The sequence below is a fragment of the Pseudophryne corroboree genome, chromosome 8 (genome assembly GCF_028390025.1).
Source record: "Pseudophryne corroboree isolate aPseCor3 chromosome 8, aPseCor3.hap2, whole genome shotgun sequence".
NCBI lineage: Eukaryota > Metazoa > Chordata > Amphibia > Anura > Myobatrachidae > Pseudophryne > Pseudophryne corroboree.
The window spans coordinates 414,717,227-414,991,155 of NC_086451.1; the positions used below are offsets into that span (position 1 = coordinate 414,717,227).

Consider the following 273,929-nt stretch of genomic DNA (forward strand, 5'->3'; position numbering starts at 1 on the left):
CAAATTATATTAAAGGGGTGGGAACAAATGCCTACTTATATTTTAGTAACTCATGGGCAGATGTATTAACCTGGAGAAGGCATAAGGAAGTGATAAACCAGTGATATGTGCAAGGTGATAAAGGCACCAGCCAATCAGCTCCAATATGTAAATTAACAGTTAGGAGCTGATTGGCTGGTTCGCTTATCACCTTGCCCTTATCACTGGTTTATCACTTATCACCTTGTACTTATCACTGGTTTATCACTTCTTTATGCCTTCTCCAGGTTAATACATCTGCCCTCACTCTACCCTCCCTGGAAAATAAATATACTGAAGGGCCAATCGCTCCTTCTAAGAAGAAACTGTATAGATTTAGAGATCTTTGACAAATAAGCAGCAGACATCTTTCTCATCAAGAGGTTATCCGGATGCTTTGCTCAAACAAACTTTGAAAGAACAGAGATAATCTATTAGTTACAAACACACAAGAAAGAACAACGTGATAGAGAACCTTTATAACATTTAATAGCCACTGCTCTGAAATGAAACAAATAATATACAAGAACTATAAAATACTCAATAAACAAGACAATATATTGGGAGTTTGGTTCCAGCTAAACTAAATTGTATCTTCAAAAATAAGAATTTACTTACCGATAATTCTATTTCTCGGAGTCCGTAGTGGATGCTGGGGTTCCTGAAAGGACCATGGGGAATAGCGGCTCCGCAGGAGACAGGGCACAAAAAGTAAAGCTTTAGGATCAGGTGGTGTGCACTGGCTCCTCCCCCTATGACCCTCCTCCAAGCCTCAGTTAGGATACTGTGCCCGGACGAGCGTACACAATAAGGAAGGATTTTGAATCCCGGGTAAGACTCATACCAGCCACACCAATCACACTGTACAACCTGTGATCTGAACCCAGTTAACAGTATGATAACAGCGGAGCCTCTGAAAAGATGGCTCACAACAATAATAACCCGATTTTTGTAACTATGTACAAGTATTGCAGATAATCCGCACTTGGGATGGGCGCCCAGCATCCACTACGGACTCCGAGAAATAGAATTATCGGTAAGTAAATTCTTATTTTCTCTATCGTCCTAGTGGATGCTGGGGTTCCTGAAAGGACCATGGGGATTATACCAAAGCTCCCAAACGGGCGGGAGAGTGCGGATGACTCTGCAGCACCGAATGAGAGAACTCCAGGTCCTCCTTAGCCAGGGTATCAAATTTGTAGGATTTTACAAACGTGTTTGCCCCTGACTAAGTAGCCGCTCGGCAAAGTTGTAAAGCCGAGACCCCTCGGGCAGCCGCCCAAGATGAGCCCCCCTTCCTTGTGGAATGGGCATTTACATATTTTGGCTGTGGCAGGCCTGCCACAGAATATGCAAGCTGAATTGTATTACACATCCAACTAGCAATAGTCTGCTTAGAAGCAAGAGCACCCAGTTTGTTGGGTGCATACAGGATAACAGCAAGTCAGTTTTCCTGACTCCAGCCGTCCTGGAACCTATATTTTCAGGGCCCTGACAACATCTAGCAACTTGGAGTCCTCCAAGTCCTTAGTAGGCGCAAGGCACCACAATAAGCTGGTTCAGGTGAAACACTGACACCACCTTAGGGAGAGAACTGGGGACGAGTCCGCAGCTCTGCCCTGTCCGAATGGACAAACAGATATGGGCTTTTTTGAGAAAAAAACCACCAATTTGACACTCGCCTGGCCCAGGCCAGGGCCAAGAGCATGGTCACTTTTCATGTGAGATGCTTCAAATCCACAGATTTGACTGGTTTTAAACCAATGTGATTTGAGGAATCCCAGAACTACGTTGAGATCCCACAGTGCCACAAAAGGGGGTTGTATATGCAATACTCCCTTGACAAACTTCTGGACTTCAGGAACTGAAGCCAATTCTTTCTGGAAGAAAATCGACAGGGCCGAAATTTGAACCTTAATGGACCCCAATTTGAGGCCCATAGACACTCCTGTTTGCAGGAAATGCAGGAATCGACCGAGTTGAAATTTCTTCGTGGGGCCTTCCTGGCCTCACACCACGCAACATATTTTCGCCCCATGTGGTGATAGTGTTGTGCGGTCACCTCCTTCCTGGCTTTGACCAGGGTAGGAATGACCTCTTCCGGAATGCCTTTTTCCCTTAGGATCCGGCGTTCCACCGCCATGCCGGCAAACGCAGCTGCGGTAAGTCTTGGAACAGACATGGTACTTGCTGAAGCAAGTCCCTTCTTAGCGGCAGAGGCCATAAGTCCTCTGTGAGCATCTCTTGAAGTTCCGGGTACCAAGTCCTTCTTGGCCAATCCGGAGCCATGAGTATAGTTCTTACTCCTCTACGTCTTATAATTCTCAGTACCTTAGGTATGAGAAGCAGAGGAGGGAACACATACACCGACTGGTACACCCACGGTGTTACCAGAACGTCCACAGCTATTGCCTGAGGGTCTCTTGACCTGGCGCAATACCTGTCCCGTTTTTTGTTCAGACGGGACGCCATCATGTCCACCTTTGGTATTTCCCAACGGTTCACAATCATGTGGAAAAACTTCCCGATGAAGTTTCCACTCTCCCGGGTGGAGGTCGTGCCTGCTGAGGAAGTCTGCTTCCCAGTTTCCATTCCCGGAATGAAACACTGCTGACAGTGCTATCACATGATTTTCCGCCCAGCGAAAAGTCCTTGCAGTTTTTGCCATTGCCCTCCTGCTTCTTGTGCCGCCCTGTCTGTTTACGTGGGCGACTGCCGTGATGTTTTTCCCACTGGATCAATACCGGCTGACCTTGAAGCAGAGGTCTTGCTAAGCTTAGAGCATTATAAAATTACCCTTAGCTCCAGTATATTTATGTGGAGAAAAATCTCCAGACTTGATCACACTCCCTGGAAATTTTTTCCTTGTGTGACTGCTCTCCAGCCTCTCGGGCTGGCCTCCGTGGTCACCAGCATCCAATCCTGAATGCCGAATCTGCGGCCCTCTAGAAGATGAGCACTCTGTAACCACCACAGGAGAGACACCCTTGTCCTTGGATATAGGGTTATCCGCTGATGCATCTGAAGATGCGATCCGGACCATTTGTCCAGCAGATCCCACTGAAAAGTTCTTGCGTGAAATCTGCCGAATGGAATTGCTTCGTAGGAAGCCTCTTTTCCTGGTTTTAGGAGGTTCCTGACTAGCTCGGATAACTCCCTGGCTTTCTCTTCCGGGAGAAACACCTTTTTCTGGACTGTGTCCAGAATCATCCCTAGGCACAGCAGACGTGTCGTCGGGAACAGCTGCGATTTTGGAATATTTAGAATCCACCCGTGCTGTTGTAGCAGTATCCGAGATAGTGCTACTCCGACCTCCAACTGTTCCCTGGACTTTGCCCTTATCAGGAGATCGTCCAAGTAAGGGATAATTAAGACGCCTTTTCTTTGAAGAAGAATCATCATTTCGGCCATTACCTTGGTAAAGACCCGGGGTGCCGTGGACAATCCAAACGGCAGCGTCTGAAACTGATAGTGACAGTTCTGTACCACGAACCTGAAGTACCCTTAGTGAGAAGGGCAAATTTGGGACATGGAGGTAAGCATCCCTGATGTCCCGGGACACTATATAGTCCCCTTCTTCCTGGTTCGTTATCACTGCTCTGAGTGACTCCATCTTGATTTGAACCTTTGTAAGTGTTCAAATTTTTTTAGATTTAGAATAGGTCTCACCTAGCCTTCTGGCTTCAGTACCACAATATAGTGTGGAATAATACCCCTTTCCTTGTTGTAGGAGGGGTAATTTGATTATCACCTGCTGGGAATACAGCTTGTGAATTGTTTCCCATACTGCCTCCTTGTCGGAGGGAGACCTTGGTAAAGCAGACTTCAGGAGCCTGCGAGGGGGAAACGTCTCGACATTCCAATCTGTACCCCTGGGATACTACTTGTAGGATCCAGGGGTCCTGTACGGTCCCAGCGTCATGCTGAGAGCTTGGCAGAAGCGGTGGAAGGCTTCTGTTCCTGCCTGCTGCAGTCTTCTTCCCTTTCCTCTATCCCTGGGCAGATATGACTCTTATAGGGACGAAAGGACTGAGGCTGAAAAGACGGTGTCTTTTTCTGCAGAGATGTGACTTAGGGTAAAAACGGTGGATTTTCCAGCAGTTGCCGTGGCCACCAGGTCCGATGGACCGACCCCAAATAACTCCTCTTCCTTTATACGGCAATACACCTTTGTGCCGTTTGGAATCTGCATCACCTGACCACTGTCGTGTCCATAAACATCTTGTGGCAGATATGGACATCGCACTTACTCTTGATGCCAGAGTGCAAATATCCCTCTGTGCATCTCGTATATATAGAAATGCATCCTTTAAATGCTCTATAGTCAATAAAATACTGTCCCTGTCAAGGGTATCAATATTTTTAGTCAGGGAATCCGACCAAGCCACCCCAGCTCTGCACATCCAGGCTGAGGCGATCGCTGGTCGCAGTATAACACCAGTATGTGTGTATATACTTTTTATGATATTTTCCAGCCTCCTGTCAGCTGGCTCCTTGAGGACGGCCCTATCTATAGACGGTACCGCCACTTGTTTTGATAAGCGTGTGAGCGCCTTATCCACCCTAAGGGGTGTTTCCCAACGCGCCCTAACTTCTGGCGGGAAAGGGTATACCGCCAATAATTTTCTATCGGGGGGAACCCACGCATCATCACACACTTCCTTTAATTTATCTGATTCAGGAAAAACTACAGGTAGTTTTTTCACATCCCACATAATACCCTCTTTTGTGGTACTTGTAGTATCAGAAATATGTAACACCTCCTTCATTGCCCTTAACATGTAACGTGTGGCCCTAAAGGGAAATACGTTTGTTTCTTCACCGTCGACACTGAAATCAGTGTCCGTGTCTGTCGACCGACTGAGGTAAAAGGACGTTTTAACGCCCCTGACGGTGTTTGAGACGCCTGGACAGGTACTAATTTGTTTGCCAGCCGTCTCATGTCGCCAACCGACCTTGCAGCGTGTTGACATTATCACGTAATTCCATAAATAAGCCATCCATTCCGGTGTCGACTCCCTAGAGAGTGACATCACCATTACAGGCAATTTGCTCCGCCTCCTCACCAACATCGTCCTCATACATGTCGACACACACGTACCGACATATAGCACACACACACAGGGAATGCTCTGATAGAGGACAGGACCCCACTAGCCCCTTGGGGAGACAGAGGGAGAGTTTGCCAGCACACACCAAAGCGCTATATTTTACAGGGATAGCCTTATAATAAGTGCTCCCTTATAGCTGCTTTTATAAAATCACAATTTCGCCAAATTTTGCCCCCCGTCTCTTGATTTAACCCTGTTTCTGTAGTGCAGTGCAGGGGAGAGCCTGGGAGCCTTCCTGACCAGCGGAACTGTGTGAGGAAATGGCGCTGTGTGCTGAGGAGATAGGCCCCGCCCCCTTTTCGGCGGGCTCGTCTCCCGCTTAAAAATGGATTCTGGCAGGGGTTAAATATCTCCATATAGCCCCGGAGGCTATATGTGAGGTATTTTTTGCCAAAAAAAGGATTTTCATTGCTGCCCAGGGCGCCCCCCCCCAGCGCCCTGCACCCTCAGTGACTGCCGTGTGAAGTGTGCTGAGAGCAATGGCGCACAGCTGCAGTGCTGTGCGCTACCTTAAGAAGACTGAGGAGTCTTCTGCCACCGATTCTGGACCTTCTTCTCTTTTCAGCATCTGCAAGGGGGCCGGCGGCGAGGCTCCGGTGACCATCCAGGCTGTACCTGTGATCGTCCCTCTGGAGCTAATGTCCAGTAGCCAAAGAAGCCAATCCATCCTGCACGCAGGTGAGTTCACTTCTTCTCCCCTAAGTCCCTCGATGCAGTGATCCTGTTGCCAGCAGGACTCACTGTAAAATAAAAAACCTAAGCTAAACTTTTCTAAGCAGCTCTTTAGGAGAGCCACCTAGATTGCACCCTTCTCGGCCGGGCACAAAAACCTAACTGAGGCTTGGAGGAGGGTCATAGGGGGAGGAGCCAGTGCACACCACCTGATCCTAAAGCTTTACTTTTTGTGCCCTGTCTCCTGCGGAGCCGCTATTCCCCATGGTCCTTTCAGGAACCCCAGCATCCACTAGGACGATAGAGAAAAGAACAAATCATTAAAAAATATCCTGGCCCTAAATTTCTTGAAACAATCGATCATAAAGGATGAATTAAAATATGAGCGGTCTTGGCTCAAACCAATCAAAGGTTTTATAAATGTGGTGGTATAGGATGTACCACATACCAACATGTTTCTAAAACAACTACTATCCCTGGGATTGGAGGGGGACAATAGTCTAATATTAAGAGCTCTATTAACTGTAATTCGACCTTCTTAATTTACCTTTTAATCTGTGGATGAAACCTGCATTATGTAGGGAGAACCATCCGTATGATAAAGAGTGTGTGTGTGTGTGTTGCTCCTTCCGAAAGCTACTGCAGTGCGCGAGGGTACGGTGCAGGCAGTGGTGTGAAGGATTGCGGCTGCCATGCCATGCCGGGGCGGACAGCCTTCAGGGGCAGGCGCCGCTGCTCCACCTACACCCTGTCCCACTACACTCTGCATTTCCCGCTCCTCCCCATGTGCGCTGGAGATCTCTCGCACCAAACAGCATTTCTCGCGACCCCCCCCCCGCCTGAGATCTGAGGTGCCCAACTGCTGCCACACTCCCTGCTCCAGCAGCGCAGCCGCCCTGTGGGGCAAAAGCCGTTACCAGCCACAATCCAGGACTGTACTTGACTCTGGCCCTACCCTACCGTGCGATGTCATGGTGCTGCATTGGCGCCGGCACTCTGATCCTCCTTCCGCCGGCCTCCTTTTCAGTCTGTGCTTGGGTCCACGAGCCTTCCTCACAGTGAGTGACCAGAAAGCCCTGTGCACCCCTGCCCCCCACCCCTCTGTATGTGGCCCCATGTACCCCCTGCCTTATGTATGTGTGGCACCCTCTACCCCCCTCACCCAGGTGTGTGGCCTTCTGTTTGTGTACATGACACCTTGTGCCCTCCTGCCCCACCCCAACCCCCTGTGTGTGGCCTCTCTACTCTGTCTTATGCGTTTGTGGCACCATCTGCCATCATTTACCCCACTGTCAGTATCCTGCATCCACAGGATAGATAGATAGATAGATAGATAGATAGATAGATAGATAGATAGATAGATAGATAGATTGATTTAAAAAAAATCTTATTTTAGTCCATGGGGACCCCCTGCTCTTTAGTGCCCCTGGCCTCCCAGAGCGTTAATCCAGCTCTGCATATGATTATCCTTAATAGGGTATGAACTCATAGGGGTATATTTACAAAGATTCGTAATTGTCGGGATTTGAAGGAAGATTAACACGAATGACATCGAATGTGTTACTTTTGGGGTTTTTTACACCTCATTTACTATGTCGTCGTATTCTGCATTGTCGTGTTTTCCGATGTCGATGTCATTCGTAATTTCGGACAGTGTTTTACGGGAGTGATTAGTAAAACACTGCTGAAAGTAACACAATGAATCCCAGCCGGAAAGTGTTTTTAAAGTGTTAAAAATCACAAAAAAAATTGCGTGGGGTCCCCCCTCCTAAGCATAACCAGCCTCGGGCTCTTTGAGCCGGTCCTGGTTGTAAAAATATGGGGAAAAAATTGACAGGGGTTCCCCTATATTTTAACAACCAGTACCGGGCTCTGCACCTGGCCCTGGTGCAAAAATACGGAGGACAAAAAAGCGTAGGGGTCCCCCATATTTTTAACACCAGCACCGGCCTCCTCTAGTCAGAGAGATAATGCCACAGACGGGGAACTTTTATATTGGTCCCTGCGGCCCTGGCATTAAATCACCAACTAGTCAACCCTGGCCGGGGTACCCTGGAGGAGTGGGGACCCCTTAAATCAAGGGGTCCCCCCCTCCAGCCACCCAAGGGCCAGGGGTGAAGCCCGAGGCTGTCCCCTCCATCCAAGGGCGGCGGATTGGAGGCTGATAACAATATATATTTTTTTAAACAAAAGGCTATTTGTAGCAAAAGGGCCATTACTTCCTCCCAATCCGCGGCCTTAACTGACACGTATTCCGAGGAGGACTGTGCATATACTGACCCCTCAGACACTGACGCTGATGTTTCAGATGAGGAGGGGAAATCATCCGTGGATGTCTCGGATTTGATTGAGGCGATACGGCTCATTCTTCAAGTGGCTGATGACTGAGCCTGAGACTGTCTCCAAGAAACCTGATTGGTTTAAGCATAAGAAGGTGGTTAAGTAGGTTTTACCCTACTCTAAACACCTGATTGACATACATCAGGAATCGTGGGAAAATCTGGGGACAAAGTTTACACCAAATATGAGACTGTTGTCTCGCTATCTTCTCTCTGCGGAGGTATGTAAAAATTGGGAAACTCTTCCGCCTGTAGATTCTCATGTGGCGCGCATGGTTGTTTCCTCTGCTCTGCCAGTAACTACCATCACCTCTCTGAAGGAACCGACGAATAGACGTGTGGAGGGCTGTTTAAAAGCGATTTATACCCTTTCTGGGGCTGTGCAAAGGCCAACTATTGCAGCGACTTGGGCTGCTGCAGCTGTTGAGGCGTGGGCTCAGGAACTTGAGGCAGAACTACCTTCTGATGCGTCTGAGCATGCTCGTCAATGTCTCTCATATATTGCCACGGCTTCGTTGTACCTTAAGGAGGAGGCCTCAGATGCCGGGGTGCTCACGGCCAAGACTGCTACTGAGTCCGCTTTGGCCAGACGTATCCTTTGATTGAGATCCTGGTCGGTGGATTTGGATTCCAAGAAAACCCTGGAGGTGCTTCCTTTCAAGGGAGACATTCTCTTTGGAGAAGACCTCAATAAGATTGTGGCTGATCTGGCTACTACTAAAACAGCTTGCCTACCTAGTACGGCTCCTTCTGCACAGAAGGCTAAAAGTACTTTCCCTCGGCCCTTTTGTACTCCAGGTAAAGCAAAAGGTCAGGTGTACCCAAAGCAAGCTCGTGCTTCCAGGCCTGCCAAGCCCAGACCGAAGCGTGCCTGGGCCGCCCGTCAGCCAGCTTCTAAAACTGACAAGCCGGCCGCATGATGGGGGGGGGGGCCTCCCTCTGGGGGATCCCAGGGTGGGGGGCCGACTTCTAGGTTTTACCCAGGAATGGTTGAAGACCACTTCGGATACCTGGGTGAGGGAAGTCGTTGCTCAAGGTTACGCCATACCCTTCAAGAATTGTCCCCCTCATCGATTTTGTCTGACAGATGTGCCTCTGGATCCGGCAAAAGCAAACACGTTGCATTCGGTGGTACATTCCCTCCTGTCCACAGGAGTGGTGGTACAGGTGCCTCTGACTCAGAGGGGCAAGGGGTTCTATTCACCGCTGTTTCTAGTCCCAAAACCGAACGGGTCCTCGCGGCCCATTCTCAATCTGAAGTCCTTGAACAAGCATGTGCGGATCTCCAAGTTCCGTATGGAAACGCTGCACTCTATTGTTCTGGCCTTGGAGCCTGGGGACTATATGGTCTCCCTGGACATACGGGATGCCTACCTACATATTCCTATTGCGGTATCTCATCAGCAGTACCTGCGGTTTGCGGTGGGCAACCTTCATGACCAATTTCAGGCGTTACCCTTTGGTTTGACAACGGCTCTGCGAGTTTTCACCAAAGTAATGGCAGTTATGACTGCTACACTCCGCCAATATTAAAGAGACAGGGATGTAAGACCACAGTGTGATGCGCTAAAAAGAAAACAATGTGCAGCCAGATATGAAATGCCACCAATTGGAGGATTCCTCCAACCTCCACCACAAACGTGTACAAAGAAATAAATATGGGTATAACTTATCCGGCGCTATTGCTTTAAATGCAGGTCATGTGAGTACAATTCTGGTTAGGCTTTCCCTTCAGGCAGTGTTCAATCATTCAAATGATACATGGGAATGAAAAAGAAATGTAATATAGTGAAGTACAATTTCATATGCTTTTAATGTTTAAAAAAAGGTTCTCGCTCCACACAATGCATATACGGCAATCTATCCAGCACAGGTGAAATGAAGGTAATTACCAGAGTCCTTTGAACTGAATAAACAGTTCAAAACAGCATGTATAGAGTGAGTCCCGGGCACCCTTGATGTTAGGCAATGCTGCAATGGATATTCCGGTGTCACAGTCACACATCCGTCCTGGATTTGCCGCCGCTGCCGCCTCCAACGCGTTTCCACCCCCTGCACTGGGGTCTTTCTCAAGGAGTTTGTGTATGGAGCTTCCAAAGTCCTGGATATTTAAATGGCCTCTGTCCAATGAGAGCGCTCTGGTAGCAGCTGATCACTATTACAATAATTCCCTAATTGTCCCACGATCAGCTGTAGCAGTAGCGCGTAACTATGGTGATGTGATGTCACTTCCTTTTTCTGTCTCTAACGTACTACATTTCCCATAGTACTTGGTAAGGTCGCTGTAGCTGTCTGTGTGTTGCCATGGAGACATTTTCTTACTTCCACTGACGGGCCGAGGCGGCACTACATCTCCCGCAATGCTCCACGCGGTTGTTGTATGTTTCTATAGTGATCTCGTATGTCACTTCCGGTCCGCGGCTCCCGCATCTAAGGATGAATCTTACACTAAATGTCTTGGGAGACTGTTTTATAAAATTGCGGGCTGATGGTTCCAGGAGCTGTTTAGTAAAATACACAGTATATAAGAGGGCAATATTCATAGATACAAGTTAAAATGCACATTTTGCAATGTATTTAAAAACCTTCCCCATACAGATCTCGTGCTGCAGCTTAATTCTCAATATAAAGTGACAGTGCTTATAATGAGGTGCAAAGTGCTATAAATTGTTGATGTCAATAAAAGGCGGTGAGGTTATATTCTACAGAGATTTACAGTATCTATAAAAACCATTTGATTTCAAAATCTGAGTTGAGGCCCCCAGGCTTTAAAGTCCCCAACTCAAAAATAAATTTCATTTCAGACTTTGCTAATTGAGCCGCTAGGTCCCTTTTCCTACGGTGGCCCTGTACATGTCTTAAGCCAAAAAATCTCCTAATTTCAGACGTTTTGTTATTGTGTTTTAGTCTGAAGTGCTCAGATAGGGCATGGGTTTGTAAACCCTTCTTTATATTTCGGAGATGCTCGCTTACTCTCACTTTAAGCGGTCTGGATGTGCGGCCTATATAATATAGGCCGCAAGTACACTCTATTCCATAAATTACATTCTTGGTATTGCATGTAATGAATTCTTTAATTGTTTCTGTCCTGCTGTTAATTGTGACTTCAGGAAGTTTTCTGTTATCCCCTTTGACTTCTTTGCAGCCAACACAGGAGCCGCATCTGTAGAAGCCTTTTGATTTTATAGAACTGGGTTGAATTGTATTTGATGGGAGTAAACTCTTTATCACCTTAGATCCAATGGTGGGAGCCCTTCTATAGATACACTTCGGTCTGGTAGGTAGCAGTTTTCCAATGATGGGGTCTTTCCTTAAGATCCCCCAATGTTTTGATAGGATTCTTTCCATATGTTTGTATTGGCTATTGTAAGTAGTGATGAATGCCCAATTCTGGAATGATGGGTTATTTTTTGATTTGGTTTTTTTTGTTAGTAGAGATTTTCTTTCAATTTTTTCTACTTGGTGAGTGGCTTCCTCAATGACACTTTCTTTATATCCTGAGGCTACAAATTTCTTCTTCATAGATTCTGCCTGTTGGATATAGTTTTAGTTTTTTGAAATCACAGTTGATTTTTTAGACATCACACTCTTCATAGAAGATGGCCATATTCAAACAAGATGTTTCACAAAACCGACCGATTCGGGCACATTTCTCCAGGCAATGAGTTGCCACCACCCAAATTGGTTGGGATCAATTGCTGGGGGACAACTCAGACGATTGAAACGTAACTGCTCAAAAAACGAAAACTATATCCAACAGGCAGAATCTATGAAGAAGAAATTTGTAGCCTCAGGATATAAAGAAAGTGTCATTGAGGAAGCCACTCACCAAGTAGAAAAAATTGAAAGAAAATCTCTACTAACAAAAAAAACCAAATCAAAAAATAACCCATCATTCCAGAATTGGGCATTCATCACTACTTACAATAGCCAATACAAACATATGGAAAGAATCCTATCAAAACATTGGGGGATCTTAAGGAAAGACCCCATCATTGGAAAACTGCTACCTACCAGACCGAAGTGTATCTATAGAAGGGCTCCCACCATTGGATCTAAGGTGATAAAGAGTTTACTCCCATCAAATACAATTCAACCCAGTTCTGTAAAATCAAAAGGCTTCTACAGATGCGGCTCCTGTGTTGGCTGCAAAGAAGTCAAAGGGGATAACAGAAAACTTCCTGAAGTCACAATTAACAGCAGGACAGAAACAATTAAAGAATTCATTACATGCAATACCAAGAATGTAATTTATGGAATAGAGTGTACTTGCGGCCTATATTATATAGACCGCACATCCAGACCGCTTAAAGTGAGAGTAAGCGAGCATCTCCGAAATATAAAGAAGGGTTTACAAACCCATGCCCTATCTGAGCACTTCAGACTAAAACACAATAACAAAACGTCTGAAATTAGGAGATTTTTTGGCTTAAGACATGTACAGGGCCACCGTAGGAAAAGGGACCTAGCGGCTCAATTAGCAAAGTCTGAAATGAAATTTATTTTTGAGTTGGGGACTTTAAAGCCTGGGGGCCTCAACTCAGATTTTGAAATCAAATGGTTTTTATAGATACTGTAAATCTCTGTAGAATATAACCTCACCGCCTTTTATTGACATCAACAATTTATAGCACTTTGCACCTCATTATAAGCACTGTCACTTTATATTGAGAATTAAGCTGCAGCACGAGATCTGTATGGGGAAGGTTTTTAAATACATTGCAAAATGTGCATTTTAACTTGTATCTATGAATATTGCCCTCTTATATACTGTGTATTTTACTAAACAGCTCCTGGAACCATCAGCCCGCAATTTTATAAAACAGTCTCCCAAGACATTTAGTGTAAGATTCATCCTTAGATGCGGGAGCCGCGGACCGGAAGTGACATACGAGATCACTATAGAAACATACAACAACCGCGTGGAGCATTGCGGGAGATGTAGTGCCGCCTCGGCCCGTCAGTGGAAGTAAGAAAATGTCTCCATGGCAACACACAGACAGCTACAGCGACCTTACCAAGTACTATGGGAAATGTAGTACGTTAGAGACAGAAAAAGGAAGTGACATCACATCACCATGGTTACGCGCTACTGCTACAGCTGATCGTGGGACAATTAGGGAATTATTGTAATAGTGATCAGCTGCTACCAGAGCGCTCTCATTGGACAGAGGCCATTTAAATATCCAGGACTTTGGAAGCTCCATACACAAACTCCTTGAGAAAGACCCCAGTGCAGGGGGTGGAAACGCGTTGGAGGCGGCAGCGGCGGCAAATCCAGGACGGATGTGTGACTGTGACACCGGAATATCCATTGCAGCATTGCCTAACATCAAGGGTGCCCGGGACTCACTCTATACATGCTGTTTTGAACTGTTTATTCAGTTCAAAGGACTCTGGTAATTACCTTCATTTCACCTGTGCTGGATAGATTGCCGTATATGCATTGTGTGGAGCGAGAACCTTTTTTTAAACATTAAAAGCATATGAAATTGTACTTCACTATATTACATTTCTTTTTCATTCCCATGTATCATTTGAATGATTGAACACTGCCTGAAGGGAAAGCCTAACCAGAATTGTACTCACATGACCTGCATTTAAAGCAATAGCGCCGGATAAGTTATACCCATATTTATTTCTTTGCTACACTCCGCCGTCTAGGGGTCAGGATACTACCTTACCTAGACGATTTGTTGATCCTGGCGAGTTCCCCAGAAATTCTCCTGTGTCATCTTAATCTGACGGTCCAGTGCATGGCAGCCCACAGGTGGCTGATCAACTGGAAGAAATCCTCCCTGGTTCCGGCTCGGAGCATGGTACACCTGGGAGCGTTGTTGGACACTCACAACCAGCGGTTGTTCTTGTCTCAGGAGACAGTCCTGAAACTTCAGGGCAAGATCCGATGCAAGTGTCGATTCATTCGGAGATGCAAGTGTTTAGGTCTCATGGTGTCGGTTTTCGACATAGTGGAGTATGCTCAATTCCATTCTCGCCCTCTACAGAAGTTGATTCTATCCAAGTGGGACGGTCTGACTCACCGGATCAGATCTCACATGATCTCCCTATCTCTGGAGGTCCGCCTGTCACTGAGCTGGTGGCTGCAGGACCAACAATTGAGCAGGGGTCGTCCCTTCTGGATATCCAACTGGGTCCTGCTGACGATGAATGCCAGTCTGAGAGGTTGGGGTGCAGTGTTGGAGCAACACTCTCTTCAGGGTCGGTGGACCAAGGAGGAGTCGCTACTCCTAATAAACATTCTGGAACTGCGGGCAGTGGGGGTAATTCCAAGTTGATCGCAGCAGGAATTCTGTTAGCAATTGGGCAAAACCATGTGCACTGCAGGGGAGGCAGATATAACATGTGCAGAGAGAGTTAGATTTGGGTGTGGTGTGTTCAATCTGCAATCTAATTTGCAGTGTAAAAATAAAGCAGCCAGTATTTACCCTGCACAGAAATAAAATAACCCACCAAAATCTAACTCTCTCTGCAAATGTTATATCTGCCCCCCCTGCAGTGCACATGGTTTTGCCCAACTACTAAAAAATGTCCTGCTGCGATCAACTTGGAATTACCCCCAGTGTTCAATGCGTTGACAATGACCCAGCATCTAATACAGAACAGACCTGTTCTAGTACAATCAGACAATGCCACCACGGTGGAGTATATCAATCATCAGGGCGGCACTCGAAGCCGCTTGGCAATGAAGGAAGTATCAAGGATTCTTCAGTGGGCAGAATGCCATCTGCCGGCCATATCAGCAGTGTTCATTCCGGGCGTTCTGAACTGGGAGGCGGACTATCTCAGTCGTCAGGACGTGCATGCCGGAGAATGGAGCCTACATCCAGAGGTGTTTCAACTTCTCGTGGACAAGTGAGGCCTCCCAGATGTGGACCTGATGGCGTCTCAACACAATCACAAGGTTCCGGTCTTTGGAGCAAGGACAAGGGATCCTTGAGCAGCGTTCGTGGATGCTCTGTCAATCCCGTGGAACTTTCGGCTGCCGTATGTGTTCCCTCCGGTGTCACTCCTGCCAAGAGTAATACGGAAGTTCAAGCAAGAAGGAGGAAACCTTCTTCTAGTCACTCCAGCGTGGCCCAGACGGCACTGGTTCTCCAATCTACAGGGCCTCTCGTTGGATCGTGCCCTTCTACTTCCACAACGGCCAGACCTCCTAGTTCAGGCTGGTTTTGACGGCATGGCTCTTGAAGCTTCCGTCCTGAAAGCCAAGGGTTTTTCTGAGGCGGTCGTTCAAACTATGTTGAAGGCCCATAAGCCGGCTTCTGCTCGGATATACCATAGGGTCTGGAATGCTTACTTTTCTTGGTGTGCGTCTCACATTCATGACATTTTCAAGTTTAGTACGGCCAAACTTTTGGCCTTTCTACAACAGGGCCTGGATTTGGGCCTGCGCCTGGCCTCTCTCAAGGTGCATATTTCTGCCTTGTCAGTTTGGTTTCAGAGAAAGATCGCTACCCTACCTGATGTCTATACATTCACTCAGGGTGTGTTGAGGATTCAGCCTCCTTATGTGCCACCTGTGGCCCCTTGGGATTTTTCGGTGGTCTTGGAGGCATTGCAAGAGTCTCCGTTTGAGCCTCTTAGCTTTGCTGACCTTAAGTGGCTTTCCCTTAAGGTGTTGTTTTTGCTGGCTATTGCTTTAGCTAGAAGGGTCTCGGACTTGGGTGCCTTGTCCTATAAGTCTCCCTATTTGATTTTTCAACGTGAACCGTGCGGTGCTTCGAACACGCCCAGGTTACTTACCCAAGGTGGTGTCTTCCTTCCACCTTAACCAGGAGATTGTGGTTCCGGCCTTTAATTCTCCTGAGTTGTTTTCCAAAGAGCGATCTTTGGATGTGGTACGGGCTCTCCGTATCTATGTGAAGAGAACTTCCTCCATTAGGAAATCCGATTCTCTTTTTGTGTTGTTTGGTTTTCACAAACGTGGCTGGCCTGCTTCCAAGCAGACTCTGGCCAGATGGATTAGAATAGTGATTGCACATGCTTATGTACAGGCTGGTCGTCCGGTTCCTGCTACCATCAAAACCCATTCTACTCGGTCGGTTGGACCTTCTTGGGCGGCCCACCGTGGTGCGACCCTTGGACAATTGTGCAAGGCAGCTACGTGGTCCTCAGGGAACACGTTTCTAAGGTTCTATGCCTTCGATACCGCCGCTTCCCAGGATGCTTCCTTTGGACGCTGGGTTCTTGTGCCCGCTACAGTGCGTCCCCTACTGTGAGGAACTGCTTTAGGACATCCCCGATGTAATTCCTTGTGGAGCCCAGTGTACCCCGCAGCAGAAAATAAGATTTTACTTACCGATAAATCTATTTCTCGTAGTCCGTAGTGGATGCTGGGGACTCCGTCAGGACCATGGGGATTAGCGACTCCGCAGGAGACAGGGCACAAAACTAAAGCTTTAGGATCAGGTGGTGTGTACTGGCTCCTCCCCCTATGACCCTCCTCCAAGCCTCAGTTAGGATACTGTGCCCGGACGAGCGTACACAATAAGGAAGGATATTGAATCCCGGGTAAGACTCATACCAGCCACACCAATCACACCGTATAACTTGTGATCTAAACCCAGTTAACAGTATGACAAACGTAGGAGCCTCTGAACAGACGGCTCACAACAATAACAACCCGATTTTTTTGTAACAATAACTATGTACAAGTATTGCAGACAATCCGCACTTGGGATGGGCGCCCAGCATCCACTACGGACTACGAGAAATAGATTTATCGGTAAGTAAAATCTTATTTTCTCTGACGTCCTAAGTGGATGCTGGGGACTCCGTCAGGACCATGGGGATTATACCAAAGCTCCCAAACGGGCGGGAGAGTGCGGATGACTCTGCAGCACCGAATGAGAGAACTCCAGGTCCTCCTCAGCCAGGGTGTGCCCCTGACCAAGTAGCAGCTCGGCAAAGTTGTAAAGCCGAGACCCCTCGGGCAGTCGCCCAAGATGAGCCCCCTTCCTTGTGGAATGGGCATTTATATATTTTGGCTGTGGCAGTCCTGCCACAGAATGTGCAAGCTGAATTGTACTACACATTCAACTAGCAATCTTCTGCTTAGAAGCAAGAGCACCCAGTTTTTTGGGTGCATACAGGATAACAGCAAGTCAGTTTTCCTGACTCCAGCCGTCCTGGAAATCTATATTTTCAGGGCCCTGACAACATCTAGCAACTTGGAGTCCTCCAAGTCTCTAGTAGCCGCAGGTACCACAATAAGCTGGTTCAGATGAAACGCTGACACCAACTTAGGGAGAAACTGGGGACGAGTCCGCAGCTCTGCCCTGTCCGAATGGACAATCAGATATGGGCTTTTGTGAGACAAAGCCGCCAATTCTGACACTCGCCTGGCCGAGGCCAGGGCCAACATCATGGTCACTTTCCATGTGAGATATTTCAAATCCACAGATTTGAGCGGTTTAAACCAACGTGATTTGAGGAATCCCAGGACTACGTTGAGATCCCACAGTGCCACTGGAGGCACAAAAGGGGGTTGTATATGCAGTACTCCCTTGTCAAATTTCTGGACTTCAGGAACTGAAGCCAATTCTTTCTGGAAGAAAATCGACAGGGCCGAAATTTGAACCTTAATGGACCCCAATTTGAGGCCCATAGACACTCCTGTTTGCAGGAAATGCAGGAATCGACCGAGTTGAAATTTCTTCGTGGGGCCTTCCTGGCCTCACACCACGCAACATATTTTCGCCACATGTGGTGATAATGTTGTGCGGTCACCTCCTTCCTGGCTTTGACCAGGGTAGGAATGACCTCTTCCGGAATGCCTTTTTCCCTTAGGATCCGGCGTTCAACCGCCATGCCGTCAAACGCAGCCGCGGTAAGTCTTGGAACAGACATGGTACTTGCTGAAACAAGTCCCTTCTTATCGGCAGAGGCCCTGAGTCCTCTGTGAGCATCTCTTGAAGTTCCGGGTACCAAGTCCTTCTTGGCCCATCCGGAGCCACGAGTATAGTTCTTACTCCTCTACGTCTTATAATTCTCAGTACCTTTGGTATGAGAAGCAGAGGAGGGAACACATACACCGACTGGTACACCCCTGGTGTTACCAGAACGTCCACAGCTATTGCCTGAGGGTCTCTTGACCTGGCGCAATACCTGTCCAGTTTTTTGTTCAGGCGGGACGCCATCATGTCCACCTTTGGTCTTTCCCAACGGTGCACAATCATGTGGAAAAAACTTCTCGATGAAGTCCCCACTCTCCCGGGTGGAGGTCGTGCTGAGGAAGTCTGCTTCCCAGTTGTCCACTCCCGGAATGAAAACTGCTGACAGTGCTATCACATGATTTTCCGCCCAGCGAAGAATCCTTGCAGTTTCTGCCATTGTCCTCCTGCTTCTTGTGCCGCCCTGTCTGTTTACGTGGGCGACTGCCGTGATGTTGTCCCACTGGATCAATACCGGCTGACCTTGAAGCAGAGGTCTTGCTAAGCTTAGAGCATTGTAAATTGCTCTTAGCTCCAGTATATTTATGCGGAGAGAAGTCCCCAGACTTGATCACACTCCCTGGAAATTTTTTTTCCCTGTGTGACTGCTCCCCAGCCTTTCAAGCTGGAATCCGTGGTCACCAGGACCCAGTCCTGAATGCATAACTGTGGCCCTTTAGTAGATGAGCACTCTGCAGCCACCACAGAAGAGACACCCTTGTCCTTGGAGACAGGGTTATCCGCTGATGCATCTGAAGATGCGATCCGGACCATTTGTCCAGCAGATCCCACTGAAAAGTTCTTGCGTGAAATCTGCCGAATGGAATCGCTTCGTAAGAAGCCACCATTTTTCCCAGGACCCTTGTGCAATGATGCACTGACACTTTTCCTGGTTTTTTGGAGGATCCTGACTAGCTCGGATAACTCCCTGGCTTTCTCCTCCGGGAGAAACACCTTTTTCTGGACTGTGTCCAGAATCATCCCTAGGGACAGCAGACGTGTCGTCGGAGACAGCTGCGATTTTGGAATATCTAGAATCCACCCGTGCTGTCGTAGAACTACTTGAGATAGTGCTACTCAGACCTCCAACTGTTCTCTGGACCTTGCCCTTATCAGGAGATCGTCCAAGTAAGGGATAATTAAGACGCCTTTTCTTTGAAGAAGAATCATCATTTCGGCCATTACCTTGGTAAAGACCCGGGGTGCCGTAGACAATCCAAACGGCAGCGTCTGAAACTGATAGTGACAGTTTTGTACCACGAACCTGAGGTACCCTTTGTGAGAAGGGCAAATTTGGACATGGAGGTAAGCATCCTTGATGTCCAGGGACACCATATAGTCCCCTTCTTCCTGGTTCGCTATCACTGCTCTGAGTGACTCCATTTAGAATAGGTCTCACCGAGCCGTCTGGCTTCAGTACCACAATATAGTGTGGAATAATACCCCTTTACTTGTTGTAGGAGGGGTACTTTGATTATCACCTGCTGGGAATACAGCTTGTGAATTGTTTCCAATACTGCCTCCCTGTCGGAGGTAGACGTTGGTAAAGCAAACTTCAGGAACCTGCGAGGGGGAGACGTCTCGAATTTCCAATCTGTACCCCTGGGATACTACTTGTAGGATCCAGGGGTCCACTTGCGAGTGAGCCCACTGCGTGCTGAAACTCTTGAGACGACCCCCTACCGCACCTGTTTGTACGGCCCCAGCGTCATGCTGAGGACTTGGCAGAAGCGGTGGAAGGCTTCTGTTCCTGGGAATGGGCTGCCTGCTGCAGTCTTCTTCCCTTACCTCTATCCCTGGGCAGATATTATGGGGACGAAAGGACTGAGCCTGAAAAGACTATGGCCCTCATTCCGAGTTGTTCGCTCTGTATTTTTCATCGCATCGCAGTGAAAATCCGCTTAGTACGCATGCGCAATGTTCGCACTGCGACTGCGCCAAGTAACTTTACTATGAAGAAAGTATTTTTACTCACGGCTTTTTCTTCGCTCCGGCGAACGTAATGTGATTGACAGGAAATGGGTGTTACTGGGCGGAAACACGGCGTTTCAGGGGCGTGTGGCTGAAAACGCTACCGTTTCCGGAAAAAACGCAGGAGTGGCCGGAGAAACGGTGGGAGTGCCTGGACGAACGCCGGGTGTGTTTGTGACGTCAACCAGGAACGACAAGCACTGAACTGATCGCACAGGCAGAGTAAGTCTGGAGCTACTCTGAAACTGCTAAGTAGTTAGTAATCGCAATATTGCGCGTACGTCGGTCGCAATTTTAAGAAGCTAAGATTCACTCCCAGTAGGCGGCGGCTTAGCGTGTGTAACTCTGCTAAATTCGCCTTGCGACCGATCAACTCGGAATGAGGGCCTATGTCTTTTTCTGCTGAGATGTGACTTGGGGTAAAAAAGGTGGATTTTCTAGCTGTTGCCGTGGCCACCAGGTCCGATGGACCGACCCCAAATAACTCCTCCCCTTTATACGGCAATACTTCCATGTGCCGTTTGGAATCTGCATCACCTGACCACTGTCGTGTCCATAAACATCGTCTGGCAGATATGGACATCGCACTTACTCTTGATGCCAGAGTTTCGCATATATAGAAATGCATCTTTTAAATGCTCTATAGTCAATAAAATACTGTCCCTGTCAAGGGTATCAATATTTCCAGTCAGGGAATCCGACCAAGCCACCCCAGCGCTGCCCATCCAGGCTGAGGCGATCGCTGGTCGCAGTATAACACCAGTATGTGTGTATATACTTTTTAGGATATTTTCCAACCTCCTATCAGTTGGCTCCTTGAGGGCGTCCGTATCTGGAGACGGTAACGCCACTTGTTTTTATAAGCGTGTGAGCGCCTTATCCACCCTAAGGTGTGTTTCCCAACGCGCCATAACTTCTGGCGGGAAAGGGTATACCGCCAATCATTTTCTATCGGGGGAAACCCACGCATCATCACACACTTCATTTAATTTATCTGATTCAGGAAAAACCACATGTAGTTTTTTCACACTCCACATAATACCCTTTTTTGTGGTACTTGTAGTATCAGAAATATGTAACATCTCCTTCATTGCCCTTAACAAGTAACGTGTGGCCCTAAAGGAAAATACGTTTGTTTCTTCACCGTCGACACTGGAGTCAGTGTCCGTGTCTGTGTCGACCGACTGAGGTAAAAAGGACGTTTTAACGCCCCTGACGGTGTTTTAGACGCCTGGACAGGTACTAATTGGTTTGCCGGCCGTCTCATGTCGTCAACCGACCTTGCAGCGTGTTGACATTATCACGTAATTCCTTAATTAAGCCATCCATTCCGGTGTCGACTCCCTAGAGAGTGACATCACCATTACCGGCAATTGCTCCGCCTCCTCACCAACATCGTCCTCATACATGTCGACACACAGCACACACACAGGGAATGCTCTGATAGAGGACAGGACCCCACTAGCCCTTTGGGGAGACAGAGGGAGAGTTTGCCAGCACACACCAAAAACGCTATATTATACAGGGACAACCTTTATATAAGTGTTTTTCCCTTATAGCATTTTAATATATATATACATATCGCCAAATAAGTGCCCCCCCTCTCTGTTTTAACCCTGTTTCTGTAGTGCAGTGCAGGGGAGAGCCTGGGAGCCTTCCCACCAGCATTTCTGTGAGGGAAAATGGCGCTGTGTGCTGAGGAGAATAGGCCCCACCCCCTTTTCGGCGGGCTTCTTCTCCCGAGACCTGGCAGGGGTTAAATACATCCATATAGCCTCCAGGGGCTATATGTGATGTATTTTTAGCCAGAATAAGGTATTATACATTGCTGCCCAGGGCGCCCCCAGCAACGCCCTGCACCCTCCGTGACCGTTGGTGTGAAGTGTGTGACAACAATGGCGCACAGCTGCAGTGCTGTGCGCTACCTTCATGAAGACTGAAAAGCCTTCTGCCGCCGGTTTCTGGACCTTCAATCTTCAGCATCTGCAAGGGGGGTCGGCGGCGCGGCTCCGGGACGAACCCCAGGGTGAGACCTGTGTTCCGACTCCCTCTGGAGCTAATGGTGTCCAGTAGCCTAAGAAGCCAATCCATCCTGCACGCAGGTGAGTTGAACTTCTCTCCCCTAAGTCCCTCGATGCAGTGAGCCTGTTGCCAGCAGGACTCACTGAAAATAAGAAACCTAAAAACTTTTTCTAAGCAGCTCCTTAAGAGAGCCACCTAGATTGCACCCTGCTCGGACGGGCACAAAAACCTAACTGAGGCTTGGAGGAGGGTCATAGGGGTAGGAGCCAGTACACACCACCTGATCCTAAAGCTTTAGTTTTGTGCCCTGTCTCCTGCGGAGTCGCTAATCCCCATGGTCCTGACGGAGTCCCCAGCATCCACTTAGGACGTCAGAGAAAATGAGATTTATGGTAAGAACTTACCGTTGTTAAATCTCTTTCTGCGAGGTACACTGGGCTCCACAAGGCGCCCACCCTGACGCACTTAGATTTTTTGGGTTGGTATCGGCATAGCCGCTGACACTCTCTCCTGCGGTGAGTGTGTGGTGTAATTGGCTACGATCGGTTGTCGTCTCTGGTACCTGCTACTGCAGTGGGCTGGTTAACGAAACTGAGCTCACTGGCATGGAGGCAGGGTTATAGAGGAGGCGGCGCTGTGCATCTTGGGAACAGTCAAAAGCTTTGAGCCTTTTGGTGCCTCGGATGAAGATCCTACTCTACACCCCAATGTAATTCCTTGTGGAGCCCAGTGTACCTCGCAGAAAGAGATTTAACAACGGTAAATTCTTACCATAAATCTAATTTTTTCATAAAGAAACCATTACTATATTCAGGGCCAGATGCATCATCGCTTGGAAAGTGATAAAATGGAGAGTGAAAAAGTACCAGCCAAGCTGCTCCTGTCATTTTTCAAACACAGCCTGTGATATGTCAGTTAGGACCTGACTGGCTGGTACTTTTTCACTCTCCATTTTATCACTTCCAAGCGATGATTCACCTAGCTGTCAGTCTCTATGGGGTCTATTCATGTAGAAAACGAAAACATAATTGCTACTTATCACTATACATCGCATCTCTTCGATGCGATGTATAGCTGTGATAAGTAGCAATTCATGTATACTCACCCTTCCGACGATGCGCTGCGGTGTCTGGGGCTCCTGCGGTGAGGTCTTCTCCAGCGGTCCCTCCTGCGATGCGTGGAGTCCAGCGGCGGGTCCCTTTGCGCATGCGCAGCTTGATGACCTCCCGGCAGGCCGCAGTGGTTGCTGGGAGGTCGGGGGGTGGAGCCAGCGCGAGGTGCCGAGCAGCGATCAGGGAAGCATTGAGCTTCCCTGACGTCTCCGCACTACAGTTCAGGTTACACCGTCCTCAGATGGCGAACCTGAACTCCATGGAGAAGCGGAAAGCAGAGCTTTCCGCACCTTCATGAATTGCACTCACCATACAAAGGTATGGTGATGCGATTCAGGCACAGAGCGGGGGTACCGCTGGAGAAGTCAGAGACTTCTCCACGGTAACCGGCTCTGTGAATTGCGGTAAGCAGAGAAAAGCCCTGTTTAACGCAAAACAGGGCTTTTCACTGCTGCATGAATAGACCCCTATGTATATACATTTACCTGCAACCAGAGGCGTAACTAGGGTGTTCGGAGCCCAGGGCAAGATAAAGAGTGACGACACCCCCCCCCCCCCAAAAAAAAAATACAAACCCACACATAAAGAGAAGTATGTGCGTGTGCCAAAAATGGGCGTGGCCACGCACCAGAAGGGGTGTGGCCACTGAAAATGGGGCGTGCCAACATGACTATCACCTACCCCGTGTCGCCTCTCAGCACACTATCACCTACCCCTTGTGCCGTATGCATGCAGAGTCCCCTTTTTAAACAGTGTCAGATACAATGCCCCACAGTGTCAGATACAATGCCCCACAGTGCCAGTTACATGCCCCACAGTGCCAGTTACATGCCCCACAGTGCCAGATACAATGCCCCACAGTGCCAGATACAATGCCCCACAGTGCCAGATACAAGACACCCCCCCCCCTGCTGCTTACTTCAGTCAGGATTTTGTCGGGCCGTCAGTCACCGCTGCCCTCTGCTATGTGAGGGGAGGAGAGCGCAGCGCAGCTCCTGCCCCTCAACGCTCCAGGTCTCCGGCGGCGGCTATCTTAAATGTGGCGCCGGTTCGTTAGCCAATCAGAGCTCGCGGACCGGCAACCAATCAGGAGCTGGTTCGCAAGCTCTGATTGGCTAACGCCGCCGGAGACCGGACAGACACGCAGCGCCGCTGGCAGCGGCAGTGAGCACATTGAGGGGCAGGAGAGACGCTGTGCTCTCCTCCCCTCATATTGCAGCGGGACGGGAGCAGGTGGGCATGATGCCCTGGCCGCTGCCAGCACCCCCCTCTGCTGGGCCTGCCAAGGCGCCCAGGGCATGTGCCCCGCTCACCCTACCGTAGTTATGCCTCTGCCTGCAACAATTCTTCTATCCCCCAATGATAAGTTAAAGCGGGTGATTGATGTGTATATAAACCAACCAATGAGGAGTAACCCATTTACCACGAGGGTACATTTCAGGTGCTATGTTCTGGCCTTGCTCCTCCCCATGATGACATCAGAGGTCCTTTAGCCAACTTGGATTTAGTCATAACTCAGCTTCTGGCTACTAAATGCCATTCCAAGGGACCTACCAAATTGGGTGTGCATACATCCATCGTGAGTTGGTAATTATAACTTTGCTGGTCATTGTAGGTTATTACAAGACCACTGCAGTTTAGATTTGGAGGTCACTATAGGAACAGGACTTGTATTATTGCTGCCATTCAATTAAGAACATTAGAGTAAATGAATGCTTACATTTACTTTTTTAACTACCTATTAATGATTATGTCATGTTTGTACATCTGTGTTTTTACATATAATACATTCAAGTATAACTAATATACTCCATCTGGTATATACTGTATGTGCAATCATTCTTTCCTCAATAAGAACTGTTTTCTATATTTTCTGGACGTTTATGTGGTTTCTGGGACTGTCTACCCCTGACTATAAACAGCTTCTAGGAAAAATGAGCCCTATCCTAGCGCCGGAATCCAAATACATGATATTTCTTTATTTTTGCAAGAGACACAAATTTTCTCTAAAAGTACAGTGAAACGACAGAGACCATCGAAGTCAAGGGGCTGAGCTGAAAACCCTTCCATACTGTCCACAGCAGATTATCACCTGGAGAGAAGAGGCAGGGGAACCCTTCATTTCACACCTGGAGATGTTGAGTTTCCAATCATTGTAGTAATTTACAGAATGGATGAAGCTGACTTTTGATCCCTCAGCAACGTCTGAACCACACAGTCATAAAATACCATAGCTTTAAGGATCATTGAGGCAAATATATTAAGCCTGGAGAAGTGATAAAGCAGTGATAAGTGCAAGGTGATAACGCAGCAGCCAATCAGCTCCTAACTGTCAATTTACATATTGGAGCTGATTGGCTGGTGCGTTATCACCTTGCACTTATCACTGCTTTATCACTTCTCCAGGATTAATACATCTGCCCCACTGGAGTGTTTCAACAGCCACTTATTGCATTGAAGCCAGCCGTATTAAAACTCCTGTGACGAAAGGAACGCCGACATAACAGATTAGACCTGAGAGAGTGATGCCATACTCACAGCCCTTTAGAATATCCATGTACCAAGACCTGGATCAGTAGCGGATCTTGCCACGGGCAAGCAGGACTTTTGCCCGGGGCGCCGCCTTCCGGAGGGCGCAGGGCGCCGTCCGGAGGGCGCCGCACCAGGGCAAGATCCGCTGCTGCTGTGCCCCCCGCTGCCGCTGTGAAGGGAAACTAGACGCGTACGCGTCTAGTTTCCCTTCGTGGAGAGGTCCTTTACTGTGCGGTGCGCGATGACGTCATCGCGCACCGCACATCATTTCAGTCTGTACAGGGGGCGTAAATGACCACGCCCCCTATTGTCGCCCGGGGCGCACAGCGCCCAAGAACCGGCCCTGACCTGCATGCACTTGAGGAGGGGGACCCCATGTTTTTTTTTATCATTTCAAATATTAAAAAACAGTTTTTCTATCCAGTCCTGATAATCAATGATTCTCCATTTGTTGGTTGCCAGTTTATTTAGGACTAAGCTGAGAGAGGAAACTTGATATATTAGGTAACTGGAAGCTAAAATACATGTATTAAATTATAAAACGTCCGTCTATCTGTGTATTAAGTTATAATACATCTATAAAAAGCTCTAATTTTTAAATGTTTTGTTATGAAGCATATAGGACAGAGGTTCTCAAACTCGGTCCTCGGGAGCCCACACAGTGCATGTTTTGCAGGTAACCCAGCAGGTGCACAGGTGTATTAATTACTCACTGACACATTTTAAAAGGTCCACAGGTGGAGCTAATTATTTCACTTGCGATTCTGTGAGGAGACCTGCAAAACATGCACTGTGTGGGGCCCCGAGGACCGAGTTTGAGAACCTCTGATATAGGTGAAACACTTTGATCAGTCTCAGCTTCAGCCCATCTTATACCTGCAGCTCTGTAATAAGGGAGAGCATTACTTCCCAAGTCTTTTACAGACAGCTGCAACATGACACTGGCTGCAGAGCCGGCTCTACCATTAGGCAGCTGCCTAGGGGCGCCGGCCCTTGGGGGGCGACACTGAATTAATCTAGCAAAAAACTAAAGGATTTCTCTGTATGCGACCTCCTCCTTTTACACTGCGCTGGCCGCTGCTGCGGGTCTAATCAAGTGCAGCCGCCGCTATCAGGCTGTACCAAATTGGATTTTAAAGTGAAAGTATATTGTGAGCAAAGGCACAATTTTTTTTATTTTCTTTACAATACACTTTATCACTTTAAAATTCCTTGAGTTTTGTCACTTTTCTCTGTATATGTCTAATGATGCAATTCACCCCAGCCCACCTAGTGACCACCTAGAGCTCCCCAGGGGGTGGGGTGGGGCTGCAAGTTAAGGGGCGCTAGTCTGAAGCTTTGCCTAGGGTGCAAAGAGATCTTGCACCGGCCCTGACTGGCTGCCATTAATACACTGAGTACATGTGAGTTGCTGTGATATCCCTGCCCCTATATGAATGCACCAATCCCAGTCACTCTCTGTCTGCACCAGTTAGAAGAATACTTACCTCTAGAGGCTGTTCATCTATATAAAGTGGTTTTACATGGTATTTTGCATGGGCATCCCATTAAATAGAGCCACATGTTCCTGCAATACAGTAGTTTATCTTCTGACAGACTTGCATGGTGTACTTTCAAACTCTTAAGGGCTCTACACACTATGCGATCCGCCGCCGAGCTTCCCGACGGCAGATACGGGCGACCCGGCGGCGGCGGGGGGCAGTGAAGCTTCATAACAGTGCAGGCAAATATGGATGAGATCGTCCATATTGGCCTGCATGCACAAGCGGCGGGGCACCAGCGATGAACGAGCGCGGGGCTGCGCATCGTTCATCGCTGGTGCCTCCACACTCAAAGATATTAACGGTATCTCGTTCATTAATGAAAGAGATCGTTCATATCTTTCAGTAACATCGCCCAGTGTGTAGGGCCTAATAGTCATCATTCAGGTGTTACCTGCACAATGAGACGGACAACAAGTAAAACAAACCTCCAGTAAAGGTACATGAACCAGTTTTACTACACAGGCATCCAAACAGTATCTCCCATAGTGCTGCCCACAGCAGTGCCACAGCATGGAGCTTATACAGTAATGAAGTCTCAGTGTGTCACAAGTAATGTCTTTTCCGGTGGGCTTTTATTGCAGAGGATCCTGGGTCACTGCTTGTAACTTGTGTGGGCCTGAAAGCCGCACAGCACCCCATTCTTATACTCACTGTCCAGACACACGAAGCATGTGTGGTTATCCTTCATGGATGTACAAGTTTGTATTGCTGTTATCAGTCTGCGGAGCTTCTACAATGATCCTCCTCCTATGTGACAGATAGGAAAACATCCATTAGAAATGTAGACAGACACAGGACAATGCCAGATAGGTGGAAAGGTGACAGGGAGGAAGACAGACAAGTGATTAAGGTAAAGGTACAACAGACAGCAGAGCCGTAACTAGACTTTTTCGTGCCCTGTGCCAGGTAGAGAATTGGGCCCCCCCATTTTTCCAATAGGGACATAAGGCGCATGCCGCGTGGGGAAAGGGCATGATAAGACTGATCCCACAGAAAGCCCATGCTATGATGCCCCTTCCCACAGTAATTCTCGTTGTTATTTAGTTACAATACCCGTTATTAAATAACACATTTCAATATACTGCCATACTCAGGGATTCAAACCTATAACCTGTTGATTCTAATCAAACTCCCTACTCATTAAGCTATTTAATCCTGCATAAAAACTTTGTACACTATAAGAATCTAGTGGTACTGTGTAAAAAATAATCAGCATTGCAATTGAGCAGATCTATGTAGTGTGCAGCCACACATGCACTCACTTGCAGCCAAACATTACATAGATCTACTCAGCCGCAATAGTGATTGTTTTTTTTCACTAAAGTACCTGGTAAGCTTCAAATAGTTAGAATTCTCTCGCTTAGAATTATCTACCTTTCTATGCAAGGGCAGAAAGCTCAATGAATATAGTGTCTGACTGCAATGCTACAGGCAATGGGTTTGTATCCAGGGTATGTCAGCATCTTGAAATGTAATAAAAGACAGTGTGACTGAATAACAAAGAAATCTCAAGTTGAGTTCATGAATGTTGCATAGGTATTAGAGACAGAAGGGGTCAGGGTAGGAGACAGGGGCGGTCAGAAGATGCTTCCCTTAAAAAGTGGGGAAGCTGCAAGTGAAAGTAATTAAAACAGATAATTGACAAGTGCCGCCAATTGCGCCTCCTACCCTGCAGTACTATGTGCGGTACCCCCTCCGCACACACCTAGTTACGGCCCTGACAGACAGAAGACGTACGGAACAGAAGAAGAGGACAGATGGACTATATGGGAAAGAAATGGAAGAACAGAATGGATGGTGAGAATATGTGACAGAGGTCAAGTGGCTGGTTCTGAGTCAGACACGGCCACTCTGATGTTGGAGTGCATAGACGCAGATGCGTCTGCAACTTCATGCTAATGCTGCTACAAAGTCTTTTCCTGGTATAGACACGCTTCCATTACCATCTGGTTAGGGAGGCCAATCCCGGGATCGGGATCGGCGGGATCCCGGGATTTAGGCCCAAAAATGGTCGGGATTCAATCCCAGGATCGGAAACTCCTCAGGACGCTCAGACGCTGCCTGGCTTCCTCTTAGCGGCTCCCCAGCGCAGCGTGACGTGCAGCGAGAGGTCACGCTACGCCGTCATATGCTGCTGGGAGCCGCTGGGAGAGAGGAGAAGATGTGTCCCACCGGCCCGACCCGGTGTATGGTGAGTGTTTTGTGCGGGGCGGGTGGGGCAGGCGGGGCGAGGGGAGCGGCCACACAGAAAACGCCAATCCCGGGGATCCCGGGAATCCCGGGATTGAAGATTTTTTAATCCCGATACCCGGATTGAAAAAATGGCCCAGGACTGGCCTCCCTACATCTGGTGCGTCTTAAGAAGCACCATCGAAGGAGCAGGTTCTCCGTATTAGTATGGCCTCCTATGTGAGGGGTTGAGCTACTCTGTACACAACCACTTTCAGGGTGCCGCCTGCGACACTGCCATAAGATGCAAAGGGGAATATAATAGCCTGTGAGAAGCAGGTAATGCGATACTTTGAGGAAGATCTCACTTTTTTTTTAAAGCGGCAATCATTTACACTACAAAACCAGGTTGGCTTTGGCATGAAAATTAGAGATGAGCGCCTGAAATTTTTCGGGTTTTGTGTTTTGGTTTTGGGTTTGGTTCCGCGGCCGTGTTTTGGGTTCGAACGCGTTTTGGCAAAACCTCACCGAATTTTTTTTGTCGGATTCGGGTGTGTTTTGGATTCGGGTGTTTTTTTCAAAAAACACTAAAAAACAGCTTAAATCATAGAATTTGGGGGTCATTTTGATCCCAAAGTATTATTAACCTCAAAAACCATAATTTACACTCATTTTCAGTCTATTCTGAATACCTCACACCTCACAATATTATTTTTAGTCCTAAAATTTGCACCGAGGTCGCTGTGTGAGTAAGATAAGCGACCCTAGTGGCCGACACAAACACCGGGCCCATCTAGGAGTGGCACTGCAGTGTCACGCAGGATGTCCCTTCCAAAAAACCCTCCCCAAACAGCACATGACGCAAAGAAAAAAAGAGGCGCAATGAGGTAGCTGTGTGAGTAAGATTAGCGACCCTAGTGGCCGACACAAACACCGGGCCCATCTAGGAGTGGCACTGCAGTGTCACGCAGGATGTCCCTTCCAAAAAACCCTCCCCAAACAGCACATGACGCAAAGAAAAAAAGAGGCGCAATGAGGTAGCTGACTGTGTGAGTAAGATTAGCGACCCTAGTGGCCGACACAAACACCGGGCCCATCTAGGAGTGGCACTGCAGTGTCACGCAGGATGTCCCTTCCAAAAAACCCTCCCCAAACAGCACATGACGCAAAGAAAAAAAGAGGCGCAATGAGGTAGCTGACTGTGTGAGTAAGATTAGCGACCCTAGTGGCCGACACAAACACCGGGCCCATCTAGGAGTGGCACTGCAGTGTCACGCAGGATGTCCCTTCCAAAAAACCCTCCCCAATCAGCACATGATGCAAAGAAAAAGAAAAGAAAAAAGAGGTGCAAGATGGAATTGTCCTTGGGCCCTCCCACCCACCCTTATGTTGTATAAACAAAACAGGACATGCACACTTTAACCAACCCATCATTTCAGTGACAGGGTCTGCCACACGACTGTGACTGATATGACGGGTTGGTTTGGACCCCCCCCAAAAAAGAAGCAATTAATCTCTCCTTGCACAAACTGGCTCTACAGAGGCAAGATGTCCACCTCATCTTCACCCTCCGATATATCACCGTGTACATCCCCCTCCTCACAGATTATCAATTCGTCCCCACTGGAATCCACCATCTCAGCTCCCTGTGTACTTTGTGGAGGCAATTGCTGCTGGTCAATGTCTCCGCGGAGGAATTGATTATAATTCATTTTAATGAACATCATCTTCTCCACATTTTCTGGATGTAACCTCGTACGCCGATTGCTGACAAGGTGAGCGGCGGCACTAAACACTCTTTCGGAGTACACACTTGTGGGAGGGCAACTTAGGTAGAATAAAGCCAGTTTGTGCAAGGGCCTCCAAATTGCCTCTTTTTCCTGCCAGTATAAGTACGGACTGTGTGACGTGCCTACTTGGATGCGGTCACTCATATAATCCTCCACCATTCTATCAATGTTGAGAGAATCATATGCAGTGACAGTAGACGACATGTCCGTAATCGTTGTCAGGTCCTTCAGTCCGGACCAGATGTCAGCATCAGCAGTCGCTCCAGACTGCCCTGCATCACCGCCAGCGGGTGGGCTCGGAATTCTGAGCCTTTTCCTCGCACCCCCAGTTGCGGGAGAATGTGAAGGAGGAGATGTTGACAGGTCGCGTTCCGCTTGACTTGACAATTTTGTCACCAGCAGGTCTTTCAACCCCAGCAGACCTGTGTCTGCCGGAAAGAGAGATCCAAGGTAGGCTTTAAATCTAGGATCGAGCACGGTGGCCAAAATGTAGTGCTCTGATTTCAACAGATTGACCACCCGTGAATCCTTGTTAAGCGAATTAAGGGCTGCATCCACAAGTCCCACATGCCTAGCGGAATCGCTCCCTTTTAGCTCCTTCTTCAATGCCTCCAGCTTCTTCTGCAAAAGCCTGATGAGGGGAATGACCTGACTCAGGCTGGCAGTGTCTGAACTGACTTCACGTGTGGCAAGTTCAAAGGGCATCAGAACCTTGCACAACGTTGAAATCATTCTCCACTGCACTTGAGACAGGTGCATTCCACCTACTATATCGTGCTCAATTGTATAGGCTTGAATGGCCTTTTGCTGCTCCTCCAACCTCTGAAGCATATAGAGGGTTGAATTCCACCTCGTTACCACTTCTTGCTTCAGATGATGGCAGGGCAGGTTCAGTAGTTTTTGGTGGTGCTCCAGTCTTCTGTACGTGGTGCCTGTACGCCGAAAGTGTCCCGCAATTTTTCTGGCCACCGACAGCATCTCTTGCACGCCCCTGTCGTTTTTTAAAAAATTCTGCACCACCAAATTCAAGGTATGTGCAAAACATGGGACGTGCTGGAATTTGCCCATATTTAATGCACACACAATATTGCTGGCGTTGTCCGATGCCACAAATCCACAGGAGAGTCCAATTGGGGTAAGCCATTCCGCGATGATCTTCCTCAGTTGCCGTAAGAGGTTTTCAGCTGTGTGCGTATTCTGGAAACCGGTGATACAAAGCGTAGCCTGCCTAGGAAAGAGTTGGCGTTTGCGAGATGCTGCTACTGGTGCCGCCGCTGCTGTTCTTGCGGCGGGAGTCCATACATCTACCCAGTGGGCTGTCACAGTCATATAGTCCTGACCCTGCCCTGCTCCACTTGTCCACATGTCCGTGGTTAAGTGGACATTGGGTACAGCTGCATTTTTTAGGACACTGGTGACTCTTTTTCTGAGGTCTGTGTACATTTTCGGTATCGCCTGCCTAGAGAAATGGAACCTAGATGGTATTTGGTACCGGGGACACAGTACCTCCAACAAGTCTCTAGTTGGCTCTGCAGTAATGATGGATACCGGAACCACGTTTCTCACCAACCAGGATGCCAAGGCCTCAGTTATCCGCTTTGCAGCAGGATGACTGCTGTGATATTTCATCTTCCTCGCAAAGGACTGTTGAACAGTCAATTGCTTACTGGAAGTAGTACAAGTGGGCTTACGACTTCCCCTCTGGGATGACCATCGACTCCCAGCGGCAACAACAGCAGCGCCAGCAGCAGTAGGCGTTACACGCAAGGATGCATCGGAGGAATCCCAGGCAGGAGAGGACTCGTCAGAATTGCCAGTGACATGGCCTGCAGGACTATTGGCATTCCTGGGGAAGGAGGAAATTGACACTGAGGGAGTTGGTGGGGTGGTTTGCGTGAGCTTGGTTACAAGAGGAAGGGATTTACTGGTCAGTGGACTGCTTCCGCTGTCACCCAAAGTTTTTGAACTTGTCACTGACTTATTATGAATGCGCTGCAGGTGACGTATAAGGGAGGATGTTCCGAGGTGGTTAACGTCCTTACCCCTACTTATTACAGCTTGACAAAGGGAACACACGGCTTGACACCTGTTGTCCGCATTTCTGGTGAAATACCTCCACACCGAAGAGCTGATTTTTTTGGTATTTTCACCTGGCATGTCAACGGCCATATTCCTCCCACGGACAACAGGTGTCTCCCCGGGTGCCTGACTTAAACAAACCACCTCACCATCAGAATCCTCCTGGTCAATTTCCTCCCCAGCGCCAGCAACACCCATATCCTCCTCATCCTGGTGTACTTCAACACTGACATCTTCAATCTGACTATCAGGAACTGGACTGCGGGTGCTCCTTCCAGCACTTGCAGGGGGCGTGCAAATGGTGGAAGGCGCATGCTCTTCACGTCCAGTGTTGGGAAGGTCAGGCATCGCAACCGACACAATTGGACTCTCCTTGTGGATTTGGGATTTCGAAGAATGCACAGTTCTTTGCTGTGCTGCTTTTGCCAGCTTGAGTCTTTTCATTTTTCTAGCGAGAGGCTGAGTGCTTCCATCCTCATGTGAAGCTGAACCACTAGCCATGAACATAGGCCAGGGCCTCAGCCGTTCCTTGCCACTCCGTGTGGTAAATGGCATATTGGCAAGTTTACGCTTCTCCTCCGACAATTTTATTTTAGGTTTTGGAGTCCTTTTTTTACTGATATTTGGTGTTTTGGATTTGACATGCTCTGTACTATGACATTGGGCATCGGCCTTGGCAGACGACGTTGCTGGCATTTCATCGTCTCGGCCATGACTAGTGGCAGCAGCTTCAGCACGAGGTGGAAGTGGATCTTGATCTTTCCCTAATTTTGGAACCTCAACATTTTTGTTCTCCATATTTTAATAGGCACAACTAAAAGGCACCTCAGGTAAACAATGGAGATGGATGGATTGGATACTAGTATACAATTATGGACGGGCTGCCGAGTGCCGACACAGAGGTAGCCACAGCCGTGAACTACCGCACTGTACTGTGTCTGCTGCTAATATATAGACTGGTTGATAAAGAGATAGTATACTCGTAACTAGTATGTATGTATAAAGAAAGAAAAAAAAACCACGGTTAGGTGGTATATACAATTATGGACGGGCTGCCGAGTGCCGACACAGAGGTAGCCACAGCCGTGAACTACCGCACTGTACTGTGTCTGCTGCTAATATATAGACTGGTTGATAAAGAGATAGTATACTCGTAACTAGTATGTATGTATAAAGAAAGAAAAAAAAACCACGGTTAGGTGGTATATACAATTATGGACGGGCTGCCGAGTGCCGACACAGAGGTAGCCACAGCCGTGAACTACCGCACTGTACTGTGTCTGCTGCTAATATATAGACTGGTTGATAAAGAGATAGTATACTCGTAACTAGTATGTATGTATAAAGAAAGAAAAAAAAACCACGGTTAGGTGGTATATACAATTATGGACGGGCTGCCGAGTGCCGACACAGAGGTAGCCACAGCCGTGAACTACCGCACTGTACTGTGTCTGCTGCTAATATATAGACTGGTTGATAAAGAGATAGTATACTCGTAACTAGTATGTATGTATAAAGAAAGAAAAAAAAACCACGGTTAGGTGGTATATACAATTATGGACGGGCTGCCGAGTGCCGACACAGAGGTAGCCACAGCCGTGAACTACCGCACTGTACTGTGTCTGCTGCTAATATATAGACTGGTTGATAAAGAGATAGTATACTCGTAACTAGTATGTATGTATAAAGAAAGAAAAAAAAACCACGGTTAGGTGGTATATACAATTATGGACGGGCTGCCGAGTGCCGACACAGAGGTAGCCACAGCCGTGAACTACCGCACTGTACTGTGTCTGCTGCTAATATATAGACTGGTTGATAAAGAGATAGTATACTCGTAACTAGTATGTATGTATAAAGAAAGAAAAAAAAACCACGGTTAGGTGGTATATACAATTATGGACGGGCTGCCGAGTGCCGACACAGAGGTAGCCACAGCCGTGAACTACCGCACTGTACTGTGTCTGCTGCTAATATATAGACTGGTTGATAAAGAGATAGTATACTCGTAACTAGTATGTATGTATAAAGAAAGAAAAAAAAACCACGGTTAGGTGGTATATACAATTATGGACGGGCTGCCGAGTGCCGACACAGAGGTAGCCACAGCCGTGAACTACCGCACTGTACTGTGTCTGCTGCTAATATATAGACTGGTTGATAAAGAGATAGTATACTCGTAACTAGTATGTATGTATAAAGAAAGAAAAAAAAACCACGGTTAGGTGGTATATACAATTATGGACGGGCTGCCGAGTGCCGACACAGAGGTAGCCACAGCCGTGAACTACCGCACTGTACTGTGTCTGCTGCTAATATATAGACTGGTTGATAAAGAGATAGTATACTCGTAACTAGTATGTATGTATAAAGAAAGAAAAAAAAACCACGGTTAGGTGGTATATACAATTATGGACGGGCTGCCGAGTGCCGACACAGAGGTAGCCACAGCCGTGAACTACCGCACTGTACTGTGTCTGCTGCTAATATATAGACTGGTTGATAAAGAGATAGTATACTCGTAACTAGTATGTATGTATAAAGAAAGAAAAAAAAACCACGGTTAGGTGGTATATACAATTATGGACGGGCTGCCGAGTGCCGACACAGAGGTAGCCACAGCCGTGAACTACCGCACTGTACTGTGTCTGCTGCTAATATATAGACTGGTTGATAAAGAGATAGTATACTCGTAACTAGTATGTATGTATAAAGAAAGAAAAAAAAACCACGGTTAGGTGGTATATACAATTATGGACGGGCTGCCGAGTGCCGACACAGAGGTAGCCACAGCCGTGAACTACCGCACTGTACTGTGTCTGCTGCTAATATATAGACTGGTTGATAAAGAGATAGTATACTCGTAACTAGTATGTATGTATAAAGAAAGAAAAAAAAAACCACGGTTAGGTGGTATATACAATTATGGACGGGCTGCCGAGTGCCGACACAGAGGTAGCCACAGCCGTGAACTACCGCACTGTACTGTGTCTGCTGCTAATATATAGACTGGTTGATAAAGAGATAGTATACTCGTAACTAGTATGTATGTATAAAGAAAGAAAAAAAAACCACGGTTAGGTGGTATATACAATTATGGACGGGCTGCCGAGTGCCGACACAGAGGTAGCCACAGCCGTGAACTACCGCACTGTACTGTGTCTGCTGCTAATATATAGACTGGTTGATAAAGAGATAGTATACTCGTAACTAGTATGTATGTATAAAGAAAGAAAAAAAAACCACGGTTAGGTGGTATATACAATTATGGACGGGCTGCCGAGTGCCGACACAGAGGTAGCCACAGCCGTGAACTACCGCACTGTACTGTGTCTGCTGCTAATATATAGACTGGTTGATAAAGAGATAGTATACTCGTAACTAGTATGTATGTATAAAGAAAGAAAAAAAAACCACGGTTAGGTGGTATATACAATTATGGACGGGCTGCCGAGTGCCGACACAGAGGTAGCCACAGCCGTGAACTACCGCACTGTACTGTGTCTGCTGCTAATATATAGACTGGTTGATAAAGAGATAGTATACTCGTAACTAGTATGTATGTATAAAGAAAGAAAAAAAAACCACGGTTAGGTGGTATATACAATTATGGACGGGCTGCCGAGTGCCGACACAGAGGTAGCCACAGCCGTGAACTACCGCACTGTACTGTGTCTGCTGCTAATATATAGACTGGTTGATAAAGAGATAGTATACTCGTAACTAGTATGTATGTATAAAGAAAGAAAAAAAAACCACGGTTAGGTGGTATATACAATTATGGACGGGCTGCCGAGTGCCGACACAGAGGTAGCCCCAGCCGTGAACTACCGCACTGTACTGTGTCTGCTGCTAATATATAGACTGGTTGATAAAGAGATAGTATACTCGTAACTAGTATGTATGTATAAAGAAAGAAAAAAAAACCACGGTTAGGTGGTATATACAATTATGGACGGGCTGCCGAGTGCCGACACAGAGGTAGCCACAGCCGTGAACTACCGCACTGTACTGTGTCTGCTGCTAATATATAGACTGGTTGATAAAGAGATAGTATACTCGTAACTAGTATGTATGTATAAAGAAAGAAAAAAAAACCACGGTTAGGTGGTATATACAATTATGGACGGGCTGCCGAGTGCCGACACAGAGGTAGCCACAGCCGTGAACTACCGCACTGTACTGTGTCTGCTGCTAATATATAGACTGGTTGATAAAGAGATAGTATACTCGTAACTAGTATGTATGTATAAAGAAAGAAAAAAAAACCACGGTTAGGTGGTATATACAATTATGGACGGGCTGCCGAGTGCCGACACAGAGGTAGCCACAGCCGTGAACTACCGCACTGTACTGTGTCTGCTGATAATATAGACTGGTTGATAAAGAGATAGTATACTACTAATATTATATATACTGGTGGTCAGGTCACTGGTCACTAGTCACACTGGCAGTGGCACTCCTGCAGCAAAAGTGTGCACTGTTTAATTTTAATATAATATTATGTACTCCTGGCTCCTGCTATAACCTATAACTGGCACTGCAGTAGTGCTCCCCAGTCTCCCCCACAATTATAAGCTGTGTGAGCTGAGCAGTCAGACAGATATATAATATATATAGATGATGCAGCACACTGGCCTGAGCCTGAGCAGTGCACACAGATATGGTATGTGACTGACTGAGTCACTGTGTGTATCGCTTTTTTCAGGCAGAGAACGGATATATTAAATAAACTGCACTGTGTGTCTGGTGGTCACTCACTATATAATATATTATGTACTCCTGGCTCCTGCTATAACCTATAACTGGCACTGCAGTAGCGCTCCCCAGTCTCCCCCACAATTATAAGCTGTGTGAGCTGAGCAGTCAGACAGATATATATAATATTATATATAGATAATAGATGATGCAGCACACTGGCCTGAGCCTGAGCAGTGCACACAGATATGGTATGTGACTGAGTCACTGTGTGCTGTGTATCGCTTTTTTCAGGCAGAGAACGGATTATAAATAAAACTGGTGGTCACTATCAGCAAAACTCTGCACTGTACTGAGTACTCCTAATGCTCCCCAAAATTAGTAAATCAAGTGTCTCTCTAATCTATTCTAAACGGAGAGGACGCCAGCCACGTCCTCTCCCTATCAATCTCAATGCACGTGTGAAAATGGCGGCGACGCGCGGCTCCTTATATAGAATCCGAGTCTCGCGATAGAATCCGAGCCTCGCGAGAATCCGACAGCGTCATGATGACGTTCGGGCGCGCTCGGGTTAACCGAGCAAGGCGGGAAGATCCGAGTCGCTCGGACCCGTGAAAAAAAACATGAAGTTCTGGCGGGTTCGGATTCAGAGAAACCGAACCCGCTCATCTCTAATGAAAATGATTGCCGCTTTAAAAATAATGCTAGAACTCTCACAAAGTCTCGCACCACCTGCTTCTCACAGGCTATTACATTCCCCACAACATCTGCAAGAGTCTTTTTAGACACCCCCCTGTCACCACTCCAAGTTCAGGAACGTCAAATGTATTTCTGCTACCATGCATCCGAAGCTGTAATACAACTCAAAATTGGACGCGTGCGCAGACAGAAAACATCACTCCATTGCACCTGACATCACCGCTGCATACGACTCAGAACTATGGACACCTGACATAATGATCAACAAGTTGAAGCACAAGAATTAGGTTAGACAGCGGGGTGGCGAAAGAGACCGGTAGCACAATTATTATAGCTGTGGAAAAAGCAGTGGAAGAAAGAATAGAGGCAGTGATGACCAAGGCAATAGTCATAGACGATATATGAAAGAAGAGAATGGAGAGATGGAGCAAAAGAGATGAAACATGCTGAAGAGATGAAGGATAAGAAGGTCTAGAGGATTTCTAGAGCCGAGATAAGGAGTCCAAGCGCACTTACCTGTCTGAGGACAACAACCGTAAACTGCGATCTGTGCAATCCACAAGCACCTGAAAACCATAACACATATTACACACAATAGCATGAGGAGGCCGATAACATATATGGGGGTCATTTATTTATCAAAGGTTGGAGAGAGATAAAGTGGAGAGAGATTAAGTACCGGCCAATCAGCTCTTACCTGCCATGTTACAGGCTGTATTTGAAAAATGACAATTAGGAGCTGATTGGTTTGTACTTTATCTCTCTCCTATGGTTACTAACTGCTGTATAAATTAAACAAGATCTCAGTATAACGAGTGGTGACCAACAAAAAGTTTTATTTGTCTGGACTGAGACGTGAAGTTCTGAATTTTGGTGCAGTGACGGAACTCTCCTCTTACAGTATATTACCCTAGGATTTGGGTAGAATCAGAAGATCAGGACAAGGAATAGGCCCCAATAAGGCATCTACTGTATAGGGGTCAGCTCAGAAACTCATTGTTGTATTTACAAATTTTGGTAAGAGACAAGTTTCCCTTGCAATGGATTATCGGCACTATAAGCACATTTTTTAAACACTTCCAAATATTTCCAAACGTTCCTAAGATACATTACACAAGTGGTACTGAGACGTTAATTACCCCCTGTAAAGAACTAAAAACAAAAAACCTATACAACTGATATTCATAGTAAATATTGGTAGTTAATCATGTAACTGCCCATGTGGACACAAGGAACACGTGCAATCTAATATGATATATGATACATGATATATGGCTTAATGTTCATTATAAAACAATATTTTTCTTTAAACAGTAGTTATTTATAGTACCCTCCCTCATTTTTGCAAATGAAGTGCGACTCCGTTGACTTTTCTTAATGCCGAATGTGACAAGCAAAAACAACAACATTCAATTATTTTATTTCTCTCGCACATCTAGGGTACAAGGAAAAACTGGTGATGGATCCATCGTCTAGAACTGTATTCCCCACTTAGTTTTGATGTGTGGTCATTACAAAATATAGAACAGCTCTTTGTGCACACATCAAAATTGTCCCCAGGCTAATTACTCTATAGTTTGATTTCTCCTTTTAATTGTTTGAATATTATAGCAAGTGGGGGGAACAGGAATAGAGCATCAAAGAGTGCTAAACCTAACTAACAGCCTGGTTGTTTACTTGGTATATTCAGACAATAACTCATTAATTCTTAAAAGATATACAGTATATCAAGCTCCAGGATTTGTGAAATGTATAAAATACCTATTTATTATATAAAATCAGACAAAAACAAGAAAACCAAATATATAATAGTAATCCAAGGTATAAGGAAGCAGCAGGCAAAATGAATAAGAGGTCTGTTAGGTCATCAGTTTATGATACACCCAACGCGTTTCGTCTATCTTGCAGACTTCATAAGTTATAGTTTTATTTGTTTATTATAGCTTGCCTCCTAAATGCTCACTGTCCATTTCTATACATAATTAGAGAACGGCAAAGTTAAGCTTACCTCTGCTGACTGTAATTTCAATACCTGGAAACCTTCATTCCTTAAAACAAGGATGTATTCTCCAGATAGAGCTGGGGAAATAAGAACCAGTAATCAGAAAGCAGCTTCTGTTCACGGTAGTTTCAATGAGACAAAGAAATCATCTGAAAAGCATCAGGTAGGGAATGAGATGACAGTCATCTGAAGACTAAGTACATATACTATAAGGACATTGCAACCTGGGAAATAGAAACATGCTGGCTGCACAAGATCTCACCTACAGAGGCCACTGGAAAAGGAAAATGAGTTTTAGGAAAGTTAGATGTTTGCAGTGGTTCTCCATGGTGGTCCATCAAATTTAGTGTATCTGTAATAATATAAAAAAAAGAGTTATGGACATTTGTCGAAACAGTGTTTCAACTATAATAAAAAGTTATTTATTATAGTCAGATGCCAAAAGGACAGAGACAGAGAGCGGAGAGAGAGAGGGAGACGAGAAGGAGAGAGGTAGTGACAGAGAGGGAGGGAAAGAAAGGGACAGAAAGGGAGGGAGCATCAGAGATAGATAGAGATGAAGGGGGGGGGGGGGTAGAGAGTTAGAGAGACAGAGGGAGGGAAACAGAGAGATGAAGGGAGGGAGACAGAGGAAGGCGGGAGAGAGAGTTAGAGAGACAGGGAGGGAGGGAGAGAAGCAGAGATGAAGGAAGGGTGAGAGATGGAGACAGAGAGGAAGGTATAGAGAGGGAGAAGAGGGGACGGTGGGAGGGAGGGGAAGGGACGGAGGGAGAAAGAGATGAAGGGAGGGAGAGAAGTACTGACAAAAAGAGAGATAGAAGAAGAAAGAAAAGGTGGAAGAGAGGAAGAAAAGGAGGAGGGGAGGGAGAGAGGTAGACAGGGAAAATATAAACTAGTCCTTACTGTTTATGAGTACCAAGACTTGGTCACAGCCAATCTGTGTCACTTGCACTGGACCAGACCAAGAGCCATCTGATTAAAAAAACAGAACATAATGGATGAACATCAACATCATATAAATGCAATATATCAGATATACAGTGAGTCCTACATTTTCTTTATTCAAAACTACTAGAGCACTTCTGATCGCAACTGTACATGCAGAGAAATTCTTGGAGATAACAAATAACAAGGAGAACGGTAATGGACATATAGAATTTCATGCACTTCTACCCATATTTTCTTAGAGATGTTGTCCCTCTATTTCCCAGATTAAATTGTCTACATTCCAATCTCCCTCCCTAGGCTGATCTACTGACAATCCCAGCAGTACAGTAAGCGGAGGTGTCTTTGTGGGAACACATACAGCACAATTACATTAATCTCTCACCATCTTTATAGTCTGTAAACCAGGAGGTCACGGAGTTGAGATTGATGGTCTGGAACTGGATGTTGCTGTGGCAGGAGGATCCGTTGCTGACCCCAATACACACTAATGGATACTTCTCTCTTGGCACCAACAGCATCTCAAATACCCTCAGAGGACAGGGCAGGGGAAAGTCAATGTGCTTGAATGAGAATAAATACAATACAGAGATGAGAATACTAGGGGTGAGAACATTCAAGAGAGGAACAAACCTGTTCAGAAGTTGAGGTCTTGAGATATATTATGTTGTATAACCATAGATGAGGAGACAACAGTGGTTCAATGCGAGTGATCAGTTGACAAATGATAGTTGAAGAATACAACAGGGCCTTGAGGTCTTTGCTGATACAGTAGTTAAGAGACAGAAATTTTGTGATAAAAAGTCAAACAAAGAAGATGTGGAAGATGTGTAGAAACTTACCTTGAGCAACATGAACTTTTCAAGAGGCTGATACCATTCTAGCAAATGTATGGAGCTCTCCAGGGCTAAGCATAGGAACCAGCTGTCACATGTGTCATTGTAGACTTAGAGCAAGGATAAAGACAAATTAATAACAAGTAGAAGGTACACAGAGAGAACAGAAAAGACAAAAGTGGGAAACAGTGGAAGAAGAGAATCAATGAGAAGAATGAGAGCATTATGAGGGTAATTCAGAGTTGATTGCAGCAGCAAATTTGTTAGCAGTTGGGCAAAACCATGTGCACTGCAGGGGGGGGCAGATATAACGTGCAGAGAGAGTTAGATTTGGGTGGCTTGTTTTGTTTCTGTGCAGAGTAAATACTGGCTGCTTTATTTTTACACTGCAATTTAGATTTCAGTGTGAACACACCACCCACATCTAACACTCTCTGCACATGTTATATCTCCCCCCCCCCCCCCCCGCAGTGCACATGGTTTTGCCAAACTGCTGCGATCAACTCTGAATTAGGCCCTATGTGACAGTGCACTCTAGACGCTGATGACAACTTACCCACACAACAGCTCCTACAGCCCTTAGTGTCCGGCACTTTGGTGGATGTGGATTTTTTCCTGTAATAATGAGTATGAAGCTGAAATACTTCAATATGTAGAAGTTTGGAAGTTGCTCTTCTCTCTGTGGTACTATTGTGATACCACTTCTCAATATAATTTTCTGTCCTCTTGCTCTACAGTTGTCAGCAGCAGCACAGTATGGAGACTCGGGTTCCGGCAGCTGCCTGGTGACGGGGACGCCGCGCCTCTCCAGGCCGCCAGGGCTGCTGGTCCCCACTCGGCGCTTAGCAACAGGCTGACGCCGGGCGCAATGCTTCCTGGTCCCCGACCGGGGCCCATCACAATTACTACCCATACAACCGTTGTTTATTATCATTCATTGCACCTGACTCCCACTGCAGTTAATTCCACATTGCACGTCTTACTCAGCTTCATTTTCCTACATACACAGCCACAGTACATCACCCAGTACCATGTCCCATTCCCAACCCCTCTTTCTACTTCTGTCCTTCCACCGACAGATAACTCTGGTCATCTTGGTAGTAAGCCCATACTGTCGCCAGTGGCATAAGTCCTGGTGGGCACCCCAGTACCGGTAGGCGCATACAGTTTTAAGGTAAAAATGTCTCTTATAGGCATGAAGACTAGGGTTATTGTCTAGAAGATAGACCACATGTCAAGCCACATCTATCCTGAATTATTACTGTTATACCACATGTCAAGCCATTCCACCATATCCATCTCACACTCAAGACTTCTGCGTCACTCAGTCCAGGTGTTTACTCCGGATCATAACAACAGTGTAGGTTACTGTTTTATACATTTCCCACTCTTAAGTTTATGAAAACTGCTCCAACAATCACCTAATGATCCTTCTGCCCACCTTATGTGCACACCCTCCATCCAAGCCATCTTAGACACTCATTTCACACTGCTTCACCTGGATCCAGTACCACCATGAGTATTCTATGCTACTGTGCATGTTAATGGGTGTGTAAGTCATATTATAAGAATATCCAGTGGCCATAATGTCATAAAGTGTCTTTGTGCATTTGACATTCCCACTCTTTCCATGCCATGTGAGTTTGGGATTCCACATTCACTGCCTTAAACGGCCAAACCTCACTTCACGTTTCCCACTGTCTCATGAAAATGTTCCCATTCCGTGAGTTAATGCATAGCTATTTTCTTTCAAGGATTCCACAGCCCACAGATGCAGACATCGAGACATTTCACATACCAGTATCTCAACTGTCATTGACTAAATACTTTACATCACTGAATGCCCCATGTACAATGGCTTTCTAGGATCAGTCTTTACAGGGGCAGATTTTGGGGTCACTTTGCCCCAGGCACAATATCATTAGGTGCCCGATTCCCACCCACCACCACCCCCAAGAGACTGCACATGCGAATGCTTCCAGACTACCCCCAATATGAAGCTAATCTTCCAGGCTCCAAAACTGCAGATGCGCCCACTCCTGAGACTCTCCATAATGAGGAATATAGTCTATGTTCTGTGGAAAAAGGCAGCAGCTGAACTGGGGCACTGGAAAGCTCTTATGCAGAGGGACTGCTGTTCCACCCCCAGCTAGCGGCCCGAGGAACGTGCCTCACCTATTGGGAAAACCAGCACTGAGGGGGACTAAGCAGTGATAAGAGTGGAGAAATGAGCCAGTGGAGAAGTTGCCCCATCAACCAATCAGCAGCTCTGTATAATTTTATAGTATGCAAATTATAGATGTTACTTCGGTGCTGATCGGTTGCCATGGGCACTTCCCCACTGGCTCACTTCTCCGCTCTTATCACTGCTTAGTAAATGCCCCCCTTAGTCTCTAGATACCTTGCATTACCTTTATCAATGTAACCCAAATTGGCTCAGATTGCCAAAAATACCTGGGCAGGAGTATGTGTGTAGTGATGTGACCCAAACGGGATTCTCTCCGAATCTGCTCATGTAGCACCAAGAGACTGTGAGAGTACAGCTGGGAGACCTTGCCTGAGGGCACATGGAAGGACAATGAGAGATCGTGCTGTATGTGGTCCACTGGAGCTCTGTGACCCCATCTCCTTCCTCTTACCAGTTACGGACATTAGCACATCGTTGATAGAATAGACCCATGTTGTCCGGCCAGGAAATAGCTTGAAGAAAGAAGAATAAATATTATTTTGGGAACCGTGAAATGAGCCATTGAAGGACCTTTGGGCTTGCGGAGTTATGTTTTCAGGTGTCTGGCTTTCCTAAAGTTTTACCATCTCATCACACACATGTGACTGCCGCATGATTCCTAACCGGACAGGCGTCCTGCTGTGTTCTATAATAATATATCAATACTGTGGAACGAATTACACCATACGAGTTATTCTACAGCAGGGAAAGTACTGTGTAAAATTATGCTCTGATATGTTACATCTGTCTCCAACAATGGTTTCAGCTGTAACAATATTGTAAATCATTAATAAAATCAAATCTGACTCCACTCAGAGCAGGAAATATAAATCTGAGAGGTAAAAAAGCTGAAGCTTAAATTCTAGCTTCTTAAAAAATTTACACCATATTAACATAGAAACAAAGAATTTGACGGCCGATAAGAACCACTAGGCCCTGTACAGGAACACACTTACACCATAGGGTTAATTTTTGCTGGGAGCCAATTAACCTACCAGTATATTTTTGGACTGCAGGGGATTAAACCTAAGAACCCGGAGGAGAGCGACGCAAACACAAAGAGAATATACAAACTCCACACAGTTAGAGCCGTGATGGGAATCAAACCAATAACCTCAGTACTGCGAGGCAGTAATGCTAACCATTACACCATCTGTACTGCCCACGGATGGTTAAAATCATTATGTTAAAATGTAAACTAGTCTTATTTTGTTGCACTTCTTATCCAGTCTCCCAAGGTCTCTGAATCCCCCAATGGCTGGGCACTGGGGTCCTGATGGCTTACAACTCTTGTCTAAATCAAACAGACAGTCATTCTGTCGAAGCCTTTCCCTTACCCATGCTATATGTTTTAATCAGTTGAGAACAATGAGGTGTAACATAGACTGGCACTGAAACATTGAAACCTTGAGGTAGTAGATCAGGAAGATGCCATATCATTCAGAAGTAAAACCCCACTTTGCCATCATGGACTCCACCCAGATGTTTAGAATTTATGTGCAGCCTCTTTATGGTACCCATAGCTAGGTTGGTTAATTTCAGGTGCTGAGTGCTAGGTCTAAACATCTAGATCATATATGGCCAATTAGTGTTGTTGCAAGTTAAAGTAGTTATTATACAGCTAATTTTTTTTCTGCCAGTCCTGATAATGTATTTCCCGAATCCTGATCATATGTTGATTGATGGTCTAAAAAAAATGCAATTTTTTGTGGAAATATATTTTTTAAAACGTCAAAAATAGGACTAATTTGCATGGTTTGGGGGTATTTTTGCCAAATTATAGGTATGTAAGTACTGCAGCATGGATTAATTTTATTTATATGAGACCTTTCTTCAGTGGAGCTTACAATCTAATTCCACTACCATGAGCCCACCAGGCCAGTTTAGTCATAAACCAATTACCGTAACTCCTCTGCATGTTCCTTGACCACGGAGGGAGCTAGAGCATACAGAGCGAGCCATAGCAACCATGCCGTGAGTCTGTGGAAGTTACTCTGATGTATATTTCTGTATGAGTAAAAGTACACCTAGTGTGACTTCAACATTGATACACAGGTTGTCTCTACTCACCAAATCCAGAGATGCCTGGGACTCTGAACGATTCAACGTGAAGATCCCCTGCTCCGCTCCCAGGATAACATACATATCTGTAATATATACACACACAACAACATATGGGAATTGGAGGTCGCAGAGGAAGTAGCACAGCAAACGGTAGCAAGACACTCACACCCACCATTTGTTGTGGGATGTCTCCAAGTTGTGGCAGAATGGATTTTCAAAGGACACCCATTAAAGATCTTCTTCAGCTGGAAATCTACCTGTAAGGAGACACATAATGTGTTACCGCACAAACTCCAGTCTTATGATCTATCCAAATATGGCCACCAAGATCTTTACTGAGCATGTGCAAAGGTCTTTACTGTGAGGCTAGTGAGCTGTATGAAACCTTGCAATGCTCCATCACCATTGTACATGTAACAGTGAGTACGTCTGTACCTGCTATCAATCAATAAGCCAACGCCACTGGTTAACTAACTGTGCTGTTCATAGTTGGGGCCGGATGTAATGACATCAGTGTGGGATGTGGGCCGAACTCAGATGTTTTTCTTTAAAGGGGCAATCACTTACAGGCATGGGTTTACCTTGTAAGTAATTGCCCCTTTAAAAATAGTCGAGCCCAGGCGTCATTACATCCGGCCCCTGGAGTCAACTGCTGGTGTGTGCCTACATAACTCTGCAAATATCAATACCCGCACACACCTTTGCAACAATTTGCAGACAAAAATTTTCAGCAACCCTTCTTTGCAAGTTCTGTCATGACACTGGGTGTGGTTTATTGGGTAGACACTAACTAGTTTGACAGTTATTAGGTTGACCACTATTGGTCAACAGTGACTAGGTTGACACTTGAAATAGGTCGACACGGTCATTAGGTCGACATGTAAAAGGTCAACATGGAAAAAAGGTCAACATGAGTTTTTGGGGGGGTTTGGGTGTTGTTTTCTTCGTAAAGTGACCGGGAATCCCAATGAGTGCACCGTGTCCCCTCGCATGGCTCGCTTCGCTTGCCATGCTTCAGGCAAGGTTACTATTCTCAATCGTAGTCCACGTGGATCATAAAGTATGAAAAAGTTTTGGTTTAAAAATTGTAAAAAACTCATGTCGACCTTTTCATGTCGACCTACTGACCATATCAACCTAAAGTTCATGTCGACCAATAGTGGTCGTCCTAATGACTGTCGACCTAAGTGTGGTCGACCTAAACACAGGTTAGAAACATAGAAACATAGAATTTGACGGCAGATAAGAACCACTTGGCCCATCTAGTCTGCCCCTTTTTTTTATCCTATACGTAATCTCTACCCTTTTTGAACCTTAATTCTTAATAGGATACCCATTGATATTGTACAGTACGTCTCAATTACGACTGCACCTCTGTGTGTACACAGGTTCTAAGTTATGTTTGTATTCATAAGCAATTACAATAGCGATGTTCTAGGCTACAGAATTGGTATTGTTAGCAAGTGAAGCTGCCGGCCAGAAATGAAAAGAGACACACACTGCAGCCTTCGCAAACTCATTTGCAGCTGCATACACATTCGCAGCCTATACACAATAATGAGGAAGATCGAGGCTCGGGGTTGGTCTATGGCTACACAGATTGGAAACAGCAGAAGCGCCGCAGGCAACCATGCTTTTGCACGTACAAGCTCGCAGCTGACAGCAGATACACACCCCAAAAAACATCCATGATGCCTGCGTTTTTCCAACCACTCCCTGCCAACTCCCAATTACCATCTCCAAACTTCAGGTCAATCACTTTTCCATTAAATCCTCATTGCAGGCAGGATCGCAGCGGCACCTTCATGCCCAGTCTGCTGATAATCGCTTCGTTGTCTGAACATGGCCCATTGCATGCACACATGAATTAGGCCCACGCTGTGTAACACAGGCGCTGTAAGAGTTTAAAGGATGTTTCCAGGAATATCAGCAATGTGTGCCCTTTATGTGCTGTGCTATGCCCCAGTAAAATACTGGATAAAAACGGGTGTAGTATGTGTTGTGGGCGGTTGGGCTCCTGGCGACCAGCATACCGGCGCCGGAATCCCGACCGCCGGTATACCGTCAGCTGGGCGATCGCAAATGAGCCCCTTGCGGGCTCGCTGCGGGCACGGTGGGGCGCTACGCGCGCAACACTATCTATTCTCCCTCCAGGGGGGGTCATGGACCCCCAAAAGGGAGAAAAGTTGTCGGTATGATGGCGGTCGGGATTCCGGCGCCGGTATGGTGGTTGTTGGGAGCCCGGCCGCCGGCATCCTGAAGACCACCCGATAAAAACTAGTGTAAACTTGTGAGCCCTATTGTATAGCCTAACCCTTTGTCCTAATAATCCAAACTGACACAAGGGACACTACAAGCTCTAGTACCGTTGCGAAAATGAAAAGTGTTCTAGAGTGTGTAGATGGAAATGGCTCTGAGTCATCCTTACAGCAGCTTAAAGGGCTTTCATGCCTCATTCTGTCACCTCACTGAGGATGGAGTATCCTTACATGCAAACAGACCATAGACATCCAGATCACGCTCACCACACATAACACACAGGGCAGCCGGATTAGTCAGCATTATTCAGCAATAACAAGGCTCCACTTGGTTACATTCATTCTAGTATAAAGGTATCTATGTCAGAACCTGATAGCCATATAAAGGTTTTACCTGTTTTGCTTGTGTTCTTCCTTTCTTTGGGGGCAGGGAAGGGGGTGGCTGCCATGAGATATTACTTGATAAAAGAGATGGCTCTAAAATGGGAGTAAAGAAGAAGATTTTGGGGAGTTTACACTTGTCCGGAAGTTTTATTTTCTCGTTCCCGTAGTTTCATTTGCATTCTAAATTGTACAATTGTCTAATTGTATCCTGCCCATTTCCACATTTCACATCCAGAATGACCCAGATTTGGGGTGATTCAAAATAGTTTCATCATTTACACTCTTCCTTCAATTTCAGATTCTACAGCAACTCTATGACGTAAGCTAGCATGCAGAATGAGTGGCACCTCTCATATTTATCCGCCCCCCCCCCCCCTCCCTTCCCAGCAGAGAACTGCCTCCATTATATATTTTCTAATAAATGGTTCACCATTCATTCATATCACCTTCTTCCACTATGCTTTCAGCATCTGTAGACTGTCTGTAAGCTTTCGAGCAGGGCCCTCAGCTCTTTGTCTGTCTGTTATCACACAGTCTCCTCCTTTTACTGTTTTGTTCTCGATTGTAAAAGCACAAGGGAACATGCCAGCGCTGTATAAGTAAATGGACCTTCTAATATCTCCTTTTACTTACTCACATCTCCCCCACTTTCTACCAAAGTACCTCTTTCGAGGGGAGATGTTTCAAGCCATGGAGAGAGATAAAGTGGAGACGTTGCTCCACTGACATATATATAATGGAAACAGTATGCGCAGTGCACACGGGCACCTAGGGTCCAGGGGGCCCACACAGCGCACCCTGCACCCATTATTTTTAATACTTACCCTCTGGAGTCCCATTTTCCTGGTGTTTCGTCCATGCGCAGTAGGAAAATCACTGCGAAAATGGCCACCACCCCATTTTCCCGTAGACTTGCGAATGCGCTTTAGGCTCTGGGACAGCGTTAGGGTCCATTACGGAACCAAGTGCCCAGAGCTACAGCGCTGCTGGCTTGAGAGGAGGGGGTCCAGATTGTACACGGGCCTTCTCTTCTCTAGATACGCACGTGCGTCGCTCATGCCAACCTATTAACTTCTAACGGCCATTTTATAGACTGTGCAAGATAAATGAAACTGATTGATTACTATAGGCAACTTCTAAACATTATCTCTCTCAAAGGTTTGATACACATTCCCCTAGTTCTTGCTGTTGCACTATCTGGTGCTATCACCTCGCCACTCACCTGAGTTAGCAGCAGACAGCTGGCTCTTCACACTGACTAGGGAGGCGGGTGCTGGATTGCTATGGACACTCGGCCCACTATAGCACCGCACCAGGGTGGAGGGAGCATGCAACTTGTCCTGCTGCCTTTTTATATCATCAGAAGAGGTGCGGAACCTGGGCTGTACAGGAGGAAGACACAGAGGCAAAGGGACAATGTCACATGTATGAAAACTAGACTGAGATCTACGGGCAACAAGATGCCCTCACCCAGTGGTGCAAGTAGAAATATTTCCTTAGTGGCGAAAAATGGGTGTGGTCACGTGTTGTTAAGGGCATAGCCACATGCTGCTAGTGGGAGTGGCTACATGACACTAGCGGCGTGGACCCATGACAGACCCTTTTTTGGGGGAATCTGAAGGCAAGGCTAAAAATAAATAGTAATGCCTCCATTATAATAGAAAATAAGATTTTACTCACCGGTAAATCTATTTCTCGTAGTCCGTAGTGGATGCTGGGGACTCCGTAAGGACCATGAGGAATAGACAGGCTCCGCAGGAGACTGGGCACTCTAAGAAAGATTTAGTACTACTGGTGTGCACTGGCTCCTCCCTCTATGCCCCTCCTCCAGACCTCAGTTAAGGAAATTGTGCCCGGAAGTGCTGACATTACAAGGAAAGGATTTTGGAATCCAGGGTAAGACTCATACCAGCCACACCAATCACACCGTATAACTTGTGATAACATACCCAGTCAACAGTATGAACAACAACAGAGCATCCAACAATGGATGCCACCATAACATAACTCTTTATTAAGCAATAACTATATACACGTATTGCAGAAAGTCCGCACTTGGGACGGGCGCCCAGCATCCACTACAGACAACGAGAAATAGATTTACCGGTGAGTAAAATCTTATTTTCTCTAACGTCCTAGTGGATGCTGGGGACTCCGTAAGGACCATGGGGATTATACCAAAGCTCCCAAACGGGCGGGAGAGTGCGGATGACTCTGCAGCACCGAATGGGCAAACACAAGGTCCTCCTCAGCCAGGGTATCAAACTTGTAGAATTTAGCAAATGTGTTCGAACCCGACTAAGTAGATGCTCGGCAAAGCTGTAATGCCGAGACCCCTCGGGCAGCCGCCCAAGAAGAGCCCACTTTCCTCGTGGAATGGGCTTTCACTGATTTTGGATGCGGCAATCCAGCCGCAGAATTAGCCTGCTGAATCGTGTTACAGATCCAGCGAGCAATGGTTTGCTTTGAAGCAGGAGCACCCAGCTTGTTGGATGCATCCAGGATAAATAGCGAGTCAGTCTTCCTGACTCCAGCCGTCCTGGCTACATAGATCTTCAAAGCCCTTGACTACATCAAGCAACTTGGAATCCTCCAAGTCACGAGTAGCCGCAGGCACCACCAGGGCCGGATTAACAATGGGGCGGATGGAGCTGCAGCTCCAAGCCTCCCATTGAAAATAGGCCCACAGACCTCCCTGCAGTGCAGTGCAGCCAGTGGGGACAGGAAAAAATATATTTCCTGTCATCACACACAGCAGCGCACTCACCTCCGGCTACCCATTCACCCCCACCACGGCACTGACTAGTAACTAAACATACCACTGCCAGTGGCTTTCCTTTCCTATATCCATCTGAGGCTTGGCCCCTGGGTCCGCCTGAAGCTCCACCCCGGGTCCGCCGGAGGCTCCGCCCCATTCACCCGAGGCTCCGCCCCCTGCCAATCCGAAATACGTGCTTTGCTTGTCATCCCCGCTGCAGCTTCCCAACAGGAAAATGCCTCATGAAAGAGGGGGAGGGGCTGCTGCCTTTAGGAGAGCTGTCTTCCACACCAGGCCCTGAGGTCTCCTCTGTAAGTGGTGTTTATGTCAGTAAGTGTTGCATGTGTGTGTCAGTAAGTAGTGTCTGCCAGTAAGTGGTGTGTGTCAGTAAGTTTTGTGTTGTGTGTGTCAGTAAATAGTATCTGTCAGTATGTGCTATCTGTGTCAGTAAGTGGTGTGTGTCAGTAGGTTTTGTGGTGTGTGTCAGTAAATAGTGTCTGTCAGTATGTGCTATCTGTGTCAGTTAGTGGTGTGTGTCAGTAAGTTTTGTGTTGTGTGTGTGTGTGTGTCAATAAGTAGTGTCTGTCAGTATGTACTATCTGTGTCAGTAAGTGTTGTGTGTATGTGTCAGTCAGTGGCGTAACTCCCAGAGGCAATGGAGACATTTGCCATCAAAGGGGCATAGAAGAGCAGGCACTGAGGTTATAGATGAATCCATATATGAATCCATCTATAACTGCTGTGTGTGTAACTGGCGCGCCGCTGACCACTTCAGCAGTGAGCGCTGAGCGGTAGCACACCTGCCGTTGCTACTGTTGTCAGAGTAGAGTTCCGGGATCTCGTCACCGCTATTGTGCCGCCGCGGTCTCAGAGCCGGCCCTTAGAGTGATGGTGGTGGTAGGTAGGGGCACCTGCCGGCGGCTCTGTTATGATTTTAGCTGCCCGTCTCAGCTGAGATCGGGCAGCAGCTGGCAGTACAGCTCTGAGTCTGCAGTGGGAGGGAGTGCAGGTGCCAAGCAAGGCTCGCCTGGCTGACTAATCTAAACATGCCGCTCCGTTCGGGCGGCCGCCGGCAGGGCAGTTCACTAAGCTGTTGCCCTCCTCCCGAGCAGGCCCGACATTCTCCCTCCTCCAGCAGCTGCGGTGAAACAGAGGTCGGCCTCTCCATAGCAAACACTGTTCCAGTGTCCTAAACTCCTCCTCACACTAGAGGCAGGGCGGCACCATAGGACAGCATAGCAACTGGAGCTTGGTGAGCTCCGCATCCAGCGTGGATCCTCCTGCCTCTGGCATCCTCTTCGACCTGCACCTGGATCCGTGGGCCTCCCAATGATACCATACAGCTCACCACTTGCAAGGTTGGGATTGGACACAGTGCAGTGAGTGACCGGGTAGTCCTGTACCCAGCTACCCCCCACTCCTGTGTGTTACTGCCCTGTACCCATACCAGTGTGTGTGTGTGTGTGTGTGTGTAACCCCCTGTACCTCCCTGTGACCCCCTGTATCCTGTACCTGCTACCTTTGTGTGTATGTCACCCTGCACCCCCCTACCCTGTGTGTATGACATTTTGTACCCACCACAAAGGTGTAGGAAGTGTAAACTGTGCCATGCACGGGGGGTGCATGGCACAGTTTACACTTCCTACACCTTTCTGTTTGACACCCTGTGCTCCCAGTCCCTCCGTGTATGTCACACTGTACACTCTCCACCTCTGTGTGTGTGTGTCACCCTGTACCACCCCCCCCCCCCAAAAAAAAAAAAAAAGGATGAGTATATTTTTGATCTGTGGAAGGGGTTAAATTGGCTTTTTATTGCATTTTCCCATGCCCTTTCTTCTACACACTTCGCTTGGCTTGATACTCCAAAGATAAATCCAAACTGTTGTAAGATTTTTTTTTTTTTTAGATTGAGGGATATAGTATGTGGCGACCACTAACGCTGTCTGTAGTATCTGTGGTTCCCCGATGCTGTTGTTACAATATGGAGGTGACGATGCTATCAGTAGCATATGGGGGTCACCAATGCTGTGGAGGGGGTGGGGGGTACTTGGTAGGAACTTACGCCACTGGTGTCAGTAAGTATTGTCTGTCAGTAAGTGGTGTGTGCCAGTAAGTTTTATGTTGTGTGTGTGTCAGTAAGTGGTGTCTGTGTCAGTAAGTTTTGTGTGTGTGTGTTAGTAAGTAGTGTCTGTCAGTACGTTTTTTGTTGTGTGTGTGTCAGTAAGTAGTGTCTGTCAATAAGTGGTATCTGTGTCAGTACATTTTGCCTTGTGTGTGTCAGTAAGTAGTGTCTGTCAGTAAGTGGTGTCTGTGTCAGTATTGTGTTGTATCTGTGTGTGTCAGTAAGTAGTGTCTGTGTTGTGCGTGTATGTCAATAAGTAATATCTATCAGTAAGTGGTGACTGTGTCAGTAAGTGTGTGTTGTGCGTGTCAGTAGTGTCTGTCAGTAAGTGGTGTCTGAGGCAGTTAGTTTATCTGTGTTAGTAAGCGGTATCTGTGTTGTGTGTTTCTGTAAGGGGTATCAGCAAGTTGTACCTGTGTCAGTAAGGGGTGTGTGTTAGTAAGTATGTATGTGCCAGTAAGTGTTATCTGTCCGTAAGTAGTGTCTGTGTCAGTAAGGGGTGTCTCAGTAAGTGGTCTGTGTCAGTAAGTTGTATCTGTGTCAGTAAGGCGTGCCTGTCAGTAACTTTGTATGTTCCAATATGTGACATCTGTGTCGGTAAGTGGCGTCTGTGTTAGTAAGGGTTGTTTGTGTTATTAAGTGGTATCTGTCACTAAATGTTTGTATCAGTAAGGAGTGTCTGTATGTGTGTGTGTCAGTAAGGTGTGTCAGTAAGTGTATATCAGTAGGTTTGTGTCAGTGTGTCTGTCAGTAAGGGGTGTCTATGTCAATAAGAGGTGTCTGTGTCCGTAAGGGCTATTTGTGTCCATTAGAGATGTCTGTATAGGTAAGTGGAGTCTGTGTCAGTAAGTGGTATCTGTCAGTAAGGGATATCCATGTTCAGGGCCGCCATCAGGGGTGGGGGGGACTGCCAGACAGGAGTACCTGGCCAGGGTGGAAAGGGGGGCTACCTCTGGCTCCTATAGTAGGGTTGACACTGCACTTAAGCTCTGGCCCGGCCGCGCAGAGCTTATCTTCCAGCTTAGATGTGGCCCAGTAACTACCCTCTCTTGTACTCCCAGACAGCCTGGCAGTGTACCATGTGTAATCTGTGGATGCCTGAGATGTCCCTGGGCCAGGACAGTGCTCAGCGGGCCGCATCTTTTCACTGGTGAGGACCTTTGTATTAATGTTGCCGCCGAGAGGGGAATGTGAGTGTGTGAGGGGGAATGTCACTGAGAAACAGAGGGGAATGTGAGTGTGTGAGGGGGAATGTCACTGAGAAACAGAGGGGAATGTGAGTGTGTCTGTGGTGGTCACTGAGAGACAGAGGGGAATGTTTGGGGGGTCACTGAGAGACAGGGCAATGTTGGGAGGAGGATCGCTGAGAGACAGGAAAATGGGGTGTCACTGACACAGGGAGGAATGTGGGAGCAGTCACTGAGAGACAGGGGAATGTGGCGAGGGGGGGACACTGAGAGACAGGTCAATGTGGCCATGTCACTGAGGCAGAGGGTAATGTGGGGGGTGTAACAGAGACAGAGGGAAATATGGCTATGGGGCAGCATATGCATGTGTGAGGCTATGTGGGTCGGGGGGGGGGGGTTCCTATTTTTACTGTACCAGGCCCCACAATATCTGATGGCATCCCTGTCCCTGCCAGTAAGAGTGTTTGTGTCACTAAGTTCTATCTTTGTCAGTAAGGGGTGTCTGTTATTAAGTATTTATGTGCCAATAAGCGGTGTCTGTGTCCGTAAGTGCCATCTGTCAGTAAGTGGTGTCTGTGTCAATAAATGTTTGTGTTCGTAAGGTGTGTCAGTAAGTGGAATATGTCAGTAAGGGGTGCCTGTATCCATAAGTGATATCTGTCAGTAAGCGGTGTCTGTGTCAGTAAGAGGTGTCTGTGTAGGTGTCAGTAAGTGGTAAGTATCAGTAAGTCTGTGTCAGTAGGTGGTCTGTGTGTCAGTAAGGTCTTCAGTCTATATCTGTATTTGTGTCAGTAAGGGGTGTCTATTGGTATGCGGTGTCTGTCTGCAAGTGTGCCTTTGTCAGTAAGAGATGCCTGTGTTGGTAAGTGGTGTATGTGTCAATAAGTACCTGTATCAGTAACTGTGTCCCATGAGCCCTCAGTTCCCTGTTTGCTCTGTTTTGCCCATCTCTGCTCCCCTTTCCCTGTCTCCTCTGTATTGCCCCCCTCTTTTCTAATCTTTCCACACTTGCTCTGTTTTGCCCCATTGTTTCTCCCCTTTCCATCTTCTTTGCATGTTGATACAACTCTCTGTATCATATGGCGGTCACTGCGATGCTCTCTGTATTAGATGCTGGTCACTTAGATGCTCTAGGTATCATAAGGTGGTCACTAAGATGCTTTCTGTATCATATGGTGGTCACTGATTCTTTGTATTATATGGTGGTTACAAACTTTTTCTTGTTACAGCGTCACTATTAAGTGGTTGAAGGTAGGCACTATCTTTGACATCCATCGGGATAGCCACACACCCTATTTAGATCACAGCCACACCACACTGGTCACACCCCCACATCACTAATCACACCACTGCAGCGCTTGTCACACCTCATGCCGAGGCACACAATAGGCCCTTCCTAAATTTCAGCTCCAGGCCCATGTGGACCTTAACCTGGCACTGGGCACCACAATAGGTTGGTTCAAATGAAAAGATGACACCACCTTCGGCAGAAATTGCGGACGAGTCCGTAATGCTGCCCTGTCCATATGAAAAACCAGATAGGGGCTTTTACATGACAAAGCCGCCAATTCTGACACACGCCTAGCCGAAGCTAAGGCCAATAGCATGACCACCTTCCACATGAGATACTTTAGCTCCACGGTCTTAAGTGGCTCAAACCAGTGGGATTTCAGGAAATTCAACACCACGTTGAGATCCCAAGGTGCCACTGGTGGCACAAAAGGAGGCTGAATATGCAACACTCCCTTAATGAACGTCTGAACTTCAGGAAGAGAAGCCAGTTCCTTTTGAAAGAAAATGGATAGGGCCGAAATCTGGACCTTTATGGACCCCAACTTCAAGCCCATAGTCACTCCAGACTGTAGGAAGTGCAGGAACCGGCCCAGCTGGAATTCCTCTGTAGGGGCCTTCCTGGCCTCACACCAGGCCACATATTTTAGCCATATACGGTGATAGTGTTTTGCCGTCACGTCCTTCCTAGCCTTTATCAGCGTAGGAATAACTTCATCCGGAATGCATTTTTCCGCTAGGATCCTGCGTTCAACCGCCATGCCGTCAAATGCAGCTGCGGTAAGTCTTGGAACAGACAAGGCCCCTGTTGCAACAGGTCCTGTCTGAGAGGCAGGGGCCATGGGTCCTCTGTGAGCATTTCTTGCAGTTCCGGGTACCAAGTCCTTCTTGGCCAATCCGGAACGATGAATATTGTTCTCACTCCTCTTTTTCTTACGATTCTCAGCACCTTGGGTATGAGAGGAATAGGAGGAAACACATAGACCGACTGGAACACCCACGGTGTTACTAGTGCGTCCACAGCTATCGCCTGAGGGTCTCTTGACCTGGCGCAATACCTTTGTAGCTTTTTGTTGAGACGGGATGCCATCATGTCCACCTGTGGCAGTTCCCATCGATTTGTAATCTGAGTAAAGACTTCGTGATGAAGTCCCCACTCTCCCGGGTGGAGGTCGTGCCTGCTGAGGAAGTCTGCTTCCCAGTTGTCCACTCCCGGAATGAACACTGCTGACAGTGCTTGCACGTGATTCTCCGCCCAACGAAGAATCCTGGTGGCTTCCGCCATCGCCACTCTGCTTCTTGTGCCGCCCTGGCGGTTTACATGAGCCACTGCGGTGATGTTGTCTGACTGAATCAGCACCGGTTGGTTTCGAAGCAGAGGCTCCGCTTGACTCAGGGCGTTGTATATGGCCCTTAGTTCCAGGATATTTATGTGCAGACAAGCCTCCTGACTTGACCACAATCCTTGGAAGTTTCTTCCCTGAGTGACTGCCCCCCATCCTCGGAGGCTCGCATCCGTGGTCACCAGGACCCAGTCCTGTATGCCGAACCTGCGGGCCTCGAGAAGGTGAGCACTCTGCAGCCACCACAGAAGAGTCACCCTGGCCCTCGGGGACAGGGTGATCAGCCGATGCATCTGAAGATGCGATCCGGACCACTTGTCCAACAGATCCCACTGAAAGATCCTCGCATGGAACCTGCCGAAGAGAATAGCTTCGTACGATGCCACCATCTTTCCCAGGACTCGCGTGCAGTGATGCACCGACACCTGTTTCGGTTTTAAGAGGTCTCTGACTAGAGTCACGAGCTCCTGAGCCTTCTCCGCCGGGAGAAACACCTTCTTCTGGTCTGTGTCCAGAATCATGCCCAGAAAGGGCAGACGCGTCGTAGGAATCAGCTGCGACTTTGGGATATTCAGAATCCAGCCATGCTGCTGCAACACTTCCTGAGAGTGTGCTACGCTGATCAGCAACTGCTCTCTAGACCTCGCCTTTATGAGGAGATCGTCCAAGTATGGGATAACTGTGACTCCTTGCTTTCTCAGGATCACCATCATTTCTGCCATTACCTTGGTAAATATTCTCGGTGCCGTGGAGAGCCCAAACGGCAACGTCTGGAATTGGTAATGACAGTCCTGTACCACAAATCTGAGGTACTCCTGATGAGGTGGATAAATGGGGACATGCAAGTAAGCATCCTTGATGTCCAGAGACACCATAAAATCCCCCTCTTCCAGGCTTGCAATGACCGCTCTGAGCGATTCCATTTTGAACTTGAATCTTTTCAGATAAATGTTCAGGGACTTTAAATTCAATATGGGTCTGACCGAACCATCCGGTTTCGGTACCACAAACATTGTGGAATAGTATCCCCTTCCCTGTTGAAGGAGGGGAACCTTTACCACCACCTGCTGGAGATATAACTTGTGAATTGCCGCTAACACTACTTCCCTTTATGGGGGAAGCTGGCAGGGCCGATTTGAGGTAACGGTGAGGGGGCATCACTTCGAATTCCAGCTTGTATCCCTGAGACACAATCTGTCTAGCCCAGGGATCCACCTGTGAGCAAACCCACTGGTGGCTGAAATTTCGGAGACGCGCCCCCACCGCTCCTGGCTCCACCTGTGGAGCCCCAGCGTCATGCGGTGGATTTAGTGGAAGCCGGGGAGGACTTCTGTTCCTGGGAACTGGCTGTATGGTGCAGCTTCTTTCCTCTACCCCTGCCTCTGGCAAGAAAGGATGCACCTCTGACTTTCTTGCTTCTTTGTGTACGAAAGGACTGCATTTGGTAATACGGTGCTTTCTTAGGCTGTGAGGGAATATATGGCAAAAAATTTGACTTCCCAGCCGTAGCTGTGGAAACTAGGTCCGAGAGACCGTCCCCAAACAATTCCTCACCCTTGTAAGGTAAAACCTCCATGTGCTTTTTGGAGTCAGCATCACCTGTCCATTGCGGGTCTGGCAGAAATTGACATTGCATTTATTCTAGAGCCCAGTAGGCAAATGTCCCTCTGGGCATCCCTCATATATAGGACAGCGTCTTTTATATGCCCCAGGGTCAGTAAAATGGTATCCTTGTCTAAGGTATCCAGTTCCTCAGACAGATTATCTGTCCATGCTGCTACAGCACTACACATCCAGGCCGACGCAATTGCCGGCCTCAGTAGAGTACCTGAATGTGTATAAACAGACTTCAGGATACTTTCCTGCTTCCTATCGGCAGGATCCTTTAGGGAGGCCGTATCCTGTGACGGCAGGGCCACCTTCTTAGATAAGCGTGTCAGAGCTTTATCTACCCTAGGGAAGGATTCCCAGCGCATCCTGTCCGTTGGCGGGAAAGGGTACGCCATAAGTAACCTTTTGGAAATCAGCACTTTCCTATCGGGGGAATCCCACGCTTTTTCACATAACTCATTTAACCCATGTGAAGGGGGAAAAGTCACCTCTTGCTTTTTCTCCCCATACATATAAAACCTCTTGTCAGGGACAGGGTTTACCTCTGATATGTGCAATACATCCTTCATTGCTATAATCGTGTAGCGGATGGCTTTAGCCATTTTAGGCTGCAATTTTGCATCATCGTCATCGACACTGGAGTCATAATCCGTGTTGATATCTGTGTCAACAATTTTGGATAGTGGGCGCTTCTGAGACCCTGACAGCCTCTGCGCTGTAGGATCAGGCATGGGCTGAGACCCCGACTGTCCCAAGGCATCAGCTTTATCCAACCTTTTATGCAAGGAGTTTACATTATCATTTAACACCTTCCACATATCCATCCAATCAGGTGTCGGCGCCGTCGGCGGAGACACGTCATTCATCTGCACCTGCTCTGCCTCCACATAGCCCTCCTCGTCAAACATGTCGACACACGCGTACCGACACACCACACACACAGGGGATGCTCTATATGAGGACAGGACCCCCACAAGGCCTTTTGGAGAGACAGAGAGAGAGTATGCCAGCACACACCCCAGCGCTATATGACCCAGGAATCACACAGTAACTTAGTGTTTACCCAGTAGCTGTTGTATATATGATTAAAGCGCTAAATTTATGTGCCCCCCCTCTCTTTTTACCCTCTTTCTACCGTGAGTCTGCAGGGGAGAGCCTGGGGAGCTTCCTCTCAGCGGAGCTGTGGAGAGAAAATGGCGCTGGTGAGTGCTGAGGAAGAAGGCCCCGCCCCCTCAGCGGCGGGCTTCTGTCCCGCGATTTTGTGTAAAATTAATGGCGGGGGCTCATGCATAATACAGTGCCCAGCTGTATATATGCTTCTTTTTTGCCAGGAGGTAATCAATTGCTGCCCAGGGCGCCCCCCCCCCTGCGCCCTGCACCCTACAGTGACCGGAGTGTGTGGGTTAGTGTGGGCGCAATGGCGCACAGCTGCAGTGCTGTGCGCTACCTCATATGAAGACAGGAGTCTTCTGCCGCCGATTTTGACGTCTTCTTGCTTCAACCCGCCGGCTTCTGTCTTCTGGCTCTGCGAGGGGGACGGCGGCGCGGCTCCGGGAACGGACGACCAAGGTTAGGTTCCTGTGTTCGATCCCTCTGGAGCTAATGGTGTCCAGTAGCCTAAGAAGCGCAACCTAGCCGCAGTTAGTAGGTTTGCTTCTCTCCCCTCAGTCCCACGTAGCAGAGAGTCTGTTGCCAGCAGAAGCTCTCTGAAAATAAAAAACCTAAGTGAAATACTTTCTTATCAGCAAGCTCAGGAGAGCTCACTAAAATGCACCCAGCTCTGTCCGGGCACAGATTCTAACTGAGGTCTGGAGGAGGGGCATAGAGGGAGGAGCCAGTGCACACCAGTAGTACTAAATCTTTCTTAGAGTGCCCAGTCTCCTGCGGAGCCCGTCTATTCCCCATGGTCCTTACGGAGTCCCCAGCATCCACTAGGACGTTAGAGAAATATATAGTGATACCTCCAGTATAATAGAAATATATAGTAATGCCCCCAATTTATTAACATATATAGTAATGCCTCCATTATAACAGGAAAATACAGCCACTATCGTACTCCCAGTAACCCTGACAAAGTGGGAGGAGCTGCCAAGCACCATGGTCTTGTTGCTTTGTGGCACATTATAATTGTGGTAATGGCAAAGTGTGTAGCAGGTGGTACTGCATACCCGCTGCCAAATTCTTAAGGGTACTCCGTACCCGAGCGTATCCGCATACTTGCACAGCTGCCCTCACCTTAGGGGGTAATGGAGGGGGAGATTCATCAGCCGATGTGTCACTATTGAGGTCTAAGCTTCCAGGTCTTTGGAAGAAGATTAAAATCAAGGAAAGACAGAACAAGTAAATTATTATAATAAATGTACACTGAGCAAACGTTATATTCAGTCAATTACTTATCAATTAAAATAAAATCTTTTTATTTAGCATTGTAATGGTTCTTAAAACAAAAGAGTAGTACATTGGTGGAATGCACTATCAGAATAGGTGATATCAGCAGACAGGCAAATGGATTTAACCATGGTTTGATTATCTTCAGCTAAATGCAAAATAAGCGCCGATCCAGAGATGAGCGCTATTCTTACCAATGCTGCATCTTTGGACGCAGTAGCGACAGGAAAATATTCTAATATAGCAGGAGACACCCACTGCCGCAATCGGAGCTGCTCAGCCGGAGTCAGGAAGTCTGCGCCCCAAAACACAGACCCTGAGCTCAGCATACCTACAAAACAGGGGTGAGATGACCCCGATTTGTCCCAGTCGTTCTGTTCCCCCCCCCTTCCCCACACACACACACACACACACACACACACACCTTCCCCCGAACTGCAGCAAAGGTGGAACTGCACCAATCTCTAAAAATTGGAGACGGTTTGCGTACATCTCTGAATGAGGTGAATGAGGCCCTATTACAGGATGAAAGGTTTGTGTCTATTCCAGCTTGAGGCCAGAACTTTTTCCTTAGCTGAGGACAAATAAGCATTTCTGATTTAATGGTAAACAGAATTGAAATGACCAGATAATGAATGGTTACTTTTGTTATATATCTTATATTCTTATTAGTATATACGTACAGTACATAGTAATTATTTTTCCCTATTGAAAGTGAAAGCAATTCATTCAACGGACCAAATTTTGTTTGCCCCTTCTGTTGTTTGCAGGGACACAAAATGTGTGTGTACGTTACAGATTTCTGTGTGTTTTTGTATTTATGTGTATTATTACTTCAGTTTAAATATTACATGTGTTAACATGCAAAGCTAAAGGCCTCAATGACAATGATGACATACTGTACCCTCCATCATTTTACACTAAAAAACTGGTACAAATTAGGAAAGGGGGCATGGCCATCAGTAAAGGGCAACGCCCCCTTTCCATTACTTTCAATGGAGATTTAGTGAGTCAAAAATCGGTACAAAGCCCTTCTTGGCAGGTACAGACCATAAAAAAGGGTACTGTACCAGCCAAAAAGGTACACTTGGAGAGTATGTTATGATAACGCCTACGTTACAGCAATGCAGCACATGCACTATCATGATATAGGAATGTGGTCATGTGATCATCCTTCTGCAGGAAGCTGTGATGATTATGAGGAAGATGTACTAAGCAGTGATAAGTAGGTAAGTAGAGAAGTGAGCCAGTGGAGAAATTTCCTGTGGCAACCAATCAGTATTGAAGTAACATTTATAATTTGCATACTGTAAAATTATACAGAGGAGCTGATTGGTTGCCATAGGCAAATAGGCAAATGCTGACTGTGGGGTATATTGCTCATCATAAACCACACCCACAATCCACAATCTATAGCCACACCTACTGCAACGCTGCCACGTAACCATAATGTTTTTAATGTCATCCAAGTTATTGGTTTTCGGAAGAAGGACACATTTGAACAAAATAGATAATATCAGCAGACTAGCAGATGGATTAGCCTGGGAGACAGCTTGCCTAGAAATGGCCCTTTCCAGTACATACAGTGCATCCGGAAAGAATTCACAGCGCTTCACTTTTTCCACATTTTGTTATGTTACAGCCTTATTCCAAAATGGAATAAATTCATTTTTGTCCTCAAAATTCTACACACAATGGGGGTCATTCTGACTCGATCGCATGCTGCAGTTTATCGCAGCGGTGTGTTCGGGTCAGAACTGTGCATGCGCCGGCGCATGCCAGACGGCCGAAGGCCATCGGGCCGCTACGATCGCATCTGTCTGATTGACAGGCAGAGGCGGTCGCTGGGCGAGCGGAACGGTGGCGTTTGGCCGCCGTTTCGTGGGCGCGGTCCAGCCAACGCAGGCGTGGCCAGACCGAACGGCGGGCGGGACGCAGCGGCTGCGTGACGTCACACGCAGCCGCTGCGGGCCGGAGAGCGATGAGTAGCTCCCGGCCAGCACGCTAAAACTGCGCTGGTCGGGAGCTACTCTTGAAGTGCAAAGGCATTGCCGCTATGCGATGCCTTTGCACTTCTGGGGGGGGGGGGGGGGGGGGCGGCACTGACATGCGGGGCGGGATAGCCCTGTGCTGGGCATCCCCCCGCATGTCAGTGTGAATGATCGTAGCTGTGCTAAATTTAGCACAGCTACGATCATCTCGGAATGACCCCCAATACCCCATAATGACAATGTGAAAAAAAGTGTTTTTGACTTTTTGCTAATTTCTTAAAAATAAAAACTAAGAGATCACATGTACATAAGTATTCACAGCCTTTGCCATGAAGCTCAAAATTGAGCTCAGGTGCATCCTGTTTCTACTGATCATCCTTGAGATGTTCCTACAGCCTAATTGGAGTCCACCTGTGGTAAATTCAGTTGATTGGACATGATCTGGAAAGGCACACACCTGTCTATATAAGGTCCCACACTTGACAGTGCATGTCTGAGCACAAACCAAGCATGAAGTCAAATGAATTGTTTGTAGACTTCCGAGGCAGGATTGTCTCGAGGCACAAATCTGGGGAAGGGTACAGAAAAATATCTGCTGCTTTGAAGGTCCCAATGAGCACAGTGGCCTCCGTCATCCGTAAATGGAAGAAGTTCGGAACCACCAGGACTCTTCCTAGAGCTGTCCGGCCGTCTAAACTGAGCGATCGAAGGAGAAGGGCCCTAAGTCAGGGAGGTGACCAAGAACCCGATGGTCACTCTGACAGAGCTACAGCATTCCTCTGTGGAGAGATCCACCAATCAGCCACTCCTTAGTAAAAAGCACATGGCAGCCCACCTGGAGTTTGCCAAAATGCACCTGAAGGACTCTCAGACCATGAGAAACAAAATTCTCTGGTCTGATGAGGCAAAGATTGAACTCTTTGGCGTGAATGCCAGGTATCATGTTTGGAGGAAACCAGGCACCTCTCATCACCAGGCCACTACTATCCCTACAGTGAAGCATGGTGGTGGCAGCATCATGCTGTGGGGATGTTTTTCAGTGGCAGGAACTGGGAGACTAGTCAGTATAGAGGGAAAGATGAATGCAGCAATGTACAGAGACATCCTGGATGAAAACCTGCTCCAGAACGCTCTTGACCTCAGACTGGGGTGACGGTTCATCTTTCAGCAGTACAACGACCCTAAGCACACAGATATCAAAGGAGTGGCTTCAGGACAACTCTGTGAATGTTCTTGAGTGGGCTAGCCAGAGCCCAGACTTGAATCCGATTGTACATCTCTGGAGAGATCTGAAAATGGTTGTGCACCAACGCTTCCCATTCCAACCTGATGGAGCTTGAGAGGTGCTGCAAAGAGGAATGGGTGAAACTGCCCAAAAGATAGGTGTGCCAAGCTTGTGGCATCATATTCAAAAAGACTTGAGGCTGTAATTGCTGGCAAAGGTGCATCAACAAAGTATTGAGCAAAGGCTGTGAATACTTAGGGGGTAATTCAGACCTGATCGTAGCAGCAAATTTGTTAGCAGTTGGGCAAAACCAGGGGGGTCATTCCGAGTTGTTCGCTCGTTGCCGATTTTCGCTATGCTGCGATTAGTCGCTAACTGCGCATGCGCATGGTACGCAGAGCGCATGCGCTTAGTTATTTAACACAAAACTTCGCTGTTTTGCTGTAGCGTCTGCGGCGCTCTTCAGTCGCACTGGTGTTCGGTAAATGATTGACAGGAAAGGGGCGTTTCTGGGTGGCAATCCCGGCATTTGCTAAAAAACGCAGGTGTGTCAGGGAAAAACGCGGGAGTGTCTGCAGAAACGGGTGAGTGGGTGGGCGAACGCAGGGCGTGTTTGTGACGTCAAACCAGGAACGAAACGGGCTGAGCTGATCGCAGTGTAGGAGTAAGTCTCGAGCTACTCAGAAACTGCTAATAATTTTCTATTCGCAATTCTGCTAATCTTTCATTCGCAATTCTGCTAAGCTAAGATACACTCCCAGAGGGCAGCGGCCTAGCGTGTGCAATGCTGCTAAAAGCAGCTAGCGAGCTAACAACTCGGAATGAGGGCCCATGTGCACTGCAGGGGGGGCAGATATAACATGTGCAGATTGAGTTAGATTTGGGTGGGGTGTGTTCAAACTAAAATCTAAATAGCAGCGTAAAAATAAAGCAGCCAGTATTTACCCTGTACAGAAACAATATACCCCATCCAAATCTAACTCTCTCTGCACATGTAACATCGGCCCCCCCTGCACTGCACATGGTTTTGCCCAACTGCTAACAAATTTGCTGCTACGATCAGGTCTGAATTACCCCCTTATGCACATGTGATTTCTTAGTTTTTTCTTTTTAATAAATTTGCAAAAATCTCAAAAAATATATTTTTTCACATTGTCATTATGGGGTATTTGGGGTAATTCCAAGTTGATCGCAGCAGGAATTTTGTTAGCAGTTGGGCAAAACCATGGCCCTCATTCCGAGTTGTTCGCTCGCAAGCTGCTTTTAGCAGCTTTGCACACGCTAAGCCGCCGCCTACTGGGAGTGAATCTTAGCTTATCAAAATTGCGAACGAAAGATTAGCAAAATTGCGAATAGACACTTCTTAGCAGTTTCTGAGTAGCTCCACACTTACTCGGCAACTGCGATCAGTTCAGTCAGTTTCGTTCCTGGTTTGACGTCACAAACACTCCCAGCGTTCGGCCAGACACTCCTCCGTTACTCCAGCCACTCCCACGTTTTTCCCAGAAACGGTAGCGTTTTTTCCGCACACACCCATAAAACGGCCAGTTTCCGCCCAGAAACACCCACTTCCTGTCAATCACATTACGATCACCAGAACGAAGAAAAAACCTCGTAATGCCATGAGTAAAATACCTAACTGCATAGCAAATTTACTTGGCGCAGTCGCACTGCGGACATTGCGCATGCGCATTAGCGACTAATCGCTCCGTTGCGAGAAAAATATAACGAGCGAACAACTCGGAATGACCCCCCATGTGCACTGCAGGGGAGGCAGATTTAACATGTGCAGAGAAAGTTAGATTTGGGTGTGGTGTGTTCAATCTGCAATCTAAATTGCAGTGTAAAAATAAAGCAGCCAGTATTTACCCTGCACAGAAATAAAATAACCCACCCAAATCTAACTCTTTCTTTCTGCATATGTTATATCTGCCTCCCCTGCAGTGCACATGGTTTTGCTCAACTGCTAACAAAATTCCTGCTGCGATCAACTTGGAATTACCCCCAATGTGTGTAAAATTTTGAGGGGAAAAAAATAAGAATTTACTCACCGGTAATTCTATTTCTCGTAGTCCGTAGTGGATGCTGGGAACTCCGTAAGGACCATGGGGAATAGCGGGCTCCGAAGGAGGCTGGGCACTCTAGAAAGATTTATGACTACCTGGTGTGCACTGGCTCCTCCCACTATGACCCTCCTCCAAGCCTCAGTTAGGACACTGTGCCCGGACGAGCTGACATAATAAGGAAGGATTTAGAATCCCGGGTAAGACTCTTACCAGCCACACCAATCACACCGTAAAACTCGTGATACTATATCCAGTTTGACAGTATGAAAACAACTGAGCCTCTCAACAGATGGCTCAACAATAACCCTTTAGTTAACAATAACTATTTACAAGTATTGCAGACAATCCGCACTTGGGATGGGCGCCCAGCATCCACTACGGACTACGAGAAATAGAATTACCGGTGAGTAAATTCTTATTTTCTCTGACGTCCTAGTGGATGCTGGGAACTCCGTAAGGACCATGGGGATTATACCAAAGCTCCCAAACGGGCGGGAGAGTGCGGATGACTCTGCAGCACCGAATGAGAGAACTCCAGGTCCTCCTCAGCCAGGGTATCAAATTTGTAGAATTTTGCAAACGTGTTTGCCCCTGACCAAGTAGCTGCTCGGCAAAGTTGTAAAGCCGAGACCCCTCGGGCAGCCGCCCAAGATGAGTCCACCTTCCTTGTGGAATGGGCATTCACAGATTTTGGCTGTGGCAGGCCTGCCACAGAATGTGCAAGCTGAATTGTACTACAAATCCAGCGAGCAATAGACTGCTTAGAAGCAGGAGCACCCAGCTTGTTGGGTGCATACAGGATAAACAGCGAGTCAGATTTTCTGACTCCAGCCGTCCTGGAAACATATATTTTCAGGGCCCTGGCAACGTCTAGCAACTTGGAGTCCTCCAAATCCTTAGTAGCCGCAGGCACCACAATAGGCTGGTTCAGGTGAAACGCTGACACCACCTTAGGGAGAAATTGGGGACGAGTCCTCAATTCTGCCCTATCCATATGGAAAATCAGATAAGGGCTTTTACATGATAAAGCCGCCAATTCTGACACTCGCCTGGCTGAAGCCAAGGCCAATAACATGACCACTTTCCACGTGAGATATTTCAGATCCACGGTTTTTAGTGGCTCAAACCAATGTGATTTTAAGAAACTCAACATCACGTTGAGATCCCAAGGTGCCACAGGAGGCACAAATGGGGGCTGAATATGCAGCACTCCTTTCACAAATGTCTGAACTTCAGGTACTGAAGCTAGTTCTTTTTGAAAGAAAATCGACAGAGCCGAGATCTGTACTTTAATGGAGCCTAGTTTTAGGCCCATATTCACTCCTGCTTGCAGGAAATGCAGAAATCGACCTAGTTGAAATTCCTCTGTTGGGGCCTTTTTGGCCTCGCACCATGCAACATATTTCCGCCATATGCGGTGATAATGCTTTGCCGTAACATCTTTCCTTGCCTTAATAAGCGTTGGAATGACTTCTTCCGGAATACCCTTTTCCTTTAGGATCCAGTGTTCAACCGCCATGCCGTCAAACGCAGCCGCGGTAAGTCTTGGAACAGACAGGGCCCCTGCTGTAGCAGGTCCTGTCTGAGCGGTAGAGGCCACGGGTCCTCTGAGAGCATCTCTTGAAGTTCCGGGTACCACGCTCGTCTCGGCCAATCCGGAACCACGAGAATGGTGTTTACTCCTCGCTTTCTTATTATTCTCAATACCTTTGGTATGAGAGGCAGAGGAGGGAACACATAAACCGACTGGTACACCCACGGTGTCACTAGAGCGTCCACAGCTACCGCCTGAGGGTCCCTTGACCTGGCGCAATATCTTTTTAACTTTTTGTTGAGGCGGGACGCCATCATGTCCACCTGTGGTTTTTCTCAACGGTTTACCAGCATCTGGAAAACTTCTGGATGAAGTCCCCACTCTCCCGGGTGGAGGTCGTGTCTGCTGAGGAAGTCTGCTTCCCAGTTGTCCACTCCCGGAATGAACACTGCTGACAGTGCTAGTACATGATTCTCCGCCCATCGGAGAATTCTTGTGGCTTCTGCCATCGCCATCCTGCTTCTTGTGCCGCCCTGTCGATTTACATGGGCGACTGCCGTGATGTTGTCTGACTGGATCAGCACCGGCTGGTGTAGGAGCAGGGATTTTGCTTGACTTAGGGCATTGTAGATGGCCCTTAGTTCCAGAATATTTATGTGAAGGGAAGTCTCCTGACTCGACCATAGTCCTTGGAAGTTTCTTCCCTGTGTGACTGCCCCCCAGCCTCGAAGGCTGGCATCCGTGGTCACCAGGACCCAGTCCTGTATGCCGAACCTGCGGCCCTCTAGAAGATGGGCACTCTGCAGCCACCACAGTAGAGACACCCTGGTTCTTGGAGACAGGGTTATCAAGCGATGCATCTGAAGATGCGATCCGGACCACTGGTCCAACAGGTCCCACTGAAAGATTCTGGCATGGAACCTGCCGAAGGGAATTGCTTCGTAAGAAGCCACCATCTTTCCCAGGACCCGCGTGCAGCGATGCACTGATACCTGTTTTGGTTTCAGGAGGTCTCTGACTAGAGATGACAACTCCCTGGCTTTCTCCTCCGGGAGAAACACTTTTTTCTGGACTGTATCCAGAATCATACCCAGGAACAGTAGCCGTGTCGTCGGAACCAGCTGTGACTTCGGGATATTCAGAATCCAACCGTGCTGGTGCAGCACCTCCTGAGATAGTGCTACTCCCACCAACAACTGTTCCTTGGACCTCGCTTTTATTAGGAGATCGTCCAAGTACGGGATAATTAAAACTCCCTTTTTTCGAAGGAGTATCATCATTTCCGCCATCACCTTGGTAAATACCCTCGGTGCCGTGGACAGTCCAAACGGCAGCGTCTGGAATTGGTAATGGCAATCCTGTACCACAAATCTGAGGTACTCCTGGTGAGGATGGTAAATGGGGACATGCAAGTAAGCATCCTTGATGTCCAGGGATACCATGTAATCCCCCTCTTCCAAGCTCGCAATAACCGCCCTGAGCGATTCCATCTTGAACTTGAATTTTTTTATGTATGTGTTCAAGGATTTCAAATTTAAAATGGGTCTCACCGAACCGTCCGGTTTCGGTACCACAAATAGTGTGGAATAATAACCCCGGCCTTGTTGAAGTAGGGGTACCTTGATTATCACCTGCTGGGAATACAGCTTGTGAATTGACGCTAGCACCGCCTCCCTGTCTGAGGGAGCAATCGGCAAGGCAGATTTTAGGAACCGGTGGGGTGGAGACGCCTCGAATTCCAGTTTGTACCCCTGAGATACTATTTGAAGGATCCAGGGATCCACCTGTGAGCGAGCCCACTGATCGCTGAAATTCTTGAGGCGGCCCCCCACCGTACCAGGCTCCGCCTGTGGAGCCCCACCGTCATGCGGCGGACTTGGCAGAAGAAGCGGGGGAGGACTTTTGCTCCTGGGAACCTGCTGTTTGTTGCAGCCTTTTTCCCCTACCTCTGCCTCTGGATAGAAAAGACCCGCCTTTTCCACGCCTGTTTTTCTGGGTCCGAAAGGACTGAACCTGATAAAACGGCGCCTTCTTAGGCATGACATGTGGTAAAAATGCTGACTTCCCAGACGTTGCTGTGGAAACTAGGTCCGAGAGACCATCCCCAAATAATTCCTCACCTTTATATGGCAACACTTCCATGTGCCTTTTAGAATCTGCATCTCCTGTCCACTGGCGAGTCCATAAGCCTCTCCTAGCAGAAATGGACAATGCACTAACTTTAGATGCCAGTCGGCAGATTTCCCTCTGTGCATCTCTCATATATAAGACTGAGTCTTTTATATGGTCTATGGTTAACAGGATCGTGTCTCTGTCTAATGTGTCAATATTTTCTGACAGTTTATCTGACCACGCAGCGGCAGCACTGCACATCCAAGCTGACGCAATAGCTGGCCTAAGTATAATGCCTGAGTGTGTATATACAGACTTCAGGATCGCCTCCTGCTTTCTATCAGCAGGTTCCTTGAGGGCGGCCGTATCCGGAGACGGTAGTGCAACCTTTTTTGACAAACGTGTGAGCGCTTTATCCACCCTAGGAGGTGTTTCCCAACGTGACCTATCCTCTGGCGGGAAAGGGAACGCCATTAGTACCTTCTTAGGAATTACCAATTTTTTATCAGGGAAAGCCCACGCTTCTTCACACACTTCATTTAATTCATCTGATGGGGGAAAAAATACGGGTAGTTTTTTCTCCCCAAACATAATACCCTTTTTAGTGGTACCTGTATTTATATCAGAAATGTGTAACACCTCTTTCATTGCCTCAATCATGCAGTGAATGGCCTTAGTGGGCATCAGATTAGACTCATCGTCGTCGACACTGGTGTCAGTATCAGTGTCGACATCTGGGTCTGCGGTAGCGGGCGTTTTAGAGCCCCTGATGACCTGTGCGACGCCTGGACAGGCACGAGCTGAGAAGTCGGCTGTCCCACATTTGGCATGTCGTCAAATTTCTTATGTAAGGAGTCTATACGTGCACTCATTTCTTTCCATAAGCTCAACCATTCAGGTGTCTGCCCCGCAGGTGGTGACATCCCTTCTAAAGGCATCTGCTCCGTCTCCACATCATTATCCTCATCAAACATGTCGACACAGCCGTACCGACACACCGCACACACACAAGGAATGCTCCAACAGAGGACAGGACCCACAAAAGCCCTTTGGGGGGACAGAGTGAGAGTATGCCAGCACACACCAGAGCGCTATATAATGCAGGGACTAACTGAGTTATGTCCCCTATAGCTGCTTTTTCTATATAATTTATACAGCGCCTAAATTTAGTGCCCCCCCTCTCTTTTTTTTTTTTACCCTTGTAGTGTAGACTGCAGGGGAGAGCCAGGGAGCTTCCTTCCAGTGGATCTGTGAAGGAAAAATGGCGCCAGTGTGCTGCAGGAGATAGCTCCGCCCCTTTTCCGCGGCCTAGTCTCCCGCTTTTTTCTGGATTCTGGCAGGGGTATTTTCCACATATATAGCCTCTAGGGCTATATATTGTGGTATTTTTGCCAGCCAAGGTGTTATAATTGCTTCTCAGGGCGCCCCCCCCCCCAGCGCCCTGCACCCTCAGTGACCGGAGTGTGAAGTGTGTGTGAGGAGCAATGGCGCACAGCTGCAGTGCTGTGCGCTACCTTGGAGAAGACTGATGTCTTCTGCCGCCGATTTTCCGGACCTCTTCTTGCTTCTGGCTCTGTAAGGGGGACGGCGGCGCGGCTCCGGGACCGAACACCAAGGACTGGGCCTGCGGTCGATCCCTCTGGAGCTAATGGTGTCCAGTAGCCTAAGAAGCCCAATCCGGCTGCAAGCAGGCGAGTTCGCTTCTTCTCCCCTTAGTCCCTCGCTGCAGTGAGCCTGTTGCCAGCAGGTCTCACTGAAAATAAAAAACCTAAGTCTATCTTTCTTTCTAAGAGCTCAGGAGAGCCCCTAGTGTGCATCCAACCTCGGCCGGGCACAAAATCTAACTGAGGCTTGGAGGAGGGTCATAGTGGGAGGAGCCAGTGCAGACCAGGTAGTCATAAATCTTTCTAGAGTGCCCAGTCTCCTTCGGAGCCCGCTATTCCCCATGGTCCTTACGGAGTTCCCAGCATCCACTAGGACGTCAGAGAAATTAATTTATTCCATTTTGGAATAAGGCTGTAACATAACAAAATGTGGAAAAAGTGAAGCGCTGTGAATACTTTCCGGATGCACTATGCTTAGATTGCCATGAAAATGGGCTCCTCTGGATTCAAATCTATCACATCTCCAATGTGGATCTAAAACTTACATATCAACATCATCGTAGTCATCGTCATCTTCATCAGAACAGAAGCTGCAATATAAATGGGTTAATATCACAAAGAGCAAAAAGGACCCTAACAGTACGGGATACGATCGTTAGGTCGACACAGCTTAGGTCGACCGTCATTAGGTCGACCACTGAAGGTCGACGTGCATTAGGTTGACATGTTCAATAGGTTGACATGGTCATTAGGACGACATGTACTAGGTCGACAGGTCAAAAGGTCGACATGAGTTTTTTTTTAAATAATTTTTTGGATCCACGTGGACTACGATTGGAATGGTAATCTGTGCCGAGTGAAGCGGTAGCAGAGCGACGCACCTTTGCGAGCCCTGCGGGGGGGTCACGGTGCACTAATTGGGGATCCACGTCCCTTTACGAAGAAAACGATGCCAAAAACAGTAAAAAAAAAAAAAAAAAAACATGTCGACCTTTTGACCTGTCGACCTAATGGCTGTGTCGACCCATTGACCCTGACGGCCTAATGCATGTCGACCTAATGACTGTCGACCTAAGTTGTGTCTATCCAACAACCTGTACCCAACAGTACCTCCCCCTCTACAGGTTACATAGGTACGGTGGAGAATCTGTGCTATTGGTTGACAGCTCTCAGAGTAGTATAGCTGTGAATAGCTCAGAATTATATATTTACAGCTGCAATCCGACAGTGCTTAAAAGTTTTTTAAGCAGCAAATTTTGTAAATCTGAAGCAGATTCTCCAGAATTGTTTACTACAGTCTTTACTGAATTGCTCCATGGAGAGATTATTATGGCTACGGCGGCCATGTTTCTCTCAGCTGGAATTGGAAGCATTTGATTTGTGCTTGTTACAAAAAAAGAGTGTAAACTGCTCTCTGTCCCAGAGCCAGTCAGTCATGAAGCTCCTCAATGGTCAAGTGATTGCAGAGGATGAAGCGGATGGGGGCTATGCTATGGACATGCATGCTAAGCAGAGGGGCGTTCATAAGCATCTCTGATCTATACATCATAGTTTACGTGACTCTGGAATTCATGGAAATCGCATGACACTTTATAAACGGTAAATGATTGATTGCAGACTGAATAAACAACAAAAACTGAAAAAGTTAATTTCTCATTATAGGTTACCAAAAAGAACCATCATTTTTTCATGGGATTACATCTTTAATTGCATAAAACATTCAATGTCATAATATCATACGTAACTATCCTCACGGAATGGTTGGGAGGCTCACGAAAATCGGGTGGCTCTCCCGGCTTCCCCGTAAAGGTGGGCAAGCCTCCCGCTTTCCCTGCAGCCCCTCCACACCCCTCCTCAGCCGCCCGCAGCAGAAAACAAGTGGGCGGTCCGAGGGGATCCGATGACGCTCTGCCCCCCTCTATACAGCACCTATTTTCTCGCCACTGCATAGCGGGGGGCGGGGCCATGGTGACACAATCCTGTGCCACGCCCCCAGACTGCCCACTTCCCTGTCAGTCACGGCCCCGGACAGCAGACATTGCCTCTTGTCACGCCCCCGGACCGCCCATCTTGTTGCCGGCCACGCTCCCATGCACCTACAACGCTGCCTCCTTCCGGAGGAGGGGGCAGCAAAGTAGGTAAGTGTGCATAATATGCATCTACCTGCAAAAAAACTCACTCATTCTGTTTAAACACAATAGCAATCTCTGTGGAATATGTGTGTGCTGTATAAATAACTGTTAAATATGGAGTGTATTATTCCTATTTACTCTCTCTGTATCAGTTGAATAATAAGTAGAACCCTTTCTGACTCACCTGATGTGAGGCGCTGGGCTGTAGGGGGTCCGCAATGGACTTAATTCTTGGTCAGCCTTAGAGACAGAAAAGAAAAGTCTGACACAGCATATAAACCAGAGGGATTGAGTCTATGTCATGTGAGAATTCCTAAACTGCACACATAACAAAGGGTTTAGTATGAAATACCTACAATCAAAATCCCGACTGTCAATATATCAACACAACAATTGATCGATGGTCAAAATACCGACAAGGTCAAAATACCGACATTTAAAATATTGACAAGGTCAAAATACCAGCATTTAAAAAGTCAACAGGTCAAAAAGTCAACACAGGTTTTTCAGGTTTTTTTTTGTGTGTGTATGTCGACATAGGTCGACATGGACACCATATAAGTGTACCATGTCCCCTTGCATGGCTCCCTGCACTCGGCAAACTATTATATTCCCCCTCCAGGTCCACTGGGATGGTAAGGTATGAACAAGTCGGTTTCAATAAAAAAATTATGAAAAACTCATGTCGACTTTTTTGACCTGTCCACATTGTAAATGTCGGTATTTTGACCTTGTCGGTATTTTAAATATCGGTATTTGACCATGTTGGTATTTTGACCTTGTCTGTATTTTGACCGTCGGTCAATGTTTGTCAGTATTTTGATTGTAGGTAAATTGACCACATCCCATAACAAAATACTGCATTATAAATACTGCACAAACATAAGGAATATACTAACAGAGGACCAGTGGTGCAAGTAGAAATATTTTCTTAGTGGTACTGAGCGCCGAAAAATGGGTGTGGTCATGTGTTGTGTGGGGGCGTGGCCACATACTGCTAGTGGGAGTAGCTACATGACCGCCCCTTTTTGGGGGGAATTTGGAGGCAAGGCTAAAAATATACAGTAATGCCTCCAGTATAATAGAAATATATAGTGATACCTCCACTATAATATAAATATATAGTAATGCCCCCAATTTAATAACAATATATAGTAATGCCTCCATTATAACAGGAAAATACAGCCACTGTTGCACTCCCAGTAACCCTGACAAGGTGGGAGGAGCCATCATGCTGCCAAGCACCATGGTCTTGTTGCTTTGTGGCACAATATAATTGTGGTAATGGCAAAGTGTGTGGCAGGTGGTACTGAATACCCACTGCCAAATTCTTAAGGTACTCCGTACCCAAGCGTACCCACATACTTGCACCGCTGCAGAGGACCTCATCACTGAACGCACTGGATGAATAGCAAAACATGCCTTGGCTTTACATGGGTGCTCCATGATGGTACAACCAGCTATATTAAAGTGTAAGCCTTCTATCCACTCTCGGAAAAGATACCTCCAGATACTAGAAATGCACCCAGAGGCACGGAGGTGAAAACATATGAAGGGGGGCATGTTACATCAAAGTCCCACCTGCTACCACCTCTCCGATTAAATACGTTTCATTTATTTTTCTGCAATGCTGCTTGGTTTAGCCACATTTATAGATTAAATCAGTGGTTTCCAAACTTTTTTGAATCACGGCGCCCTAGAATATCAGAATTTTTTTCACGGCACCCCTAGGCCAAAAATTTCTTATTGAGAAATTTAGAAAGAAATATTACATTAAGTAGATCGCGTTTAAATGTCATCCTTAGGGTCAGTTGTGTGGTAAGGGACAAGATTTGCTTCTGTTTGGCCACATATTTTATGACTGGCAGCCACCAGCACTGGTTTTGCCTATTATATTGACCATGAATAATTTGAATTGGTCCTGGACCACCAACCCAGGGCACCCCTGCAAGTGTCCCGAGGCACCCCAGGGAGCCACGGCACACAGTTTGGGAACGTCTGGATTAAAGGAATCATACATGATCGTACATCAAAATCGCCTTTGTTACATGTGGTCCCCGTTCATTCAGAGGGAGCAACCTCTGAAACTTAGTGCTCCTTCATTGCTTTGACAGTAATACTCAAAACAGTTTCCATGTGCAGCCTTCAACACCTATTTTCATATCTACATATAAGCTTTAAAGAAGAGTCAGAACTAGCACTAGTTTTGTATAGTGTGATAAATTGGATGCGCAGCATGTTTCACAATTGTTTATTTTGTGTTTCACTGGTGAAACTGTGGTTGGAAATGTGCTTGGAATTGCAACCGGAAGGGGCAAAATGCATCCCGATTGTCAGGAACACGCTCGCACTCAGAACTACTTCCACGTCGGTCGGTCGTGAGGTTAGCATTTTGCAAATTATCCCAACACTAAAATATATCAGTCCGCCACCACCAATGGGATTAATCTAAGACGGAACCTCCAGCAGCGGACCTTCTGTTCCGCTCACAGTATACACGCTTTAAAAATTATTAGCATGTGCCTCACAAGGCCTTAGGTCTAAGAACATAGAATATCAGAACTAGCAATTGAGTTTTAATGTCAAGAATAACTTCAAAGCCTACAGTTACAAAAATGAATTACAAAGAGTATAATGATTATTTAAAAGTACACAAAGGTTACAGGCAATTTCAAAGCAAATAAAAAGGATAAAACATAGTTCATATATCTACTTGGAATTGAGCAATGTTCCTTGGAGTAAGGCTGCTCCTGATGCATCATAGCTGTTTAGCTACCTTAAGCGAATGACACAGGCTTTACAGTTTGTCTGGTTAAAAAATACTCATCCTGTCATGCTTCCTAGCTCACAGAAATGTACACACCTTTACTATCGCTGTTGCTTATACAGAAACAGCAGTGATAGCACAAATATGGGAATGCAGCAGGTGGCGTCACACCTCCTGCTGCATTACTAATCCGAACTGCATCCAAGGACGCAGTATCGGATATGCCCCGGCACCCATGAAGACCCGCAAGCTGGCCATCACAGAGGCCAGGAAATCTCTGTGCAATGACAGAGATCCCAGACCTCTTCCTTCCCCCTAATCGGCAGCGACATGCCTTTGTTTCCACAAACAGATCCCATCTCCGCCCGCCCCCAAACAACATCAGACTGTCAATCAGTGACAGTTTGATGCCGACACTGCGTCCTGTGTCGCAGGACCTGTTTGCACATGCGCACAACGGGTCCTGCGCATTCGCAAAGAACCGATCATCAATACTTTGCGCATCAGGACGGAATAACAACCGGACCTGAAGGAGGCCCAATATTTGTCTGTATTTGCTACGGTTACTGGCCCACTCCCCATAAAACTGCAAATTACTGTAATATGAAGCCACTCATCTTGGGCAGTTTATAAACTCAGTGTTTAGTACTCTACAGATATAACGATCCATATTCAGCAAGTTGTACATAGCTACAAAACTTACATCTTGAATAATGTGAACAGGGTGTGCAGGGTGCAATCGGTAATGGAGTTACAAAAAAAAAAAAATCTGTCAGACTGATGGAATAAGTTATTGTGCATGTGTAAAGCAGAGGTGAACTGTGGTGGTAAATGAGCACTGGACACCAACATACACATGACATGAAGAAGATAAGTTACAGCTGCAACAGCTGCTCACAGATCCAATTCACTTATGGCAGCAATAGCATAAAATCTCAGTCAAAGTGCCAAGTACACTCCAGAGAAGGCAGAGGCTTGCTGAGCTATGGAATCCAGTGTATGTGGGAGACAGGGACTCATGGTGTATTGTACAAACCACTCAGCGTGGGACAGCTAATTATAACAGTTTCTACATTTGGATAACTTTATTGGCATGTCCGTGTCTTCTCTGCAACTATTACTGCATACCCTAATACCCCTTTCACACCAGAAATGCAGGGGTCTTACCCGGGAATACGGTCCCTGGATCATGCAGGGACATTCCCGGGTAAAACCCCTTGCATACCGCAGTCAGTAGCCCGGCATATTGCCGGGTTGCTGACGTCAGCGGTGACGCGGCGGGGGGCGGCACAAGAGATCACATGATCTCCAAGCGCCGCCTGCTACATAAAAAGTGAACGGGAGCCGGGGCGCATTGACCCAGCTCCCGTTCACACAGACCAGGTTCCCAGGAGGATCCCGGGACCAACCCTGGTCGATTGCAGGGTTGAAATGCTGGGGCAGGAATCCCGGGATTTTGACCCTGTACCCTTTCACACCGAGAAATTTCCCGGGTTGGTGCGCGTTCATGTGAAATAACCCGGGAAATGTTGAGCTGTGTGAAAGGGGTATTAGTAACCAATGAAACTCTTGATTTGAATTCCTAGTACATGTGCTAAAATAAAATGTGATTGGTTATTAAAGTAACACCTGCTCCTCTACACTACAGGTTGAGTTTCCCCTATCCAAAATGCCTGGGACCAGAAGGATTTAGGATTTTCCCGTATTTTGGAATATCTGCATACCATAATGAGATGTGTTGGGGATGGGACCCAAGTCTGAACAAAGAATGCATTTATGTTTCATAGACACACCAGCCTGAAGGTAATTTTATACATTATGTTTAATAATTTTGTGTACATTGAAGCAAAGGTGTCACTATCTTAGATGCGCTCAAAAAAATCTGTATTGCAGAATATTCCGTATTTCAAAATTTTGGATATAGGACCCGAGGTGTAGCTAGGTTCCATGGAGCCCGGAGCAAGGGAATGTTTCGGCGCCCCCTCTCCTGTACTGGATTGGTTTCATGTTATATGCCTAAGGCGTGCAATAAAAGTATAGGGGTGTGGCTTCATGGGAAATGGGAGTGGCCACAGAATAGTACCAATTCAGATTACACCACACAGTATTGTCCGTTATTCACATTACACTACACAGTAGTACCCCTTATACACTTTATGCCCTTATACACGTTACACAACACAGTAAAGCTGCTTATACATGTTATGCCACAGTAGAGCCATTTATACGTATTATGCCATAGTAGAGCCGTTTATACACGTCACACCACAGTAGTCGCATATATACATCATGCCACAGTAGAACCGCTTATACATGTTACTCTGCAGCTTCTAATGCAGAGAGAGGTGCTGCTGCAACAGCTGGGGCAGGGAGAGGTGCTGCAGCATCAATGTAGAGAGAGATGCTGTAGCAGCCAGGGCAGAAAGAGGTGCTGGGGCAGAGAGGTGCTGCAGCAGTAGCTGGGACAGAAAGAGGTGCTGGAGCAACTGGGGCAGAGAGTGGTGTAGCAGGACAGAAGTAACCCCGCTGCACAGCTACAAGCATACAGTGAGACATATAAAGAGGACGGCAGAGCTCCGGTAAGTGCTGGCTGTCCGTGTCTCCTGCTGTCACCTCTGCCTGCCCTGTTCCCTACGTAGTATCCGAGTTAAGTCAGTGTGCACCCCCTTGCTTCTCCTCTTCTTCCTCTATGGCTGACTGTTCCTCCACCCATGGTATAGCGGGCGGAGAGGGGAAAGGGGGGGGGGGCAGGCGACGGCGCGTCCTTTAACTTTTCCGGCACCCGGAGCTCGCGCTCCACCGAAACCACCTTCGCTACACCCCTGTATAGGACACTCAGCCTGTATAAACATACACTTACAGTACACACATATGTAATGAAGTGCATATAATGAAATACAGATAAGTGAAAGGAAAAATGAGATTTATGTTGCTCGTTACCTTTGTTACAATGGGTTCTTCCATTTTCGTCTTGCGCGGGCGATTTAAATTGATCGGATTCACTGAACAGGAGAGAAGACAAATGTTACATGATATCCCAGCCTATTCCCTTATCCCAGTTCTCACCACTGCAACTTACACTGGATGTCCGTTGTGTAGCGGCTGGCTTTGGGGTGACGCTTTTTTGAAAAGATGCGGGAGAACGTTGACTGGAGCTGTCAGACAGAATTTTTTTTATTTTTATGAATGATAAATAGCTAAATATTTTCTTTAAACCCCACATCGATTTCCATGAATCAGAAACAGAAGGTCTCAATCAACATTTTGTGGTTTGGACTCCATTAGTGGGATACAAAGAGTCAGGGGCGTAACTCCCAGAGGCAATGGAGACGCCTGCCTCCGGGCTCTAAGCCCAGAAGGGGCACCTGCATTTACAGCAGTACCTGTGTGGTTCACAGCGTAATCCAAGTGTGACCGTTGCTCTTCCAATGGAGGTCTGCGGGAGTTAACGGGGTAACGTAACGATGTGTGCTTAAATTCTAAGCAGTCTGACTAGATTGCTTAGAAATAAAGCACACATCTCTCCGTGTGTATGCCCCATAGCGATAGCGATGCGCTGCCCCGCGCGGCGCTATTGGCGGTTCTAGATTGCAGGCACAATCTAGTTAGATCGCTCACTTTACTGCTGGGTGAAATGAAGGCCCCCCCACTTCCTTGCTCAGCACACATCGCGCTGTGTGCTGAGCGGGAGGAGAGATGTGTGCTGAGCGGTCTGTGCTAGATCACTCAGCACACATCGGTACATGTGTACTCCCCCTTTAATCGGCTCCCAGGAGACCTGCTAACACTTGCAATAGGGGACAGGACAGCTCCTGCCTGGTACCGCTCAGCCTGCTCTGCAGCAAGTGACGGGGCGCCCGCCCCTGCTGCTGCACTGTGAGGTGGGACCCCCGCTGATTCTGCATGCTGCAGATGGCTGTATCTCTTAACTCTAACCCTGACCCACTGTCACACCGTTTTTTAGTGGGGGGGGCACCAAAATCCAAGCTACAAAGAGTCCTATTGACAAATGGCATTGCAAACCTTAGATGAACAAACAAAAATGCCTGCGATGGGAGAGATGGCTGAAAAACTGGGAAATAAATACCCTCCTTTACATACAGAACACAGCCAATTCAGCACCTGGCCTTGTCCTCTAGTGGGGCCTGAGAAAATAATCAGGCTACCGCAATGCGGCACTGATAGCTAGCACTGGCAATCCTGGCCTTTGGGTACCAGGGCAAAATTGTCCAAATATACTTCAAGTTCTTGTGGCACTACAAGTGACAGCATACACTGATGACTCATGAGTGTGATTGCACACTATCACTTGAAGAGCCACAATGTTGCACTGTAAATGGTGCACCATTGTAATTTAATAAACATTTTCCCTATTGCCAGAATATTGCAGCAATAAATGTAATCTGTGAATGCCACAAAAATAAATAATAAACTAAAGCTCCATAGGTTCCCATGTCTCTGCAGAGCTAAGCTTACAGGTTGCAGAGTCATATCATGAGGGCGAGAAAAGATGTGCAGAGTGATACACTGGCCATATAAAGGCCGTCACACTCTCCTCTGCCACTCATGGCTGATTCAGCTGAGCAGAGCGTTTCTAGAGGCCCTTTACCCATATAAAAAAATCTTCAAACACAGAAGTCCCACGCAGGGCCGGCTAAATTATTTGGTAAGCGAATAAATACTTTAGAGCCCACCTAAGCACTTATGCGTGTGCAGAAGCCACGTGCCTGAAAAATTAAGGAGGTGTGGCCTCATTGTAAAAGCCCAGATGGAGTGCCCCTTACACATTTGCCCACTGTATAAGTGCCCCTTACACATTTGCCCACTGTATAAGTGCCCCTTACACATTTGCACACTATATAAGTTCCCCTTACACGTTTGCACACTATATAAGTGCACCTTACACATTTGCACACTATATAAGTGCCCCTTACACATTTGCCCACTGTATAAGTGCCCCTTACACATTTCCAGCAAATTTTTGGAAGGTATACCACCCTGGGGAATGGGGGAAAAAACAATAATATAGTGCAGTCACTTATTCAAAAGACTTCAGTGTCGTTCCATCAGTTGACGGTATGCTTGATTTCAATTCAGAAAGATGCAGTGCATGAAATAAAGAAAAAAAATATATAGTGTAACACAGTTTTAAGTGAACAAAAAAATTCCTTGTGATTATATGACGTAATATAACTCTGTATGTGATGTTATATCCAATATTAGCCAAGGCGTACCCCACTCACTATATGAATGATGCAAAATAAGCACATCAAGGTATCTTTAATCAATGAAGAATGGCGTACCCCACTCACAATGTCATGAATGGCTTGAAGCTCATCAAGGTATCTTTCTTGTGGGATTTGGGACTTGTCTTCCGACCCAGATTATTTTGATCCACGTATACCCAAAACAAACAAGAACAAATTTCCCAATGTATAGTAGAGCTTTCAAAAGCATATGGGATGCACAATGACTTTAAGATAACGTACTTAGAATCAATATCTCAAATTTAAAATGAATAAGCGTACCCCACTCACAAGAATGGAGTGATTTCTATACACATCAAGGTATCTTTTAAAATCTTGTATTCAGAGGTATAGAATGCGTACCCTACTCACAGAATTATGCGAGATTTGCAAAGCCCATCAAGGTTTCTTTCATTTTCAATTTCCTCTCAAGAAAAAGGCTGGATATTCTTAAAAACCGTAAAAATGTATTGTACAAAAAGCCCCAAACGGTAGGGGAAAGTTCCAATAAGACAGTAAATACAATAAAAGTCCAAAAAAACAAAACAACAAAATTAAAAACATAAACCATCCATGCTGAAACTCTGTGGGTATATCTCCAAAAAACAATAATTTCCTCAAGAGATTACCTGATCCAGAGTTCAGCTGTGTTTCGTGGATGGAAGAAAAAAAGCTGGCTGTCCACACTCCTGTTTGTCAGTCAATGCATTTTGGTCTAAATGACCTTTTTCAAGACATGGGTGGAGTGTAGGATACCCAGCTATTTAAATGGTGAACAGCCAATCACATTTCAAAAGGAAGTGACCTCATTTTGATTCAATACTTAATTCATATGTTTTTAAAAATACATTCACATAGCACACAATCGTAATTACAGATAATACAGTGTATTTATGTTAGGGTCTCCTGCCCTGTGCTGCCACGTCGTCATGGCAACCGGGAGACAAGTGCTAGCGGAGTAACCTGAGCGCAGCTGATACTCCGGTTCGGGTCTTTTGCTGTGCAGTGGTTACAGGCATGGGATCCGGTGCTGGTTTTTGTGCTCACAGTCTGTGAGGTCTGAGGGGGGCGTGGACAGCACCTGCTTTATAAGGCCTCTTCTCAGATTAAGCAGATGCTGCTGAATCTTTGTTGGTTAGTCAGTTCCTGAAAGTTAGCCAGTACTGTGTAGCTTTGTATTTTGTTATTGCTTACTGCAAATAGGCCTGGGCATTTGGTACTACACTCTGCCAATCCAGACCTAGCAGTAAGACTGGAGTCAGTCGTTTAGCCTGCTGAGGTTCTTTTGCTATTCTGTGAACCCAGCAGGTTTGTGGCTGTACTTTCAGACCTGCCTGCATAATCCTCTCTCACTGTGCAGGGCGTCCATGTGTCAGTTTAGTGGCAGTAAGCAGAACCTGGGCCCTGCAAGTGAGAATTAGGATTGTGGAGACTCTCCTTGTGTCTATTATTCCATCTCTGACCAAGGAGTTTACTGCCACACCCGTTGGTAACCCTTTAGGGTTTTGCTGTTGCCCTTAGCAACAGCATTTCGGGTTCTCTACGTATTAAAACACAACATCTTGCTTTTTCCATCTGAGCATTTCTAATACTAGGGAGACACCCAGTTTCTTAGCCTCTGGGCTTCTCTGTTCACTCTGTGTTGGTTTTGTTACCCTATCACCTTCTGTGTACGTTATGTCATATTTCCCAGTCTGTCTGTGAGTTCATTTGTTTTGCATCCCTCTCTGTTCAGACACCAGTACATTCCTGCAGGCACTGGTGTGTATAACAGTTCAAACACCAGTACATTCCTGCAGGCACTGGTGTGCATAACATATTCAGCAGCCCAATACTCCTGTTGAAATTTTGTGGGAATATGGAGCATACCCCTCAAAATACGTTGCAACAGGTGGTCGATCAGGTGCAGGTCCTGACTCGTCAATTTAATGATTTGTCCATTAAAATGCACACCTCCCAGGCCGCTGGCGGAGCTCCCGCAGCAGCAGCACCTTCAGGGGTTAAGGAGCCGAAAGTAAATCTTCCGGATCGTTTTTCTGGAGATCGCTCGCAGTTCTTTTGTTTCAAGGAGAGCTGCAAGTTATATTTCCAGCTTAGGCCTCAGTCTTCTGGGTCAGAGATTCAGCGGGTGGGCATAGTGATTTCCTTGCTACAAGGAGACCCACAGGTCTGGGCATATGGGTTGCAGCCTGACTGTCCGTCGCTTAAAAGTGTTGATGCTTTTTTTACGGCACTGGGCATGTTGTATGATGACCCTGACAAGACGGCCTCAGCCGAGGCTCAGATTTCAATCCTTAAGCAAGGGCGAAGGCCAGTTGAGGTTTACTGTACGGAGTTTCGGAGGTTGGCCCATGATACCCAGTGGAATGACCCAGCCCTGAGACACCAGTACCGAAGAGGTCTTTCTAACCAGATAAAAGACCAACTGGTACAATATCCCTTGCCTGATAGCTTGGATCAGCTCATGCAGTTATCCATCCGGGTGGATAGACGGCTGAGAGAGCGTAGGCTTGAAAGGGAGACCGAGGTTTCCTTCTTTCCCAAGGGAACCTCAGACTTTGAGGAATTTTCCGAGGAGCCTATGCAGATTGGGGCTACCCGCCTCTCCTCGCGTGAGAAGACGCGGAGGAGACAGCAGGGGTTGTGTTTGTACTGTGGGAATAAGGGTCATGTGGTAGTATCATGCCCAGAAAAGCCAGAAAACTTCAGGGCCTGAGGGTGATGGGAAATATCCTGTCAGGCCAGAAGTCAGAATTTCCCAAGAAGACTTTTATCATTCCGGTGACCTTGAAGATCCTCGGTCAAACTGTCAAGACTGAGGCCTTTGTGGACAGTGGGGCCGACGGGGTTTTTATGGACCGCCAATTCGCCCTGAAACACTCTGTTTCCTTAGTACCCTTGGCGTCGGAAATTGAGATTTGTGGGTTAAACGGGGAACCATTATCCCAGGGTAAAATTACCTCTTGCACTAGCCAGATTTCTTTGTTTATTGGAGCCACACACTCTGAAAAATTGTCCTTTTATGTGACTGTCTGTACTTTTGCCCCATTGGTGTTACCCTGGTTAAGGGCCCACAATCCTCAATTTGACTGGGTCTCTGGGGAGATTCTTAGTTGGGGTACTGATTGTTTCAGGAGTTGCTTGAGCCTTCCAGTCAGGCTCTCGCAGCTAAGTTTGCCAGGATTGCCAGGGTGTTATGCAGATTTTGCGGACGTGTTCTCCAAAAAAGTTGCAGAGGTACTACCTCCCCATCGCCCCTATGACTGTGCCATTGATTTGTTGCCGAATGCTAAGCTTCCCAAGAGCAGGTTGTACTCCCTGTCACGTCCTGAGACTCAGGCTATGGCAGAGTACATTCAGGAGAACTTGGCTAAAGGATTTATCAGACCTTCACAGTCTCCAGTTGGGTCGGGGTTCTTCTTCGTGGGTAAAAAGGACGGTTCATTGCAACCCTGCATCGACTTCAGGGAATTGAACCGTATCACGATTAAAAACTCATACCCACTGCCTCTCATTTCGGTCTTGTTTGACCAGCTTCGTACTGCCACCATTTTTTCTAAGATTGACCTACGCGGTGCGTACAATCTAATCCGAATAAGAGAGGGGGATGAATGGAAGACTGCCTTTAATACCCACTCAGGGCATTATGAATATTTGGTGATGCCTTTTGGGCTCTGTAATGCCCCGGCAGTCTTCCAGGATTTCATGAACGATGTGCTCAGGGAATATTTGGATAGATTCTTAGTTGTATACTTAGATGACATCCTAATCTTCTCCCATTCCCTGGAGGAACATCGGAAGCATGTACGCTTAGTCCTCCAGAAACTCAGAGACCACCGGCTTGGGGCGAAGCTGGAGAAGTGCGAATTTGAAGTTCAGCAAATCGCATTTCTAGGATATATTATCTCCCCAGAAGGTTTCCAAATGGAGGGTTCCAAGGTACAGGCAGTCCTGGATTGGGTGCAGCCCACTAGTTTGAAGGCGCTTCAGCGTTTCCTGGGCTTTGCAAATTTTTATAGACGATTTATCGCTGGATTTTCATCTATAGTGGCGCCCTTGGTGGCACTCACTAAGAAAGGGGCGGATGTTGCTCACTGGTCTCGTGAGGCCAAAGCGGCTTTTGCCCGTCTCAAAAGGGCATTTGTCTCGGCCAAGGTGCTGCGACACCCAGATCCAGAGCGTCCTTTTGTGGTGGAGGTGGATGCCTCTGAGATGGGTATTGGGGCAGTGCTCTCTCAGATGGGAGTGTCTGATAATCGCCTTCATCCCTGTGCTTACTTTTCCCATAAATTTTCGCCTGCCGAGATGAATTATGACGTGGGTAACCGGGAATTGTTGGCTATTAAGGATGCACTCGAGGAGTGGAGACACTGGCTTGAGGGGGCTAAGTTTGTGGTCTCAATTCTCACCGACCATAAGAATTTGGCATATTTAGAGTCAGCGAAGCGTCTCAATGCCAGGCAGGCACGATGGGCTTTGTTTTTTGCTCGCTTTAATTTTTTGATAACATATCGCCCTGGGTCAAAAAACATCAAGGCTGATGCGCTCTCGCGGAGTTTTGCTCCAATCCAGGAGACCACCGAGGAGCCGTTGCCCATTGTGTCCCCATCATGTATTAAAGTGGGCATTACCCAGGACCTCTTGTCATTAGTCCTTAGAGCACAGGAGCAGGCTCCTCCAGACCTTCCGGTAGGTCTTTTGTTTGTGCCTCCTAGGTTAAGACAGCGAGTGTTCCTGGAATTCCATGCCAAGAAGTCGGCAGGTCACCCGGGTATTGCCAGAACTCAGGAGTTGCTATCTAGGGCGGTGTGGTGGCCCTCGGTGGCTAAGGATGTGGATCAGTGGGTTCGGGCATGTGACATCTGTGCCCGAAATAAGACTCCTAGAGGGGTTCCTGTTGGTCCATTACATCCACTCTCTATTCCATCTAAGCCATGGACCCACATTTCAATGGATTTTGTTGTGGACTTGCCCAAATCCTCTGGGATGACAGCCATCTGGGTTGTCGTTGACAGGTTTTCGAAGATGGCGCACTTCGTTCCACTGGTTGGGCTGCCATCGGCCAGACGCCTGTCTGAATTATTTATGCTGCATGTTGTGCGCCTCCACGGGTTGCCACTTGATGTGGTCTCTGACCGCGGATCCCAGTTTGTGGCCAAATTCTGGAGGGCATTTTGTTCCGATCTCCAGATTTCTGTCAGCTTGTCGTCAGGCTACCATCCGCAGTCTAATGGGCAGACTGAAAGGGTTAACCAGACCTTGGAGCAGTTCCTCAGGTGTTATGTCTCCAAGTGTCAGACTGACTGGGTTGCTCATCTGTCAATGGCGGAGTTTGCCTATAACAACGCGGCTCACTCTGCTACAGGGATCTCTCCCTTCCTTTGTATGTATGGGCATCATCCTAAGGCCAATTCTTTTGACCCCCTGGACTCCACGCCTGGTGGTTCCTCTGTCGTTTCGGTCCTTAGAGGTATTTGGAGGAAAGTGAAGAAAGCCCTTGTGTCTGTGTCATTAGTGACCAAAAGGGTTTTTGATAAGCGGAAAAGACCCTGCAGCTTCAAATTAGGAGACTTCGTCTGGTTGTCTACCAAGAATTTGAAGTTGAAACAGCCATCTCATAAGTTAGGCCCCCGGTTCATCGGCCCTTATAAGATCACCAGGGTTATCAATCCGGTGGCATTTCAGTTAGATCTGCCCCGTTCTTTGGGTATCAATAAAACATTTCATTGTTCCCTTTTAAAACGGGCGATTAGTAATCCTTCTTCCAGAGGAAGACCTTCCCCTCTTCTGATACGTGGCCAGAGGGAGTTTGTTGTTGAAAGGATTCTTGACTCCAAGATGGTTCGGGGTCGGCTGTCATTTTTGGTGCACTGGAAGGGGTATGGCCCGGAGGAGCGGTCGTGGGTGCGCAGTTGTGATCTTCATGCCCCCAGACTGATACGCTCTTTCTTCTCGCAGTTCCCCGATAAACCCGGTGGTAGGGGTTCTTTGACCCCTCGTCAGAGGGGGGGTACTGTTAGGGTCTCCTGCCCTGTGCTGCCACATCGTCATGGCAACCGGGAGACAAGTGCTAGCGGAGTAACCTGAGCGCAGCTGATACTCCGGTTCGGGTCTTTTGCTGTGCAGTGGTTACAGGCATGGGATCCGGTGCTGGTTTTTGTGCTCACAGTCTGTGAGGTCTGAGGGGGGCGTGGACAGCACCTGCTTTATAAGGCCTCTTCTCAGATTAAGCAGATGCTGCTGAATCTTTGTTGGTTAGTCAGTTCCTGAAAGTTAGCCAGTACTGTGTAGCTTTGTATTTTGTTATTGCTTACTGCAAATAGGCCTGGGCATTTGGTACTACACTCTGCCAATCCAGACCTAGCAGTAAGACTGGAGTCAGTCGTTTAGCCTGCTGAGGTTCTTTTGCTATTCTGTGAACCCAGCAGGTTTGTGGCTGTACTTTCAGACCTGCCTGCATAATCCTCTCTCACTGTGCAGGGCGTCCATGTGTCAGTTTAGTGGCAGTAAGCTGAACCTGGGCCCTGCAAGTGAGAATTAGGATTGTGGAGACTCTCCTTGTGTCTATTATTCCATCTCTGACCAAGGAGTTTACTGCCACACCCGTTGGTAACCCTTTAGGGTTTTGCTGTTGCCCTTAGCAACAGCATTTCGGGTTCTCTACGTATTAAAACACAACATCTTGCTTTTTCCATCTGAGCATTTCTAATACTAGGGAGACACCCAGTTTCTTAGCCTCTGGGCTTCTCTGTTCACTCTGTGTTGGTTTTGTTACCCTATCACCTTCTGTGTACGTTATGTCATATTTCCCAGTCTGTCTGTGAGTTCATTTGTTTTGCATCCCTCTCTGTTCAGACACCAGTACATTCCTGCAGGCACTGGTGTGTATAACAGTTCAAACACCAGTACATTCCTGCAGGCACTGGTGTGCATAACAATTTATAAGCCTCTGTATACATGAACTGAGGCTTACAGTACAAAACTTTACAATTTCTCTACTTGTAAACACTTTCTCGGCTGGTTGCCATGGTTACAGGTCACCGCTGTATACAAGGGGCACTGTAGATATGATCACACTCTATATATGTTTAATTTAATAATACAAAACGGCCCCCATAGAACATGCCATCTTAGTAGCCTTCTTTAAAACTTTCCTATTATCTAAGAAGGGAATTAAATCTAAATCCGTCCGCGTTGTCATGGGAACCAGCCCGGAAATGACATTTGCGGAGAGGACTTTCTGCGGCCTATGAACGAGTGCTGTGTCCGAGCCCGGGATCCTCCCACTAAAAAAGTTGCTCCTACTTGTCCAATAGTACCCGCGTCGTCATGGAAACCACACCCGGAAGTGACGTCTGTGACGTGGACCTCTTCACATCCAGGTCCAAGGGTGTGGATACAGTGCGTGTGCGGCATTGAAGTTACTCCCCCGGATGTGTCGCTTCCAACTAGATGACTCTATCTGGAACGCACTCCCGGAAGTAACCGCCGTGAACCGCACACATCGGCCACATAGAGGCCCACTTAGGGGCACATGATGATAATTGTGAAACACCACAATTCCCCGGAATGTAACCATGGCAACCATCTGTAACAGTCTATTTCTTTCTATACTAGACAAAAAGAGAAAAAGGAAAAATTGTTTAGTAAAGTAAATACCACATCTTTCCAGTGACTTTAAATTTCAATACAGACAACTTCACCAGTGACTTTGAATTTCAATAAAGGCAACTTCACCCATATATATCTATTATAGAAACCACTTTAATTCGAAGTCGCTGTTAAGACCCCCAGGTATTAGTGTTTTACATTTGTAAATGTAAGACATTTCTGATTTTGCTAATTGTGTGGCGCTGTCTCTATATCTTTTACTGGGTTTGATTGCCTTTATTCCACAGAAACTAGAGATCTCTGAAAGAGAGCAATTATGATTACTTTTAAAATGAGATGAAAGGGCATGGGTATCGACCCCTTTTTTTATATTTCGTGTGTGTTCCCCTAAGCGAACTTTTAGTGCACGCGATGTTCTCCCAATGTAATGTTTGTTACATTTACATTGAATCACATATATTACATTTTTTGTATTACAAGTTATGAATTCTTTTATTTTAATTTCCGTGCCATTGATGTTTATCGACTCTATTTTTTTATGACCTCCGCCTGGGATATTTTTACAGCCTATGCAGTCACCGCATCTATAAAAACCAGTAGAAGTAATGGATGATTTGGATAATGAAGGAGCATACATACTTGACACCAAAGAAGATTTGAGATTAGGGGCCCTTCTATATATACACCGGGTTTTCTCAGGCAATAGAGGACCCAGGATCGTATCCTTTTTTAAGATATGCCAATGCTTTCGCAGTATCTTTTCCACACCTTTGTGTTCTTTGGTATATTGCATAATGAATTCAAATTCTGAGTTGCCCTTAGATTTCGTTTTTTTTAAAGGAATAGTGCTTTCACCAGTTTTTGCCAGTTCACATGCCCTTTCTATCTCATTTTTATTATATCCACTTTTAAGAAACTGATTACTCATGATCGTAGCCTGTTCAACATACTGATTCTTTCAAACAGTTTCTGTGCAAATGCTTGAACTGTCCTTTGGGAATGGAACTTAACCAGTTATCATGGTGGCAGCTAGAAATGGGAATATAACTCCCCGAATCTGTGGGTTTAGTAAAAAATTTTAATTGTATAATGTTGTCTTCAATGTACACTGTTATATCAAGAAAATTAATCATCGAATCCTGGATGTCAAAAGTAAGAATAATATTTTTGATATTGTCATTTAATGAATTGCAAAAAGTATTAAGGGTTTCTCTCCCCCCTCTCCACACGAAGAATATATCGTCGATATATCTAGCGTAGGACACCAGGCTTGCTCCATGTGGGTTGTGGGTCCAGATGTTCTCTAGCTCCCACAACCCCAGAAACAAATTGACATAACTTGGAGTGAACCTGGTGCCCATCGCTGTGCCCTTTCTTTGTAGGAAAAAATCATCCTGTAATATGAACATAATGCCCTCTATCATGATATACTATAGTAGCTTACTGTAGCAGTCTGCGGTGCTGCTGAGCTGACTGTGTCCAGCAGGTCCGTCATCAGTCATTACATAATAAATATATATACCTGTCCGGCTGCAGTACTAGTGATATTATATATATATATATATTGATTTCATCTCATTATCATCCAGTCTATATTAGCAGCAGACACAGTACGGTAGTCCACGGCTGTAGCTACCTCTGTGTCGGCAGTCGCTCGTCCATCCATAATTGTATACCACCTACCCGTGGTTTTTTTTTCTTCTTTCTTCTTTATACATACTACTATAGTAGCTGACTGTAGCAGTCTGCGGTGCTGCTGAGCTGACAGTGTCCAGCAGGTCCGTCATCAGTCATTACATAATAAATATATCTACCTGTCCGGCTGCAGTACTAGTGTGATATAATATATATTGATTTCATCTCATTATCATCCAGTCTATATTAGCAGCAGACACAGTACGGTAGTCCACGGCTGTAGCTACCTCTGTGTCGGCAGTCGCTCGTCCATCCATAATTGTATACCACCTACCCGTGTTTTTTTTTTTCTTTCTTCTTTATACATACTACTATAGTAGCTTACTGTAGCAGTCTGCGGTGCTGCTGAGCTGACAGTGTCCAGCAGGTCCGTCATCAGTCATTACATAATAAATATATATACCTGTCCGGCTGCAGTACTAGTGATATTATATATATATATATTGATTTCATCTCATTATCATCCAGTCTATATTAGTAGCAGACACAGTACGGTAGTCCACGGCTGTAGCTACCTCTGTGTCGGCAGTCGCTCGTCCATCCATAATTGTATACCACCTACCCGTGTTTTTTTTTTTCTTTCTTCTTTATACATACTACTATAGTAGCTTACTGTAGCAGTCTGCGGTGCTGCTGAGCTGACAGTGTCCAGCAGGTCCGTCATCAGTCATTACATAATAAATATATATACCTGTCCGGCTGCAGTACTAGTGATATTATATATATATATATATATATTAATTTCATCTCCTTATCATCCAGTCTATATTAGCAGCAGACACAGTACGGTAGTCCACGGCTGTAGCTACCTCTGTGTCGGCAGTCGCTCGTCCATCCATAAGTATACTAGTATCCATCCATCTCCATTGTTTACCTGAGGTGCCTTTTAGTTGTGCCTATTAAAATATGGAGAACAAAAATGTTGAGGTTCCAAAATTAGGGAAAGATCAAGATCCACTTCCACCTCGTGCTGAAGCTGCTGCCACTAGTCATGGCCGAGACGATGAAATGCCAGCAACGTCGTCTGCCAAGGCCGATGCCCAATGTCATAGTACAGAGCATGTAAAATCCAAAACACCAAATATCAGTAAAAAAAGGACTCCAAAATCTAAAATAAAATTGTCGGAGGAGAAGCGTAAACTTGCCAATATGCCATTTACCACACGGAGTGGCAAGGAACGGCTGAGGCCCTGGCCTATGTTCATGGCTAGTGGTTCAGCTTCACATGAGGATGGAAGCACTCAGCCTCTCGCTAGAAAAATGAAAAGACTCAAGCTGGCAAAAGCACCGCAAAGAACTGTGCGTTCTTCGAAATCCCAAATCCACAAGGAGAGTCCAATTGTGTCGGTTGCGATGCCTGACCTTCCCAACACTGGACGTGAAGAGCATGCGCCTTCCACCATTTGCACGCCCCCTGCAAGTGCTGGAAGGAGCACCCGCAGTCCAGTTCCTGATAGTCAGATTGAAGATGTCAGTGTTGAAGTACACCAGGATGAGGAGGATATGGGTGTTGCTGGCGCTGGGGAGGAAATTAACAAGGAGGATTCTGATGGTGAGGTGGTTTGTTTAAGTCAGGCACCCGGGGAGACACCCGTTGTCCGTGGGAGGAATAGGGCCGTTGACATGCCTGGTGAAAATACCAAAAAAATCAGCTCTTCGGTGTGGAAGTATTTCACCAGAAATGCGGACAACATTTGTCAAGCCGTGTGTTGCCTTTGTCAAGCTGTAATAAGTAGGGGTAAGGACGTTAACCACCTCGGAACATCCTCCCTTATACGTCACCTGCAGCGCATTCATAATAAGTCAGTGACAAGTTCAAAAACTTTGGGCGACAGCGGAAGCAGTCCACTGACCAGTAAATCCCTTCCTCTTGTAACCAAGCTCACGCAAACCACCCCACCAACTCCCTCAGTGTCAATTTCCTCCTTCCCCAGGAATGCCAATAGTCCTGCATGCCATGTCACTGGCAATTCTGACGAGTCCTCTCCTGCCTGGGATTCCTCCGATGCATCCTTGCGTGTAACGCCTACTGCTGCTGGCGCTGCTGTTGTTGCTGCTGGGAGTCGATGGTCATCCCAGAGGGGAAGTCGTAAGCCCACTTTTACTACTTCCACCAAGCAATTGACTGTCCAACAGTCCTTTGCGAGGAAGATGAAATATCACAGCAGTCATCCTGTTGCAAAGCGGATAACTGAGGCCTTGACAACTATGTTGGTGTTAGACGTGCGTCCGGTATCCGCCGTTAGTTCACAGGGAACTAGACAATTTCTTGAGGCAGTGTGCCCCCGTTACCAAATACCATCTAGGTTCCACTTCTCTAGGCAGGCGATACCGAGAATGTACACGGACGTCAGAAAAAGACTCACCAGTGTCCTAAAAAATGCAGTTGTACCCAATGTCCACTTAACCACGGACATGTGGACAAGTGGAGCAGGGCAGGGTCAGGACTATATGACTGTGACAGCCCACTGGGTAGATGTATGGACTCCCGCCGCAAGAACAGCAGCGGCGGCACCAGTAGCAGCATCTCGCAAACGCCAACTCTTTCCTAGGCAGGCTACGCTTTGTATCACCGGTTTCCAGAATACGCACACAGCTGAAAACCTCTTACGGCAACTGAGGAAGATCATCGCGGAATGGCTTACCCCAATTGGACTCTCCTGTGGATTTGTGGCATCGGACAACGCCAGCAATATTGTGTGTGCATTAAATATGGGCAAATTCCAGCACGTCCCATGTTTTGCACATACCTTGAATTTGGTGGTGCAGAATTTTTTAAAAAACGACAGGGGCGTGCAAGAGATGCTGTCGGTGGCCAGAAGAATTGCGGGACACTTTCGGCGTACAGGCACCACGTACAGAAGACTGGAGCACCACCAAAAACGCCTGAACCTGCCCTGCCATCATCTGAAGCAAGAAGTGGTAACGAGGTGGAATTCAACCCTCTATATGCTTCAGAGGTTGGAGGAGCAGCAAAAGGCCATTCAAGCCTATACAATTGAGCACGATATAGGAGGTGGAATGTACCTGTCTCAAGCGCAGTGGAGAATGATTTCAACGTTGTGCAAGGTTCTGCAACCTTTTGAACTTGCCACACGTGAAGTCAGTTCAGACACTGCCAGCCTGAGTCAGGTCATTCCCCTCATCAGGCTTTTGCAGAAGAAGCTGGAGGCATTGAAGGAGGAGCTAAAAGGGAGCGATTCCGCTAGGCATGTGGGACTTGTGGATGGAGCCCTTAATTCGCTTAACAAGGATTCACGGGTGGTCAATCTGTTGAAATCAGAGCACTACATTTTGGCCACCGTGCTCGATCCTAGATTTAAAACCTACCTTGGATCTCTCTTTCCGGCAGACACAAGTCTGCTGGGGTTCAAAGACCTGCTGGTGACAAAATTGTCAAGTCAAGCGGAACGCGACCTGTCAACATCTCCTCCTTCACATTCTCCCGCAACTGGGGGTGCGAGGAAAAGGCTCAGAATTCCGAGCCCACCCGCTGGCGGTGATGCAGGGCAGTCTGGAGCGACTGCTGATGCTGACATCTGGTCCGGACTGAAGGACCTGCCAACGATTACGGACATGTCGTCTACTGTCACTGCATATGATTCTCTCACCATTGAAAGAATGGTGGAGGATTATATGAGTGACCGCATCCAAGTAGGCACGTCAGACAGTCCGTACTTATACTGGCAGGAAAAAGAGGCAATTTGGAGGCCCTTGCACAAACTGGCTTTATTCTACCTAAGTTGCCCTCCCACAAGTGTGTACTCCGAAAGAGTGTTTAGTGCCGCCGCTCACCTTGTCAGCAATCTGCGTACGAGGTTACTTCCAGAAAATGTGGAGAAGATGATGTTCATTAAAATGAATTATAATCAATTCCTCCGTGGAGACATTGACCAGCAGCAATTGCCTCCACAAAGTACACAGGGAGCTGAGATGGTGGATTCCAGTGGGGACGAATTGATAATCTGTGAGGAGCGGGATGTACACGGTGATATATCGGAGGATGATGATGAGGTGGACATCTTGCCTCTGTAGAGCCAGTTTGTGCAAGGAGAGATTAATTGCTTCTTTTTCGGTGGGGGTCCAAACCAACCCGTCATTTCAGTCACAGTCGTGTGGCAGACCCTGTCACTGAAATGATGGGTTGGTTAAAGTGTGCATGTCCTGTTTATACAACATAAGGGTGGGTGGGAGGGCCCAAGGACAATTCCATCTTGCACCTCTTTTTTCTTTCATTTTTATTTGCGTCATGTGCTGTTTGGGGAGTGTTTTTTGGAAGGGCCATCCTGCGTGACACTGCAGTGCCACTCCTAGATAGGCCAGGTGTTTGTGTCGGCCACTAGGGTCGCTTATCTTACTCACACAGCTACCTCATTGCGCCTCTTTTTTTCTTCTTTGCGTCATGTGCTGTTTGGGGAGTGTTTTTTGGAAGGGCCATCCTGCGTGACACTGCAGTGCCACTCCTAGATGGGCCAGGTGTTTGTGTCGGCCACTAGGGTCGCTTATCTTACTCACACAGCTACCTCATTGCGCCTCTTTTTTTCTTCTTTGCGTCATGTGCTGTTTGGAGAGTGTTTTTTGGAAGGGCCATCCTGCGTGACACTGCAGTGCCACTCCTAGATGGGCCAGGTGTTTGTGTCGGCCACTAGGGTCGCTTAGCTTAGTCATCCAGCGACCTCGGTGCAAATTTTAGGACTAAAAATAATATTGTGAGGTGTGAGGTATTCAGAATAGACTGAAAATGAGTGGAAATTATGGTTTTTGAGGTTAATAATACTTTGGGATCAAAATGACCCCCAAATTCTATGATTTAAGCTGTTTTTTGAAAAAAACACCCGAATCCAAAACACACCCGAATCCGACAAAAAAAATTCGGTGAGGTTTTGCCAAAACGCGGTCGAACCCAAAACACGGCCGCGGAACCGAACCCAAAACCAAAACACAAAACCCGAAAAATTTCAAGTGCACATCCCTAATAGAAATCACTGCATTCTTGTAAGTGGGGTACGCTTATTAATTTTAAATTTGAGATATTGATTCAAAGTACGTTATCTTAAAGTCATCGTGCATCCCATATGGTTTTGAAAGCTCTACTACACATTGGGAAATTTGTTCTTGTTTGTTTTGGGTATACGTGGATCAAAATAATCTGGGTCGGAAGACAAGTCCCAAATCCCACAAGAAAGATACCTTGATGAGCTTCAAGCCATTCTTGACATTGTGAGTGGGGTACGCCATTCTTCATTGATTAAAGATACCTTGATGTGCTTATTTTGCATTATTCATATAGTGAGTGGGGTACACCTTGGCTAATATTGGATATAACATCACATACAGAGTTATATTACGTCATATAATCACAAGGATTTTTTTTGTTCACTTAAAACTGTGTTACACTATATATATTTTTTCTTTATTTCATGCACTGCATCTTTCTGAATTGAAATCAAGCATACCGTCAACTGATGGAACGACACTCAAGTCTTTTGAATAAGTGACTGTACTATATTATTGTTTTTTTCACCATTTAATACAAGCGCCCAGGGTGGTATACCTTCCAAAAATTTGTAGTATTTTGTTCATGTATTTAAGATGTTTGGTGACGTCTAGGGTGGTAAACCATCTAGGGCAGCTCTGATTTGTTTAGCGCCACATAGCAGGGATTTTCTGTTTCTTTTGTCCCCCTTACACATTTGCCCACTACATAAGTGCCCCTTACACATTTGCACACTATATAAGTGCCCTTTACACATTTGCACACTATATAAGTGCCCCTGACACATTTACCCACCGTTGAAGTTCCCCTTACATATTTTGCCCACTTTAATACTTCCCCGTACATATTAATCTAATCAAAGTACTGTATTACCTGATATGCCCCCTGTGCCTGGAGACTCGCAAAGCAGTCAGTGGTGTTGGCGCCTCAACATGCCACTATATTACTAGAAGAAGAATAATCTCAAAATAAACTACCGCTCCTAGTAGCCAGACAGCCAGGGCTTCTGGGATCGGTAGTTTATTTTGCATGTACAGTAATGTGAAGAATCTCAAAATAAACTACCGCTCCCAGCAGCCCTTGCTGTCTGGAAGCAAGGGATTCTGGGAACAGTAGTTTATTTTATTTTTCTTCACTTTACTGTAGTAGGGTGCGCTGCCATACATAGCATGGCGGCGCCAACATCCCTGCCTGCTCGTGAGTCTCCGGGCAGGCGCTACATATCAGGGCGTATCAGGAATGGCCAGCGTTACACATATCGATGGCGCAGCTGAGTAGGGCGCCCTCCTCTATGCTGCACCTTATTCAGCTGTATAAACAGCGTATGCGTAAAACCGGCTCTGGTCCCACGTATAATAAAAGCAGTCACATTGAACGTTCACTCTCTTAACCAATATTTTACAGGGTAGACTCGGCCCTGTCAGACGCTTATTTTTTTTTCTATTTTCTATCTAATTTAAAATACAAACCTGGAGCCCTGGTCTGGGCGTCGTGGGATTATCAGGAATGGTGCAAATTAAAAGTGGTGTGCTGTGCTCAAATCAATTGCTTCCCTTCCATCCCTCCCCTTCCCTCCTCGTCTTCCCTGCATTTCTAACCATCCCCTCCATACATGCTATTGGTACAGAACATTTATGCATTGCTTTAGGGAGGATTAATTTAATAGACTAATATGTCGACTGCTGATGGGACTATTAATGTTCTATGAGGCTAGTGTGTATGGTGGTGGAGTGTTAAATGTATGTAGAGGGTGGTGGGACCATTTATGTTATGTGGGGCTGGTGGGGTTTATTAATGTTATGTGGGATGTTCTGTCAGTTTAGTCAGGAATTCGGAATACAGTTTGATTTTATTTTTCCATTATCACACCCCCACCTCCATATCATCATCTTCTTCTGTGTTTGGGCTTTCATTGTGCTTGTCAGGATTTCTCAGTTTTTCCAGTAGTTCTTGAGTGAGGGAAGGACCAAGTCCAGCCTGGGAAACAAACTGGTGCTGTAAGCGAGAGAGTTTGGCGACAGGCCACAGAGGTTCCGGTAAGAATTAAAATTCAGATTGATAGTATACAGCTAAAATACAGGTGTCAGGAGGATGGAGAAAGAGGTAGAGGGCAAATGACAGAGGAGGGAAATAGAGATAGCTTAACTTTCTGGATCTTTGGTTCGATAGGAAATGCCACCTATAGAAGTCTAAGGGCTTATTTTTGCAAAGAGCCCCCAGAGATGGATCACAAGGACTGTGGAAAAGGGAATGGGACATGCACAATTTAGCTTACAGTAGCTTTCGGAGTTAGCCAAGATAGCGAACTCCATCTGGTGATGACATCAGTCAATGAAGCCTGTAAGCTACACTTAGCCTTTTTTTTCAGACAGGAATTGTTAGGACCCCGCTTAGGGGGTACCTAATGTACATATTGGGCTGGATGTAATGGAGTGCGAGACAGCCGGAGCTCAGAGATTCTTGCCGAATTCCTACGTTTTTTTAAAGAAGCAAACATTTACAAGGTAAAACCAGGTTAGTTTTGCCTTATAAATGTTTGCTGCTTTAAGAAAACGTACGAGTTTGGACGGAATCTTGGAGTTCCGGCTGTCGCACACTCCATTGCATCCGGCCCTATCGGTAAGCTGGGAACCAAAGTGGTCATGTACGTTATTACTTTTACTAGGTTCTTCTCGGATCCCACTACTCGGCAAGAGACTTCCTAAAAAAGTAGACAGAGGGCAGGGAACACTGAGGTGCCATTAGGATGGAAGTAGGGATAAGAGACAGATCTTGAAGAAGTGACAGTAGGAAGCAAAGTGTTAGGGGACAGACTTGGGAGGCACATCACGTCTTCTAGGAGAATATCTTTCTAGGTTCACTAGTGTTGATAACAGTGTAGAGCAGTGAAGTGTAGTGTTGTGTTGTGTAGTGCTGATTCATATGGAAACATGATGGCAAAAACATCTGCTTTACGCTTATTCTAGAAAAGCATAATAAAGGGCAGAAGGTTATAGATTATGGAGTACAAACAGACACAATACTACTATACAAATCAAGTTAAAGAGATTTTCCTACTTTGGACAACCCCTTCTTTTTGAAGCTTACTCAATACATACAGCATATTTGGGGGCTCTTCCCACCGCAAGAACCTGTTACCTGAATCAGAAATCTGTCTAACGGTCTCATTGTAGCCACAGCACTTGAATAGAGCTCTATGTGTAGGTGTGATAGATGACTTAAAGTGTGATTGTTTAAGGACAAAGGATTGCTGGTGGCTTATCCATTTGTTGTAAGTGGGGGCAGGAGTGATTAATAATTATGCATCATTTCTTTTCCTCCTTTACATTAGAGCAGGGGTGTCAAACTCAAATTCATCGGGGGCCGCATCAGCAGTTTGGTCCTCATCAAAGGGCCGGTTGTATCTGTAGGTCTATCCAAAATTTACCGCTCCACCTGCCTTATATGTGCCCAGCCATCTGCCCCCTTTTAAAGTGCCCAGCCATGTGCCCCCTTTTATAGTGCCCAGCCATGTGCCCCCTTTTATAGTGCACAGGTCCCCATTTTACACATTGCGGCAGGCACAGGTCCCCATTTTACACATTGCGGCAGGCACAGGTCCCCATTTTACACATAGCGGCAGGTACAGGTCCCCATTTTACACATTGTGGCAGGCACAGGTCCCCATTTTACACATTGTGGCAGGTACAGGTCCCCATTTTACACATAGTGGCAGGTACAGGTCCCCATTTTACACATTGTGGCAGGTGGTGGAAGGAGGGAGAGAGAGAGAAAGAGAGGAAGGGAGAGGGGCTGACTTACATTTGAAGCGGTTCTCGCCGCTCTTCAGCCGCCTCTCCCTCCTCGTCTGCGCGGCTCCCTTCTCCCTCCTCCGACGGGGTTTCGTTGAATGACGCGTTTGCGCCGTGACGTCACGACGCAATCGCGTCATTCCGCGAAACCCCGCCCCCCCCCGAGCTGGGCACTCGGGAGAAGGGGGTTTCATGGCGGCGGCACCGCGGGCCATCAGACGAGGTCTGGCGGGCCGGATTTGGCCCGCGGGCCTTGTCTTTGACACCCCTGCATTAGAGTATCCCCCGTAAAGATAACTCACAGCTGTGAAATTGTATATGAATTCAATATGACCTCGCTAGTGAGACCAGACTGCCTCATGTTACAGGTGAATAAAGACTGGAGGAACTTACTCAACTAAACTGAATTATCATCTTCATTGGCTCTGACCAGCGTAGTGTTATATCACATTGAGCCAATTAAATTATTCCACATGCATGGCACCGACCTTACTATAGTAACTGGTTCTGCCACAGTACTCCCAAGCATTAGTGCTTCAGCCAAGACTCACCATCAGCAGTTTGGAGGCACTTGGTCTCTTCTTTGGGTTTTTGGTTAATGCCACCTTGATAAAGTTGTGGAATGCAGCAGACCTGGGAGAGAGAGAGAAAGCCACAGCGAGAAAGAGAGAGACAGTGATGTTGGGGGAGACAAACAGAGAAGGAGGGAGAGAGAGAAAGGGAGGAGGGAGAGGGACAGAAAGAAAGAAGGGGAGGAGGTCAAGAGAAAAAGAGAGAGAGGGACAAATAGTGAGAGAAGAGGGAGGGAGGGAGGGAGGGGGGAGAGGGACAGAGTGGGAGAAGAGGGAGGCAGAGAGAAAGAGAGGAAGTTAGAGAGAGTGGAGAGGGAAAGAGAGATGGGAAAAAAAGAGAGTGATGGAAGGAGAAAGAGAGAGAGACAGAGAATAGGGAGGAAGGTAGAGTAAGAGATTGAGAGACGGAGGGTGATGGACAGAGCGAGAGAAGAAGAGGGAGGTAGAGAGAAAGAGTGGGAGCGAGAGGGACAGAGTGATAAGTGGGAGGGAGGCAGAGAGAGAGATGGGGAAAGAGAGAGAGAGGAGGAAGGTAGAGTGAGAGAGAGCAAAAAGAGTGAGGGTGGAACAGAGAAAGCGTGAGATGGAGAGGAATAGAGAGTAGGAGGCAGACAGAAAAAGAGAGAGCGAGAAGGACAGAGAGTGGGAGAAGAGGGTGGAAGGAAGAGAGAAAGAAAGAGAGGGGGAAGGGATAGAGGGAGGGAGAGATAAAAAAGAGAGAGAGAGAGAGTGAGGTGGGGGAGAGAAAGGGAGGGAGAGGGACAGAGAGAGTGGGGAAGGAAGAGGAAGGGAGAGAGAGGAAAGAGAGAGCGAGGGCAGGAGAGAGAAAGAGAGAGGGAGGGAGGAAGAAGGACAGAGAGAGAAATAGAAGAGGGAGGGCAGTAGAGAGAAATAGAGAGGAAGGAAGGAAGGAAGGAAGGAAGGAAGGAAGGAAGGGAGAGGGACAGATAAAGAGAAAAGAGGGAGTAATTTAGGGAGAGGAAGGAAGAGGGACAGCGAGAGACAAAAGAAGAGGAAGGAGGTAGAGAGAGGGAGAGAGAGAGGAAGAGGGATGTAGAGAGAGGAGGAGGTAAAGAGAGAGAGGGTGAGAGGGAAAGAGAGAGAGGGTGAGAGGGAGAGAGGAAAGAGAGTGAGGGTGGGTGGGTGGGAGAGAGAAAGAAAGAGAGGGAGGGAGAGGGACAGAGAGTGAGAGAAGAGGGAGAGAGGCAAAAAGAAAAAGAGAGGGAGGGAGGAAGAGAGGAAGTGGGAGAGGGAGGAAAAGAGATGAAAGAGATAGAGTGAGGGTAAGAGGGAAAGGGATAGAGAGAGACAGAAGAGAGAGGAAGAGGGACAGAGAGAGAAGAAAGAAAGAAAGAAAGAAAGAAAGAAAGAAAGAAAGAAAGAAAGAAAGAAAGAAAGAAAGAAAGAGAAAGAAAGAAAAGAAAGAAAGAGAAAGGAAAAAGATAAATAAAGAGATAGAGCGAGTGACAAGGAAAGACAGAGACCTGGGTATCAGAGAGGAATATACATAGGCACACAGGATACAAATCCACTTGGCTCATGTAAAGATGGGACATGTGTAAAATGTGCAGCAATGTGAATGTGCACTGTATTTTAAGTTGCAGGTAACTTGCCATGCAGTCTCTTGCATTCGGAGACACGGTTCAGGGGGGTTTAGTTCACCCCTGCAAAATATGTCCCAATTTTCATGTTGAACTTTAAATCAAGCAGAAAGCTAGAGATGTTCAGTTAATATAAACCTCTGAGGCGCGATTCTGTGGTTTGCGTTGACAGTTCTCAAAAATCTTAAAATAAACTATAAAATGTTTCACTTCCACTTTATGGCTACACTATATATTATTGCTTTTTATATTCAAACATTAAATTACTGTGCTCGAAATATGAGGTTTGCACGGAAATTGTGTTACCCGCTCACCTTACTGTCATTTAGCTTGAATCTTTATACACACACACACATATATATATATATATATATATATACTAGGTGATTCATCGCGCCCTACGGGCGCTCTTCACACCGTCGAAAGGGGCTGCGCCCCGTTAGCCCTGAACAGTTTTCTGCCGTTTATACTGACAATGGCCACAGGTAGCAGAGCCGCTTATACACACAATGGCCGCAGGTAGCAGAGCCGCTTTTACACACAATGTCCACAGGTAGCAACGCCGCTTATACACACAATACCCACAGGTAGCAGAGCCGCTTATACACACAGTACCCACATATAGCAGAGACGCTTATACACACAATACCCACAGGTAGCAGAGCTTCTTATACACACAATGGCCACAGGTAGCAGCGGCGCCTATACGCACAATGGACACAGGTAGCAGAGCCACAGGTAACAGAGCTGCTTATACACACAATGGCCGCAGGTAGCAGTGCCGCTTATACACACACAATACCCACAGGTAGCAGAGCCGCTTATACACACACAACACCCACAGGTAGCAGAGCCGCTTATACACGCAATACCCACAAGTAGCAGAGCCGCTTATACACGCAATACCCACAGGTAGCAGAGCCGCTTATACACACAGTACCCACATATAGCAGAGACGCTTATACACACAATACCCACAGGTAGCAGAGCTTCTTATACACACAATGGCCACAGGTAGCAGCGGCGCCTATACGCACAATGGACACAGGTAGCAGAGCCACAGGTAACAGAGCTGCTTATACACACAATGGCCGCAGGTAGCAGTGCCGCTTATACACACACACACAATACCCACAGGTAGCAGAGCCGCTTATACACACACAATACCCACAGGTAGCAGAGCCGCTTATACACGCAATACCCACAGGTAGCAGCGCCGCTTATACACACAGTGCCCACAGGTAGCAGAGCTGCTTACAGACACAAAGCCCACTGGTAGCAGAGCCGCTTATACACACAATGGGCACAGTAGCAGAGTCGCTTCTAAATACAATGCCCACAGGTAGTAGCTGCATTTATACACACAGTGGCCACAGGTGACAGTGTGACTTATACACAATGCCCACAGGTAGCTGTTTCAGTTATACACGATGTCCACAGGTAGCGGCGTCACTTATACACAATGCCCACAGGTAGTAGCTGCATTTATACACACAGTGGCCACAGGTGACAGTGTGACTTATACACAATGCCCACAGGTAGCTGTTTCAGTTATACACGATGCCCACAGGTAGCGGTATCACTTATACACAATGGCCACAGGTAGCAGTGTCACTTATACACATAATGGCCACAGTATTAGTGTTTCTTATTAATCCAATGTCCATTGGTAGCACCTATACTCACAGAAGCTCAGTGTGTGCGGGTGGGCTTGGAAAGGGGGTGGGTGCAGTGAGGTGGAGGAGCCTCTCCATGCTACTGAGCACCCCTTATTCAGGGAGTCACTGGTAGCGGCTGCGGATGGTGTTGAAGGAGCTACGTGTGGTGGTGGGGTGGGTGCAGAGGGGGGCTGTGGATGAGAGTCCAGAAGTGCAGGGGCTGGGGGAGGGGCGGGTGCGCATATGGGGGGATTGCAAAGGTGCTGTGGGTGGGGAAGGGACAGGTGCGCAGGGGGCATGGATGGGGGTGGGGGTCTAGAGGTGCTGTGGATGGGGGAGGGGGTCTGTATATGCTGCTGTGGGGAGGGGGGTGCGGGGGGGGGGGGGCGTGGATGAAGGAGGGGGTTTGGAGATGCTGTGCGTGGGGGAGGGGTGGATGCAGGGGTGGTGTGTTTGGGGGAAGGCTTCTATAGGTGCTGTGGGTGGGGGAGGTGTGGGTGCGGGGTGCCGCGGATGGGGTATGTAGATGCAGCGGGTGGGGGGGAGCTGTGGATTGGGGAGGGGGTAGGTGGGGGAGGGGTAGGTGGTGGAGGGGTGGTTGCAGAGGGGGTGCTGCGGATGGGGGAGGGGGTCAAGAGGTGCTGCGGGTGGGGGAGAAGCAGGTGGGGGAGGTCCGCAGATGGGGGAGGGTGTCTGTAGCTGCTGCTGGTAGGGGGTGGGTCAGATGGGGGAGTGGGCCGGAGGTGCTGTGGTTGGGGGTATGGTGGGTGCGGGGTTGCCGCGGGTGGGGTAGGGGGGCCGGATGCGCTGCAGCCAAGAGGGGCGAGTGTGGGGGTGCTGCGGTTGGGGGGGCGGTGCAGTTGGTGGGGGAGGGGAGGGTGCGGTGGTGGTGCGGGTGGGGGAGGGTGCGGGAGGGGCGGGTGCTAGGGTGCTGCGTTGGGGGAAGGGGGGCAATGCAGGGGTGCAGCTGGTGGGGGAGGGGCGGGGGTGCCACGGGTGGGGGAGGGCCTGGTGCGGGGGTACTGCAGGTGGGGGAGGGGTGGGTGCACGGGTCAGGACGGAATTAGAGTCTGCTACACTACAGTGAGCAGATGGGATGGTGGTTAGTGTGTAAGACACACAATGATTCTGCAACTCTAATACTGCTGAGTATACAGGGATTTGCATTTCTCCTCATTGCACTGACAGCTCTCCTATCTGGTAAACCCATCACCGAGGTCACCCATTCCAGCACTCACTGAACTACTCCCAGTCCCAGCAGCACGGAGTCTCCTGTGTGTCACAAATCACCCATGGTGGGCTGCAGCAGGTCTCCAGTACAGGCTCTCATCCCAGGCAGCAGGAGCAGGGCTTCCGAGACGTCACTACTGGCTGCACACAGCATTCAGAGAGCCGGCGTGTACACAGGAGGAGGGGGCTGTTACTGCTGTCGGGTGGGGGGATAACGCTGCACTGTGTGAAGGGGGAGAGGGTAATCTATCTCCGGGACTGCTGGCGCCCCCTCTGTCCCAGTGCCCACAGCATGCACCCTGCTCGCCCCGCCTTGGTCTTACACCACTGACCGAGAGTTATTCTGATAGGGGAGTGGGAGAGCTGGAGCCTGAGACGCACATCCCGGACAGAGAACCAGTGCAGGTGGCTTGTCAGAGCGGGTGCTAGGCGCGGCCCTGCGGAGTGTCACTTTGCTGCCTATGGGAGAACGGGCAGCAGCCAATATCAGCAGCAGTGGGTGATATGAGTGGGACGGGCCCTCACTCTCCCCCTTGATGGCGGCCCTGCCCAGATCTGTGTCTCTGACTCCGCCCAGCGTTACGGCCAGGCACAGAGTCACAGATCTGGGCTATTATATAGGAGATATATATGGTATTTCCCACATATTTACAAACTTTGGAACCAGCTTTAGAACCAACTTTTAAATTAGTTTGAGGATACAGACTGGCAGTGCACAAACTTATCTATGTACTTATTAAAGACTCTACAGTAGATCGCCCCAGACACATTCGTACATTTGTGAATAAAGGGGGTAATTCCAAGTTGATCGCAGCAGGATTTTTGATAGCAATTGGGCAAAACCATGTGCACTGCAGGGGAGGCAGATATAACATGTGCAGAGAGAGTTAGATTTGGGTGGGTTATTTTGTTTCTGTGCAGGGTAAATACTGGCTGCTTTATTTTTACACTGCAAATTAGATTGCAGATTGAACACACCCCGAGTTGTTCGCTCGCAAGCTGCTTTTAGCAGCATTGCACACGCTAAGCCGCCGCCTACTGGGTGTGAATCTTAGTTTAGCAAAATTGCGAACGAAAGATTCGCAATATTGCGAAAAGACTTCTCTGTGCAGTTTCTGAGTAGCTCGAGACTTACTCTGCCAGTGCGATCAGTTCAGTGCTTGTCGTTCCTGGTTTGACGTCACAAACACACCCAGCGTTCGCCCAGACACTCCTCCGTTTCTCCAGCCACTCCCGCGTTTTTCCCAGAAACGGTAGCGTTTTTTCACACACTCCCATAAAACGGCCAGTTTCCGCCCAGAAACACCCACTTCCTGTCAATCACATTACGATCACCAGAACAAAGAAAAAACCTCGTAATGCCGTGAGTAAAATACCAAACTTCTTATCAAATTTACTTGGCGCAGTCGCAGTGCGAACATTGCGCATGCGCAATTAGCGGAAAATCGCTGCGATGCGAAGAAAATTACAGAGCGAACAACTCGGAATGAGGGCCATAGGGAGGTATTCAGAGTTATTAGCAAACCAAAAAGCACACTAATGGGCAAAACCATGTGCACTGCAGGTGGGGCAGATGTAACATGTGCAGAGAGAGATAGATTTGCATGGGGTGTGCATAGCCAGATTGTGTGGGGTGTGCATATAGCCAGATTAAGGGGGGGATGCAGGGCATACTCTACCCCGGGCCCCCCTCTGTCAGGCCCCCCCCTCCAGCCAGAGCACACTGACATCACTAGCTTTCCTTCTTATGCAGCAGCAGAACCAGACAGCCAGAATGCGAGCAGAACGGTATACAGGGCAGGCAGAGACACAGGAGTATCAGATTTCATGAGCTATCTATGGAGCTTTCCAATCCGAGGAGAGATAGGAGGGTGGAGAGAGCTGTAAGTGACACAGGGTGGGATCACTGTCACTTACATCTCTCCACACCTGGGTGTCTGAATCCTGTGTAACTTGTTATCTAATAAGGGTCTAGAGAGCGAGACACACGCGCAGAGTCCGCTTGAGTTCTGTCCCAGTGTGTAAGTAGTATAGAGCCTGCTGCTATTTTTGCATGTGACAAGATAAATTCTAAATGTTATTTGTCTATGTGTATTTTAAGGTTGTTTAAGTTGTCATTGGTCCACTACAAGAACATTTTATAAAATAGTTGTCTTTCAATTAGGTGTTTAGTTTAAATCTAATATATACTGTGACAAGAACACTGGGATAGTGTTTGAGGGCAGGTATGTTTGTCCCAGGTTCTTGTCTTACATGTTTTAAAAAGTGTTAACTTCTAGGAAAAATGCTTTTGGTTTTGTCAGAACCTTTTCAGTTTGCTGTAAAAGCTGGGTATAGGCTCTAAGAGAGAGATAAGGAGAGTTCTAGACATTGGGCCCAGTTCGGGTCTTTGGCCTCACAGAGGGCTAATCAGGGTTTCAGCTGTGTAAGTGTGTTATAGGGCTGCTAGCCTGATTAGTAGGGGCAGACTGCCTGGGAAGGCTGCAGGATCTGTGTGTGAGAGACACGCTTTCTGATGCAAGTAAGCTATACAGTATGTACTAAAGAACTCTGTGTTTTGTTTAGTGACAGTTAGGAGTATCTTATGTTTAGTTAGTGCCGGACAGGCAAGGTATTTTTATTTTGGGGTTTGTTTTGTTTTCTGTTTCAATAAAACTGGCCGGGGTCAGTTGTACCAGAAACTGGACTTGTGTTGTTCCTCAGCTGCTGCGTGCTGCCATATTCCCCAGGAAAAGGCGCCTTGCACCCCTACAGTGTTACAACTTGGTGGAGAATGCGAACACACCGTTCTGCGCATAAGTGAAAGCAGCAGCTTTGTGAGGCCTGCAGAAAACGGTGGTTTATGCAGATACAGCCCAGTGTGAAGTTACTGAGACTCACCCCTGAGGGTTTGATATATGTCCTGGGTGAAAGTAGCTACAAAGCCGCCTGAAAAATCTGTCGACATGGAGGATCTGCTTAAAGCCTTGCTGCAAGCTACAGCGGCTCAGCAGGAGGCCAACCGACAGCAGCAGGTGGCAATGGAGGAAAATAGGAGACAACAGCAGGTGGCAATGGAGGAAAATTGGAGACTACAGAAGGAGGCCAACAGACAGCAGCAGGTGGCAATGGAGGAAAATAAGAGACAACAGCAGGCAGTTGTTGATGAACTTTACAGGCAACAGCGTCAGGATAGAGAGGCCTTAGCAGAAGTGGTGCAGAGACTTGCAGCTCGGGTTGGAGATGTGGCCGTCAGTGCTCCAACCAGCTCTAGTTCTATACGGGCCAGTCACTTCCTGCAGAAAATGACAGAGGCTGATGATGTGGAGGCCTATCTGACCACGTTTGAAAGGACTGCCGAGCGTGAGAACTGGCCGAAAGCACAGTGGGCCAGTCTGCTGGCACCTTTCCTGTCAGGTGAGCCCCAAAAAGCTTACTTTGATTTAAGCCCTGCTGAGGCTCGGGACTATGATAAACTAAAGACTGAGATCCTGACCCGCCTGGGAGTCACGCTGTCAGTACGAGCACAACGGGTGCACCGTTGGCTGTACGCCATGGAGAAGCCTCCGCGCTCCCAGATGCACGACCTTATTCAGCTAACAAAAAAATGGCTACAGCCAGAGACATTAACTGGTCCCCAGATGGTGGAAAGAGTCGTCATGGACCGCTACTTGAGATCTTTGCCCATGGTCCTGCGCAAGTGGGTGAGCCATGGAAACCCGGGTACTGCTGACCAATTAGTGGACATGGTAGAGAGGTATTTGGCAGCAGAGGAACTACTGATGACCACCCAGCAACCCATAGATCCTCGACAGCGCCCTTCAGTAAAGACTGGTAAGACTGTTCCGTGGGAAAACGTTGCTGGGCGGTTAAGAGAACGCAAGGCTGGAGAGACTGTAAACACTGGCCCTGGAAACAGGCCAATGGGGCTAGAACGGTCTATGCTGCCCAAACGGGTTGATAATCGTGTGGTTAAATGTTTTAGGTGTGGTATGCCAGGTCATGTTATTGCCAATTGCCCAGTCACGCAAGAACCCATGCAATGTGATGCTGCCTTTGAATGTCGCAGAATGTCTTTCTTTGCTAGGTTAGCCTGTACTGTGGTACCTTCACCTGAGCTGGAAAAACAAATGTGTGATGTGTTCTTAGAGGGTAACCGGGTAGAGGCCTTGCTAGATTCAGGAAGTTTAGTTACCCTCGTGAAAGCTGGGTTAGTGAACCCCTTAAAGGTCCAGCAAATACCTATTGGGGTAACTTGCATACATGGGGATACCCAACATTATGCCACTGCTGAGGTGAATATAGAAACTTGTTGTGGGTCAGCAATGGTTAAAGTGGGACTGGTCCCTAACTTGGTGCATGAGGCCATAATAGGGAGGGATTTTCCTCATTTTTGGAAACTGTGGGAATCACGGTTATCTACAGATGTGAGAAGTAAAAAGCCAGTTGATAATACCGGTGATTTTATGGATGTACGTGGGTCTTCGGAACTTTCTGGCCCTTTGCCTTTTGCTAGTTTGGCTGGGGAAGTGACAGATGGGGAGTCCAGTGAGGACCCTCTTGCTGGGAACAGAGACATAGTAGTTAGAACTGAAAGCGTGCCTGACCTGGAGGTAAAGAAGGATCTGTTTGCGTCTGAACAGTTAAAGGATCCTACCTTAATAAAGGCTAGAGAGAATGTTAAGATTGTTAATGGGGAACCTGTGGTACCAGGTGACAGGGTTACGTATCCCCACATGGCCATCTGTAATGAGCTCTTGTACCACATTGTCAAAAGGGGTGAGGATGTGGTGGAACAGTTGGTAGTTCCCCAGCCTTATCGGAGAACGGTACTAGATTTAGCTCATAGTCACGTTACCGCAGGACATTTAGGGGCAGAAAAAACCACTGAAAGAGTTTTACAAAGGTTCTTTTGGCCAGGGGTTTATAAAGAAGTGTCTGAATATTGTTCTTCCTGTCCTGAATGCCAGTATCATGCCCCTAGACCCCATTTCAGGAGCCCACTAGTTCCCATGCCTATTATAGAGGTCCCGTTTGACAGAATAGCCATGGATCTCGTGGGGCCCTTGTTAAAGTCTGCTCGGGGCCATCAGTATATCCTGGTAATTATGGACTATGCCACTCGATATCCTGAGGCTGTCCCTTTACGCACTATTACAACCAAGGCGATAGCTAGGGAGCTGGTGCAGGTATTTAGTAGAGTGGGAATACCAAAAGAAATTTTGACTGACCAAGGTACTCCATTTATGTCAAGGATCATGAAAGAATTGTGCAAGTTATTTAAGGTCACTCACCTCAGGACGTCCATCTACCATCCCCAAACTGACGGGTTGGTGGAAAGGTTTAATAAAACATTAAAAAGTATGTTAAAAAAGGTTGTTGAGAGAGATGGGAAAAACTGGGATTGTTTGTTGCCCTACTTGTTAATGGCCATCAGAGAAGTTCCTCAGTCCTCTACGGGGTTTTCTCCATTTGATTTGTTGTATGGTAGACACCCCAGAGGGCTGTTGGATATTGCCAAAGAGACGTGGGAAGGACAGCCCACTCCTTATAGAAGCGTTATTGAGCATGTAACACAAATGCAGGATAGGATTGCAGCCGTGGTACCTGTTGTCAGAGAGCACATGGAACAGGCCCAAAGTGCTCAACAGAGGGTCTATAACCGGAGTGCCAAGATACGGGAATTTGCTCCTGGAGATAGAGTTCTTGTTTTGGTACCCACTGTGGAAAGCAAATTCCTAGCTAAATGGCAGGGTCCATTTGAGATTAGGGAAAAAGTGAATGAGGTTAATTACAAAGTATACCAGCCGGGAAAGAGAAAACCCGAACAGATCTACCATGTTAACTTAATCAAACCCTGGAAAGATAGGTTGTCTCTGTCAGCGGAGCCTTGCCCTTCGGTGTCTTCACCCCGGTTGCTTCCCGCAGTGAAGGTGTCAGAGACATTATCAGCTGATCAGAACAATCAGGTTAAAGAATTTCTCATCCAAAATAGGGAGGTATTTTCAGAGCTGCCTGGCCGAACGACCATAATAAAACATGACATTGTCACAGAACCAGGGGTCAGGGTTCATTTAAAGCCATATAGGATTCCTGAAGCTCAGCGAGAAGCTATTTCTAAAGAAGTTAAAACCATGTTAGAACTTGGAGTCATAGAGGAGTCTAACAGTGAGTGGTCCAGTCCCATAGTGCTCATCCCGAAGCCCGACGGTAGCATACGCTTCTGTAATGACTTTCGTAAGTTAAATGAGGTGTCCAAGTTTGACGCATACCCCATGCCCCGTGTGGACGAGCTTGTAGAAAGGCTGGGAACAGCCAGGTTTCTCACCACATTGGACCTGACCAAAGGTTACTGGCAAATACCTTTATCTGATAGCGCCAAAGAAAAAACAGCCTTTTCGGTTCCGGAGGGGCTGTACCAGTATAAGATGTTACCCTTTGGGTTGCATGGGGCTCCAGCAACCTTTCAACGGGCGATGGATAAAATTTTGAGGCCCCATAGAAAATATGCAGCTGCCTATTTGGATGATGTGGTAATTCACAGTAAAGACTGGGGGTCCCATTTGGTTAAAGTACAAGCAGTACTGGACTCAATCAGAGAGGCAGGGTTAACTGCTAACCCAAAGAAGTGCTGCCTCGCAATGGAGGAGGTCAAATACTTGGGCTTCACCATAGGCAGAGGTCTGATTAGGCCCCAATTGAATAAAGTTGATGCTATTCAAAACTGGCCTCGTCCAGTGAATAAAAAACAGGTAAGGGCTTTTTTGGGAATTACTGGGTACTATAGACGGTTTATTCCCAATTTTGCGACCACAGCGGTGCCGTTGTCAGACCTTACCAAAGGGAAGCAGTCAAATGTGGTGAAATGGAACCCTGATGCAGAAAAGGCGTTCCAAGCGTTAAAAGTGGCTTTGTGTTCACAACCGGTGTTGATAACACCAGATTTTTCAAAAGAATTTGTGGTACAGACAGATGCCTCAGAGGTAGGGATAGGTGCTGTGCTGTCCCAAACCAGAGATGGGGACGAACACCCTATCATTTATTTGAGTAGGAAACTCAATGAGCATGAAAAAAGGTATGCCATTGTGGAAAAGGAGGCTTTGGCCATTAAGTGGGCACTAGATACCTTGAGATATTACCTCTTGGGTAGACAATTCAGACTAGTGACGGATCATGCCCCTTTAAAATGGATGTATGTAAATAGAGGCAAGAATGCTCGGGTAACTAGATGGTTTCTAGCGTTGCAGGATTTTAAGTTTACTGTTGAACATAGACCGGGAACACAATTGGCCAACGCAGATGCATTGTCTCGCATCTTCTGTTTGGGGGCTACAAGTGTTCCGGCCCCTAGGTCGAAACAGGGGAGGGGGATATGTGACAAGAACACTGGGATAGTGTTTGAGGGCAGGTATGTTTGTCCCAGGTTCTTGTCTTACATGTTTTAAAAAGTGTTAACTTCTAGGAAAAATGCTTTTGGTTTTGTCAGAACCTTTTCAGTTTGCTGTAAAAGCTGGGTATAGGCTCTAAGAGAGAGATAAGGAGAGTTCTAGACATTGGGCCCAGTTCGGGTCTTTGGCCTCACAGAGGGCTAATCAGGGTTTCAGCTGTGTAAGTGTGTTATAGGGCTGCTAGCCTGATTAGTAGGGGCAGACTGCCTGGGAAGGCTGCAGGATCTGTGTGTGAGAGACACGCTTTCTGATGCAAGTAAGCTATACAGTATGTACTAAAGAACTCTGTGTTTTGTTTAGTGACAGTTAGGAGTATCTTATGTTTAGTTAGTGCCGGACAGGCAAGGTATTTTTATTTTGGGGTTTGTTTTGTTTTCTGTTTCAATAAAACTGGCCGGGGTCAGTTGTACCAGAAACTGGACTTGTGTTGTTCCTCAGCTGCTGCGTGCTGCCATATTCCCCAGGAAAAGGCGCCTTGCACCCCTACAGTGTTACAACTCCAATGGGCTAAATTTAATATACACAATCCATACATCCCAACATGACCCATTCCAGGAGGGACAAAATGCTCTCTACCTAGACTTCCTTCTTAAGTTATGATTGCAATCGCCTGTGTTCCTTTCTTAACAATTAAATAGTTGAACACAGGTGACTACAATCATATACTGTACTAAGAGGGAAGTCCATGTAAAGAGCATTTTGACCCTCCTGGAATGGGTCATGTTGGGAGGTATGCACAATCTTGTATACACATACCTCCCAAAATGACCCTCTCCAGGAGGGACAAAATGCTCTGCTTCAGGACTATTCTTGAACAGGTTAATGGATAAGAAAGGTGTTTCAGCACAGGTGATGGCAATCATAAATTAAGGGGGAAGTCCAGGACAGAGCATTCTGTCATGTTGGGATGCATGTGTACAGCCCCCCCCCCCCCTTTCCACCGGGGACCCCCTGTCTAAAGGGCACCCCAAAGGCTTAATCTGGCCCTGGGGGTGTGTTCAAACTGCGATCTAAGTTACAGTGTAAAAATAAAGCAACCGGTATTTACCCTGCACAGAAACATTATAGCTAACGCAAATCTAACTCTCTGCACATATTACATCTGCGCCACATGCAGTGCAGCATGGTTTTGCCCAATTAATGTGCTTTTTTGCTAACAAACCTGAATAGTCCCCATAGTTTATAATGGCCTCCTAATGCAATGCTACTCACCACTTTGCCTTGTCCTTCAGTTTGGGGGGCTGGTAACCACTTTTAGACATCAGAAAGAGAACCCTTGACAGACACAATAAGACAACCATGAAAATCAGGGAAACAGCAGAAAACCTGAGTAATTAGGAATGTTAATACTCATCTAATCAATAAGACAAGTTATACACTGAAGCAAGAAGGAAGAGAGCAGTACAAAATCTCACCTATTCGTCACTGAGGGGGTATGCCCAGCGCTCGATGAGCCGCTGGCATGCCCCCTCTCCTCTCCCTCTGACTCCAGTGAATAGACGCTGTGCGCATGCGCCCAGCGTCTATTCACTGCTGCTCTGCTAAGCAGGGCAGCGAGTGCATGAGCCTCCCAACTGCCCCCCCCCACCCCCCCACCGCGGGACACTGCGGCCCGCGGGTGGGACAGTCCCCAAAAAACTGAACTGTCCCGCGAAAATCGGGACAGTTGGTATCAAGAATCATTTTATGAACATTCACATCTCAGTCTGAGTTTTGGTGTTTTGCACATTCAATGTAAGTTGGAATAAAGAAATATAAAGGGGGTCAATCTGCTGTTCAGTATAGGAGATAATAAGATATAGTATAAGATAAGCTATGTATATTGTATAGTGATGTTCGGGGGAACTATTTATCCCCCAGAGTGTATATATCATACCCTCCAACATTTTACACTCAAAAACAGGTACAAATTAGGAAAGGGTGCATGGCCACGGGTAAAGGGGGCGTGACCATGCCTCCTTTCCTATACTTTCAATGGAAATTTAGTGAGTCTGTCAAAAATCGGTACAAAGCCCTTTTATGGCCGGTACAGACCATCAAAAACGGTACTGTACCGGCCAAAAAGGTACAGTTGGAGGGTATGATATATTTATACACAGTTAAAGACAATATAGGACAAGTACAGGGTACATAAACATACCGTATCTGCATCAGCAGGTGACACTGAAATAAGTATGAGGGTGGCAGAAAACCGCCGCATTTGGTGCTGCCGAAGATGGTTTAAGTAAGAGAAGGATGAGTGTACAGCGCCCTGCTTGTGAGGGTTTACACTCTAAAGGGGAGGGGCAGACAGACAGGGGTGACACAGATGGGGTATGTGGAACAGAGGGTTAGGATAAGATTTAGCTAGGTTTGGTGAAGAAGTAGGTCTTGAGAGACAGTTTTAAGTTTTGTAGAGCGGTGGAGAGTATCACTTACCTCAAGGGGTGCAAGTGAAACATAGGTGGCTGTAGCTCAGTTAGTTCAATAGCCGTGATTCCCAGAGACCAGATATCACACAGTTCTGTGTATCCCCCCTTGAGCTCCACCGCAGCCACTTCTGGAGCCATCCTGCAAGAAAACAAACATAAGCTCTGCAGTCAAGACATTTTCCTGATTTGCCACAATTTTGTTAACCTTGGTTACAACATGGTACTTACTGTAAACACGTTTATAAAGTTTGTAAACTCTATAGCTAATAATGGGGTGTGACTGAATAACAAAGGCTTTTGAATGATTATGAGCTATTATTTATAAATAGTCCTCTGATGTAAATTCAGAATAAGATCAGGGGACAAAAGAAATAGAAGGAATAACTAAAAATGTTTGCATTTATGGAAAATTAATTAAGTCCTTAACAGTAAACAGGGATCATAAATATTAATTATGAGAGCAGGTTCTTTTTTAACTGATCTGTGTGGTATTAGATTTGTTTATAGGCGGTTATTCAGGTCCCGTCGGTGGTGTCACTTTGCATGCGCGGTACCATCCTATGCGTGCGCGACCGCCGAATGCATTCGGCTCGCAGTGGGTGCGAACGCCTCTGCTTGATTGACAGGCAGAGGCGTTCGCAGGGTGGGCGGCGACAGACCATTGCGGGGGCGGAGCGTCATAAACGGGGGTGGGGGGGCAGCTGCTTGACGTCACATGCAGCTGGTCCGATCTAAAAAATGGCAGCGGACCTCCTGCATACACAGCCTAATTGCGACTGCACGAGGTCATCCGCAGTTGCTGCGACCACAATTAAATTGCAGTCGCAGCCGCTGGGCAGGCCATTCTGCATGCTGGATGGTCTTACCCTGCAATGGGTGGCCCCCAGCATGCGACAGAAAGGATCGCAGATTCTGCTTTTTAGCAGAATCCGCAATCCTTACTGAATAACCCCCCATAGAGTGCAAGCTCTGCTGCCTTATTTTTAGGACCAGTTCAAATTTAGGGAAAGCTCCTCTCAACCCAGCGTGGGATATTCATAGCATTTTATCAGACCTTGTATCCCTTCATTTATTCCAGTGTATCTTACCAATACGGGGTCCCAATGAAGGAATTCCTCCTGGCAAAAGTTGCAGTGAATTGTGCAGAGATTCCAAAGTCAGCTGCATAAACAACAAAGAGCATTGGCAGATGTATTCGACCCAGATTACTTCTTTCCTAGTAGCATCACCCTGACACAGTCTACACCCTCTATTGTTCCATACCTGTTATCTGTCCTCATGAACTTGACCACGTTGTGGTCCCACACCATATCTTCCTCAATCACATCTCTCCCATCTTCTCCACCTACCATGTACCTGCATCCTGGTCTCTACCACATTGGACCCCTAACAATGTTGTTTTCCTCCTTCCAAGCCTATACCATTTTTTTTATCCAAAAACATTGTTGTCTCCCTCCTTCACACAATGCCATGCGTATGCCCTAAGGTCACCCTTTATTATTTTCTCCATAAAAAGTCTGGTTTCTACTCCTGTAAAATGATTACACACATTTAGCAGAGGAGGAGACCATGGTTAAGACTTCTTCACACAAACGTTGACACTCACCTACTTTAACGTCTCCATTGTCTTTGAGAAGAATGTTGGCTCCCTGAAATGTAGAACAAGGAAATAATGTTATAGTCAAGGTGATATGTACAGTATAATAGGGTATAAATGCAGGTCCAGCACAGCCAATGGAGAGCAAGGGATTTTCAGCCTTTGTTGATGGCTAAGCCTATCTTAATACTCAGGTATATATATATTATTTTCCATATCATTGTTGTCGTAATCTGAGCTCCAGTGTGCCTGTACTCTCCCAGAGTGTTCTGCTAAACGTCTGGTTAATTCTGAAACCCTGCAGCCCTGCATCCAGTTAATCCTGAAACATCCATCTCTGTATCCTGCATCCGGTTGACCTTAAATTTGCCTCCCTGCATGTACGGCCGACGGATGATGTCGCTGATGACGCGCGGGAGCGCGCATCATCAGCAATATAGTGCATACACACTAGACCATATCGTGAACGATGTGTCGGAATCAGGCACATCATCGATAATATTGTCTAGTGCAGTGGTTCTCAAACTCGGTCCTCAGGACCCCACACGGTTCACGTTTTACATGTCACCCAGCAGGTGCACTGTGTATCACCAACTGTCACATTTTAAAAATGTACAGGTGACCTGCAAAACATGAACCGTGTGGGGTCCTGAGGACCGTGTTTGAGAACCTGTGGTCTAGTGTGTACCCAGACTTACAAAATTACTAAATTTATCTTTGATGTTGTCACGTGCCACAGCTTGCTCTGTCGCACCAAATGGCATCCAGATGCCAGTGTTTGCAAAGGAGCAGAACATTGTCCCGGCCGATGGGAGGGGTTGGGCTAAGTGAGGGTATTTCTTCTAATGTATGGAGCAGACTGCAGTTTTTGGAAGGGCAAAAGCAACATTTCATTTTGCCAAGGGTGATTAATTAAATTAAACATTGTCGAAAGGACTTTATGGACTAAAACAAAGTAATTTTCCTTCTGAAAAAACAAAAACAAAACCTTAATTTTTGCCATTGCTATGAGCTGGTGGAGATTGTGGGGCTGATTCTGAGTCAGCGATATTGGAGACCGAAGGAAGGCTGGCTGGAGAGACAGAAGGGAACTGGCTGGAGAGACAGAAGGGGGCTAGCTGAAGAGACAGAAGGGGACTGGCTGGAAAGACAGAAGGGGCTGGCTGAAAAGATAGCAGGGGGCTGACAACATAGAAGAGGGGCTGTCTGGTGAGACAGAAGGTGACTGGCTGGAGAGACAGAAGGAGGGCAGCTGGAGAGACAGAAGAGGGGCTGGAGTTAGAGAGACAGAAGATGGTCTGGAGCTGAAGAGACAGAAGGAGGTCTGGCTGGTGAGACAGAAGGGGGGCTAGCTGGAGAGACAGAAGGGGGGATGGCTGGAGACACAGAAGGTGCTCTGGCTGGAGCGACAAAAAGGGCTCTGGCTGGAGACAGAAGGGGCTGGCTGGAAACACAGAAGAGGGCCGATGAGACAGAAGAGTGGCCGGCTGGAGAGACAGAAGGGTGCTGGCAGGTGACACAGAAGGGATGCTGACTGGAGATGGAGAGACACGGGGGTTGAGGCTAAAGAGAACTGGGGGGAAGCGGCTGGAGATTATTCTTTATTGGCATATTACTAACTCCTTTGCCCCCCCCCCCCCCCCCCCTCCCCAGTTGTGTTACTGCACCTGTGCTGTCTGGGAAGGAGGATGGGGGGGGGGGGTGCACCATAGTCTATTTCACCTCGGGGGGGCTGCATTTTCTGTTAGTCCCATGTCCCACACAATATACGATGGAAGCCTGTATGGGAGTGTCAGAGGTGTGGTGCAGGCATGCACACATGGATGATGCTGATTCGTTCAATTAGGAGGTCATGCGGCTGGTGCAAGAATCAGTGGGAAGGACTTTGTTGTAGTATTAGCATAAAAATGCAGATGCGAGTAAGACAAAAGACACAGTGGTGCCCACGTCTGTGTCCAGTTCAGAATCAGCCCTGTGTGTCCACTCCAGCAGAAAAGTCCACTTTGAAGCTTTCAAGCATCATAAAAAAAATGAATGTATTGGCTTCCAAAGGAGTTGGGATTGGACTTTGAGGTCATATTTTCCTCATGGCATTATTCATACTAGTTTACAGAGAAACATCCAATGTGTTTTGTAAATTAGACCCATTAGGGTAAGGAAGATGTCGTCTAATGTAATCTAATCTATATGAGGTGTCCAATATTTTTCCAGTTTCCTAAGAGAATAGATGGCATTGGTAGATTGAGTAACTCAGGACAACTTGTTACATGGAGACAATAATCACAGATGAGGAGTATACAATGATGCTTTCTGAAGGTGAAACCAAACGTAAGATGGCTGTACACAGACAGCTCAGCAAAGCAGCCTGACCTCTGACACACTGGCCAGTCACTCACAGCAGTGAGAAGCAGCAATCTGGCACTGGAGGAGAACAGGTTTATATTATGAATGGGGTCTATTAGACTGGTCACATAGCAATCCTATGCCACACCGGGTGCAACCAGCCCAGATCTTGTCTAAGACATATAATCTTTTTTGGGGCAGCTTATGGCCATAGCTCTGCATAGGTCTACAACTATATACTGTAGGTCTACAACTAAATTGGAGACTATAAAAAGGCTCCTGTATAAAACATCCCACTGCCCAGACTCGGAGTGACAACATGCCCAAGACTGACATAATAGCAGGAAGACTTCCAGATAATGTCATAGGGCACAAGATGAGACTTATTTGCTGTAAGTAAATACAGGGAATCTAGGGACCATCACAATCCTTCACAGGCCCGGACAAAATACTCAGCGCTGAATACATCCAGTAAATGACAATGACCTTATTCCTAGTAGGTAGAGGACAATTAGAAAGTTCCAGCAGAGAGTACAGTAATCGTGTAATTTTAAGGTATTGCTAAGACTGCTTTTTGGAGAAAAGAGATTGCATTCTGGAGGTCCAGATACCCACCTTAATGTCCCTATGCATCTTCCCCTGGTTATGAAGGTATGACAGACCCTGTGCAATAGAAGGACAGTGTTAGGATATGTGCATAGCTTTGTATGTAGAGAAAGGTAGCTGTGTATAGGGTCGCTATCAGGGGAGCACAGCTGGTACTAAAGTACTGTGAACTGCTTCTTACTGAAAGGCAGATGTCTATGGGGTAGATGTACTAAGCCGTGGAGCATGATAAAGTGGAGATAGATAAACTACCAACCAATCAGCTTCTGTACATTTTCAAACACAGCCTGTACCAATTGAGAACTGATTGGTTGGTATATTTTATCTCTATCCACATTCTCTTTCTCCAAGGAGATTAGTACATCTCCCTATGTGTCTTGAACCCCCCTCTCATTAAAGGGCAGAGACTTCAGTCTAGAGACCGCCTCCATCACTTGTCAGCTCCTCCTATTGCCCGCTCCCAACTCTCCTTTAATCTACTACTATCTCAGCTCCCTGCTACGCCTTCTATACTCACTGCTTCCACAGCATATAGAGGCATATACAAGTTTCTTGAGTGCCTTTGCCCCCTCAAGTATGCTTTTGCCCTCATCCCTCCCCAAAAGTGCCTTGATCCCTCTTGCCAAATGTGTGCTTCTGCCACCATGTCTCCCCAAGTGTGCCTCTGACCCCCCCACTCCCCAAGTGTGCCTCTTTTCTTCCCCCTCACCAAATTTACCTCTACCTCTATCCCTTCCTATATGTGCCTGTCCTCCATATGTGCCGCTAGCACCCTCTCCGATGTGTTGCTGTGACCACTGCTCCCCATGTGTTTCTTTAACCCCTTCCCTGTCTCTGACCCTTCTGCCACCCCCCGCATCACTACCTGTCACTATGACTCCACACCCCATGGCTGCTGGCTGCCAATCAGAAGTAGTATGTACAAGCACAGGTAAGACTGCACTTAACCTAAAGATGATCTGAAGATCTGATGGACACTGAAGAGATCTATGGAGAGTAAGGGGTCTATTTAATAAGCCTTGGATGGAGGTAAAGTGGATGGAGATAAAGTACCAGCCAATCAGCTCCTAACTGTCATATTTCAAACCCCAGCCTGTGACATGGCAGTTAGGAGCTGATTGGCTGGTACATTATCCCTGTTCACTTTATCTCCAACCAAGGCTTAGTAAATAGACCCCTAGGGCACATATTAATACTGGGAGGGGGCACCATTGCATGTGCGTCCACTGGGTTGTAGCGGGCACCTGCCTGTTTCATCTGTACTTGGCCCTGCAATTTCTGACAGCAGCCATGGCTGTACACGCATTGGTTGTGGAACGTTGCTCGATATAAAATATATTCACTGCTTGGCTGCATTACAGGTAGCGCAAACACGTCTTCAATGTAACACCAACTAGCACACATCACATTATATACAGCAGCACAGTGCAGTGCTATACCGGCTAGGTAGTACCCAAGGTCAGTAATGCTAATACTCACATGAAGAGTTTCCCTACATACATACGCCACCTGTAGCTCGGACAGTGCTCCTGTGGCTGGTGGAGACAAAAATAGCATTTCATGATTAGAGAATATTGGGGGTCATTCCGAGTTGATCGCTAGCTGAATTTTTTCGCAGCGCAGCGATCAGGCTAAAAAACGGCAGTTCTGCGCATGTGTATGGGGCGCAATGCACACGTGCAATGTACGGGCACAACGACCGATGCACAGGGTCTAGCGATGCATTTCAGTCGCACTGCTAGCCGCAGAGTGAGTGACAGGAAGTGGGCGTTTGTGGGTGGTAACTGAACGTTTTCAGGGAGTGTGCGGAAAAACGCAGGCGTGCCAGGAAAAAAGCAGGCGTGCCAGGAAAAACGCAGGCGTGGCTGAGAGAACGCTGGGCAGGTTTGTGACGTCAAATCCGGAACTGAATAGTCTGAAGTAATCGCAAGCGCTAAGTAGGTTTTGAGCTACTCTGAAACTACACAAAAAATGTTTGCAGGCGCTCTGCGATGCAACTGTTCGCACTTCTGCTAAGCTAAAATACACTCCCGGAGGACGGTGGCATAGCGTTTGCACGGCTGCTAAAACTAGCTAGCGAACGATCAACTCGGAATGACCCCATAATCCTAGGTCTTAATCTTGTAGATACGTTATATTACAAAATGTTGAATTAATGACACATTTCTGCTAATTTACCCAAATTGAAAATGTCACTACCTTGGTAAATGTCTTGCAGAGACCCCCCTCCACAGAACTCCATGCAGATCCACAGCTTGTTGGCCCTGAAGTGTAGGTACAGAATGACAAATAAGAAAAGGACCCAAAACATCAGATGGGAACATGGGGGTATATTTACTAAGGTCTTGATTTTGTCCGAGATGCCGTTTTTTCTTCAAAGTGTCATCTCGGTAATTTACTAAGCAGAAATCACGGCAGTGATGAGGCCATTCGTATTTTTTTGCAAGTCCAACAAAAAAAATACGAATGAATACACCATCGGTCAAAACGCGTCTGTTTAAGTATGAATCTCGGTCATTTACTAAGAAGTGCAAAGCAAAAAAAAACAAAACACTGGCGTGAAAAAATACAACTCGTAAAAAAGTGCTAAAAAAAAACAGACCTGCTTTTTTGAGCCGTGATTGGATAGGCATGCACGGATCCATGAGATCCGTGCATGTATATCAGTGGGAAGGGGTGGGAAAGTGTTAATTTGTTGAAAAAAAATTGCGTGGGGTCCCCCCTCCTAAGCATAACCAGCCTCGGGCTCTTTGAGCCGATCCTGGTTGCAGAAATATGGGGGGGAAAATGACAGGGGTTCCCCCATATTTAAGCAACCAGCATCGGGCTCTGCGCCTGGTCCTGGTTCCAAAAATACGGGGGACAAAAAGCGTAGGGGTCCCCCGTATTTTTAAAACCAGCACCGGGCTCCACTAGCTGGACAGATAATGCCACAGCCGGGGGTCACTTTTATACAGTGCCCTGCGGCCGTGGCATCAAATATCCAACTAGTCACCCCTGGCCGGGGTTCCCTGGGGGAGTGGGGACCCCTTCAATCAAGGGGTCCCCCCCCCAGCCACCCAAGGGCCAGGGGTGAAGCACGAGGCTGTCCCCCCCATCCAATGGGCTGCGGATGAGGGGCTGATAGCCTTTTTGTAAAAGTGTAAGATATTGTTTTTAGTAGCAGTACTACAAGGCCCAGCAAGCCTCCCCCACATGCTGGTACTTGGAGAACCACAAGTACCAGCATGCGGCGGAAAAACGGGCCCGCTGGTACCTGTAGTACTACTACTAAAAAAATACCCAAAAAAAGACAATACACACACACCTTGAAAGTAAAGTTTTATTACATCCATCCACACAAACATACATACATACTTACCTTATGTTCACACGCAGGTCGGTCCTCTTCTCCAGTAGAATCCATGGGGTACATGTTGAATAAATTATACTCACCAGATCCAGGGTACCAGGCTCCTCGGATAATCCTTTTGTAATCCACGTACTTGATTAAAAAAATAAAACGGAGACCAGAGCCACGCACTGAAAGGGGACCCATGTTTTCACATGGGTCCCCTTTCCCCGAATGCCAGAAACCCACTCTGACTGATGTCTAAGTGGGTTTCTTCAGCCAATCAGTGAGCGCCACGTTGTAGCACCCTCCTGATCGGCTGTGTGCTCCTGTACTGTCTGACAGGCGGCACACGGCAGTGTTACAATGTAGCGCCTATGCGCTCCATTGTAACCAATGGTGGGAACTTTCAGGTCAGCGGTGAGGTCACTTTCGGTCAACCGCTGAGCAGAAAGTTCCCACCATTGGTTACAATGGAGCGCATAGGCGCTACATTGTAACACTGCCGTGTGCCGCCTGTCAGACAGTACAGGAGCACACAGCCGATCAGGAGGGTGCTACAACGTGGCGCTCCCTGATTGGCTGAAGAAACCCACTTAGACATCAGTCAGATTGGGTTTCTGGCATTCGGGGAAAGGGGACCCATGTGAAAACATGGGGCCCCTTTCAGTGCGTGGCTCGGGTCTCCGTTTTATTTTTTTAATCAAGTACGTGGATTACAAAAGGATTATCCGAGGAGCCTGGTACCCTGGATCTGGTGAGTATAATTTATTCAACAGGTACCCCATGGATTCTACTGGAGAAGAGGACCGACCTGCGTGTGAACATAAGGTAAGTATGTATGTATGTTTGTGTGGATGGATGTAATAAAACTTTACTTTCAAGGTGTGTGTGTGTTGTCTTTTTTTGGGTATTTTTTTAGTAGTAGTACTACAGGTACCAGCGGGCCCGTTTTTCCGCCGCATGCTGGTACTTGTGGTTCTCCAAGTACCAGCTTGCGGGGGAGGCTTGCTGGGCCTTGTAGTACTGCTACTAAAAACAATATTCATAACTATCAACAAAGGCTATCAGCCCCCCATCCGCAGCCCATTGGATGGGGGGACAGCCTCGGGCTTCACCCCTGGCCCTTGGGTGGCTGGGGGGGGACCCCTTGATTGAAGGGGTCCCCACTCCCCCAGGGTACCCCGGCCAGGGGTGACTAGTTGGATATTTGATGCCACGGCCGCAGGGCACGGTATAAAAGTGACCCCCGGCTGTGGCATTATCTGTCCAGCTAGTGGAGCCCGGTGCTGGTTTTAAAAATACGGGGGACCCCTACGCTTTTTGTCCCCCGTATTTTTGGAACCAGGACCAGGCGCAGAGCCCGATGCTGGTTGCTTAAATATGGGGGAACCCCTGTCCACTTTTTTCCCATATTTCTGCAACCAGGATCGGCTCAAAGAGCCCGAGGCTGGTTTGCCTTAGGAGGGGGGACCCCACGCAATTTTTTTTTAACATTTAAACTTTTTTTTTTTTTTAAACAAAGTGCACAATGAAGCCCAGCACGGATCTCTCAGATCCGGCCGAGATTCATTGTATTAAAGTCGGCAGTGTTTTACAAGTCACTCACGTAAAACACTGCCTAAAAAAACGAATGACATCGACATCGGAAGAACCGAAAATGCAGAATACGGCAGCTTAGTAAATTAGTCGTAATAAATTCAAAAAGTTGCAGTTTTACACTTTCGATGTCATTCGTGATTATTCTCCCACCAAATCGGGAGAATTACGAATGTTAGTAAATATACCCCATAGTGATGATGTGTGATCCTGGTCAGATACTACAGTCTAGCCAGGAAATATTAGAGGGGCCAAGTGCTGCATGATCACAACCAGATAATACGGTGGATCCATTGCATGGACATTTATAAGCAGAGGGTGGGATGTACTATCCTCTCCCACAGCGTTACCTGCCTTTCTCTGAGCTCCCTGTAGTTTTCTCCTCTCATCCTCACTGGAAATCACTCACTCGTTCCGCCTCTTCACCGCCGCGGCCACTCTGAACTCTGCGTTGGGCTGGCTCAGCCGCGCTCCCCATGTCTTTCAGGCACGCACTATGACACAGCACCTAGCAGCAGCCTGTCGGGATGCTGTGTCATATGCGCATGCGCGAAAGACATGGGGAGCGCCGCTGAGCCAGCCCAACGCAGAGTTCAGAGTGGCCGCGGCGGTGAATAGGCGGAACGAGTGAGTGATTTCCAGTGAGGATGAGAGGAGAAAACTACAGGGAGCTCAGAGAAAGGCAGGTAACGCTGCGGGAGAGGATAGTACATCCCGCCCAGAAGCTGATACAATTGTTTTGGTGAGCAGGATTTGATCTTCCATAAGCCCAGAAGATGGCAGAGTATTACTTGCCACTAGCTAAGTTGGGCAGTACTCTACGATCTATGTGAACGCTCCCTGAACTCAGGACCACTACAAATTACTGTTATGCAGCATTTGGGCCAGTGATGGAGACATTGGGGGAGATGTACTAAGCAGTGATAAGAGTGGAGAAGTGAGACAGTAGAGAAGATGCCCAGGGCAACCAATCAGCATTGAAGTAACATTTATAATTTGCATACTATAAAATTATACAAAGCAGCTGATTGGTTGCGATGGGCAACTTCTCCACAGGCTCACTTCTCCACTGTTTAGTACATCTCCCCCAAAGTGCTTTGTTGTATTGATTGAGATCCAGGGAATTGTTCTACTGCAGCTCAGCCAAGTATGGGTCATAGGGTCGAAATGCATTAGGTTGACAGTCATTAGGTTGCCCACTATTGGTTGACAGTGACTAGGTCGACAACTGAAATAGGTCGACATAGTCATTAGGTCGACAGGAACAAGGTCAATATGGAAAAAGGTCAACATGAGGTTTTTTTTATTTTTCTTGGTGTCGTTTTAATCGTAAAGTGACGGGGATCCCAAATTAGTGCACCGTGTCCCCTCGCCATGCTTTGGGCAAGGTTACTATTTCCAATCGTAGTCCATGTGGATCGTAAAGTATGATAAAGTTAAAAAAATTGGGGAAAAATGGGAAAAAAGCATGTCGACCTTTTTCCATGTCGACCTATTGACCATGTTGACCAATAGTGGTCGACCTAATGACTGTCGACCTAAGTGTGGTCGACCTAATCACCGTATCCCGCTCAGCCTGCTGGTAGCCTGGCACCCATCCTCCTTGCCAGCATCTATATATTCTTAAACATGGGGGGTGCGGATGGGGGAAAAATGTTTGTATCACCCTGCACTACAAAGCCAACAACATGACTGGGTGATAGGTCTCCTGTAGTGGTCAGCCAGGGAACCTGACATACAGAAACTCAGCTCTGTCTGATGCTGTCCCGACAGAACCCGGAACACCAGAATTACTGTACTTGTCCTCACCGCAGGTAGCTTCCATAATACGCCACTATGTTTTTGTGAGCACAGCTCTTCAGTATAAGGACCTCTTTCTGGATTATAGAGAAGTCTTCATCTGTCAAATAAGTAGAAAGAATGTACAAGTTCAGAGGTTTCATTGGCTGGTCAACATTCTGCATTGTCCAAACTTATGACCATAAATAGCCACCAAAACATGGACATCTAATTACCTTCATCCGCCTTATCCACATTGCCAAACATGCTTATTTCCAAGCATCAATTTTTATAAACCCTGAATGAAAAGGGTGTCTGATTTGATTCCTTGTATTGCTGTGAAAAAGTTTCCCAAGTTCTCACACTGGTACACACCAATCCTTAAACTTTCTATCGGCCGATGCCGAACTGCATGACATCATTACACAATAACCTTACCAACTAACTATGAACTAACTTAACTTATCTAGAAATAACGACACAGACCACTGAAATGCCATTAAAATCGGTCATCCGTTATTTCTTTATAATACTAAAACTAAGTATGGTGGCAATAATTTTTTACAAATAAATTGGTGTACAGATTGCGCAAATTCTGTCCTAAATGATTACATAAAATAAAAGAGCGTTACTTCCCTTTTGTTTCTTTATGGGAAGGACAATAACTTCTCGGGTATCACCATATATTGAATTGTCTGAACTGTAAAAAATAATAACACAATAGTGCAGACATCCAATTCAAAAACACCAAAAGGTTTTTTGTATATACACCACACTCACAATGTGTCAATGGGTTGAAGGCATATAATGAGACTTTATCTTGAAGGAAAATGTTTCTATTGAATTCTTCTGATATCCACCTGGGCTTTAGGCTTATTTGCGTAGTTAATCTTAAAAGTCAGTAGATGCAATTGCTCTAAGGTACTAACATCAGTAAAGTGGATCACCCACTATGGGCAAATAGCCAATAGTGCCTGGTCAATCAGGAGATTTAAGAAGATGTAAATATAGTCAGACTTGTGATACCAGGACACACAGCACAGTATACTAGTGGCACAAAAACATTGAGCCTCTTGACTGAATCTGATTTCCTGATTATCACATGCTGGTTTGTTAAGATTGATCAAGTTGGAAGTTACATGAATTTTCTATCGATTTTGAATCCATAAATACCATATATTTACATCTTCTTAAATCTCCTGATTGACCAGGCACTATTGGCTATTTGCCCATAGTGGGTGATCCACTTTACTGATGTTAGTACCTTAGAGCAATTGCATCTACTGACTTTTAAGATTAACTACGCAAATAAGCCTAAAGCCCAGGTGGATATCAGAAGAATTCAATAGAAACATTTTCCTTCAAGTTAAAGTCTCATTATATGCCTTCAACCCATTGACACATTGTGAGTGTGGTGTATATATAAAAAACCTTTTGGTGTTTTTGAATTGGATGTCTGCACTATTGTGTTATTATTTTTTACAGTTCAGACAATTCAATATATGGTGATACCCGAGAAGTTATTGTCCTTCCCATAAAGAAACAAAAGGGAAGTAACGCTCTTTTATTTTATGCAATCATTTAGGACAGAATTTGCGCAATCTGTACACCAATTTATTTGTAAACAGTTGTATATGGAAAATTGGTGGATTTTTCCGAGGTGTATATGCTGCATTTTTCCACTGTCTGTCTAGCGCAAAACAACACAAATTTTTTTTAGTACATATGGTGGCAATAAGAAAAAACAGGATGCGGTCAAGATGCCGCCGGCCGGAATCCCGGCGGTCGAAATACCGATGCCGGAATCCCGACCGCCACAATCCCGACATATTCTCCCTCCGTGGGTGTCCACGACACTCATAGAGGGAGAATATAATAGTGTGCTGAGCGTAGCGAGGCACCGTGCCCGCATCGTGGCGAGCGAATCGAGCCCGCAAAGGGCTGCGTTCCGCTCGCCACCCCTGTCGAGATTGTGTGGTCGGGATTCCGGCGTCGGGATTTCGACCGCCGGGATTCCGGCCGGCGGCATTTAGTACTGATCCCGAAAAAACGGCCAGATCATCAGTGACATTACGACTTATTGCCGATACGCATGTCCACGACATGATTTTATTTATCTCATTGGCTACGCCAATAAATGCTGAGTTTCCAACTCCCTCCCCAATACACCATAATGGGGCCAGCCAGACAGCCAAGCCCAATGTAAGGAGGGCCAGAGTATACAATGTATTAGGCAAAGTGCGCACCTCCAAACAGCAGCGCAATAGCCAGTGTAATTGCCGTTCTCTCCCGCCACCTACAGTATACTGGTTGGCAAACCCCAACCGGGAAAGAAAAAGAAAAAATGGGTGGGGAAAAAAGGTGACTCGGGAGAGAGGATGGGGGGGGAATCCAGACAGAAAGAGGCAGATGAAACTCCTACCTCTCACAAAATGTCTGCTAGCTCCTCCCTAACACTCCCATTATTCTAATTAAAATCCTGCCCCCCTATCCTATTAACTGTTTACTAACCTAACCATACTGTGCACAATCCTACAGCCTTGAAGTTTACGATTGCTTGCGCTTATTTGCACTCGCTCTTCAATTCCTCCCACTCATTTCCCAGTAACAGCAGTGTGCCAATTGTGCTTGATACATCAACCCCAATGAAGGGAACAGGTACAAAATACAATCCAAGTTACTGTAATCGGGAAATCAGTTATAACTATCGAAGCAGATCTTGGTCTTGGGCAAAATGGGTGAAAAAAAAAAAAAGATATGTTCTAGATTTTAAAAAGCTAATTGTAATATTAACCGCTCAAAATGTGAATCTTAAGAGTTATTGGTGAACGTGTGGTGCAATTGGTGAAGATGAGCTGAACATTTGTGAATATTCAGTATAAGTGGGAGAACACAAGTAGATCTTATAAAAGCCCCCACACACGGAGTGATGTGTTACGTTGCAAATGACGGGACCCAGCGGGTTGCCGGCATCAGCAAGTGCACACACGCAGCGAGCGTCGGCAGCGGTGGGAGGGGGTGAGCGGTGGAGGGGCGAGCGGAGCCATACTGCATTTGGCCACCTACTCAAATCTCCCACACATGGAACGATGTAGCTGACAATCTGACGCATTGGAACGATAAAACAGTTATATCGTTCCATGCGTATGCATATCGTTCATTATTGCGCGCTCCCTTGGGGGTGTCCATCGCTTCGCCTGATCTTTCTGCATGTTCAAAAGATCAGACGATGCAGCTGACGATCTCATGCAGCAATATGCGCGGGTTGGGGGCAGCATAGCGAGTGGTCGGGCACCGGATCACCCTGTGTAGGGACCGCCCCATATGTCGGCTCTCTGATCGCCAGCCCAATCGCCGGCACACATCGTACCATGTGTGGGGGCCTTTAGATCCTTCTGAATGTTCAAGAGATCTGAGAAGGCAACGAACAACCCGAAGGTGCGCACATGGCATCATTGACATCACGCCGCGGCCCGATGCCGAGTCAGCATGCTGCTCATTCCTGTGTGACTCCCCCCTCCGCCGGTCGCCGCCAGGGGTATGCCGAGCGCTGCCGCACTCAAAGGCGTAACGAGAGTGGGGCGAGCAAAGTATCGCGGGGGGGGGGGGGGGGGGTGCGCCGTGACGAAATGCTCAGTACCTTGTGGACGCAATTTGCCAGTAGCCAGGGGTCGAGAGGAGGAGCAATGGGGGCTTCCTTTCTCATCTCCTCCCGACCCTGGCTCCTCCTCTCTGCCTCTGAGTGACCGCAGTGTTTGGCTGACAGGGGCAATCTGTGCCGCTGGCTGAGAGAGACACAGGATGGAGTCAGGAAGGCCAGCAATCACCGTTACACCCCTGCATGCATGTACAGTATGTCAGTATTTGAGGAGGGCAATGTGCAGAGTAGACGTAAATGTCAGTATGGGGGAATGTAGTAGTCATGGATGTCATCATTGCAAGGCAAAGGGGGATGTGTGCAGACTGGGATGTCAGTATGGGGGGATGTGCGCAAACATGGCTGTCAGTTTAGGGGGGGATGTGTGCAGACATGATGTCAGTATGAGGGGGGAGTGGAGGTCATGCACACAATTCTACTGTATATATATATATATGGCTCATACCGTGTCCGTGTGGAATAATGTGAATTTTGGCTCATACCATGTAACGTAATATGAATTTGGCTCACACCATGTGACATAATGTGAATTTCCACTCATACCGAGTGGCATAATGTGAATTTTGAATCATACCGCGTGACATAACATGAATTTCGGCTCATACCATGTGGCGTAATGTGAATTTTGGTTCATACCGTTTGGCGTAATGTGAATTTCGTCTCATACCGTGTGACGTAATGTGATTTTGGCTCATACTGTGTGGCGTAATGTGAATTTCGGCTCATACGGTGTGGCGTAATGTGAATTTCAGCTCATACGGTGTGGCGTAATGTGAATTTCTCTGACGTCCTAGTGGATGCTGGGAACTCCGTAAGGACCATGGGGAATAGCGGCTCCGCAGGAGACTGGGCACAAAAGTAAAGCTTTAGGACTACCTGGTGTGCACTGGCTCCTCCCCCTATGACCCTCCTCCAAGCCTCAGTTAGATTTTTGTGCCCGACCGAGAAGGGTGCACACTAGGGGCTCTCCTGAGCTCTTAGTGAAAGTTTAGTTTTAGGTTTTTCATTTTCAGTGAGACCTGCTGGCAACAGGCTCACTGCATCGAGGGACTAAGGGGAGAAGAAGCGAACTCACCTGCGTGCAGAGTGGATTGGGCTTCTTAGGCTACTGGACACCATTAGCTCCTGAGGGACCGAACACAGGCCCAGCCTCGGAGTCCGGTCCCAGAGCCGCGCCGCCGGCCCCCTTACAGAGCCAGAAGCAAGAAGTGGTCCGGAAAATCGGCGGCAGAAGACATCCTGTCTTCACCAAGGTAGCGCACAGCACTGCAGCTGTGCGCCATTGCTCCTCAGCACACTTCACACTCCGGTCACTGAGGGTGCAGGGCGCTAGGGGGGGGCGCCCTGAGCAGCAATAGAAACACCTTGGCTGGCGAAAATACATCACATATAGCCCCCAGGGCTATATGGATGAATTTTAACCCCTGCCAGATTCCACATAAAAGCGGGAGAAAAGGCAGCCGAGAAGGGGGCGGAGCCTATCTCCTCAGCACACAGGCGCCATTTTCCCTCACAGCTCCGCTGGAAGGACGTCTCCCTGACTCTCCCCTGCAGTCCTGCACTACAGAAACAGGGTAAAAAAGAGAGGGGGGCACTAATTGGCGTAATAATTACAAATAGCAGCTATAAGGGGGAAAAACACTTATTTAAGGTTATCCCTGTATATATATAGCGCTCTGGTGTGTGCTGGCATACTCTCCCTCTGTCTCCCCAAAGGGCTAGTGGGGTCCTGTCCTCTGTCAGAGCATTCCCTGTGTGTGTGCTGTGTGTCGGTACGTTGTGTCGACATGTATGAGGAGGAAAATGATGTGGAGGCGGCGCAATTGCCTATAATAGAGATGTCACCCCCTAGGGAGTCGACACCTGAGTGGATGATCTTATGGAAGGAATTACGTGACAGTGTCAGCTCTTTGCAAAAGACAGTTGACGACATAAGACAGCCGGCTACTCAGCTTGTGCCTGTCCAGGCGTCTCAAAAGCCATCTGGGGCTCTAAAACGCCCGTTACCTCAGATGGTAGATACAGACGTCGACACGGATACTGACTCCAGTGTCGACGGGGAAGAGACAAACGTGACTTCCAGTAGGGCCACACGTTACATGATTGAGGCAATGAAAAATGTTTTACATATTTCTGATAATACTAATACCACTAAAAAGGGTATTATGTTCGGTGAGAAAAAACTACCTGTAGTTTTTCCTGAATCTGAGGAATTAAATGAGGTGTGTGATGAAGCGTGGGTTTCCCCCGATAACAACTGATAATTCCTAAAAAATTATTGGCATTATATCCTTTCCCGCCAGAGATTAGGGCGCGTTGGGAAACACCCCCTAGGGTGGATAAAGCACTCACACGCTTATCAAAACAGGTGGCTCTACCCTCTCCTGAGACGGCCGCCCTTAAGGATCCTGCTGATAGAAAGCAGGAAGGTATCCTAAAATGTATTTACACACATACTGGTGTTATACTTAGAGATGAGCGGGTTCGGTTTCTCTGAATCCGAACCCGCCCGAACTTCATGGTTTTTTTCACGGGTCCGAGCAGACTCGGATCCTCCCGCCTTGCTCGGTTAACCCGAGCGCGCCCGAACGTCATCATGACGCTGTCGGATTCTCGCGAGACTCGGATTCTATATAAGGAGCCGCGCGTCGCCGCCATTTTCACACGTGCATTGAGATTGATAGGGAGAGGACGTGGCTGGCGTCCTCTCCATTTAGATTAGAAGAGAGAGAGAGAGAGATTGACCTGATTTACTGGAGCTTAGGAGTACTGTAGAAGTGTAGAGAGTGCAGAGTTTACTAGTGACTGACCACAGTGACCACCAGACAGTGCAGTTTTATTTAATATATCCGTTCTCTGCCTGAAAAAAACGATACACACAGTGACTCAGTCACATACCATATCTGTGTGCACTGCTCAGCCCAGTGTGCTGCATCATCTATGTATATATATCTGACTGTGCTCAGCTCACACAGCTTATAATTGTGGGGGAGACTGGGGAGCACTGCAGTGCCAGTTATAGGTTATAGCAGGAGCCAGGAGTACATATTATATTAAAATTAAACAGTGCACACTTTTGCTGCAGGAGTGCCACTGCCAGTGTGACTGACCAGTGACCTGACCACACTGACCACCAGTATAGTTAGTAGTATACTATATTGTGATTGCCTGAAAAAGTTAAACACTCGTCGTGTGACTTCACTTGTGTGGTGTTTTTTTTTTTATTCTATAAAAAACTCATTCTGCTGACAGACAGTGTCCAGCAGGTCCGTCATTATATAATATATACCTGTCCGGCTGCAGTAGTGATATATATATATTTTTTATATCATTATTTATCATCCAGTCGCAGCAGACACAGTACGGTAGTTCACGGCTGTAGCTACCTCTGTGTCGGCACTCGGCAGTCCATCCATAATTGTATACCACCTACCCGTGGTTTTTTTTTCTTTCTTCTTTATACATACATACTACTACATCTCTTTATCAACCAGTCTATATTAGCAGCAGACACAGTACAGTACGGTAGTCCACGGCTGTAGCTACCTCTGTGTCGGCACTCGGCAGTCCGTCCATAATTGTATACCACCTACCCGTGTTTTTTCTTTTCTTTCTTCTTTATACATACATACATACTACTACATCTCTTTATCAACCAGTCTATATTAGCAGCAGACACAGTACAGTACGGTAGTTCACGGCTGTAGCTACCTCTGTGTCGGCACTCGGCAGTCCGTCCATAATTGTATACCACCTACCCGTGGTTTTTTTTTCTTTCTTCTTTATACATACATACTACTACATCTCTTTATCAACCAGTCTATATTAGCAGCAGACACAGTACAGTACGGTAGTCCACGGCTGTAGCTACCTCTGTGTCGGCACTCGGCAGTCCGTCCATAATTGTATACCACCTACCCGTGGTTTTTTTTTCTTTCTTCTTTATACATACATACTACTACATCTCTTTATCAACCAGTCTATATTAGCAGCAGACACAGTACAGTACGGTAGTTCACGGCTGTAGCTACCTCTGTGTCGGCACTCGGCAGTCCGTCCATAATTGTATACCACCTACCCGAGGTTTTTTTTTCTTTCTTCTTTATACATACATACTACTACATCTCTTTATCAACCAGTCTATATTAGCAGCAGACACAGTACGGTAGTCCACGGCTGTAGCTACCTCTGTGTCGGCACTCGGCAGTCCGTCCATAATTGTATACCACCTACCCGTGGTTTTTTTTTCTTTCTTCTTTATACATACATACTACTACATCTCTTTATCAACCAGTCTATATTAGCAGCAGACACAGTACAGTACGGTAGTTCACGGCTGTAGCTACCTCTGTGTCGGCACTCGGCAGTCCGTCCATAATTGTATACCACCTACCCGTGTTTTTTTTTTCTTTCTTCTTTATACATACATACTACTACATCTCTTTATCAACCAGTCTATATTAGCAGCAGACACAGTACAGTACGGTAGTTCACGGCTGTAGCTACCTCTGTGTCGGCATTCGGCAGTCCGTCCATAATTGTATACCACCTACCCGTGGTTTTTTTTTCTTTCTTCTTTATACATACATACTACTACATCTCTTTATCAACCAGTCTATATTAGCAGCAGACACAGTACAGTACGGTAGTCCACGGCTGTAGCTACCTCTGTGTCGGCACTCGGCAGTCCGTCCATAATTGTATACCACCTACCCGTGGGTTTTTTTTCTTTCTTCTTTATACATACATACTACTACATCTCTTTATCAACCAGTCTATATTAGCAGCAGACACAGTACAGTACGGTAGTTCACGGCTGTAGCTACCTCTGTGTCGGCACTCGGCAGTCCGTCCATAATTGTATACCACCTACCCGTGGTTTTTTTTTCTTTCTTCTTTATACATACATACTACTACATCTCTTTATCAACCAGTCTATATTAGCAGCAGACACAGTACAGTACGGTAGTTCACGGCTGTAGCTACCTCTGTGTCGGCACTCGGCAGTCCGTCCATAATTGTATACCACCTACCCGTGGTTTTTTTTTCTTTCTTCTTTATACATACATACTACTACATCTCTTTATCAACCAGTCTATATTAGCAGCAGACACAGTACAGTACGGTAGTCCACGGCTGTAGCTACCTCTGTGTCGGCACTCGGCAGTCCGTCCATAATTGTATACCACCTACCCGTGGTTTTTTTTTCTTTCTTCTTTATACATACATACTACTACATCTCTTTATCAACCAGTCTATATTAGCAGCAGACACAGTACAGTACGGTAGTTCACGGCTGTAGCTACCTCTGTGTCGGCACTCGGCAGTCCGTCCATAATTGTATACCACCTACCCGTGGTTTTTTTTTCCTTTCTTCTTTATACATACATACTACTACATCTCTTTATCAACCAGTCTATATTAGCAGCAGACACAGTACAGTACGGTAGTCCACGGCTGTAGCTACCTCTGTGTCGGCACTCGGCAGTCCGTCCATAATTGTATACTAGTATCCATCCATCTCCATTGTTTACCTGAGGTGCCTTTTAGTTGTGCCTATTAAAATATGGAGAACAAAAATGTTGAGGTTCCAAAATTAGGGAAAGATCAAGATCCACTTCCACCTCGTGCTGAAGCTGCTGCCACTAGTCATGGCCGAGACGATGAAATGCCAGCAACGTCGTCTGCCAAGGCCGATGCCCAATGTCATAGTACAGAGCATGTCAAATCCAAAACACCAAATATCAGTAAAAAAAGGACTCCAAAACCTAAAATAAAATTGTCGGAGGAGAAGCGTAAACTTGCCAATATGCCATTTACCACACGGAGTGGCAAGGAACGGCTGAGGCCCTGGCCTATGTTCATGGCTAGTGGTTCAGCTTCACATGAGGATGGAGGCACTCAGCCTCTCGCTAGAAAAATGAAAAGACTCAAGCTGGCAAAAGCAGTAGCACCGCAAAGAACTGTGCGTTCTTCGAAATCCCAAATCCACAAGGAGAGTCCAATTGTGTCGGTTGCGATGCCTGACCTTCCCAACACTGGACGTGAAGAGCATGCGCCTTCCACCATTTGCACGCCCCCTGCAAGTGCTGGAAGGAGCACCCGCAGTCCAGTTCCTGATAGTCAGATTGAAGATGTCAGTGTTGAAGTACACCAGGATGAGGAGGATATGGGTGTTGCTGGCGCTGGGGAGGAAATTGACCAGGAGGATTCTGATGGTGAGGTGGTTTGTTTAAGTCAGGCACCCGGGGAGACACCTGTTGTCCGTGGGAGGAATATGGCCGTTGACATGCCTGGTGAAAATACCAAAAAAATCAGCTCTTCGGTGTGGAGGTATTTCAACAGAAATGCGGACAACAGGTGTCAAGCCGTGTGTTCCCTTTGTCAAGCTGTAATAAGTAGGGGTAAGGACTTTAACCACCTCGGAACATCCTCCCTTATACGTCACCTGCAGCGCATTCATAATAAGTCAGTGACAAGTTCAAAAACTTTGGGTGACAGCGGAAGCAGTCCACTGACCAGTAAATCCCTTCCTCTTGTAACCAAGCTCACGCAAACCACCCCACCAACTCCCTCAGTGTCAATTTCCTCCTTCCCCAGGAATGCCAATAGTCCTGCAGGCCATGTCACTGGCAATTCTGATGATTCCTCTCCTGCCTGGGATTCCTCTGATGCATCCTTGCGTGTAACGCCTACTGCTGCTGGCGCTGCTGTTGTTGCTGCTGGGAGTCGATGGTCATCCCAGAGGGGAAGTCGTAAGACCACTTTTACTACTTCCACCAAGCAATTGACTGTCCAACAGTCCTTTGCGAGGAAGATGAAATATCACAGCAGTCATCCTACTGCAAAGCGGATAACTGAGGCCTTGGCATCCTGGGTGGTGAGAAACGTGGTTCCGGTATCCATCATTACTGCAGAGCCAACTAGAGACTTGTTGGAGGTACTGTGTCCCCGGTACCAAATACCATCTAGGTTCCATTTCTCTAGGCAGGCGATACCGAAAATGTACACAGACCTCAGAAAAAGAGTCACCAGTGTCCTAAAAAATGCAGCTGTACCCAATGTCCACTTAACCACGGACATGTGGACAAGTGGAGCAGGGCAGGGTCAGGACTATATGACTGTGACAGCCCACTGGGTAGATGTATGGACTCCCGCCGCAAGAACAGCAGCGGCGGCACCAGTAGCAGCATCTCGCAAACGCCAACTCTTTCCTAGGCAGGCTACGCTTTGTATCACCGCTTTCCAGAATACGCACACAGCTGAAAACCTCTTACGGCAACTGAGGAAGATCATCGCGGAATGGCTTACCCCAATTGGACTCTCCTGTGGATTTGTGGCATCGGACAACGCCAGCAATATTGTGTGTGCATTAAATATGGGCAAATTCCAGCACGTCCCATGTTTTGCACATACCTTGAATTTGGTGGTGCAGAATTATTTAAAAAACGACAGGGGCGTGCAAGAGATGCTGTCGGTGGCCAGAAGAATTGCGGGACACTTTCGGCGTACAGGCACCACGTACAGAAGACTGGAGCACCACCAAAAACTACTGAACCTGCCCTGCCATCATCTGAAGCAAGAAGTGGTAACGAGGTGGAATTCAACCCTCTATATGCTTCAGAGGTTGGAGGAGCAGCAAAAGGCCATTCAAGCCTATACAATTGAGCACGATATAGGAGGTGGAATGCACCTGTCTCAAGCGCAGTGGAGAATGATTTCAACGTTGTGCAAGGTTCTGCTGCCCTTTGAACTTGCCACACGTGAAGTCAGTTCAGACACTGCCAGCCTGAGTCAGGTCATTCCCCTCATCAGGCTTTTGCAGAAGAAGCTGGAGACATTGAAGGAGGAGCTAACACGGAGCGATTCCGCTAGGCATGTGGGACTTGTGGATGGAGCCCTTAATTCGCTTAACAAGGATTCACGGGTGGTCAATCTGTTGAAATCAGAGCACTACATTTTGGCCACCATGCTCGATCCTAGATTTAAAGCCTACCTTGGATCTCTCTTTCCGGCAGACACAAGTCTGCTGGGGTTGAAAGACCTGCTGGTGAGAAAATTGTCAAGTCAAGCGGAACGCGACCTGTCAACATCTCCTCCTTCACATTCTCCCGCAACTGGGGGTGCGAGGAAAAGGCTCAGAATTCCGAGCCCACCCGCTGGCGGTGATGCAGGGCAGTCTGGAGCGACTGCTGATGCTGACATCTGGTCCGGACTGAAGGACCTGACAACGATTACGGACATGTCGTCTACTGTCACTGCATATGATTCTCTCACCATTGAAAGAATGGTGGAGGATTATATGAGTGACCGCATCCAAGTAGGCACGTCACACAGTCCATACTTATACTGGCAGGAAAAAGAGGCAATTTGGAGGCCCTTGCACAAACTGGCTTTATTCTACCTAAGTTGCCCTCCCACAAGTGTGTACTCCGAAAGAGTGTTTAGTGCCGCCGCTCACCTTGTCAGCAATCGGCGTACGAGGTTACATCCAGAAAATGTGGAGAAGATGATGTTCATTAAAATAAATTATAATCAATTCCTCCGCGGAGACATTGACCAGCAGCAATTGCCTCCACAAAGTACACAGGGAGCTGAGATGGTGGATTCCAGTGGGGACGAATTGATAATCTGTGAGGAGGGGGATGTACACGGTGATATATCGGAGGATGATGATGAGGTGGACATCTTGCCTCTGTAGAGCCAGTTTGTGCAAGGAGAGATTAATTGCTTCTTTTTTGGGGGGGGTCCAAACCAACCCGTCATATCAGTCACAGTCGTGTGGCAGACCCTGTCACTGAAATGATGGGTTGCTTAAAGTGTGCATGTCCTGTTTTGTTTATACAACATAAGGGTGGGTGGGAGGGCCCAAGGACAATTCCATCTTGCACCTCTTTTTTCTTTTATTTTTCTTTGCGTCATGTGCTGTTTGGGGAGGGTTTTTTGGAAGGGACATCCTGCGTGACACTGCAGTGCCACTCCTAAATGGGCCCGGTGTTTGTGTCGGCCACTAGGGTCGCTTATCTTACTCACACAGTCAGCTACCTCATTGCGCCTCTTTTTTTCTTTGCGTCATGTGCTGTTTGGGGAGGGTTTTTTGGAAGGGCCATCCTGCGTGACACTGCAGTGCCACTCCTAGATGGGCCCGGTGTTTGTGTCGGCCACTAGGGTCGCTAATCTTACTCACACAGCTACCTCATTGCGCCTCTTTTTTTCTTTGCGTCATGTGCTGTTTGGGGAGGGTTTTTTGGAAGGGACATCCTGCGTGACACTGCAGTGCCACTCCTAAATGGGCCCGGTGTTTGTGTCGGCCACTACGGTCGCTAATCTTACTCACACAGCTACCTCATTGCGCCTCTTTTTTTCTTTGCGTCATGTGCTGTTTGGGGAGGGTTTTTTGGAAGGGACATCCTACGTGACACTGCAGTGCCACTCCTAGATGGGCCTGGTGTTTGTGTCGGCCACTAGGGTCGCTAATCTTACTCACACAGCTACCTCATTGCGCCTCTTTTTTTCTTTGCGTCATGTGCTGTTTGGGGAGGGTTTTTTGGAAGGGACATCCTGCGTGACACTGCAGTGCCACTCCTAAATGGGCCCGGTGTTTGTGTCGGCCACTACGGTCGCTAATCTTACTCACACAGCTACCTCATTGCGCCTCTTTTTTTCTTTGCGTCATGTGCTGTTTGGGGAGGGTTTTTTGGAAGGGACATCCTGCGTGACACTGCAGTGCCGCTCCTAGATGGGCCCGGTGTTTGTGTCGGCCACTAGGGTCGCTAATCTTACTCACACAGCTACCTCATTGCGCCTCTTTTTTTCTTTGCGTCATGTGCTGTTTGGGGAGGGTTTTTTGGAAGGGACATCCTGCGTGACACTGCAGTGCCACTCCTAAATGGGCCCGGTGTTTGTGTCGGCCACTACGGTCGCTAATCTTACTCACACAGCTACCTCATTGCGCCTCTTTTTTTCTTTGCGTCATGTGCTGTTTGGGGAGGGTTTTTTGGAAGGGACATCCTACGTGACACTGCAGTGCCACTCCTAGATGGGCCCGGTGTTTGTGTTGGCCACTAGGGTCGCTAATCTTACTCACACAGCTACCTCATTGCGCCTCTTTTTTTCTTTGCGTCATGTGCTGTTTGGGGAGGGTTTTTTGGAAGGGACATCCTGCGTGACACTGCAGTGCCACTCCTAAATGGGCCCGGTGTTTGTGTCGGCCACTACGGTCGCTAATCTTACTCACACAGCTACCTCATTGCGCCTCTTTTTTTCTTTGCGTCATGTGCTGTTTGGGGAGGGTTTTTTGGAAGGGACATCCTGCGTGACACTGCAGTGCCACTCCTAAATGGGCCCGGTGTTTGTGTCGGCCACTAGGGTCGCTTATCTTACTCACACAGTCAGCTACCTCATTGCGCCTCTTTTTTTTTGCGTCATGTGCTGTTTGGGGAGTGTTTTTTGGAAGGGCCATCCTGCGTGACACTGCAGTGCCACTCCTAGATGGGCCCGGTGTTTGTGTCGGCCACTAGGGTCGCTAATCTTACTCACACAGCTACCTCATTGCGCCTCTTTTTTTCTTTGCGTCATGTGCTGTTTGGGGAGGGTTTTTTGGAAGGGACATCCTGCGTGACACTGCAGTGCCACTCCTAAATGGGCCCGGTGTTTGTGTCGGCCACTAGGGTCGCTAATCTTACTCACACAGCTACCTCATTGCGCCTCTTTTTTTCTTTGCGTCATGTGCTGTTTGGGGAGGGTTTTTTGGAAGGGACATCCTGCGTGACACTGCAGTGCCACTCCTAGATGGGCCAGGTGTTTGTGTCGGCCACTAGGGTCGCTTAGCTTAGTCATCCAGCGACCTCGGTGCAAATTTTAGGACTAAAAATAATATTGTGAGGTGTGAGGTATTCAGAATAGACTGAAAATGAGTGGAAATTATGGTTTTTGAGGTTAATAATAATATGGGATCAAAATGACCCCCAAATTCTATGATTTAAGCTGTTTTTTAGGGTTTTTTGAAAAAAACACCCGAATCCAAAACACACCCGAATCCGACAAAAAAAATTCGGTGAGGTTTTGCCAAAACGCGGTCGAACCCAAAACACGGCCGCGGAACCGAACCCAAAACCAAAACACAAAACCCGAAAAATTTCAGGCGCTCATCACTAGTTATACTGCGACCAGCAATCGCCTCAGCCTGGATGTGCAGTGCTGGTTTGGCTTGGTCGGATTCCCTGACTGAAAATATTGATACCTTAGACAGGGACAGTATATTACTGACTATAGAGCATTTAAAAGATGCATTTCTATATATGCGTGATGCACAGCGGGATATTTGCCGACTGGCATCAAGAGTAAGTGCGCTGTCCATTTCTGCCAGAAGAGGGTTATGGACGCGACAGTGGTCAGGTGATGCGGATTCCAAACGGCATATGGAAGTATTGCCTTATAAAGGGGAGGAGTTATTTGGGGTAGGTCTGTCAGATCTGGTGGCCACGGCAACAGCTGGGAAATCCACATTTTTACCCCAGGTCGCCTCTCAACATAAGAAGACGCCGTATTATCAGCCGCAGTCCTTTCGTCCCCATAAGGGCAAGCGAGCGAAAGGCTCCTCATTTCTGCCCCGGGGCAGTGGAAGGGGAAAAAGGCTGCAACAGACAGCCAATCCCCAAGAACAGAAGCCCTCTCCCGCTTCTGCCAAGTCCTCAGCATGACGCTGGGGCTTTACAAGCGGACTTAGGCACGGTGGGGGCACGTCTCAAGAATTTCAGCGCGCAGTGGGCTCACTCGCAGGTAGACCCCTGGGTCCTTCAGGTGGTATCTCAGGGGTACAAATTGGAATTCGAGACACCTCCCCCTCGCCGTTTCATAAAGTCTGCTTTACCGACGTCTCCCTCAGACAGGGAGACAGTATTGCAAGCCATTCACAGCCTGTATTCCAAGCAGGTGATAATCAAGGTACCCCTCCTGCAACAGGGAAAGGGGTACTATTCCACACTATTTGTGGTACCGAAGCCGGACGGCTCGGTGAGACCAATTTTAAATCTAAATTCCTTGAACACTTACATACAAAGGTTCAAATTCAAGATGGAGTCACTCAGAGCAGTGATTGCAAACCTGGAAGAAGGGGACTATATGGTCTCTCTGGACATCAAAGATGCTTACCTACATGTCCCAATTTACCCTTCTCCAAGGGTACCTCAGGTTTGTGGTACAGAACTGTCACTATCAGTTTCAGACGCTGCCGTTTGGATTGTCCACGGCATCCCGGGTCTTTACCAAGGTAATGGCCGAAATGATGATACTCCTTCGAAAGAAGGGAGTTTTAGTTATCCCTTACTTGGACGATCTCCTGATAAGGGCAAGATCCAGGGAACAGTTGGAAGTCGGGGAAGCACTATCTCAGATAGTGCTGCGGCAGCACGGTTGGATTCTCAATATTCCAAAATCGCAGCTGATCCCGACGACACGCCTTATATTCCTAGGGATGATCCTGGACACAGTCCAGAAAAAGGTGTTTTCTCCCGGAGGAGAAAGCCAGGGAGTTATCCGAACTAGTCAGAAACTTCCTAAAACCAGGCCAAGTGTCAGTGCATCAGTGCACAAGGGTCCTGGGAAAAATGGTGGCTTCCTACGAAGCAATTCCATTCGGCAGATTCCACGCAAGAACTTTCCAGTGGGACCTGCTGGACAAATGGTCCAGATCGCATCTTCAGATGCATCAGCGGATAACCCTGTCACCAAAGACAAGGGTGTCTCTCCTGTGGTGGTTGCAGAGTGCTCATCTTCTAGAGGGCCGCAGATTCGGCATTCAGGACTGGGTCCTGGTGACCACGGATGCCAGCCTGCGAGGCTGGGGAGCAGTCACACAGGGAAGAAATTTCCAGGGCTTGTGGTCAAGCCTGGAGACATCACTTCACATAAATATTTTAGAGATAAGGGCCATTTACAATGCCCTAAGCCAAGCAAGACCTCTGCTTCAAGGTCAGCCGGTGCTGATCCAGTTGGACAACATCACGGCAGTCGCCCACGTAAACAGACAGGGCGGCACAAGAAGCAGGAGGGCAATGGCAGAAGCTGCAAGGTTTTTTCGCTGGGCGGAAAATCATGTGATAGCACTGTCAGCAGTGTTCATTCCGGGAGTGGACAACTGGGAAGCAGACTTCCTCAGCAGGCACGACCTCCACCTGGGAGAGTGGGGACTTCACCCAGAAGTCTTCCACATGATTGTAAACCATTGGGAAAAACCAAAGGTGGACATGATGGCGTCCCGCCTAAACAAAAAATTGGACAGGTATTGCGCCAGGTCAAGGGACCCTCAGGCAATAGCTGTGGACGCTCTGGTAACACCGTGGGTGTACCAGTCAGTGTATGTGTTCCCTCCTCTTCCTCTCATACCAAAAGTACTGAGAATTATAAGACGGAGGGGAGTGAGAACTATACTCGTGGCTCCGGATTGGCCAAGAAGGACTTGGTACCCGGAACTTCAAGAGATGCTCACGGAGGACCCGTGTCCTCTACCTCTAAGAAGGGACCTGCTCCAGCAAGGACCCTGTCTATTCCAAGACTTACCGCGGCTGCGTTTGACGGCAGGGCGGTTGAACGCCAGATCCTGAAGGAAAAAGGCATTCCGGATGAAGTCATCCCTACCCTGGTCAAGCCAGGAAGGATGTAACCGCAAAGCATTATCACCGCATTTGGCGAAAATATGTTGCGTGGTGGGAGGCCAGTAAGGCCCCGATGGAGGAATTTCAACTAGGTCGATTCCTGCATTTCCTGTAAACAGGAGTGTCTATGGGCCTAAAATTGGGGTCCATTAAGGTTCAAATTTTGGCCCTGTCAATTTTCTTCCAGAAAGAACTAACTTCACTACCTGAAGTTCAGACGTCTGTAAAAGGGGTACTGCATATACAGCCGCCTTTTGTGCCTCCAGTGGCACCTTGGGATCTCAATGTAGTTTTGGGGTTCCTAAAGTCACATTGGTTTGAACCACATGAATCTGTGGAGTGAAAATATCTCACATGGAAAGTGGTCATGTTGTTGGCCCTGGCCTCGGCCAGGCACGTGTCAGAATTGGCGGGCTTTATCCTGTAAAAGCCCTTATCTGATCTTCCATTCAGACAGGGCGGAATTGAGGACTCGTCCTCATTTTCTCCCTAAAGTGGTTTCAGTGTTTCATCTGAACCAACCTATTGTGGTACCTGCGGCTACTAGGGACTTGGAGGACTCCAAGTTGCTGGACGTAGTCAGGGCCCTGAAAATATATGTTTCCAGGACGGCTTGAGTCAGAAAATCTGACTCGCTGTTTATCCTGTATGTGTTAGGCGCCAGGGTCCGCTCGTCGGTGCGGCCCGGCGCCTAGCAACCAGGGACGCCGTGCGCGTACAGCCGCCGGCTCCCTGGCAACGCTAGACGCCGGGCGCACGGAGCCGCTCTGACCTTAGCAACGGGGACGCCACGTTCAGCCGCGTTCCCCGTTGCTGGGTCTGTCCTGATTACCTCATGGTGTGCTGGCCGTGCAGCATGCAAGCTGCACGGCATTTCAGTTGATTACCCTGTCTGGATTTTGATTGGAGGGTTCCTGAATAAAGGCACCCTCAGGACTCCTTACAGACGCCGGTGATAGCTTCCTGTTTGCCTGTGTCTGCTACAGAGAGTTTCCAGTCCTGCTCAATCCGGTTGTTCCTGTCCTCAGAGATCCTGTACTCGGAAGTTTGTCATCTGTTCCTGGAGTCTGACCGAGCACCTTTAACATCTTGTGGTGTTCGTGAGTCGCGGCTCAGCCGTGTGTTGCGGCTTGTCCGCTTACTGTTTATTATTTAGTTTACTTGTGTTCTGGAGCTTTTGCGGAGGATTCCGCTCCCACAGATCCACTCTGGTATCCAGCGGTGCTGGATAGGAGTAACGGATCAGGGGATCTTTGGTTGTCCTTTTCCCTGGCGGCTAGTCCGCACATACCTTTGGTTTAAGTTAGTTAGCTTGTAACCCCTGGCCTGGTTGCTTAGTCAGAGGGCCCCTTGTAATCACCCTGTCTCGGACTTCCCCTTGTCTCCCTTTAAGACCTGCGGGGGCATCGGGGTTGGGCAGACATAATCCGCCCTTCGAACGCGGCTGCCATGGGCTCAAGCAACCATAGTCTCGCAGGGGATTTCTGATAACACGGGCGAGACAACGGAGTTAGGGTGCCAGGGGTTACTAGGCTCTCCTGCTCCCACAACCAGCTTATTTTCCCTGTACTCAGACCTCTGCCATAAGATCTCCTCCGGTCTGGAGTACAGGAATCATAACAGTATGCACCCAACAAGCTGGGTGCTCCTGCTTCTAAGCAGACTATTGCTCGTTGGATTTGTAGTACAATTCAGCTTGCACATTCTGTGGCAGGCCTGCCACAGCCAAAATCTGTAAAAGCCCATTCCACAAGGAAGGTGGGCTCATCTTGGGCGGCTGCCCGAGGGGTCTCGGCTTTACAACTTTGCCGAGCAGCTACTTGGTCAGGGGCAAACACGTTTGCTAAATTCTACAAATTTGATACCCTGGCTGAGGAGGACCTGGAGTTCTCTCATTCAGTGCTGCAGAGTCATCCGCACTCTCCCGCCCGTTTTGGGAGCTTTGGTATAATCCCCATGGTCCTTACGGAGTTCCCAGCATCCACTAGGACGTCAGAGAAAATAAGAATTTACTTACCGATAATTCTATTTCTCGTAGTCCGTAGTGGATGCTGGGCGCCCATCCCAAGTGCGGATTGTCTGCAATACTTGTACATAGTTATTGTTACAAAAATCGGGTTATTATTGTTGTGAGCCATCTTTTCAGAGGCTCCTCTGTTATCATGCTGTTCACTGGGTTCAGATCACAGGTTGTACGGTGTGATTGGTGTGGCTGGTATGAGTCTTACCCGGGATTCAAAATCCTTCCTTATTGTGTACGCTCGTCCGGGCACAGTATCCTAACTGAGGCTTGGAGGAGGGTCATAGGGGGAGGAGCCAGTGCACACCAGGTAGTCCTAAAGCTTTACTTTTGTGCCCAGTCTCCTGCGGAGCCGCTATTCCCCATGGTCCTTACGGAGTTCCCAGCATCCACTACGGACTACGAGAAATAGAGTTATCGGTAAGTAAATTCTTATTTTCGGCTCATATGGTGTGGCGTAATGTGAATTTCGGCTCATATGGTGTGGCGTAATGTCAATTTCGGCTCATACCGTGTGACGTAATGTGAATTTGGCTCATACTGTGTGGCATAATGTGGATAAGGGGCACTACTGTCAATAGCTGGTGAGCATGGGGACATGTATGACAAATGCTGGTGTCGTACAGAGGAGGAGTCTGATAGCATAGAAAGAGGCAAATGTGGCTGTGACGGCACATGTGTATATTTTAAACTGTACTTGTGTTATATTAACTCAAATATTCGGCCCCCTAAATCTACCATACTTTTCAGAATGTCCCACTCAAAATTAGGGTGTAGGTGCTTGGGGGTGCAAGGGGTGGGGTGTTGGGGGTACATATGCACCTAGGCCCACCACTAGTTCCGTCGCTGGGTCAGGGATAGGTTGGGGATGTGTAAGCAGCAATAGGGTGCAGCTGCAGCTAGGACTCAGGGTTATGCCGTAGCGGACAGTCAGTGCCGGACAGTGGTCGCCCCATTATGTTTCATTTTATTTCTCTGGGGTGTATTACATCTACTTCATTATTAGGAACTAGGGAGAAATTAGATTTAGCCACGTGATTTTACTGAGAGAATGTAAAATAGTGCTAGACATGTCCCTGGGCGGTGCTAGACACACCCCTCTGGCGGTGCACCTCCTAATGAAATTAGCTGCGCACGCCTATGGTTGACATGTCCACACACGGACCGTTTTTAAGTGATGTGTCGTTTATAAAATCTTACCCGAACCCGCTCATCTCTACTTAATAGAGATGTGTGAAGATAAATACTGATAAATCTATCTGTGATCTGTAGCCTGAGTCACACAGTGCAATGTTTATTATAGAACTGTACTAGATTCAGGCAAAGCCTGGGCACCGACACAACACACTGTAGGGTGGAGTATTTGATAAGGAAGTAATCTGAACCACAGAGGCATTTTCTGCTCTAGAGTAACATTATTCCTGCAGACCCTCTGTCATTAACACCTTCAGTGATGGAAGTTACTCCTCACATTAAAAGTCACATTGGGGCCTATTAATCATGTAATTATCATGTAACATCTATGGAAACTGCTGTTGTTGTACAGTATGTTTAAGGGCAGCATTATGTACTACAGTATGGGCCTGATTCAGGTTGGATTGCAAATTCTGCTAAGTAGCAGAGGGCCAGATGTATTAACCTGGAGAAGGCATAAGGAAGTGATAAACCAGTGATATGTGCAAGGTGATAAAGGCACCAGCCAATCACCTCCAATATGTATCAAGCAGAAATTGCGATCGCATTGCAATCTCTGCTTGATAGCAGAAATTGAGGTTGCCTTCTGCCGGCGCAGCTTAGCTGTGCCCGCAGGAGGCCCGCCGCCATTTTTCTAACCGCAGCATGTGATGTCACACAGCCGCCGCTATCACGCCTACGCAATGCCCCTCATTTCCAAGACGCCACCCCTGTTTGCCTGCCTCCGCCCCCGCGTTACAGCCCCCCTCCCTATCCCCTGCGAAGGACTCTGCCTGATTGACAGGCAGAGGCGATGGCATTATCTGCGTCCCCCTGCAGAAAATGTGGGCGCTTGCGCAGGACGGGCGCTGCACATGCGCCCACATCTTTTTTGTCATTTTTGCGGTTGGATCGCGTTCTGCGATCCAACCTGAATCATCCCCATTATCCCTTTAACATCAATATATAAAGGACATCTCCTGCTTCCCAGCCAACAGCCCTGACGTGGGCCGTCTCCAGAGTTTTCTATGTGGCTGGTTTGTAACAAGATCTGCAATGCGTAGCTTTATAGACCTTGCATGTGTGTGCTAACCGTTACCCGTTATCTTCAGTGGGGCAGCCCTGCCAGAGATCTCTCTCTATTGGGTTGGAGCTGCTCACTATGCCAGTTTTGCGATTGACGCATTGCACATGGTGGGTCATTCCGACCTGTTCGCACGCAACGATTTGTCGCTGCGGTGCGAATGGGTCCGGAATGCGCATGCGCTGCAGCCGCACTGTGCATGCGCGACGTTGCCCGGCGACAGGGGTCGCCGGGTTACGTACAGGACAACGAAGAAAGCGGTCGCAGAGCCGACCGCTAGAAGATTGACAGAAAGAAGGCGTACCTGGGCATCACCGGACCGTTGCCAGCCGTTTTCGGGGAGTGGAGAAGAAAACGCAGGCGTGTCCAGGAGAACGGAGGGCGGATGTCTGACGTCAAAGCCGGCTCCAGCATCGCTGAGATCATCGCACAGGGTAAGTATGTCCAGGCCTAGTCTTGTTTTACTTGAATTTTTTTTAGCTTAGCAGGGCTGCACAAGCGATCGCAGCCCTGCTAAGCTAAAATACACTCCCACATAGGATCGTGGACTAGTTGATCGCAGCAGCAGCAAAAAGTTGCTGGCTGCGAACAACACGGAATGACCACCATGGGCAGCTAGATAGCAGCTCACGCAGAGTTTCCTAGCGTCTAAACCCAGCAGTAATCACTACTTCTTGCTGATCACCGGGATACGTTCTCATTCAGGGGTGTAGCTACCATAGGTGCAGGGAGTGAATCTGCTATGGGGCCCAGAGCTGAGAGGGGCCCTCCTTCCCTGTCACAGTTACATGTGTTATATACTATTGGGTGGTACATAAGGGCCCTTACACGGTATGTCATAATGTGACTTGGGGATACTGTGTTGCATAATGTGTACTGGGAGTCCTACAACGTGACATAACGTGAACTAGGGCACCACTAGGGTTCATTAAATAAACTAGGGCACTAATATGGGGCATAGCATTAACTAAGGCTCTACTGTGGTTCAGAAAAGGAGCTAGGGCACTATTAGAGGGCATAACATTGACAGCTGCTGTGGAGAGGTGTCTCTAGAAGCATTAGGATAGGGGCCCCTTCAAAATGTTGCTGTTGGACTCACAAAGTTCTAGCTACGCCCTTGTTCTCATTATTATCTACTTATCACATAAGCAGATAACATTTAAGTCTCTTAAGTATGCCTGTAGTACATAGAGATATCCCTTTCATCTGCTAGTAGATGTGGGCTGTAGGTTTTACACATCTAATAATACCATCCCTACTGAAGGAGCATGAAGACCTTGCCAAGTGCTCAGCTGAAGGCAGCACAGAGCGTCCTAAGGATGCTCTCTGGGCAGCTCTGCAGTAGTGCTACTGGCTGTAGGGTGCCGTTCCATGTGCCCTGCAAGCCACATGTAGGTGTCATGGGGCAGGAGCAGTGCAACGTCCCTGATTGTGGGGGTCTTGATGATGAATTCAGGGCGCCATATCCTGCTCCGCCCACCTGGACCTTCCTCGGATAGCCAGGAGCCCAGAGGGAAAAAGTAGGTAAGCATGCAGCTTGTGAAGGGCCGGTCTACACAGCATTTCACAATTACTATCCAATATCCTCAGCATGAGGAAAAAAGGGCATGACCGTGCATTGCGGGGTATGGTTACGCAGCACTGGGGCGTGACGCAAGTCACGAGGTGCTTGATGTTGTTACACTCCCCATCTCAGCATTCTGACCCAGCAGAGCACCTGGAGGCAGAACTGCTTGGCTCTGCCTTCAGGCAGCTGGAACAGGCAGAAGAGCAAGCTGGTCAATCCGGCCATGGTACCCACTGGCATATAAAATATAAAAAAGTGCCATCCCGAGATGTGTCTGTATGTGGTTGTCTGATGCACACAGTAGGTAGACACACATTTTATTTATTTATTAGATAAGGAAGGAAGGGACTTACCAGTCTCCTCTTTGACAATTTTCACTGCTGCCAAATCCCCAGTCACCCTGTTCCTGGCCTGCAGAAGAAAGATCGCATAATTATGCACAGTCAGGTAGGCGTGCGCACCCCGGGAGCCCAGTGAGATGCTAAAAGCATCTCAGGGCTGCAATCACTGGGTGGGATGGGGCGTGTCTGGACCACTGCGGGGGCGCGCCGCGGCGGCTGTGTGACATCACACACAGCCGCTATGACCCGGGACGCGGTGGGTAGCCGTCTGCCAGCATAGCCAGGCTGCTCAGGCAGGGAGCTACTCACCGGGTGCAAAAGCATCGTCACCGTGCAATGCTTTTGCACCCTTGCGGGGGAAGGGGGCAGAGCCAGACATGCGGGGCGGACTAGCCCTGTGCTGGACGTCCCCCCGCATGTCTGAGAAACTGATCGTTGATGTGCTAAATTTAGCACATCTACGATCAGATCTGAATTGCCCAGAAACCCCTCCTCCTCTTGGCAAGTGGCTCAAATTATGACAATAGCAATAATATACAATACAATTATTACTAGAGCTGCCACCACATCATGCAGTTTAAGAGACATGCATGATGGCAGCAGTGGCAGCAGCTTCTTCTACCAAGTTTGTTGTGTGTGTGGATCTGAGTCACTGAGTCTGTGAATCAGTGCACTAGACCACCCCACGCCCCTGCCGTTTTAAAACTTGAGTCTAAATTTATAAATGTGAATTTCTTCTAAATGTAACATCTATGACATTTATAAACGTGGTTTAAATTTACTATGCAGCGACTTTCACATCCACACAATCTTCAGGAGCAGTTTTGGTGGCTGAATTTAAAGAGGCAATTACATTCAGTACAAAACTATACTTATTTTATATCGAATAGTATGGGTCTGGGACTGAGGGTCGACAGCACAAAGGTCGACACACCTTAGGTCGACGCCAATTGGTCGACACACCTTAGGTCGACATGGACAAAAGGTCGACATGGAAAAACGTCGACATGAGTTTTTTTTGGTGTCGTTTTCTTCGTAGAGTGACCGGGAACCCCAATTAGTGCACCGCGTCCCCTCGCATGGCTCGCTTCGCTCACCATGCTTCGGGCATGGTGCCTTCGCTCCGCTACCGCTTCGCTCGGCACACTTTACCGTTCCAATCGTAGTCCACGTGGATCGTTAAGTATGAAAAGGTTCAAAAAAAGAATAAAAATCGTGAAAAACGCATGTCGACTTTTTTCCATGTCGACCTTGTTCCTGTCGACCTTTTGTCCATGTCGACCTTTTGTCCATGTCGACCTAAGGTGTGTCGACCAATTGGCGTCGACCTAAGGTGTGTCGACCTTTGTGCTGTCGACCTGGAGTCCGGATACCGAATAGTATATTCAGTTGCATTAACCACTTAACTATTTTTCTCTGCAAACCCGTTCATAACATTGTGTTTTTTATTCTTTTTTATTTAATAAAGACTCAAAAGTATTTTTTTTAAATATTTAAATAATAGGATTTTGATACCTACCGGTAAATCCTTTTCTCTTAGTCTGTAGAGGATGCTGGGGATACCATAAGAACCATGGGGTATAGATGGGATCTGCAGGAGACATGGGCACTTTAAGACTTTAAAAGGGTGTGAACTGGCTCCTCCCTCTATGCCCCTCCTCCAGACTCCAGTTATAGGAACTGTGCCCAGGGAGACGGACATTTCGAGGAAAGGATTTTATTGTTAAACTAAGGTGAGATTCATACCAGCTCACACCTCAAGCACGACATACAACTTGGCATTCAACATAACTCAAGGCAACGGCCTGAACACTGTCAGCAACAGGCTGACTATAACGTAATCCAATCTGTGTGTAACCATAACTAATAACTGCAGACACAAACTGCACAGGGACGGGCGCCCAGCATCCTCTACGGACTAAGAGAAAAGGATTTACCGGTAGGTATCAAAATCCTATTTTTTCATACGTCCTAGAGGATGCTGGGAATACCATAAGAACCATGGGGTTTATACCAAAGCTCTAGAACGGGCGGGAGAGTGCGGATGACTCTGCAGCACTGATTGACCAAACATGAGGTCCTCATCGGCCAGGGTATCAAACTTGTAAAATTTAGCAAAAGTGTTTGGACCCAACCAAGTAGCTGCTCGGTAGAGTTGTAATGCCGAGGTCCCCCGGGCAGCCGCCCAGGACGAGTCCACCTTTCTGGTAGAATGGGCTTTCATCGATTTTGGCAACGGCAATCCAGCCGTAGTATGAGCATGCTGGATTGTTTTAAAGATCCAGCGTGCAATAGTCTGCTTGGTAGCAGGAGCCCCAATTTTGTTGGGAGCATACAGGACAAACAGAGCCTCTGTTTTCCTAATTTGAGCCGTTCTGGCGACATAAATTTTCAAAGCTCTGACCACATCCAGAGATTTCGACTCAATCAAGGTATCAGTAGCCACTGGCACTACAATAGGTTGGTTCATGTGGAAAGATGAAACCACCTTCGGCAGAAATTGCTGACGAGTCCTCAACTCTGCTCTATCTACATGAAATATCAAATAAGGGCTCTTGTGAGACAAAGCCGCTAACTCAGACACCCGCCTCGCGGATGCCAAGGCCAACAGCTTGACCACTTTCCAAGTGACAAATTTCAACTCCACCTTCTGTAAAGGCTCAAACCAATGTGATTGAAGGAACTGCAACACCACGTTAAGATCCCATGGTGCCACTGGGGGCACAAAGGGAGGTTGGATGTGCAACACACCTTTCACGAAAGTCTGAACTTCTGGAAGGGAGGCCAAGGGTTTCTGAAAGAAAACCGATAAGGCTGAAATCTGTACCTTAATTGAGCCCAACTTTAGGCCCACATCCACACCTGCTTGCAGAAAATGGAGAAAACGTCCTAACTGAAATTCTTCCGTAGGAGCCTTCTTGGATTCACACCAAGACACATATTTTCTCCAAATACGGTGGTAATGTTTAGACGTTACTCCTTTTTTAGCCTGAAGAAGTGTGGGAATGACCTCACTGGGAATACCCTTTCGGGCTAGGATTTGGCGTTCAACTGCCATGCCGTCAAACGTAGCCGCAGTAAGTCTTGGTATACGCATGGACCCTGTTGTAACAGGTCCTTGCGTAGAGGAAGAGGCCAGGGATGTCCTATGAGTAATTCCTGAAGATCTGGATACAAAGCCCTCCTTGGCCAGTCTGGAACAATGAGGATCGCCTGAACCTTTGTTCTTCTTATGATCTTTAGAACTTTCGGAATGAGAGGAAGTGGAGGGAATACATACACCGACTGAAAAACCCATGGTGTCACTAGGGCGTCCACTGCTATTGCTTGAGGGTCCCTTGACCTGGAACAATATCTCTGAAGCTTCTTGTTGAGACGAGACGCCATCATGTCTATTTGAGGAGTTCCCCATAGACTCGTCACTTCTATGAAGACCTCTTGATGAAGACCCCACTCTCCTGGATGGAGATCGTGTCTGCTGAGGAAGTCTGCTTCCCAGTTGTTCACTCCTGGAATGAAGATCGCTGACAACGCGCTTGTATGCCTTTCCGCCCAGCGGAGAATCTTTGTGGCCTCTGCCATCGCCGCTCTGCTTTTTGTTCCGCCCTGGTGGTTTATGTACGCTACTGCAGTTATATTGTCCTACTGGATCAGTGCGGGCAGATTTCGAAGAAGATGTTCCGCTTGAAGAAGGCCGTTGTAAATGGCCCTTAACTCTAGAACATTTATGTGTAGACACGTTTCCTGGCTTGACCATCTTCCCTGGAAGTTTTCCCCCTGCGTGACTGCCCCCCAGCCTCAGAGACTCGCATCCGTGGTTACTAGGATCCAGTCCTGGATCCCGAACCTGCGCCCCTCTAGGAGGTGAGAGCTGTGCAGCCACCACAGGAGTGAGATTCTGGTTTTTGAAGACAGGACTATCTTCCGGTGCATGTGCAGGTGGGATCCGGACCACTTGTCCAACAGGTCCCACTGAAAAACTCTGGCATGGAATCTGCCAAACTGAATGGCCTCGTAGGCCACTACCATCTTCCCCAGTAATCGAGTGCATTGATGGATTGACACTTTTGCTGGTTTCAGAATTTGTTTGACCAGATTCTGAATTTCCAGAGCCTTTTCCACTGGAAGAAAAACCCTCTGTAATTCTGTGTCCAGAACCATTCCCAAAAACGACAGCCGCTTCGTCGGAGTCAACTGCGATTTTGGCAAGTTTAGGAGCCAACCATGATGTTGCAGAACTGTCAGGGAGAGTGAAATGTTCTGGACCAGTTGGTCCCTGGATCTCGCCTTTATCAGGAGATCGTCCAAGTACGGGATAATTGTGACTCCCTGCTTGCGCAGGAGAACCATCATTTCCGCCATTACCTTGGTGAAAACTCTTGGAGCCATGGACAGACCAAACGGCAACGTCTCAAATTGGTAATGACAATCCTGAATTGCAAACCTCAGGTAAGCTTGATGCGGAGGATATATTTGGACATGTAAGTAGGCGTCCTTTATGTCCACCGACACCATAAAATCCCCTTCTTCCAGACTGGAGATTACTGCTCGGAGAGACTCCATCTTGAATTTGAATCTTCTTAGGTAGAAATTGAGGGATTTTAGGTTCAGAATTGGTCTGACCGAGCCGTCCGGCTTCGGGACCACGAACAGGATCGAATAAAAGCCTTCTCCCTGTTGTGACGGGGGAACCTCGATAATGACCTGATTTTGACACAACTTTTGTATTGCGTCGCATACTACCTCCCTGTCCGGCAGAGAAACTGGTAAGGCCGATTTGAAAAATCGTCGAGGGGGAACGTCTTGAAACTCCAGTTTGTACCCCTGGGACACTATTTCTAATACCCATGGGTCCAGGTCCGAGCGAACCCAGAACTGACTGAAGAGTTTGGGACGTGCCCCCACCGGTGCGGACTCCGGCAAAGGAGCCCCAGCGTCATGCGCTGGATTTGGCAGAAGCCGAGGAGGACTTCTGCTCCTGGGAACCTGCCACTGCCGGTGATCTTTTACCTCTTCCCCTTCCTCCAGTAGCAAGGAAGGAAGAACCTCGGTCCTTTCTGTATTTATTGGGCCGAAAGGACTGCATCTGATAGTGGTGTGTTTTCTTTTGTTGTGGAGGTAAAAATAAGGTTTAAAAGAGGGCTTACCCCGTGGTAGCCGTAGATACCAAATCAGCGAGACCGTCACCAAATAAGACACCACCTTTATATCGTAGAGATTCCATATTTTTCTTGGAGTCAGCATCAGCATTCCATTGATGAATCCACAAAGCTCGCCTTGCCGAGACTGCCATGGCATTGGCCTTTGATCCCAAAAGGCCTATATCTCTTGCGGCTTCCTTTAGGTAGGCCGCAGCGTCCCTGATATAACCCAGCGTTAAGAGGATGCTATCCCAATCTAGGGTATCTATATCAGATGACAAGTTATCTGCCCACTTCTCGATAGCACTACTCACCCACGCAGATGCAATTGTTGGTCTGAGCAGTGTACCTGTGGTGACATAAATGGATTTTAACGTAGTTTCCTGTCTACGATCCGCAGGATCCTTAAGGACTGCCGTGTCAGGCGATGGGAGAGCCACCTTTTTTTGACAACCGGGATAGAGCCTTGTCCACCATGGGTGGTGACTCCCACTTTTCTCTATCCCCAGAGGGAAACGGATACGCCGCCGGAATCCTTTTGGGAATTTTAAACTTTTTGTCAGGATTTTCCCAAAGCTTTTTAAAAAGAGTGTTCAGTTCATGAGAGGGAGGAAACGTTACCTCAGGTTTCTTTTCCTTGTACATACAGACCCTTTTATCTGGGACAGCAGGGTCTTCAGAGATATGTAATACGTCTTTTATCGCCACAATCATGTACTGAATGCCAATTTTGGATCTAATCTGACATCACTATAATCGACACTGGAGTTGGTGTCCGTGTCGGTATCCGTGTCTGCCGACTGGGCAAACGAACGTTTTTGTGACCCCGAGGGGTCTGAACTTGTAATAACACATCCTCCACAGATTTCCTCCATGCCTGGTTCTGAGATTCAGATTTATCTAATCTCTTGGTAATAAGAGCCACATTAGCATTTAAAGCATTCAACACATTTACCCAATCAAGAATCGGTGGTGCCGACAGGGTCACCCCCACAGCTGTATGTGTGCCTAATACAGTCTCCTCCTGGGAAGAGCACTCAGCCTCAGACATGCCGACACACGTACACAAAACACCCACAAACACACTGGGCATATAGGGGACAGACCCACAATAAAGCCTGTCAGAGAGACACAGAGGAAGTTTGCCAGCTCACAACCCAGTGCATAAACCCGGTTCTGAAACAGTTACAGAATGTCCCAGACCTGCAGCGCTTTTATAATAACTTATATTGCACCAAAAATCACTGCCCCCCCCGGTTTGCACCCTGTTACTTGTACAGCAGTGTGAGGAAGGACCAGCGTCTCTGCAGCTTCTGTGAAGAGAAAATGACGCTGATGTGAGCTGTGAGGACTAAGCCCCGCCCCCATAATGGGGCGCTTCAGCCCCGCTATTTTTCAAAATCTTTATACTGGCGGGGGTTAGGACAGTGGCTTGGCACCTTGTCCCCTCTTGTCAGTCACTTTTTTAGAGGTGTATATGCTGCCCAGGGCGCCCCCCGCGCCCTGCACCCTGTAGTGCCGCTGAGTGTGGGAGCATGGCGCGCAGCGCGGCCACTGTGCGGTACCTCTGAAGCCGTCACTGAAGTCTTCTGTCTTCTACTCACCTGTCTTCTGACTTCTGGCTCTGCAAGGGGGGTGACGGCCGGCTCTGGGAATGAGCCCGTAGGCGTACCTAGTGATCAAACCCTCAGGAGCTAATGGTGTCCTGTAGCCAAGAAGCAGAGCCTTTAACTCACTGGAAGTAGGTCTAACTTCTCTCCCCTAAGTCCCACGAAGCAGGGAAACTGTTGCCAGCAGATCTCCCTAAAAATAAAAAACCTAGCATAAAGTCTTTTCAGAGAAACTCAGTAGAGCTCCTCAGAGTGCATCCAGTCTGCCTGGGCACAAGTCTAAAACTGGAGTCTGGAGGAGGGGCATAGAGGGAGGAGCCAGTTCACACCCTTTTAAAGTCTTAAAGTGCCCATGTCTCCTGCGGATCCCGTCTATACCCCATGGTTCTTATGGTATCCCCAGCATCCTCTATGTATGAGAAATTATATTATGCACATCTGATAATCGGAGCTCCTTGTAAAAAAACTGGGGGACATAGTGAGGTGGCGCGGTCGCATGTCATCTGATCATGCCAGTTAAGTGGTTAATGAATATTATTGCCACTTTAATTCCAGAATCCAAACTGCTTTAGATGCAGAATTTAGCCCTTGACCTCTTCTGCTGTGTTATCTGTTTACCTACAGTAGATTATTCTTATTGTTTTCAGTATTTAAAATAAAGATTCAACTTTCAGACCTGGCTGCACTCCTCTCTTAAGGTGCATACACACTAGGCAATATTTTAGATGATATCGTTCATTTTCAGCCTTCTGAGTAATATCATTTAAAATATCTCCCAATGTGTATGCTACGAACGATGAACGATGGCATCGTTATCGTCTCCCGCTGTCGTCTGTGCATGCAACTCAATTTGGACATATTGTTCAAAACTGCATATACAGTACGGTCCGGCCACGGCATGACGTCACTGTACGATATCGCTAGAGATATTGTACAGGGTGTAACTGTGTATGCACTAGATTGGCCATCCGGGGGGTAGGGAATACATTAGGCGATATCGCTCATGGAGCGTATCGCATAGTTTGTATGCACCTTTACACAGAGAGAAATGCCTAAAGCTGGGTATACTGTACACTATACAATTATCTGGCAGAAAATCTGTGGTTGGAATGAAAATCTAGTAATGGATGCAGGGCTGGCAACAGAAATCTTGGGGCTTAGTACACAGATATCTTTGGGGCCCCACCTCAGCCCCCGCTCCCACACATCCCTCCCCTGGGAACGAGTGAGAATGGGTGTCAGGGTGAGAGGGAGAGAGAGGGTTGGGTCAGAGAGAGAGAGAGAGAGAGAGAGAGAAAGAGAGGGTGTCGGAGCAAGAGAGAGAGAGGGTTTAATGGAAAAAGAGGGAATAAATTAAAGAGAGAGGGGAGAGAGTGTGTCAGACAGGGAGAGAGAGGAGCGCAAGAGAGGGTGTCAGGGAGAAAGGGATTAGAGAGGAGAGAAAGAGGGGGGGTCATCAGGGAGAGAGTGTGTCAGTGAGGGAGAGGAGCAAGAGAGGGAGGGGAGTGAGCGAGAAAGTTTGTCAGGGAGAAAAAGAAAGAAGGGAGCAAGAGGGATTGAGAGAGAGCGTCAGGGAAAGAAAGAGGGAGTAATAGAGAGAGGGGGGGGTAGAGAGAGAAAGTGTCATGGAGAGAGAGATAGAGTCATAGAGAGAGTGTCAGTAAAAGAGACAGGGAGAGAGACTGTATCAGAGAGAGAGACATGTCAGGTAGAGAGTGTCAAGGAGGAGAGGAAGAGACTCTTAGGGAGAGAGAGGGTGAGGGAGACAGTGTCAGGGAGAGTCAGAGAGAGAGACAGTGTCAGGGAGCATGTAAGAGAGTCACCGTCAGGGAGAGAGACCAAGTGTCAGGGAGAAAGGGCGAGAGAGTGTGTCGGAGAGAGAGAGACAGCCTCAGAGAGAGAGAGAGAGAGGCAGAGTCCAGAGGGAGGGAGAGAGAAAGACACAGTATCAGGGACGAAGAGAGAGAGATTGTCAGGGAGAGAAAGAGGGAGAGATAGAGAGAGACAGTATCAGGGAGAGAGAGACAGTGTCAGGGAGACAGAGAAAGAGTCACAGAGAGAGTGTCAGTGAGAGAGACAGTCAGGGAAAGAGAGAGAGACTGTGTCAGGCAGAGAGAGACAGTGTCAGGGAGAGAGAGAGAGAGAGAGAGGGAGGGAGACATTGTTAGGGAGAGAGTGTCAGTGAGAGAGACAGTCGGTGAGAGAGAGAGGAAAAGACTGCTAGGGAGAGAGAGACAGTGTCAGGGAGAGACAGAAGGTGAGAGAGACACCATCAGGGAGAGAGACCAAGTGTCAGGGAGAGAGGGGGAGAGAGTGTGTCGGAGAGAGAGAGGCAGTCATGGAGAGAGGGAGAGAGAGAGAGAGAGAGAGAGAGACAGTATCAGGGATGGAGAGAGAGAGAGTGTCAGGGATGGAGAGAGAGTGAGTCAAGGAGAGACAAAGAGAATGTCAGAGTGTTAGTCAGAGAGAGGGAGAGAGACAGTGAGAGAGACTGTCAGTGAGAGAGAGAGGGGAGAGAGTGTTAGGGAGAGAGAGAGCAAACTGGAGAGACATTATTACCTGACTACAGAACACGTCTCTCATGGGGGCGGGCACTTCTCGTCATTAGGCCCCACCCCCTAGACACCCACGAAACGCGGCACTGCTAACCTGCTCCTGGCAGCTGGCACTGGTAATCGGGAAGGGGGTGGGGTTGTTCCTGTGAACCTTGGGGCCCCTCAGGACCTCGGTGCCCAGGATGGGGGTACCCTTTGTACCCCCCCTGTCATCGGGCCTGAATGGATGAGAGCAACTGACAATAGACAGTTTGCTACCAAACACTGGAAAATGGACCAAACCTGTCGTTTATACAAACTGGTTAAATCACGGACAGGTTTTGTCCATTTTCCAGTGTTTTGGCGCAAATGGTCAGTTTCTCTTATCCATTACCAGGATTTCATTCCAACCACAGATTATAGGCCAGATAATTGTATAGTGTATGCCCATCTTTATTCAGAATGTATTGTTCAGAAAAGATATACAGGTGTGTCCTCATCCAACTAGCTTTTTGGACTATATAGACACTGCACCACAGGCACTGGCATATTTATAATGGGTGCACACCATGCTCCCATTATGTTTAAATATCACCCTCCGGAGTCCCGTGGGGCAACAGAAATCACTGGGGAAATCGCACCGCAACGTTTTCCCGGTGTTTTGCGCATGCACAGTAGGAAAATCACTGGGAAAATGGCCGCCACGCTATTTTCCTGGAGATCTGTGCAATGCGCCCTAGGCTTTGGGACAACTCTAGGGTCCCTATGGATCCTAGTGCCCAGAGTCTCTGCGCCGCTGGCTAGAGTGGAGGGAGCCCAGATGGAGCCTGCACATGGGCCTCCTCCTCTCTAGAAATGCCCCTGACCACAGGTAGTGATTCCTACTTTCTCCTAAATTTTGCATCTTACTCGCATTGTAGCATTCATAGTCACTCACATTGTACTAGAGACACCAGATCAGTCCTTTTGTCTCAAGAAACAGGTATTAAGTCGCAGGATCAGCATAGTGATAAGCAGCTGGAGGAATGGCGCAATTGCTCATATCGGACCTCTGTCTTTTGCCTTTTTTTTACACAGATTTACAACACACTTGCCTACTCTCTCGGAATGGCCAAGGGGCTCCCGAAAATCAGGTGGCACCCCCTGCCTCCCGGAAGTATGGGCAAGACTCCCATAGCCGATCACCTCCCCACTCAGCCGCCCACTTACCGAATCAAGTGGGTGGACCAGGCTGCCAATGATGTGATTTGCGCTGAATTGCGCCATCATAGCCACATTTCCCGATGTACAATGCCGGTAATCCCAGCATTGTATAGTGGGAGACATGTTCACAATGATGCAATCGTACAGCAAGCCCCTCGCACCACAGCATCACCCCAGGCAGGAAAGAGAAAACTGCATGGGTTGTGAAAGGTACAGGGTGCTAGGAGGAACAACATTTCCCCCTTGGTCTAAGGCACAGTTAGATTGAAATTGGGTGTATGATGCCTCTCAAGTGTCTGCACGGGGAAAATGCCTTGCATCTGGTCCCATATGTGTTGGCTTGGTTTGCTGTTCACCATCATTGAGCACTTGTATCAGTGGAATCACTATGATCTACCGGCACACGGGATGCCGGCTGTCCATATCCCAACAGTGGCATCCCGACCTCCAGAATGCCAGCAGCGGGGTAAACGCAGAGTCCTCTTGTGGGCTCGGTGAGCTCGCCACAGGATCTATTTCCACTCTGTGGGTGTCGTGGACACCCACAAGTGGGAATAGTCCTGTTTTGCTGGGATTACGGCTGTCAGGATTCTGGCGTCGGTATCCTGACTATCGGGATCCCGACAGCTGGAAAGCTGAATGCATCCCGTATCAGCCCTTTACTAGCTGCAAAAGATATTTCTAGAAGCAGTCGTATTTACTATTTAGTATTTACGCTTACATCAAGAACTTTAAAACTCTACTGTTCCGTCTGCACACCCTAACAGAACTTTGTCAACACGGGAATGCTGCATTATAATCCAGTTACCCCTCTTTATGTTGTAAAAATACCTTACTACCATTTCAACTGGAATGTCATCTCGCCACTTCAAATGTAATCTTTCCAAAAGCTTAATGGCTAGGTGACATCCTTAACTCTGAAATGTCCTTTATTCCCCACATTCAATCTGTTTCCAAATCCTGTGACACATATGCAGAAACGCCTATATTTTATACAAGACGTAAATACTATAACCCATGAACTCATTACAGGTTGAATCTCCCATATCCAAAATTTCGAAATACGGAATATTCCAAAATGGAATTTAAGAGTGTACCTGAGATAATGACACCTTTGCTTTCTGATGGTTCAATGGAGATAAACTTTATTTCATGCACAAAATTATTAAAAATGTTGTATAAAATGACCTTCAGGCTGTGTGTATAAGGTGTATATGAAACATAAATGCATTCTGTGCTCTGACTTGGGTCAAATCCCCAAGATCTCTCATTGTGGTATGCAAATATTCCAAAATACGAAAAAATCCAATATCCAAAATACTCATGGTCCCAAGCATTCTGGATATGGGAGACTAAACCTGTATTTCCTGCATTTATTATTGCAATAGAGCGGGATGTACTATCCTTCGCCCCCGCGTTAAGTGCCGTTTTCTCTCCGTTCACACTCACCACTCCGCTGCCCGCCTCTTCCCCTTAGCTCCCCCGTCTGCTTTCTCATTTCCCTCTCCCTCCTCTTCACCGCTGCGGCCACTGAGTTCTCCTCTCGCAGCGCTCCCCATGGCCGTTGGCGCATGCGCAGGGCCGGAAGCTGCAACTGCGGCGCAGGAAGCCTCCAGGATCCATCCAGGAAGGCTGTGTGCGCATGCCGGAAAACACAGTGAGTGGTGTGCATGTGCCAACGGCCATGGGGAGCGCTGCGAGAGGAGAACTCAGTGGAATGCCCTCCCACGCACAACAAGGCTTTTGTCTAGTCCCCAAACCTTCAAGCATTCCCTGGGAACTCACCTCTTCAGACAAGTTTATCAGATTCCAGAACCACCCACATAACCTTCATAAGATTTCCTATCGAATTACATCCTCTCTGTACAGTCCACACAGTGACATAACCTCACATGCAGAGCCGAATTAACGGCGGGGCACAAGGGGCAGTCATCCTGGGGTCCCCACACAAGTGGGGCCCCTACACACTGTCCTCACAACTGCAAAAAAACATCAGAGTAGGAGTACAGCATTTACCTGTCTCCTCTCCGTCCTCAGCAGCTGAGACGTTCCATTACAGCTGCGGCCGCCGAGGAGCTTCACTCACTGCATTTCTGGGCACCGTACTACAAAAAGGATATCCTGGAGCTTGAAAAGGTACAGAGGAGGGCGACCAAACTAATTAAGGGCATGGAGACGATGGAATACAAGGAAAGGCTTGAAAGACTAGGCATGTTTACATTGGAAAAGCGGAGACTAAGAGGGGATATGATCAACATCTACAAATATATAAGGGGACAATACACAGAGCTTGCGCGGGACCTGTTTTTGGTTAGATCAACACGGAGGACTCGTGGACACTCGCTCAGGTTAGAGGAGAGGAGATTCCGCACAATACGGCGTAAAGGCTTTTTCACGGTAAGGACAATACATGTTTGGAATTCCCTGCCCGAGGGAGTTGTAATGGCGGAATCTGTCAACACCTTTAAGAATGGGTTAGATAAATTCCTAATGGATAAGGATATCCAGGGGTATGGTGCATAGTCATGCATTATAGTTACTATAAATAGGGATAAAATGTAACGGCTGACAGCATCATCAGTCAGAAATTTTAGTCAAATCATCATGCATAGGAGACCACAAATAGGTTGAACTCGATGGACAATTGTCTTTTTTCAACCTCAGATACTATGTTACTATGTAAGTCTCGCGAGATTTGACATTATCTCGCGAGACTTCACACTGCTGTGAGTGAAGCTCCACGGCGGCCACAGCAGTAAAGGAACAGCTTAGCTGCCGAGAAGGACGGAGAGGAGACAGGTAAATGCTGTACTCTTACTCTGATGTTTTTTATTGCAGTTGTGAGGACAGTGTGGGGGGCCCCCACAAATTTGTTGCCCAGCGGCCCCCACAGACCTTAATCCAACCCTGCTCACATGTCTTCACTTTCTTCATTATCACATCCTTCTGACACCAAGACAACATTGTTGTGTGACCTGGGCCTAATGCAGACCTGATCATAGATGTGCATTCGCATCTGCCAAGTAGCTACCTGTCTACGCAGCCTAGCTGCACTCTGTTTTTGGCCACAGCGGCTGCATGTGACGTCACTCAGCTGCCGCGGCCCGCCATGCAAGCGGTCATGTCTGGAGCACGCCCCCAAAGCGCAGCCGCAACGCTGTCAACGCCCCGCAACTGCCTCTGCCTGTCACTCAGGCAGAGGCGACTGCACCAGTGAGATGCCTTTGCATCTCACTGTGTGCGCACGTGCAGTGTGGTTGCTGCGCGTGCGCACACAGCACAGGGCTTCAGCATGCGTTTGCTGCCGATGCAGCGACCAGGTCTGAATGAGGCCCTATATCATGTAGCTCACAAAGAAAGCTTGTGAGCAGGGCCTTTTACAGCTGTGTCCCTTATTACACAGTCTTGCTTTATTACTGCATTGTTCCCGACTGTAAAGCTCAACAGAATATGCTGGTGCTATATAAGTAACTGTTAATAAAAATATTGAGGGTGGGATGTACCAAAGTATCGCGGTACATCCCGCCACTTATTGCATTGATACTAACACATATGTATAAACATATATGATTAGTGTTGCAAGAGACAGCAGTTGCGATCAGAGCTGTCCTTCGCGATTCGCTGTGGCTGGTGGCAGTGGCGTCATGAAGGGGGTGCGGGGGGTGCGGCCCGCACCCAGGTGTCACCCTTCAATGGGGTGACACCAAAAAGAGCTGTACACCCGCCTGGCCTGACTATTTTCACCGCCGCAGCGCCGCCGGGTCTGTACTGCCGCAATCTATAGATGCCGGGTGCAGTATGTCACTTCCGGTGACGTCATCACGCACGCCGGCACCGCAGGGCAGGCCATTCTGGGAGAGTAGATGTATTCTGGGAGGGAGAATGGGAGTCGAGTGCATGGTGCCCACATGGGGTGCGCCCGGCTCCCGTCTTTGTAGCTAGCAGGGTACCCGTCTCTCATCCCTGCCTGCCACCACCGGAGCACCGCCGGGCGCGCACAGAAGATGCGCCTGGATCTCGTCCCTGCCGCTGAAGGAGCACCGCCGGGCGCGCACAGGAGATGCGCCTGGATCTCGTCCCTGCCGCTGAAGGAGCACCGCCGGGCGCTTGGTGCCTGTACCTGCCGCCGCTGGAGCTGGTAGGCTTTAAAATTAAATGATAGTCTCCAGTATGTTTCCCTCCAACCCAGTGTCCCCAGTCTGTCCCTCTCCCACTCTGCACCCTCTCCCACCCAGTGTCCCAATCCCCAGTATGTCCCCCTCCCACTCTGCATCCTCTCCCACCCAGTGTCCCAATCCCTAGTCTGTCCCCCTCCCACTCTGCATCCTCTCCCACCCAGTGTCCCAGTCCCCAGTATGTCCCCCTCCCACTCTGCGTCCTCTCCCACCCAGCGTACCAATCCCCAGTATGTCCCCCTCCCACTCTGCGTCCTCTCCCACCCAGCGTCCCAATCCCCAGTATGTCCCTCTCCCACTCTGCGTCCTCTCCCACCCAGCGTCCCAGTCCCCAGTATGTCCCTCTCCCACTCTGCATCCTCTCCCACCCAGTGTCCCAGTCCCCAGTATGTCTCCCTCCCACTCTGCGTCCTCTCCCACCCAGCGTCCCAATCCCCAGTATGTCCCCCTCCCACTCTGCGTCCTCTCCCACCCAGCGTCCCAATCCCCAGTATGTCCCTCTCCCACTCTGCGTCCTCTCCCACCCAGCGTCCCAACCCCCAGTATGTCCCCCTCCCACTCTGCGTCCTCTCCCACCCAGCGTCCCAATCCCCAGTATGTCCCCTTCCCACTCTGCGTCCTCTCCCACCCAGCATCCCAATCCCCAGTATGTCCCCCTCCCACTCTGCGTCCTCTCCCACCAAGCATCTCAATCCCCAGTATGTCCCCCTCCCACTCTGCGTCCTCTCCCACCCAGCGTCCCAATCCCCAGTATGTCCCCCTCCCACTCTGCGTCCTCTCCCACCCAGCGTCCCAATCCCCAGTATGTCCCCCTCCCACTCTGCGTCCTCTCCCACCCAGCGTCTCAATCCCCAGTATGTCCCCCTCCCACTCTGCGTCCTCTCCCACCCAGCGTCCCAATCCCCAGTATGTCCCCCTCCCACTCTGCGTCCTCTCCCACCCAGCATCTCCCCCTTCCTCTGTTCCTCTATCCATTATGTCCTTCTCCCACCCTGCATCCCCCTCTCACCCAATGCCCCCGTCCTCCTCAGTCCCTTCCTCCACCATGTGTCCTCCCTCTCACCCAGTGCCTCTTAAGGACACCCCCTTTCTGATTGGCCACACCCCTTTTTCGGCATCTGCCACAGTACCCCATTCGAGTGGACACTACCCCTTTCAATTTTCCATACCCCCACTTCAAAATTCCCTCTTCGATCACTGTGTGTGTGTGTGTGTGTGTGTGTGTGTGTGTGTGTGTGTGTATGTATGTGTATGTGTATATATATGTATGTATATACATATATATATATATATATATATATACATACATACATACATACACACACACACACACACACACACACACACACACACACACACACACGGAGGTCCATGGGGGGTGACACCATGAGTTACCACACCGGGTGACACCAACCCTAGTGACGCCTCTGGCTGGTGGACATCCAGGTCTACGACCCGGGAGTCCATCTGCGCATGTGCAGACCAGCGGTGGATGCTGGGAGTGTTCTGAGATGGAACCTTCTCAACATCGCATTGCGGAAGAAGCCCCATAGGCTTCTACAGGGTAAAGCCAGTAAAACCTGGTGTTACCCTGTGCAAAAGAGACCCGGCGAATGGAGGTAAGTACTTATGAAAATGTGGTAAAAACCCCGAAAAACTCATGTTCTCAGCTTCGGAGCATACACAGTGCAAATACATGCTACACAAACCCCACGCGTACACATAGACAGTGCCATCATCTTTAGGCAGCATGTTGTCAGCGGTGATTTTAGGTAGCATGGTATCTGGGGAGGCTTTACGCAGCTGCCTAGGGTGTCGGGACCTGCAGGAGAACCGCTGAGGCCGCCTAACTTTAAAATGGAGGATGTCTCTGTAAGATGGTATGCCTTCGTAATGGTTCACTCATGTGCAGTCTTGCGCGATACCCCCGCAGGTTGGCCGGACAGAATGGGCGGAGTCACTCACTGGGACTGGAAGCGGAGCAGGACAGATCGGCCAGGCCTGCATAGGCGGAGTTGGATGGATTTGTGTCTGTCACTATTTTGACCGGAGGCGGAACAGGACAGGTTATACAAGCCAGAGATGGCAGAATCAGATGGTTTGGTGTCTGCCACTCATTGTGACGGGAGGCCGAGTAGGACATGTTGGATAAAGTGGGCAACAACACAGCAACACACAAAGAGCGCTGGTGTTGCAGGCAGAGTGACTGCAGTGCTGCTGAGTGTGACTGTAAGAGAGTGTGACACTGTGTGAAGCTGTGGACAGACTCACGGTATACACTTCAGTGACAGTCAGTCACAACTGTCACTCACTACTACTGTGAAATTGAATCACAACTACTAAGTTAGTCATTCATAATATAATATGACTTCTACTGCTGGTGCATCGGGAATGAGGGCTGCACTCTGCTTGCCTCTTAAAGAGAGTGAGAACCAATCAGAGCTAGCAACGTGCTCTGTTGCCTAGCAGCAGCCTAGAGAGGGAGAGACTGAACAGGTCACATCTGTGGTAAACAGAGACAGCCTCCAACGAACCCAAGAAGATCACCTGAGAGCAGCAGCCAGCATGGGGCTGGTGGCAGTACAGCTCTCAAAATTGAAAAAAAAACAAGGGAACCATCAAAACACCACAGAATAATTGTCATTCAATGGCGGCAAACATCGGAACACAGGCATTGAATAGTAAAAAAATACTGCCATCACAAGAACACCATCTATGGTCTGTAACCAACACAACCCAATGTCCATTTCTAGCTGAAATTAAAAGCCTGTTGGACCTGCATGAAGACCGGAGAACACTTGGATTAAGAATAGTAGTAAATGAAAGCATCTGTTCATTTAAAAACAAAATGTACTCCAAATTGTAGATATAGTAGGTGCATAAACACTGAGATTTACCTATTTGCAACGTTTCAGGTTACCAGTAACCCTTCTTCAGGCAATACCGCCTGAAGAAGGACTAGTGGTAATCTGAAACATTGCACATATATGTAAGTATCGCCAGGAAACTGAATATTGCTCAGCTCATGTTCTTGAATCAATCCAAAAAAGATTTTCACAATACAAATAACGAAACCATCAAAATATATAATAATAACAATTACAACTGTATGCAACTGGATGGTGATTGCAGGGGTAAAGTTAAAAAATTATTTATTTTAAAACTAGTTACCAGCCCGTCAAAATGACAGAACAACATAACAGTAATGTCATTGTCAGCGGCTGTGCATGCCCGAGCGGGGCAACACTTGAATAGCTCTGTCAGACACTGTCTAGTGGCCTCCAGTGCACAAAACACTTGAATTCCCTTCAGAGAGGTGAGGATCAGCGTTAATAACTTTTTATTATATAGGATGATATACTGTATACAGTAAAAAATTCCACTGTACATGTGAGCACCAGCCAAGCCAGGTCATGCATGCGGATATGCATTTTGGTCGTTAATACATTTTATAATATTTAGAAAGTAAATTATATAATATTTAGAAAGTTACGTGTGTGCATGGTTTGGAAGAGAGTATTGGGAAGGATGGAGCGGAAGGGTGAAGTTTCATCTATGGCACCTAGAACCCTTGCACTGGCCCTGGGCATACATTCAACTCTGTATCAGCCCTACGTGATAGAAGAACATACAACGTTTCACTATGTCTCGTCCACCAGTGCTGAGATGCTCAGATCACGACAGCGAACACATTATGAGACACAGTGACACACAGACGGTGAATCAATCAACAACACACATACAGACGTGCTATACACCCACAAACTGGTACACCGACAGCCTGTGATAATATTAATATCATAAATGTGCTGAACACAGGCTATAAAGACCACAAGATTCTCATCTGTGTAAGTGATACGTACATGCACGCTGCCCTTACAGAAGGGTACAGTATGGTCCACCGCAGCACCCAGACACCACCAAGTCGTTACTACTGTAGCCATCTGCAGCACATGTCAATGGGATAGTGTTGTATGGTTTTATGTATGCCCACAAGACCACATGTAGGATAAAAATTTAACTGATGTTAGACCAATTTATCCTTAAGGCTACGCTAAAGCATCTACACAGAGTGTGGTGGAAAAAAATGTAATATGTTGCCCCCCAATATTAGCAGATCAGCTTCAGCTGAATGCCATGGTTAGAATAAAAAAACAAAAAAACAAAACATGGCTAGCACGAGCTTGGATGAGAGAAAGTGGGTCATCACCATTCCCACTCTAATATAGGCTGCCCCCACCTTCCCTCCGCCCGCTAGTGGACAGACACCCATAGGCCCAGCAGTAAGTGATGACAGCCGTCTACTGGGCCTATCACACACATCCAGTCACTGGTGTCTCCTCCCATCACCTGCTCTAGGGCTCAGCTATAAAGGAGTGCACTAGGACCTGGGGAACAGTCATGGACTAATTGCAATGCTAGTCTGAGACAGCAGTACTTTAGTAGCATTGGTTAAAATGACATTTAATAATTTTCCTCAACAGTCTGCCTTAACATTTGTAGCTTAACCTATGATGTTTAATTCAGGCTCATCTTAAACTATAATGTATTTAGTTATAAAATCTTGTGGCCTTCGTGTACTTATTAGTACCTATTAGTGGCTTTTGTAAAATTTAGAATGCGTACTACTCGGGTCTGAAGGGATGTGTTGCTCCAGGTGCATCACAGACACTACTTCGGCAAGGCTGCTATACCTATACATACTATATAACAGTGTCGGACTGGCGCATGAAGGGCCCACCGGGGAAAGCAGTGGTAGGGGCCCAGTTTTAGGGGGATTGCCAGTCTCCAAAGGGGGTGTGGCCAACCACATTGGTTTGCCTAACCATTACAAAGTGTATGGTCTGGGCCCCTTGATCAATATATTTAGTAATTACTGCTAGTGCATGCATGATAATATACCAGATTAATAACAGAAATGCACTGTAGAGAATACACCATAGTCCTGTGCATTATAATGTAACATGTTTAATGTATAAGTCAAGTGCCCAGCCTGGAACCTGATCCCTAGAGGAGGAGGTGGGGCCCCTGGCAGTGGGGCCCACCGGGGTTTTCCCCCTGTTCCCCTGTTGGCCAGTCCAACCCTGCTATATAATCATAATCCTACTTCTACACTCAGGTGCTCATAGGTGAGGGGTCCTAAAACTAGTAGGTAATAGATCAGTTGGGAAAGGAGCACACACATGGTCACTGTTGTTGATATTTGCTTCATGTGTATGATTGCACCTGGTCTCCAATGACTGTCCCAAGGCCTGGCTTGGGATCTCTGGTGGATCTCTACGATGGCTGCCGCCCAGCTGGTATTCCCCCAGCTGGTAATGTGGGCTCCTTTATTGAATATTTAACAGCAAATCAGTGGCCAGTACTTTTCCCAGACCCACCTGGAGCAGCCATGACTCACATACTAGGGCTTATTTACTGTGCTGTACACTTATGTTTCTGCCATTGGTAAATATGTCTGAGGCATCTGCACAAACATGTTAACTGTTAGGACTAAGATATAGAATTCTATAGCAGGTAACTGATCTTCCCTTGAAGACAGGATTCTTCTTGGACTGATCTTCCCTTGAAGACAGGATTCTTCTTGGACTGATCTTCCCTTGAAGACAGGATTCTTCTTGGACTGATCTTCCCTTGCTGACAGGATTGTTCTTGGACTGATCTTCCCTTGAAGACAGGATTCTTCTTGGACTGATCTTCCCTTGCTGACAGGATTGTTCTTGGACTGATCTTCCCTTGCTGACAGGATTCTTCTTGGACTGATCTTCGTTTGAAGACAGGATTCTTCTTGGACTGATCTTCCCTTGAAGACAGGATTCTTCTTGGACTGATCTTCCCTTGCTGACAGGATTCTTCTTGGACTGATCTTCCCTTGCTGACATAATTCTTCTTGGACTGATCTTCCTTTGAAGACAGGATTCTTCTTGGACTGATCTTCCCTTGAAGACAGGATTCTTTTTGGACTGATCTTCCCTTGAAGACAGGATTCTTCTTGGACTGATCTTCCCTTGCTGACAGGATTCTTCTTGGACTGATCTTCCCTTGCTGACAGGATTCATCTTGGACTGATCTTCCTTTGAAGACAGGATTCTTCTTGGACTGGTCTTCCTTTGAAGACAGGATTCTTCTTGGACTGATCTTCCTTTGAAGACAGGATTCTTCTTGGACTGATCTTCCTTTGAAGACAGGATTCTTCTTGGACTGATCTTCCTTTGAAGACAGGATTCTTCTTGGACTGATCTTCCTTTGAAGACAGGATTCTTCTTGGACTGATCTTCCCTTGCTGACAGGATTCTTCTTGGATTGATCTACCCTTGAAAACAGGATTCTTTTTAGACTGATCTACCCCTGAAGACAGGATTCTTCTTGAACTGACCTTCCCTTGAAGACAGGATTCTTCTTGGACTGATCTTCCCTTGAAGACAGGATTCTTCTTGGACTGATCTTCCCTTGAAGACAGGAGTCACAGGACTCATATTGAACTGATCTTCCCTTGCTGACAGGATTCATGTTGATCTGATCTCACCTTGCTGCCTGGCTTTGAACCTAACATCTGCTGATTATTTACCAGCCCTGGATATATTCCCACCATAGATTGTTTCTCATGGCCATTCTCAAAATGTTCCAATTACTTTGGCCATTTGATGCCCCTCAATTATGCTTCATTACTGTAAGCTCTGACAAAGAGGGCCCTCTTCCCTCATGTGCCTTTCTTTCCCTCACTTATACTATTATCTCCTCCCCACTGCCAATAACAACACCTAACCTTTGCCACCCGCTGCTTATTTGGGTTTTAGGACAGCTGCAGCAGCAATGTTTATACACCTTGTCCATGTCCTGCAATGCCCTGTACTGTAAGTCACTTTTTTTATTTTTTGTTCATACTGTTTCTGTTCATGTACTTTGTACCCCTTGTAGCGCCAAATAAATAAAGGATAATAAATGAATAATAATAAAATTTCTGTCTGAAGATAACTCATAAACGGACAGTTTTGTAGCTAAGTAAACTACAATATATCTTTCTCCTCTGAGGGTAAAACTCACATTACTAATACTGTAGGTATAGGACCAGTGAGGCAGCTACTGGCCTGGGATGGTTTATGCCAGAGCTGGCCAAACCAGTCCTCGAGATCTACCAACAGTTCACATTTTCCAGATCACCTAGATGGTGCTCAAGTGTAGTCAATACTAATTAAGATGTTCATTCATTCATTCCTAACTGACAATTCTACAGATCTCCAGGAGGCCTGGAAAACATGAACTGTTTGTAGATCTCAAGGACCGGTTTGGCCAGCCCTGGTTTATGCATTTTCAGGGCCTTTTTACTTTGCCCAAGAAACACATTTCTTAATGACACACAAACAGTCACTAAGGGGCTGATGTAGACGTAAGTCAGCCACATCCCTAACCATCACTAGCTGTGCAAGAGATCCTTGGTTCAAGAGCTCCATCTGAGATCAAAGGAATGTCCGCATATGCCTAGCTTGTGCTGAGTATCCAGCAATTCTGTCTACGTTCCCACACCACTTCTCCGGAACACTTATCCTATGTGCAAATCCCCAATTGCCGCCCAGTTCCACCCACTCCGTCACAACTGGTCACGTGACAAAGACACGCACAAATCACCTGTACTCGGCTACAGATTTGCATACAAGGGATTGGCGTTCAAATTTAAATCAGACCTTCAGTGCGTATCTACTATTTGTTTGTACTGGCTGTCATTATACAGTGATTTACTCTGAGAAAATAATTGCTTTATAATGCATACTTACTTACTGTCCCGGAATTGCAGGAGACTCCCAATATTTCAGGTAGTCCCCCACACCCCTGTCTGAATGGCCAAATCTCCCATATCCCACTTCCTAGTGATGCGGGCAGAATGTGGAAAAAACCCCATTGTGAATAACGGCTCCGTTTTGAGGGGGTCGGGCTAAATAATGCTAATTCAAGTTATTTAGCCCCACCCCTTCCCCTTGGACCCGACAATAGTGGCATTTTCCCACTACTGGGGTGTGGCTTAATAGTGTGACTGCCAAGCCCTGCCGCCAAAGTTGCCTGCAGAGTCCAAGAAAGTAGGCAAGTATGTTTTAATGACTGTAGAGCAAATAATCAGAAACAGATCTAAGGGGGACATTTACTAAGCAGTGATAAGAGTGGAGAAGAGAGCCAGTGGAGAAGCTGCCCCATCAACGAATCAGCAGCTCTGTATAATTTTATAGTATGCAAATTATAGATGTTACTTCAGTGCTGATTGGTTGCCATGGGCAACTTCTCCACTGGCTCACTTCTCCGCTCTTATCACTGCTTAGTAAATGTACCCCTTAATCACATCCGTCAAATCTTAAGGGAGGAAATGATTTATTGCACAGTTTTTGGATGATTCCTGTTTTTCAAATAAAACATTTTGCAAAATGTCATTAGTATCTGTCACGGTTAAATGGAAAAGGGTCAGAAGTTATCTGACAGATTACACTGATTATATCTGCAATTAAATATGGACCCTCTTAAGGGGCGGATGATAAAAGTTTAGCTCTCAGTTCTGGACAAACACACAGGGCCAGCGCTAGCACTAGCTGACTATTTGGAAGCCAGGGTTCAGGGGGCGTCTAAAAGAATGAAATGGTCATCAAACTTATCAAAGTAAGAGAGAGAGATAAAATTGTGAGAGATAAGGTACTAGCTAGTCAGCTTCTGCCTTACGTTTTACAGGCGGTGTTTGAAACATCTAGGAGCCGATTGATTGATACTTTCTCTTTCACAATTTTATTTCTCTCCAAGCTTTGATAAATACTCCCCTAATTCTGTCTTTAAAACATGTGGAAATGGCGGTTGTACGGGTACGTCATCACTAGACCATCAGGGACGTTTTATCAATTCTAATCACGTCGACATTACGACCATGTCAACATTGTCACGTCAACATTATGAATATTGACAAATTATACCACAGTCCTGTCACATAAGGGTGTGGTATAACAGAAAGATCTTTGTCGACCTTTTGTACTGCCTACCTTTTTCATGTTGAACTTTTGACCCTGTCGACCTTTTGACCATGTCGACCTAATGTCTGTCTAACACATGGTGTCTATCTATTGCTGGCTAACTAGACACTGTCTATCTATCAACCGGATACCGTCACATAACAGAGTGAACATAAAAGTAGTATAGTTCATACTTTTACCCCCGACCCCGGAGTTGCTGAAATGTTGGCAGTCCTAGGGGTCGAATGACGTAATTCATAGTGGCCCTTCCTCACAATGTCTGTGATTCACCACCAGTACCATCCCTGTTAATCATCACATTCCCCCATCATGCCTCGCATTACCGCACCATGCCGTCCCTGTCTGTGCCCAGGGCCGTAACTACGTGTGTGCTAAGTGGGCTTGGAACACAGCGCAGTTGCCCTGAGGGCGCACGGCCAGCGGCATGTAATGAGTCAAATTGACTCATTACATGCCGCCTGTGCTGTGCGCCGCCGCGCTGTGGAGGGAGAAGAGAGCAGCGCCGGGCAGGTGAGAAGGAGGAGGAGGGAGGGGGACTGGAGCCGCAGCAGCGCTATTTCATTGGTAGTAAGCGCCGCTGCAGCAGCCCCCTCTCCTTCCGTATTGGCTGCCTGGCGCTGCTGTGGATGCTGGGATGTGGTTCCTCCATCCCAGCATCCACAGCAGCGCCAGGCAGCCAATACGGAAGAAGAGGGGACTGCTGCAGCGGCGCTTACTACCAATGAAATAGCGCTGCTGCGGCTCCAGTCCCCCTCCCTCCTCCTCCTACTCACCTGCCTGCACCGAGGAAGCTGCACGAGGAGCCTGTCAGCGGGGAGATGCTAAGTATCTCTCTCTCTCTCTCTCGGACACCGTCTGCCATAATGTGTAAAAAGGGGGCCTGGCTGCCGCAATGTGTAAAAAGGGGGACTGGCTGCCGCAATGTGTAAAAAGGGGGCCTGGCTGCCGCAATGTGTAAAAAGGAGGACCGGCTGCCGCAATGTGTAAAAAGGGGTACACCATCTGCCGTAATATGAAAAAGGGGGACTGGCTGCCGCAATGTGTAAAAAGGGGACTGGCAGCCGCAATGTGTAAAAAGGGGGACTGGCTGCCGCAATGTGTAAAAAGGGGGTCTGGCTGCCGCAATGTGTAAAAAGGAGGACCGGCTGCCGCGATGTGTAAAAAGGGGTACACCATCTGCCGTAATTTGTAAAAAGGGGGCCTGGCTGCCGCAATGTGTAAAAAGGGGACTGGCTGGCGCAATGTGTAAAAAGGGGGACTGGCTGCCGCAATGTGTAAAAAGGGGGACTGGCTGCCGCAATGTGTAAAAAGGGGGACTGGCTGCTGCAATGTGTAAAAAGGGGGATGCTGGCTGCTGCAATGTCTATAAAGGGGGACACCATCTGCCGTAATGTGTAAAAAGGGGGACGCTGTCTGCCGTAATGTGTAAAATTGGGGACTGTCTGCTGTAATGTGTAAAAAGGGGGACGCTGTCTGCCGTAATGTGTAAAAAGTGGGACGCTGTCTGCTGTAATGTATAAAAGGGTCTCTACCTGGTGTAGTGGCGCTACTGTGCAGCGTCATTTGAATAATGGAGACTACTGTGCAGCGTAGTATGAATTGCTATTATTTTGTGGCCACGCCCCTTCCCCATAAAGCCACGCCCCTATATATTTTCCGCGCGCCTGCGGCACGTACTGCCCCTATCTTACATGGGGGGGCGCCAATGTCGTTTCTTGCACACAGCGCTAAAATGCCTAGTTACGGCACTGTCTGTGCCTACCGGAAGGGGCAGCCAGCATGTCGGTAGTAAGCAACAGGATTGCAGACAACAACATCCAGTAGCTGGGTAACACAATTCCCTCCTCTATGCTTAATGTAAAGTAGAACTGAACTCCTAATATGTTTATACTGTAGAGCAGAAAATGATACAGAAGTCCCTCAACTGAAGCTACCATATAACTCTAAAAGTCCATCACATTACTGACTATTCATTCAGTTTTACTGTTGGTAGCCATGTAAGATGCTAATTTGTTTCCTATGCACGTTTGATAAATGACTTGGGGCGTCATTCAGACCCGATCAGACGCTAGCTTTTTTTGCAGCGGTGCGATTGGGTGTGAACTGCGCATGCGTATGCTCCGCAATGCACAGGTGCGACGGGGATCGCCGGACAGCGACAGATTTAACAAAGAAAGCGATCGCTCCGACGATCGCAAGAAGATTGACAGGAAGAGGCCGTTTGTGGGCGTCAACTGACCGTTTTTAAGGAGTGTCCGGGAGAATGTAGGCGTGCCCAGCCGTTTTAAGGGAGGGTTCCTGACGTCAGCTCCAGTCCGGATCGTTGCAGCGGCTGAGTAAGTCCTGAGCTGTGCAGAGACTGCATAAACTTTTGTTTGTGCAGCTCTCTGAACAAGCAATCGCACCCCTGCTCAGTGATTACCCCTTCCCCCTGTAGGCGGCGATTACCTGATCGCAGCACTGCAAAAAACGCCTGTGTGTGATCAGGTCTGATTCACCCCCTAGGTGAAAGCAAGTACAGTATGTAGCATTTTTATCGGAGTAATGAATCCAGTGATTCCAGGTTGGTTTGTGCCTTTTAAATCATTACTGCTTTAAAAATAAAACGGGCAGACTCACCGGAATCAGGCCCCTGTCACCATCTTGCAGGCTATTTTATTCCCCTCATAAAGTTTTAAATGATATACTGTATATGTTTTGCTGTTTAAGTTTAGTTCCACTTTATGAGGCAACATTTGTCTGCTGTGAGAGATGTAAATTCATGCTTATAAATCTATATTTCCACATAACGCCAGCAACATTTAAATGTCATTTTCTGTATGTAATTGCCAAGTGGAAGAAGTTAAACCGCCTCTGCTTATTACAAACCGCATTAGGGGAACCCTTTATCACGTAGGAGGGGTGTCCTGTGGGTTCCAATGAACATGTTGCGGGGTCGGAATAATATCTGCAAAAGTGCTAGAAATATATTGCTATGCATTTAACACATGCAGGCCTATTCTATTACACATTGTAAGATAACATTCAATGCAATTATTTTTACCAGGCTGACCTTTCCTCATACTTACCTACTTTTATGGTTGGGACTGCCCAAAAAATCGTAAGTCTCCCGCAACTTGTGGGAGAGTTGGCAGGTATGCCTGTCCTGAGACTGCTGGCGCACCCTGGGTGCAGTGTCGGACTGGGGCATGAAGGGCCCACCGGGGGAATGCAGTAATAGGGGCCCATACTTAGGGGTGTGGCCAGCCTACAAAGGGGGTGTGGCCAGCCTCCACAGAGGATTGAAATACACAATTGTCTTGTGCAGACAATATCTACCATGCATCTACATGCAACATATCTACCATGTATAATACAAGTGCACAATCTGGAAACTGATCCATAGAGGAAGGAGTGGGCCCTCAGGCATTGGGGCACACCGGCGGTTTCCCCTGTACCCCTGTGGGCCAATTCATGGTAGTAGTGTTCATGGTCAGGGGGACCACACTTAGGGGTTGGGCTATCACATCACTAGACCCTACACCTGTCATGGCAAAATGCCACAATTCATGCGATCAGTTTACTGTTATACTTTGCAACTCCTGTCCCTGAGTGTGATCAATGATACATTTGGGTAGGACTTAATATCTTATTGCCTCGAACAGTGGCGATAAGTAATTATAATTATCGAGTAAAAAACCTGATAATAATTGGGCCCTGTAATGTGGTCACCTAATAAAATGCAAAAATGAGCAATCTCCATCGAGTCACAGTAAGAAAATTAACCAACACTCATACTGTATAAGGTGACAATGTGATACCTTAAAATTAAAGAAAAATAATGCAAGTAAGATGTAATCTAGGCCTGGAAATAGAGGCCTATTACAAACTGCACTACAGTCCTGAAAATTAGCATTCCTCATCACTGTATATGTTTTTTCAAGGTTATGGGACAGGCAACAGGACATGGTCTGCAATAGGAGTCCATCCCGACCAAGGCTGAAAAGTTAAGTGATAGCTTGTGCTTTTCTGATTATGGTTAACTGTCATTATAACAGTCTGCATAGCAAACTATGGGGACTACTGCTGCAATCGTTGAGAGAGCGTGTCACAGCACCGCGCCCCAGCCCGCACTAAGATACACCAACCTGATGCAGGTGGGCAGTCATGGCGTGGGTTTTCACTGAAGCTGCCACCGCGCAGAGTATTGAACGGGGCTTGTGCAATCACTAGATACTAAAATCACACTTATAGATCCACAGTTATTACATACATGTAGCATTGGCCTTTCAAGGAATTCTTAAGAAGCACAGAGAAATGCTGATACATTTTTAGGATTTAGTGAGAGTTAAGTTATACAGAAAAACAGGTAAAAAGCAAGGCAAATGGAATGCACAATTCACTTCAAGTGAATAAAAAAAAATAAAGTCAGAAAAACCTAACAATCTTACGCTGAGATTTCAGGCCTTCTGAGTGAAGGGAGGCCACAGAAAGCAGAAATTGGGGCTCACTCTTAGCATAATGCTACTCGCTTGCATGTGAACTGTTGATGCTGCACCTTCTTCTTATTACTGTCAGCCACTCCAAGAATAGCCCCCACCCTTGGGTTTTAACTCTCTTGTTGCTGGACATTAATGAATCTTTCACTCATGTCTTGAGCTGGGGGCTAATTCAGACCTGATCTCTAGGCTACGTTTTCGTACAGCCTGCGATCAGGTCTAAACTGCGCATACACCGCAATTCGCAGGTGCGTCACACGGGTACAAAGCGGATCGCCGCTCAGTGATGGCTTTGTGCGAAGAATGCATTCGCATCGGCGATCACAAGGAGATTGACCGGAAGAAGGCGTTTGTGGGTGGCAACTGACAGTTTTCAGGGAGCGGTAGGAAAAACGCAGGCGTGTCCAAGCGTTTGCAGGGCGGGTGTCTGACGTCAATTCTGGTCCCGGACAGACTGATGTGATCGCAGTGGCTGAGTAAGTCCTGGGCTGCACAGAGACTGCACAAAATCTGTTTGTTCAGCTCTGCTACACATGCGTTCGTATACTTGCACAGCTAAAATACATTCCCCCAGCAGGCGGTGACTATCTGATCGCAGCAGTGCAAAATTCACCTACTAGCGATTAGGTCTGAATTAGGCCCCTGGTCTGAAAGTTCTGCTTACTTGGGAAGTGAAGCATGAAGCTGATATGACGGACATGAGACTGTTATCTGTTCCCTGACTCCAAAGAAGAGCATAAGCTATCCCATCCAGGTCACATTCAGGACACAGCACAGCAGCTATTTTGATACACAAAATCAAGTCATCTAAAATCTTAGGTACAGAGAGCACTGCTTACCCAGGGCACACAGTATGTATACAGTCATGACATGTGACATAACCCATGGCAACACCATATTTGGTATGGTACCCCCTTCTTATATAGGGTGGGATGTACTACACATCACACTTTGTATGCAATCCATCACGCCACTTATTGCATGCATAGTAATGTTAATAACGCTGGTATGCAGGTACATTTGCAATGATAGGACTTCCAGCTTTAGGACCCAGGAGTCCTTCTGCAAATGCGCTGGCCAATGTATGAGCCTCGCTGCGTCCTAAGACACCTTATCGGATCATCTGTAACACCATCTGAGTGACCCATGGGGTCGCACAAGCTGGACGTTGCAGCAACAACAAAGGAGCAAGGAAATCTCCCACGCCCCAAACAGCACCTCTGTCAATCACTGACAGTCTGATGCAATAGTGCAACTGACGTCACAGGCCCGTACCAGTGCATGCACGGGTCCAGTGCATGCGCAAAGTACCAAACATTGTTTCTTTGTGGCATGCGCTGCTACTCCAACCACATCATAAATAATCAGGCCCATTATATCACGGAATGCTGATCATGTTCGCAGCTCAGGAGGTGGATGACAAATATGTGACGCAAGCTACCGACCACAGCTCACCTCTAATTAACTCCGTTACAAAGAATGTTGGGTGTCAGACCATCTGAAGATGAAAACCGGAATAAACTTTATTTCCCCTTCTTCCTGCAGCACAATAAACAGATTGGTTTCAAGCACTGCTTCACCAGCTTCCTCTTTCTCACTAATTTCGGTAGTTGGTACTGTTTGCAAGATTCAGAGTCGCATGCAAAGTGGCATACAGAGTGACGACTCCATGTCCGAAGTTCCTCGCACCTCGTCTCACCCCACATGGGAGACTCCTAATGTGCGGCATACCCCTTACAGATGCTTCCATCATACTGCCTACACTTTCTACAGGGAGACATACAGGTGTCGCAACATCCAGGGACTCTGCCACTATAACACTTTCCTATATTGAAGGGCCTTCATCCTGGCAACTAGTGTAGCTGCGTTCTCGTCTTAACCCCAAACATGGGGAAAATGGGCATTGCAGCACTAAAAGAGTAATGTAGCGGCTGCAGGGGTATAACTATGTGCACAACATTTTGTAGTCTATCTATAGCAGTGGGTAATAATGACAGGTGTCTGGGTGTCTCACCTCAGGAACTAAGGCCCTCATTCCGAGTTGTTCGCTCGCTAGCTGCTTTTAGCCTCCGTGCATACGCTAAGCCGCCGCCCTCTGGGAGTGTATCTTAGCTTAGCAGAAGTGCGAACGAAAGGATCGCAGCGCTGCTACAAAAAAAGATTGTGCAGTTTCTGAGCAGCTCGAGACCTACTCCTAGCTAGAGATCACTTCAGACTGTTTAGTTCCTGTTTTGACGTCAGGAACACGCCCTGCGTTCGCCCAGCCACGCCTGCGTTTCCCCAAGCACGCCCGCGTTTGTATCTGACACACCTGCGTTTTTACACACACTCCCCAAAAACGGTCAGTTACCACCCAGAAACACCCACTTCCTGTCAATCACTCTGCGGCCAGCAGTGCGATTGAAAAGCGTCGCTAGACCTTGTATGAAACTGCATCGGCTTTTGTGAAAGTACGACACGCATGCGCATTGAGCCGCATACGCATGCGCAGAAATGCCGATTTTTAGCCTGATCGCTGCGCTGTGAACAACGGCAGCTAGCGATCAACTCGGAATGACCCCCTAAGTACTGCACATGTGTGCCGTTCTGTTACAAAGTAACAGCGGCTAATCCCTGCACATGTGCAGAAGTAGCACATCTGGTCGGAAGTTGCACCTCATGCAGACTCTGGGTCCTAGTGCCCAGCATATTCTATTACAAGGACAAATGCAACAAAGAGTGCCTGCTCTTCAACAATATATTTGCCTAAGTGGCCAAAGGTTCATCCTACAGCAAGATTATGACCCGATGACATATCTCCAGGCTATATCGGAACTCCTGGACGCTGGGAAAAGTGGGCAAGTCTCCCATTTTCTGAGTGAAATGGGCAGTGTGGGCGGCTTGATAATGGGATTTGTGCTGAATTGCGCATTAAGCCCACGCCCCTTTGCAATGCTATTGTATAGTGGGGGCAGGGCATCAATGATGCAATCACACAATCATGCCGTACCACCTCGCACTGGCCACGTCCAACGCAGCTCTCACCTGGTGGCCCACACCCAGAGGGAAAGCAGCCAGTTCGTCTCACAATCCACTCAGTGTTTTACACCTTTCCAGGAAACGTCTGTATATATCTACGTCTTCCACACCGTAATCTGTTGTTGTGCTCTGATCACTGAAAGATCTCTTGTTTTCAGAAAGCAATATATCTATGATCAAACTAATTCATATTGCAGCATCCTTGATTCACTTTTGATTGTTCAATTTCAGGCTGTAGGTAAAAATCCCTTATTAGTGCCAGCTGTGGGGCTAATTGGATAGCCCTATGGGGGTTAATTAGCTGTGGCAAATAACCGCGGCTTATTGAATATCCCCCTTTGTTTTTTCACTTGAACTTTGTTGGTTCTATGTGACATTAAAGTAGAGAAGAAGGTCTTTCACCCTTTATCCTGATTTCAGTCTCTTTATCTCCCTTCGGAACTCCAGCGTAAATTGCGCAATTACGGCCTTCTGACTGTGCATGTGTGAGTGCAGCTCACAGACTACAATGGTTGATGCTATACGATGATCCGCTTCAGCTTAGCCTCCTTCCTGTCGACGCTCAGGAGTGCTCAATACATTTTCAAAACGTTTCTGAGACCGTACACCTCAATTGCAACACCGACTCTGTGGGTATGGAATCTGGACGCTTGCGTAGAATCAGGCCCTTGGTGATCTGGTGTGACCCAAAGCCGGGTCACAGAGGAGCTGTGGGGACCCCAACTGGCCAGCGAATGTGGTAAGTCTACGCTTACGGAGGTTAGCCAGTAGTGTTGTGGAGCTTAGAACCACACAATTGCAATTATTTTATGATACATAGCACTGAAAAGTAGTTTCTATAACTGCAATGAGTAGTGATTGAGAATCTGACTTCTTGGGGATATTTGATAAATATACCCCTTAATCGCCTTCACACTATTTGCTGGTGGCTGCTAATCCTCATGCTGTCTGTACTTTTATAGTATTATATAGTATTAAGATAAATTGAGCAGGTGTTATAGTAAATAGATGGATCCACTCATGGTCTGGGAAAATAAGGGAATAAAGAAAAATAATAAACAACTACAGAAATTCCATTTGATGTTCTGGAAAACACCTGGAAACACCTGGGATGTGGACGCAGTGGGGATGTCAAAAGTTTTAAGTCTGCTTTTGTGTCTGGGTCGCACCGTGCGCATGCACCCGACCCCCACCCCCATTTACCGCTGAGAGACGCAGAACATTTTTGGCAGCATGGAGAGTGGATTTCAGTGGTCGTTCCTGAGAGGTAACGGGGGTGTCTAGCCAGATGCATGCGTATCATGAACGGTGGTTACTTCTATAGACGCAGAAGCGCCGACACAGGATGCATGGTTAATTGGAGAAATTGCATCTGAAATAAAGCTGGTGCAGGCTTCGATTTGGCGACCGATGGTGCATCTAAATAGGCACTGAGAAAGATTATCAAAAGACGCAGACACGGATGCGGCGAAAGACGTTTCTGCGACCTACTCAGAATCAGCTCCATGGCATGTGAAGATAAGAAATGCCCTTTCATTGCGATTATTTACTGCTGTATGAGATCAAACCTGTAACAGAGAGCAGGGTCAGCGCTGGACCTGTCACAACGCTGGACCTGTCCAGCGTTGAAGTAGTTACTATGGGAAAGGGCGTGCAGAGAGAACATTCACTGCGTGCACTCTTACAGGAAGCCAGGAGGATGCTATATGCACCTGTGACATGTACAAGCACAGGAAGCCACAAAGCACAGCATGGAGGGGGCAGGCCAGTGTCAGGCAACAGGTGGCCTGACTACTGCATGCTACTGACTTGCAGCAGCTGGATGACCCCAGCCTGGTCAGTAAGACGCATCCTCTCCCTTGTGGCCTGATAACCACAATATGTTTTCAGATTTTATATATATATATATATATATATATATATATATATATATAAACTAGGAACCAATGGAGGCACTCAGAAAGAAAAAGACGACACACCGCTGGATAGGTCGACGTTTCAGGGACGAATCCCTTTTATCAAGGTGTCTTGATAAAAGGGATTCGTCCCTGAAACGTCGACCTATCCAGCGGTGTGTCGTCTTTTTCTTTCTGAGTGCCTCCATTGGTTCCTAGTTTGCATGCTCTGTGAGAGGTTGTGCACCATAACAAGTTGTTTGAAGCTGAACAGTGAGTGCCGGACAAAGGGTATTTATATATATATATATATATATATATATATATATATATATATATATATATATAGCTGAATATACTAAAAAGGGTGTTGTGGCCAGAGATAATGACACAGATACAAGTGACTATTCTCTTGCGCGGACAGTACCTTGTTGCTTCACAAGCCTATTTGCACGGTGTCTAGTAAATGCAGATGCGTCAATGTCTCATTACGTTGCAGTTTTGTAAATCTCACTTACTGTACTCAACTGACGCTTGCAAAGATACGCACAAATCTATGCGCCGGTAATTATGCTTGCTCCATGCGGATGTGTGCATCTTAAATAATACTGACACGCAGCTAACTAAATAAACCCCCAAGTGCCCTTCGTAAATAACGCCCGCTGTCTGAATGGCTATGTGTTCCAATTCAGCACACAGGGAATGCCGCCTACATACAGCTGTGTATAGTATACTGTATGTCTGTTAGAAAGGTTAAGTAGTTGTGTATTGTACATTCAAAAACAGAGAAACGTAAAATATATTTAGAACAAACAAAACCTCTGGTCTCCTACAGTATCTGGTCACCTTGATAATCAAGATCCAACATTATATCACACCTGCAGTGATTTCTTATAAAAAATTAGGTGGGAATATCAAATCTAACAAACATTTATATTGAACAACGGTGGTCATTCCGAGTTGATCGCTAGCTGCATTCCTTCGCTGTGCAGCGATGAGTCACAAAAATGGCACTTCTGCGCATGCATTTGTGGCGCAATGCTCACGCGCGAAGTAATATTACAACGAACGATGTAGATTCACACAAGGTCTAGCGATCCTTTTCAGTCGCACTGGCTGCCGCAGAGTGATTGACATGAAGTGGGCGTTTCTGGGTGTCAACTGACCGTTTTCAGGGAGTGTTGGAAAAAACGCAGGCGTGCCAGGAAAAACGCAGGCGTGGCTGGAGGAAAGCAGGGCGTGTTTGTGACGTCAAAACAGGAACTGAACAGTCTGAAGTCATCGCAAGCGCTGAGTAGGTTTTGAGCTACTCTAAAACTGCACAAAAAAATTATGCCGTCGCTCTGCGATTCTTTCGTTCGCACTTCAGCTAAGCTAAAATACACTCCCAGTGGGAGGCGGCATAGACTTTGCACGGCTGCTAAAAACAGCTAGCGAGCGATCAACTCGGAATGACCACCAATAAACAATATCAAATTATAAAAAGTATGTAAAAGCGTGCTTAAATATTTAGATATGCACTGTAAGGCCTGATTCAGAGATGAACGAAGTAGCATAGTAGTTGTGTTTCAGACGCAGCTACTGTACTACAATATGCTGATGCAGCAAGAGGCCTCTTGTGTAAATATACGCCTCTTGCTCACCATCGGTCATCTGAGTGACCTTCCGGACACTCAGGGTTGCCTTGTATTCCAGGCTTGTGGGGTCAGGAAATCTGCATTGGAAGTCGCAGTTCCTGGCCTCAGCACGCCTACAGAACAGGATGACACACCCCCTTTTTGTAAAACAGTTCCTGTCGCAGTCCACCAAAGGGCTCCAGCATGTCAATTATGCAGCAATTTTGGGGCACTACAAGTGAGATCGCAGACAGAGATTGGCAAATGCTCAGTGCGGATCCTGTGCGTCAGTGAGATACGGTGAGGTCAGTGGCTGGGGAGGCATTAGCTAGTATCAGAGACAGATTTACATACACTATATGAACCCGATGTGCTTTCTTTTAATTGTTATTATTTACCACAGTGCGGCCTAGCTCCCATCCCCAGGCAGTAGGGATGGCCATCGGTGTTGCCTCCATTGATGGTCACCATTGATGCAGATGGTGACAGAAACCATTGATGATAGGCAACTATTCTGTGTATTATGGCAGCTGCTGCTGTTAAGGTTCCCATATACTAGACGATATTATGAGCGATTTGGACGTTTTCGACGGACCGGAACTACAAATCGTTCATAATAGGGCAGATCGTGCAGTGTCTGTGAACGATAACGATCACAATGCGCGGTCTCGCTGGTTGTTGGCCAGAGCTTCTGATCTTCTCTGCTGCAGGGAAGATCTGAAACTATCGTCATCGTCAGCATGCTCCTGGGTGTAGCCACTCGCAGATCTTAAGATATATCTTGAAGTTATATCATGTGATTATTAGTACTATATCGTTTGCCCAGGACTGCCGGGGAGCTGCCAAGAAAAATTGTTAACGAGAAATCATCACTTACAGGTCGTCTAGTGTATGGGCACCTGAACTGTGCGAGAGCTAGAGGCGGGGCTGAGCTGTGAATGACAGCTCAGCCTGTGCAAGAGGCGGGACATCCTATTCCTGTCTCTTACACATAGGGGGTGATTCCGAGTTGTTCGCTCGCAAGCTGCTTTTAGCAGCATTGCACACGCTAAGCTGCTGCCTACTGGGAGTGAATCTTAGCTTATCAAAATTGCGAACGAAAGGTTCTCAAAATTGCGAATAGAAATTTCTTTGCAGTTTCTGAGTAGCTCCAGACTTACTCTTCCAGTGCGATCAGTTCAGTGCTTGTCGTTCCTGGTTTGACGTCACAAACACACCCAGCGTTCGCCCAGACACTCCCCCGTTTCTTCAGACACTCCCGCGTTTTTCCCAGAAACGGCAGCGTTTTTTCACACACTCCCATAAAACGGCCAGTTTCCGCCCAGAAACACCCACTTCCTGTCAATCACATTACGATCACCAGAACGAAGAAAAAAACTCGTAATGCCGTGAGTAAAATACCATTCTTCATAGCAAATTTACTTGGCGCAGTCGCAATGCGAACATAAGCGGAAAATCGCTGCGATGCGAAGAAAATTACAGAGCGAACAACTCGGAATGACCACCAATAAGCGGAAAATCGCTGCGATGCGAAAAAAATTACAGAGCGAGCAACTCGGAATGACCACCATAGTGTAAGCAGAGGGGGCAGCGCAGGGCTGCTTGCTGATAGCCTAGCAGCCCTGTGCAGCAACAGCGGCAGTGAAAGCTACGGGAAGGGGGGGGGGGGGGGATCAGGCAAACAGCTACCATCAACGGTGTGTAACCATCTGGTTTTACACCATTAATAGTAAAAGTATTCAACATCGGCCATAAACCATTGATGATTTTGAATCAACGGGCAGGCAGTTGGGGCGGGATGTACTAAACTCCGCCGTCGCGATAACTGCAATTTTCTCTGCGCTCTCACTCCCCGTTCCGCTGCCCACAATAAGACAGTCAGCGCATGCCCGGAAAAGCAGAGAGAGGATGCGCATGCGCCAAACGGCCGGGGGGAGCGCAGCGATGAGAGAACACAGTGGCCGCGGCGGTGATGAAGAGGGAGAAGGGGATGAGAAAGAAAAGGGGCAAGCTAAGGGGGAGCGGCGGGGAGTGAGAGCGCAGAGAAAATTGCAGTTATCGCGACAGCGGAGTTTAGTACATCCCGCCCTTTATGACTACGACAGAGGGGAGGCTGAGCTCATAGCTGCCTCACCTCTGGTCTCTCCGTGACAGTCCCTGTATTTCCAGCACAGCGCTGCAAATATTGTGAGTTTTGACTATATAAATGATTCAAATAAAACAAAGATGATATTATGTTATAAATATATTCTTTGTATTATTCTAATCATTTCATAGTCAAAACTCTGGCGTATACTGGAGTAGGACAGGCGAGGCTCTGCCTCCCCTGCTTCCCCTTACTGCGCGTCACTGCTGTGCATGCTCTGATCGGTAAACATCGGAGTTTTACGCAAACCATCGGACCTACAAACAACTCAATCAGGCCCAATAGCCAATCCGAATACAGGCATTTATTTCTTCTGAGGATAACTGATAAGATAACCAGCACTGTTGTTGAAACTGAAGCTGCAAATAGTTCAAATAGTAACCATAAGTGTAGCTCAAGCTGTGCAAAGAAAATCAGTCCGATCACAGAGCCAGAGGCGGGACTACCATTGGTACAGCAGGTGCATTGCACTCGGGCCCCTGAGGACTAAGGGGCCCACTGCTGTCCAGACCAGCAATTGGACCAGCTGCCCAGACCAGCAGTTGGTTATCCCCTGCCCCTCGCAGACCATTTTGAGCAATGTCGGATGAATGACCCAGTGCAATAGGCAGGGTGGTCCCCGCTGCCTGAGTAACTTGCCCATTACCTTAGTTATGCAGGGCTGACCTTGGGCCTAATTTAGTAAGGATTGCAAATTCTGCTAATTAGCAGAATTTGCAAACTTTTGGATCGCATGCTGTGGGCCACCCATCGCTGGGCAAGGTCGCTCAGCATGCTGACCTCCGCCTCCCCCCGTTCAACAAGCAGAAAATGCGAACGCATTGCAATTACTGCTTGTTAGCAGAAATTAAGGATGGCTGATGACGGTGCCCGCAGCCGTCCCGCCGCCATGTTCTTGATCACGGCGGCTGCATGCAACGTCACGCAGCCGCCGTGATCACACCCTGACACGCCCCCGTTTGGCCGCCCCGCGACCGCCTCTACCTGATTGACAGGCAGAGGCAATTGCATTTTCTGCGACCCCCCGCAGAAAGTGCGGGCGCATGCACAGGACAGGCACTGCGCTTGCGCCCACCGGGCGATCGTAATGATTCCGTTTGGAACACGATTTGTGGTCCAACCTGAATTAGCCCCCTTGTGTGTGCCGGACTGATAGAAGAATCCTGCCACCTATCAGTGCTGATGATCACAGCCACATACTGCCTCTGCCTCTAACAGACAGCTGTACATTTTTTCTGATTCACTGCTGTCTGTGCATTAAAGGCAGCTCACACCCGGTGTAACTGGAAATGTACGGGTCCTCCACCAAGGTACATGACCCCTGTTCTCTGCACCACGCAGGACATGGTGCTTGTACACGTCACTCACTATCTCTCAGTGTCACCCTCCCCATCACCCTCTGCCTCCCTCTGCCTTCTGCTGTCACCCTCTGCCTCTCCTTGCCTTGCGCTGTCATCCTCTGCCTCTCCTTGCCTTGCGCTGTCACCCTCTGCCTCTCCTTGCCTTCCGCTGTTACCCTCTGCCTCTCTATGTCCACCTCTGCCACCTCCTGCCTTACGCTCTCACCCTCTGCCTCTCCCTGTCACCCACTGACGTGTGGCATATTGTGAACTTGGGTTGGGGTGGAGGAGGGGGAACCAAATTATATTTTTGCACCTGGGTCCACCACTCACAAGTTCCGTCACTGCACAGACCATATTGTCTGGTGCTGTTATTGCAAGTAAAGGTTTGTCCCTTCCATCTCACCTATAGATCCCCTCTTCTCGCCTCACCGAGCAAACTGCTTATCTGGCGTCCCTGAGCGGCTTCTGGTTGCAGGGTATGGGTGCAGCACTATGGATGCTCTGGGTGGTTGGTCCCCTCTAATAGTTGAGAGGCCGCTATTACGTCTATACATAGCATTTCTTAATCATAATGAGAGTAATTCCCAATCAGGGTATGGGGGCTTCCTGAGAGATTGGGGGTGAGGGGAGACTAGGACGATGCCAAGCTCTACAACAGTGACATTCCCCAGAATACGAGCAAGCACTGGAGTACAGAACACGCGAAGTGAGACAGTACAGCCGCCCATGCATGCAGCAGATGGTACCGTGCAGTTACCTACTGGTAATAAATAATGAAGAATTACATCCTCCATGCAGAATTAGAAAAGTGAAACTGTTCATTTGCTCAGAAACACAGTATAAAAGCCGAAATTCTTACCTTAAACACTTCCCCATAGCTCCCGCTGCCCAGTCGGTGTATCAGCTCATACACATCCTGGGGGTCTCGATTGGAGATATCCAGCCGACCCTGAACATCCATCGTGCACACTGCACATATGCAAGTTTCACAGGCAGTCAGTGAGAGACTGCAAGCTCTGCACTCTGATTGGTGGATAAAAAGCCCTGTACAGTTTCCTGGAAGCTCAGTCTTGCGTTACTCTCTGCTCCCAAGGCACAAAGATTCCGGTTACTGGTACACACCAGTACATGTCTTAGTTCATAGTAGAGAGAGAGTGTTGTAGGACAGGATGGAGGTGTGTGCGGGGTCAGAACAGGGAAGTAACAAGCTGCAGCATGGAGATGCACTGACACTGTTGTTATGTGTCATGGAGAGTGCAGCAATAACGCACACAGCCCACTGAGAATGAAAAATAAAACAAAACATTCTATTCAAATCTGTGTTTTGGCGGAATACATACCATTTACCGGCGGACGGGATGCCGGCTGTCAAGATCCCGACAGCGGCATTGCGTCCACCAGAATGCCGGCAGCGGGACGAGCGTTAGGGGTCCCCTTGCGGGCTTGCTATTCACGCCACGCTGCAGGCTCAGTGGCTCGTCACAGGATCTATTCCCACTCTATGGGTGTTGTGGACACCAGCGAGTGGGAATTGCCCTGTTTTGGCGGGATTCCGGCTGGCGGCATTGTCGGCTGGCGGGATTTCGGCGTTGGTATCCTGACCGCCGGGTACACAGCGGCTGTGCTACAATATGCTGATATCACAGGAGGTGTCTTGGGTAAGTAGACGCCTCCTGCCGGATTCTGTGAGCATCGGCCATCTGAGTAAACCCTGGCTATAGCCTTTCGTTTGCAGTGGACTTTCTCGGACGGATGCAGCAGCTGACTATGCACATCCAGATAACGGTCCTGACACGCCTGTGTTTTTCTGTCCACCTCCCGTTACCTCCCCCAAACGCATGTCACTCACTTTTTGAATAAATCCTCTGTGGTATCTGTAGAATCCTTTCCGTAAAAAAAGCCCAGAAGTTCTTGAACTTTCTTGAACCACGGCGCCCTATGGTATCAGCATTTCTTTCATGGCACCCCTAGGACAAAAGTTTCTACCTGGGAAATTCAGCAAAGATTATATTCAATGAAATAACTTGTGCCCACCTGTCATACTGTGCTGTGGCGGTGGACGGGGTTTGGCTTCTGTTTGTCCACATATGGCAGGCAAAACCGGTGTTGGTGGCTGCCAATCACATTGACCAACCATAAATTCCATCTGGTCTTTGACCACCTACCGATCGCATCCCTGCCAGTTCCCTGGGGCAACCGGTTTGGGAACCACTGAAGATGCCGTCAGCTACACTGGCACAGCTTCGCATTCCAGACCAAGCGCTGTGCCCCCTTGCTATTACTACAATAGATAAGTAATGGTTTTTGCATGAGCATCTCACATAGGGGGTAATTCAGATCTGATCGCAGCGGCAAGTTTGTTAGCTAATGGGCAAAACCATGGGGGTCATTCAGACTTGATCGTAAATGTGCTAAATTTAGAACATCTACGATCACTTTTCACAGACATGCAGGGGGGACGCCCAGCACAGAGCTAGTCTGCCCCGCATGTCAGACCCTTCCACCCCCTCCCCCGCACAGGTACAAAAGCATTGCACGGCGGTGATGCTTTTGTACCTGGAGAGTAGCTGCCTACACGCTGGCAGGTAGCTGCCCGTCGCTATCCGGGTTGCAACGGCTGCGTGTGTCGTCACGCAGCCGCCGCGACCTGCCCCCACCCCCGCGCGCGGTCTGGGCATGACTGCATTGCCCGGACCGCGCCCCCAAAATGGCGGCCCAACACCGCCGGACCACCCAGCGAACGCATTTGCCTGTCAATCAGGCAGAGTTGATCGCTGGGCTGAGATGCAAATCACATTTCTGGCTTGCGCCGGCGCACTGCGGCGCCTGCGCAGTTCAGACCTGATCGCCAGCTGTGAGAAAACACACAGCAGCAATCAGGTCTGAATTAGCCCCCATGTGCACTGCAGGGGGGGCAGATATAACATGTGCAGAGAGAGTTAGATATGGGTGGGTTATATTGTTTCTGTGCAGGGTAAATGCTGCCTGCTTTATTTTTACACTGCAATTTAGATTTCAGTTTGAACACACCCCACCCAAATCTAACTCTCTCTGCACATGTTACATCTGCGCCCCCTACAGTGCACACGGGGCATAATTCAAAGTTGATCGCAGCAGCAAATTTGCTAGAAGTTGGGCAAAACCATGTGCACTGCAGGTGGGGCAGATATAACATCTGCAGAGAGAGTAAAGGCCTATAATCACAGGCAGATGAGGGGAGAGATGTGCGCTGAGCAAACCGCTCAGCACACATCTCACCCACCACTCAGCACAGCACGATGTGAGCTAAGCATGCGGGGGGGGGGGGGGGGGATGCTCATTTCACCCAGCGGGTGAGATGAGCGACCTGCTAGATTGATCTCGCATCTAGCTATCTAGCATCGGCGATAGCGACACGTGGGGCCGCGCATCGCTATTGCTGTGGTACACACGGAGAGATCATGCTTAAAATCTAAGCAATCTAGTCAGATTGCTTAAATTTCAAGATGGGATCACTCCGTGAGTACCCCCCTTTAGATTTGGGTGGGGTGTGTTCAAACTGAAATCTAAATTGCAGTGTAAAAATAAAGCAGTCAGTATTTACCCTGCACAGAAACAAAATAACCCACCCAAATCTAACTCTCTCTGCTAATGTTATATCTGCCCCACCTGCAGTACACATTGGCGGTCATTCCGTGTTGTTCGCAGCCAGCAACTTTTTGCTGCTGGTGCGATCAACTAGTCCACGCCTATGGGGGAGTGTATTTTAGCTTAGCAGGGCTGCGATCGCTTGTGCAGCACTGCTATGCTAAAACAGTTTGTGCTGTTGAAGAATAAGGCTGGATCTACTTACCCTGTGCGACGGATCCAGCGACGTTCCTCCCGGCTTTGACGTCAGACATCCGCCCTCCGTTTGCTTGGACACGCCTGCGTTTGGACGACCACTCCTCAAAAACGCCATCCAACGGTGAGTATCCGCCCCGGAAACCTCTCCGCTGTCATTCTTCTTTCGTTCGGCGCTGCGTCTTCTTTTTTCACTGTGCGTGCCGTTGCCCGGCAATGTCCGTCGCCGGGCAATGATGAGTGTGCGCATTGCGCACGCCACGCATGCGCAGTTCTGACCCATTCGCACCGCAGCTGCGTGCGGACGGGTCGGAATGAGCCCCCATGGTTTTGCCCAACTGCTAACAAATTTGCTGCTGCGATCAGATCTGAATTAGGCCCATTGTGTTAGAGGAAATTTGGCCTCCTTATTATATTACTGTCACTGATACTGAGGTAAAAATGTTTATTCAGAGCTAAATTAAGGTCCGTGAAGCAGTCAGAGCCTTATCATATATGTGCAATTCTGTGTCACGCTGACTTCTGCATTTTATTTATATATTGGAGCCTTATTTATACTTTTCAAGTACTCCTTTTTTTTCTTATAAATTGATTGAGCAACTTCAATGTTGTAGTCTGGGCGGCCTGTATGGGATTAATAGCTGCCTGGGAGGTCTGGTCCTGTTGGAGACTGTTTATAGGAGATGAGGGGTGCCTCTTGGTAAGTTTGTTTTCAGAGAAAAAGAACATGAATATCTCACCTGAAATGGTTTCTGTTACTGATTAGGGCTAGGACGGTCCTACTATTGGGAGATCCATCATCCAAGGAGCGTCAGATTGCTTATCTTATATTTGCAGATGTGTTTGACTAAAGCTAAGTACACACTAGGCGATATATCACTAGCGGGTGTATGCAAACGATGGGTGGAATGTAATGAAGTCCTTATTCGGCGGCCGTGCGGATGCTGGCTGAACGCAGACCTTTTTTTTAAAGAAGCAGTCATTTACAAGACTAAACCATGCCTTCTAAATGATTGCCCCTTTAAAAAAAATCTGAGTTCGGCTGGTGTCCCAGCACAGCTGCTATACTCGGACTTCATTAAATCCCACCCCGTAAACTACGTCGTTCACAGACATATTGAGTCGGCTGTTCAGTACAGCTGATGGCCAATATATCTTCAGATATATCTGCGCATCTGGCTATGTGTACGGGTAGTTCGCAGAGTGCCCGTACACTTGCTGCGAGGACTGACATCACAGCTCGGTTGGCATATTCAAATGCCCGCCCTGCTGGATGACAGGACTGAGATATTGAGTGGCTGATCGGTAAGTGTATATACTTACCTGGATCGGCGTTCTGTCGGCATGTTGGTGGGTCCACCAACATCTGGGTCCTGTGTGTACCCAGCATAAGACTTCTGCATGTTATTTATAAATAGGCAGTTCTGAATATTATTACTCATAGGCAGCAGTGTGCTGAGTAATTCTGCAGGTTTATTTTGCTGGTGTACCGAGTATCACTCTTCTGACTCACAATTTTGGACGAGCTTCAGTTGTGGAATAGCTAGCCTAATATTTTCCTCTAAATTATCCTGATATCAAATGGAGTTCATGGTGGACTCAATGAATGTCACAGAGGTCATATAATACACAGAGCAGCTATGACTGCCATACAATCAGTGACCACCATATAATAAAAGGAGCATCAGTGACTGCCATACAATATAGAGAGCATCAGTGACTGCCATACAATATAGACAGCATCAGTGACTGCCATACAATATAGACAGCATCAGTGACTGCCATACAATATAGACAGCATCAGTGACTGCCATACAATATAGAGACCATCAGTGACTGCCATACAATATAGACAGCATCGGTGACTGCCATACAATATAGACAGCATCAGTGACTGCCATACAATATAGACAGCATCAGTGACTGCCATACAATATACACAGCATCAGTGACTGCCATACAATATAGACAGCATCAGTGACTGCCATACAATATAGACAGCATCAGTGACTGCCATACAATATAGAGACCATCAGTGACTGCCATACAATATAGACAGCATCGGTGACTGCCATACAATATAGACAGCATCAGTGACTGCCATACAATCAGTGACCACCATATAATAAAAGGAGCATCAGTGACTGCCATACAATATAGAGAGCATCAGTGACTGCCATACAATATAGACAGCATCAGTGACTGCCATACAATATAGACAGCATCAGTGACTGCCATACAATATAGACAGCATCAGTGACCACCATATAATACAAGCACCAGCGACTGCCATAGAGGGAGCATAAGTGACCACTATACAATTCAGATCATTAGAGACTGCCAAGTCTGCCATATAATGCAGAGAGCATCAGTGACCGCCATATAATACAAGCACCACTATACAATTCAGATCATTAGAGACTGCCAAGTCTGCCATATAATGCAGAGAGCATCAGTGACCGCCATATAATACAAGCACCACTATACAATTCAGATCATTAGAGACTGCCAAGTCTGCCATATAATGCAGAGAGCATCAGTGACCGCCATATAATACAAGCACCACTATACAATTCAGATCATTAGTGACTGCCAAGTCTGCCATATAATGCAGAGAGCATCAGTGACCGCCATACAAGGAACATTGGTGACTGTAATGCAATACAGAGAGCATCACTGACCACTATATAATACAGACTATCTGTGACCTCTGTACAGAGTAGTTGTTACTGCCATAGAATTTGTGCTTACGCTTATCATTCTCTCATCATAATTAACCCCTTCAATAATTAACCCCTTCACAAAAATGATGAACTACTTCAGTTTTTCTCTCATTTTTAACTCTTTAAAAACTTTTACACACAGAAGTCTGCACGGATCTCACCGATCTGTGCAGGCTTCTGTCAAACTCGCCAGTCAGAAGCAGGTCTATTATTTAGCAAGGTTTTTTGTTTTTTTTGTAACACCCTATTACATTGTGCGAGTTGTATATTTTCAATGGGAAAACATCTGGCTGTACCGCCTGCTAGTGGTGGAAATGCGAGTTACATGCGAGTTTACATGTTCCCGCAGCCTATTACATGTGCAAGTAATGAAAATGTGCGAGTTAGAGCAAAAGTTGCACATTTACAGAACTCGCACTCTAGGTCTTGTTTTGCGCTTTGCACGCTATGATTATTGAGCATATTTTTAGATTAACTTTGTGTATTATGTTAGTAGCCATTTGTGTATATTATAAATCATGCAATTTATAATAATATTATTCAATTTACAATGATATTGGTCTTTTTTTTTGTAACTGTACCTCTCACTACAGTATACTGCACCTGGTACATATTTACAGCTGTGATATTTCTTGTAGCCAGTAGGTGGCAGCAGATGACACTGATAAAAAGAACAGGGAAAACTACATTATTATTTATTACCAGTTATTTATATAGCACACACATATTCCACAGCGCTTTACAGAGAATATTTGCCCATTCACATCAGTCCCTGCCCCAGTGGAGCTTACAATCTATGGCCCTCATTCCGAGTTGATCGCTCGCTAGCTACTTTTAGCAGCCATGCAAACGCATAGTTGCCGCCCACGCGGGAGTGTATTTTTGCTTTGCAGGAGTGTGAACGCCTGTGCAGCCGAGCAGCTGCAAACACATTTTGTGCAGAACAAGACCAGCCCTGTAGTTACTTATTCTGTGCGATCATTGCTGCGACGAGTGACACGGTAATGACGTCAGATACCCGCCCAGCAAACGCCCGGCCACACCTGCATTTTTCCAAACACTCACAGAAAATGTTCAGTTGACACCCATAAATTCCATCTGCCTGTCAATCACCTTGCATTCGCCAGTGCGACTGAAAGCGTCATTAGAACCTGTGCAAAACCACGGTGCACATTGTACCCTGCATGTGCGCATTGCGGTGCATACGCAGTTTTGCCGTTTTTTTAACTGATCGCTATACGCAGCAAACAATGTCAGCTAGTGATCAACTCGGAATGAGGGCCTATATTCCTTACCACATGTACACACATTCACAACAGGGTTAATTATGTTGGGAGCCAATTAACCTACCAATATATTGGATTGTGGGAGGAAATTAGAGTACCCAGAGGAAACCCACACAAGCACGAGGAGAATATACAAACTCCACACAGTTAGGGCCATGGTGGGTATTGAACCCATGACCTCGGCGCTGTGAGGTAGTAATGCTAACCATTATACCACATTGCTGCCGGCAGGGAGAGTATAGTCTGAACCCCACTGTCCCTACTGGGGAAGCCAGTCTCTCCTTAGGGTTCATTTATAAAAAATATTTGCAGCATATTTCCCCAAAATATAAGTCTGCGCCGCTGCCACAACCCCCATAAGTTTTATCTGCTGATTTCATTTCTTCTGATTTATGAAAGCAATACAATATAATCTATTCAGTAATATTCAGTTTTAATTGTATATATTATAGTGATGAGTGGGTTCGGATCCTCGGGATCCGAACCCGCCCGAACTTCACCTTTTTTTTCACGGGTCCGAGCGACTCGGATCCTCCCGCCTTGCTCGGTTAACCCGAGCGCGCCCGAACGTCATCATCCCGCTGTCGGATTCTCGCGAGATTCGGATTCTATATAAGGAGCCGCGCGTCGCCGCCATTTTCACACGTGCATTGAGATTGATAGGGAGAGGACGTGGCTGGCGTCCTCTCCGTTATAGTAGAAAAGACTGAGTGACTTAGTTATAATTGTGGGGAGGATTGGGGACGGGGAGCAGCTGTTAGGGAGTACAGTGCAGGGTTTTGATTATAATACCACCAGTGAGTTTAATCCGTTGTTTCTCTGCCTGAAAAAAACGCTCCACCATATCTGTGCTCACTCGGTGTGCTGCACTGCTGCATATATCTGTGCTGAGTGCACTGCTCACACTGCCTAATTGTGGGGACTGGGGAGCAGTTATAGCAGGAGTACAGTGCACAGTTTTGCTGACAGTGACCACCAGTCCAGTATACGTTTGTCTGCCTGAAAAACACTCCTGTGGTGGCTTTTTTTTTCTTCATACTAGTTTAGCAGTCTGCTGACAGTGTCCACCAGGTCCGTTATTATTATACAGTATATTATATAAATATATATATATAGCAGTACGGTAGGCCACGGCTGTACCTACCTCTGTGTCGTCAGTGCACTCGTCGTCCATAAGTAATATAATACTATACTATAGTATCCATCCATCTACATTGTATACCTGTGGTGGCTTTTTTTTTTCTTCATACTAGTTTAGCAGTCTGCTGACAGTGTCCACCAGGTCCGTTATTATTATTATACAGTATATTATATATATATATATATATATATATATATATATATAGCAGTACGGTAGGCCATGGCTGTACCTACCTCTGTGTCGTCAGTGCACTCGTCGTCCATAAGTAATATAATACTATACTATCCATCCATCTACATTGTATACCTGTGGTGGGTTTTTTTTTCTTCATACTAGTTTAGCAGTCTGCTGACAGTGTCCACCAGGTCCGTTATTATTATTATACAGTATATATATATATATATATATCAGTACGGTAGGCCACGGCTGTACCTACCTCTGTGTCGTCAGTGCACTCGTCGTCCATAAGTAATATAATACTATACTATCCATCCATCTACATTGTATACCTGTGGTGGTTTTTTTTTCTTCATACTGGTTTAGCAGTCTGCTGACAGTGTCCACCAGGTCCGTTATTATTATTATACAGTATAATATATATATATATATATATATATATATATAGCAGTACGGTAGGCCACAGCTGTACCTACCTCTGTGTCGTCAGTGCACTCGTCGTCCATAAGTAATATAATACTATACTATAGTATCCATCCATCTACATTGTATACCTGTGGTGGTTTTTTTTTCCTTCATTCTAGTTTAGCAGTCTGCTGACAGTGTCCACCAGGTCCGTTATTATTATTATACAGTATATTATATATATATATAGCAGTACGGTAAGCCACGGCTGTACCTACCTCTGTGTCGTCAGTGCACTCGTCGTCCATAAGTAATATAATACTATACTATCCATCTACATTGAATACCTGTGGTGGTTTTTTTTTCTCTTCATACTAGTTTAGCAGTCTGCTGACAGTGTCCACCAGGTCCGTTATTATTATACAGTATATTATATATATATATAGCAGTACGGTAAGCCACGGCTGTACCTACCTCTGTGTCGTCAGTGCACTCGTCGTCCATAAGTAATATAATACTATACTATCCATCCATCTACATTGTATACCTGTAGTGGGTTTTTTTTTCTTCATACTAGTTTAGCAGTCTGCTGACAGTGTCCACCAGGTCCGTTATTATTATTATACAGTATATTATATATATATATATATATATAGCAGTACGGTAGGCCACGGCTGTACCTACCTCTGTGTCGTCAGTGCACTCGTCGTCCATAAGTAATATAATACTATACTATCCATCCATCTACATTGTATACCTGTGGTGGCCTTTAGTTGTGCGCATTAAAATATGGAGAACAAAAATGTGGAGGTTAAAAAAATAGGGAAAGATCAAGATCCACTTCCACCTCGTGCTGAAGCTGCTGCCACTAGTCATGGCCGAGACGATGAAATGCCATCAACGTCGTCTGCCAAGGCCGATGCCCAATGTCATAGTACAGAGCATGTAAAATCCAAAACACAAAAGATCAGTAAAATGACGCAAAAATCAAAATTAAAAGCGTCTGAGGAGAAGCGTAAACTTGCCAATATGCCATTTACGACACGGAGTGGCAAGGAACGGCTGAGGCCCTGGCCTATGTTCATGGCTAGTGGTTCAGCTTCACATGAGGATGGAAGCACTCAGCCTCTCGCTAGAAAAAAGAAAAGACTTAAGCTGGCAAAAGCACAGCAAAGAACTGTGCGTTCTTCGAAATCACAAATCCCCAAGGAGAGTCCAATTGTGTCGGTTGCGATGCCTGACCTTCCCAACACTGGACGGGAAGAGCTTGCGCCTTCCACCATTTGCACGCCCCCTGCAAGTGCTGGAAGGAGCACCCGCAGTCCAGTTCCTGATAGTCAAATTGAAGATGTCAGTGTTGAAGTACACCAGGATGAGGATATGGGTGTTGCTGGCGCTGGGGAGGAAATTGACAAGGAGGATTCTGATGGTGATGTGGTTTGTTTAAGTCAGGCACCCGGGGAGACACCTGTTGTCCGTGGGAGGAATATGGCCATTGACATGCCTGGTCAAAATACAAAAAAAATCAGCTCTTCAGTGTGGAATTATTTCAACAGAAATGCGGACAACTGGTGTCAAGCCGTGTGTTGCCTTTGTCAAGCTGTAATAAGTAGGGGTAAGGACGTTAACCACCTCGGAACATCCTCCCTTATACGTCACCTGCAGCCAGGGGCGGATCCAGAAAAAAATTACAGGGGGGGGGGGGGCCACCATAAGGGGCGTGGCTACGTTGGAATGGGCGTGGCTTCGTTGGAATGGGCGTGGTATTGCAGGAAAAGACTACCTTATACCCCAGTTTTGCAACCTGCACGCCCAGACGTTGGCCACCACAGGAAAGAAAAATAATCCTGATTCATGCCCCTTACATTATTTGTCATTTTTCCTCCTTATAGTAATGCCCAGTATACATTATGCCACATACTGCAATGGCCCTTAGACATTATGCCACACACAATAATGCACATGACACAGTATGCACACACCGTAATGCCCCCGACACATTATGCCACACACCGTAATGCCCCCAACACATTATGCCACACACTATAATGCCTGTGACACATTATGACAGGAATTGCAATGGCCGTTATACATTATGCTACACACTGCACTGCCCCTGATACATTATAGCACATACAATGTCTGTGACACATTATGACACACACTGCAATGTCCGTGATACATTATACCACACACTGCAATGCCCGATACATTATAGCACATACAATGCCTGTGACACATTATGGCACACACTGCAATGACCTTGAGACATTATACCACAATGCCCGTGATATAGTATACCATACACCGTAATGCCTGTGACACATACCGCAATGCCCGTTATACCCTATGCCACACACCGCAATGCCCGTTATATATTATGCCACACTGCAATGACCCTGAGACATTATACCACATACCACAATGCCCGTGATATAGTATACCACACACCGTAATGCCTGACACATTATGACACACACCGCAATGTCCGTGATACATTATGCCACACACTGCAATGACCCTGAGACATTATACCACATATCACAATGCCAGCGATATAGTATACCATACACCGTAATGCCTGTGACACATTATGACACACACCGCAATGTCCGTGATACATTATGCCACACACCGTAATGCCCATTACACATTAAGTCCTACAGTAAGGCTTCTAATTACTTTTCAAATACCTGCTCGTTGTCAGGGGTTTCATGCACTGGGTGTCATGCTCGTTGCCAGGGGTTTCATGCTCTTGGTTCCATGCACGGTGCCAGGGGTTTTCATGCTCAGGGTGTCATGCTCGTTGCCAGGGGTTTCATGCACTGGGTGTCATGCTCGTTGCCAGGGGTTTCATGCACTGGGTGTCATGCTCGTTGCCAGGTGTTTCATGCACTGGGTGTCATGCTCGTTGCTAGGAGGTAGTCCTTGTTGCTAGGGCTGTGCTCCCAGTGCCACATGTGCTCCCCAGTGCCAGATATTCCCCCACGGTGCCAGGTACTCACATGCCCCCAGTGCCAAATATAGCCCCCCCCCCATGTGCCAGGTACACATATACCCCCCCAGTGCCACATATGCCCCCAGTGCCAGATATTCCCCAACAGTGCCACATATGCCCCCAGTGCCAGATATCCCCCCCCAGTGCTATATATGCCCCCAGTGCCACATATGCCCCAGTGCCAGATATTCCCCCCCAGTGCCACATATGCCCCCAGTGCCAGATATTCCCCCCCCCAGTGCCATATATGCCCCCAGTGCCAGATATTCCCCCCAGTGCCATATATGTCCCCAGTGCCAGATATTCTCCCCCCCCCCCTCCCTGCCAAATATGCCCCCAGTGCCAGATATCCCCCCCCCCAGTGCCAGATATGCCCCCTCAGTGCGTCCCGTCCCCCCGCTTCCTCCGCCGCCGCCGCTCCCCCCGCTCCGCTGCTGTTAGGAGGGACACGGAGGGCACAGTGCACGCCTCCCTGTGTCCCTCCTGTGTCTCCGGCGGCCGCGGGTCACTCTAATAAAGGAAGTGCTCACGAACTGCACTTCCTTTATGAGACCCGCTGCCGCCGGAGACACAGGAGGGACACAGGGAGGCGTGCACTGTGCCCTCCGTGTCCCTCCTAACAGCAGCGGAGGAAACGAGACCGCAGACTGACATGCGGACTCTCGTCCGCATGTCAGTCTGCACTAAATCAGTGGCGCCCCCGCAGCCCCTCGCCCCCAAGCCACCGCGAGGGCTGCGGCGTGCGCACAATAGAAAATAAAAATACAAATACAAAAATCAACTAAAAATGACAGGGGGGGCACGTGCCTTGGTGCCCCCCCCCCCCCTAAATCCGCCACTGCCTTCAGCGCATTCATAATAAGTCAGTGACAAGTTCAAAAACTTTGGGCGACAGCGGAAGCAGTCCACTGACCAGTAAATCCCTTCCTCTTGTAACCAAGCTCCCGCAAACCACACCACCAACTCCCTCAGTGTCAATTTCCTCCTTACCCAGGAAAGCCAATAGTCCTGCAGGCCATGTCACTGGCAAGTCTGACGAGTCCTCTCCTGCCTGGGATTCCTCCGATGCATCCTTGAGTGTAACGCCTACTGCTGCTGGCGCTGCTGTTGTTGCTGCTGGGAGTCGATCGTCATCCCAGAGGGGAAGTCGGAAGACCACTTGTACTACTTCCAGTAAGCAATTGACTGTCCAACAGTCCTTTGCTTGGAAGATGAAATATCACAGCAGTCATCCTGTTGCAAAGCGGATAACTCAGGCCTTGACAACTATGTTGGTGTTAGACGTGCGTCCAGTATCCGCCGTTAGTTCACGGGGAACTAGAGAATTGCTTGAGGTAGTGTGCCCCCATTACCAAATACCATCTAGGTTCCACTTCTCTAGGCAGGCGATACCGAGAATGTACACGAACGTCAGAAAAAGAGTCACCAGTGTCCTAAAAAATGCAGTTGTACCCAATGTCCACTTAACCACGGACATGTGGTCAAGTGGAGCAGGGCAGACTCAGGACTATATGACTGTGACAGCCCACTGGGTAGATGTATTGCCTCCCGCTGCAAGAACAGCAGCGGCGGCACCAGTAGCAGCATCTCGCAAACGCCAACTCGTTCCTAGGCAGGCTACGCTTTGTATCACCGCTTTCCAGAATACGCACACAGCTGAAAACCTCTTACGGCAACTGAGGAAGATCATCGCAGAATGGCTTACCCCAATTGGACTCTCCTGGGGATTTGTGGCATCGGACAACGCCAGCAATATTGTGCGTGCATTACATCTAGGCAAATTCCAGCACGTCCCATGTTTTGCACATACCTTGAATTTGGTGGTGCAGAATTATTTAAAAAACGACAGGGGCGTGCAAGAGATGCTGTCGGTGGCCAGAAGAATTGCGGGCCACTTTCGGCGTACAGGCACCGCGTACAGAAGACTGGAGCACCACCAAAAACACCTGAACCTGCCCTGCCATCATCTGAAGCAAGAGGTGGTAACGAGGTGGAATTCAACCCTCTATATGCTTCAGAGGATGGAGGAGCAGCAAAAGGCCATTCAAGCCTATACATCTGCCCACGATATAGGCAAAGGAGGTGGAATGCACCTGTCTCAAGCGCAGTGGAGAATGATTTCAACGTTGTGCAAGGTTCTGCAACCTTTTGAACTTGCCACACGTGAAGTCAGTTCAGACACTGCCAGCCTGAGTCAGGTCATTCCCCTCATCAGGCTTTTGCAGAAGAAGCTGGAGGCATTGAAGGAGGAGCTAAAACAGAGCGATTCCGCTAGGCATGTGGGACTTGTGGATGGAGCCCTTCATTCGCTTAACCAGGATTCACGGGTGGTCAATCTGTTGAAATCAGAGCACTACATTTTGGCCACCGTGCTCGATCCTAGATTTAAAACCTACGTTGGATCTCTCTTTCCGGCAGACACAAGTCTGCAGAGGTTCAAAGACCTGCTGGTGAGAAAATTGTCAAGTCAAGCGGAACGCGACCCGTCAACATCTCCTCCTTCACATTCTCCCGCAACTGAGGGCAGTCTGGAGCGACTGCTGATGTTGACATCTGGTCCGGACTGAAGGACCTGCCAACGATTACTGACATGTCGTCTACTGTCACTGCATATGATTCTCTCACCATTGAAAGAATGGTGGAGGATTATATGAGTGACCGCATCCAAGGAGGCACGTCAGACAGTCCGTACGTATACTGGCAGGAAAAAGAGGCAATTTGGAGGCCCTTGCAGAAACTGGCTTTATTCTACCTAAGTTGCCCTCCCTCCAGTGTGTACTCCGAAAGAGTGTTTAGTGCCGCCGCTCACCTTGTCAGCAATCGGCGTACGAGGTTACTTCCAGAAAATGTGGAGAAGATGATGTTCATTAAAATGAATTATAATCAATTCCTCCATGGAGACATTCACCAGCAGCAATTGCCTCCAGAAAGTACACGGGGACCTGAGATGGTGGATTCCAGTGGGGACGAATTAATAATCTGTGAGGAGGGGGATGTACACAGTGAAAGGGGTGATGAATCGGACGATGATGATGAGGTGGACATCTTGCCTCTGTAGAGCCAGTTTGTGCAAGGAGAGATTGATTGCTTCTTTTTTGGTGGGGGCCCAAACCAACCAGTCATTTCAGTCATAGTCGTGTGGCAGACCCTGTCGCTGAAATGATGGGTTTGTTAAAGTGTGCATGTCCTGTTTATACAACATAAGGGTGGGTGGGAGGTCCCAAGGACAATTCCATCTTGCACCTCTTTTTTCTTTCATTTTTCTTTGCGTCATGTGCTGTTTGGGGAGTATTTTTTTGAAGGGCCATCCTGCGTGACACTGCAGTGCCACTCCTAGATGGGCCAGGTGTTTGTGTCGGCCACTAGGGTCGCTTAGCTTAGTCACACAGCTACCTCATTGCGCCTCTTTTTTTCTTTGCGTCATGTGCTGTTTGGGGAGTATTTATTTGAAGGGCCATCCTGCGTGACACTGCAGTGCCACTCCTAGATGGGCCAGGTGTTTGTGTCGGCCACTAGGGTCGCTTAGCTTAGTCACACAGCTACCTCATTGCGCCTCTTTTTTTCTTTGCGTCATGTGCTGTTTGGGGAGTATTTTTTTGAAGGGCCCTTCCTGTCTGACACTGCAGTGCCACTCCTAGATGGGCCAGGTGTTTGTGTCGGCCACTTGGGTCGCTGAGCTTAGTCACACAGCTACCTCATTGCGCCTCTTTTTTTCTTTGCGTCATGTGCTGTTTGGGGAGTATTTATTTGAAGGGCCATCCTGCGTGACACTGCAGTGCCACTCGTAGATGGGCCAGGTGTTTGTGTCGGCCACTAGGGTCGCTTAGCTTAGTCACACAGCTACCTCATTGCGCCTCTTTTTTTCTTTGCGTCATGTGCTGTTTGGGGAGTATTTTTTTGAAGGGCCATCCTGTCTGACACTGCAGTGCCACTCCTAGATGGGCCAGGTGTTTGTGTCGGCCACTTGGGTCGCTGAGCTTAGTAACACAGCTACCTCATTGCACCTCTTTTTTTCTTTGCGTCATGTGCTGTTTGGGGAGTATTTTTTTGAAGGGCCATCCTGCGTGACACTGCAGTGCCACTCCTAGATGGGCCAGGTGTTTGTGTTGGCCACTTGGGTCGCTGAGCTTAGTCACACAGCTACCTCATTGCGCCTCTTTTTTTCTTTGCGTCATGTGCTGTTTGGGGAGTATTTTTTTGAAGGGCCATCCTGCGTGACACTGCAGTGACAGTCCTAGATGGGCCAGGTGTTTGTGTCGGCCACTAGGGTCGCTTAGCTTAGTCACACAGCTACCTCATTGCGCCTCTTTTTTTCTTTGCGTCATGTGCTGTTTGGGGAGTATTTTTTTGAAGGGCCATCCTGTCTGACACTGCAGTGCCACTCCTAGATGGGCCAGGTGTTTGTGTCGGCCACTTGGGTCGCTGAGCTTAGTCACACAGCTACCTCATTGCACCTCTTTTTTTCTTTGCGTCATGTGCTGTTTGGGGAGTATTTTTTTGAAGGGCCATCCTGCGTGACACTGCAGTGCCACTCCTAGATGGGCCAGGTGTTTGTGTCGGCCACTAGGGTCGCTTAGCTTAGTCAAACAGCTACCTCATTGCGCCTCTTTTTTTCTTTGCGTCATGTGCTGTTTGGGGAGTATTTTTTTGAAGGGCCATCCTGTCTGACACTGCAGTGCCACTCCTAGATGGGCCAGGTGTTTGTGTCGGCCACTTGGGTCGCTGAGCTTAGTCACACAGCTACCTCATTGCACCTCTTTTTTTCTTTGCATCATGTGCTGTTTGGGGAGTATTTTTTTGAAGGGCCATCCTGCGTGACACTGCAGTGCCACTCCTAGATGGGCCTGGTGTTTGTGTCGGCCACTAGGGTCGCTTAGCTTAGTCACACAGCTACCTCATTGCGCCTCTTTTTTTCTTTGCGTCATGTGCTGTTTGGGGAGTATTTTTTTGAAGGGCCATCCTGCGTGACACTGCAGTGCCACTCCTAGATGGGCCAGGTGTTTGTGTCGGCCACTAGGGTCGCTTAGCTTAGTCACACAGCTACCTCATTGCGCCTCTTTTTTTCTTTGCGTCATGTGCTGTTTGGGGAGTATTTTTTTGAAGGGCCATCCTGTGTGACACTGCAGTGACACTCCTAGATGGGCCAGGTGTTTGTGTCGGCCACTAGGGTCGCTTAGCTTAGTCACACAGCTACCTCATTGCGCCTCTTTTTTTCTTTGCGTCATGTGCTGTTTGGGGAGTATTTTTTTGAAGGGCCATCCTGTCTGACACTACAGTGCCACTCCTAGATGGGCCAGGTGTTTGTGTCGGCCATTTGGGTCGCTGAGCTTAGTCACACAGCTACCTCATTGCACCTCTTTTTTTCTTTGCGTCATGTGCTGTTTGGGGAGTATTTTTTTGAAGGGCCATCCTGCCTGACACTGCAGTGCCACTCCTAGATGGGCCAGGTGTTTGTGTCGGCCACTAGGGTCGCTTAGCTTAGTCACACAGCTACCTCATTGCGCCTCTTTTTTTCTTTGCGTCATGTGCTGTTTGGGGAGTATTTTTTTGAAGGGCCATCCTGCGTGACACTGCAGTGCCACTCCTAGATGGGCCAGGTGTTTGTGTCGGCCACTAGGGTCGCTTAGCTTAGTCACACAGCTACCTCATTGCGCCTCTTTTTTTCTTTGCGTCATGTGCTGTTTGGGGAGTATTTTTTTGAAGGGCCATCCTGTGTGACACTGCAGTGCCACTCCTAGATGGGCCAGGTGTTTGTGTCGGCCACTAGGGTCGCTTAGCTTAGTCACACAGCTACTGTACCTCATTGCGCCTCTTTTTTTCTTTGCGTCATGTGCTGTTTGGGGAGTATTTTTTTGAAGGGCCATCCTGTCTGACACTGCAGTGCCACTCCTAGATGGGCCAGGTGTTTGTGTCGGCCATTTGGGTCGCTGAGCTTAGTCACACAGCTACCTCATTGCACCTCTTTTTTTCTTTGCGTCATGTGCTGTTTGGGGAGTATTTTTTTGAAGGGCCATCCTGCCTGACACTGCAGTGCCACTCCTAGATGGGCCAGGTGTTTGTGTCGGCCACTTGTGTCGCTTAGCTTAGCCATCCAGCGACCTCGGTGCAAATTTTAGGACTAAAAATAATATTGTGAGGTGTGAGGTGTTCAGAATAGACTGAAAATGAGTGGAAATTATGGTTATTGAGGTTAATAATACTATGGGATCAAAATGACCCCCAAATTCTATGATTTAAGCTGTTTTTTAGGGTTTTTTTTGAAAAAAACACCCGAATCCAAAACACACCCGAATCCGACAAATAAAATTCGGTGAGGTTTTGCCAAAACGCGTTCGAACCCAAAACACGGCCGCGGAACCGAACCCAAAACCAAAACACAAAAGCCGAAAAATTTCCGGTGCACATCACTAATATATTATAGTATTTATTAGCAATTTGGGATATTTAAGAACTTCTAATGAAGGCATTTAAAATAATAACATTTCATCCTATAGACAGGCAGTTAATAATCACAGTACTCTGCAATGATGTAACAGGCATTTACAGTTTATGCCTCCCAGGTGAGTGAGACATACGGACCAGTGTCACCATCTGTAAGGCTCATGATCCCATTGTAGTGTCGCCGGGAAGGAGTATAGGCGTCCTTTTTGGTCCACAGTGATGTTTGGTTATTTCCTTTTGAAAAATGAAGGTTCTGTCAGTGTGTACAATGAGAACAATGCTGATAGTAATAGCTATAAATGCCTAAAGTATTACAGCCCAAACCATCCATCACCGTCCATTATTTGTAGGGCCTGACAACTTCCGCAGCATGGGACAGATACTGTAACAAAAACCCAAGTTGATCGCAGCAGGAAATTTTTTAGCAGTTGGGCAAAACCATGTGCACTGCAGGTGTGGCAGATATAACATTTGCAGAGAGAGTTAGATTTGGGTGGGTTATTTTATTTCTGTGCAGGGTAAATACTGGCTGCTTTATTTTTACACTGCAAATTAGATTGCAGATTGAACTCACCACACCCAAATCTAACTCTCTCTGCACATGTTATATCTGCCTCCCCTGCAGTGCACATGGTTTTGCCCAATTGCTAACAGAATTCCTGCTGCGATCAACTTGGAATTACCCCCACAGTCACAACAGGTGAGAAAAGATACAGCTACAACTTAGTAGTGCACAGAGGCGTAACTGTGGGAGGCAACAGAGTCGGCTGCCGCCGGGCTCCTTCTCTGAAGGGGGGCACCTCTCCTCCAGTTCCACAGGTTCAGCGACATCATTCAATTAAGTTAATTGACAGCTGCTGCTATCGCTTCCGTGGCTGACTTCCCTCCCTCACTAGTCTCTGCACCTTACAAGTCACACTCTGTATTTTAGATGCACATTTTCTAAGTGTCATACCAAGATTTAGAACCCATGATCTATTACACTGGAAGCAAGTATAAGTGACTTCATACACTGTAGTTAGACTTATCATGTTTCCTATACAAGAGCAATATCTCTATAAGTAAAGTGCTTGTTTCCAGTGTACTAGATTGTGGGTTCTAATCCTGGTATGCTACTTGCAAAATAATTGTCAGAGAAATAGTCAGCATTGTGAGTGACTGAGCAGATCTATGTAGTGTGTGGCTGGACACTACATAGATCTACTTAATTGCAGTAGTTTTGAACTGACAATTCTAAATAATAGCTTAATATAGTTAGAATCTGTAGGCCGGATAGACAGGAGCAAATATCTCTATCAGTAAGGTGTCTTCCTTCAGTGTAATAGGTTATGGGTTCTAATCCAAGGTATGACTGCTCAGAATTGTGTGACTTGGCATTAGTGATGAGCGGGTTCGGTTTCTCGGAAACCGAACCCCCCCGAACTTCAGCCTTTTTACACGGGTCCGAGGCAGACTCGGATCTTCCCGCCTTGCTCGGTTAACCCAAGCGCGCCCGAACGTCATCATCCCGCTGTCGGATTCTCGCGAGGCTCGGATTCTATCGCGAGACTCGGATTCTATATAAGGAGCCGCGCGTCGCCGCCATTTTCACACGTGCATTGAGATTGATACGGAGAGGACGTGGCTGGCGTCCTCTCCGTTTAGATAGAGAGTGAGACACTTGATTTACTGGAGCATTAGGAGTACTCAGAGAGTGCAGAGTTTTGCTGATAGTTATACTAGTGACCACCAGTTTTATTTATTATTTAATATAATCCGTTCTCTGCCTGAAAAAAAACGATACACAGTCACATACCATATCTGTGCTCAGCCTCAGTGTGCTGCATGATAATATCATCTATTGTATATCTGACTGTGCTGAGTGCTCACTGCTCACACAGCTTAATTGTGGGGGAGACTGGGGAGCAGTTATAGCAGGAGTACATATTTAACAGTGCACACTTTTGCTGCCAGTGTGACTGACCAGTGACCACCAGTATATTGTCTGCCTGAAAAAGTTAAACACTCGTGTGGTGTTTTTTTTTTTATTCTATAAACGCATTCTGCTGACAGTGTCCAGCAGGTCCGTCATTCATTATATTATAATATATACCTGCAGTAGTGATATATATATATATTTTTTATATCATTATCATCCAGTCTATACTAGCAGACGCAGTACGGTAGTCCACGGCTGTAGCTACCTCTGTGTCGGCAGTCGCTCGTCCATAATTGTATACCTACCTGTGGTGGGTTTTTTTTTTCTATCTTCTTCATACTAGTAGTTTAGGAGTCTGCAGTGCTGACAGTGTCCAGCAGGTCCGTCATTATATAATATATACCTGTCCTGCAGTAGTGCTATATATATTTTTTTTATATCATTAGCAGACGCAGTACGGTAGTCCACGGCTGTAGTTACCTCTATGTCGGCAGTCGCTCATCCATAATTGTATACCTACCTGTGGTGGGTTTTTTTTTTCTATCTTCTTCATACTAGTAGTTTAGGAGTCTTCAGTGCTGACAGTGTCCAGCAGGTCCGTCATTATATAATATATACCTGTCCTGCAGTAGTGATATATATATTTTTTTTATATCATTATCATCCAGTCTATACTAGCAGACGCAGTACGGTAGTCCACGGCTGTAGCTACCTCTGTGTCGGCAGTCGCTCCTCCATAATTGTATACCTACCTGTGGTGGTTTTTTTTTTCTATCTTCTTCATACTAGTAGTTTAGGAGTCTGCAGTGCTGACAGTGTCCAGCAGGTCCGTCATTATATAATATATACCTGTCCTGCAGTAGTGATATATATATATTTTTTATATCATTATCATCCAGTCTATACTAGCAGACGCAGTACGGTAGTCCACGGCTGTAGCTACCTCTGTGTCGGCAGTCGCTCATCCATAATTGTATACCTACCTGTGGTGGGTTTTTTTTTTCTATCTTCATACTAGTAGTTTAGGAGTCTGCAGTGCTGACAGTGTCCAGCAGGTCCGTCATTATATAATATATACCTGTCCTGCAGTAGTGATATATATATATATATTTTTTATATCATTATCATCCAGTCTATATTAGCAGACGCAGTACGGTAGTCCACGGCTGTAGCTACCTCTGTGTCGGCAGTCGCTCATCCATAATTGTATACCTACCTGTGGTGGGTTTTTTTTTTCTATCTTCATACTAGTAGTTTAGGAGTCTGCAGTGCTGACAGTGTCCAGCAGGTCCGTCATTATATAATATATACCTGTCCTGCAGTAGTGATATATATATTTTTTTTATATCATTATCATCCAGTCTATACTAGCAGACGCAGTACGGTAGTCCACGGCTGTAGCTACCTCTGTGTCGGCAGTCACTCGTCATCCATAAGTATACTAGTATCCATCCATCTCCATTGTTTACCTGAGGTGCCTTTTAGTTGTGCCTATTAAAATATGGAGAACAAAAATGTTGAGGTTCCAAAAATAGGGAAAGATCAAGATCGACTTCCACCTCGTGCTGAAGCTGCTGCCACTAGTCATGGCCGAGACGATGAAATGCCATCAACGTCGTCTGCCAAGGCCGATGCCCAATGTCATAGTACAGAGCATGTAAAATCCAAAACACCAAATATCAGTAAAAAAAGGACTCAAAAATCTAAAATAAAATCGTCGGAGGAGAAGCGTAAACTTGCCAATATGCCATTTACTACACGGAGTGGCAAGGAACGGCTGAGGCCCTGGCCTATGTTCATGGCTAGTGGTTCAGCTTCACATGAGGATGGAAGCACTCAGCCTCTCGCTAGAAAAATGAAAAGACTTAAGCTGGCAAAAGCACAGCAAAGAACTGTGCGTTCTTCGAAATCACAAATCCACAAGGAGAGTCCAATTGTGTCGTTTGCGATGCCTGACCTTCCCAACACTGGACGTGAAGAGCATGCGCCTTCCACCATTTGCACGCCCCCTGCAAGTGCTGGAAGGAGCACCCGCAGTCCAGTTCCTGATAGTCAAATTGAAGATGTCAGTGTTGAAGTACACCAGGATGAGGAGGATATGGGTGTTGCTGGCGCTGGGGAGGAAATTGACCAGGAGGATTCTGATGGTGAGGTGGTTTGTTTAAGTCAGGCACCCGGGGAGACACCTGTTGTCCGTGGGAGGAATATGGCCATTGACATGCCTGGTGAAAATACCAAAAAAATCAGCTCTTCAGTGTGGAAGTATTTCAACAGAAATGCGGACAACATTTGTCAAGCCGTGTGTTGCCTTTGTCAAGCTGTAATAAGTAGGGGTAAGGACGTTAACCACCTCGGAACATCCTCCCTAATACGTCACCTGCAGCGCATTCATCATAAGTCAGTGACAAGTTCAAAAACTTTGGGCGACAGCGGAAGCAGTCCACTGACCAGTAAATCCCTTCCTCTTGTAACCAAGCTCACGCAAACCACCCCACCAACTCCCTCAGTGTCAATTTCCTCCTTCACCAGGAATGCCAATAGTCCTGCAGGCCATGTCACTGGCAATTCTGACGAGTCCTCTCCTGCCTGGGATTCCTCCGATGCATCCTTGCGTGTAACGCCTACTGCTGCTGGCGCTGCTGTTGTTGCTGCTGGGAGTCGATGGTCATCCCAGAGGGGAAGTCGTAAGACCACTTTTACTACTTCCACCAAGCAATTGACTGTCCAACAGTCCTTTGCGAGGAAGATGAAATATCACAGCAGTCATCCTGCTGCAAAGCGGATAACTGAGGCCTTGGCATCCTGGGCGGTGAGAAACGTGGTTCCGGTATCCATCATTACTACAGAGCCAACTATAGACTTGTTGGAGGTACTGTGTCCCCGGTACCAAATACCATCTAGGTTCCATTTCTCTAGGCAGGCGATACCGAAAATGTACACAGACCTCAGAAAAAGACTCACCAGTGTCCTAAAAAATGCAGTTGTACCCAATGTCCACTTAACCACGGACATGTGGACAAGTGGAGCAGGGCAGACTCAGGACTATATGACTGTGACAGCCCACTGGGTAGATGTATGGACTCCCGCCGCAAGAACAGCAGCGGCGGCACCAGTAGCAGCATCTCGCAAACGCCAACTCTTTCCTAGGCAGGCTACGCTTTGTATCACCGCTTTCCAGAATACGCACACAGCTGAAAACCTCTTACGGCAACTGAGGAAGATCATCGCAGAATGGCTTACCCCAATTGGACTCTCCTGTGGATTTGTGGCATCGGACAACGCCAGCAATATTGTGTGTGCATTAAATCTGGGCAAATTCCAGCATGTCCCATGTTTTGCACATACCTTGAATTTGGTGGTGCAGAATTATTTAAAAAACGACAGGGGCGTGCAAGAGATGCTGTCGGTGGCCAGAAGAATTGCGGGACACTTTCGGCGTACAGGCACCACGTACAGAAGACTGGAGCACCACCAAAAACGCCTGAACCTGCCCTCCCATCATCTGAAGCAAGAAGTGGTAACGAGGTGGAATTCAACCCTCTATATGCTTCAGAGGTTGGAGGAGCAGCAAAAGGCCATTCAAGCCTATACAACTGAGCACGATATAGGAGGTGGAATGCACCTGTCTCAAGCGCAGTGGAGAATGATTTCAACGTTGTGCAAGGTTCTGCAACCTTTTGAACTTGCCACACGTGAAGTCAGTTCAGACACTGCCAGCCTGAGTCAGGTCATTCCCCTCATCAGGCTTTTGCAGAAGAAGCTGGAGACATTGAAGGAGGAGCTAACACAGAGCGATTCCGCTAGGCATGTGGGACTTGTGGATGGAGCCCTTAATTCGCTTAACAAGGATTCACGGGTGGTCAATCTGTTGAAATCAGAGCACTACATTTTGGCCACCGTGCTCGATCCTAGATTTAAAACCTACCTTGGATCTCTCTTTCCGGCAGACACAAGTCTGCAGGGGTTCAAAGAACTGCTGGTGAGAAAATTGTCAAGTCAAGCGGAACGCAACCTGTCAACATCTCCTCCTTCACATTCTCCCGCAACTGGGGGTGCGTGGAAAAGGCTCAGAATTCCGAGCCCACCCGCTGGCGGTGATGCAGTGCAGTCTGGAGCGACTGCTGATGCTGACATCTGGTCCGGACTGAAGGACCTGACAACGATTACGGACATGTCGTCTACTGTCACTGCATATGATTCTCTCCCCATTGAAAGAATGGTGGAGGATTATATGAGTGACCGCATCCAAGGAGGCACGTCAGACAGTCCGTACTTATACTGGCAGGAAAAAGAGGCAATTTGGAGGCTCTTGCACAAACTGGCTTTATTCTACCTAAGTTGCCCTCCCACAAGTGTGTACTCCGAAAGAGTGTTCAGTGCCGCCGCTCACCTTGTCAGCAATCGGCGTACGAGGTTACATCCAGAAAATGTGGAGAAGATGATGTTCATTAAAATGAATTGTAATCAATTCCTCCGTGGAGACATTCGCCAGCAGCAATTGCCTCCACAAAGTACACAGGGAGCTGAGATGGTGGATTCCAGTGGGGACGAATTGATAATCTGTGAGGAGGGGGATGTACACGGTGATATATCGGAGGATGATGATGAGGTGGACATCTTGCCTCTGTAGAGCCAGTTTGTGCAAGGAGAGATTAATTGCTTCTTTTTTGGTGGGCGTCCAAACCAACCCGTCATTTCAGTCACAGTCGTGTGGCAGACCCTGTCACTGAAATGATGGGTTGGTTAAAGTGTGCATGTCCTGTTTATACAACATAAGTGTGGGTGGGAGGGCCCAAGGACAATTCCATCTTGCACCTCTTTTTTCTTTCATTTTTCTTTGCGTCATGTGCTGTTTGGGGAGTAGTTTTTGGAAGGGCCAGCCTGCGTGACACTGCAGTGCCACTCCTAGATGGGCCAGGTGTTTGTGTCGGCCACTAGGGTCGCTTAGCTTACTCACACAGCTACCTCATTGCGCCTCTTTTTTTTCTTCTTTGCCTCATGTGCTGTTTGGGGAGTAGTTTTTGGAAGGGCCAGCCTGCGTGACACTGCAGTGCCACTCCTAGATGGGCCAGGTGTTTGTGTCGGCCACTAGGGTCGCTTAGCTTACTCACACAGCTACCTCATTGCGCCTCTTTTTTTTCTTCTTTGCGTCATGTGCTGTTTGGGGAGTAGTTTTTGGAAGGGCCAGCCTGCGTGACACTGCAGTGCCACTCCTAGATGGGCCAGGTGTTTGTGTCGGCCACTAGGGTCGCTTAGCTTACTCACACAGCTACCTCATTGCGCCTCTTTTTTTTCTTCTTTGCGTCATGTGCTGTTTGGGGAGTAGTTTTTTGAAGGGCCAGCCTGCGTGACACTGCAGTGCCACTCCTAGATGGGCCAGGTGTTTGTGTCGGCCACTAGGGTCGCTTAGCTTACTCACACAGCTACCTCATTGCGCCTCTTTTTTTTCTTCTTTACGTCATGTGCTGTTTGGGGAGTGTTTTTTGGAAGGGCCATCCTGCGTGACACTGCAGTGCCACTCCTAGATGGGCCAGGTGTTTGTGTCGGCCACTTGGGTCGCTTATCTTAGTCACACAGCTACCTCATTGCGCCTCTTTTTTTCTTTGCGTCATGTGCTGTTTGGGGGGTGTTTTTTGGAAGGGCCATCCTGCGTGACACTGCAGTGCCACTCCTAGATGGGCCAGGTGTTTGTGTCGGCCACTTGGGTCGCTTATCTTAGTCACACAGCTACCTCATTGCGCCTCTTTTTTTCTTTGCGTCATGTGCTGTTTGGGGGGTGTTTTTTGGAAGGGCCATCCTGCGTGACACTGCAGTGCCACTCCTAGATGGGCCAGGTGTTTGTGTCGGCCACTTGGGTCGCTGAGCTTAGTCATCCAGCGACCTCGGTGCAAATTGTAGGACTAAAAATAATATTGTGAGGTGTTCAGAATAGACTGAAAATGAGTGGAAATTATGGTTATTGAGGTTAATAATACTTTGGGATCAAAATGACCCCCAAATTCTATGATTTAAGCTGTTTTTTAGGGTTTTTTGAAAAAAACACCCGAATCCAAAACACACCCGAATCCGACAAAAAAAATTCGGTGAGGTTTTGCCAAAACGCGTTCGAACCCAAAACACGGCCGCGGAACCGAACCCAAAACCAAAACACAAAACCCGAAAAATTTCCGGTGCTCATCACTACTTGGCATACATGACAATGAACTGGATATATACTTTTTTTTCAGAGCACTCCATATATATATGTATATATATATATATATATATAAAAGAATTTCCAATAGGACAATCAGCGGCACTCAGAGTGCAAGTGCTTTTAATCCATATAAACAAAGATAAGTGGTCCAACGTTTCGGGGCGCGGACGCCCCTTTGTCAAGGTGAACAAATACAGAGTATTTGACAAAGGGGCGTCCGCGCCCCGAAGCGTTGGACCACTTATCTTTGTTTACATGGATTAAAAGCACTTGCACTTTATCCACGGCTATTGCAGTCTCTGAGTGCCGCTGATTGTCCTATTGGAAATTCTTGCATGCATGTTCCAGATGGCACCGGAGCACCATTGATCTACTTATGGAGAGTGCCGATCCGAGTACCTACTATATATATATATATATATATATATATATATATATATATATATACAAATGTTTTTATAGATCAGTGCTCTTATCCGTCAGGCCTTAAGGGTCAGTCATTAGTTGTTTAAAAATCTCAAAACTGTCACAGTCCTCAGTAAATTGGTAGGATCATCTAAATCCTGTATGCACACTCCAGACTTCCTGGCGGCAGCTCAGTTCGTCAGTAAATGACCCGGGTATACTCAGTCATGGGATTTCTATGGTACTAGGAGAGAAGAACAAGCGCCTTATGGTGCAGTAACTTTGTTAATAGTGTATTGCAAATACATCAAATGGAAAGGTCCGTACCAGATAGCAACTTGTGTTAGGGCCTATCGATTCCTTATCCAATAAGTGTTCTTCACCTATATATCAGGAGACATAAAACATCGCCATATAGTGTAGCATCTTATATATTTCGTCTTGGGGTCCCACCCCTATAAATCCTGAGGAAGCCTGACGGGCGAAACGCGTTGAGATTGAGAGACCTGACTGAACAACCTACCTACCTACCTGTATCAATTAAGCTAAGCTTTTTATATTTTATTTCTATGTATTAAAAATTATTTTCATTTTTTAAAACAAGGTAGTCTGCTATTGTGTTATACGGACCGACGTTGGGTCGACCGGATAGAGGTTTATCTGACACGTGCTGTTAAAGAATTTATTTGGTACGCGTGATTTATAGGGGTGGGACCCCCAGACGAAATATATAAGATGCTACACTATATGGCGATGTTTTATGTCTCCTGATATATAGGTGAAGAACACTTATTGGATAAGGAATCGATAGGCCCTAACACAAGTTGCTATCTGGTACGGACCTTTCCATTTGATGTATTTGCAATACACTATTAACAAAGTTACTGCACCATAAGGCGCTTGTTCTTCTCTCCTAGTACCATATATATATATATATATATATATATAAACGCAATTGACCCGTACCCCACTTGAAAACAGTTGCACCTGGGTGCCCTCCCACGAACCTAAATGGAACCATGTACAGCAGCAGAGACGGCCGGCAATCCTGTGTTTTAATACAGACAGCTACCACAGCATATAGTTGTCAATGTTACAGGTGCCTTTATTTAGCACCTTTTGTCAGCCAAAATATATATATATGTGTGTTTGTATGAGGGGGGCACCAATATTTATCTTGCCTCCGGGCAACTGGGGCGAACTTACGCAACTGGTAATCGTGAAGTGGGGATCCCTGATCACTCATTGATGCACTGTTATTCCCGTGGGAATAATCTCAGGGATATTTTGGTTAAGACTGATTTACATAGTTCACATCCAGCTACAGTAAGAACCTTTTTACCTCATACCAAAAAAGGTTGTTTTAAATGCCCCTGAACTACATGTGGATTTTTGTTGTCAGGCGATTCCTTTTTCCATCCACACTCTGGGGAAAAATTCTCCATCAGGTACCGTTTAACCTGTGATAGCACATATGTAATTTATCAACTAATTTGCCCTTGTGGGGTATCATATGTGGGGAAAACGATCAGGAAATTCAAGGAACGTATGGCCCTGCACAGGTCAGTGATCAGGGCGGCATTGGCGGGTGGTAGTAGAGAACAACCTGTGGCAAGATATTTTGCGGAAGCAAAGCATAGTCTTGCCAGCTTAAAATACCGCATGATAGATCATGTTCCACCATTACGTGGAGGGGGCGACTGGGGCAAATTACTCCTTAGGAAGGAGTCGTTTTGGATTAATAAATTAGATGTTATAGCACCTAGAGGTCTCAATGAAATGCTCCCGTTGTCTTGTTTTAATTAGATATAAGCTATTGCGGTCTTTATATCTCCTTATATATCTGCTGTTTGATCTATTGTAACCACTGGATAATGTTTCTGCTCTTCTGATATTTATATACAGTCTAATATTAGTGTTAATATCTGTATTATTCATTATTGCATTTTATAGGTAATGTATGTGCTAATATAGCGCTTGATACTTTAATGCTAGCTTGTCATTATGTTTATTAACGATTTATGGCCATTAATCTTTTTGTTTGCAATACTCAGTGTCTCTTACTCTGTTTGTATACTGTTTTTAGTGTGTGATGTCACTTGGGTGTTTGCATCGCCATGGCAACGATCACACGGATGTGTGATGATGTCATAGGCGGGCGCCGAGCTCCGGAAGCTGCATGCGGCGCCTACGAGCGGGCTCCACACGTGCTGGTGGCGGGTATTTAGGTAAGTCACTTGTTGTTACTTCATTATGTATTCTGATGACAAACCATTAAAGGTTTAAAACATTGATATCCACTTTGCTGTTAGTGTGATTGTGTCCCGAGTGCCGCTTTGGAGGACTTATATATATGTGTGTGTGTGGGGGGGGCACCAATATTTATCTTGCCTCCGGGCAACTGGGGCGAACTTACGCAACTGGTAGTGCAGATACCTGCAGTGCTTCACGTATGATTTCCATGTGCACAAGCTGTGCGGGAAGACATAAGAATGGCAGGAGTAAAGCTCGGTAGTGTAGCAGGAAAAGACCAAACTCTTACCATCAGCTTATGATACCTCTTCTCCGCTTCATACACTACTCTGTGCTTCCTGCTGTGTAGCATCACCTACCAATAACGTTCCCTGCTGCATATCCTCCTCCACCTATAATGCTTCCTGCTGCGTGCCACCCCCTACCTATAATGCTTCCTGCTGCGTAGCGTCCCCTACCTATAATGCTTCCTGCTGCATTATCTTCCCCTATCTATAACACTTCCTGCTGTGTATCCTCCCCTACCTATAACACTTCCTGCTGCATATCCTCCCCTACGTATAACACTTCCTGCTGCGTGCCAACCATTACCTATAACACTTCCTGCTGTGTACTGTCCCCTACCTATAACGCTTCCTACTGCGTATCCTCCCTCACCAATAACACTTTCTACTGCGTATCCTCCTCTACCTCTACCGCTTCCTGCTGCATACTGTCCCCTACCTATACTGCTTGCTGCTGCATACTGTCTCTCACCAGAGCTTCCTGCTCTGTATCCTCCTCCACCTATAACGCTTTCTTCTGCCAGTGGCAGAACTAGCGAGTGGTGGGTCTGGGTACAAAAATATTCTTCGGGACCCCCTCCCACATTAAAGAAAAACAATGGTAATATAAAAGAGAAAAAAGCAGCGCTAAAAGTGTTATGTGTTCAAGTTAAAATAAACCCATATATTTTAATACAGTGGATAATAACTTGTTGAAAGGAGTGCCCGTGGCTGTGCCCTCTCCACAGCATTTTCTCCACATTCCCACTATACATCACTGCTCTACACCCCCCCCATAAGAAACACTACATCACTACACTACATCCCCCTATACACTGCATGACATCATTACACTACATCATTACACCCCGAAATGCTGCACTCAGTGACGTGCAGTGGTGTGAGGCAGGTGAGGCAGAGCCTTTCCTATCATACTAACGTTTGTGCCAGAGTTTTGACTATATAAAGTATATGAAAAATACAAACAATATGTTTGAAATATCTTCTTTGCATTATTCTAATCATTTTTATAGCCAAAACTCCGGAATAAAAAGTCTATGGCAGGTGAGGCAGTGCCTCACCTGGCTATCTTTCCGCACATCTCTGATCAAAACTCACCAAATTTACAGGTGTTTGTACTGCTGCACCTGTGTATAATACCCACGTGTATATACTGCTGCACCTGTGTATAATGCCCACATGTATATACTGCTACACCTGTGTATAATGCCCAGATGCACCTTTTGGCTCATATATTGCATGTAAATTTGGCTCTGGTGCAAGCCAGTGCCTCCTGAGCCATTTAACTCACCGCACGTCCCTGGCTGCACTACATCCTTAATATACACTGCACTACATGTGACACCCGTAATCTCTTAGAAAACACCTTGTCGCTTCTTCTAATTCACAGGTTATTGCAAAAGTACAGAGATGAGAAGATGAAGTTGTCCTAAGAACGATTTTATTCACCATGGATTGTTCACACTGGAACCAGTCAACCTCAAAACTATAACTAAACAATTCTATAAATGTACAGAATTTATATAACAGGATGATTTCATAAAAGTTCAACTTTGGACCAATATTGCATGACAATAAAACTAATTTTATTAAACTGGAACACACGTTTCCACCTCCGCCTTAATGCCCACCTTATTCAGTCTGTAGTTTCCGCAGATGTAGCTCCACCCGCAGCTGTTACTCACCAACCGTCCACTCCTCCTTGACAAAGCAGGTGGGGAGCCAAGGTCTCTGCGGGAACAGGCAAGTCGCAAGGCCGCTTCCTTTCACTGTGTCGCCACCAGGGTCATGCTGTTAGCCGGCCATCTGCTACTTCACGCTGCGAGGACTGGACACTGGAGCCGGGCGCGAGTACGTTAATTCAGGGAGCGGGTGTTGGTTCTCACTCCCGGCAGGGACAGGTGACTCGGGGTAATGCAGACTAGAAAGCGCCACCCTCTTAACACAGAGCAGTCCATTATCCTCTCTCTTCCCTCAGGACTCAGCAGTTAGCCGTTTTTAATCCCCCTTTTATCACCTCCTGTTAGGGGTTCCCATATGTATCACGCCAGCGGCGCGGGGACAGTCTGTCCATATTACACCGCTCTCCTGGGTCTCAGTGACCTCCATCTTTCACCCCCCCAGCTGAGTGTCCCAACACGAATCCCTGCTGCGAGCTGCATTTACACCCAGTGATACCCACAGTTATTTAGGTAGGTTAGTCTCTAGTCCCGGGTATCACATACTACCCCGGTAATTTGATGTGTATCCTTACGCATCTGATAACTGCGTACAATTCCTTATTAACAATTTCTCTAACGTCCTAGTGGATGCTGGGGACTCCGTCAGGACCATGGGGAATAGCGGGCTCCGCAGGAGACAGGGCACATCTAAAAAGCTTTTTAGGTCACATGGTGTGTACTGGCTCCTCCCCCTATGACCCTCCTCCAAGCCTCAGTTAGGTTTTTGTGCCCGTCCGAGAAGGGTGCAAACTGGATGGCTCTCTTAAGGAGCTATTTAGTAAAGTTTTTTTTTAGGTTTCTAATCAGTGATTCCTGCTGGCGACAGGATCACTGCAACGAGGGACTTAGGGGAGAGACTGGCAACTCACCTGCGTGCAGGAGGATTGAAGTCTTAGGCTACTGGACACTGAGCTCCAGAGGGAGTCGGAACACAGGTCAGCCTGGGGTTCGTCCCGGAGCCGCGCCGCCGATCCCCCTTACAGACGCTGAAGAAAGACGGCGGAACGGAGGTCCGGAAACAGGCGGCAGAAGACTTCACAGTCTTCAGAGAGGTAGCGCACAGCACTGCAGCTGTGCGCCATTGTTGTCACACGGCTCACTGACACGGTCACGGAGGGTGCAGGGCGCTGCTGGGGGCGCCCTGGGCAGCAATATAAATACCTATTTGGCAAATAAATACATCACATATAGCCATTAAGGCTATATGTATGTATTTTAACCCAGGCCAGTTATTAAAAAACCGGGAGGAAAAGCCCGCCGAAAAGGGGGCGGAGCTTATTCTCCTCAGCACTCAGCGCCATTTTCCTGATCAGCTCCGCTGGTGAGGAAGGCTCCCACTCTCCCCTGCACTGCACTACAGAAACAGGGTTAAAAGAGAAGGGGGGCATAAATTGGCGATATAATGATATATTAAGAGCGCATATATAGAAACAACACCTTCTAGGGTTGTTATATACATTATAGCGCTTTTGGTGTGTGCTGGCAAACTCTCCCTCTGTCTCCCCAAAGGGCTAGTGGGTCCTGTCCTCTATCAGAGCATTCCCTGTGTGTGTGCTGTATGTCGGTACGTGTGTGTCGACATGTATGAGGAAAATGTTGGTGAGGAGGCGGAGCAAATTGCCTGTAATGTTGATGTCACTCTCTAGGGAGTCGACACCGGAATGGATGGTCTACTTATGGAATTACGTGATAATGTCAACACGCTGCAAGACGGTTGACGACATGAGATGGCCGGCGGACAAATTAGTACCGGTCCAGGCGTCTCAGACACCGTCAGGGGCTTGTAAAAACGCCCATTTACCTCAGTCGGTCGACAGACACAGACATGGACACTGACCCCAGTGTCGACGGTGAAGAAACATACGTAATTTTCCTTTAGGGCCACGAGTTACATGTTAAGGGCAATGAAGGAGCTGTTACATATTTCTGATACTACAAGTACCACAAATAAGGGTATTTTGTAGGGTGTGAATAAACTACTTGTAGTTTTGCCTGAATCAGATAAATTAAATGAAGTGTGTGATGATACGTGGGGTTCCTCCGATAGAAAGTTATGGGCGGTATACCCTTTCCCGCCAGAAGTAAGGGCGAGTTGGGAAACACACCTTAGGGTGGATAAGGCGCTCACACGCTTATAAAAACATGGCGTTACCGTCTCTAGATACGGCCGCCCTCAAGAAGCCAGCTGATAGGAAGCTGAAAAATATCATGACAGTATATACACACATACTGGTGTTATACTACGACCAGCAATCTCCTCAGCCTGGATGTGCAGCGCTGAGGGGGCTTGGTCGGATTTCCTGACTGAAAATTTTGATACCCTTGACAGGGACAAGATTTTATTGACTATAGAGCATTTTAAGGATGCATTTCTATATATGCGTGATGCGCAGAGGGATATTTGCATTCTGGCATCAAGAGTAAATGTGATTTACATATCTGCCAGACGAAGACACGACAGTGGTCAGGTGAGGCAGATTCCAGACGGCATGTGGAAGTATTGCCGTATAAAGGGGCGGTCCATCGGACCTGGTGGCCATGGCAACAGCTGAAAAATCCACTTTTTGTTACCCCGAATCACATATCGGCAAAAAAGGACACAGTCTTTTCAGTCTCAGTCCTTTCGTCCCCATAGGGGCAGGCGGGCAAAGGCCAGTCATATCTGCCCAGGGGTAGAGGAAAGGGAAGAAGACTGCAGCAAGCAGCCCATTCCCAGGAACAGAAGCCCCTCACAGCTTCTGCCAAGTCCGCAGCATAACGCTGGGGCCGTACAAGCGGACTCAGGTGCGGTAGGGGGTCATCTCAAGAGTTTCAGTACGCAGGGGGCTCACTCGCAAGGGAACTCCGGGATCCTACATGTAGTATCCCAGGTGTACATTGGAAATTCGAGACATCTCCCCCTCACACAATTCACAGGCTGTATTCCCAGCAGGTGATAATCAAAGTACCCCTCTTACAACATGGAAGGGGGTAGTATCCCACACTATATTGTGGTACTGAAGCCAACCGGCTCGGTGAGATCTGAAATATTTGAACACTTACATACAAGCGTTCAAATCAAGATGGAGTCACTCAGAGCAGTGATAGCGAACCAGGAAGAAGGGGACGATATGGTGTCACTGGATATCAGGGACGCTTACCTACAGGTCCAAATTTGCCCTTCTCACCAAGGGTACTTCAGGTTCCTGGTACAGAACTGTCACTATCAGTTCAGACGCTGCCGTTTGGGTTGTCCACGGCGCCCCGGGTCTTTACCAAGGTAATGGCCGGAATGATGATTTTTCTTAAAAGGAAACATGGACGCTTTCCTGATAAGGGCAAGGTCCAGAGAACAGTTGGAGGTCGGAGTAGCACTATCTTAAGTAGTTCTACGTCAGCACGAGTGGATTCTAAATATTCCAAAATCGCAGCTTTTTCCGATGACACGTCTACTGTTCATAGGGATGATTCTGGACACAGTCCAGAAAAACGTGTTTCTCCCAGTGGAGAAAGCCAGGGAGTTCTCCGAGCTAATCGGGATCCTCTTAAAACCAGGAAAAGTGTCAGTGCATCATTGCACAAGAGTCCTGGTAAAAATGGTGGCTTATTACGAAGCAATTCCATTCGGCAGATTTCCCGCAAGAACTCTTCGGTGGGATCTGCTGGACAAATGGTCCGGATCGCATCCTCAGATGCATCAGCGGATAACCCTATATCCAAGGACAAGGGTGTCTCTCCTGTGGTGATTACAGAGTGCTCATCTTCTAGAGGGCCGCAGATTTGGCATTCAGGATTGGATGCCGGTGACCACGGAGGCCAGCCTGAGAGGCTGGAGAACAGTCACACAGGAAAAAAATTTCCAGGGAAGTGTGATTAAGTCTGGAGAATTCTCTCTGCATAAATAAGCTTAGAGCAAATTTATAAGGCTCTAAACTTAGCAAGACCTCTGCTTCAAGGTCAGCCGGTATTGATCCAGTGGGATAACATCACGGCAGTCGCCCACGTAAACAGAAAGGGCGGCACAAGAAGCAGGAGGGCAGTGACAAAACTGCAAGGATTTTTCGCTAGGCGGAAAATCATGTGATAGCACTGTCAGCAGTGTTCTTTCCGGGAGTGGACGACTGGGAAGCAGACTTCCTCAGCAGGCATGACCTCCACCCGGGAGAGTGGAAACTTCATAGGGAAGTTTTTCAGCATGATTGTGGACCGTTGGCAAAGACCAAAGGTGGACATGATAGCGTCCCGCCCGAAAAACGGGACAGGTATTCCGCCAGGTCATGAGACCTTTAGGCGATAGCTGTGGATGTTCTGGTAACACCGTGGGTGTACCAGTCAGTGTATGGGTTCCCTCCTCTGTTTCTCATAACCAAGGTATTGAGAATTATAAGACATAGAGGAGTATGAACTATACTAGTGGCTCCGGATGGGCCAAGAGGGACTTGGTACCCGGAGCTTCAAGAGATGCTCACAGAGGACTAAGGGCCTGGGGAGCTAAGAAGGGACTTGCTTCAGCAAGTACCATGTCTTTTCCAAGAATTACCGCGGCTGCGTTTGACGGCATGGCGGTTGAATACCGGATTCTGAAGGGAAAAAGGCATTCCATAAGAGGTCATACCTACCTTGGTCAAAGCCAGGAAGGAGGTGACCGCACAACGTCATCACCACATGTGGTGAAAATATGTTGCGTGGGTAAGGCCAGGAAGGCTCCACGAAGGAAATTCAACTAGGTCGATTCTGCACTTCCTGAAAACAGGAGTGTTTTGAGTCTCAAATTGGGGTTCATTAAGATTTAAATTTCGGCCCTGTAGATTTTCTTCCAGAAAAAATTGACTTCAGTTCCTGAAGTCCAGATTGTAAAGGGTGTATTCCATATACAGTTCTTTTGTGCCTCTAGGGGCACCGTGAGATCTCAACATAGTGTTGGGATTCCTTAAAATCATATTGGTTTGAACCGCTCAAATCTGTGGATTTGAAATATCTCACATGGAAAGTGACCATGCTGTTGACCAATATCTCACATGGAAAGTGACCTTGTTGTTAGTCCTGGCCTCGGCCAGGCGATTGTCAAAAAGAATGGGCGGTTTTGTTTTACAAAAGCCCATATTAGAATTTTCCATTTGAACAGGGCAGAACTGGGACTCGTCTCCAGTTTCTTCCTAAAGGGGTGTCAGCGTTGTCACCTGAAACAACCTATTGTGGTGCCTGCGGCTACTGGGGACTTGGAGGACTCTAAGTTACTAGACGTTGTCAGGGCCCTAAAAATATATATATATATATATATATATATATATATATAGTTAGGACGGCTGGAGTCAGAAAGTCTGACTTGCTGTTTATATTGTATGCACCCAACAAGCTGGGTGCTCCTGCTTCTAAGCAGTCTATTGCACGCTAGATTTGTAGTACAATTCAGCTTGCACATTCTGTGGCAGGCCTGCCACAGCCGAAATATGTAGATGCCCATTCCACAAGGAAGGTGGCCTCATCCTGGGCGGCTGCCCGAGGAGTCTCGGCATTATAACTTTGCCGAGCAGCTACGTGGTCAGGGGAGAACACGTTTGTAAAATTTTACAAATTTGATACTCTGGCTAAAGAGGACCTGGAGTTCTCTCATTCGGTGCTGCAGAGTCATCCGCACTCTCCCGCCCGTTTGGGAGCTTTGGTATAATCCCCATGGTCCTGACGGAGTCCCCAGCATCCACTAGGACGTTAGAGAAAATAAGAATTTACTTACCGATAATTCTATTTCTCGTAGTCCGTAGTGGATGCTGGGCGCCCATCCCAAGTGCGGATTGTCTGCAATGCTTGTACATAGTTATTGTTACAAAAATCGGGTTATTACTATTGTTGTGAGCCATTTTTTCAGAGGCTACTTCGTTTTGTTATCATACTGTTAACTGGGTTCAGATCACAAGTTGTACGGTGTGATTGGTGTGGCTGGTATGAGTCTTACCCGGGATTCAAGATCCTTCCTTATTGTGTACGCTCGTCCGGGCACAGTACCTAACTGAGGCTTGGAGGAGGGTCATAGGGGGAGGAGCCAGTACACACCATGTGACCTAAAAAGCTTTTTAGATGTGCCCTGTCTCCTGCGGAGCCCGCTATTCCCCATGGTCCTGACGGAGTCCCCAGCATCCACTACGGACTACGAGAAATAGAATTATCGGTAAGTAAATTCTTATTTTTGGCTAACAAGTACAAAAGGGGTTAAACACACATTTGCACTCCATGTAAATACATTACTACCTATTACACTGTATATCTAAATATATATTTCTTACTTCAATACCATTACATACAGAGTTTTGCTCCACATAACAAATTTGGGCAAATTAACTTAACGTAGATACTTAACGTAGATACTTTAGAACTGATATCTAACAGGCAATTTCCCTTTTGTGCTCCTTTCGGAGCACCTCAACAAAGGGACTTCAGAACGCACAGGCTTGTAACATTTTCAGGTACGGTTCCTGTAACCTCAGGAGAAGTTGAAGTTCAGAATGCGCTAAGGATTGGCCAAAAGAGGCTCATCATTGCATCCGGGTATGGATCTACGGTTGGAGTTCTCTCCTGGAGTGGGGATGCCCTGCCCTCTGATTCTGGCTATATAGGACACAGTTTAAGTTGATCTCTATCAATTAGACTTTGCCGACTTCCATCTTCCTGCATAATACGGTACACAGCAATTTCTGGATTCTGCATTTCCATCACTCTATATGGAAAAGGCACCCATCGGTAATCTAATCTGCTTTGCCGTTGGTTTTTCCTTTTCAATACTCTGCATCCAATTGGCAAGGGCTCGGCTTGCGCAGTAAAGTTATAATTATTCTCTTGCCGCTCTTGCACCACTTCCCTATGTTGTTCCACCAGATCATGAGCCACTTTCAATCAACACTGGTGTTCTGTCACCCAATGTTTCCAGAAATGGTTCTGAAGTGATTTCTATATGAAGAGTAACATCTACAGGCAGCTTCCCTTGTCTACCGAATAATACGTAATATGGTGTATATCCGGTAGAACTATGTACGGTGTTATTGTAGATGAACATGAACTAAGTCAACAATAGCGGCCATTGTTGTCATTGCTGCGAAGGAAGTGCCCGTACCAACATTTGTATTAGCATTTGATTAGTCCTCTCACAAACCCCATTTCCCTGTGGGTGATATGCCGTGGTTTTCAATTTTTTTTTTTTTACATCTATACAGGAGGCACAGTTCTTGAAAGAGTTTAGATGTAAACACGGGCCCTTGATCGGTCAAAATCTTGTTGGGAAACTCATATGGTCTCACAAAAGCCCTCCAAAAGATCTCAGCAGTAGTCTTTGCCATCATGTCTTTCACTGGTAAGGCAACTGAAAATTTTGTGTAGTGATCCACTATCATGATGGCGTACTTGTACCCCAGCCTACTTTTTTCCAGCTTCACATGGTCAATGGTGACCAATTCCAGAGACTGGTGGCTAACAATCGGGTTAAGCAGGGCTCTGTCCATAGAAAGTGGTGGTCTCTGTAGATTACATTCAGGACAGGTTTTACACAACTCCTCTACATTCTGACGTAACCCGACCCAATAAAATCGTTGTCTGAAATTTGATTCAGTCTTCTGATTCCCAAAATGGGCAGATTGGTTATGATAAGCATGTAAAAGGACAGGTGCTTTTGTCATGGGGATAAGCACTTGGGTGACGGTCAGGTGAGTTTTGGGATTAACACTCTACCGAATTAATAACTTCTGTTGAAATTCTAAACAATCCCGTTGTCTCCACAGTTTCACCAACTCAGGCGCTGAAGTTTGTCTCTCTCTTGGATAAGCCCCTCTTCTGCAGTAACAACCTCTTTAGTTGTTGAAACAGTGGTATTCATCCTGCCAACCCTGCCATTTGCTCAAATCACTTTCTTCCAACTGTTCTGTTAAAGAAAAACAATGGTAATATAAAAGAGGAAAAAGCAGCGCTAAAAGTGGTATGTGTTCAAGTAAAAAAAAACATATTTTAATACAGTATAGAAATTCAAATACTCCAATTCAATAATAAAAACATATAAGGGGATTGATATAATTCAGTAACTAGTTGTGTGCCAAATGAAGGAGCAACATGAAATGTGTCCCATGAAAGGTAAGTGAACAGCTCAAGGTGCAGGCTTGTTTGATTTTAGTATAAGCATCCAGTTTGCAGTAACATTACCAGCACTGTGGTCCGGAACATAGGATCTAGTTGGAAGTAATTCCAAACAGCAGCAGAATTCGATGCACTATTAGTGGTATCCTTAGTCAACACACAATATCAAAATAATAGTGCAGCTAGGTACACTTTAAAGAAAAATAAGTTGGATAATAACTTGTTGAAAGGAGTGCCCATGGCTGTGCCCCCTCCACAGCATTTTCCCCACTATACAACATAACTTTTCTACACCACCACCCTATAAGACACAATACATCCCTACACTACATCCCCCTATACACTGCATGACATCATTACACTACATCCCGATATGCTGCATTACATCCTTAATATACACTGCACTACATCACCCTATGCACTGCACTAAGTTACTGCACTACATTCCCCCTATATGTTGCACTGCATCACTACACCCCCGATATGCTGCACTACATCCTACACTATTATAGGCATTACTGAAACTTGGTGGGACGAATCTCATGATTGGACAGTCAATCTAGAGGGCTATACACTGTTTAGGAGAGACAGACTAAATAAAAAGGGTGGAGGGGTGTGTCTTTACGTAAAGCCATTTTTAAAACCTGATATACGAGAAGATATACAGGAGGGGACTGTAGACACTGTCAAGACATTATGGGTAGAAATTGCATGTGGGGAAAAAGGAATAAAAAAAGTTAGTATTGGGTGTATGCTATAGGCCGCCTGGTATCAACGTATCTGATGAGGAATTGTTACTAAAGCAAATTGAAAGAGCGGCAGGAGTAGGAGACATAGTAGTGATGGGAGATTTTAACTATCCAGAGATAAACTGGAAAAACGATTCATGTGATACTGCTAGGGGCGATATGTTTTTAAACACACTTAATGATAACTACTTAGTTCAACTAATTGAGGAACCAACTAGGTACAATGCAATCTTAGACCTGGTATTAACAAACAATGGGGATTTGGTATCAGGTATTATAATAGGGGAACCCACAGGAAACAGCGACCACTATATGGTCACATTCAATATCAGTTTTCATAAACAGCCCTATACTGGCTCAACTAGGACTCTAAACTTTAGCAGAGCGAATTTTGAAAAGATGAGGGTACTTTTCAGGGATATTGAATGGGAAGGTTTGGTTTTAGGAAAACATACTACGGAGAAATGGGAGGTACTAAAATTCCTGCTAGCTAAAAATACACTCAAATGTATTCCTACGAGCAGCAAAAAAAGGAATAAAAATCATAAACCGATGTGGCTTAACAAAAGGATAAAGGAATTTATGGGCAAGAAAAGGCGAGCATTTAAAATACAAATCTGACGGGGAAGCAGAGTCATTTCAGCACTATAAGGAATGTAACAAAATATGCAAAAAGGAAATAAGAGCCGCTAAAGTAGAAACTGAAAAATTAGTAGCAAAGGAAAGCAAAGCGAATCCCAAAAAAAGTCTTTAAATACATTAATAGCAAGAGATTAAAGAAGGAGAGTAGTAGTCTGTGACCGATTAAAACATTTAAAGATTAATAAGTCACCAGGTCCCGATGGTATTCACCCAAGGATACTAATGGAGCTTCATTCTGAACTTGCAAAACCGCTATTTTTGATCTTTAAGGATTCAGTAATATCAGGTATGGTTCCCAAAGAAGGAAGTAGTGCCTATATTCAAGAAGGGAAGTAAAGCTGAACCAGGTAATTATAGACCAGTTAGTCTTACATCTATAGTGGGGAAAGTATTGGAAGGTATTCTAAGAGATAGTATTCAGAAGTTCCTTGAAGTCAATAAGGTCATTAAAAGGAATCAACATGGGTTTATGAAGGACAGATCCTGCTAAACCAACTTACTTGGCTTTTATGAAACAGTAAGCGCAAACCTAGATCAGGGAAAAGATGTGGATGTAATCTTTTTAGAATTTGCCAAAGCATTCGACACTGTACCACACATGAGACTTATCTACAAGCTACAAGAATCAGGGCTAGGAAGCACAATATGCACTTGGGTCAAAATTTGGTTAGATAATAGGGAGCAGCGCGTTGTGGTTAATGGATCTTTTTCAACTTGGACTGAAGTGCTAAGTGGTGTGCCGCAAGGCTCAGTATTAGGACCGCTATTGTTCAATATTTTCATTAACGACCTAACAGAAGGTCTAGAGAGCATAGTGTCAATTTTTGCAGATGATACCAAATTGTGTAAAGTTATAAATGCGGAGGGGGATGCGGAGTTGCTTCAGAACAACTTAGTTAAATTAGAAGCTTGGGCAGCGAAATAGAGAATGCGCTTCAATACAGACAAGTGTAAGGTAATGCACTGTGGTAACAAGAACAACAATAACACCTACCTACTAAATGGGCTAAAATTAGGGGAGTCTGTACTGGAAAAGGACTTGGGTGTCCTCATAGATAGCAAACTAAGCAGTAGTATCCAAAGTAGGACTGCAGCAAAGAAGGATAATAAGATATTAGCATGCATAAAACGGGGAATTGATGCTAGGGACGAGAGTATTATACTCCCGTTATATAAATCACTTGTGAGGCCACACCTTGAATACTGTGTACAATTCTGGGCACCTTACTACAAAAAGGATATCCTGGAGCTAGAAAAGGTTCAAAGGCGGGCGACCAAACTAATTAAGGGTATGGAGACGCTGGAATACGAGGAAAGGCTTGCAAGACTAGGCATGTTCACACTGGAAAAGAGGAGATTAAGAGGGGACATGATCAACATTTACAAATATATAAGGGGACAATATACAGATCTTGCGCAGGACCTGTTTTTGGTTAGATCAACACAGAGAACTCGTGGACACTCACTCAGGTTAGAGGAGAGGAGATTCCGCACAATACGGCGTAAAGGCTTTTTTACGGTAAGGACGATACGTGTTTGGAATTCCCTGCCTGAGGGAGTTGTAATGGCCGACTCAGTCAACACCTTTAAGAATGGGTTAGATAGATTCCTAATGGATAAGGATATCCAGGGTTACGGGGCATAGTAACGCACTATGGTTTTTATAAAAAAGAGGGGTAAAACGTAACGGCAGTCATCAACTTCAGTCAAAATTTTATACAAAATAATCGTGCATAGGAGACCACAAATAGGTTGAATTCGATGGACAATTGTCTTTTTTCAACCTTAGATACTATGTTACTATGTTACATCCTGCCTTTGCGCTTCACTACGTTACTTTACTACATCCTCCCTATATGCTGCACTACATCACTGCACTGCATTCCCCACAATAACATTAGAACATCCCAGTGCCTCCCTCCACGTGAACATCCCATGAGGAAGCTCTTACCATAGACAGAGCCCAAATACCTATCAGCACCTGGACTTGAGGGAACCTGTGTGTAGGTAGATAAAGAGTACATACAGTATACCAGTAGGAAGAGATAAATGGGAATTTGCTGGTCAGTAGCCTAAGCTAAGGATTTAATATGGATATTATTAATGGAGCACAGAGAAGGCGCAGATGCCACAGAACCTCTTGGGAAAAGTGTCTATTTTTTACTCCCAGTTTGACAGGTACTAAGAGAGGGTAATTCCGAGTCGATCGCACGTAGCAACCTTTTGCTGCCACGTGAGATCAACTCGACGACGACCATGGGGGAGGGCTTTTTTGCATAGCAAGGCTGCGAACGCTTGTGCAGCCCTGCTATGCAAAAAAGTTTTGTGTAGAACTAGACCAGGGTAACAGTTACTTACCCTGTGCGATCGATCCAGCGATGCAGGTCCCGGAATTGGCGTCAGACATCCACCCTCCAAACGCCTCGACATGCCTGCGTTGTACTCACCATTTCCAGAAAACAGTGAGATGCCGCCCAGGTACGCCTTCCTGCTGTCAATCTTCTTGCGATCGCGCAAGCGATCGCTTTCTTCGTTCTTCTGGTCGTTGCCCGGCGACGGCCGTCGCTAGGCAACAACGCGCGTGCAGACCCATCCAGTTCGCACCACTGCAATAAACAGCAGCGTGCGAATGGGTCAGAATGACCCCCTAAATCACAAGTATGTAGCCTATGACCTTTCAGCTGTTGGTGTGATACTCCAACAGCTATGGAGCTGCAGACTGTCAGAAAAGCACTGAATAAACCACTGCCATGTCACTGGCGAGCCCTGGAATCTGTTCTAGGAGAGATTATCTTGCATCATTGAATATAAAGGGTCTCACAGACCATACCTGCAGCACACAGCTCCTGGCACAATGCTAAGCAGTAGCACTCACTCAGGGCCGGATTAAGCCTTTGGGAGGGCCCGGGTCACTTAAGAAAGGGGAGCCCTTCCTCTCGTCACAATTGCCCATCTGGCTGTGCTTGCTGTGTGCATGCCTCCTCACCTCGCAACCTCAATGAGGCAGGATCAGCAGTGCAGGTTCTACCTGCACTCCTACAGCGGGGGGCAGACTCTGGGCAGCACAGGGGCAGACTCTGCTTATCTCCAGCCTCTGCCATCAGCATGAGCGAGACAACCAGAGCCGGATTAAGATCTCATGGGCTTACTAAGTGTACTAGTAATGTTCCTCGTTGCACTTTATTAAGGGTCATAACTAGCAATCTGTATCATCGGATATCGCAGCAACGCAGATTTGTTTTGCACTGTAATCTACCTATTTGGTTCTCCTCTTGGAGCCACAGCAGGGAAGACCCATAGCCAGGTCAATTTGGCCAGGATGACTTGCCTGGTGACGCAACAGCAAGGCATGATAGGCCCTGGTATGTGCTTCTACCGACAGGAGATGTCCAGGTTTCCTAGGAACTCAGGGGAAGTCAGGGCCTGTAAAATAAGGGGCCCACACCACACACCCATTAGTTTTAATACTTACCCTCCGGAGTCCTGCAGCGCTGCAGAAATCACTGGGAAAATGGCGCAGCGCCATTTTCCCAGTGTTTTGCGCATGTGCAATAGGGAAATCACTTGAAAAATGGCCGCTCCACACCATTTTTCTGGAGATCTGCGCATGTGCTCTAGGCTCTGGGAGAGAGCTAGGGTCCCCGAGGGACCCTAGTGCCCAGAGCTACAGCATTGGTACCAGCTAGAGAGGAGGGGGCCCAGACGGAGCCTGCACACTGCTACACCTCCATTGCATGCTCTAGGCCTGATAGCTGGAGATGCAGTATCGTGTTTATAGTAGATGTTCTCTGTCACAGGGGCAGCAGCTGTGGGCTATCACTGAAAAAATAATAATTAGGGGTACAAAATAAAAGTAGTTGCTGCAGCAGCCTTAGACCTGCCTCATACAGCCCTTAGACTGTGCATCCCAGGCAGGGTATAAAGGGGGAGAAGCCTGAGCTTCACATGGTTTCCAAAGTACTAGGCTCCCTGCCTCTCACTCAGGGGTAAATTTACTAAAGCTTCTAAACCAGAGAATTGGTAATGTTGCCCATAGCAACCAATCAGATGCTGTCTATCATTTCTCTATTGCCTTTTAGAAAATGATAGACAACATCTGATTGTTTGCTATGGGCAGCATCACAAATTCTCTGTTTTAGAAGCTGTAATGGATTTTCCCCTCGGTATCCATGTTTATTATTCTAGTGGTCCCCAATGGGTGACTGGATAAATATAACTGTGATTCTTGCCCCCGGTGGCAAAACAGTTAGTTTTTTGTGGGGAAAGGGGGCGTGGCTTCATAGGGGAGGGGCGTGTACAGTTATGCTCCCAGTAGCTGTGCCCCCCAGTTGATTTGCCTCCAGTATTTGTGCCTCCTCTTTATTTGCCCCCAGTAGTTGTGCCCCCTCTTTATTTGCCCCCAGTATTTGTGCCTCCTCTTTATTTGCCCCCAGTAGTTGTGCCCCCTCTTTATTTGCCCCCAGTATTTGTGCCTCTTTATTTGCCCCCAGTAGTTGTGCCCCCTCTTTATTTGCCCCCAGTATTTGTGCCTCCTCTTTATTTGCCCCCAGTAGTTGTGCCCCCTCTTTATTTGCCCCCAGTATTTGTGCCTCCTCTTTATTTGCCCCCAGTAGTTGTGTCCCCTCTTTATTTGCCCCCTGTCGCTGTGCCCCCTATCGCCGCTTACACACATACACACACAAAATAATAAAAACAATACTTACCACTGCCCCGCTCCTGCTTCCCGACTGCTTCTTCTGCTGCTGTTGCTGCTCTGTCAGTCTGGCCGCCCGCTCCTCTCCCATAGCGCCGCACAGACACTAGAGGTCAATAACGACCTCTAGTGTCTGTGCCTGGAGCCGGCTGCAGCGGACGCCCACACAGCCCACGGCGTCTGCTGCAGACGGGGTGTGGGCAGGCGGCGGTGCCTGCGTGGTGACTGCGGCCGCGCCCCCAGGCCGCAGCGCCCCGGGCAAAGGCACTGCTTGCCCGCACCAAGATCCGCTCCTGTTGCTGCTAGCGCATGCTAAAACGATGGCAGGGCATGCTGAGTCTAGTTCCACAGATGCTGGAGTGCCATATGTTTCCTGCCCTTGGCCTACACTCTGCTTTTTTGGGTGTGAAACATTTTTCTTTGCTCCCTGAGGGCGGAGGCATAGCACCACCTACTGGACACACTCACCCACTCTCTCCACTGTGGATTTGTGTACCAGGAAAACATATCAGCCACCCCATGTATGTGCTTAGTGGGCATACATACCGCAGTCTACTCTCTACTGGGCCCTACTGTGCTTGCATTCCCCTGACTGAATGCAGAGGTTGCTATTGCATATGGAGTCACTAGCATTAGAACTGGCTGTGCAAAACCATGAGCGTCCCTGGGCAGTGACTGGGAGGTGGCCTGAAGTGAACGCAAAAGCAAGAAATGTTATGGCATAGTTGCCTACCCTCCCGCATTCTGCAGGAGACACCCTGAAATAGCAGCAATCTCCCTGATTTCACCCTACTCACATTAAGTAGCTGTTACAGTCTTGGGGGGGGGGGGGGAGAAAAAAAATCAAAGATGGGCTCATCCGTGCCATTTCCCATGCATTGGGTTATAAGGCACAATGATCCCTATGGCTACATGCATTCAGAGCCGGTGCTAGGGTGTTCGGGGACACCCCCCCCCCCCCTCCGCAAACTATAAATTTGCACCCTCCCATAATTTACAAAGGGACAGCGTGCAGCAATAAAGAGGTGTGGTCTCATAAGGAATGGGTGTGGCCACACAATGGTGCCCCCATTTCAAATTACGCCAGAGTAGCACAATCTTATTCACATTACACCACAACAAGTAGTGCCGCTTATACACATAATGCCCGCAGTAGTAGCGCCGCTTCTACATAACGCCCCCAGTAGTAGTGCTGCTTTTTCGTAATGCTCCCAGTAGTGGTGACGCCAGTGGGGGGGAGGGGGGGGGGGGAGAGGAGGCTTCATGCTGCCGGTGCCGCTGCAGTGTGACAAGCGCAGCAGCAGCAGGATCCTCTGCACAAGGATGTAGAGCAGGGAGAGTGCCTCTCCAGTCTGGCACCTCCCTGCTCTGCATCCCTTTGCTGAGCGGGTAGCGCCGGGCTTGCATGCATTTTAAATAAGGTTCCTCATGGCCACTTGCAGTATATGGAACCGCTTGTAAAACACAATACACAAACAAATCCTGAACAATATCAGTGCATTTTCTTCAGCAAGTAGATCTCTCTTACTTTGGTGCTCATTTACATTTAGATGTAAGTTATTTTTATGACACGCCTCTCAGATGTAGCGGTACACGTCCGCGCTGATAAGTGTTACTTTCACAGCCTCCCTGAAATGCTTTTTATAAAGGAGCTAAGTATGTGTTATGGGACTGTCACAGACGGGTCAGTGAAAGCGGCTGTGTTTCCAAACACAGACCCGCAGCCACAGAGGCCATGCTTAGAGTAATATCAGAAGGAGACACTGAACCTGTCATAGTCTGCTGGTGAGAGCGATGATACGCAGATGGTGGAATGCTCAGAGCTACCAGCGTAGTTACATTACCCACAGCAACAAAAGTGGGCGTATCAGGGCATGTACTCTCCAGCGCACACCAGTACACAAGGGGAAGGCTAACTTAATATGCATGATATCTCACCCACTGTTTCAACAGCGTACACAGTAGCCCCACCTCTGAATCATGCCCAGTGGCCCTTACCTGTTTCCTCTAACCCTAATCTTTAAATTGTACACAGTCAGTGGTGCACGCAGGGGGGGGGGGGGGGGTCCGAGTACCTGGAAACCCCCCCCTGCAGGATGATCCATCGCAGTGCAACATTATTTGTTCATTTATGTGAGGAGCCGCGAGCTCGGGCTGTGATCTGTGGGGTCGCGGCAGCAGCTCCTCACAGCCTTTTAGATTTCCGAGCAGTGCAGGGGACCAAGAAGCTCCCATGAGCCTTTGCATGAAACTCACTGCACTGCACTATTCCTTGGCAGGCAGGCACTCCGTCCTCCTCGGCTTCAGTCTCCACAGGTCATCAGGTCAGATGTGTGTGAGCAGCAGTCCCTGGGGAAGGAGGGAGAGAGGGGAGGGGAGTGTATAATGTATTATGCAGTCTACGTGTTTGTGGTGTGTGTGTGTGTGTGTGTGTGTGTGTGTGTGTGTGTGTGTGTGGTGGGGGGGGTTGATGTTGTCTACAGTCTGTGTATGTCTGTTCCGCAGTCTACAGTCCCAATGTGCGTGTGTTTGTAATCTGCAGTCATAGTGTGGTGGGGTGGGGAAGTCTGCAGTCCCAGTGTGTGTGTGTGTGTGTGTGTGTGTGTGTGTGTGTGTGTGTGTGTGTGTGTGTGTGTGTTTACTTTGTAGTCCCAGTGTGTGCCATTTGCAGTCCCAGTGTGTGTGTATATACATATATATTGTTAAGTCTGATTAACTTTCAAGAAGAAAAAGCAATACCTTTAAACATATGTCTGTACAGGACGCTGCGACCGCTAAGCGTGTGTGTGTAAAACCCCTAACAGATGCGTACACATTGCGTGCGCACGTCGTCACATTGTAAGCACAGAGTAGCTACATGTGAGGCGGAATACACTTTATAACCCCTAGGAGGAAAGGAACACGACACCAACTGTATTTAAAAATGTTGGGATCCGACCCACCAACAGTTACTTACTAAAAAGGGGTTACAACAATAATACAATCACAATAAGAGAAGAAGCTACAATCAATGGATACATACGTTTGTTCGCCAGCGCCACCCGGTTCCGGTCCTCAGTCTATCTGGAAAGATGACCTTCAGAGAATGTGTTTGACCGGCCAGGCAGCGTGACTTTTATACATTAGTCCAAATCATGAAACAATGGAATCTGTAATCTCTTCACCCATAGGTCAAAGGGCTGGTCATTTACAGTACAGGAGGGGTCATAGGTCAGTTTGAATAGGTGGGCGATGCCTGGTCCAAGTGCACTTGCAGATGTTATCCACTGGGTTCCCGCCGAATATCAAAGAACGGTAAATACAGTGTAATATTAATATTCTGATCCTGCCCATAGATATGCGCAGGAGCGTGCTATCTTCTGCAAACTGCTACCGGAATATTGCTCTTAAAATACTGTACAGCTGGATACCAAACACCACCTCCTAACCTAATTCTGTCCCCTCATATCCTATAAAGTCGAATCGCTCTGTTGTTGTACCTTTTAAACAAATGAAACTCGCTGGTGTGGTGCACGTGGGCTATGTATAAAATATGTGCTATGTGAATTAAATATGAGATATGTCTTTGTGGCTTTTCCATGTGAATGCATATACTACCGTAATTACTCATACCACGCGCTAACACGCAAGACCACGTGAGCGATTATACGTAGCTTGCGAGTATGCGTACACACGGCAGAGCAAGCACCCGCACGGAGGCCATCTGTGTGGTGTTTGTACGTGATGAATGTGCCTATAATATTTTCGACTTCGATAATAATATATATATATATATATATACACATATACATACACACACACACATATATATATATTACACATATATATATATATATATACATATACATATACTAGGTGATTCATAGCGCCCTATGGGCGCTCTTCACGCCGTCGTAAGGGGCTTCGCCCCCGTAACCCCTACATAAAGGTGAAGGTGTAGAATAGTAGTTGTATAATGTATTGTGGTGAAATGTGGCTTTTGGTGTTGGTTAAATCTTACATGGCAAAAGGGAATGTGATGGTGAATGGTGTTTAGGGTGTTGTGAGTGTGTGAAGAGTGTATGCAGGGTACGATGTAGATAATGTAGGTGGAAATGACATGTGGACTAAAAAGCTTTGGTTAGGTAAAGTATGTGAACGCATGTTGTACATTTGAAACACGTGATTGAAAATGAAATTTTTCATAAAGTGTCAGTCGTCACCTAGGAGCTGGGTTGGTGTAATGTGTACTTTGACGTGGGTTTGGGGGCAGCAGACAACGGAGGCTGGTAGAGATGGTCTGAGGGTGATGGGTGCAGGAGTGGTGGGTATTGGGTGGTGGTGTAGTCAAGATGGGTATGGTGTTGTGTGTGAGGAGGTGGGGGAAGGGGGGAGAGTGTGGTGGTTGAGTGTGTGTGTAAGGTAGAAGTGGTAGCATGTGTGCTGATAGTGAGTGCTTGGCCGAGGTGGGTGTACATATTGTGTGTTTTTTGTGGTGCGTTGTTGGGGGGGGGGGGGTAAGGTAAGGCACATGCATTACAGGGGTTTGGGGACAGTAGACAGCGGAGGCTGGTAGAGCTGGTCTGAGGGTGATGGATGCAGGAGTGGTGGGTCTTGGCTGGTGGTGAAGTCAGGATGGGTAAGGTGTTTTGTGTGAGGAGGGGGGGAGGGGGGGGAAGAGTGTGGAGGTTGAGTGTGTGTGTGTGTGTGTGTGTGTGTGTGTGTGTGTGTGTGTGTGTAAGGTAGAGGTGGTAGGAGTGTGTGTGTGGTGATAGTGAGTGTTTTCCTGAGGTGGGTGTACATATTGTGTGATGTTTTTGATCAGTTGTTGGGGGTGGTGGTGTAAGACACATGCATCAGAGGGGTTTGGGGGCAGCAGACAGCGGAGGCTGGTAGAGATGGTCTGAGGGTGATGGGTGCAGGAGTGGTGGGTCGTGGGTGGTGGTGTAGTCAACATGGGTAAGATGTTTTGTGTGAGGAGGGGGGGAGAAGGGGGAAGAGTGTGGAGGGTGAGTGTGTGTGTGTATGGTAGAAGTGGTAGCAGTGTGTGCGTGCTGATAGTGTTTGGTTGAGGTGGGTGTACATATTGTGTGATATTTGTGGTCAGTTGTTGGGGATGGGGGTCAGCAGACATCGGAGGCTGGTAGAGATGGTCTGAAGGTGATGGGTGCAGGAGTGGCGGGTACTATTGGGTGGTGGTGTACTCAAGATGGGTAAGGTGTTGTGTGTGAGGAGGGGGGGGGGGGGAGAAGGGGGAAGAGTGTGGTGGTTGAGTGTGTGTGTGTGTGTGTGTGTGTGTGTGTGTGTATGCAAGGTAGAAGTGGTAGCAGTGTGTGCTGATAGTGAGTGTTTGCCCGAGGTGGGTGTACATATTGTGTGTTTTTAGTGGCGCGTTGTTGGGGGGGGTGTAAGGTAAGGCACATGCATTACAGGGGTTGGTGGACAGTAGACAGTGGAGGCTGGTAGAGCTGGTCTGAGGGTGATAGGTGCAGGAGTGGTGGGTCTTGGCTGGTGGGGTAGTCAAGATGGGTAAGGTGTTTTGTGTGAGGAGGGGGGGAGAAGGGGGAAGAGTGTGGAGGGTGAGTGTGTGTGTGCAAGGTAGAGGTGGTAGGAGTGTGTTTGGTGATAGTGAGTGTTTTCCTGAGGTGGGTGTACATATTGTGTGATGGTTGGGTTCCGTTGTGGTGGTGGTGGTGGTGGTGGGGGTTAGGGTAAGCCACATGCAGTAGAGGGGTTTGGGGGCAGTAGTCAGCGGAGGCTGGCAGAGATGGTCTGAGGGTGGTGGGTGCAGGAGTGGTGGGTCGTGGGTGGTGGTGTAGTCAACATGGGTAAGGTGTTTTGTGTGAGGAGGGTGGGGGAGAAGGTGGAAGAGTGTGGAGGGTGAGTGTGCGTGTGTATGGTAGAAGTGGTAGCAGTGTGTGTGGGCTGATAGTAAGTGTTTGGTTGAGATGGGTGTACATATTGTGCGATCTGTGTGGTCAGTTGTTGGGGTTGGGGGGGTCAGCAGACATCGGAGGCTGGTAGAGATGTTCTGAGGGTGATGGGTGCAGGAGTGGTGGGTATTGAGTGGTGGTGTAGTCAATATGGGTAAGGTGTTGTGTGTGAGGAGGGGGGTGAGGGGGGGGAGAAGGGGGAAGGGGAAAGAGTGTGGAGGGTGAGTGGGTGTGTGTGTGTACGGTAGAAGTGGTAGCGGTGTGTGCGGATAGTGAGTGTTTGCCTGAGGTGGGTGTACATATTGTGTGTTTTTTGTGGTGCGTTGTTGGGGTGGGTGGGGGAGTAAGCCACATGCATTACAGGGGTTTGGGGGCAGTAGACAGCGGAGGCTGGTAGAGTTGGTATGAGGGTGATAGGTGCAGGAGTGGTGGGTCTTGGCTGGTGGTGTAGTCAAGATGGGTAAGGTGTTGTGTGTGAGGAGGCGTGCAGCGGCCGATGTGTGTGGCTGGAAGCGGGTGTTGGGGAGGGGGTGTGTGTGCAGGCTGTGGGGGTGCGGGTGGGTGTCGTGCAGCGGCCGATGTGTGTGGCTGGAGGCGGGTGTTGGGGAGGGGGGGTTGTGTGTGCAGGCTGTGGGGGTGCGGGTGGGTGCCGTGCAGCGGCCGATGTGTGTGGCTGGAGGCGGGTGCTGGGGAGGGGAGTTGCGGAGGCAGCCTGGGGTGCTGTGCTGTTGCGGGGTGCAGGCGGCTTCCGTCCGCCGTATGATGTGTGCGGCTGGAGGTAGGTGCTGGGGAGGGGGGGTTGTGTGTGCAGGCTGGGGTGGCGCGGGGTGCGGGTGGGTGCCGTACAGCGGCCGATGTGTGTGGCTGGAAATAGGAGCTGGGGAGGGGGGTTGCGGAGGGCGGCTGTGGAGCGGATGTCTTGCGGCTTTCGTCCGGCGTATAATGTGTGTGGCTGGAGGCAGGGGGTGGGGGTTGTGGAGGCAGCCAGGGGTGGTGCGGGTGTCTTGCGGCTCCCGACCAGGGGCCGATGTGTGCGGGTGAAGGCGGGTGCTGGGGAGGGGGGGTTGCGGAGGCAGCCTGGGGTGGTGCTGGTGTCAGTGGGAGTAAGTTGGCAGGTTGTTGGGGAAGAGGCTTCGGTGCGGTGAGTTGCGGGTGTCATTAGGGGTGCGGGTGGCTATGTGTGCGGGAAAACCAAGGGTGGGTGTATGGGGTGGTGTGTGTGGTACTGTGCACGGTGGGGCGTCCGTCCAGTGATGGTGCCCTCTGATGATGGTGGCTGGATTGTGTGGCTGTCCACCTGGGAATTGGTCAGAAGCAGGTGACTCCGCCCAGCGTTACGGCCAGGCACAGAGTCACAGACTTGGGCTAATATATAGGAGATATACACACACACACATATATATATATATATATATATATATATATATTTCTTATCCGTCCTAGAGGATGCTGGGGTCCACTTCAGTACCATGGGGTATAGACGGTTCCGCAGGAGCCATGGGCACTTTAAGACTTTTCTAGAGTGTGAACTGGTTCCTCCCTCTATGCCCGTCCTCCAGACCTCATTTTAGAAAATGTGCCCAGGCAGACTAGTCGCACTCTAGTGGAGCTCTACTGAGTTTCACTGAGAAGACTTTATGTTAGGTTTATTATTTTCAGGGAGACTGCTGGCAACAGTCCTCCTGCTTCGTGGGACTTAGGAGGAAGCAGTAGGAACCAACTTCCTAAATAGTTTCATGGCTCTGCTTCTTGCTGACAGGACACCATTAGCTCCTGAAGGGTAATGAACACTAGCTGCGGCTATGCGCTCACTCCCACAGCACGCCGTCACCCCCTAACAGAGCCAGAAGTCAGAAGACGCGTGAGTATTATTACCAGAGATCTGCAAGAGGGACCTCCGGTCATCGTGACGGCTCAAGTTTCCGCGCAGCGAGCGGGAACGCTGCGCGGACATGCTACCCATACACAGCGCACAGCAGGGTGCAGGGCCCTGGGCAGCATGAAAACCTACTCTTACACTGGCAAAAGCAGCATATTATGCCGTGGCACAATCCTACACCCCCGCCAGTATAAATATTTTAGTGAGAAATTCTGAGGGGAAACGCGCCATTACAGGGGGCGGGGCTTCCTCCTCAGTCAGCCAGCACACACTGCTCAGCGCCATTTTCTCCACACAGGCTGCAGGGAAAGAAACGCTGGTCCTCCTCCACTTCTGAACCAAGTATCAGGGTGAAAATAAGGGGAAGGCACAGTGTATTTGGTGCTGTATTGTATAATTTGACATTATAAAAGCGCTACAGGTCTCTGTGGACATCTTATATTACACAGGGATTTTATATTGGCGCTGAGTTGTGAACTGGCAAATCCTTTCTGTGTCCTTCTGACAGATTTTACTGTGGGTCTGTCCCCTATAAGCCCCGAAGTGTCTGTGGTGTGTTTGTGCACGTGTGGTGACATGTCTGAGGCAGGGAGCTCTTCCCCTGAGGGAGCCATTTTAGGGACACAGAGTTGTAATGTGGTGGCGCTGTCGGCACACCATGAGCCTGAATGGATGAAAGAATTACGTGATAGTGTGAATCATATCAGTAAGAGATTGGATAAGTTTGAGTCTCATGCAGAAACCTAGAGAAAATCCGTGGAAGATGTGATTTTTAATAGTTCTGCTTTTTCATCCACAGGGGACCCCTCTGGGTCACATAAAAGGTCATTTGCACGAGTAGTACAAACTGATACCGACACGGACTCTGATTCCTGTGTCGACAGTAGTGATTCCAGGGGAATAGATCCAAAATTAGCGAAAAACATTCAGTATATGATTGTTGCTATAAAGGAGGACTTAGAAGTTACAGAACCCCCTCCTTTACCTCAGGAGATGGCTTAAAGGTGATTCTCCCTGCGCCTGGGATGGCTTCCCTAAAGGAACGGGCAGACCACAAGTTAGAGACTACGTTAAAATCTATTTATGTGGCCAATGGGACACTACTCAGACCTACCATTGCCTGTGCGTGGGTGAGTAGTGCTATTCAAAAGTGGTCAGAAAACTTGTCATCAGAGAATGACACAATAGATAGAGACGAGATTCTCCTAACGTTGGGTCATATCAAAGACGCTGCTGCGTATATGCTAGAAGCCATGAAAGATATTGGGCTCTTGGGATCAAAAGCTGCTACCATGGCTATTTCAGCAAGGAGGGCGTTGTGGATTCGCCAATGGAATGCTGACGCAGATTCCAAAAGGAATATGGAGGCTCTCTCATATAAAGGTGAGGCCTTGTTTGGAGATGGGCTGGATGCTTTAGTTTCTGCGGCTACCGCAGGTAAGTCGACATTCTTGCCTTATGCTCCTGCACCAGCGAAAAAGACACATCACTCTCAGATGCAGTCCTTTCGGCCCAAGAAATACAAAAAGGGTAAAGGTTCCCCTTTCTTTGCGGGTAGAGGGAGGGGAAAAGGAAAAAAGTCTGCAGCGTCTACAGGATCACAGGAGCAGAAATCAACCCCTGCTTCTGCCAAATCTTCAGCATGACACGGGAGTCCGCTCAGGTGGGGGCACGTCTGAAACTTTTCAGTGAGTTCTGGGTTCAATCTGGCCTGGACCCGTGGATCTTACAAATTGTGTCCCACGGGTACAAACAGGAGTTTCAAGACGTTCCCCCATGCCTATCAAATTGGCCTTACCAGCTTCTCTTCCAGACATGGAAGTAGTAGCAGCAGCAAAACAAAAATGATGTCAGGATAAAGTAATTGTCCTGGTTCCCTTGTCACAACAAGGAGAAAGGTTTTATTCAAGCCTCTTTGTAGTTCCGAAGCCGGACGGCTCGGTCAGACCGGTTCTAAACCTGAAATCTCTGAATCTCTACCTGCAAAGGTTCAAGTTCCAGGTAGAGTCTCTGAGGGCAGTGATTTCCAGTCTGGAGGAAGGGGAATTCATGGTGTCAGTGGACATAAAGGATGCCTACTTACATGTTCCCATCTATCCTCCTCATCAAGCTTATCTGAGATTCGCGATACAGGAGTGTCATTACCAATTTCAGACGTTGCCGTTTGGACTCTCCACGGCACCGAGGGTGTTCACGAAGGTGATGGCGGAGATGATGGTCCTCCTTTGACAGAAAGGAGTCAATATAATTCCTTACCTGGACGATCTCCTGATAAAAGCGAGGTCCAGGGAAAGGTTGGTGCAGAACATTGCACTCTCCCTGACAGTTCTTCAACAACACGGTTGGATCATAAATTTTCCAAAGTCACAGTTGGAAGATTATCCTTTCTCGGGATGATACTGGACACAGAAGTACAGAGGGTATTTCTTTCAGTGGAAAAGGCTCTGGAAATCCAGAGAATGGTCAAACAAATTCTGAAACCAACAAGAGTGTTGATTCATCAATGCATTCGGTTGTTGGGAAAGATGGTAGCGGCCTACGAGGCCATACAGTTTGGCCGGTTCCATGCCAGAGTATTCCAGTGGGACCTGTTGGACAAGTGGTCTGGATCCAACCTACACATGCACCGGAAGATAATCCTGTCATCCAAAGCCAGAATTTTGCTCCTGTGGTGGCTACACAGTTCTCACCTACTAGAGGGACGCAGGTTCGGGATTCAGGACTGGGTCCTAGTAACCACGGATGCAAGTCTCCGAGGCTGGGGTGCAGTCACGCAGGGAGAAAGCTTCCAAGGAAGATGGTCAAGTCAGGAAACCTGTCTTCACATAAACGTTCTGGAGTTGAGAGCCATCTACAACGGCCTTCTACAAGCGGGGCATCTTCTTCAAGATCAACCCGTACAGATCCAGTCGGACAATGTAACAGCAGTCGCGTACATAAACCGTCAGGGCGGAACGAAAAGCAGAGCGGCGATGGCAGATGTGACAAAGATCCTCCTCTGGGCAGAAAGACATGCAAGAGCTCTGTCGCCAATTTTCATTCCGGGAGTGGACAACTGGGAAGCAGACTTCCTCAGCAGACACGATCTCCATCCAGGAGAATGGGGCCTCCACCAAGAAGTCTTCGCAGAGGTGACAGATCTTTGGGGCGTTCCTCAAGTAGACATGATGGCATCTCGTCTCAACAAGAAGCTTCAGAGATATTGTTCCAGGTTGAGAAACCTTCAAGCAATAGCAGTGGATGCACTGGTGACCCAGTGGGTGTTTTGGTCGGTGTATGTCTTTCTTCCACTTCCACTAATACCAAAAGTGCTCAAGATCATGAGAAGAACAAGGGTTCGAGTTGCTAATAGAAGATCCTCGGTCTCTTCCTCTTCGCGAGGACCTGCTGCAGCAGGGGCCGTGTGTGTATCAAGACTTACCGCGGCTACGTTTGACGGCATGGCTGTTGAGCGCCGGATCCTAGCCCAAAAGGGTATTCCAAAAGAAGTTATTCCCACTCTGATTCAGGCCAGGAAAGGAGTAACGTCTATACATTACCACCCTATTTGGAGAAAATATGTGTCTTGGTGTGAATCCAAGAAGGCTCCAACGGAAGAGTTTAGGTTAGGACATTTTCTCCATTTTCTGCAGGCAGGTGTGGATGCAGGCCTAAGATTGGGTTCAATCAAGGTCCAGATTTCGGCCTTGACGTTTTCTTTCAGAAACAATTGGCCTTCCTTCGAGAAGTTCAGACGTTCGTGAAAGGGCTTCTGCACATCCAACCTCCATTTGTGCCTCCAGTGGCACCATGGGATCTTAACGTGGTGTTGCAGTTCCTTCAATCGGATTGGTTTGAACCTCTACAGGAGATAGAGTTGAAGTTTCTCACTTGGAAAGTGGTCATGCTGTTGGCCTTGGCATCCGCAAGGAGGGTGTCTGAGTTAGGGGCCTTGTCTCACAAGAGTCCTTACTTGATCTTCCATGAAGATAGGGCTGAGTTTAGGACTCGTCAGCAATTTCTTCCGAAGGTGGTTTGTTCTTTCCATATAAAGCAACCTATTGTGGTGCCAGTGGCTACTGACACCTTCGCTGCGTCAAAGTCTCTGGATGTGGTCAGAGCTTTGAAAATGTATATCGCAAGAACAGCTTGGATACAGAAAACAGAGTCTCTGTTTGCCCTGTATGCTCCAAACAAGATTGGGTGTCCTGCTTCTAAGCAGACCACTGTGCGCTGGATCAGAGGTACGATTCAGCACGCTCATTCCACGGCAGGATTGCAGATACCGAATTCGGTGAATGCCCATTCTACTAGAAAGGTGGGCTCATCCTGGGCGGCTGCCCGGGGGGTCTCGGCGTTACAACTTTGTCGAGCAGCTACTTGGTCAGAGGCAAACACGTTTGCTAAGTTTTACAAGTTTGACACCCTGGCCGAGAGGACCTCGAGTTTGGTCAATCGGTGCTGCAGGGTCCTCCGCACTTTCTCGCCCGTACTGGAGCTTTGGTATAACCCCGTGGTACTGAAGTGGACCCCAGCATCCTCTAGGACGTATGAGAAAACAGGATTTTAATATCTACCGGTAAATCCTTTTCTCCTAGTCCGTAGAGGATGCTGGGCACCCAGCCCAGCGCGTACTTTACCTGCAGTTGTTATTTTGTTAAAAATGTTTTCAGCACGGTTTCTGTAATGTTCATGCCCGTTGGTATGTGTTTTGTTGAATGCCATGTGTGCGGCATGGTTGAAGTGTGAGCTGGTATGAATCTCACCGTTAACTTAAAAGTAAATCCTTTCCTCGATATATCCGTCTCCCTGGGCACAGTTCCTATATTGAGGTCTGGAGGAGGGGCATAGAGGGAGGAGCCAGTTCACACTCTAGAAAAGTCTTAAAGTGCCCATGGCTCCTGCGGAACCGTCTATACCCCATGGTACTGAAGTGGACCCCAGCATCCTCTACGGACTAGGAGAAAAGGATTTACCGGTAGGTATTAAAATCCTGTTATATATACACACACACACACACACACACATATATATATATATATATACACACACACATGTATGTATATATATGTATATATATATATATATATATATATGGGGTCTGCCAGCCCCTTGAAGAAGTCATCAGGACGAAACGCGTTGGGCTCTCCCTCTGTGACCCTCTACCTCAAAGTAAAGACTCTCCGTTATTTATTTTAGTTAGCGAACATTTTACTTATATATTTATATATTTATTGCTGTAAACTTTTTGGTCCTAGAAACTTGTATATGTGTTTTTAGTACACAATCCATCCCTCCCCCCTAAAAAAAAATGAACATTTTTTTTTTTAAGATTTGTATTTAGCATAGCATTACACATTCATCTATTTGTATTTTAACTGTACCAAAATAAATTTGTATATTTTATTTCTCTGACGTCCTAGTGGATGCTGGGAACTCCGTAAGGACCATGGGGAATAGCGGCTCCGCAGGAGACTGGGCACAAATAGAAAGCTTTAGTACTACCTGGTGTGCACTGGCTCCTCCCCCTATGACCCTCCTCCAAGCCTCAGTTAGTTAGATTTTTGTGCCCGAACGAGAAGGGTGCACACTAGGGGCTCTCCTGAGCTTCTTAGTGAAAGTTTTAGTTTAGGTTTTTTATTTTCAGTGAGACCTGCTGGCAACAGGCTCACTGCATCGAGGGACTAAGGGGAGAAGAAGCGAACTCACCTGCGTGCAGAGTGGATTGGGCTTCTTGGCTACTGGACACCATTAGCTCCAGAGGGACCGCTCACAGGCCCAGCCTTGGAGCTCGGTCCCGGAGCCGCGCCGCCGGCCCCCTTACAGAGCCAGAAGCAAGAAGAGTCCGGCAAATCGGCGGCAGAAGACATCCTGTCTTCCACAAGGTAGCGCACAGCACTGCAGCTGTGCGCCATTGCTTCTCAGCACACTTCACACTCCGGTCACTGAGGGTGCAGGGCGCTAGGGGGGGGCGCCCTGAGCAGCAATAGAAACACCTTGGCTGGCTAAAAATACATCACATATAGCTCCTGGGCTATATGGATGAATTTTAACCCCTGCCAGATTTTCACAAAAAGCGGGAGAAAGGCTGCCGAGAAGGGGGCGGAGCCTATCTCCTCAGCACACAGGCGCCATTTTCCCTCACAGCTCCGCTGGAAGGACGTCTCCCTGACTCTCCCCTGCAGTCCTGCACTACAGAAACAGGGTAAAAAAGAGAGGGGGGCACTAATTGGAGGGTGATTAACAATACAGCAGCTATAAGGGAGAAACACTTATATAAGGTTGTCCCTATATCTATATATAGCGCTCTGGTGTGTGCTGGCATACTCTCCCTCTGTCTCCCCAAAGGGCTAGTGGGGTCCTGTCCTCTATCAGAGCATTCCCTGTGCGTGTGCTGTGTGTCGGTACGTTTGTGTCGACATGTATGAGGAGGAAAATGATGTGGAGGCGGGGCAATTGCCTATAATAGAGATGTCACCCCCTAAGGAGTCGACACCTGAGGGGATGGCTTTATGGAAGGATTTACGTGACAGTGTCAGCTCCTTACAAAAGACGGTTGATGACATGAGACAGCCGACTAATCAGCTGGTCCCTGTCCAGGCGTCTCAAAAACCATCAGGGTCTCTAAAAAGGCCGTTACCTCAGGTGGTGGATACTGACGTCGACACGGATACTGACTCCAGTGTCGACGGTGAGGAGACAAACGTGACTTCCAGTAGGGCCACACGTTACATGATCACGGCAATGAGAGAGGTGTTAAACATTTCTGATACTGCAAGTACCACTAAAAAGGGTATTATGTGGGGTGTGAAAAAACTACCTGTAGTTTTTCCTGAATCAGACGAATTAAATGAGGTGTGTGATGAAGCGTGGGTTTCCCCCGATAAAAAACTGATAATTTAAAAAAAGTTATTGGCATTATACCCTTTCCCGCCAGAGGTTAGGGCGCGTTGGGAAACACCCCCTAGAGTGGATAAAGCGCTCACACGCTTATCAAAACAAGTGGCGTTACCGTCTCCTGATACGGCCGCCCTCAAGGAACCAGGTGACAGAAAACTGGAGAATATCCTTAAAAGTATATACACACATACTGGTGTTATACTGCGACCAGCAATCGCCTCAGCCTGGATGTGCAGCGCTGGGGTGGCTTGTCGGATTCCCTGACTGAAAATATTGATACCCTGGATAGGGACAGTATATTGTTGACTATAGAGCATTTAAAAGATGCATTTCTATATATGCGAGATGCACAGAGGGATATTTCCACTCTGGCTTCAAGAGTGAGTGCGCTGTCCATTTCTGCCAGAAGAGGATTATGGACGCGACAGTGGTCAGGTGATGCGGACTCTAAACGGCATATGGAAATATTGCCTTATAAAGGGGAGGAGTTATTTGGGGTCGGTCTATCGGACCTAGTGGCCACGGCAACTGCTGGGAAATCCACATTTTTACCCCAGGTAACCTCTCAACATAAAAAGACGCCGTCTTATCCGGCTCAGTCCTTTCGTCCCCATAAGGGCAAGCGGGCAAAAGGTTCCTCTTTTCTGCCCCGGGGCAGAGGAAGGGGAAAAAGACTGCAACAGACAGCCACTTCCCAGGAACAAAAGCCCTCCCCCGCTTCTGCCAAGTCCTCAGCATGACGCTGGGGCCTTACAAGCGGACTCAGGCATGGTGGGGGCCCGTCTCAAGAATTTCAGCGCGCAGTGGGCTCACTCGCAAGTGGACCCCTGGATCCTGCAAGTAGTATCTCAGGGGTACAAATTGGAGTTCGAGACGTCTCCCCCTCGCCGGTTCCTGAAGTCTGCTTTACCAACGTCTCCCTCCGACAGGGAGGCAGTATTGGAGGCAGTTCACAAGCTGTATTCCCAGCAGGTGATAATCAAGGTACCCCTCCTGCAACAAGGGAAGGGGTATTATTCCACGCTGTTTGTGGTACCGAAGCCGGACGGCTCGGTGAGACCAATTTTAAATCTGAAGTCTTTGAACACTTACATACAGAGGTTCAAATTCAAGATGGAGTCACTCAGAGCAGTGATCGCGAACCTGGAAGAGGGGGACTATATGGTGTCTCTGGACATCAAAGATGCCTACCTCCATGTCCCCATTTACCCTTCTCATCAAGGGTACCTCAGGTTTGTGGTACAAAACTGTCACTATCAGTTTCAGACGCTGCCGTTTGGATTATCCACGGCACCTCGGGTCTTTACCAAGGTAATGGCCGAAATGATGATTCTTCTTCAAAGAAAAGGCGTTTTAATTATCCCTTACTTGGATGATCTCCTGATAAGAGCAAGATCCAGAGAACAGTTAGTAGTCGGAGTAGCCCTATCTCAGGTAGTGCTACGGCAGCACGGCTGGATTCTAAATATCCCAAAATCGCAGCTGGTTCCGACAACACGTCTTCTGTTCCTAGGGATGATTCTGGACACAGTCCAGAAAAAGGTGTTCCTTCCGGAGGAGAAAGCCAGGGAGTTATCCGAACTGGTCAGAAACCTCCTGAAACCGGGGCAAGTCTCAGTGCATCAATGCACAAGAGTCTTGGGAAAGATGGTAGCTTCCTACGAAGCGATTCCATTCGGCAGATTCCACGCAAGAACGTTCCAGTGGGATCTGCTGGACAAATGGTCCGGATCGCATCTTCAGATGCATCAGCGGATAACCCTGTCTCCAAGGACAAGGGTGTCTCTTCTGTGGTGGTTGCAGAGTGCTCATCTTCTAGAGGGCCGCAGATTCGGCATTCAGGACTGGGTCCTGGTGACCACGGATGCCAGCCTGAGAGGCTGGGGAGAAGTCACACAAGGAAGAAATTTCCAGGGCTTGTGGTCAAGCCTGGAGACATCACTTCACATAAATATCCTGGAGCTAAGGGCCATCTACAATGCTCTAAGCCTAGCACGACCTCTGCTTCAAGGTCAGCCGGTGCTGATTCAGTCAGACAACATCACGGCAGTCGCCCACGTAAACAGACAGGGCGGCACAAGAAGCAGGAGGGCAATGGCAGAAGTTGCAAGGATTCTTCGCTGGGCGGAAAATCATGTGATAGCACTGTCAGCAGTGTTCATTCCGGGAGTGGACACTGGGAAGCAGACTTCCTCAGCAGGCACGACCTCCACCCGGGAGAGTGAGGACTTCACCCAGAAGTCTTCCACATGATTGTGAACCGTTGGGAAAAACCAAAGGTGGACATGATGGCGTCACGCCTCAACAAAAAACTAGACAGGTATTGCGCCAGGTCACGGGACCCTCAGGCAATAGCTGTGGACGCTCTGGTAACACCGTGGGTGTACCAGTCAGTGTATGTGTTCCCTCCTCTGCCTCTCATACCCAAGGTACTGAGAATCATAAGAAGGAGAGGAGTAAGGACTATACTCGTGGCTCCGGATTGGCCAAGAAGGACTTGGTACCCGGAACTTCAAGAGATGCTCACGGAGGACCCGTGGCCTCTACCTCTACGAAGGGACCTGCTCCAGCAGGGACCCTGTCTGTTCCAAGACTTACCGCGGCTGCGTTTGACGGCATGGCGGTTGAACGCCGGATCCTGAAGGAAAAAGGCATTCCGGATGAAGTCATCCCTATCCTGGTCAAAGCCAGGAAGGATGTAACCGTGCAGCATTATCACCGTATTTGGCGTAAATATGTTGCGTGGTGCGAGGCCAGGAAGGCCCCTACAGAGGAATTTCAACTGGGTCGTTTCCTGCATTTCCTGCAAACAGGACTGTCTATGGGCCTAAAATTAGGGTCCATTAAGGTTCAAATTTCGGCCCTGTCGATCTTCTTCCAAAAAGAACTGGCTTCAGTTCCTGAAGTTCAGACGTTTGTCAAAGGGGTGCTGCATATACAGCCTCCTTTTGTGCCTCCAGTGGCACCTTGGGATCTCAATGTGGTTTTGGGGTTCCTAAAATCACATTGGTTTGAACCACTCACCACTGTGGACTTAAAATATCTCACATGGAAAGTGGTAATGCTATTGGCCCTGGCTTCAGCCAGGCGCGTGTCAGAATTGGCGGCTTTATCCTATAAAAGCCCTTACCTAATTTTTCATACGGACAGGGCAGAATTGAGGACTCGTCCTCAATTTCTCCCTAAGGTGGTCTCAGCGTTTCACCTGAACCAGCCTATTGTGGTGCCTGCGGCTACTAGGGACTTGGAGGACTCCAAGTTACTGGACGTAGTCAGGGCCCTGAAAATATACGTTTCCAGGACGGCTGGAGTCAGAAAATCTGACTCGCTGTTTATCCTGTACGCACCCAACAAGCTGGGTGCTCCTGCTTCTAAGCAGACTATTGCTCGTTGGATTTGTAGTACAGTTCAGCTTGCACATTCTGTGGCAGGCCTGCCACAGCCAAAATCTGTAAAAGCCCATTCCACACGGAAAGTGGGCTCATCTTGGGCGGCCGCCCGAGGGGTCTCGGCTTTACAACTTTGCCGAGCAGCTACTTGGTCAAGGGCAAACACGTTTGCTAAATTCTACAAATTTGATACCCTGGCTGAGGAGGACCTGGAGTTCTCTCATTCGGTGCTGCAGAGTCATCCGCACTCTCCCGCCCGTTTGGGAGCTTTGGTATAATCCCCATGGTCCTTACGGAGTTCCCAGCATCCACTAGGACGTCAGAGAAAATAAGAATTTACTTACCGATAATTCTATTTCTCATAGTCCGTAGTGGATGCTGGGCGCCCATCCCAAGTGCGGATTGTCTGCAATACTTGTACATAGTTATTGTTAACTAAATCGGGTTATTGTTGTAGTGAGCCATCTTTTCTAGAGGCTCCTCTGTTTATCATACTGTTAACTGGGTTCAGATCACAAGTTATACGGTGTGATTGGTGTGGCTGGTATGAGTCTTACCCGGGATTCAAAATCCTTCCTTATTGTGTACGCTCGTCCGGGCACAGTATCCTAACTGAGGCTTGGAGGAGGGTCATAGGGGGAGGAGCCAGTGCACACCAGGTAGTACTAAAGCTTTCTATTTGTGCCCAGTCTCCTTCGGAGCCGCTATTCCCCATGGTCCTTACGGAGTTCCCAGCATCCACTACGGACTATGAGAAATAGAATTATCGGTAAGTAAATTCTTATTTTTATTATATACATGGACTGATACATATTTTTAATACACCGGTGGTCGCCAGAACCCTTATACCATTTGCTTATAAACCATTACTACAGTAAGTTACCACTACTGCATACTTATATATTTATTGCTGTAAACTTTTTGGTCCTAGAAACTTGTATATGTGTTTTTAGTACACAATCCATCCCTCCCCCCTAAAAAAAAATGAACATTTTTTTTTTTAAGATTTGTATTTAGCATAGCATTACACATTCATCTATTTGTATTTTAACTGTACCAAAATAAATTTGTATATTTTATTTCTCTGACGTCCTAGTGGATGCTGGGAACTCCGTAAGGACCATGGGGAATAGCGGCTCCGCAGGAGACTGGGCACAAATAGAAAGCTTTAGTACTACCTGGTGTGCACTGGCTCCTCCCCCTATGACCCTCCTCCAAGCCTCAGTTAGTTAGATTTTTGTGCCCGAACGAGAAGGGTGCACACTAGGGGCTCTCCTGAGCTTCTTAGTGAAAGTTTTAGTTTAGGTTTTTTATTTTCAGTGAGACCTGCTGGCAACAGGCTCACTGCATCGAGGGACTAAGGGGAGAAGAAGCGAACTCACCTGCGTGCAGAGTGGATTGGGCTTCTTGGCTACTGGACACCATTAGCTCCAGAGGGACCGCTCACAGGCCCAGCCTTGGAGCTCGGTCCCGGAGCCGCGCCGCCGGCCCCCTTACAGAGCCAGAAGCAAGAAGAGTCCGGCAAATCGGCGGCAGAAGACATCCTGTCTTCCACAAGGTAGCGCACAGCACTGCAGCTGTGCGCCATTGCTTCTCAGCACACTTCACACTCCGGTCACTGAGGGTGCAGGGCGCTAGGGGGGGGCGCCCTGAGCAGCAATAGAAACACCTTGGCTGGCTAAAAATACATCACATATAGCTCCTGGGCTATATGGATGAATTTTAACCCCTGCCAGATTTTCACAAAAAGCGGGAGAAAGGCTGCCGAGAAGGGGGCGGAGCCTATCTCCTCAGCACACAGGCGCCATTTTCCCTCACAGCTCCGCTGGAAGGACGTCTCCCTGACTCTCCCCTGCAGTCCTGCACTACAGAAACAGGGTAAAAAAGAGAGGGGGGCACTAATTGGCGGGTGATTAACAATACAGCAGCTATAAGGGAGAAACACTTATATAAGGTTGTCCCTATATCTATATATAGCGCTCTGGTGTGTGCTGGCATACTCTCCCTCTGTCTCCCCAAAGGGCTAGTGGGGTCCTGTCCTCTATCAGAGCATTCCCTGTGCGTGTGCTGTGTGTCGGTACGTTTGTGTCGACATGTATGAGGAGGAAAATGATGTGGAGGCGGGGCAATTGCCTATAATAGAGATGTCACCCCCTAAGGAGTCGACACCTGAGTGGATGGCTTTATGGAAGGATTTACGTGACAGTGTCAGCTCCTTACAAAAGACGGTTGATGACATGAGACAGCCGACTAATCAGCTGGTCCCTGTCCAGGCGTCTCAAAAACCATCAGGGTCTCTAAAAAGGCCGTTACCTCAGGTGGTGGATACTGACGTCGACACGGATACTGACTCCAGTGTCGACGGTGAGGAGACAAACGTGACTTCCAGTAGGGCCACACGTTACATGATCACGGCAATGAGAGAGGTGTTAAACATTTCTGATACTGCAAGTACCACTAAAAAGGGTATTATGTGGGGTGTGAAAAAACTACCTGTAGTTTTTCCTGAATCAGACGAATTAAATGAGGTGTGTGATGAAGCGTGGGTTTCCCCCGATAAAAAACTGATAATTTCAAAAAAGTTATTGGCATTATACCCTTTCCCGCCAGAGGTTAGGGCGCGTTGGGAAACACCCCCTAGAGTGGATAAAGCGCTCACACGCTTATCAAAACAAGTGGCGTTACCGTCTCCTGATACGGCCGCCCTCAAGGAACCAGGTGACAGAAAACTGGAGAATATCCTTAAAAGTATATACACACATACTGGTGTTATACTGCGACCAGCAATCGCCTCAGCCTGGATGTGCAGCGCTGGGGTGGCTTGTCGGATTCCCTGACTGAAAATATTGATACCCTGGATAGGGACAGTATATTGTTGACTATAGAGCATTTAAAAGATGCATTTCTATATATGCGAGATGCACAGAGGGATATTTCCACTCTGGCTTCAAGAGTGAGTGCGCTGTCCATTTCTGCCAGAAGAGGATTATGGACGCGACAGTGGTCAGGTGATGCGGACTCTAAACGGCATATGGAAATATTGCCTTATAAAGGGGAGGAGTTATTTGGGGTCGGTCTATCGGACCTAGTGGCCACGGCAACTGCTGGGAAATCCACATTTTTACCCCAGGTAACCTCTCAACATAAAAAGACGCCGTCTTATCCGGCTCAGTCCTTTCGTCCCCATAAGGGCAAGCGGGCAAAAGGTTCCTCTTTTCTGCCCCGGGGCAGAGGAAGGGGAAAAAGACTGCAACAGACAGCCACTTCCCAGGAACAAAAGCCCTCCCCCGCTTCTGCCAAGTCCTCAGCATGACGCTGGGGCCTTACAAGCGGACTCAGGCATGGTGGGGGCCCGTCTCAAGAAATTTCAGCGCGCAGTGGGCTCACTCGCAAGTGGACCCCTGGATCCTGCAAGTAGTATCTCAGGGGTACAAATTGGAGTTCGAGACGTCTCCCCCTCGCCGGTTCCTGAAGTCTGCTTTACCAACGTCTCCCTCCGACAGGGAGGCAGTATTGGAGGCAGTTCACAAGCTGTATTCCCAGCAGGTGATAATCAAGGTACCCCTCCTGCAACAAGGGAAGGGGTATTATTCCACGCTGTTTGTGGTACCGAAGCCGGACGGCTCGGTGAGACCAATTTTAAATCTGAAGTCTTTGAACACTTACATACAGAGGTTCAAATTCAAGATGGAGTCACTCAGAGCAGTGATCGCGAACCTGGAAGAGGGGGACTATATGGTGTCTCTGGACATCAAAGATGCCTACCTCCATGTCCCCATTTACCCTTCTCATCAAGGGTACCTCAGGTTTGTGGTACAAAACTGTCACTATCAGTTTCAGACGCTGCCGTTTGGATTATCCACGGCACCTCGGGTCTTTACCAAGGTAATGGCCGAAATGATGATTCTTCTTCAAAGAAAAGGCGTTTTAATTATCCCTTACTTGGATGATCTCCTGATAAGAGCAAGATCCAGAGAACAGTTAGTAGTCGGAGTAGCCCTATCTCAGGTAGTGCTACGGCAGCACGGCTGGATTCTAAATATCCCAAAATCGCAGCTGGTTCCGACAACACGTCTTCTGTTCCTAGGGATGATTCTGGACACAGTCCAGAAAAAGGTGTTCCTTCTGGAGGAGAAAGCCAGGGAGTTATCCGAACTGGTCAGAAACCTCCTGAAACCGGGGCAAGTCTCAGTGCATCAATGCACAAGAGTCTTGGGAAAGATGGTAGCTTCCTACGAAGCGATTCCATTCGGCAGATTCCACGCAAGAACGTTCCAGTGGGATCTGCTGGACAAATGGTCCGGATCGCATCTTCAGATGCATCAGCGGATAACCCTGTCTCCAAGGACAAGGGTGTCTCTTCTGTGGTGGTTGCAGAGTGCTCATCTTCTAGAGGGCCGCAGATTCGGCATTCAGGACTGGGTCCTGGTGACCACGGATGCCAGCCTGAGAGGCTGGGGAGAAGTCACACAAGGAAGAAATTTCCAGGGCTTGTGGTCAAGCCTGGAGACATCACTTCACATAAATATCCTGGAGCTAAGGGCCATCTACAATGCTCTAAGCCTAGCACGACCTCTGCTTCAAGGTCAGCCGGTGCTGATTCAGTCAGACAACATCACGGCAGTCGCCCACGTAAACAGACAGGGCGGCACAAGAAGCAGGAGGGCAATGGCAGAAGTTGCAAGGATTCTTCGCTGGGCGGAAAATCATGTGATAGCACTGTCAGCAGTGTTCATTCCGGGAGTGGACAACTGGGAAGCAGACTTCCTCAGCAGGCACGACCTCCACCCGGGAGAGTGAGGACTTCACCCAGAAGTCTTCCACATGATTGTGAACCGTTGGGAAAAACCAAAGGTGGACATGATGGCGTCACGCCTCAACAAAAAACTAGACAGGTATTGCGCCAGATCACGGGACCCTCAGGCAATAGCTGTGGACGCTCTGGTAACACCGTGGGTGTACCAGTCAGTGTATGTGTTCCCTCCTCTGCCTCTCATACCCAAGGTACTGAGAATCATAAGAAGGAGAGGAGTAAGGACTATACTCGTGGCTCCGGATTGGCCAAGAAGGACTTGGTACCCGGAACTTCAAGAGATGCTCACGGAGGACCCGTGGCCTCTACCTCTACGAAGGGACCTGCTCCAGCAGGGACCCTGTCTGTTCCAAGACTTACCGCGGCTGCGTTTGACGGCATGGCGGTTGAACGCCGGATCCTGAAGGAAAAAGGCATTCCGGATGAAGTCATCCCTATCCTGGTCAAAGCCAGGAAGGATGTAACCGTGCAGCATTATCACCGTATTTGGCGTAAATATGTTGCGTGGTGCGAGGCCAGGAAGGCCCCTACAGAGGAATTTCAACTGGGTCGTTTCCTGCATTTCCTGCAAACAGGACTGTCTATGGGCCTAAAATTAGGGTCCATTAAGGTTCAAATTTCGGCCCTGTCGATCTTCTTCCAAAAAGAACTGGCTTCAGTTCCTGAAGTTCAGACGTTTGTCAAAGGGGTGCTGCATATACAGCCTCCTTTTGTGCCTCCAGTGGCACCTTGGGATCTCAATGTGGTTTTGGGGTTCCTAAAATCACATTGGTTTGAACCACTCACCACTGTGGACTTAAAATATCTCACATGGAAAGTGGTAATGCTATTGGCCCTGGCTTCAGCCAGGCGCGTGTCAGAATTGGCGGCTTTATCCTATAAAAGCCCTTACCTAATTTTTCATACGGACAGGGCAGAATTGAGGACTCGTCCTCAATTTCTCCCTAAGGTGGTCTCAGCGTTTCACCTGAACCAGCCTATTGTGGTACCTGCGGCTACTAGGGACTTGGAGGACTCCAAGTTACTGGACGTAGTCAGGGCCCTGAAAATATACGTTTCCAGAACGGCTGGAGTCAGAAAATCTGACTCGCTGTTTATCCTGTACGCACCCAACAAGCTGGGTGCTCCTGCTTCTAAGCAGACTATTGCTCGTTGGATTTGTAGTACAGTTCAGCTTGCACATTCTGTGGCAGGCCTGCCACAGCCAAAATCTGTAAAAGCCCATTCCACACGGAAAGTGGGCTCATCTTGGGCGGCCGCCCGAGGGGTCTCGGCTTTACAACTTTGCCGAGCAGCTACTTGGTCAGGGGCAAACACGTTTGCTAAATTCTACAAATTTGATACCCTGGCTGAGGAGGACCTGGAGTTCTCTCATTCGGTGCTGCAGAGTCATCCGCACTCTCCCGCCCGTTTGGGAGCTTTGGTATAATCCCCATGGTCCTTACGGAGTTCCCAGCATCCACTAGGACGTCAGAGAAAATAAGAATTTACTTACCGATAATTCTATTTCTCATAGTCCGTAGTGGATGCTGGGCGCCCATCCCAAGTGCGGATTGTCTGCAATACTTGTACATAGTTATTGTTAACTAAATCGGGTTATTGTTGTAGTGAGCCATCTTTTCTAGAGGCTCCTCTGTTTATCATACTGTTAACTGGGTTCAGATCACAAGTTATACGGTGTGATTGGTGTGGCTGGTATGAGTCTTAGCCGGGATTCAAAATCCTTCCTTATTGTGTACGCTCGTCCGGGCACAGTATCCTAACTGAGGCTTGGAGGAGGGTCATAGGGGGAGGAGCCAGTGCACACCAGGTAGTACTAAAGCTTTCTATTTGTGCCCAGTCTCCTGCGGAGCCGCTATTCCCCATGGTCCTTACGGAGTTCCCAGCATCCACTACGGACTATGAGAAATAGAATTATCGGTAAGTAAATTCTTATTTTTATTATATACATGGACTGATACATATTTTTAATACACCGGTGGTCGCCAGAACCCTTATACCATTTGCTTATAAACCATTACTACAGTAAGTTACCACTACTGCATACTTAAGGGACGGCAGACGCCCAAAATCTTTTGGGAGTGTTTTTAGTTGGGTGTATTTACAACATCTGTGGCGCTTGCACATTCTCTATTTCTCTGACATCCTAAGTGGATGCTGGGACTCCGTAAGGACCATGGGGAATAGCGGCTCCGCAGGAGACTGGGCACAACTAAAGAAAGCTTTAGGACTACCTGGTGTGCACTGGCTCCTCCCACTATGACCCTCCTCCAGACCTCAGTTAGAATCTTGTGCCCGGCTGAGCTGGATGCACACTAGGGGCTCTCCTGAGCTCCTAGAAAAGAAAGTATATTTCTCTGACGTCCTAGTGGATGCTGGGAACTCCGTAAGGACCATGGGGAACAGCGGGCTCCGCAGGAGACTGGGCACAAAAGTAAAGCTTTAGGACTACCTGGTGTGCACTGGCTCCTCCCCCTATGACCCTCCTCCAAGCCTCAGTTAGATTTTTGTGCCCGGCCGAGAAGGGTGCACACTAGGGGCTCTCCTGAGCTTCTTAGTGAAAGTTTAGTTATAGGTTTTTTATTTTCAGTGAGACCTGCTGGCAACAGGCTCACTGCATCGAGGGACTAAGGGGAGAAGAAGCGAACCTGCCTGCTTGCAGCCAGCTCGGGCTTCTTAGGCTACTGGACACCATTAGCTCCAGAGGGACCGAACACAGGCCCAGCCTCGGAGTCCGGTCCCAGAGCCGCGCCGCCGGCCCCCTTACAGAGCCAGAAGCAAGAAGAGGTCCGGAAAAATCGGCGGCAGAAGACATCAGTCTTCAACAAGGTAGCGCACAGCACTGCAGCTGTGCGTCATTGCTCCTCAGGCACACTTCACACTCCGGTCACTGAGGGTGCAGGGCGCTAGGGGGGGGGGGGGGCGCCCTGAGCAGCAATGTAAAACACCTTGGCTGGCGAAAATACACCACATATAACCCCCAGGGCTATAGGGATGTATTTTAACCCCTGCCAGAATTCACCAAAAAGCGGGAGAAAAGGCCGCCTAGAAGGGGGCGGAGCCTATCTCCTCAGCACATGGGCGCCATTTTCCATCACAGCTCCGCTGGAAGGACGTCTCCCTGACTCTCCCCTGCAGTCCTGCACTACAGAAAAGGGTAAAAAAGAGAGGGGGGGCACTAATTTGGCGCAGTTTTGATAATAACAGCAGCTATAAAGGGAAAAGCACGTTATATAGTGGTATTCCTGTTTATATATAGCGCTCTGGTGTGTGCTGGCATACTCTCCCTCTGTCTCCCCAAAGGGCTAGTGGGGTCCTGTCCTCTATCAGAGCATTCCCTGTGTGTGTGCGGTGTGTCGGTACGATTGTGTCGACATGTTTGAGGAGGAAAATGAGATGGAGGCGGAGCAATTGCCTATAATAGAGTTGTCACCCCCTAGGGAGTCGACACCTGAGTGGATGAGCTTAGAAAAGGAATTGCGTGACAATGTCAGCTCTTTACGAAAGACAGTTGACGATATGAGACAGCCGGCTACTCAGCTTGTGCCTGTCCAGGGGTCTCAAACACCATCAGGGGCTCTAAAACGCCTGTTACCTCAGATGGCGGACACAGACACGGATACTGACTCCAGTGTCGACGATGATGAGACAAATGTGACTTCCAGTAGGGCCACACGTTACATGATTGAGGCAATGAAAAATGTTTTGCATATTTCTGATAATACAAGTACCACTAAAAAGGGTATTATGTTTGGTGAGAAAAAACTGCCTGTAGTTTTTCCTGTATCCGAGGAATTGAATGAAGTGTGTGATGAGGCGTGGGTTTCCCCCGATAAAAAACTGATAATTCCTAAAAGGTTATTGGCATCATACCCTTTCCCGCCAGAGGATAGGGCACGTTGGGAAACACCCCCTAGGGTGGATAAAGCGCTCACACGCTTGTCTAAACAGGTGGCACTACCCTCTCCTGATACGGCCGCCCTAAAGGAACCTGCTGACAGAAAGCAGGAGAATATCCTAAAATGTATATACACTCACACGGGTGTTATACTGCGACCGGCCATCGCCTCAGCCTGGATGTGCAGTGCTGGGGTGGCGTGGTCGGATTCCCTGACTGAAAATATTGATACCCTAGATAGGGACAGTATATTACTGACTATAGAGCATTTAAAAGATGCATTTTTATATATGCGTGATGCGCAGAGGGATATTTGCCGACTGGCATCAAGAGTTAGCGCGCTGTCCATTTCTGCAAGAAGAGGGTTATGGACGCAGCAGTGGTCAGGTGATGCGGATTCCAAAAGGCACATGGAAGTATTGCCTTATAAGGGAGAGGAGTTATTTGGGGTAGGTCTATCAGACCTGGTAGCCACGGCAACTGCTGGAAAATACAAATTTTTACCCCAGGTAGCCTCTCAACATAAGAAGACGCCGTATTATCAGGCGCAGTCCTTTCGGCCCCATAAGGGCAAGTGGGCAAAAGGCTCCTCATTTCTGCCCCGTGGCAGAGGGAGAGGAAAAAGGCTGCAGCAGTATTGCAAGCCATTCACAAGCTGTATTCCCAGCAGGTGATAATCAAGGTACCCCTCCTGCAACAGGGAAAGGGGTATTATTCCACACTGTTTGTGGTAACGAAGCCGGACGGCTCGGTGAGACCAATTTTAAATCTAAAATCCTTGAACACTTACATACAGAGGTTCAAATTCAAGATGGAGTCACTCAGAGCAGTGATTGCAAACCTGGAAGAAGGGGATTATATGGTGTCTCTGGACATCAAAGATGCTTACCTACATGTCCCAATTTACCCTTCTCACCAAGGGTACCTCAGGTTTGTGGTACAGAATTGTCACTTTCAGTTTCAGACGCTGCCGTTTGGCTTGTCCACGGCACCCCGGGTCTTTACCAAGGTAATGGCCGAAATGATGATACTCCTTCGAAGGAAGGGAGTTTTAGTTATCCCTTACTTGGACGATCTCCTGATAAGGGCAAGATCCAGGGAACAGTTGGAAGTCGGGGTAGCACTATCTCAGATAGTGTTGCGGCAGCACGGTTGGATTCTCAATATTCCAAAATCGCAGCTGATCCCGACGACACGCCTTCTATTCCTAGGGATGATCCTGGACACAGTCCAGAAAAAGGTTTTTCTCCCGGAGGAGGAAGCCAGGGAGTTATCCGAGCTAGTCAGAAATCTCCTAAAACCAGGCCAAGTCTCAGTGCATCAATGCACAAGGGTCCTGGGAAAAATGGTGGCTTCCTACGAAGCAATCCCATTCGGCAGATTCCACGCAAAAACCTTCCAGTGGGATCTGCTAGACAAATGGTCCGGGTCGCATCTTCAGATGCATCAGCGGATAATCTTGTCACCAAAGACAAGGGTGTCTCTCCTGTGGTGGTTGCAGAGTGCTCATCTTCTAGAGGGCCGCAGATTCGGCATTCAGGACTGGGTCCTGGTGACCACGGATGCCAGCCTGAGATGCTGGGGAGCAGTCACACAGGGAAGAAATTTCCAGGGCTTGTGGTCAAGCCTGGAGACATCACTTCACATAAATATCCTGGAGCTAGGGGCCATCTACAATGCTCTAAGCCTAGCAAGACCTCTGCTTCAAGGTCAGCCGGTGCTGATCCAGTCAGACAACATCACGGCAGTCGCCCACGTAAACAAACAGGGCGGCACAAGAAGCAGGAGGGCAATGGCAGAAGCTGCAAGGATTCTTCGCTGGGCGGAAAATCATGTGATAGCACTGTCAGCAGTGTTCATTCCGGGAGTGGACAACTGGGAAGCAGACTTCCTCAGCAGGCACGACCTCCACCCGGGAGAGTGGGGACTTCATCCAGAAGTCTTCCACATGATTGTGAACCGTTGGGAAAAACCAAAGGTGGACATGATGGCGTCCCGCCTCAACAAAAAACTAGACAGGTATTGCGCCAGGTCAAGGGACCCTCAGGCAATAGCTGTGGACGCTCTGGTAACACCATGGGTGTACCAGTCAGTGTATGTGTTCCCTCCTCTGCCTCTCATACCCAAGGTACTGAGAATTATAAGACGGAGAGGAGTAAGAACTATACTCGTGGCTCCGGATTGGCCAAGAAGGACTTGGTACCCGGAACTTCAAGAGATGCTCACAGAGGACCCGTGGCCTCTACCTCTAAGAAGGGACCTGCTCCAGCAGGGACCCTGTCTGTTCCAAGACTTACCGCGGCTGCGTTTGACGGCATGGCGGTTGAACGCCGGATCCTGAAGGAAAAAGGCATTCCGGATGAAGTCATCCCTACCCTGATCAAAGCCAGGAAGGATGTAACCGCACAACATTATCACCGTATTTGGCGTAAATATGTTGCGTGGTGCGAGGCCAGGAAGGCCCCTACAGAGGAATTTCAACTGGGTCGTTTCCTGCATTTCCTGCAAACAGGACTGTCTATGGGCCTAAAATTAGGGTCCATTAAGGTTCAAATTTCGGCCCTGTCGATTTTCTTCCAGAAAGAACTGGCTTCAGTTCCTGAAGTTCAGACGTTTGTCAAGGGGGTACTGCATATACAGCCTCCTTTTGTGCCTCCAGTGGCACCTTGGGATCTCAATGTAGTTTTGGGGTTCCTAAAATCACATTGGTTTGAACCACTCACCACTGTGGACTTAAAATATCTCACATGGAAAGTGGTAATGCTGTTGGCCCTGGCTTCGGCCAGGCGTGTGTCAGAATTGGCGGCTTTATCCTATAAAAGCCCTTACCTAATTTTTCATACGGACAGGGCAGAATTGAGGACTCGTCCTCAATTTCTCCCTAAGGTTGTTTCAGCGTTTCACCTGAACCAGCCTATTGTGGTACCTGCGGCTACTAGGGACTTGGAGGACTCCAAGTTGCTGGATGTAGTCAGGGCCCTGAAAATATATGTTTCCAGGACGGCTGGAGTCAGAAATCTGACTCGCTGTTTATCCTGTATGCACCCAACAAGCTGGGTGCTCCTGCTTCTAAGCAGACTATTGCTCGTTGGATTTGTAGTACAATTCAGCTTGCACATTCTGTGGCAGGCCTGCCACAGCCTAAATCTGTAAAAGCCCATTCCACAAGGAAGGTGGGCTCATCTTGGGCGGCTGCCCGAGGGGTCTCGGCTCTACAACTTTGCCGAGCAGCTACTTGGTCAGGGGCAAACACGTTTGCTAAATTCTACAAATTTGATACCCTGGCTGAGGAGGACCTGGAGTTCTCTCATTCGGTGCTGCAGAGTCATCCGCACTCTCCCGCCCGTTTGGGAGCTTTGGTATAATCCCCATGGTCCTTACGGAGTTCCCAGCATCCACTAGGACGTCAGAGAAAATAAGAATTTACTTACCGATAATTCTATTTCTCGTAGTCCGTAGTGGATGCTGGGCGCCCATCCCAAGTGCGGATTGTCTGCAATACTTGTACATAGTTGCTGTTACAAAAATCGGGTTTTTGTTGTTGTGAGCCATCTTTTCAGAGGCTCCGCTGTTATCATGCTGTTAACTGGGTTCAGATCACAGGTTGTACGGTGTGATTGGTGTGGCTGGTATGAGTCTTACCCGGGATTCAAAATCCTTCCTTATTGTGTACGCTCGTCCGGGCACAGTATCCTAACTGAGGCTTGGAGGAGGGTCATAGGGGGAGGAGCCAGTGCACACCAGGTAGTCCTAAAGCTTTACTTTTGTGCCCAGTCTCCTGCGGAGCCGCTGTTCCCCATGGTCCTTACGGAGTTCCCAGCATCCACTACGGACTACGAGAAATAGAATTATCGGTAAGTAAATTCTTATTTTTAGGTTTTTTATTTTCAGTGAGATCTGCTGGCAACAGACTCACTGCTACGAGGGAAGCATGAAGATGGTCCTGAAAATCGGCGGCAGAAGACTTCGGTCTTCAACAAGGTAGCGCACAGCACTGCAGCTGTGCGCCATTGCTCCTCATGCACACCTCACACTTCGGTCACTGATGGGTGCAGGGCGCTGGGGGGGGGGGGGGGGCGCCCTGAGCAGCAATATTAACACCTTGGCTGGCAAAATAATCACAATATATAGTCCTAGAGGCTATATATGTGAAAAATACCCCTGCCAGGATCCATAAAAAAGCGGGAGAAAGTCCGCCGAAAAAGGGGCGGGGCTATCTCCCTCAGCACACTGGCGCCATTTTCTCTTCACAGTGCAGCTGGAAGACAGCTCCCCAGGCTCTCCCCTGTAGTTTTCAGGCTCAAAGGGTTAAAAAGAGAGGGGGGGCACTAAATTTAGGCGCAAAATTGTGTATTATAGCAGCTATAAGGGAAAAATCACTGGGTAGTATGAATCCCTGTATTATATAGCGCTTTGGTGTGTGCTGGCATACTCTCTCTCTGTCTCCCCAAAGGACTTTGTGGGGTCCTGTCCTCAGTCAGAGCATTCCCTGTGTGTGTGCGGTGTGTCGGTACGGCTGTGTCGACATGTTTGATGAGGAAGGTTACGTGGAAGGCGGAGCAGATGCCGATAAATGTGATGTCGCCCCCTGTGGGGCCGACACCAGAGTGGATGGATAGGTGGAAGGTATTAACCGACAGTGTCAACTCCTTACATAAAAGGCTGGATGACGTAACAGCTGTGGGACAGCCGGCTTCTCAGCCCGCGCCTGCCCAGGCGTCTCAAAGGCCATCAGGGGCTCAAAAAAACGCCCGCTACCTCAGATGGCAGACACAGATGTCGACACAGAGTCTGACTCCAGTGTCGACGAGGTTGAGACATATACACAATCCACTAGGAACATCCGTTGCATGATCTCGGCACTGAAAAATGTGTTACACATTTCTGACATTAACCCGAGTACCACAAAAAAGGGGTTTTATGTTTGGGGAGAAAAAGCAGCCAGTGTTTTGTTCCCCCATCAGATGAGTGAAGAAGCGTGGGTTCCCCCGATAAGAAACTGGTAATTTCTAAAAAGTTACTGATGGCGTACCCTTTCCCGCCAGAGGATAGGTCACGTTGGGAGATATCCCCTAGGGTGGTTAAGGCGCTCACACGTTTGTCAAAGAAGGTGGCACTGCCGTCTTAGGATACGGCCACTTTGAAGGAGCCTGCTGATAAAAAGCAGGAGGCTATCCTGAAGTCTGTATATACACACTCAGGTACTATACTGAGACCTGCAATTGCCTCAGCATGGATAGTGCTGCTGCAGTGTGGTCTGTTACCCTGTCAGGACAGGGATACTATTTTGCTAACCATAGAGCATATTAAAGACGTAGTCTTATATATGAGGGATGCACAGAGGGATATTTGCCGGCTGGCATCCAGAATTAATGCAATGTCCATTCTGCCAGGAGGGTATTAGGGACCCGGCAGTGGACAGGTGATGCTGACTTTAAAAGGCACATCTGCCTTATAAGGGTGAGGAATTGTTGGGGATGGTCTCTGGGACCTCGTATCCACAGCGACAGCTGGGAAGAAAAATTTTTACCTTAGGTTTCCTCACAGCCTAAGAAAGCACTGTATTATCAGGTACAGTCCTTTCGGATTCAGAAAAGCAAGCGGGTCAAAGGCGCTTCCTTTCTGCACAGAGACAAGGGAAGAGGGAAAAAGCTGCACCAGACAGCCAGTTCCCAGGATCAAAAATCTTCCCCCGCTTCCTCTGAGTCCACCGCATGACGCTGGGGCTCCACAGGTGGAGCCAGGTGCGGTGGGGGCGCGTCTCGGGAACTTCAGCGACCAGTGGGCTCGCTCACAGGTGGATCCCTGGGTTCTGCAAGTAGTATCACAGGGATACAAGCTGGAGTTCGAGGCGACTCCCCCTCGCCGTTACCTCAAATCAGCCTTGCCTGCTGCCCTCGGAGAAAGGGGAGGTAGTACTGGCGGCAATTCACAAGCTGTACTTCCAGCCGGTGATAATCAAGGTACCCCTCCTTCAACAAGGCCGGGGTTACTATTCCACAATGTTTGTGGTACCGAAACCAGACGGTTCGGTGAGACCCATTCTAAAATTGAAATCCTTGAACACTTATATACGAAGGTTCAAGTTCAAAATGGAATCGCTCAGGGCGGTTATTGTAAGCCTGGACGAAGGGGATTACATGGTATCACTGGACATCAGGGATGCTTACCTGCATGTCCCCATTTACCCTCCTCACCAGGAGTACCTCAAAGATGTGGTACAGGACTGTCATTACCAATTCCAGACGTTGCCGTTGGTCTGTCCCCGGCACCGAGGGTATTTACCAAGGTAATGGCCGAAATGATGATACTCCTTCAAAAAAAAAGGGAGTTATAATTATCCCTACTTGGACGATCTCATTATAAAGGCGAGGTCCAGGGAGCAGTTGTTGGTCGGAGTAGCACTATCTCGGGAAGTGCTACAACAGCACGGCTGGATTCTGAATATTCCAAAGTCGCAGCTGGTTCCTACGACGCATCTACTGTTCCTGGGTATGGTTCTGGACACAGAACAGGAAAAAGTGTTTCTCCCGGAGGAGAAGGCCAAGGAGTTGTCATCTCTAGTCAGAGACCTCCTAAAACAAATACAGGTGTCGGTGCATCAGTGCACGCGAGTCCTGGGACAGATGGTAGCTTCTTACGAAGAAATTCCATTCGGCAGGTTCCATGCAAGGATCTTCCAGTGGGTTCTGTTGGACAAGTGGTCCGGGTCGCATCTTCAGATGCATCGGCTGATAACCCTGTCTCCAAGGGCCAGGGTGTCGCTGTTGTGGTGGCTGCAGAGTGCTCATCTTCTAGAGGGCCGCAGATTCGGCATACAGGACTGGGTCCTGGTGACCACGGATGCCAGCCTTCGAGGCTGAGGGGCAGTCACACAGGGAAGAAACTTCCAAGGACTATGGTCGAGTCAGGAGACTTCCCTACACATAAATATTCTGGAACTAAGGGCCATTTACAATGCCCTAAGTCAGGCTAGACCCCTGCTTCAACACCAGCCGGTGCTGATCCAGTCAGACAACATCACGGCGGTCGCCCATGTATACCAACAGGGCGGCACAAGAAGCAGGATGGCGATGGCAGAAGCCACAAGGATTTTCCGATGGGCGGAAAATCATGTGTTAGCACTGTCAGCAGTGTTCATTTCCGGAGTGGACAACTGGGAAGCAGACTTTCTCAGCTGGCACGACTTCCACCCGGGAGAGTGGGGATTTCATCCAGAAGTCTTCCAAATGATTGTACACCATTGGGAAAGGCCACAGGTGGACATGACGGCGTCCCGCCTCAACAAAAAGCTAAAAAGATATTGCGCCAGGTCAAGGGACCCTCAGGCGATAGCTGTGGACGCTCTGGTGACACCGTGGGTGTACCAGTCGGTTTATGTGTTCCCTCCTCTTCCTCTCATACCCAAGGTACTGAGGATAATAAGAAAAAGAGGAGTAAGAACTATACTCATTGTTCCGGATTGGCCAAGAAGAGCTTGGTACCCGGAACTTCAAGAAATGATCTCAGAGGACCCACGGCCTCTGCCGCTCAGACAGGACCTGCTGCAGCAGGGGCCCTGTCTGTTCCAAGACTTACCGCGGCTGCGTTGACGGCATGGCGGTTGGACACCGGATCCTGAAGGAAAAGGGCATTCCGGAGGAAGTCATTCCTATGCTGATTAAAGCTAGGAAAGAAGTGACCGCAAACCATTATCACCGCATTTGGCGAAAATATGTTGCGTGGTGTGAGGCCAGGAAGGCCCCAACGGAGGAATTTCAGCTGGGCCGTTTTCTGCACTTCCTACAGTCAGGGGTGACTATGGGCCTAAAATTGGGTTCCATTAAGGTCCAGATTTCGGCTCTATCGATTTTCTTCCAGAGAGAACTGGCTTCACTACCTGAAGTTCAGACTTTTGTTAAGGGAGTGCTGCATATTCAGCCCCCCTTTTTGTGCCTCCAGTGGCACCTTGGGATCTCAACGTGGTGTTGGATTTCCTAAAGTCACATTGGTTTGAGCCACTTAAAACCGTGGAATTAAAATATCTCACGTGGAAAGTGGTCATGCTGTTGGCCTTGGCTTCGGCCAGGCGTGTGTCAGATTTGGTGGCTTTGTCATGTAAAAGCCCTTATCTGATTTTCCATATGGATAGGGCAGAATTGAGGACTCGTCCCCAGTTTCTCCCTAAGGTGGTATCAGCTTTTCATTTGTACCAACCTATCGTGGTGCCTGCGGCTACTAAAGACTTGGAGGCTTCCAAGTTGTTGGACGTAGTCAGGGCCCTGAGAATTTATGTTTCCAGGACAGCTAGTGTCAGGAAAACTGACTCGTTGTTTATCCTGTATGCACCCAACAAGCTGGGTGCTCCTGCTTCAAAGCAGACTATTGCTCGCTGGATCTGTAGTACGATTCAGCTTGCACATTCTGCGGCTGGACTGTCGCATCCTAAATCAGTGAAAGCCCATTCCACGAGGAAGGTGGGCTCTTCTTGGGCGGCTGCCCGAGGGGTCTCGGCTCTACAACTTTGCCGAGCAGCTACTTGGTCGGGGTCAAACACATTTGCTAAATTCTACAAGTTTGACACCCTGGCTGAGGAGGACCTAGAGTTTGCCCATTCGGTGCTGCAGAGTCATCCGCACTCTCCCGCCCGTTTGGGAGCTTTGGTATAATCCCCATGGTCCTTACGGAGTCCCAGCATCCACTTAGGACGTCAGAGAAAATAAGATTTTACTCACCGGTAAATCTATTTCTCGTAGTCCGTAGTGGATGCTGGGCGCCTATCCCAAGTGCGGATTGTCTGCAATACTTGTATATAGTTATTGTTTAACTAAAGGGTTATTGTTGAGCCATCTGTTAGTGAGGCTCAGTTATATTCATACTGTTAACTGGGTATAGTATCACGAGTTATACGGTGTGATTGGTGTGGCTGGTGTGAGTCTTACCCGGGATTCAAAATCCTTCCTTATTGTGTCAGCTCTTCCGGGCACAGTATCCTAACTGAGGTCTGGAGGAGGGTCATAGTGGGAGGAGCCAGTGCACACCAGGTAGTCCTAAAGCTTTCTTTAATTGTGCCCAGTCTCCTGCGGAGCCGCTATTCCCCATGGTCCTTACGGAGTCCCAGCATCCACTACGGACTACGAGAAATAGATTTACCGGTGAGTAAAATCTTATTTTTTATATATATATATATATATATATATATATATTGGGTAGTGGGAGTATGGCGCCACAGGTGTGTGAGTAGTAGAACAAAATAAAGATGATGCAAATGCAACAAATTTAGACACTCCATAAGTAATACAAGGTGTCTAAATTTGTTGCATTTGCATCATCTTTATTTTGTTCTACTACTCACACACCTGTGGCGCCATACTCCCACTACCCAATTTTACTTGATACAATTTGTAAGGCAGCCTGGTGTCTGTGTATAGATTTATAGAATGTTCAGACTAAATGAACGCACCAATAAACGTAACGATTGGTGCCAAAAGATATTTAACGAAGAGACTGAGAAAAACACCACACCCCCATCAGGCGATCTAGACGACCTGTTTTGGGGAATGGAACGATTGATGGCTAAAGAAATAAAGAATTGGTGGGACATAAAAGGACTTGAGCACTATATTGAAGTAAATAGAATACAGAGAGGTTTAAGAATTTTGAAACAGCCCACTCTCGGTAATACAGACCCTGAATTCATTGAAAAATGGGATTCCATTTTACATACATGCTCTATGAACTTAATGAAATTAATTATAAACGAAATGAGAAAAAGTGCGGTGACACTGGAAAAGGACATTAAGGATAAAGAAGCTGAATTGGAACCTCATAAAGGCAAAGAAGACTACCGGGTCAATGAGAATGTTCTGAATAAAAAGCTGGATCACATCGAAGAAGAAGTCATAAGAGGGAAAGAGAAGAAATTTCTTAGAGATAAAAGGGACTACGAACAGGGGAACACCAAGAACTGGAGCAGATTCAAAACATATGATAAACCTCAAAAAACAGATCAAAGGTATCAGTGGAAGACGATACCGCAAAGAACAAAACCTACATGGAGAACGGAATCACCAAAAACACCACATATAAGGACATATAACAGATTCAATGCCCTAAACCGACTTAAATCCAATAGTGATCAGGATTTTTTATCCGCAGGCCGAGGGACACGACCAAAAGAACATCCCAAGAGCACAATACAGGAGGACGTCAGACATGCCTCCCCACTAAAAAGGCGTTTTGCAGAAGTAGAGGAAAACGGGGCGGTAGGAGGAAAGGAATTCAAGAAAAGAAACCTATGATTTCTAATACAGGGGACAACGGTATCTTTAACCTGTCAACCTATACCCTCACCAAACCAGAACAATCACTCCTGAGTAAAGGACTTTCCTTCGCACCCTCTGAAGGATTAAATAAATTTGAAACTTTCATCGACCTTAATAAATTCGTGCGGAAACTAACCCTTAAGAGACATTTCATGAAAAAAGAAAATGCTGTCATCTCAAACTACGAAGCAAACTCTAAATCAGGACTCAAACAAAAAAGCAAATATCCAGTAGAATCCAAGGGGAGTAATATCAGTGTCTTTTACGACCTAGTGAAGAAGGACCTGTGTGAAACGGAACCACCACCGGTAACCAATAAGAATTTACATAACAGAGAAGTAGAAGCATTGCGCAAATTACAGAAGAATACTGATATTGTTTTAAAACCAGCTGATAAAGGGGGGGGGGGGGGGGGTTGGTAATTATGAACAGGGACAACTATATACAAGAAGCAGAGAGACTCCTAGGGGATTCCGACTCCTACACTGTGCTGTCAGATGATCCAAAAGATCTATATATAGATGAACTAAGGTCCCTACTCCTACAAGGACTGAGAAATGAGGTCATCACTAAGGACGAATTCTCGTTTTTAATGCAATCCAACCCTACAACCCCCATATTTTATTTTCTGCCCAAAATCCACAAGAGCCTGTCCAACCCACCAGGGAGACCAATCGTCGCTGGGATAGACTCCCTTACATCTAATCTATCTAAGTATGTGGATGTGTTTCTGAACCCATATGTCAAGAAATTACCATCGTATCTCAAAGACACCACCATGGTCCTGAATGAAATCAAGAAAGTGAAATGGAAAGAGTCATACGTATGGATAACCATTGATGTACAATCTTTATACACCTGTATTGAGCACACAAAGGGAATTGAGGCAAGCAGGGAATACTTGGATAAAGACAACTCCCTCACTGAACCCCATAAGAATTTTATTTGTGATTTAATGAAATTCATTTTAAGCCGGAATTATTTTAAGTTTTTAGACAAATTTTATTTGCAACGGTGTGGCACCGCAATGGGGACCATTTTTGCCCCCAGTTTTGCAAACTTATTTATGGGACAATGGGAGGAGAAGCATATATACACGACACAGCACTTTAAGGAATATATCGTCATGTACAAAAGATATATTGACGATATCTTGATCATATGGGATGGGAGCGCAGAATCATTTATGGACTTTTTTAAACTTCTACAAATCAATGATTTTAACTTATCATTTACCTACAATTTAAACAAAGAAGCCATCGAATTCCTGGACCTGATTTTAACCGGAGAGGAGGAGATAGTGTCCACAAAAAACTTCATAAAAGATGTTGACAGGAACAGTTACCTTCACTACAAGAGTAATCACTCTAAAAAATGGAAGAACAATATTCCCTACTCACAATTTCATAGAATAAAGAGGAACTGCCACAAAAGAGATGACTGTGAGGAACAACTTGGAACATACAGAAAAAGATTTGAGGAGAAACTTTATCCGAAAGCCATACTAGATGAAGCAGTCATGAAGACGAGAAACTTGGATAGAGAGAATTTGTTGACATACAAGGACAACACGGCAAAGAAAGAGTCGCTATCCTTCATAACCACCTACAGTTGTCACGAACAGACTATCAGGACTTCATTAAGAAATCACTGGGACATACTCTTAATGGACCCCATCTTAAAAAACCTTCTTCCAACCCAACCAGAACTTGTCTTCCGGAAATCACGCAACTTGAAAGACATCCTCGCACCTAGCATGTTACGAGAAATCCCACTAGAGGGAAACCCTAACTCTCTCCCTAAATGCATTGGATCCTATAAGTGTGGACACTGCAACATCTGCAAATTCCTCAATCCTAATAGAAAAACTTTCTGCAATACGGACAGCACTCAAGAATTTAAAATTAAAGAATTCATGAACTGCAATATCACATCAGTAATCTACTTACTAGAATGCACATGCCACAAGAAATATGTGGGTAAAACAAAAAGAACCTTGAAAATTAGGATACAAGAACATGTACGGAGTATCAAAAATAAAGTAGAGACCCATCTGCTGTACAGACACTTCAAATTGAAACACAATTCCAATCCAGAAGAGATGACCTTTAAAGCCATCGAACACGTGACCAGTGGCGAGAGAGGTGGAGATTTGGCTAAGAAGCTCTCCCAAAGAGAGATGTTCTGGATATTCCATCTG

At 47.5% G+C, this 273,929-nt stretch overlaps 1 protein-coding gene across 6 annotated transcripts; it reads right to left on the reverse strand.

Annotated features, from left to right (window-relative positions):
* Positions 1-27,705: 27,705 nt before the first annotated feature.
* On the reverse strand, positions 27,706-193,480 carry MAP4K1 (mitogen-activated protein kinase kinase kinase kinase 1). 6 transcript variants are annotated; one of them, XM_063937909.1, is made up of 31 exons: positions 193,270-193,480; positions 150,559-150,616; positions 127,079-127,169; positions 122,539-122,603; positions 121,819-121,874; positions 120,349-120,396; positions 117,400-117,442; positions 116,882-116,954; positions 115,801-115,932; positions 114,595-114,657; positions 101,446-101,527; positions 98,979-99,098; positions 80,635-80,710; positions 80,496-80,557; positions 74,973-75,028; positions 73,202-73,246; positions 61,972-62,038; positions 50,648-50,807; positions 49,436-49,518; positions 46,956-47,040; positions 46,790-46,866; positions 45,132-45,192; positions 44,947-45,049; positions 43,049-43,107; positions 42,499-42,602; positions 42,042-42,219; positions 41,615-41,683; positions 40,974-41,063; positions 40,718-40,788; positions 39,226-39,275; positions 27,706-28,021 (listed from the first exon to the last, which is right to left on the reverse strand). In XM_063937909.1, the coding sequence occupies exons 4-31, from the start codon at positions 122,579-122,581 to the stop codon at positions 27,952-27,954; spliced, it is 2,226 nt and encodes a 741-aa protein (XP_063793979.1). In that variant the 5' UTR covers positions 122,582-122,603; positions 127,079-127,169; positions 150,559-150,616; positions 193,270-193,480; the 3' UTR covers positions 27,706-27,951. The 6 variants fall into 6 exon arrangements, with proteins under 6 accessions (XP_063793979.1, XP_063793977.1, XP_063793976.1 ...); XM_063937907.1 differs by lacking the exon at positions 193,270-193,480 and adding an exon at positions 189,567-189,838 and having other exon boundaries at positions 98,979-99,080; XM_063937906.1 differs by lacking the exon at positions 193,270-193,480 and adding an exon at positions 189,567-189,838.
* Positions 193,481-273,929: the final 80,449 nt, after the last annotated feature.

Bases quoted from the DNA above. Each gene is read 5' to 3' on its own strand.
- MAP4K1 (XM_063937906.1), bottom strand. From the start codon at position 189,668: ATGGATGTTCAGGGTCGGCTGGATATCTCCAATCGAGACCCCCAGGAT. The intron at 40,789-40,973 runs GTGAGATCTTGT...TTATTTCCCCAG, and splicing joins TTTTCCAGTGGCCTCTGTAG to CTCTATCTGGAGAATACATC. The intron at 28,022-39,225 runs GTAAGTGCGCTT...TCTGTCACATAG, and splicing joins CGGTTGTTGTCCTCAGACAG to GAGGAGGATCATTGTAGAAG.